The following is a 288,358-nucleotide window of genomic DNA, read 5'->3' as shown; positions in this document are numbered from 1 at the left end:
ACCATATACTAAAATTCTAAATAACAATGTTAACATTTATCGAGCAATTTATCATGCTCTCATTAATCCTTGAAACAACACTAGGAGGTGGGTATGATTATGCCTATTTTACAATATAAGTGGCTCGTCCAAAATGCACAGCTAGTTGGTGGCAAATCCGAGCCAAGGTCTTCCTGTTTGCCAACCAAATATCCACGGCTCTGTCTGATTCACGTGCATCAGGCTTTGTACTCTGGCAATGATGCCTCCTTGCCTCTTCTTCCTTCCCTTCTCAAAACTGCATTGTTTCCTCTGTCTCTGAAGATCTTTCTGGAAACCTGAGACCCATTGCCTGCAACTGTTTATGTCTATTTGCACTTGTTTATTTTTTCTAGGAAAAAAAGACTGAGTTTAACAGAAAACTGAAAAGTAAAAGTTAAAGAGCCCCTCTGTTAAAACCCTACACTTGGGACTTCCCTGGTGGTCCAGTGGTTAAGAATCTGCCTTCCATTGCAGGGGACACGGGTTTGATCCCTGGTTGGGGATCTAAGATCCCACATGCCACGGAGCAACTAAGCCCGCGCACTGCAACTACTGACCCCGTGCCCTCTGGAGCCCGCGTGCCTCAAATAAGACCAGATGCAGTCAAATAAATAAATAAATATTAAACAAACAAAACCTTACACTTATTTTAAACCCCTGGTTGTGCAATTGGCCCCTGCAACCTCTGCTGCACATGCCCACACACACATCCCTACAGAATCCCCACATCCTTAGTTTAATTGACACATGTGACAAATATTCCTCTAACCCAAGGGGTGTTTTAAAAACCAAGCTTGGCACAGCTCATATAACAACTAAAAATATATCCAAGAGAGACCATTTTTCCTGGAAATGATTGCCTTTAGAAATGAAAATTCAGAACAGTTGTTCAGGTGAAAATTTTATTACGACTTCAGTCTGTTCCGGGGACAACAGTAATGGAACGAGATACACAAATCCCTGGCTACAGATTCACTATTGATTCAACAAACACTAATTAAGACATCTTTGCTGTCACAGCCTGTGGGATTTTTGCCATTAAAGTATTCCATCAACAAGATTTGTATCCCAGAGAGAAACTAACTGCCCACCTGAGAAGCTGGAGCAGTCAGAAAGAGAAGAATGAGATTAAATCATCGGAACACATGCCAGTGAAATAGAGTTATTTAAGGTGATACCTGGATATCTGAAGAGAAAAAAAAAAAAATGAACCTCATCCCCCTGCAGAATCCTGCAGCCTAAAAATATAGTCTGCAAACTGAAAATTTTAGTAGCTGAATTCACTCTTCATATCTGAATTAGTGGCCTGGAAAATCAAGAACATCTCGAAGAATGGAGAGAAGAAAATTATGGGGAAAAGGTAAGAGACTCAGAAAATAGATCAGGGAAACAATGTGTGAAAAATTAATGTTTCCAGAGGCCAGGTATTGGATATTAAGGCATGATAATAGTATTGCAGTTTTATTATGGGTGAGATTCATATTGGTGTTCTTATGAAGGAAATGATAAAATGCCAGGGACTGGCCTTAAAATTCTTAAAAAAACAAAAACAAGCAGAATATGGGAGGGTGGGATTAGATGAAATAAGAATAATAAAATGTTGATGATTATCAAAACTGGATAATGTCCATGGAAGTTCATTATAGTGTTTTACAAGAAGTCGAGCGGAAAACAAAGTGACAGAGAAGGGTGGAAAATTGAGGGTGGCAGCAGCATGGTGGACCAGATGCTCTGAAGCTCCCACTCCCATTGAACTCATTTCTTAATAAATTACAACAAACAAAAGTTATAATGATAATACATATAGGACGTTCTAGAAAGTAAGGGAAATGTTCAAGAGCCAGAAAGAAAAGAAAAAGCAAAGCAGAGATCTCAAGCTTGAGCTGGGAGCAGAGCAATACATTGGTAGGTGGAAGGAGGATTAATAAGAGCAGGTGCCCTGAAGACACCTCCTTATATCCTAAATTAGCTTTGCCATTGGCTTAGGAAGTCTTGAGTGCTCTGAAAATTGGAGAGCCTGATGCCTGAAAGAGAGAAATTCCCTTTACACTTCCAGACACATCTGGATAAACAGCTGAAGGAACTGAATTATGGGGAAATTTGGTTTTCATCTCTACCTTTCAACCCAAGGCAGGCATCTTCTTGTGTTTCAGAGAACAAAGACACGAATTGGGTGTGCTAGTCTGTCTATTGTCTTTTATGAAGGGGATTGGACTAGACTTTCATCTAGTGGTGAAATGGCTTTTAACACTTCAATGCTTTAGTGGCAAGATAATCATAAATTACTTCACTGTGCGTTGAAGAGTATGTTTACTCACTCCTCTTGTATGTATTCAGCACTTTATGCAGGACGTGAGCCGATAGATTCCATTTGGTTTGTTTTCCAAAAATCTACAATATCAGCCAAAAACAATGGAAAGGAATATCATCTGGTCAGATTCCAGCTGCCCTGCACCTCTGGCTCATACTAAAAGATGGAAGTGGGTAAGAATGTTCTGGCACTGCTCACTGCCCTCCAGTAATCACCCCAGTGGACCTCAGATCTCCACTACCTGCTCCCTAATCACTGAGGCTCAAGTCTCCAAACCATATGAGCCTGGAGTATTTTTTAGCAAAGAAAGGACTGGAACAATAGTTTTCACGATTTAAGAGTGAGGGTAAGTCCAAGCATAGCAGGTGATGAGACTTCCTGAAGCCTTCATGCTCTTGCTGAGAAAGCAACCTCCTAACCAACCTACGTGTAGTTGAAGATCCTACAGGACTAGGGTATTCAGAAGATGCATCTGGACAGAAAACCATTGGAACATTTTAAAGGGATCAGGGTTGGACATGATATTTCCTCTTACCAGGTCCCAGGGCTTTTCTATTATGGCTCAGGAAGAAAGCCAACACAACGGCTTGAGGCTTCGTAAGCATTTTTATATCATTCATTTCATTGGACCCCCACATCCCATGGAGGTCATTAGTGCTATTTGCCAAATATTTCTGGCTCCACCCCTTTCCAGGTACATGATGGAATTGCACTTCCTGGCTCCCTTGTAATTAGGTGGGACCATGTGGATAGTTCCGGCCAGTGAGTCATAAGCGAAAGGGATGGGTGTCCCTTTTAGTTTACATGATTTAATCACAACACAACCAGCAAAATTTCAGGTAGGAGCCACTCCATCAGCCTGGGTCGTTGAGTAACTACGGTGGGTGGAGCCCCCCAGTCAACCTGTAATGGACACAAAGCAAGAACAAGAAACGTACCTTTGTGGTTCTGAACTGCTGAAACTTTGGGGTTGCTTGTGACCACGTTACAATTGGCCCATTACAATTTATACCATCCCTAGGTGGAGGAGACCATTATTTTAATCACATCACAGTTTCATTCATTTCTTTATTCAACAAATGTTTGCTGAGCCCCAACTTTATACTAGGAATTGTACTAGCTCTGGGGATACAGGAGTTCAGAAGGCAGACATGATCCTTTGCCCCAGGTCTGTGGCTACAGATATAAAAATATCTGTAGGGGGGGCTTTATTCATTTAAATAACTTGGCTTGTCAGTTAGTCTCTCTGAGGTCAGTTCCCTCATCTGTAAAATACACAAAATATCTGTCTTACAGGATTTTGGTAAAGATTAGCAGCAATGCCTGGCATATGAGAAGGGGAAACTAAACAACAACTATAAATATTATTTTCACATTTCATAGCAAATTGTTTTGGGCAAAGAATGAAAAGGTAGTGGAAATTAAGAATTTAAATTATCTGATCATCAATTGCTATTTTCACATTATTCTTTATTCTAGGATGTCTTGGTGCTGATGTTTCTTTTTTTAATTTAGCAGTCGGTACCAGTTGGTCTTCCAGCCCCTCTCTAACTAGGTCCAAGATCTGTAACAAGTAGTCTGGGTTTTCCTGGGAGACAAAGCATCTTGGAGAGGCCCCTGTGTTTCCCTAGGCTGAACTTACTAAGGACAAGTACCATCTTCCCAGAAACTCTCAGGAATGTCCGTTTGGAAGGGGAATGCTGATGTGTTGGTCTCCTTTCTGCATATGGATTAGCTCAAAGGTGGGAGAGGCAGGGAGAGAAAAAATATTCCCAGAGAATAGTGTGGACAGAGGGACTTAAGATGTCGGAATATATGTGTATGGCCCACACGATCATGTTCAGAAGCATGAATGTGTCTCCATGACTGGGTGTCCATGACTCGGGCCAGGCCTGAGCCCCAAAGGATTTGTATCATCTAGAAGTTCTCCCCAGCTTTTTCAGCATCAAACAGAAAGTGAGAAGAGAAGAGCCCGGCACATGGAGGAAGTTTTCTTGAGATAACCATCACCACCATCTCAAAATAGTCCTTCAACCCTACCGGCAAGAGTGATGACATCTGGCCCGTCTAGAAGACATGCAAAGTAGCTAAGAATCTACTGAATCTTTAGGAGGCCAGCAGTGATGGAAAAACAAATGTTTGGCACTCACACCTTGGGGAGCTCCTCAAAGCTGGGGAGCTGTTAACTAACAAGCCTAAGGAATAGGCAGGTCCGAGGGTGTGAAGACAATGCCTTCAGTTTGGGGACAGGTTGAATTTGGGATGCCTAGGGAGGTGTTGAGTTGGCAGTCAGAAATATGAGTCTCAACTAAGATGAGATGTTGGGATTGAAGCTAAATATTTGGAAGTCATCCTTATATGAATAGAAATTGAATCCTTGAGAATGACTGAAAATAATCTAGATTTTAGACAATAAGGAGGAGAAATAAGAGGTGAGTGTGAAAACCATTGAGATTACTCAGAACATCATGCCTTCTTCTTGATGCTGCTAGAGTAGTAATGAAAAACATAAAGGGGACCAACCACTGGGGTTGGCACCTGTATTCTATTTTAGCTATTAAGGGCCCAAATATGCCAGTTCTACCTAGGCAGTATAAAGAAAAATTAAAAGCACTAGGTTTTAGAATCAGGAAGACAAGGATTTGAATCACAATTCCAAAATGTACTATGTGTATTCTCAGTTTCTTCACCTATAAAATATGATAGTATCTACAACAAACAACTACTTATTAATTCGAGAATTAAATTAGATAGTCCATATATATATATACAGTACAATGCCATGTAAGTAATGTGTTCAAAAGATGATATATATCTGGACAAAACTATAATTCAAAAAGATACATGCACCCTATGTTCATTGCAGCATTATTTACAATAGCCAAGACATGGAAACACCTAAATGTCCATTGACAGATGAATGGATAAAGAAAATGTGGTACATATACACAATGGGATACTACTCAGCCATAAAAAAGAACAAAATAATGCCATTTGCAGCAACATGGAGGCAACTAGAGATTAACACACTAAGTGAAATAAGTCAGAAAAAGAAAGACAAATACCATATGATATCACTCATATGTGGAATCTAAAATATGATGCAAATGAACCTATCTATGAAACAGAAACAGAATCACAGACATAGAGAACAGACTGGTTGCCAAGGGGGAGGGGGTTGGGGGAGGGATGGAGTGGGAGTTTGGGGTTAGCAGATGTAAGCTTTTATATATAGAATGGAGAAACAGCAAGGCCCTACTCTATAGCACAGAGAACTATATTCAATATCCTATGATAAACCATAATGGAAAAGAATATAAAAAATGTATATATATGTATAGCTGAGTCACTTTGCTGTACAGCAGCAATTGACACGACATTGTAAATCAACTATACTTCAATTTTAAAAAACTAATAAAAACAAAATTCTTTTAAAAGATGATATATAAAAACGTGATGATGATGATTAAAGAGAAAGACACCTACGTACCTGACAAAAATCCAGACTCCCCCTTCCATCGTGTTGCTAGACAGTAGATGCCCTGTCAGGGACTATATCGTTCCTGGGCTCCCTTGCAGTTAGGTGACCATTGACAGAGCTCTGGCCAGTAGAATGTGAGCAGAACTGATTCTCACCACCCCCAGGTCTGGCCACTGAAAGCCTGCCATGCAGTGCCCCCATGTATTTTTCCCCCTCCAGCTGATAAAGTGTCAATCTTGGAAGCCATGTATTGGAGACAGCAGAGCCGGTGAAGCCTGGCTCCCAGAATTATGATGTGGAGGAGGGTCACCCTACTGAACTGCTCAAGCACCCACTTGTTATGTGAGCAAGAAATAAATTTTGAGTGGTCTAGAGTCATTATATACCTGGAGGTCTATGTTACAAACAGCAAATAACAAATAAGGGAGCGGTTCGCCTACCCTCCTGGATTTTATGTTTCAGTGACATGGTTCTTGAGAGTCAAGCTTCTATCTGAGAGGCACTGACTGACAGATAATGGTATGATTCTAGTGCCTTCATGTCCCACTTTTGTACTTTTTAGGGCTTTAAATACTCAGAGATGTATGCTCTAATCTTTTGGAGGGAGAGAAGTTGACAGTGTTAGGGTTAGATAGCATAGTCTTTTAATAATGTACAATAGGAAAGCAAAGTAGGTTCTGAAATAGGGCATGGCCATTGGAGTCTGCAGAAATGCAGTCAGTAAGAAATTTCTGGTGGGAACGTGCCAGTGAGACTTTTAGAAAGATAGATGTCGAATATTCATTAACTTATTTGCATTGCTGCAATGTAAACCTCCTTCTCTCTGAAAGTTAAACAAGTCTGATATGTGTACACACACACACACACACACACACACACACTACACCTCTATACTATATAGCCTTAAAAGTAACACAATTTTCTGTAAAGTTATGGCTGAGAAGCTTTGGGAAAACTAAAATGTAACCTTGGCAACTTAGATACAGTCTCAGAGAGGCACTTAATGAAATCTGAGTCTAAATAAAAAGAGAAAAAGCTAATTAACTGCACTGTGCTCCAGAGGCAGGGTAATGATAAACATGAAACCTGACTGGGGTGGGGGTGGGGTGGAGGGAGTGTTAAAAAAAAAAAAAGGGGGGGGGGGGGTCAGAATTTGTCAATGTTCATCGGTGTCCAGGAAGAAAGTCATTGGACCTGGTAGACAAGACCATTCCATTCAAAAGAGAGGGATATCTTATTAGAGCACTCCATGGTAAAAATACCCCTTATATCATTTATTAATTTCAGCAGTTTTTGTAATCCAAGAAATTGTAAGCAACAGATGTGCCCATCAAAGTATGGTATGTTCATACAGTGGAAAAGGCAGACATCTTGGAAAGATGTACAAAATATAACGATAGGTGAAAAAGCAAGGCATTGGAACAGTGGGTCTAGAGTACTATAGATGTACATATAAAATGGGAGTGGAAGAAATACACGCATGTTTCTGCATAATCAGAATGTCTCTGGAAGCACAAGATTGGTAGCTGTGGGGAGGCACTAGGGAACTGAGGACATAGTGGGGAACATGAATCTCTTTTCAATGCATGCCCTTTATTTGAATTTTTTAACTTGTGTCTGTTTATTATTATCCAAGAATAATAATAAATAGTAAATAAAATACAGAACAACAGAGAATCTGTAAAACTCCTTTTTTTTAACTTTAGCAAGTCTGCTATACACGACAACAACGAAGGGGTAAATAAAATCGGACGTACATTTTGAATTCTCCTCCTTGGGATAGGGAGGGTGGGAGGGAGGGAGACACAAGAGGGAAGAGATATGGGGATATATGTATATGTATAGCTGATTCACTTTGTTATAAAGCAGAAACTAGCACACCATTGTAAAGCAATTATACTCCAATAAAGATGTTAAATAAATAAATAAAAATTATAAAATGGGAATAAATAAATAAACAAATTCTCCTCCTTTTCCTCTGATTCTAGCTGTAGCAAGACCCTTTCTAAAATTTTAATTGGCTTCTCATGTACATAGATCGACAGGGAGAAAATGAGCCGCCCAAAGAAGTGGCTTCTGGTCCACTGGTGGTTATATTTCCGGTTCTAAATTGACCGTCTCTTCTTGGAAGTTTGATTATAACTGTGTTCCTCGGCGCCTAATCAGAGTGTCTAGATCTGAAACAGCAACCAGAAGACCAGCTCCTGGGAGGGGTTGCGCCCTGCAGGCTCTGCTGTGCAGCCCCACCGTGGCAGGACAGCGCGGCTAGTCCATCTGGGACATTCCATCCACCACGGGGGCGGCTAACACGCCCGGAGCAGAGGAAGAGCCGGCTGCCCAAGAGGCCACGAGCCCACGTCAGCCGCGCTCCCTCCCCTCCACCTCCTCCCACTCGCCCGCCCTCATCCAGCCCATCCTCTCCCCCAACCCAGGCCATTTCTGGGGGGAAAGGAAAGAATGCAAATTTTTCGCACTACACCTCATTTGAGCCCTAAAATAAGAGCAGAGGGCCTGTCGTGAGCCAAAACAAACAAACAGAACAACAAAAAAAGCCAGCCTGGGGTATTTAGCGACTGTGTCATTAAGAAGGATTTTTCATCAGCGCTCGGCTCCACAGTGATTTGCAAGAGGCAGTCAGCCTTCCCAGGTGGTGGGAACTCGTTTTAAATCAATGATAGCGAGTAGGTTTATTCCGACCTGTGACTATGAGTCACCGTATTTGAAGCTGACAAACACCCTCAGAAACAGGTGACCTTGGCCATGGGGCTTTTTCTTTCTGGGAAAGCCAAGTGCATTTCCTCCTGAGAGTGGTACTGAGGCCCCCAAGTCTCAAATCAGATCAACCGAAGATGCGTGGGCTGGTCAAATGCGAAAACCTGTCCCTATGTCACCGGGTCCCTCTCTCCTCAAAAAAGGCTGTGATTCAGCGTGCTTGGAACCCTGGTAGGAGGAACAGCATTTAAATCTGACTCAAACAGAGCTTCGGTGGGAGAGGAGGATAAATTACTTCTGGCGGTGGGGAGGCGAGGGGAGTCAGAATCTTGTGATTCGTGCTGTCACTAATAACACTGTAAGTTAGTAAGGGGCTGATAGCTAAGCGTCTGCTTTTTTACTTCAAATTCCTTGTCTCTGGGACTGAGCGCCTTTCCCAGGAGGAAAAGGAGGAAACCGTGCGAAGGCACACAGGTACCTGCGCTGCACTGGGCTAGGGGCCGGGGAAGGAAAAGGGGAAGGCTTTGGGAACCTCCACGGAGGTGGGAGTGACGGGAACCGTGCACTCTTCAGGCTGCAAGGTCACCCCTTGCTGGACGCTCCCGTCCCACAGGCTGTGAGCTGCACAGAACCCAGCTGGGGAGGTGCCCGCCCAGGGGTGGCGGGTGGCAGGCTGCCCAGGGGCGGTGTCAACCGGTCCCTCCTCCTCTGCTTCCCTTCTCCCCATTTCCTCTGCATTTTTGCTTCATCCTTGAAAGTACCCATTCCATCGTGTAATAGTAAATTGCTTTTTTGAAAGGGAAGAAGAAACAGGTGTTTGGGGATTAGAAATAAATAAGAGCGGCTGTTTCTCTATGAGCTGGAAGAGGGAGGGGTGAGAAAATCATACAGATTAGAATCTGACTCACAAGCCAGAAGTCTTAGTTCCAAAGAAAAAGGCACAGGGCAGGGAGGGAGGTCAAGCAGAGCGATCCCAAACTCACTTTATTTCTGGTCTTTGTTTTTATTTTGGCCCAAACTTGCGGCAGTAAACATCCGTGTGTGTGTGTGTGTGTGTGTGTGTGTGTGTGTGTGTGTGTGTATGTGTTTGCTTAGATAAACAAGAAAAATCTCTGGGGGCTTCCCTGGGGGCGCAGTGGTTAAGAATCCGCCTGCCAATGCAGGAGACACGGGTTCGAGCCCTGGTCCGGGAAGATCTCACATGCCGCGGAGCAACTAAGCCCGTGCGCCACGGCTACTGAGCCTGAGCTCTAGAGCCTGCGAGCCACAACTACTGAGCCTGTGCGCCACAACTACTGAGCCTGCGCGCCTAGAGACCGTGCTCCGCAACAAGAGAAGCCACCGCAATGAGAAGCCCGTGCGCCGCAACTAGAGAAAGCCCGCATGCAGCAACGAAGACCCAATGCAGCCAAAAATAAATAATAAATAATTTTTTTTAAAAAAGAAAAATCTCTGGAAAAATGCACAAGAAACTGATAACTGTTTGCTTCCAGGAGGGATCTTCTTGTACCTTCTGAATGTTGAACGAGTTGGTTATATTACCTATTCAAGCTGTACCTCAGCAAACAGAAGGCTTCTCAACTAATGGCAATAAGAAGCGGTGTCCCTGTCTGAGAAGTGATGGGTGTAATGTTTTAGGTAACTTAACGTGTCAGCAAATGAAACAGTTATAGATGCAAGTCACAATGGGAGGCCTACACAATCAGCTACACACACACACACACACACACACACACACACACACTTCACTTCAAATACATGGCAGGGTAAAGAGGTTTTAGTTTGGAGACTCAAGAATATGTAAATCTTTCATAATATTTCTAGTTTAATAATTGTAAAAGTATTACATACCAAGTGTAGAAAATATTAAAAAGTATTTAAAACAATAAAATTACGTTTAGTCCTGCAATCAGAATTAACCATTTCAAGCACTCATCCTGCCTAAGGGGGTAGAGTCGAGATCACAAGACCACTTTTTGGTCACATCTGACTAAACCTAATATATAATTGGCCCAGAAAGAGATCATCCCTTAAAATATATCTGGTTCCTGCAGGATGGAAGATCCTCTAGGGTCTCTTCTGAAAATATACTGACTTTTCCTAATCTGGATAGACTAAGGTTGAGCTTTTCCAGAAAAGAAGAAATGGGCCACCATCAACCATAGGTTCCAACCTTGAACAAGGACATCTGCATCCCTTCACCACCACTTTAATATCCACCCAACACACCCTCCAAAGAAATAAAAATGCAGCTTGTTTTACTGCATTATATTCCTTAAGTTAAACTCCCTTTGCAGGGCTAAAGGCAAGTAAAGTATATTCAGAGATGCCACAAACAGAAGCAATAGAAAGTATATTGTTTAGCATTGTTTAGCGGTAAAGACCCTCAATATGTCACACAAAGTGTTTATATTATGTGCACATCAGACTCACTTTCCTGTTTATCACTATGTGGTAGACTACACCAGTTAAAAGTAGGGCTTTGGAGTCAACCAGACTGGAATCCAATCACTGGTGCTGCTGATAGTTTAATTGGGACTTTGAACTAAGTTTTTAATCTTTTAAGTCTCTATTTTCTCATCCATGAAATAAGGGTAACAATACCTTCCTCATGGAGTTTTGTGAAGTTTAAATGAGAGGATACAGAAAAAATTAACCCGAAGCATGTTACGTGACACACACTGAATCAACATTATCTGTTATCATTGTGCACACACTGTGGAAACAAGAGTGCCTGTCCCGTGGGTGAGTAAACATTGCTCAAAGTTTCCAAGGACCCAAACTCTTACAGTCTATCCTTCTGGGTTCTAGAGCCCTTGACTTTTCAGGAGCCAGAAAAGTGACGACTGATTACTTGGGCTCCATCCAATTCCACCCCCGACCCCATCCCACCCCCAATGAGTGAGCAAACAGTACATTGTCATAAAGAACTGGATTTTACCATTTAGGGTTTAACCCAGATCACAGGTGAGCTGTCCGTAAGAGAACTCTGAACAATAAAAAGTTGGCTTAAAATTTTTTTCTAAAAGCCCAAATAGTCTGGAAAGTTTGGCAAAGAGAGGGTAAACGTTTTAAAAAATTCCATTTGTCCATGTAAAAAATGTACAAAGTCCACTAACATCAGCTGCCGGACCAGCTTCTCCAGACAAGAAGATAGAATCCCAGCTGCAAAAGGTTGCAGCAAGTGACTTGAGAGTTCCCAACCACTCTTTCCAGATCATTGTGCTGAAGGTCTCAGGGTCACACAATTTGGAATTCGTTACAGTGACGAACAAAGCACATTTCCTATATCCCACAGCAGTGAGAAATGTCATTGCATAAGGCACTTCTGTTCAAAACGAACACTTTCCCACCGATACAAGGATAGAGCCATGCAGATTGGCTTAATTCCAGCTCACTTGATATGGTCTGTAAATTCCTCCACTATGTTCCTGAAAGGAGTCTATGAGAATACATGCAATACACCCCCCCCACTCCGGCTTTTTCCCTTTTCCCCTCACTCCACCCCTACCATTCCCACCCCACCTCTACCAAATAACATTAACTTAAAAAATAAATAAATAAGATGCCTCACATTTGTGGGATAAATTTTCCTAAAAGTAGGCTGTATATATTATCTATACTAATACATATATATATATTATTTTTCAGATTCTTTTCCATTATAGGTTATTACAAGATATTGAATATACTTCCCTGTGCTATACAATAAGACCTTGTTGTTTATCTATTTTATGTATAGTAGTTTGTATCTGCTAATCCCAGACTCCTAATTTATGTCTTGCCCCACCTCTTCCCCTTCGGTAACCATAAGTTTGTTTTCTATGTCTGTGAGTCTTTCTGTTTTGTAAATAAGTTCATTTGTATCATTTTTAAGATTCCACATATGTGATAGCATATGATATTTGTCTTTCTCTGTCTGACTTACTTCACTTAGTGTGATAATCTCTAGGTCCATCCATGTTGCTACAAATGGCATGATTTCATTCTATTTTATGACTGAGTAGTATTCCATTATATATATGTACCACATCTTCTTTATCCATTCATCTGTCGATGGTCTTGTCCAATATTTTTAATGAAAAACAGTACCTGACCAAGTCTTCTTGGCATATATACTTCTTAAGAGAAGAGAATGACTGATACATGTAGCACAGATTAAAGTTATCCAACTGCTTTTGCTCTGCTTTTGATTTCACCTTGTGGTTTTTAAAAATTTCCTAAGCTAATTTTCCTATTAGAAGAAAAAAAAAGAGCACTTATTCACTAGTGCATATGAAATCAACTGTTATTTGTATCCATGTATCAATCAGGATAAATTAGGTTATGCTGCAATAACAAAAACTCTCCAATCTAAGTTTTGTTTATTGCTATCACTTACGTGCCCATCATGGGTTCACAGCTATATTCTGCTCATTGTGTGATTCAAGGATCTAGAAAGATGAAATTCCCATGACCTGAGTGTTGCCAGTCTCTGCCAGAAGGAAAAAGAGAGAGAGCTGTAGAGGGTCTTGAACCAGCAGTTAAATGCTCCAGCTAAAGTGACAATTGGTCTGGTTTGCCAGTGACTATCCTGGTTTAACACTGTAAGTTCCACGTCCTGGGAAACCCCTCAGTCTCCAGGAACTGGGATGGTTGGTCACAATCCTATCCCACAAGTGACATATCATTTCTATTCACAACTCAATGTCTAGAACCAGTCACACCTTCACCCAACCACACGGGGGACAGAAAGTAGAATCTGCATATGTGACCAGAAGAGGAAAGAACGAGAAATGTTTGCCAAGGAGCATTAGCATAAATCCTTTTCATAAATTGGTATTCTGATTTATAAAATCACTCTCTCATGATTGTTTTTTCTCTTTGCTTTTGATCATAGGGGAACTTGGCTCTATAAGCAAATTCTGAATTTGCCTCACTGTACTGAATTCTTACCTCTGTGCTGAGTAATGCAGGAGCTGTAGAGATAACTAAGGTCTAAGCCCTGCCCTTAAAGAGTTTAAAATTAATAGGAGAAATAAAACACAAACATAATGACATAAGATGGAAACAGAAGAACATAAAAGGGGCTGAGCCATGGAGAGGAAGGAGGAATCACACACAGTAAGGAAGACATTCAAAAGAGTAATCCAAGAGGAATTGTATTAACCTTGATAATATTCACCAAAGATGTAAACATCTAAAAAACCCAAAACCATAACATCAAGCCCTCTAGGAAATCTTGCTCCATTAATCAAACCCTCCATCAAATCCCCCAGAATGTAAGACTTTAAAAACTGATATCAAAGGCTGGGCTGGTTACTTAAATGTTATTATCCTGAGCTTCCTATTTTCCACACCCTTGGCAAACCAGAAAAAAATTTCATTTTTTCGACCAATAAATAGTTATAAATGCTGTGTTGTTCTGCTAGTGTTATTTTCCACATGACACTAGCAGAACAACAGGTTCTGTGTAGGTTTAGGATATCTCTTCCATACTCTAGAATTCTTCAGTAACATCCCCTGTGAGTGGAAGTTAGCAGTGCCATGTGGGGATGTTTTGCCCTGTGATAACTACTCTTAATAAAAATGACTAACCGCCTAGCAGGCAACTTGCAACTAACAGGGGAGTTGTCATGCTTGTCATCACATCTAACTCACCAGAGAGTCAGAAACAGATCGAAAAGAAGCTGATCATTTGTGGCCGCCCCTTCTTCCAGCCAGATTTTGGTCAAGTGATCCTGGAAAATGGTATCTGAAGCAGGGTGAAGCTGACATGCCTTTCTGCACTTTTCTCCAGGATCTCAGGGGAATCTGTCACCCTGATGACTAACACTTGAAAATGTGACCATGGGAATCTGTTTCAACTTGTTGAGAAAAGGCCAAATACAACATGGTATAGGGATTGTCACTTTTTTGAGTGCTTGGTGTCCCTCAGCAAAAAGGCAGCCAGCAGCACCTGTTCACCTTCTGGTTGGACAGTATCTTTTACTCTCAGATGGTTATTACAGGAGTCTCCCCTAGTCAGGCCCCCTCCAGAAACACAACAGTGTCAATAAACAGAGTCTCTCAAAGGTCAAGTATCTGCTAGGCTGCGCTCCATATGCAAGTCTGATTAGCCAAAAGCTTTGGAGGAAATCATTTGTCAACTGAAAAAAAAATGCACAACCTAAAAATTGAGAATGATGTTTTATTCAGTGACTTACTGAGGACTTAAGCCCGGGAGACAGCCTCTCAGATAGCGCTGAGGGACTGTCATAAAGAAGTGAGGGATGAACAAGTATATACGGGAGTTCTTGCAAAACAAGCAAACAAACAAAAACAGGTGGTCAGAACATCAAAAGATTACTTCTAATTAAAGAAAACCAGACATCTCAAGTTAATGAATTTAGTGCTTTTCTATGTATGGGAAGATGTAAGAGTCTGGGTTTATTGAAATTATTCCTTTGATATTCACCTCAACTATCTAGGGCCAGTATCCTGTTTTTCTCTATCCTGAATCCCCTCAGGGTGCACCGTTGGGGGTAGCTGCAGAGGCTCAAGGTTTGGTGGCAGGCAACCTGTTTTTCTGCATCTTGAATCCCCTCAGGGTGCACCATCAGGGCCCACTGCAGTGGCTGATGGTTCGATGGCCTCAACATCCTTTGTTTACTGAAATGGCAGGTGACAATCTTTGTCCACACATCCATTCACTAATACCCCTCAGCTCCCACTAGGTCAGACACATGCTAAGCCTGGGGCACCAAGGTAAGTGAGGTTTGGTCCCTAACATCAGGGATCCCTTCTGACTCACAGGGTAGACAGATAAAGGAAGTCAGCATAAGGCAGTAAGAGCTACAGTAGCTCCAGAGCTTGGTCCCAGGGCAGTGCTGGAGGAGGAACAGCTTTTGAGCTGGTTTTTCAAGCGTAGGTAGAATTACAACAGAGAAAGGGGGGCCTTCTTGGCAGAGCAAACAGCATGGAGGCAATGGCTTGGCATGTTTGAAGAACGGCAAGAAGTTTTGCGAGGTAGGAACATGTTGGGGGAAAGAGGAACAGATATTTGCTCCTTCCTTCAACAAAGACCTATTAAGAATTTTATACTTGGCTTTGGGCAACAGAGAACAAGACAAAGTTTAGGCGCTCAAGATTTCTCCTTCTCTTGGAGGAAGAGAGGAAACAAGCAAACAAATAAAAAATGTAAAAGAATTTCAGATAGAGATGAGGGCTAGCAAGAGAACAAAACAGAATGAAGTGATGGAGAGGGAGAAGGACATGCTTTAGAGAGGTGGTCAGAGACAGCCCTGAAATGGGGAGGGGACATCTGGAACCGAATGTGAAGGAGGAAAGTCCGAGGAGAGAGTTTCCAGAGAGAGGGCAAAAGCAAATGTGGAGATGGTGAGGGGGACACACTTAGCTTCGCCCGCTAAGATGATGGCTGAGAAGTTCAAGTTTTTATTCCGAATTGATTTTGAAGTTCTATTCAGACGGAGACCTTTTAACATACCTAAAACTTACGTAAATAATCCCTGACAGAGTTAAACATCAACCCTTTATACCTATGTTCTTCTAAGATGTTTATATTAAGAATTTTCTAAAGAAAGTTGATTTGCACCACCACCTATCCAGTCCCCCAAGAAAGGAGGTCAGGGTTGATCATGTATAATCCAAAGAGGACTAAAAAAGAAAATAATAGCTTCATATCTAGAGTGGAAGGAATCTTTAAAAGTGGTCTAGTCTAACCCTTCCCCTTCACCCCCATTTCACAGATTGGAAAATACAAGGATCAAAGCGGGTCACAAACTAAATCAATGGCAGAGCTGGAGCCAGAGAGAAGCCAGGTCTCTGACTTCCAGGTTTAACGCCCTTGCCAGTTTTTTTTTTTTTTTTCGTAAAGAAAAACTCGGGCTTTTAGCCAACAGTCTACACAACTGAACTAAGAAAGGATATTTACCATTCTCATCTATTTCAATTTAAACAGAATCACAAATAAGAGAGGGACAATTGTCCCTTGTCCATCTGTGAACAATCTTGGAGTCTATTGAACACACTTGTATCTGTCCTTCCCCTGCCCCGACTCCGCCTGTAGGTATTGCAACAGCCCCTGCGATCGAGGGCCTTTACTGTACACTCAACTTCAGACTTGGAAACATCAAACCTAAAGTAAATAATTATTCTGCAACAGAGCAGGAGACCTTAACGTGGACGTGTTCCTTCCTCTCGGCGGTGGATTCTCTCCATTTTTCTTCATGAGAGGATAGTAGCCATTAGAATATAGCTGCCTTGAAGGAGTTGAAAAACCATCCCCAACCTTTCCATATGGAAAATGAAGAAAATATTTTGCCTTGAGAAACTTCTGGCATTTTCCTTTTCCCGGTTGTAATCTATGCAGCCTGAGAAAAGCCAGTGTCATGCAGACTATTTCGGTACCTCTAATCCCAATGCTGAAAAAAGCACAATTACATCAAGTCAAAGGAGAGAGACTGAACCACAAGTTGTGTTGAACTGGGTTCCACTGAGTTTTGTGGTGAAAAGGGAGTCCTGCTTCCTACACAGGCTTTGCGGGTTAATTCATAAACGCTACCCTTCCAAGCCCTGGAGCTTTCTCCTTGTGATTAAAGTCACCACGAAGTTTCACGATTGAAAAGTCCGCTTTGCCTAGGATTTATTTAGATTTTCCTCTGACACACTGTCGCTGACTCTGCAGCTCCGGTGGGAATTGTACAAGGAAATATACCCGTAAGTCACAAAGCCAAGCTACTATGACAGGTGGAGGAGCGCCATCTGGCAAATTGTTTGTAAGACACTTTCCTTGTGTTTGTTAAATCCCGTTTCCTTGTAAGTCACCTACCAGGAGACCTAGCACACATGGTTTAACCAGTTCTGAAAGTTCCCCCAAAGCTTTCTGAGTGGGTATCAAATGCAGACTTAAGAAGGAAGACTTAGATTCTTTCAGTGTTAGGATTCTCAATTGTGGCGTTATGAAAAAGATCCAGGCATTATGAAACAAACTCAGAACCTTCTAGAACTTCCACTAACTGACGTAACAAAACCAGCTCTTTTTTTTTTTAGCCCAACTGCCTTCCTTGGAGTTTACAAGAGGTTGAGAAGAAGGGGAAAGAGAAGGATACACACACACACACACACACACACACACAGATGTGCGCACATACCGACATGCACATATACACATACACACACACACACACGGTTCTTGCAGACTTAAAGGGCAGAACCAGAGTTCTAAGACGGTCATCCCACGGCACATCATTTCACCTGGGATGATTTTTTTTTTATGAAAATTAAAAGGCCTCAGGCTCCCATTCCAGCTGATAGTGGGTAGGGAGCAAAAACCATTAGGCAAAAATCTAATCAAGCCCAGAAGGGTCTTCAACTAGTCCTCCATTTCATTTCAAAGCACAGTTTACAACTCTCTAGTTGTTCTCTTTGGGCCCTGGGACTATGAAACGCTAAAGGACTTTAAATGGGTCTTGGGTTAGAATCTGAGAACTCACATTCTCTCTTTCCGACTATGGTTTTCATGGATGACTTAATTAGCTAAGGCCACGTTGACTCTTTGGGTTTGGAAGAGCACAGTTGAGCTTCACCCCACACCCTACACCCCAGCCTGCCGCCCCCAAGTGCCTGCCCCCTTCCTCCCCTCAGCCTTGTCCGGTCCCCTCGCCAGGACCGCAGGTGTGGTCCCCTCCCAGGCTCAGCTGCTCTGACTGCTCAGCTGCTGGCGGTGGGAACTGGGGTGTTGACAGCTGTCGTTACCCAGAGCTCCTGCAGAGAGATAGATGCCAGGGGTAGAGACCTACAAAGTAGATACAATGTGTTTTAGCAAACCGATGTGGCGTCACAGGAAGAAGTCACAAAACAGGAGCCTCTGGCCGAGGTGAATGAAGGGTTTCGGCAGCACCTCCAGAGTTCATCTGTTCCCCGCATGTGGGAGGTTTCCCACCTCTCAGCTCACTCTGACTCTTCATAAATCCGCCCCCACTCCAGGCTGATCCTCATGAATCCTTTAGCTCTGGGAAAACAGTAGGAAAAGACGCTGGCTATATCCTCAAATACCTCCTGGCCCAGCATCTCAGGGGAAAAGTCTGGCTTAAAATCCGGGATTGTGCACTTTCTTACTTCACTTTCTCTACCTTTTCAATGAGGACAAAGTCCGCCCCACGTCTCCTACCTACACTTTTACTACCTCACAACCTTAGCTTTGGAGAAAAAGAATTTGTTTATTTTTAAAGAAAGAGATCTATGAATACGATAAATTGGAAGAATTGGGAAGTCTAAAAATTGAACAGTTTTGTTTCAAATAAAGTAATCAAGACCTAGACGTTTTTATGCTGGCCCCTCAAGGTAGCTTGGTGCCTATGACGCGTGGTGAGAAGTTATTTTTCCAGCAGCTGTGTGCACTTGTATAGTTCATTTTTTAATTATCTATGTTGATAAGGACTAGAGACAGTCTGATGACCTGAATCCTGAATCTATTGCATTTGACTGGTGCTCTAACTTATTTTCAAAGCAAATAAATGTCATCCCATTTGCTCCTCTCATCAGTAATCTGAGGAGATCAAGAGACTAAACTGAAACCCAGGTGTGGTCTGTCTCACAGGAGTGGTGCGGACTCAGGTTTTCTGTTTATTCAATGTTTACAGTTTCACTGACCTCCCATGGAGGTGCTCCAGGCCACTTTCCCAGCCACAAGGTCAAAGCCCATCTCCATCCATTTACTGGAGCTGCTGAGTGACTTGAAGGTCGAAGCTTTTCCCCCCTGTGCTGCCTCTCAACCCCCCGGTCAGATGGAAAGAGAGGGTCGATAGATGAGAGAAACAGGAACGAGAAGAAAACAGAGTCTCTCTGGAGGGTCTTCCCCTGGTTCCAAATATGCCTGCCCCTCCCAGCCCTCCCCTCGTCCACCGTGTCCAGCCCCAAATGATCAATTCTCAACACATCAGGTTTTAAGAGGTAGGACAGAACACTGACTCTCAGAGTAGTGGGTAGACAAGACCAGATAGCTTACCTATGTGGTCACAGCTGGGAAATCAGAAATGCTGATCAACACATGACGCTTCTTCGTTCCTGGAATTTGAAGAGGAAAATTCAGAACACAAAGTGTTCCGCATGCAGAGCCATGACGTTGTAGGTCCTGGAAAGCAACGTGCATGTTGAGAGAGAAGGGTGGACACAGGAAAAGGAAGCAGAGCATCCGTCCGAGGGCCTGTCCCATCTGCCTGCTGTCTGCCCCCCACCTACCTCACATACTTGGGACCTGGCTGCATGGCGGCCTTGAAAGGATCTTTAGGAAGACAAGTATTTAAATGTGGACCATGAAAGAAAGAAACCTTTGCAGTTTATCCAAGGCATTTGCTTCTTTCTCCTTTGCTTTACAATATAACAGGCCTCTGAATTAGTTGGGAAATATACACAAACACAAAGTGCCCCAAAAGAGATGAAATTTGTGATAAGGGATGTGGTACGTAAGGAATGATGGTACATCCAGCAATCCCACTTCTGGAGATTCGTTCTACGACACAACCTGACAAATATGCAGATGTACCTTTACATTATTTATAACAGCAAAAAAACTGGAAATAACTACGGATAAGACATGTTTATCTACAAAACAGAAATAGAGTTACAGATGTAGAAAACAAACTTATGGTTACCAGAAGGGGGGGGGGGGCAGGAATAAATTGGGAGATTGGGATTGACATATACACTCCACTAAATATAAAATAGATAACTAATAGGGACTTCCGTGGCAGTCCAGTAGTTAAGACTTCACCTTCCAATGCAGAGGGTGCGGGTTCGATCCCCGGTCGGGGAGCTAAGATCCCACATGCCTCGCGGCCAAAAAACCAAAACATAAAACAGAAGCAATATTATAACACATTCAATAAAGACTTTAAAAATGGTCCACATCAAAAAAAAAAAAAAAAAAAGATAACTGATAAGGACCTACCGTATAGCCCAGGGAACTCTACTCAATACTCTGGAATGGTCTATATGGGAAAAGAACCTAAAAAAGAGTGGCTATATGTAAATGTATAACTGATTCACCTTGCTGTACAGCAGAAACTAACACAACATTGTAAAGCAACTATACTCCAATAAAAATTTTTAAAAATGAAGACGTAAGTTAAATATATTGTGGTATATCCACAGAACGGAATACTGTGGAGCCATTTAAAAACAATAGTGTTAAAAAAATTTTTTTATTAAAAAAAATAATAAAATAAATTTAAAAAATAAAAACAATAGTGTGAAAACAACGACCTTGCAAATTTACATGTTGACATAGTTAGATGTCTCCAACATGTAAATTTAAAAAGTAATGGCATTTATAGTATGATTCTATGGTCAGGCTTTAAAAAAAAAAAATAGGCACATATGTGTGTGGTTTAATTTTTTCAAAATTTATTTATATATTATATTTATACTGAAAAGACTAGAAGAACACACACTGAAATGTTAATGGTAATTATGGGTGGGCGTGGAATTCTTCTTTATATCCAGAATGTCTTTATTGTCAACTTTTTATAATGAAACACATGCACACAGAAAACCAATTTTCATTTGTAGGAAAGCAAAACCTGGGCTTCTGTCCGAGGAGTCAGTGGGAGCCGTGACATCTGTGCTCCAGAGCACACGTGTTGTGCAAACCAGCTCACGGGGTGACACGTGTCGCTCCTCCCTGTGTAGCATGTGGCTGCTTTCCGATGCCCGGGAGGAAGGCGGCTCCGAGCATTCTGCTACTGTCCCCAGCTGCTTTATGGGACAGACGTGAAGATTTGTGATTTTGGTCACTCCTCAGAGGAAAATAAAAACAGCAAGTGAGCCAGAGACACTGCTACCCACAAGGAAAAATAAAATAAGCCCCCAACCTCAAATACACTCCTCTGAATTTGGATGCTGTATCATTTTTCCCTGGGGTCAAGTTCAAAGTGATGAAAGAGAGATTCTGAAGATAACCTCTGGTTTCAGATGCACAAAGACCAGATAACGCAAGGCTTTATTTGAGCTAAAAACAAACAGAAAAGGAGAAAATGTGGTCTTGTGACATTTTATGAGGACTTTGCCTTCATTTTCTTTCTGTTCACCCCATGCAGGCTGGGTGGTGGGCTGTGGTAGTTTCTGTTATTTCTCCAGACAAGGACTGGACAGGCAGATAAAACCTCTCCAAGGTGGTAAAGGACTGGGGGGTGACGGAGACACGGAAAAGAAAGATAAACAGGAACAAAACAGGAAGCAGACCCTAGTATCCAAGTTGGGTTGGGAGCATTTGTTTTATTCAGCTGAAGAGGCAGTGCTAGGCTCCAATTCTGAAAGCCCCGTGCACCTAAAGCCCACAACTTAAGAAAAAGGGGAGGCGAGAGGGGACAGAAAATTGGTGTGTGTGTGTAAAACAATGAACTCCACTGGTGTATGGGGTGTAAAAGAGAGTTAAAGAATCATCTAGGGGCTTCCCTGGTGGCGCAGTGGTTAAGAATCCGCCTGCCAATGCAGGGGACACGGGTTCAAGCCCTGGTCCGGGAAGATCCCACATGCCGCGGAGCAACTAAGCCCGTGCACCACAACTACTGAGCCTGTGCTCTAGAGCCCGCGAGCCACAACTGCTGAGCCCGCGTGCCACAACTACTGAAGCCTGCACGCCTAGAGCCCGTGCTCCGCAACAAGAGAAGCCGCCACAATGAGAAGCCCATGCACCACAACAAAGAGTAGCCCCCGCTCGCCGCAACTAGAGGAAGCCCGCACGCAGCAACGAAGACCCAATGCAGCCAAAGATAAATAAAACAAGTAAATTTATTAAAAAAAAAAAAAAAAAAGAAGCATCTAGGATTCTAGGGGGTGGATGTTCTGACGTCAGAGGCTTGAATGTGCTTCCGGACAGGACGACATAAAGGCCTTTACCTCTGTTAAGTCAGAGAGAGGGCGTGGGAGGTGGAGGAAGGTGGGGGGGTAGGCAGAGATGGCTCAGGAATGAGCTTACAGCCGCTCACCACTCCCAGTTTCGTTTCCTGCTATTTCCCCTCCCTATGCCCATACACCACCTTAAGAAACACAGCTTCATCTCTAAATGACTGTCCTGGCCACAGGCCTTATCCAGCTAGCTGACATGATTTTATCAAAAATTTTTAAATACAGATTGTCAACAAACACATGAAAGAATGCTCAACATCACTAATTATTAGAGAAGTGCAAATCAAAACTACAATGAGGTGTCACTTCATACCGGTCAGAATGGCCATTATCAAAAAATCTAGAAACAATAAATGCTGGAGAGGGTGTGGAGAAAAGGGAACGCTCTTGCACTGTTGGTGGGAATGTAAATTGATACAGCCACTATGGAGAACAGCATGGAGGTTCCTTAAAAAACTAAAAATAGAACTACCATACGACCCAGCAATCCCACTACTAGGCATATAGTCTGAGAAAACCATAATTCAAAAAGAGTCATGCACCACAATGTTCATTGCAGCTCTATTTACAATAGCCAGAACATGGAAGCAACCTAGGTGTCCATCATCGGATGAATGGATAAAGAAGATGTGGCACATATATACAATGGAATATTACTCAGCCATAAAAAGAAACGAAATTGAGTTATTTGTAGTGAAGTGGATGGAGTTAGAGTCTGTCACACAGAGTGAAGTAAGTCAGAAAGAGGAAAACAAATACAGTATGCTAACACATATATATGGAATCTAAGGGAAAAAAAAAAAAAGGTCATGAAGAACCTAGTGGTAAGACGGGAATAAAGACACAGACCTACGAGAGAATGGACTTGAGGATATGGGGAGGGGGAAGGGTAAGCTGGGACAAAGTGAGAGAGTGGCATGGACATATATACACTACCAAACGTAAAATAGATAGCTAGTGGGAAGCAACCGCATAGCACAGGGAGATGAGCTCGGTGCTTTGTGACCACCTAGAGGGGTGAGATAGGGAGGGTGGGTGGGAGGGAGATGCAAGAGGGAGGAGATATGGGAACATATGTATATGTATAACTGATTCACTTTGTTATAAAGCAGAAACTAACACACCATTGTAAAGGAATTATACTCCAATAAAGATGTTAAAAAATAAATAAAAATAAATAAAATAAAAAGTAAAAAAATTTTTAAAAAAATTTTTAATCAGTTAAAAAAAAAGTTCTTGAACAAACTGCAACTAACAGTTTATGAAAGCCACACATTTCTACCACCAAATGCTACTGTCCTGGGAAGTATATTTTATTAGCCCCTATTTGGATGGGGAGAGCATGAAGCTCAGAGAAGTTAAGTAGCTTAACCAGGTCACACAGCTTAATAAGGGGTAGAGCTGAGTTGTGAATCCAAGACTTATGTACAGTGGATTCGCCACATGTTCTGACATCCTTGGTGGGGTGATAGGGTCTTAAGGTTAAAATCCGAAGAGTGTGGAGAAGTGAAGACTGTCAGTATACAGGTCATAATGATTAGAAAGACTACTGAAACCACCTCGTTGTAACCTAACCATAAAGTCACTTGGGTGGCCAAAACGGAACGGTGGCATCTGTTCTGTTGGGTCCTTCCCAGCAAATGGCACCAGCAAACAAGTTTTACCATATGAAGACACAGAAGGTCATTTATTTTTCTGATTGTGAAATGAACATATGACACATTATTTCAATTCAGAAGCAGATTTTTTTTTTTAAAGGTAAGGTAATAATTAAAAAGCATTTTAAAGCAGCACTTTATTTCATTTACTGAAAGCTTCTAATAACGTGTCTGGTTCTTAGCTGGGTTAACATTATTATGTAATCTACCCCACAAGGTTTGATGATCACTAATTTGCTGATGAGGAAACTGACCAGCTCAGAGAAGCCGTCAGGTACCTTTTAGGAAGGGGCCCAGGGGTGATACCCCCAAATGTAAGCGCTAGATCAGACTCATGACCCATCCAAAAGCAGAAGTTGGACGTTTTGTTTGTATTATGAGTAAGGACATTTCACATGACACCAGGGCCAGGTTGCTGGGCAGCCCCAAAGGCGAGAATCCCAAATGTTTCCAGCCATCCTCAATAACCTACTAAAGATCTAGCACTCATGATATACTTGATCTGTTGTGAAATACTTGGATCTTTTACCTTCAGCCACTGAGAGTGGGTTACAGACCCATAGTTGGTGCAGGGGCCAGGATTCACAACTCAGCTCTACCCCTTCTTAAGCTGCACCAGCAGAATTCCCAAAGATGTCAAGGTAACTGACCCAAGTTCCAGGTTCTAGCCTGTTAACTTACGCAGATGGTGAGGCTTTTGTGAATTTCACAATGACCCTTCACCACTTGAGCCTCCATTGCCTGCTACGTGCAAGCAGGGCTGGCCATTGCCAAGGCCCCGCTCAGACAGCCTGGGAGCCAGTGGTCCTGTGCTCACCCACCTCCTCCCAGCCTCTGCTTCCTCCTCCTCCTCGTCCCAGTGTTGTCAGCCGGTCGGCTCCCACGACCCCCTCATCATCTGAGTCACCCTCGCTCAACATTCTGTCTGCAGGAGGAGGTGGGCCAGACCATCCCCACTATTCAGGCCGGGGATACTGGCTCCTTCCCCAGATCAGCCTTCTTTCCCGAAGGCTCTTGGACTTGTCTAAACCATGAGGTAGGAAACCTCATCAAATGCATTATTCCTGGGTAATGGCATCCTCTGAGGGTCTTAGGTCATGGGCGTCTGGAGTATCTTTGACGAAAAACTCTTGGGGAAATATCTTCAAGGAAAATTTCTTGGTCTATCTCTTTTGCTGAATTTCTCTTTTTCTGTTATTTTCTATAAGGGGACATTTCTAAAAGAAGAACATTTTCACTTTTTTTAAACTTAAGTAATACTCCCAGTTCCCCATAAAGCCCACTATTTGGTGTCTCTGCTTTCTTTTTCTATCCTGTCAAGTTTCTCCCTTTTCAGTCTTTGGATACCTTAAGAGGAAAGGGTAAGGGGACTAATGTTTAGAAGCTCTTTGTGCTAGTTATTGTGTACACACACACACACACACACTCACACAATGTGCTTATTTTATACACATTTATTTTATCTCCTTTAATCCTCACAGCAAACCCTTAGAGGGTATTATCATTGCCATTTTACAGAAGAGGAAGCTGAATCTTAGAGAGGTTAAGTGACTTGGGTTTGGTCACTGGCACATTGCTTGTATGGTAATTTCTCTTAAAATACTTCAGTAGAAACAGTATGATATTTGGACAAGATCCCTCTAATGTATACCATGCGGAGCCGTAGATAAGTGTTCAGGGACAAAGCGGGAGCCAACCCTCTGGTGTGGTTAACAGATCAAGTGCCCTAATCAAGAATCAATACCTTCAGAGGTAGTTATTTAGCACTTAAATTACAGTATGGGACTCTGCACTAAAGATTTTATTAATGAGCATAAGGGATGCTGGAAAGATTTCTTTTTTTCTTTTTGGCCGTGCCACGTGGTATGTGGGATCTTAGTTCCCTGACCAGGGATCCAACCCGTTCCCCCTGCAGTGGAAGCAGGGAGTCTTAACCACTGGACCACCAGGGAAGTCCCCTAGAAATATTTCTGTTGGTGAAACGAACGGGTGATGTATTCTCAAATAGGTCATTGGTTAGAAATACGACATAGCCTCCAGGGCCCTGGCATAAATGAGGTGTAAAAAGTGGGCTTGTCCAGCAGTTTAATGCCAGAATTTAGCCTGAGACTGACTTTCATTGTCACTGGGAACACCTATGGGGAAAAGGACACCACCAGCCCACTTATCTATTCTCCCCAGAGTCTCACCTTCTTTCTAGGTGGTCCCTGCCATTCGCCCAATGGTCAGCCTGGCTTCGGTGCATCAGCAACAGTCCCCCGATGGGGGAGGGGCAAAGCCAAAATCTGGGGCCAGGTCCATCTTCTCCAAAGCCCCCGTCCTCTAGCATGTAAGGACGAAGGTCAGTGAACAAACAGAACCATTCCAGACCAATGGTTCTGTCAGTCAACAAGTAGGAAAAAACCCTTTTTATTGACTGAACTATCTTTAATCTTCAGGCTCGTCCATAAAGTGAATCCCTAGGAATCCCTCTTATGGCGTAACTTCTTTAAAGGTCAGGCTGGATGTGTATGCCACTTTAAGCCCTAACAGGAAATAAAGGATGTTCACTTTAAGCGCATGTACTTCGGGCACCTCGTGTAGAATTCAGCGCTGGGCCCATAAAAAGGGGAGTGGGGTGGGAGGGAGAAACCACAGACACAAGTTTCTCAGTGTTCCTTTTCAAAAGGTCAACTTTATTTTAATTCTGGTGTCCCTGGGCCCAGCCAGGGAAACGTACCCTCCCCTTTCATGCCGCGTAAGACTCCAGGCTGCTGCTGTTTCCAGCAATCAGATTGTCCAGATCGTCAACAAATGCTTATTTTTAGCCCTGGAAGGATGAGAATTTCCTATCCTTCCACCATCCTCTGAAGGCGGTGGGGCCTTGTTTGTGCGTATTATCCACAAGGATATAAAGCAGAACATCTTTCAGACTTTTTTTCCATCTACACCGACAGCTGACTGAGAGCATTTCTGAATTGGACCCCAAAGAGGAAACATCGTGAGCAGGAAAATCGCCTCAATAAGAATGAACAGTAAGTTGTAGTCTTTAAAACATTCGTGTGAGTCTTCAAAACACGTGAGCTTGCTGCAAGAGATCGCTGTGAAATTCTCCCTTCCATGCATTTATAGTGGTGAGACCGGTGGGATCAAGCCTTTGAGCTTGTGATGCTAGAAGCATAGGTTTTGGAGCTGGAAAAGGGGGACTTAGAGATTGTCTAATCCAGCATTTTCGTTGTACAGGTGAGGAAACAGGCTTACCTGAGGTCCTATAAACAGCTAGATGCAGAACCAGAAGGATTCAGGAGTTTGGAACCCTAGGTCCTTTCCCCACTATGACTTCCTAGAAACTAAAGTGCCTGTGGCTTCCAGGCCAAGGGACAGAGCTGGGGCATCACAGCCAAAAATCTCTAGACCCTTAGATACTAATCTTTCTGCGAGTCACACTAGGGTCAGAGAGCCCAGCACACCTCCCCCTCTCCATAATTCTCTTGAATTTCATTCCTGCCTGAAAGGACTCGATGTTTCTAAGACTCGTCATTTAGGGAATATATTTATCCCTGCTTTGGAACAAACCCACTGAAGTAAGGCCACAGTTTCTATCCCTTGTAAAATCAACTTTCCATCCACAGCCAAGTGTTTGGTTTCCTGAAGAGTTGAACGGTCGGAACCCACGGCTGGGGTAAAGGAAAATCTCTCCATCCTCCGGCTTTGCTTGATGCCTTTATGAATGTGTGAGCCTGAAGCAGCAATGGAAAGTGAGAGGGGCAGGGCATCCTAGACATGGTGGGTCCCTGGGGATCTCCAGGTGAATTTCTCAATCTTAAACTGGTGGATTCCTGTGCTTAGGTCTACCAGGAACAAAAATGAAAGAGCTAAAGTATGGGGCCTGGGGGCAAGAGCTAGAACCTGGTTTATTTTGACTTCACTCTGGAAACTCTTTACCTCCTCATTCTTATCTCCAGACCTTGTCTCTAGACCTTTCTCTCTATCTTACACTGTCCCTTCGTCCCCGTACCCTGGTGGGTGTGTCTTCCTAGGAAGCAAGTTTACTGTGGAAGACAGGATAGTCTAGAAGAAAGAGGGCCTAGTGATTTCAACACTCCACAGCGTGTTTACATCTTTTCATTTATTCACCATATATATTCTGAACACCTACCCTGTGCTAGGAACTGAACTTAGCACCGAGGCTCCGGGATAAACAAACCCCTACATTTTCCCTGCTAACGTTCTATCTTATGCCCGGTTGAGCTGACCAGGTATGGGCCTTACTCCTCATCTCTTGAACTAGGCTTGGAGATTAGGCTGCATATTCCTCTGCCTTCCACCCATTCGACAAAGACCTACTGATTCTCTACTACGTTCAAACCACTGTGAGGGTACACAGATGAATCAGGGAGGCATCCTGTCCTCATTGTCTCGGAGGAAAGCTGCTCATATAAAAATAGAACACCCATTTGGGTTGTTTCCAGTTTGGGGCTATTATGAGAAAAGCTGTTATGAATATACTTATACAGTTCTTTTTGTGGATATATGTCTTCATTTATCTTGGATAAAGATGTTATCGGAAGGTCCATTATTGGGTGAATAGGTACATTGTGGTGTCTTCATCTAATGGAATATTACTCAGAAATAAAAAGGAATGAGCCACTGATACTTGCAGCAGCATGGAAGAATCCCAAAATGTTATGATGAGCAAAATAGGCCAGGCACAAAAGAGTTCATTCTGTACAATTCTATTTATAGAAAGTTCGAGATCAGGCGAAACTAATCTATGGTGAGAGAAATCAGGACAGTGGTTGCCTCTGGCAGGGGGGATTGACTGGAAAAGATACATGAGAGAAAATTCTATATCTTGTCTGGGGTGGTCGTTACACATACGTACACAGTTGCCAAAGCTTACCACACGGTACACTCAAAATCTGTGTACTTTTTATATGTAAATTATACCTCAATAAATATTTAATTAAAAAAAAAAACCCTACAAATCTGCAGAGAGTTCATTCGTATCCAGAATAAACATGGCAAGAGGTTAAATTTGACAGGTGGTGGTTACATATGTGTTTGTCAATTATTGTATTATTTGTGTACTTTTCTGTATGCTAGAAAAATTCACGGTAAGAATATTTTTTAAGTTAAAAAGCAAAAAATAGCTATAGACTAATCAAACCCCAGGTTAGAAGGGATCTTAGAGTTCATTTAGCCCAACTTCCCATCTTGAACTTGGATCCCCTTAAAACATCCCTGTTAGATGGTCCCCCACCCCGCCACCAGCCTCAACTTGAGCGCATTGAGGGAGGGTGTGTACTGCCCCCTGGGGCAGTATGTTCCAAAACTACAACGATGGGTGCAGCCAGGGAGGTACAGAGATAAGGTGTCACGGACATACAGGGGGGAAAGGGAGGCCCCCAGAGAGCCCACCCTCCTTAGGGGCAGGTTCATTTGAGAACAGTCATCCACTGAGCGCTTAGTAGGAGCTGCCTTTGGAGATGCAACAGTGAGCAAAACTGGCCACATCCCTGCAGGTGGCAGAGCTGCAGCCAACAGGTTTGTCAAACTTAAAGTTCTGGTTCTTTCCTCTCTGCTGTACCCTCTCCTTATCTCCTAGTACTGACCTAGCTCCAGGGCTCTTGGGCGAGCTGATTTGGAAGAGAGGGGAAGGGCGAGGAGGGAGACAGCTGACTTGGAGCCTGGCCTGGTGAGGAGTCAGGGCTGGGAGGCCAGGCTGGGTGCTGGGCAGATGCTGAGAGAACCTCCCTCCTCTTCACCCAGGACACGGGCAAGGTAAAGAGAATGTTCTGGAAACCGCAGTCCAAAATATGAAGGCGTTTTCTTCAAGGCCACGTTGAGCATGCAGCAGAGGGGTGGGAGTCATTCGATGGCCATCCCAGTGCAGCTGAGGGGCTCTGCTGGCAGCACCCTCCTCTCTCTGCCGTCACCGGGAAAACCAGGGCTCTGAGGACACTGTGAGCCTGACCGGTTCTATGTCAACTTCTCCCTGTGCAGGATCAGGTCCAGGGACAGCTGCAGATTACCCCTGCTATCACTCCAAGTTCTAAGGTTGCGAGCAACAGAAAACAGCTCTGGATAATCTAAGCAAGAAAACGAATGTATTGGAAGATACAGTGTAGTTCCCGGAATAGGAGAAAGAATTGCATAATCAAGCAGGAACAGGACAGGAACCAGGGCCATTTGGGATCTGAGTAACAGAATCATATCGACAGGCCCACTGGGACAAATCCATGCAGCTGATCTCATGTCTGCTCAAGAGAAAGAGGATCTGAGACGCCACCTTGATGTGTCCATCACAGACAGGCAGCTTGATTGACGATCCCACCACGATTGAGGGAAAGCTTATTTCCCCAAAGGAAAATCACGGAGCTGTGGCCAAAAGAGGAAATACTGACTGGGCAGGTGAGATGCCTGGCCTCGTTCCACTGTCATCTGCCATTGGGCAGTTTCCAAGTTACAGAGCGTCATAGCACACCGTGCCCAAAGGCACCAGCCACCGCTCAGCTTCCCCCAAGTCCCCTCCCCTGCAGTCTCCCAGCTTGGACCTCAAACAGTAAGCACAGGAAGTGGATAATGTCGATTCCAGAACGTACCTTTCCCCGAATCCACCAGCCAAGTGATGCTCAGAAACCCCCCAGTTTGGATTACCCTAAATCGAGCTGAGGGGAGTTTCCCCTGAGTTCACCCCTGGGATGAACTCTGAGTCATCTCTGTCTCCAGCTGGCCGTGCCCCACACAGGACCTTAGGGAAGTCTTCGGCGTCTTCTGGAGGCCATGATGGGAGCTTATGGGGGTGGAAGAGGCCCTGGGTCCTGCATCTGGGCGGACTGTCAAGGTGAACAGGACCAGGAGGCTGGACAAGGCCGGGAGAGGAGGAGGAGGCAGGAGCCACAGGACGCGGGATGACGGGGTGTCCAGCGGGGCAGGGTCAGCTTAAGGCTGGAATTCTCAAGAAGCTAGTTAACCTCACTCATTCATCTGCTAAAATGGGAACTCTCCCGAGCGCAGAGTCTCTCCTCTGTTTTGTTTACAGCTCGGCCTTTGGAGCAGCACCTGGCCCCGCATACTTCGAATACTTTGTAGCTTGAATGGGTAACACTGTGTCGCCTTCTTTGCAAAACTAGTTTGGGATCCTCTCCCTCCGTGGCTGGGCTGCCTGTGGAGAGGGGCTAGAAAGGCCACTGAAGGCGGCCAAGTGACGGGGCCAGGCAGCCGGCCAGCTGCTCTGCAGGCTCGGGGCCGGGATGAGTCAGGAGCTCGGCCTTCGGCCTTCAGCGCCGAGCTGTAGAGGCTGTGACGCGGGCCTGGTGGTCCCTCTGGGCAGCGGCTCGCAGCAGAGACGCACGAACACACGCACGGGAGCCCTGGGCTGAAGCGTGCCGGCCGGAAGGAGCGCAGGACGGTTATGTAAGAGACAGGAGACGGAGGGAGGCGGGGGTCTGAGGTCTGCTACACCGAGCCCTACTCCTGGGCTGCTTTTCTTCCTGCAACTCCAGAGGGTGTGATGAAAAGGAGGGAAAAAAACTTGTGGCTGAAACAACTACATTCACTGAGCTTGAGAGACACACTCTCACTTAGCTCAAGCCCCCCAGGCACTGAAAGGGACCCCCAACTCCACCCAGCAGGGCTGACGGACCCTAAAGCTGCTGGGTCTCCTTGGAGACGCCCTTTGCATGGGGCAGATCCCATCCCGGCCCCTCCTGCGCTGCCCTGTTTGCCAAGCCTGATATTGATCATCCCTGCTGGTGTTTGGGGTCTGGGGATGGAGTTCCTAACGGCAGCCCCTCTCGGCTTCCTCCCTGCTGCTTCTCCCGTGGTCTCTATGCTTAGAAAGGGCCTCCCCTTGGCAATCAACTGTCCAGGGCTAGGAGAGCAGCTGTCAAAGTTGCCCCCAACAGCCTGGAAAGCTCCCTGCCTGCTTGGCCCAGCACGGCTCCTCTGGGCCAGTCAAGGAGGCTCACTGCACCCCAAACTCACTCTTGAGCCCCGCTTAGGTGGTCTCTTTGTCCCCCTCTACCTGTGCGCACCAGGGCACAGTAAGGAGGAGGGTCCAGAGCAGGACTCTGAAGCCAGCCACCTGGGTCACAATCCTGGCTCTGCGGCTTGCGAGTTCTCACCAGAGAACCTCCAGAAAGCACTCTAAGTTCTGCGGGCCTCACCGTCCTCATCTGTAAATTGGGCGTAGTCACAGCTCCCACCACAAAGGCCCGTTGTGGGGATTCACTGGATGAGCAGAGCACCTGGAACAGCTCCTGGCACCAGCAACTGCTTGATAAATATTTATAATTATTATCACCCCTGTCCTAATCCCGCCTACCCTCCAGGGCCTAACTGGACGTCTCAGGGGGTCTTTTTCTTCTCCAGACTCCCGCAGTACGTCTCGTCTGAATCACACAATATACAGCTTTATATCACATATTGTCAATAGGTTTTCTTCAGGTTACTCATCCACGTGGTTCTCTCTGCCCCTCTGGGAGATGGTGAGCGCCCAGCTCAGGGGAAGGCCTCTTGTGGTTGCCGGTTACACCTAACACCTGCCCACGGTCTCCATGAACTTGGACATTATGGGGGGGGGGGATGATTTCCTACCAACTGATTTTAAAACTCTCTTTACGTTTTTCATATTTAAGTTCAACAACCAAGGAACATTTTTCACGCGCCTACGACGTGTTAGGTACCATGGAGACCAAGAAGTTCATCAACGCATCTGCAGGGTTTGAGCCACAAACTCTGAGTCAGTGACACCTCCCTCTGCCAGAGTCCTATCTAGGGCCGTCACTCCATTCTGTGGCTTTCTCTGCGTCCATCCCCTCCTGCACCTCCTCACGGCATTGTCCTAATCTGGGCCCCTCTGTCTCTTGCCTAGTCTGCTGCAAAAACACCTTGCTAGTCTCCCTGCCTCCAAGCTCTACTCCTAAAACCCTAGAGGTATCTTACCCAAACACAAATGAGAGCCTGTCACTGCAAGAGTCAAAAACTGTCAGGGTTCCCTGTTGCCTACGGAATACAAGTTCAAATTCCACACCAGGCAGTTACCAAGGTGGGTTACATCCTTCACAAACTCAGCCCCCAGCACCCGTCTTGACAACACTCTTCCTTCTGCTGAGAACAACTTCCTTCCTTGACTCTATGGGACACCAACACCACTGTTCCTTCAAGAACATGGGATGTTGCTTCCCTGAACTTCCCACAGTTTGTCCCTGGCTTCTTCTGTGCCCATAGCTCTTGGTAAAATCCGTTAGTAGAATGCTGTCACTGTTTGTGGCTGAATTTCCTCTGCTGGGTGGTGTCTCCCAGGGAGAGGTGTGGCTCTAGCTTTGTTCATTTCAAACCCATCCCTAACACGTAGTAGATGATCAAGAAATATGGGATTGGCCTAATGCAAACAGCACCCTAACGGGACTTACCTCCCATCTTTCACCGGCCCTTTTCAGTAATATTGATTGCAAGAGTGGTTTATACTCACGTCTCCAATTGTGCTCATCTGGTTCTCTCTTGAATCCAGCCCAACGAACCGCTTGCCTGCCCTACTTCTCATCAAGGGCCGCAGTGACCGCCATGCTTTTAGACCGAGCGGTCATATCTCTGTCCTCATCCTCACAGCTGATCGCCCCTCCATCTCACTGGTGGCTCCTTCTCAGAATTCTTTCCTAATTCTTCCTGGTCCCTCTGCCCTCTTCATGTTGGAGGGTCTTAGAGCTTGGTCCTGGGACCTCTTGTCTTTTCTATCTACTTTCTGTCTTGCTTTCCGGGGTACCTCATCCAGAGTCAAGGCTTTAAGCACCATCTCTGTGTTGATTACTCCCAAATGTATGACTCCTGCTTTTCCTTCTCTCTTGAGCATAAGGTTCCTACATCCAGCTGTGTATTCCACATCACCTCTTCACCATTCAAACTTGCTACACTGAAATCCTGGTCTATCCACCCGCCCCCAACACCTTCATCTCCTGCCCTCTTCCCCACCTCAGTGAACTGCAACTCCAGCCTTCCGCTTGCTCAGCCCAAACAGCTTAAGTCAAGGTTGAGTTCTTTCTTCCTCACCCACCCCGCCTCCAATCCATCACCACAGGCTGCTGCTCTGCCTTCAGTGTACACGCAGAATGCGACCACTTCTCGCTACCCTGGCCAGTCTCACCTGGACTATTTCATGGATCCTTAACTGGTCTCCTTGCTTTGTTTTTTGTCCCCATCAATCTGTTCTCAACAAGGTGACCTGATTGATCCCATGAAACCCTAAGCCAGGTCATGTCACTCTTCCGTGCGAAACTCTCCATGGCTCCCATCTCACTTACAATGGCCTGCAAGGCTCCATGGGATCTGACTCTATGACCTTCCTGGCACCATTCCCCCCTCCTAGGTCACTTACTATTCCTTCAGCCTAGAATGCTTCCCAGAGCATGCTTGGGTCACTCTTCCACCACCTTCAAGTCTTTTGAGACGTCCCTTTCCCAGTGAGGTCTTCCCTGGACACCTGTTACAATATTTGTAATTTACTTTAAAATTCAGTATAGTCAGCGGGGTATTATGTATGTGCCACCTCATTTCAGTTTTAATTCTAGAGACAGTTAACGTGCCATCAGGAATGTGCAGTTCAGGGTGGGGGAGGGGCAAGATAGGGGAAGGGGATTCAAAGGTACAAACTACCAGGTATAAAATAAATAAGCTACAAGGGTGTAATGTACAGCACAGGGACTATGGACAATATTTTATAGTACTATGAAATGGAGAATAATCTATAAAAATCTCGAATCACTGTGTTGTATACCTAAAATGAATATAACATTGTAAATCAACTATCCTTCACCTAAAAAAAAAAAGGAATGCGCAGTCCAGGAATACTCAGCTGGTATTCTCCCAGAAAAGGCCATGCTCTAAGGATACTGCTCTAAGAGTTTCTGTTACCCCCATCTCAAGCCACAACCGACACTTTGCTGATTAGCGCACTAAATTCAAAAGATAAGTCTTTGTCGGTGAAACTAGCAACAAGTGAAGAAGCACAACAAAAGTGAAGGATTGCTTTCTCAGTAAAATTAAAATTTTTGGGGGGTGGGATTGGCTCCAATAATTGGCTGCAATCGTTTAGGGACTTGGGCACTCCCAATGCTTACTTAAAAGGGTAAGAATCCAACAAGGCTTGTAACTTGTACCCATCAGGAGAGACTTGAACTGTACTCTGTCCCATATCCAGATGTTGGTTTGGAGGGATTCGTGGTGCATGATCCTGGCTAGAAGGCACAGAACCTGGGAAATGTGAAAGGTCGATGGGAATTCAGAACAGGTTTTAGGAACAATTTTAGGCCTGCTTTGCTAATAAGTATTTGGTCAATAAAAGTCATAAGCAGAATCTGGTTTGAGTTGTACTTTGATTATTTCCTGACAGTGACATTATGGGGGCGTGGCTAACACCCCCCTACCTCTAACTTCTCAGCGGCTACCACCGTCTACCAAAAAAAAAACCCCTTAGAATTGAGCATATCCAAAATGGCTTAGGTCAAGTTTATAAGACCTCTTACTTAAAATTTTTACCATCCTCCAACGTTTTGTATCTCTTTCCTTGTTTTATTTTTCTCCATGGCTTATCAACGTCTAACATATTATATATGTTACTTTTGTGTGTTTATTGTCTTTCTCTATCTGTAGATGATGCAAGTTCCATGAGATCCTTGTCTGTTTTGTTCACTACCATAACCCAGTGCAAATAACAGTGTCTGGTATAATAATAATGCCTGGGTATCTGTTAAATGAAAGAATGAAAGAAGATAAGGGCATGCTTCACGAGAACAGACAAAATGCTGAAGGAGTTGGAAAGAAGAGGATTACTTTTGGCTGGAAAATCAAAAAAACATTGACTAGGGTCTTATCATGGCACAAAGACAAGCAGGGCAGTCTGAATGTACAGACGTGAGTTTATTGTCTGCCGGGCAAGGAGCACCACATCCTTGAAGAAAGCTCAGTGCGTCTCCCTGAACTGAAAGTGAAAGGGACAGACATCATGTAGAAAAGTTTTGTCCAAATTTCCAATTGATTCAAAAGTGAAGTTCAAAGTCTCTCTTGAGATGTGTTATGACTCTGGTTTTGCGTCACTCAGGGGTGGGGCAATTCTCAAACAGATCCAGGGTTGGTTGCATAAGTCTCTGGTGGGAGTAGGGTGGGGATCACACCGACAGCAGATTCGGGATGTTTGTGCCTAAAGCCCAAAGGCAGGGTCTTTCTTAAACTGTCTCAAGAGACCCAGGAGAAGGGCATTTGGGGCACAGGGAACAGTGTGAGCCAAAGCACTCAGGAAAGAAACCACAGAGCACGTCCAGGAATGACGGGGAGCAAAGAGTGATTCCAGCCAAAGGGTTGACATTGGGAAAGGAGGTGGAGGGTCCACTGCAGACTCCCTGAATGTAGTTGGCAACCGAGAATCATAAACATTTGTCATCAGGCAGTACGATCAGAGCAACAGTGTGTAGGGTTCACGGAAGCAGGAAGAGACAGGGCGGGGAGGGGTGGACGACTTAGGAGGCCAGGGCAGTATCCCAGGTGAGAGGTAGTCAAAGTCAAAAGACTCGGAGACGGTGAGACAGATGAGCAAGCTGCAGGGAGGCGCTCAGAAGAGAGAGTGGGAGAAGCACAGACGGCTCTGGGAGCGCCCACTGTTGATCTACACCCACTGCCATGGGCACCTCCCATGTGGATGCTCTCCCAGACCCCAGGGCTTGTGGGCCCAGCCAGGAGGCACCCTTGCCACCACAGTGGCAGGCTGGTGGCCTGGAGGGATTAACGTGCTTTGGTTTCGCCGGCTGCTGGGTGGGGGAAGAGGGGAGGGCAGGAAATGCGGATCCCTGTGGTCAGCGGATGGTGGTCGGCTCCAACACACCGCAGCTGTCGCTCGCGTGAAAAGGGGGGTCACTCTGGGGGTGCAGGGCCTTTCAGTCCAACCAGATAGAGCAACCCCCCATCGAGGAAGTAGGGGTTCAACGGCCAGCATCTAGCCCCACGTGGGAAAGGCCTGACCCCCAGGCCCAGCCAAGGGAAATGAGAATCGGGCAGCAAGAGCCCAGGCCCAGGAGAGATGTGGAACAGAGATCAGGAAATCATGGTGAAAGGCCAGGCCTGGGCCACCCAACCAACCCCAGGGCTGCCAGCTGGCGGAGGAAGGGCTCCGGACGCACAGCCAGACTTGGCGGAGGGACAGCGGGGCTAAGAGACATCTGTTTCTTCGTGGATAAGTTGGGGGAGGCTGGGGACCCTCTCCCCATCCAGTATTTCCTTCCCCCTCCCCGGGCAGAACTTCAGGAAGATGCTCGGGCTAGGGAAAGGCCAGCGCTTACTTAACCTTTGTCTATTTTCTGCTGCACTGGGAAGAAAGGGGGTGTCTCTAAGCACAAAATACCCACATACCCCTCACACAGCTCCCCCGCCAAGCGCAACAGACTTGCTTCCCTATGACCTCTTCCCCTCTCTGCACTTTCTGGAGAAGATGGGAATTAGCAGCACAGGGCAGGAAAAGGCGACAGGGAGACGGGAGAGAACAGGGCCCCCAGCGGGCCAGCTTGTCCCCGTGCAAAGCCCTTCGCGGGGCTGGCCTCTCTCCTCTCTCATCATTTCTCTGCCAGAGGGTGCTGCCCCCAGGACCCCCGCCTCAGCGGAACCGCAGCGGAACCGCCTGGCAAGCGTGGGAGCGGCACTTGGAAGGGATTGATACCAACTGCCCTGCGACGCTCCTTCAGACTGAGAACCGTCTTCCCTGAACTCAGGGCCGTCCTCCACTTGCTGCCTTCTCTCCCGGCGAACCTGGCCCCCTCCCCACCTTCTCCCTCTCCTCCACTGCCCTGAGCAGTAACTTCCGGCCCTCCTGACAAGCCACAGGTCACCTTCCCCGGCCTGGGAAACTGGTCATCACTGGAATCTGACAACGGGGGCACGTGGCTTTTGCCTTGGCCCCGATCCAAGCCTGGAGCCTTCTGATTTCAGTCTGTGGCCACTCTGGCATCTACGCCCCGCCCCCTGCTTGTTTGGGGACAAGCGCCCTTGGAGGTGACGCTCCCTAGCCCTTCCTTACCCCCAACCCAGCCCAGGAGCACAGAGCAGGCTCAGGAAGAGATGAGGGTCCCGGGAGACAGAGAACCTTCCCTGGAGGTTCCAACAGGTACTGAGGTGGGCGTGGAGAGTGGCCCAGCCGGCAACTGCTGACGTGATCAGAAATAAATGCATCTGTCTGCTCTCTGGATGCGATGTCCTCAGGGACCTCAGAGAAGGGAATGAGCCAAGAGGAAAGAAAGGTAGGGGATCTGGGTACTGAGTCAGATACCAAGCCAGGCTCTTCTACATCATCTCACTGAATCCACGGGCTTACCCTGAGGTGTGTGTATTTTGTCCCCGTTTCCCAGCAGAGGAAACCAGAGCTCAGAGATATTAAGTAACCCACCCAAGGTCACAGCTAGAAAGGATCCAGCTGGGTTCCAAGTCCACCTTTGGCTGATTCCAGAACCTACACGGAGCTACCTCCTGCGGAGACAGGGTCAGGAAGATCAAGTTGAGGGGTTCAGGCCTCTTCCTGGGAAGAGTTAACAACAGTTCTGTTACATCACCAAAATTCCTATGTTAACCGCCTAACTCCCAGTACCTCAGAATATGATATATTTGGAGACAACGGCTTTAATGAGGTAATTAAGTTAAAATGAGAGCATTAGAGTGGGTCCTATTCCAGTATGACTGGTGCCCTTATAAGAAGAGGAGATTAGGACACAGACACACAGAGGAAAGGCCATGTGAGGACACAGGGAGAAGGCCGCCATCTACCCACCAAGGAGAGAGGCCTCTAAAGAAACCACCCCCGCCCACACCCTGATCTCGACTTCTGGCCTCCAGAACTGTGTGGAAATAAATATGTGTTGTTTAAGCCACTCAGTCTGCGGTCCTTTGTTACGGCAGCCCTAGCAGACTAAGAGGTCCCCAGGTACTGAGTGTCTGTTTCCTGGCCCCCATGCAGGGTATCTTACATTGAGTTCTCTTCAAAGTGGAGTCCCACCCACCCAGGAGGCAGGCAGGGAGCTTGGGGAATTTCAGGTGTCCACAGGACCCCTTAGCTAATGGGGTACTTTGGCTACAAAAGTCAGCACATGGCCGATGCCTCTGTCAACCATCTTTTCATTTTAATTATCCTGACAGCAACTATCTCCTCTCAAAACAGGACTTGAAGGAGTACAGGAGGGAGGCAGACAGACAGACGCAAGCTGACCCTGAGGCGCTGACCCGGGGCTGGGGGCGATGCCCGGCACTGATCCCGAGCCTGATGGGAGCAAACGCTCTCTTCCTTTGCCAAGATGCCTGGCTCCTGGGCGCCCCCTGAGCCTCCCCGTTCCCGCCTGTCAGTCATCACCCAGTGAGTGCAGCTGACCTTCCAAAGTGATAGCTAACTGAACATGTATCGGCAAGTCAGAAAACCCAGACTGGGGGTGGAAGAAAATCAGTCTCTGAATTTTCTAAGCATTTAATTTGAATACATCCTGTCACGAGTGTATATGAGTTAACACTCACACAAAGGGGGAAGAAGAAAACCCCTTTGAATTGCAAGGGGCCGGGAAGGAAAAAGGGGGTTTTACAAAAATGAGGGGAAGGTTGGAAATGGGTGTTTCAAGAGGAAAAAATAAATGTTATAAAACACGTGTATATGTATGTATGTATATGTATACAAGCATATATGTATGTGTCTATGTATACACACACACACACACACACTTCACCTCTGCACTGCAAGGTCTTAGGGAATTTAATACGGGAAAAGACCTTTGCCAGGGTTGCCCTACAGAGAAAGTTCAAGCAAAATATTCTTCTTGATTCTTCAGTCAATTGGAGAGAAGGCACAGAAAGAGGAGCCCTCATAAGACAAAAAAGAACCTATATTTTCAGCAGTCTGCAATTTGATAGACTTCAAACTTGATAACTTCCAAGTGGAAATCCTGATCATGTTTAGATAATTATTTAGATATTACATACCATTTAGATATTTCTGTGTTTTTCCCAACCCAAAGATTGAAGCTACTGTGAAAGGCACAGAGTCTAATCTCTCGCCTTTCCCTTTAAATCACCAACAAATACCCCAGAAAAGAAGTCTGCTCTAGGATTGCATCTACCGACACGTGTGTAACATATTTAATGCCATGCTTTGCTGACTCCCTTTTTTATTCACATGTATAAAGCAGAAGGAAAAAAACCTCTGGCTGACCTAGTATTCTAGAAGAGAATATATTCTGACCACACTTCATTGCAAGCATGAAAAATATCCCTTCTGAAAGGAAAAAATACATATGTGGTGTTTATGCCTGGGGCCAGGAAGTGCGTATGTACTCTCCAGCCGGGGTTCTGCTCTGAACAGCCATCCACACACATAAGCGCATTTCAGCGTGACTGGCTTTGTGAGCCTCGGTTGAGCAGAAGTTCCTGCAGAGGACATGAGAGGATTAAATCTGCCTGTTCAGGGGAGGATTGGAAAGTGCCCGATGCTCCTGGGCTTTTGGCGCCGAGGGGCCCCGGTGGCAGCTGGCTGGGTGGACTAGCCTGAGGCTGAGGGTCTGGATGGGTCTCTCCAGAGGAGCAAGCTGCAGCCCTGGGAACCCCCTGGCAGCAAACAGCGAAACCACATAAAAGGAACAGGAAGTGGTGGCCAGAGAAGCCAGCCGCAGTGATGGTGCGTAGAGCAGGTAGACCCTACAAAGCGTGTGAAAGAACATAGAGAGCACAAATGGCGCAGAGAGGGTGTGGGAGTATGGAGCAAGGGGATGGAGGGCTCTTGGCTTTTTTCTGAGCTCAGTCATAGCAATCCATAAGTTAATAAATCTCTGGTCCAGGTATTCTGTGCATAGCTCTGACCTGAGGATTGTAGAAGTTTTGTCAAGGTCCATGAAAAGGTCTGACCGTGTTGCTTGGCAGATAATACGGACAGGGGTTGTAATGTGAATCAGCTGCAATGCCTAAGATGACTCAGTTCTGCTACAGAAAATGAGGAAAACTAAGTAGAGAAGTGTGCGGCGGACTGAATGTTTGTGTCCCCTCAAAATTCATAGGTTGGAGTCCTAACCCCCAAGGTGATGGCATGAGAAGTGGGGTCTTTAGGAGGTGATTGGCTCATGAGGTTGAAGCCCTCAGGAATGGGATTCGTGCCCTTATGAAAGAGAGCTCAGGTAGCTCCCTCGTCCCTTCTGCCATGTGAGGTTACAATAAGTTACCAACAAGGAAACAGGCCTCACCAGACAGCAGATCTGCTGGAACCTTGGTCTTGGACTTCCCAGCTTCCAGAACTGTGAGAAAAAAATGTTTGTTGTTTAAGCTGCTTGGTCTATGGTAATTTGTTATAATAGCCCGAATGGACTAAGACAAAGCTTATGAGACATGTGAGCTATAGAAAAATAAATAGAGCATATGAGTATTGAACAGATAAAAAAGGATGAGCCTCAAAGAGTTAAACAAAGAATTACCATATGATCTAGCAATTCCACTTGTAGGTATATACCTGAGAAAATTGAAAGCAGGGATTTAACAGATGCTGGTACACCAATGGGCACAGCAATAGCTAGAAATGACCCAGATGTTCATCAGCAGATTATGGATTAAAAAAATGTGGTCTATACATACAATGGAATATTATTCAGTCTTAAAAAGGAATGAAATTGTGATACAGGCTGCAACATGGATGAGTCTTGAAAACGCTGTGCTGAGTGAAATAAGCCAGACGTAAAAGGACAACTATTGTATGATTCCACTTATATGGATTATTCAGAATAGGCAAATTCATGGAGACATGAATGGAGGAAAGTAGAATAGAGGTTGCCAGTGGCTGGAGGGAGGTGGGCAATGAGGGGTTAATATTTAATGGATACAGAGTTTGGGTGGTGTGGAAGTTCTGGAGATGGATGGTGGTAATGGTTGCACAACACGGTGAATATACTTAATGCCACTGAACCGTGTGCTTGAAAATGGTTAAAATGGTAAGTTTTATGTATATTTGCCACATTTTTTTAAAAAAGAATGAAACAAGAATGTTACTTATAGACAGAAAAGGATGGAAGGAACAAGTCGTAAGGTATGGATTATGCCACCGCTAGGATGACAGCTATCATTCCTAAATCCACCACCATTGGTGACATCATTTTGGTCCCATTCTGGCTCCACATATGTTTTGCTTAGAAACATAGATAAAACCCACGGCTGTTCAGCAAGCTACTTATTGGCCAGGCACATTCGCCCCTTTCATCTCTCATAGAGCAAGTATGTGTTGGCTCAGACTTTTCCTCTGCTGAGCCTCCCTGTTCAAACTTCAACTCTGGGCTGCATAACCACACCATGAACAGGGAAGGCTGCTGTGGCAGAGAACACAGGACATGAGAACACTGCGTTAACTGAGGATACAAGTAGCGTGGTCCTTTGACTCACTTGCACCCTAACCTGACTGCGTTAACCTACCTCAACTTTTTTTTTTTTTAATTAATTAATTTATTTTATTTATTTATTTTTGGCTGCATTGGTTCTTCTTTGCTGCGTGCGACCTTCCTCTAGTTGTGGAGAGAGGGGGTTACTCTTCGTTGCGTTGCGTGGGCTTCTCATTGCGGTGGCTTCCCTTGTTGCGGAGCACAGGCTCTAGTCGCACAGGCTTCAGTAGTTGTGGCACCTGGGCTCAGTAGTTGTGGCTCACGGGCTCTAGAGCACAGGCTCAGTAGTTGTGTCGTCCGGTCTTCGTTGCTCCGCGGCATGTGGGATCTTCCCAGACCAGGGCTTGAACCCGTGTCCCCTGCATTGGCAGGCGGATTCTTAACCACTGCACCACCAGGGAAGCCCTAACCTACCTCATCTTTTCCTCCCTGTTTCTCACTGGGTGTTTTCAATTGATTCAATAAACCATGTGGTTCAAGCCTGAGAGTCTTTTTGTCCCAAGACCTCTGGGATTGCGTTATGGACTGAATGTGTCCCCCACTAAATTCATATGTTGAAACCCTAGACCCCAGTGGGAAGGTATTTGGAGGCGGAGCCTTTGGAGGGGTTAAGGTCATGAGGGTGGAGCCGTTATGAATGGGATTAGTGCGTTTATAAGGAGAGCTTGCTTCCTCTCTCTCTCTCTGCTCTGTACATGTAACGATGTAATGAAAAGATGGCCATTTACAAACCAGGACCAGATCTGCCAGCACCTTAAACTTGGATGGAATTCCCAACCTCCAGAACTGAGAGAAGTAAATGTCTGTTGTTTAAGCCACCCAGTCTATGGTACTTTTGTTATAGCACCTGATAGGACTAAGACAGATGGTTTGCCCAGTAGTGGAACTGGAAGCTACCATCGCATCGAGGAAATTTCTCACATAACGCTGGTGAAAAGACAAGCACTGTGCAGGAAACAGTAAGAGATAAATGACAGAAAGGCAGTAAGGACTGGAGAAAACTGGAAGAGGGAAGGATTGCCTTTCTTGCTGCAGGGGTCGCAGAAGGTTTCAGCGACACAGTGAGATTTGTGCTTGGTTAAATGGAGGGAGGTATGGAGACACATCAAAGGGACTGGGAGGAGGGGGGATGGGGCAGTCCAGGATAGTGGGAGCAGCAGAAAGGATCCAGGAGCCTTTCGAGTTATGTTGGCTGATAGGAAAACAACTGGGCAAACACCTGTGTTAACAGCTGGGCTCACTGAGCAGCCTGGCCTAAGGACACAAGAACACACCTGTGCTTCCCCGTGCGCCTGGAGGTTTGCCAATGGCACCTCCATGGAGAGGACGATGTATTGTACAGTGATGTACAATGTAAATCAGAAACGCTGCCTCACAGACATCTCTTAGCTTCTTTAAAAAATATTCTTTTAGAGAAAGGGAGTAAGATTTTGTTGAATAACATTCCCAATAATCAGTCTATGTGTTAGTAACATTCCCATTGAAAAGACGAGGAAACGGAAAATCAGGACTTACCTGAAGTTCCCCAGCCTCTAAATGGCCAAGCTGACATTGAAACCCACATTTGTCTGGCTCCAAAGCCTGGGTCTTTTTTCATTGCACCAAAAGAAACCTAGGACTAGAGAGGATACAGCTCAGACTCAAGGCAGAGGCAGCCTGATGGGCCTTGGAAAAGGGGCCTGGGTCACCTAGAAGAGAAGACAGACTGTTAGCTTGTTAGCTGGTTCAGGACTGTGTGACACAGAGGACACTGGGAGTCTGGGGGGAAAGAGGAATACATTAGATTAAAAATGGAGCTGGCGGGGTGCTAATTAGTTAACCTCTAATAAATGGGATAAATGGCAGGATGTAATTAACCACTGCTTAAAGAGGACCCTGGTGTTTCCCTCAGTGAGTAAACCCCTGTGGATTGTTATGCTAATTCCGACTGAAAAAGTAGAGAGAGAACAAAATTCTTATCTGGGAAAGAATGAAGCGCATTTAGCTGTATTCCTTTTGCATGTTGATTCTGGATAGCCCAAATAATTTTTTTTTAAAGACAAAAACTGGGGACATCCCTGGTGGCACAGTGGTTAAGAATCTGCCTGCCAAGGCAGGGGACACAGGTTCAATCCATGGTCCCAGATGATCCCATAGCCGCGGAGCAACTAAGCCCGTGCGCCTAGAGCCCGTGACCCACAACAAGAGAAGCCACTGCAATGAGAAGCCCGTGCACCGCAACGAAGAGTAGCCCCCGCTCGCGGCAACCAGAGAAAGCCAGCACGCAGCAATGAAGACCCAATGCAGCCAAAAGGAAATAAAGAAAAGAAAAGAAAAGAAGTAATAAATAAATAAGTAATATAAAGACAAAAACTGGATAGCATAGACAAGGGACAGCATACAGAGGGAAATGTACACAATCTGAGGAGCGGCTTCATGGTGCAGGGTGATGGAGGCAGATGTGGGGATGGGGCCCCCTGAGCAGGTGGGGCTGTCATTCTGCAGGAATCATGGCAGCCCACTGAGAAGCTTGAGGTGGAGCCCTTTTGCTCCTCCTCACCTGTGTTTCTCCTTTTGTTCCTTTCCAGGGCTGACAATCTGAGTATCCCATCCAGCTGGGAGAGGCCGTTCATACCCTGATTTCGGGAACCATTATTTCAACCGACGTGAATTGATCAATCTCATGAAGTATCAAAGGCATTTTTCTTTTTGCTAAAATAGTTCATTAAATGTGGATATTTTTCATTTAGGAATTGTCGGTTCTTGGCCCCTTCCATCTGCCTGAAAACTCAGAAGTAAGGACTTTAGTTTCTAAAGGACTACAGGGTTTCTAAAGCCACCGTTGGACTGAATGGGACCCACTCATCATTCAAGGAAGGCTCAAGCTGAGACTCTGGCACCTCTCTTTGCCCTGCCCAGCATTTGGTCAAGCTTCAAGATGGTTATGAAGGGGATCAGAATATGCCACCCCCAAATATGCCACGTTGGCATAAGGATTATTGTCAGTTAAAGGCAACTGAGAAACAGATGTGAAAAGAGCTCTCTGCCCCCCTTCTCATCTGTCTAAAAGCAGGGCATAAATTTCCCCTGTGCAGGTGCCTCCTTCTCCTGTACCAGGAAGAGGAGAATGACCCTTATCACCAGAGACAGAAATGGCACCCAGCTGAGTCTGCACAAACAAGTCCTCACTAAATAGCCCCTATCTGCCATTAGTTTCCCCCATATATTTCCTAGTCACTTTCTCATCATTCATCAGCCCTAGAAGGCCAAACCCCCTTTTCTTTGTCTAATTGCTTCTCTACAATTTATTGCTCTTTATTAAAATGGCATATAAGCCTCCAAGTCTATCCACTTCTTTGGGTTTCTCTTTTTTCTGTGAAGCCCCTGTACATGTAAAAAAAAAAAAAAAAAAAAAAAAGAGATATTAACATCAATTAAAATTGTATGCTTTTTCTCCTGTTAACCTGGCTTTGTCAGTTTAATTTTCAGGCCCCAACTAACAAACCTAAGAGGGTAGAGGGAAGATTTTTGTCCTCTCCTGTACAGTTACGATGAGAATTAACCAACCATTACACAAAAAGGCCTCAGTAAGACCAAGATGTAGAAGCAAAGTATAGTTAAACCATCTGAAAGGCAGGACACACACTCTCTATATTATATTATTGGGCAGGAAGGACTGTGTCCAGGACCCTCTGCAGAATGTATATGGAGACATCAGTGGATAATGATGACCTGGGGTTGTGGTATCAAACAGGCGGCATGACAGGGGTCTTCTATAACTTTGTTTCCTTTACTGTTTAACCAATGAAGAAATAATGGCACAAAGTCCCAGATTTCCTGTGATAGTCTTAATTTCTGGTTGTTTTATTGCTTTCCATAAAAAAAGATTTAGAAAATACATAAATAAATGTGATTTAATGTTTACTTCTAGGTAAGAATTTAAAAATTATATATATTTATATGTAAATATAAATAATCTCACAATTCCCCAAATCTTTTCTGACCACTTATGCCAATGTTTGCTTTGGACAAGAATTTCAGAGCAGGATCCTTGGAAAGGTGATTTAGGTATTTTGTTGTCCTGAGAAAAGAAAATAAGTGCATTATTTTCCCTACTTTTACAGATGGTAAAATTAAGGTATAGAAAACTGATTTGCTGAAGATGACAATGAAAGTTAGAGTCAGGCCCACACTTGGGTCATCTCACATCTAGGTCGGCTCACTGACCACAGCATAGATTTTCTTTTTCTTTCTTTCTTTTTTTCTAAGATAGTATATTTTATTATATTTATTTATTTATTTTATTTACTTGGCTGCGTCAGGTCTTAGTTGTGGCACGCGGGATCTTCTTTGAGGCATGTGGGATCTTTCGTTGCAGTTCACGGGCTTCTCTCTAGTTGTGGCGTGCAGGCTCCACGGGCACGTGGGCTCTGTAGTTGTGGTGCAGGCTCTAGTTGAGGCGCGCACTCAGTAGCCCACGGCACGTGGGACCCTAGTATCGTGACCAGGGACCAAACCCGAGTCCCCTGCATTGCAAGGTGGATTCTTTACTCCTGGACCACCAGGGAAGTCCCATTGCATAGATTTTCAACAAAGCCTTTGCCTCGTCTTGGCTCCCTTGCAGCTTCAGACCAAGTGCTCATCTATTTTTAGCAGGGAAACCCACAGGGGAAGAGTGAAGTTAACAAATTGAAAGGAAAAGATACAAGGCACAAGGACAGAATGAATGTCAGAGGTGGGATGAAAGCTAAAAAAAAAATAAAAAAGGACCAAGAGAAATCAAGGATAACATTTAAGTAGATGAAATTCATTTTATTCACAATGGCCTTTTTCTTCCCTAAGGATCTCACAACGCATTTCAATCCCTTCCTTGTCTGAATCTCCCTGGCATTTTGTTTGTTCTTCCCTAAAGACATTGATTAGACTGCCCTGCAGTAACCTACAATGACAATCACGCCCTAACTAGACCAACTAGATTATAAACTCTTTGAAGGCACAGTGTTTCAGACAAGTTTCCCCCACTGAGTTTAACATGTTTGTTGAATAAATGGATATGAAAATATTCACAGCTAGAATGACCCCCCCCCCAAAACTCTGAGCTGATTTTTATCTCCTATTTGGAGTATTTGTTTCCAAATTTTGATTTTAAAATCTTGAAGAAGTTTTGTCAAGAGGCTTGGGACATTAGCACTAGACTAAACATAAAGCTACGAACTTTGCTCTCCTTGAGCAAAAGAGGGACAGGAAGGAAGCAGAGACTGTCCTGCACACATTGTGGCATTTCAGTGTGCCTAGCTTTGAGGAGGGAGCGGTGGTGGCTGTTTCAGGCTGGCAGAGAGCTCTCCTGCTCAGAATCACACAGGGCTGGAAAAGAACTAGATCCGACAAATCATCCTGCCCAAACTCTTCATTTCGCAGGTGAAGAAACAGACCCAGGGAGATTGTCTTGCCCAGGATCACTAAGCTAGATGCTGGCATAGCCTAGACTGAATCGTTTTCAAAATAAAGTACTGAATGAAGCAACATATTAAACCTTTCTGCAGAGTCCCTGGATTAGAAACCTAGCACTTTAAATCATCAGCAAATACTACAGGATCGTGGATAGAAAAATAAATGGAGGCTATGGAACAAATCTATGACAAAGTCAGGACTAAAAAAGCCTTCAGGTTATGTTTCTGAGGTTGTTTGGTGATGTTCATTCTCAACACTGAAGACTTTCCATTGCTTTTGAGTCCTGACTTGATGAGCAGCGGTGGGCAGGGAAAGACAGACGTTCCTCATTTCCATCTCTACCTGTTGCCAAAAACACACAGTATATACAGACTTCTTACCTTGAGGAGCATGAGAGAGCCTCTCAGTTCTTTTGAGCATTCCCACTATGGGGGGAGGCTCCCCAATCAGCTGATCTAAGAAACCTAGCCAACAGCTCCATGCAAAAAGGACAATTCTTGTTCCAGTTGAGAGTAATAAGCAAGGCTCCCTCTCTACTCAGGAAAGAGGAATCCACAGAACCTTTCTTTCCATCACCACCTAGATTAATTCATTAATGATTTTTCAGGCAAGTTTTATTCAGGCACTTGGGAACAGGGCAGTGAGTCAGAGGTTGGCATCAGAACCAGAATAGAAGCCACAGTCCTCTCTGGGGATCCTACTCTGGGCTTTAAATTCCCAGATCACACAACTTCCTAGTTGGAAATGTGTTCTTAAACAAGAACAAGGGTTTTGCCAGGCCTGACAGTAACTAATAAGGTCTGTCTGAGGACTGTCTGATGAAAGAGAAGCTGGATTTACATGTCACAGTGAATGTTTAAAGTAGGTTTCCTGCTGAATATAAATAAAAATCTCTCTCCTTGGGTAATCCCATCTCAACTCCTGCAGCTATGCCTTCCTTAATTAAATTAACTTTGAAATGCCATTCAGTGTTTTCCTTCTAAATGCCTTTGTTTTCTCCAAGATCTACTTATTGACAAGCTGTTTCACGAGGTTCCTGTGTAAACTGATTAAGGTCCCCCCACCGCTGCATACTCAATGGAGACAAGTTTTATCACCTCTATAGCCGGTATCGGGTAGCCCTCACATTGTATTCATTTAACTGTGTAGCAAACGACCCCCATACTTACAATACCAAAAATTAAAATTAAAACAATTATGTAGGGTGCTTACAGAGGACCCGGATAAATACGAAATTTAAATCTCGTTGGCTGAAATTCACACAGCTAATTAGGAAAGCTAATCAGTTAGGAAAGCTAATTCCTAACTTGAAGGCGGAGGATTTTTTTTCCCAGTCTTCTTCAAAAATGAGGCATTCGCGTTCGTAACGCAAGCGGCTCTCGTCTTAACTACGTGAAATGGGAGCTCCGGCTCCCCTCCAGAGAGCGGGAGCGCAGGCGCGGGCGCGCACACGTGGACACACGCTCACACGCGCCCGCCCACGCCCCCTTCCTTGTGCATTGCCTGCGGGATTTACGGGCTTCGACCGTGGATTACTGTCAGGTGCAGAAAGCAAGTCTTTGTTCGGTGGGCATTTTCCTCCCCCCCCCCCCCGGATTTGACTGTTATTTACGGGCCACGTGAGCGCCGGGCGGGGGTCAGGCGGGCGGGGAGGCGCCCCCAGCGCTGGGGAGACAAAGGCTAGCAGAGCCCGGCGGGTGCGGCAGGGGGACGTCTCCCAGCTCCTGCGACACGTGCGCAGTTGGCCCGGACCTGCCTCCGACTGAGAGGCTCTTCCACGAGATGTCCAGTTCAAGCCCTTGGAAAGGCAACGGCGTTTTCCTGGAAGCGGGCCTGGCTGCCCAAAAGCGGCCCGGGAAAGCCGGGGACGGTCGGGGCGTGGGAGCCCCTTGGGAAGGGCGCGCTCCTGGTGTACCAGGGAGAGTGAGTCTTTACACGGAGCCTCACGGCCACCTCAGCACGTGAGAAACCGGACAGAGGCCCCTTTTGCCCTTGGAGGGAGTACAGACCCCTCCCCAGCGGAGAAGCCAAGCAGCGAGCCTTTGACCGCTGACCGCCCCTCCGCAGCGCCCCGCGGCCTCGGTCTGTCCGCAGTGGTGGCCTCCTCCAGGCCCGGGACCAGAGTGAGCACGCGCCTCGTGTGCAAAATGTCAGGGGGAGCCCGAAAGTCGGTGGTCAAAATAAATATCCTAATGTAGTGCCTTAAGCAAAGTTAGTGCCCCCCCCCCCCCACGAAAAGAATCCACGATGAGCAAAATAGTAAATTTTAAATAGAGACGGGATCAGTGCATTGCAGAGCCATTTTGGAGCCCGAGGTAAAAAGGAGCATCCCCACGGGTGAGCGGCGCTCCTCGCGGCGCACTCAGCTTGGGCCGGGGGCCCGGGAGCGCGGGCGCAGCGGGAGGGGAGCGCGGGTCGTAGGTTTCGGAAGTGGAGGCCGCCGCCGAGGCCGGGCTGGGGAGTGGAGGGGTGGCCCTGGAGGCCGGAGGTGACATCTCCGGAGAGCCGCTCCGCGGGGAACAAAGGCGGAGCGGAAGGCCGACTCAGGGGAGGGAGGGACCCCGCGGGTTCAGCGGCCCTTGTTGCCTCTGCAGACCCAGAGTGGAAGACTCGACCCCGCTGTCACCAAGGCCCGGAGCGAGTCTTGTAATTCCCCGCTCGCTGGTTAATTCTCACTAACAAGACTTGGCAAGATGGGCGAATACTTTTTGGCTTCTGTCGTGTCCCCACCGCGGCGCGCACACACCCCCTGCCAAAAGCGGCCTCTGGGAAACGAAATGCATAAGTAAAAACGGGGGCGGGAAAAACGCGAATTGACCTGGAAAGAGCAGGGCAAAGAAACCTGAATCGGCCCTGGAGCGTATTAAATCCTTTACGCGTCAATTTCCCTGGGTCTAGCTTCGCACCAAATGTGGACCCTAATTGTCATTTCCTGAGAAGACAATTCACACGAGTACAAGATGGGGTGAGGACTTTTCCAAAAGCCGAAAACATCGGGGTTATTTTTCCCGCATCAGGGTTAAATAAACATCTTTAGGAAGCGTGGAAGGGAGTGGCACTCCCGCCTTCCTTCTTGGGAACAACATTCCGGATTCAATTAATGCCTCCCTCCGGGTCGTAAAGCAGCAGACTCAACACCTCACTCCTATTAACTGGGCTTTGGGGCGGGAGGGTTTTCTCTTTTATCGTCTGGGTTGGGGTTTGCCCACGTTCCTCGGGAAGCTATAAAGCTGATTTAATGGTGTAAGATGAAAATCGATCAGGCTAAGGCAGAAGCTCATGGCTGAGGAATCGCAAGAGAAAAAACTGCTGGCCGGCCGAACGCACTCCTTAAGCCTGGGGCGAGGAGGGCCGGGCCGCCTGGGCCGCGGTGCAGGGTTCCCCAGTCCACTAGGGTACGTGGGGGACACCTGCGAGGCTGGTAAGGGGGAAGCACGGAGGTGAAGAGGGATGAAACCTCGAAACCGAGCCCAGGCCTCCGCTAGGCCGGCTTCTCGGCTGGCGACTTTGTTTTCCCCCGGTCGCCGCCGCCACCACCGCGGCGGGGTGCGATGGCTGCACGGTGACTCGGGTCGGGCTGCACGCGAGCCGCGGAGGCCGGGGAGAGGCGCCGCCGAGCTCCATTCACGAAGTCCGGGCGCTGCGGCTCGCCCGCGGGTCGGAGGCCTCCTCCCCCATCCTCTAGGTCTTGGTTTTATGAATGGGCCTGGCGGCGAGAGCCGCGCGCCCTGTTTACTCCGCTCTTTGTGACGTCGCGTCCCCGTGACTGGGCGCGAGCGGCCGGTACTCCATTCACGCGCCCGGGCTGGCGGAGAGGGTGGGACCGGTGGGGCGAGGGGAGTCGCGAAGGGGCGGGGAGCGAGCGCGGGGGGCGGAGCAGGGCTCGCGACCTAGAATGGAAAGAGGCGGGGCCTCGCGAGGTAGTAATGAATCTGCCCCCTCCCGGGGGAGAGCAGAGGAGCATTAATAAATCTATAAGCCGAGGAGAGGAAACTCTGGCTGGGGCAGACCGCGGAGCTCCAGCAGTTCGTGGGGAACGGCGGCCGGAGCAGCACAACGGGCAAAATACAATAGAGGCGACAACGGAAAGGAGCCCTTGGTCCTCTCCCGTAAACACACTCCCCTCGACCGCCACCTCCCCCTTGGCACCGTGCTGCCTGGCGCCCGAGGCCGCTCGGACTGCTATGTAACTGCGAGGCTGCGGGAGGAAGGGGACCGGGGAGAAGAGGTTCGGCCGTGGGAGCCCCTAAGGGCCAAGTTTGCGGCCACTTCTGCCCGCGCCCTCCCTTAGTCCCCGTTCGCCCCTTCCCGCAGCCCAGCTGGCCCGGGCGTCCTTCGCCTCCTCGCGTGCCCAGCAGCCGCGGTTCCTGGCGACCATGGTGACGGTGGAGGAGCTGCGGGAGATGGACTGCAGCGTGCTCAAAAGGCTGATGAACCGGGACGAGAACGGTGGCGGCGCGGGCGGCAGCGGCAGCGGCAGCCACGGCGCCCTGGGGCTGCTGAGCGGCGGCAAGTGCCTGCTGCTGGACTGCCGACCGTTCCTGGCGCACAGCGCCGGCTACATCCGAGGCTCGGTCAATGTGCGCTGCAACACCATCGTGCGGCGGCGGGCCAAGGGCTCGGTGAGCCTGGAGCAGATCCTGCCCGCGGAGGAGGAGGTCCGCGCCCGCCTGCGCTCCGGCCTCTACTCAGCCGTCATCGTCTACGACGAGCGCAGCCCGCGCGCCGAGAGCCTCCGCGAGGACAGCACCGTGTCACTGGTGGTGCAGGCGCTGCGACGCAACGCCGAGCGCACTGACATCTGCCTGCTCAAAGGTAAACGCCGGCGCCGGGCGCGAGCTGGAGGGTCGATGCGGCGGGGCTCCGCGGCCTGAGCCTTAGTGGGCAGGAGAAGAAGTGCCTGGAGGGACTCGTAACTGCGGGATCCCCCCCGCGCACTCCTTTGTGCGTACTGGTGTGTGCGCGTGGTGTGCAAGGATTCTGTGCGTTTGTGTGCAAGCGCGAGCTCCTGAGGTCCTCAGAGACGGTGAGGGCGCCGTCACCTGAAATTACGGACCCTTCCTGGCGATTCTGCGATTGTTTACAGCCACTAACGGTCTGGTCTTGCGGGCGAAGCGACTCAGCTGCGTTGCCCACCTTCGAGTCCAGGGAAGTGCTCCCAAGTGCCACGGTGCGGGAGGTGGCGGGACAGGTTAGGCCTGTCGGTTTGGCGTGTCAGGGCCCCGCACTGAGTCCGACCCAGAGATCCCGAGACATGGGGCAGGGGGTGAAGGAGGATGAGCACGGGGATGGGATGGGCCCTGTGGGTCCGGCTGGAAACCAGCCCTTCATAAACGCAAAAACGAAGATCGGCTTGCGGGCCTGATGTGGAGCGATCTGTTCTCTCCTCCCCTGCTTCCCGACTCCGAGCTCCACCGGGAGGGTCGCCAACCCCTCCCGCCTCGGGCTATCCCCAGGCTCCGGAGCGGGAGGCAGGAGGTCTGAGTATTTGGGGAAACGCAAGGCGGGACGGGGCCTCTTAAACTGCGACAAGTGCGACCTTTTGTTCAGACTCGACTCTCAGATGGCGGCGCGCGCTTAAGTGCGAAACTCTTGGGGAGGGGAGGTCTTGTCAAATGTGCAAGTCGGAAACCCCGAAAGGGCCGAGGGCTACCCAAGTATCTGGAGGGACGGGGGCGCCGACCGCACCTGCCGGCCGTGTCGGGCGGCGGGGAGCTGGCGGGTTGCTTGGGGCCCCTGCCGCGCAGCGCCCCTTCCTCTCGCGCCGCATTCCGCGCGTTCCTTCGCCCGCGGCGGGTCTTGGCCTCCGAAGCCGAGAGGCGTTTCGGACCCGGGCCATCAAAGAGCCGCCCCTTTCCCTGTCGGCGCCCCTGGCCGCCCCCTCTCCCTCCTGCCCTGCCCTCTCCAGACCCGCTCACCGGAGAGGAAGGTCAGATGGGGCGGGAGGCGCGGCGGAAACCTCTCCCCGCCGCCCCTGCCAAAAAGCACAACACTGCCCAGTGCCGGCGGGCCAGGCTTGCCCCCGTGAACAGCGGGGGACTTTGTTCTCGGCAGTTGTTTCCTGGCCATTTGACCTGTCAGCTGCTGGGGAAATGCTGCTGTTGACCTTTGGTTGAACTACTAAGGCGATTTTGCTGATTTTTCTTTCTCTACGAGGGCGGCCTTTGGCACCTCAGATTGAACCAAACGCTCCTCCCTTCTCCTCCCAGCGCTTTAAGAGAAAGTGCCAGGAAGGGCCTTACACCGGAAGGACCGCTAAACCCGGCGAGCTGGGCGCAGGGGGCCCGGGGCCCCCGCCTGCCCTGGCGCCGAGCTGTGCCGGGAGCCACGCGGCCCCGGACCGGGTAGAGCGCCGGGGTGGGGTCCGGGCTGTTGATGCACGCCGCCTGCACTCCCTTACATGGTGCCGGCGTGCCGGCGCTCGTGGGCACGAGGAGAGAAATGTCTATGGGACCAAAGTCCCTTCGAGTGGCAGGGGCTGGCCGGGGTGTTCTCCGTGCCGCGCTGACCTGGATCGCTCCTGATTTGGAGCCCGATCGCGCGCCTGCCTGCGCGGCCCCTGAACCCAGGACCCTTCTCGAGGTAGGGCAGACGCACGTGGAGTCTGGGTTCGTTCTGTTTTGTTTTTCTTCCTGGAAGAAATCCGGAGAGGACCGCCCTAGGGTTTCCGGGCGCGCAGACACTTAGGCCCCGCTCCCGGGGAGAGAGACGGATTTTTAAGGCTTCCGCCTCGGGCTCGCGGCACCTCCCTGGTTCCCCCGAATCCCGCCGGGAGAGCCCGGAGCCAGACCCGTACCGAGAGCCACCTTGCGGACCGGCCGCCCGGCGCAAGGCAGATGCTAATGTGCAGGCTGCGTTGGACGGGCAGCCTCCGGGTAAAACGACCGTCCCCTGGCGGTTGGCGAGGTGCCTGGCCCACGGAAAAGGCGTGTTTTAAGGGCTGTTTCCTCCCGAGGCCTGCACTGCCTCCTGTTGTCTGACCTGGTGCGGGCAGGGAGGACGGCCCGCTGCCTCTCAAAGTCCGCATCCTCTGAGCCGGAAAGTGTCTAGGCCTGGACCGAACTTCTCTCTCTCCGGGAACAGGCCCCTCCGGGAGCCGCCAGGAGAGGTTCAGCTGGGTTTGTCTAGGCAAAGGGAACCTGCCTTTGGAAGCAGCCGCCTAAAATTCACAGAGTTTGGGCGCGGGGGGGGGGCTCCTTCCAGCTCGTTCTGCAGTGGTGGTAGAACATCTTTGAGGTTAACTGGGTCCTAGTCTATTCAACTTGGCTGATTTTCATTTATGTGCTAAGCAGAGGCGGTCTCCACACAGGTCCTCTTTCTTCTTGCCTTCTACTGAAAAGGCATCCCTAGTGAGGGCAGAAGGAAATGGGCGTGGTCTGCTCCCCCAGCGCTGCGGGAACGTGCCTCTGGGGGAGGACAGCCGTGCCTCCTGCACTCCCATTCCTTGGAGAAGTGGAACGGCAGGAAATGTGGGCTCATGGGCGGGGGGAGCTGGGGGCGGGGAACTAAAGGGAAACAGGGGGAGACAAGCCCCTTAGATTATCTTTCGTAAATGCCTTAATTGATTAGGGGTTGGGTAATTTTTTTCCCACCAGAGTTGTTCCTTTATTTTGCAGCCAGTGGGCCTTCCTGGGCGTCTCATTTCATGTGCAGTGGTGGGTGTGGAATAAAAGTGGTCAGACATTAAGCCAGTGGAAGACTGATTGTTGGTGTCTGCCGTCCTGGAGGGACAGTAAAAACAGCTGGGCATTTTCAGAAGTTCTATTACCCTTCCTGGCCACAGGCTATCTAATTCTACCAATTCATTGCATTTTTAAAAGCCGATTTTCCTATTTCTGCCACTTTGAAGGGCAGAAAGTTGATTACTCATTGCAGGCAGTTAATAACTAATACCACAGGCAAGAATTCATAGTTAAGAGTAAACTTTACTTACTATCAATGAAATACTATCTGGCCTTTACATTTCCTAATATTACCCAAGGTTTGCTAAAAGCAGTAACCCAAATCACTACATTTTCTGGTCTTTTGGCTAGTAAAAGCTTCCCACTGGGATAAACTTTTTTTTTAAGCTCATTTTATTTAAAATCCTGTAAGACAATTTTAGGGACAGTTTAGAAAGTTTAGCTTTTCAGATTTTATTACAGTACACATCTCCTTTGAAATCCCCTTCTCGCTCCTCATAGATCCTTGGAATAGGGTTTTAGACAACCGCTCCCACCCCACCCGCCCTGGGTCAATAGAGAAAGACAAAAAGAGCATTTTCTTACCCTAACAGCAGTCTTCCTTTACCTCCCACATTCTCCAAATAAATCAGTCTGTTATGTAGAAGATGTCAGGTATAAAAACATTATCTTATTTTCCTTCTATCTAAAATTCATCTCAGCCCATGACCTTTGTCAGTTCTTATTCAAGTTCTGATTTAAAAGCTGTCCTGGAGCTGTTTTGAGAAACTGGGAAGATCAACTAAATACTCCAGCTTCTCCTTCCAGGTTGGAAGTCACCTACCCAGTAGTCCCCAGGCCTGATCATACAGACCTGACATTATGCTTCCTGTGGAAACAGCCACCAAGGCCCGTAATGAATGCTATGGGTGGGGTCTGGGTGACTGTCTTCTGTCTTTTCTTTCTCTGTGTCCATTTGCCCTGCCCATCCTCATTTCCAGGAGGTCAGTGGCATCAAACAGCAGAGTCCTGGGGGATCCTAAGGTTGAACACCTCTTTCACTCAAAGGCAAAAGGACTGGCTTTTCTCCTTGCAAACAGGACACAATGCCCATGACAGCCAAGAATTGTTAGAATTACCAAAAAAAAAAAAAATAAAGCAGGCCTTAAAGGTAATTCCTAACCCCTAGTATAAGGCCTTAAAGAATTGTAAGGAATGACGCAAACTCACTACTCTTTGCATCGTTTGAACTGGATGTTTCCAACCAACAAAAGCAGCTAAAGACAGGGTGTAGGTGTAAATTGAGAGTGCCAACCTGATTGTCCGTAAGCCTATCACAGCTCCCTTGGGCTTGTCCTGGATGCTTACAGAAAAGGTGGGCTGTCCCCACCAAGGTGGGCTGCACAGAGAACTCAGAGAGGAGAAAGGGTGGCCTTTTTAAAGAGCCAAGAAATTCCTTGAAAAAAATCAGAACATCTGAAACCAGATAGCTGGTTTCCTTGCTGGGAGGCAGTTCCCATCTAACAAAGAGGAAGTTTGAGAGGAAGAAATGTAGACTGTCAGCGGAAGGCGGCTTGCTGAACGGAGCAAATAGCACAGAAGGACTGGGAGGGGCTGCAAACGAGGTCCAGCCTGAATGTGGCATCAGGTGTCAGCCCTGCTGGCCCGGACGGAGCTCTTGACACCGAGCCCCAAGGTGAGAAGCCCATTTAGGTAAACTGGAAATGCTGCTCAGCATTTAGAGGGGCGCTTCCTAGGTCAACACCCACATCAAGGGAAGTTCTCAAAGCCAAAGGACCTTCGAATGTCCCCAGACTTGCCTGCTGGGCAACATTTGCCTTGTATTGATAAGCTGTCCCAAGAGAGCGAGGCCATGAGCTCTGTCTGTGAACCGGTGATCTTCTGAGCGTGGAGAGGGTCACGGGGAAAAAGTGGCAGCCACATTAAGATCTGTGACCATCGTCACCACCAAGAGACAGTCTTTCCCATCACAGACCCCATTAAGAGTCCTCTTATGGTGAGACGACCAGCACTACGCCAGCCTGCCCTTTCCCAAGGACTTTCTCACACATTCTCTCCCACCCCTGCATGAGCAGGAGGCCAGCCAGTTTTCAAAGCTAAAGTTTCTGTGTGAGAAGATGAAAAGAACACAGAATGGAACTGTAGATGCAGTTATTCCTCAAGGGAATCAAGTGGAAAATTATAGTCCTTTCTCCCCTGTGCCCCCCCAAGACTCTCTAATTTTAAAATGAAGTTGAGAAAATGAGAGCTTTAAGACTAGAAGGTATATTATTAAATAAGAACATGAGAAAAACAGGTCAAAATTAGTCAGCACGTCTGTTACAGAATTACATGCAGTAGGAGGTAGGAGAAAACCAGGTGGGAATTCACTGGCGTACGTGCTGTGAAAATGTGTTCAGAAGTTGGAAATACAGGTCTTGAGGCACCTGCTGTCAGTTTGTAGTTTGCAAATAAGTAGTTTGTGGACATTCAGGATCACGGAATGTTGGAACTTAGAGATGATATCGTCTGGAATCCTTAACATTTTGAGGGTGGAAAACAGGACTTAGAGGGAATGTGTTGGCTGGGCTTCCACAGTCGGAGCTGGGACGCGTCCACATCTGTCTGCTTTGTCCACCCTGCACATCTGCAGGGGTCACGGGGTAGAGCGCTCCGCGCCGGGTCTACAGTGGCAATAAGCTTTCCCTCTCATGAGTTTTGGATAAAACTTGGAGATCTAAATCTAGCTCTTACTGAAAGGGCCGAGGCTCTGGTACCTGCACAGATGTGGGCTGGGAAGGGAGGCACCGAGGAGAGAGGGCTGGGAGCAGTCTTCTTCAATCCCACCCACCCTAAGAAATTCAGTTTCATTTCTGCCACGACCCAGTATAGGGCTACTCTATATACTTCGAGACGATCTGAAATTTTTTTTTAAGTGAAATGATCCGTGTGCTTATTACGTAACTTGAGCTCTTAAAATACATTTTTTTCCAAGAGATGTTAAGACCTGAGTGGTACCCTCCAGTAGCTCATCACCTGGCCAGGCGTCTGTAGCCCTACCCTGACGGGGCTAATGCCACACTCGGGCTGGAGTAAAGGCGGTGTGTGGGGGAAGAAGAGCCAGCAAGTGCCTTTAGCTGAAGTCCCTGTGACGGGGACCATCACTCTGAAAGCAGAGTGCCATGAAATTATGCCCTCTGTAAATGCAGTGCATTCAAGTAGCTTCTATTCTATTTCATTAAATAGAAAAACGCTGGTCACGACTCCTCCATGACCACCTGGAGTTAGAAAGGCATCGGAAAGAAGCAGTTTGGTGAAGTGTCAGCAGTGCTCTGTTCACATCCTTTCTGTTTCTGCGTGAAAACTCCTTCTCCGCGTGATGAAACCAGCAGGCAAGCCCCCTAGAGAAGGCCCACCAGGGAGGCAGCGGTGGGCGAGCAGCAGGGTGGGCTCCTGACGGCCAGGTTCAAGGTGGCTTTCAGGCCCCTTCTGTGGGCTGAATGCCGGTCCCGCCCTTACCCGGGGGCTGCCCTGCACCTCCGCTTCCTCTTCTGTAGAACTGGGGCTTGTCACGCCTTCCTCTAGGGCTACTGGTTGGATACCTGTGTGGGAAGAGTGTGACACATAATGAACACTTCCTTTGAAGAGGGTCCGTCATTTTTATTAACACGCATGCGATACCCGGAGGTGGCTTCCTGGCGTGTGGCCTTGGGGGGTGTGGCCTGAATGGTCCCTGAGCTGCACTGCTGTGTCTGCACCGCCTCGCCTGCGGGCTCCAGGCCCACCAGGGCACGTTCAGCTCATCCGAGGGCCTGGCCTGCGTGCAGCACCGCGGCCCCAGAAGGAGGTGCTCCCTGTAACTACCAGCCACAGACCGCCCCCAAAGCTAGCGACGGCTCAGGAGGGAAAACCTTCCCCCTGCTGCCACCGGGGGGCGCAACCCTCACCTTGCTCCTGTCCCTTCAACAAATCTGCTTCTTCACTTAGTTCCTTTCTGCCTGTTCTTTGAAAACCCCCCAGGGGGAACAGACTTCTCAGTAATCGTTTTTCCACTTTGTTGTAATGGTGCCTTTTCCTGACCGTTGCTGTCTCTCTGTCCTGTTATGAGCAGCCTGGGGGTGACGACAGACAGCCCCCCTCAGGCCAGGTCTGGCCTCTGGGCCGCCTGCACCCTCCCCTGCACGCCACACCCCCAGGGTCAGCCGCAGGCTCAGAGCCCTCCGAGGGTTCTGCTGGGCCCTCCCCGCCCCGGATCGATTGATGGTTGACCCTGGGAGGCGGCAGATGTCCCTGACTGGGCAGGGCACTCAGGGCTCAGGAAGCGCCCAGTACCTGTTCTTCTGCTGTCTTAACTACCAGCTCTCAAGACGCCTACTGGAAAAAATAAGTAAAGCCCAGGAGGAGAAAGCCGTCCAGGGTCTGAGAAGTTGCCAGTAAAGCTGAAGTCACCTGTAGGTACCAAAAAAGAAAACCCTCATTGAGCTCCTCCCCGAGGCCCGGTGCAGAGCACTGGCTGTTCCGGTCAGTCCTCACAGGAGCCTCCTGGCCTGGAAGCTTCATCACATTTTACAGATGAGGAAGAGGCTCAGAGAGGTTCCGTGACGGCCCCAGGCTGCACAGCCGATTCACCGGGCTGGCATTCAACCCAGACCTGTGAGTCTGACTGCAGAGGCGAGGCTCTTTCAGGACTTCGGTCTGGGGCCCTGTCCTGTACCTTCTCAGCAGTGAGAACATCCTTTCCACCACTCTGAGGTTCCTCGGCTCCTGCTGCCCTCCGGGCTGCTCTTCCTCTGTGACCTTGGAGCCGGGCCCTGGCCCTCCTGTGACTGTTGGCCTGCCTGTCTAGGTGATGAGCTTTTGGAGGGCACCACTCATGCCTTGCATCTCTTTGAAAACAATGTATTTTATTAGCTCAAAATATGTAATAAAGACACGGATCATCTTACTTAAAAAATTTCAAATCCTGTAGAAGTCTCTAGAATAACAAGTGATGGCTTTTCCTATAGATGATCAACCTCCGTTTGCTGAGTGACCCATTTCTCCTTCCGCTTTCTCCAAAGGGCAGCATCTCCCGGAGTTTCCCATCCCAGGGGCCCATCACAGGGACTTCAGCTAAAGGCACTTGCTGGCTCTTCTTCCCGCACACACCGCATTTGGGGCAGCGGTGTTTACAGCTTTATGGGGAAAGGGGACAGATGGGGGTGATAACGGGAGGGAGGCCGCTCCTGTGACGAGAAGTCCACTGAGGCCACCAGCACATCTGAAGCGGGCAGTACTGGCCCCTCTAGCAGGTTTTCCCTCCAGGGAGGCTGGTCATTATGACTCAGCAGGAGCCAGGGCCTGGGACCAGAGAAATATCCATTTATAGCCTGAGGGAGGGAGTGGGGGAAATAGGAGGCCACCAGTCAGAGAGGAAAAAATGTCTGCCCTGTTTCTGGAAGCCTTAATGATGTGGCGAACATAATTTTCTTTCCTCTCCAAAGCGGTAGTTTCTAGGGTTGGGATTCAGGGCAAGTAATTGACTAACCGTCACATGTTGGAAAATTGCTTTGCACAGTGGTGATCGGGAACAGTGGCACCCACCCTATCACTTAGTCATAAAGACGTAACGGGCTAGCTGCCTACGTGACCATCAGTTGAGTGGTTGTTCCAGAACCTGCAGATCCCACTGAATTCATTTATAATCCATTTTTGGTCCAACAGAAACTGCAAAAGTAAAAATACAAGCAGGGCCAAACCTTGACAATAGATGGTAAGTTTCCCGCAAAGGGAAGTCCCAGAGATCACAAGAAAATCAGATACAGGCTGAATGTCTCTCTTCTTGGTGTGTTTCACTGCCTGCCTCTGCCCGCATCTCTGCCCGCATCTCTGCCCACGCCCGCCCAGCCGGCCCTTTCCTGAATGGCACTAACACTATTCCAGAGAAGTTGGCCGTTGATCTCTTTTTACTTAAACGATCTCCCTTCCCCGAAGACGACCCCACAGAGAACCATTACAGGGCTTAGCAACTCTCAGGTCAGAAAATCCTCCCTTGCCCCAAACCTGTATGTAGCAAGAGGGATTTATTTAGGCTTAAGCCCGTTTGCTCTCATTTTGGCCCCATGTCCATGGAACAGCTAGCTGTTCATGGGGCCGTGCGATTGGCATCTGTTCTGTTGCTGAGATCCAGAAGGGCCGGTGCCAGGGTAATAGTTTTTTATTCTCTCCCACATTGGTGAACCTCTGTAAAAGAAGGGCTGGAGTTGGGGGGTGACAGACATTTTTGTAGGGCCCAGGGGCCAGCTGAAGGCTGCCTTAGTGCTCGTGGAAACCCCCAGTGGCTATTCCCTCTTTCTTTGTCATCACTGTAAAGAAATTATCCCTTCTTCATCTCCCCTGCACATCCTCCTTTGTGTATCTGCATCCCAATCCGAAGTCTTGTCCCTAAAGCTTTCATTCCGGCTTTCAGGATGCAGTCTTGGCCAATGTAGTCTCCGCATCTCGGGGAAAAAGGTCTCCATAGCCATTATCTCTGGGCCCACAGCGCCACCCAGTGGCAAGTGTAGGTACAACCAGCCCCAGCTTCCCAACAGCTCTCCTCCATCAGGTAGGATTCAAGTTCTTTGTGGTTTCCTGCTGGCTCAGTGACCCCGTTAACCTGAATATCTTCCTCCTTTACAGGTGGCTATGAGAGGTTTTCCTCCGAGTACCCGGAATTCTGTTCCAAAACCAAGGCCCTGGCAGCCATCCCACCTTCTGTGCCCCCAAGCACGGCCGAGTCCTTGGACCTGGGCTGCAGCTCCTGCGGCACCCCACTGCACGACCAGGTGCGAAGAGGACTGCTTGTCAAAGGCTTTGGATGCAGTGCCTCAATTTGGGGAGAATGTGTTGAGTATCGGGGTGTGATGTTAGGTGGAGTCCACTATTCCTTGGAAGTCTTCCCCTTCCCTCTCTTATTACCCTCACCTAAGAAAAGAATATAAACACATACGTCCCTGACTTAGCCTCTAGAGTTATGTGCAGACAAGCAAGGAAGGCGGCCAGAAGCATGTGGGCTGCTCTGTAGGAAGCCAAAACCCCAGCCCCGATTCACAACAGTTCGGCTGTCCGCCCCCCATACAAGTTAATTGTAAATGCTAAATGGACATAAATGATTAACCAACCCTTCTCCCAAGAAAACCAGCTTATGCCACTACATTTCTTACAAGCCCACCTCTTCCAGCCCTTTCCTTTAGATGGAAATGGAGTGAATTTATGGGGTCCAGCAACTCTGCTCCCCCAATCCGAGATCACCTGTGTTGATCTGACTCAGAATAAGTGTCATTAGTGAAGCCAACGTTACCTCATTTTGCCAGGATGCCTCCTCTTGTCTGTGAGGTTGACATGGCGTCTGCTTTTCATCTGCCAAGTGAAGGCGTATCCAACCAAATAAGTGCCTAAGCCGCGTAGCTCAGTGGTAGCGGGTGTAAGCTCTTCACGTCACAAACAGTGGGGCACGGCCAGCTTCATTTGTCACGGGGGAAGTGGGCTGCCTGAGCCAGCGGGTGGGGCCCATAGCAGAGCAGAGCAGAAAGGCCAGAGCCCATCGCTCCCTCCCGGGGCCCGAGCGGCACACGGGAAACCTGGAGGGGCCGGGTCCACGGGCAGTCTCCCCAGGGCCCATGAAAGCCCACCTGAGACTGGCTTCCCTCTCCCCGCCCCACACGTCCCAGACCCCTGCCCAGTTGCCTTTCACTTACGACGTTTGCTGGTCGGGGGGGGGGGCGCTTTGTTTTCCCTTTCTGGTGCAGGGGGGTCCCGTGGAGATCCTTCCCTTCCTCTACCTCGGCAGCGCCTATCACGCAGCCCGGCGAGACATGCTGGACGCTCTGGGGATCACAGCCTTGTTGAATGTCTCCTCTGACTGCCCGAACCACTTTGAAGGACACTATCAGTACAAGTGCATCCCGGTAGAGGACAACCACAAGGCCGACATCAGCTCCTGGTTCATGGAGGCCATCGAGTACATCGGTAGGCTGGCTCTGGCCAGGGTGCTGGGTCCTCCCAGGCCAGGGTGCTGGGTCCTCCCAGGCCAGGGTGCTGGGCCCAAGTCTGGCGGAGGGAGGATGGGAGGGAAGAGGGAACCACGTGTAACTGGTGTGTGGAAGGAGGGACTTAGGAAGGGCCATATCTGGGGGGGTTGCCTGCTTCCCCTCTTCCTCAGTAGGAAGGCTTGCCCGTGGGGTGTTGTGCAGGCCCTGGATAGGATGACGGACTTCCGCAAACAGCAGGGGCTGTTAGCTTACAGAGCCAAGAACCTTTTCCTTGGACGTCCCCAGGTGCCCAGAGGATAAGACTCTGGGGATGGGGAGGGAGACACCGGGAGAATTGGGGCATTGTTTTCGTTCCTGCAAATGAAAACCCTGCCGTGTGTGCCGGGATTGCACCAGCTTCAGCAGGCGTTATTTCCTAAGCGTAGTACATTTGTTTGCTTAATTCTCCGAAATACCCTAGCGGGGGTGGAACTCTAGAGGCCCTCCCCCGTGGGGGTCCTCCCCGCGCGGCCTCCGTCTGGGAAGCGCTGTTCCTTCAGGGGTTCGGTCGCAGGGCCCCCTCTTCTCCAGTCCTCCCCGCACCCTCGTGCCGGCTGAGGCCGCCTGCAGCCGCCTTGCGGGAAGGATGGGGACCCGGGCGCCGCTAACGGCACGCCGCTCTCTGCCCCAGATGCGGTGAAGGACTGCCGCGGGCGCGTGCTGGTGCACTGCCAGGCCGGCATCTCGCGCTCGGCCACCATCTGCCTGGCCTACCTGATGATGAAGAAGCGCGTGAGGCTCGAGGAGGCCTTCGAGTTCGTGAAGCAGCGGCGGAGTATCATCTCGCCCAACTTCAGCTTCATGGGGCAGCTGCTGCAGTTCGAGTCGCAGGTGCTGGCCACGTCCTGCGCGGTGGAGGCCGCCAGCCCGTCGGGGCCGCTGCGCGAGCGGGGCAAGGCCACTCCCACCCCGACGTCGCAGTTCGTCTTCAGCTTCCCGGTCTCCGTCGGGGGGCACCCGGCGCCCAGCAGCCTGCCCTATCTGCACAGCCCCATCACCACCTCCCCCAGCTGTTAGAGCCTCTCGGATCCTCCCACCCCTGCACCCGTCGGCTCTCAGCCCGGGTTGGGTGGCGCCCTGTGCGGGCAGCAGGTTGGGACTGGCCCGCAGGGGGCGACAGAGCTCCTTCCATCCATCTCTCCTTGGCCAACCGTGGGGCCAGCTAGAATGGCAATAAGGACTTCGAAAACATATTTAACGCAAACAAACACAACACTCCAACTTAGAGCAATAATGTCTTCCTCAGCGGGCAGGGAAGACCTGGGTTTTGGTTTGTGCGTCAGTTTTACTTTTCAGATAAGAATTTCTTACCTCATTTTTTTCAGCAGTAAGGCTTGAAGTTAGGAAACCCACAGATCCTGGCAAATGTGCCCACCCAGTTTTATTGAGGGGGAGGGGAAGGGAGGGAGGGGAGGGAAAGGGACAAGATAAAAACAAGTTTGCCAGAAGTGCCTGGTTCTGTGTGCTCGGTCCTTTTATTGTTGTAGTTACAGAATTTTTTTTTTTTTTTTTTTAAAGAAATCTTTTAGGACATGGTTTTCCTTTCTAAGTCACCACCAACAGGTGAATAATTATGCTTAATAATAAATAAAAGTATTTATTAAGAATTTCCTCAGAGTATGTAAGTACAGAGAGTCTAGTGATGGTGAATTTAGAATATATTTATGTTAATGTGGATCAGCAGAGCACAACAGCATGCAGACATCAAAGCAGTTAGGAAGTAAGTGGTGTGTACAAGTTAGCATGATGATCAGCTTGCGTTTGTTACCGCTGAGAAGGGGGCAGGGTGGGGGTGGGAGGAGGAAGAAAGGAAGGGACTACTTTTTCATTACAGCCTCCCTCGGTATCCGCCGGGGATTGGTTCCAGCACCCCTTCCGTCCATCGCGGATACCCAAATCCGTGGATGCGTAAATCCGCTGATTCTTGCATCCGCGCATACTGCACCCGCGAATACGGAGCGCGGAGCGCACTTGGTTCTTGGGCACATGGGCCACTGAAGCGATTTGAAACCACAACAATGCAACCGTTTCTGGTGATCAATAACTCAGTTTGGCGGTGGAAGCATTTTTCTCATAGACCGGCCTGAGAACTTGTATATCATCTGTGATAAATGCCATATCATATAAGGTGCTCCTAAAAAAAAATTGGGTGCAATTCAGCTTTTCCTGCAGTGAATCATTTGGCAAGGCCATTGGGGAACCCAGCTAAGAGAGATAGACCCGAAATGGATCCTTTTGGAAGTGGAAGCACCATCTTTTTTCTCTTTTGCATAAATCAGAGTTTTTAATTTTAGGGGGTTTGCTTGGAATGAAGTACACCAACAAATTCTTGCATTCTTAAAATTCGTGGTGTCGGTGAATATTTTTAAAGTGAATAGGTGAATAAAAAGAAGGGAGTGGACACCCCATTTCAGGTCCTGTGGAAGTCTAGGACAGCAAGAGAGAGTGAGTGAGGAGTCGGGCAGACTCTGCGGGGGAGCCGGCTGCTTGGCTTCTGTGACAGGCATCCAGGGCACTTGAGTGCCATCTTAGAATCCTTTCTTGGGATACTGCCATTTTCAGGGCCCTTTCCAAATGGAGGAATGGCTTTTGGAGAAAGAAGGAGGTGGGTTGGGCTTGGGGGGAGGGAGGACAGAACGAACCACGTGTTATTTACTTTGTAGTGTCGTGGAACAGTGTTGTTACCCAGTGCCAGGTTAGAGGTAATTCCAAACTTGTCTAGAAGCGAGAGCATGCTTTTTGGTTTTGTTTTTTGGGTCCTTTTTAGCCCTCTGAAGATCTAAGTGATGCACATTCTTGCTCACCCATAAATAACTTCAAGCCTCAAGGTTGGAATAGTGTTGGAAGGCTCCTTCTCATCCCCACATCCCAGACCAGAACCAGGTTCCTTACATTTCCTTCCATAAACATGAACCTGTGTTGGCATCATTTGTCCTGCCTTTCCCAAGCCCTGTCTGAAAAAGTATGGGTTCCCACAAGCAGATAGGCCCGCAGGAGGGACTGCTTGAGAGAGGAGGGAAAGTAGCTTTTTACAGAATGAGTGTACATTGGCCAAAACTTGTGTATCCTGCTTTCCCAGACTGGATTCCAACCACACGGTTGGAGCCCAGGACCCGCCCCAGACAGGTCTTTTCCCTGCTTTCCAATTCAAGTCTTCTGTCACAGCGTCAAACCACTATTTATAAAGCCATTTTCTTTGTACTCGATAGCAGCCCCAAAACTCTTAGAAATCAAATAGGAAATTGGCTTGATTGGAAACAGGGATTTGGGGTCACTATTCCCCCATCAGAAGCCTCTTTGATGACTTGGAATAGCTGTAATGAAGACAGCACCGCAGGGTCTGTCCAAATGGCCAGTGGGTTTCAATAGGGGTCTCTCCCATGGAGTGATTTCTGGTGACGCGAAGTATCTGTCATGGCTGGAAAGCATTGCCACTTACACCGAAGATCAACTGTGCTGTTGACAAAAGCCGTAGGCACTCTGGATCTTCTGTAGAGACTGGAGAATGCTGCCGGTTCCCTCCCGGCATCTCTGTGTGACCCAAGTGTGTTTGTGGAGCTTCCCCAGAGCAGTATTCGGCTGAAGCCACCCGTGAGCCGGTGGCCGGGAGCTCCCAGCCTCAGTCGTGGCCTCCTGAGACCATTTTCCTCAGGTACCCATCCTAGCCTGATTCCAGAGAGTTATCCAAAAGGTTGGGAAGCCATGAGAAAAAAGGAAGAATCCGCGGGAAGATGGGCAGAGGGAGGTGGGACGGGTGATTCAAACGTGAGGGGAAGGGGCTGTGAGATTGGAGGGGCCACCAAGCCTCTAGTTGGTAAAGTGGTGGTTCGCCCTGGCTGCCCGTCAGCCTCAGCTGGGGAGCTTTGAAACCCTGCTAGCAGGCGATCCCAGACCAAGTACAGCAGGATTTCTGGAGGAGGGACCCAGGCATCAGTAGGTTTCAAAGCTCCCCAAGGGCTTTGCGTGTGTAACCAAGTTTGGGAAGCTACGTTCTGGATGGCCAGGTGCTCTTGGAGGCTGGGTCTTGATAACACAGAGCTGGCTTGTCTGGCAGAAACCACAGCCAGGGGTTTGTCACTAGTTCAGCGTGGTCTCATGGCCGGTCCCCTCAGCTCCGCTGAGGGATAAGATGGTTTCCGTCAGGAGCTCAGGGGCCACGTGACCTGAACGAGGCGCCCTTTCAGGCCCCTCGAAAGCCAGCTGATCTGCGGAGCGTTGTTAGGAAACTGAATACAGCGTCCGGATGTTGATGTTCTTCCCTGAAAGTTTCCCTGTCTATCGAGAAGGATGGAGAGTGCCACCTCTTTGAAGACGATCCTGCCCTTCCTTAGAGTTTATGAGTCATAGGAGAAAGAGGCTTCTTCAAGACAGAGCAATGCAATACTTGTAACCTCTGTAAATAGCCCCATCTTTCAGAGTGATGTCATTTCTACATTTGATATGCTTGTATTTCTGTAGGATGTATATAGTCTAGGGGATTTTTTGTTTGGTTTTTTTTTTTTAGAAAAGTCAACATGTCAGTATTTATTTATTGCTTGAAAAAAAGATCATTTGAAGAAAAATAAATACATTTTCAACCACCTCTGGCTTGGTTTATCCTTTCCTGAAAAACTGCGTTGCTATGATGACTTGGAACATCTGGGTCATTTGATAATCTTGTGCACTGCGTACCATCTCCCGTGGAGAAAGGCTGGTCAGATCTGTGAGCTCCCTAAGCACCACTCAAGGAAGGTGACAGGAGAAGGCGGATAGGAATCTCAAGAACCTGATTTCTCTAGTCAGAGAGACAGGAAGAAGTGAAGGATAAGAGACAGATGTCCTTCATCTGAGAGTCTCCTTTGTGCCAAGCACAGGATGGAGTGATAAGGATGGTTCCCAGGTGGGAGAAGTCAATCTTAAACAGCCTAAAGCACAAGTGACTAGGGCTATAACCAAAGACTATACAAGGAGTTACCACACCCTTCCCCATCAATAACGAGGGGGTCCAGCCTGGCTCACAGAATCTTAGGAAATTTTACGGACCTCATGTTCCCTCATATTCTGTAGCATGGAAATAGCAATATGCTTCCAGACAGAAGAAATAAACGGATGAAGATGATATGTCAGTGGTTCCCCAATGCTGATATGGGCATTGCTTCTATCAGATTCCATTGGTACAAATTTCCCAAATTGTAAACCAAAATCATGTTAGTAAACATGTATGTCCACTGTGTCATTGTTATTTAACATTATTTTAGAAGCACTGGCCAATGCAATTAGCAAGGGAAAGAAATGAGGTATACAGTTTGGAAAGTGTGAGGCCAAATTATCTGTGGATGATATGTATCTGAAAAACACCAGGGAATCAATTGAAAAGCTACCAGAAATGAGAGAATTCAGCTAGTGGTTGATTGCAAAATTAACATGAAAAAATCAATAGATTTCCTATATGAAAATATCAATTAAAAATAAAATAGAAGTAGTAGATCCCATTTACAATATCAGCTTAAAGATAAACTGCCTACAGTAAACTTTACCAGAGATAGGCAAGACCTAGCTGATGGACATGGTAAAGCGCTACCAAGGGACACAGAAGAACATCTGAAAAAAGCTGAAAGACATACTGCGTTCTTGGATGAAAAGACTCAGTATTGAAAAGATTTTATTTCTCCATAAATTAACCTATGCATTTAATATCATCTCAATCAAAACACCAACAGGATTTGGGAGGAACATGGCAAAATGATCCTGATTTCACCTGAAGAAACAAATATGCAGGAAAATTAAAAAAAAAAAGAGTCACAAGTTTGGGGGGTAAGATTTATATCCTTTTGTACTGGGCATCTATCACTATTGTGATTAAAATAGTTTTAAATTTTTTATAGGAGATTATTTTAAAAATAGAGATTCTTGGGCTCATCTAAGACATTGAGTCAGAGACTGCACAAACTCCCACCAAGAGATTCTGACTTACAGCTGGTTTCAGGACTGCCTGATACAGGCTTGACCTCTAGCGTCTCCCTTCCCTTCAATCCCCTGCCATTATAACAACCCGCAGCCCGTAATTATTCTGATCACATCACTATTACTGTAGCAACTTACCCAAGAACTTAGGTGTATAAACCAACAACCATTTTCCTTTGCTCAGGAATTGGGAGATTAGAAAGCTGGGAAAGGCTCTGCTGGGTGGTTCTCACTGGGGTCTCTCCTGCGGCCACTGTTGGCTGGGCTGCTGTCATCTGGGGGTTCAGCCAGGCTGGCCATCCAAACGGCTCATTCACATGACTGGCAGTTGATCTGGCTGTCGCCTCACAGACTCACAATTCAGTTGTGACTGTTGCTTTGAGCGCCTACATGCACCCTCTCCAGTAGAGCAGTGAGTCCATACAAGACGGATGAGAACTCCGGCGAGAGTATTCCAGCCAGCAAGGTGGACGCTCCACCCCCTTCTACCGTCTGGTTTCAGAAGTCACAGAGCATCACTTCCTCTCGACTATATCAGTTGTAGCAGTTTCAAGCCTGCTCAGATTCCAGGGGAGGCGAGCCAAACCCTGCCTCTGGATGGAAGGAATGTCAAAAATTCATCGTAGCCATTTTTCAAACCACCACACCAATAAACAGAGAGCTACTTAGGAAACCTGAAAATGCAAATTTCACCCCTAATCCAGAGACATTGGTCATCCAAGATCTCGTCCAAGGACCAAAACACAGCTTTTAACCAGTATGCATACTGCCTGCTTATGCTATATTGGCCCCATGTGATCCAGAAAGCATCACAAGATAAACCTAACCTTAGGTAAAAAAAATGCTGGAAAGTAGAAAGCTGAAAAAACGCATTCTGAGGAGGAAATAAAGGCAGGAGCTTTTGAAGTCACCGCCGATTTCAGCCCCCGCGCCTCTCCCCATTAGCGCTTACGTCACGTTTGTTCAAGTCCACCTGAGGTGTCTTTCCTGCTGCCCAGTGAGTGGCACAGGGACCAACTGAGCGCACGATATGAACAGTTAGAGAGAATTGTTCTGGATCCTCCACCACCAGTGGACAGAGCTACTGAAACCCTGTGTCTGGCGGCCAGGCTGGGACAGGCAGACAGAGGTCTTACCCAGGACCTCTGGGTAAGACAGACGCATCCCCACAAGCCCCTGCTAAGATTCTTTTCCCTGGCTCTCTGGAGGCACATAGAGCTACAGGGCTGGGGAGGTTTAGACTGGGATTTTCATCCAAGGATGTTAGAAGCAAGTAACATCCGTCATGTGGGCACACGTCTGCTACCTCCCAACCGTGGGTCTTAGATAAGACCTGAGTTTGACAAGCCAGCTTAGACCTTCTCACCCCATGAACACAAAAGAGCTCTGTCTACAGAGCAAGCCCCGCACTAAGTTAGCTTCCTAGCTGCAGGTGAAGAGGGGAAGGTGCAGACTTTGTAGCAGGAGAAAGAATACGACGAATGTGCTAATCTTGAGGTGTGGGGACCTTACCCAATGGGGAAAATGTAGTCCAGTGGGTGTCCCGAGTTCCGGCCAGTTGGATGGGCCTCTTCTCTTCCTGGAAGAGAGAGGCTAGATGGACAAATTAAAAACAAGGCGAAAGGGACAGTTTCTCCAACACGTACTTTCCTTTAGAGAAAAGTCGTCTCTTACCCTAGAGATTGCGGATTTCATGACTTGTTCCGTAAAGATTTGGTCCAGCCCAAGGACCCAGGGGTCGAAGAAGTGTGCACTTCATTGCGCAGGAATTAGCAAAGGACCCATGGGAGTTCCAGGGATCTCACTGCTGACAGCACAGACGGAAGAAGAGGGAGCCCCGACGATCTTCTGGAAATGGTGCTTAAGTCTCTCGTGAAGTCAGGGAATCTATTCTTAACCAGAGCAGTAGCTGAGGAAACTGGCTCCCCGCTAGTTGCCATGGGGAAGTTCAGTGGAAAAGCTCCGGAGCTTGACCTTGGAGTTCCAGGCATCTCCATCACAGTGTCCCCAAGCTGACTCTGTATCACCACTTTGGGTGGTTGTACAACTCTTAAATTTAGTAAATTTACTAAAACAAACAAACAAAACCTGACTTTTACAGTTAAAATGGGTAAACTATACAACAATAAATTTGTTTAATGATAAATACATGAAAATACACAAATATGAATACATATGTTCACTGCCCCAAACTTCAAAGAACACAAATACATACAAGGAAAAATGGAAGTTCCTCCGTCTCCATATCCCTGCCTTACACCTCACTTTCTTTTACTTTCAGTAACCAAAATGAGCCATTTTGGTGTAATTACTTCAAGACTTTTATTTATGCATTTTATAAATTTATGTGTTTGACAGTGCCGGGGAGCAAAGTTTGCCACCCCTAAATGTCTTTTTGCCATGCAGATTATTTCAAGTTGGAAGTAATCAAGGAACAAAAGACTCAGGAAGAAACTTTGAGCTTCCCCTAAAGAATGCAGATAGAGAACCTGTTCCAGGAAGGGAACATCACCATAGATAACCTAGTAGACAAGGAGGAACCCAGCAAAATCTGCTTGTTAAAATTCCTGGATCCCCTTGTCTCTGCAGGCCCAGCAAACATTTATTTACCAAACATTTGCTTTTCCATCTCCATATAAATTGCCTTCCTCCCCTCTGAAGTCCCACATCAGTACCCCCAACATCCTCTTTTATCTTTAGCTGAAGATGGTCTTTAAGGTGAGGGTTTCAGCCATTTTGGTGAGTTACTCAGTTTTCCTGGGTCTCTCCCATGGATACGTGTCATTCAACTTCTGTGTGATTTTCTCCTGTTAATCTGTCTCATGTCAATTTAATTCTTAGACCAGCCAGAATAACGTAGAAGGGTAGAGGAAAATTTCTTCCTCCCTGATAACAGGATAATATTTGTGATGGATGTTAGCTAAGTCAATTATTTTAAATGTTTCAAAGAGATTCAGAAAGAATGTACAGTCTCTGCTTTTGGGTACAAAGTTCAAGTTAGTTAAATATGATATTCAACTCCCTGATATTTTCATTTTTATTTTGTCAGTTTCTTAGAGGAATGAATTAAAAATACTAGGAGGATTTGATAAAATCAGAATCATAGTGGAAGATTTTAACAGTTTGTGTTTTCTATGTTCCGATGTTGCCTTGCATGCACGAAGTCGTGCTTGATAACGGCTTCTTGTGGCTTGTAGGTGATGTTTCTTGTTTTCCAGGTAATGTTCCATCCTACTTTGTCTGGAATCAATAATACCATGTCTACATTGGTTTGGTTACCGCTTGTCTGGTATGTCTGTATATGTCTCCTTTTTATTTTAAGTAACAGTTGGGGATTTATCTTTCAATCATAGAGAACACCTGACCATTAAGTAATAGAAATATGACTGTAGATTTATAGGTTGAATTCTGTAATTAGGCTGAATGTCGATTCTGGATATTTGTTTACAACAATGTAACCCAATTTAAAATATACTCCATGGCTTTGAGGAGATCCAGCAAGAGAAGCAAAGAGGCATTTCCCCAATCCTCTTCATTTCCATCTCCCAATGGGAAAGATTCTCTTCCAACATTCTGAGCAAATGGGGAAAAATAGCAGAAGCACTAGCAGAATTGCACATTTACCATCATCATCATCATCAGTTCTGCCATCATCATCACAACTTTTTTCATTTCTAAGATGATTGCTCCTGCTTTTCAGTTTCCAAACAGGTTAAAGCAATTCACCTGGAAATCAGACTCTAAATTTAGAGGAGAGGCCTTGAATTACTGAGCCACATGATTAAAAAAAAATATTATTCTTGTTTCAATTTCTTCCCTTCCCACAGTAAAATAGCTTTATCGAAAAATTCAAACACAATCTAAATATTAGAAAGCAAAAAATCTTCTGAAATCCTGTATCTCTGATACAATCACCCTCAACGTTCCATGACCATCTTTCTATATATATGTGTGTGCATGTATATATACATAGATACATACATACCTATATACATACACATGCTTTCATGTTCTATACTTCCTTGTGGCTTGCAGGTGATGTTTCTTTCTTTGTTCTATGTTCTAGACAGAAAGACATAAAATATATATATATATATATATATATATATATATATATATATATATATACACACACACACATACACACACAGATTTATTTCTTTAAAAAATGTCAGTCATATTGTTAAAGAATACTTTCTTTTTACTTAGCTCCCTCCCTCCCTGCCTCCCTCCACCAGATTCTGCAGACAACCACTGTTAACGATCACGTGTCCTTCCTTATCTTTCTGCGCTCATAGAGTTGTGTACAATATAATGTATTGTATTATATGGTATAAAGCACATATACCATATATCTACACGTATAACTACATATAAGGATTTTATTAGGTATTGTTTGCTTTATAAAAACAAGATCCTACAACACACAGTTTTCTGCATCTTGCTTCCCTCAATGTATTGCGGAAATCCCCTCAAGTCAAATGATAAATGATCTGACTCACTCCGAATTTCTTTATGTAGCTAATTTATTCACATAGATCAAACGTTTTAAAAATACAGACGTGTGTATGATAAAACACCTCCTTCTCAACTGTCTCTCCTCAGCACCCAGGTTACCCGTGTTTACCAGTGTTACCAGATTTTGACACACTCACCCAGAAGGTATCCTGGGCGAATCATTTACAAGTAAGCACATGAAGGTATAGTGTGTTTGTATTTATGTAACTTCTTCCCCACCCACTGCTTTTTTACCCAAACACTCACCACCACTTTGTTATAAAAATTCCTGAGTTTTGTCAATCTGAGAGGTAACTTGTGTTAACTTATTATTTTAACTTACATTTCTTTTATTATGAGATTGCACAATTTTTACATATTCAAGAACCATTTGTATTTTTTCTAGGAACCGTGTGTTCATAACTTTTACCTGATTTGTTTGTCTTATCTTAGAGGTTTTCAGGAACTCTTTCTCTATGAAAGAGATTAGCCCCCTTGTCTATAGTCTGAATTGCAAACATTTCCCACAGTTTGTCATTTGTCTTTTGACTATTGCTTATAATAGTTTAAAACATATATATCGTTTTGAGTCCCTGCTTTCAATTCTTTTTGTAAACACTCTCCTGTCTTATTTTAAAGAATATTTAGATAGAGAACACAGCTGCTCACCTTGTAGCTTGGTCTCCAGTGCCAAGCAAGGGAACATCAGTTCTATTTCAGTGTCATACATTGAGTGAGTGCCTGGGAGAAGACTTGTCCGGCTAACTGTTCTCTTTTCCTCATGCTTCTCCAGGGTCTGAACTTTGGAGCACTGGTCTACAAAATCAGGTTCTGAGCTCAAAGTGGAGGAAACATAGAGAATATTTGCTTTTTCCCTCTGTCCTTCCCAGTTAGATATTTATTTATTCTTCATTTATTTATTTTTGTCTGCGTTGGGTCTTCGTTGCGGTGCACGGGCTTCTCATCTGCGGTGGCTTCTCTTGTTGCAGAGCACGGGCTCTAGGCGCGCGGGCTTCAGTAGCTGTGGCATGTAGGCTCAGTAGTTGTGGCTCGCGGGCTCTAGAGCTCAGGCTCAGTAATTGTGGCGCACGGGCTTAGTTGCTCCGCGGCATGTGGGATCTTCCTGGACCAGGGCTCGAACCCGTGTCCCCTGCATTGGCAGGCGGATTCTTAACCACTGCGTCACCAGGAAAGTCCCTCGCCCCAGTTTTAAACTAATTAAAAATACCAGGTTTCTTTAATATATGTTTACACTATTCACCTCCTTGAAGTCAAAGGAGGAATTAGGTCAACATTAATTAACTATTTTTATTTATTTAATATTTATTTCTTCATGTGCATCTCTATGTCTCCTCTCTCAACGAAAAGAGAAAGTATGTATGTATACACTTGGCTTGTACATGTTTCTATCCTTCTCTCTCTCTCTCTCTCTCTCTCTCTCTCTCTCTATAAAATGGACTTAAATTTTTTAGAGCAGTTTTGGTTTCACAGCGGAATTGAGCAGAAAGTTCAGAGACTTCTCATACACGCCTGCCCCACAAGTGCACAGCCTCCCACTTAACCAGTATCCTCCACCAGAGCGGTCCATTTGTTAGAACTGATGGATCTAGAACTGCGGACACATCACAATCACTCAAAGTCCACAGTTTACATTAGGGTTCGCTCTTGGTGTTGTACATTCTGTTGGTTTTGATAACTGTCTAATGACGTGTATTCTCTATTACAGTAGCACAAAGGTATTTTCACTGCTCCGAAAATCCTCTGAGCTCCACCTACTCATATCTCTCCCTTCCTAACCCCTGGCAACCACTTTTCTAATTGTCTCCATAGTTTTGCCTCTTCCAGAATGTCATACAGTTGGAATCATACAGGCTGTAGCCTTTTCAGATTGGCTTCTTTCACTTAACTTTCAAGTTTCCTTCATGTCTTCTCATGGCTTAATAGCTCATTTCTTTTTAGCGATGAATAAATATTCCACTGTCTGGATATGCCACAGTTTATTTATCCATTCACCTACTGGAGGGCATTTGGTTGCTTTCAAGGTTTGGCAATTGTGAATTAAGCCGCCATAAACGTCTGTGTGCAGGTTTCGGTACGGACGTAAGTTTTCCACACCTTTGAGTAAATATCAAAGAGCGCTTTCACTGAAACATATGGTAAGAGTATGTTTAGTTTTGTAAGAAACGGCCAAACTGTCTTCGAAAGTGACTGTAGCATCTTGTGTGCCCACCGGCAATGGATGAGAGAGTTCCTGTTGCTCCACATCCTCAGCAGCATTTGGTGTCATCAGTGTTGCAAATTTTGGCCATTCTAATAGGTGTGTAATGGTACGTCATTTTTAAAATTTGCATTTACCTAATGCCACATGATGTTAAGCAGCTTTTCATATGCTTATTCGTCATCTGTTTATCTTCTCTGGCGAGGTGTCTGTTCAGGTCTTTGGCCTATTTTTTACTCAGGTTGTTCGTTTTCTTAATATTGAGTTTTACAAGTTCTTTGTATAGTTTGGATAGCAATGCTGTATCTTTCGCAAATATTTTCTCCCAGTCTGTGGCTTATCTTCTCATTTTCTACCCAGTATGTTTTGCAGAACAGAAGTTTTAAATTTTAATAAAAATTTAGCTTATCAGTTTCCTTCTGTCATAGATCATGCCTTTAGTGTTATATTTTAAAAAGTCATTGTGGTCTGGGGGTTCCAGTTCTGATGTAAGGAGCTTGGAAGGTGCTACTCCTAACAAAGCGTCAAAAACCAGACTGAAAAATCCACTTTTCTAGGATACGTAAGAGTGGTAAGGACACAGGGGAAACTGCTGTCCCCAGGATTGGAGAATTTGACAGGCGAATACAGAGAATAACAATTTACTGGAGCAGAGACTCATGAGCAGAAACCGCTCTGGGAACCAATACCAGGAAGGAAAACAAGAACTGTAATTGATGAATTGCTGGAGGCTGAATGCGGACAACTCTTAAGTTCAAAACTCCCGGGGGACACAGTCATCGGGGGCCACTACAATTTTGTGAGATTTATTTCCAGGAGCTCAAATAGTAAATATTGGAGAAAAATCTCCTTGTGCTTTGGGCAGTGGGAGAGAGAAAGGAACCATTTTGAAATACACCAGAGCAGTCTGTTCTTAACAACCTGCCCTTTGGAGAACTAGTTAACCACAGCCTAAATCAGCAGCTGCTCACTGTGTGTCTTGGCGGTCCAGGTCTACTCTGTAGTACCTGGGTTCCAATCCATCAGAAAACACTATTTAATTCTCACGGCAACTCTCTGAACTAGTAGTACGAGGAGACTCATTTTGAAGATGGGGGGACTGAGGCACTGGGAGGATAAGGAGCTTCCCGAGGTCACATGGTGAGTAAGTGGCAGAGCCAGGCCATGAACTGAGGCAGTCTGAGGGCAGAGGTGGTGTCTTCATCCTATACGGTCTTTCAGCAAACTTGTTGCACTAACAGACTATCTGGTCGCCTAAACGTCTCATCGTTAAACTTGTTCTCTCCTAGGACCCCAAGAGCACTTGATTTGTGTTATCTTGTATATCTTCCAAATATTCCTATTAAATAACTATTTGGCAGAAAGTATTCCTACTTGGTAGGTAGAAAAGTAGAGACCCAGAGTCCCCATAGAATTTCCTGGGAGTTGTGAAGCAATTTAGTGGTCCACGGCAGCCATGGCTTCTTGACGACTCCAGCCTCTCCATACAGCCGCAGATTTGCATCCATGGTTATCTTTTTTTTTAAAACCATTAAAAAAAAAAGTGAAATATAGTTAATTCACAATGTTGTGTTAGTTTCAGGTATACAGCAAAGTGATTCAGATATATATATATTCTTTTTCAGATTCTTTTCCATTATAGGTTATTACAAGATATTGAATATAGCTCCCTGTGCTATACAGTAGGTCCTTGTTTATCTATTGTATATATAGTAGTGTGTATCTGTTAATCCCAAACACCTAATTTATCTTATGCTTTGTATCACGTACTCCTGATTTGTAAGCAGAATTATGAAAGTGGTGATGAACAGACTTACTTTTCAAATCAGTCCTTGCCTACGTAAAGTATGCCAAGAATCGTACTAACAAAATGAACATGTCACCTACACATTCTCTTACATAAAGACGTTTTATTAGCCCTACAGGACAGGTGGGGATTGGTCAAGTGAAATCACACACCACCCCCTTCCGCTTCTGCTCGTTCTAGCTCCAGGTCTTCAGAGTAGATGCCAAGCAGCAAATCTGGCAGCCAGGTCCCAACAGTGGGAACAGATGACCTCTTATTCTTCCCAATATAATGCCAGGGGCTCCTTCAACTTGGAGGCCCGCTGTACTGTCTTATGATTATAAAGTAATAGGAAAGTGAACCGTGCCCAATGATACAGGTTTACAAGTGTTGTTAACAGGGTGTGCTGCCTCTAACCTGAGTCCCAACAACCAAGGCAGTATCACCACAAGAGGCAGGTAGTCCACTCCCCGCCCCCTCCCCCAGTATGACAGGAGGCGGGGGGGGGGGGGGGGGGGGGAGTGACAGGAGTTTGCTGCCCCTCAGGCTGCCCTGGGAGTCGGTGTGATTCGCTGCGGAGATATTTCTAAAAGGCAGCTGTGCTTCTCCTGCTAGTGCTGTATTTCAGTGACTCCCACGTGGGCTCAGAGGTGAGGATAAGGCCCTTCACACAGGTCTCACTAGGAAGATGAGAGGGAGCTGTTATTCGTATTTTCCAACAGTTTTAGGTCAGTTGCGTTAAGGTTGGTCAGGTTGAAAGGAACAAACAGGCAAATGAAAACGCTTCAGAGCTAACTGCTACCCACATACAGTATACTTTAAAAATGTTTTTATTGAATATTAAACAATTACAAGTACTGTAAGTTAGACATTTAGCCAAAGCACAATTACTGGTTAAATATAATCATAAAGATGTCTTAAATAGAAACCCACCATGCAGGCAGGTTGAGTTCCTTGATGCCCTCTTTTGGAAAGTAGAGGGTGAGGGGAAAAAGGTGCCATTCCACGTGAAAGATGGTGAAATCTAGAAGAATTTACATGCTGAAAGCGATTTTCCACATCCAAATTGATAGGGTTGCCAGATTCAGTAAAACAAAACAAAGCAAAAAACCCTAGGATGTTCGGTTAAGTTTCAATTTCAGATAAATAATGAATAATTTTTTTTACAGTAAATATATGCCAAATAATGCATGAACAATACTTAAGCGAGACAATTATTTGTTTATTTGAAATTCAAATTTAACTGGGTGTCTTGTATTTTGTCTGGCAATTCTACAAAAAGACAAATGCAAAAAGGAAAGGAAAGGGGATTGGAACCCCCTGCCACTGGTGGGTCACACAGAGACTACAAATGAAAACAACACCAATGATGAACCAAAGAGTCACTACATTGGTTACGTACACAGACCAACATCACAATGAGAAAATACAGTTACTACTCCAAATGCTGTTGCCAGGAAACACTCTAGATTTCCTCAAAGCTGGTTTTGTAATGTGTTTGAGAAACCTTGTTGATAAAAGTACCTTTTTAGTTTGTAGGTATCAGACAAATACTACTACCACATAGACAGGGTGAGCTTGACACAGTGGAAGGAGAGGCAGGTATTCTATACACATGAAGAGTTTAAATATTCTGTGTAATGAATACAATGGTTATATAGTCAAGGTCATCTTCTGGGTCTAGGCTATTAGCCTTAAAGATTTTGGTTCTTTTCTAATTTTTGCTGTTGTGTTCTCTAGCTTTTCATCCTGAACCTTGGGAGGGGCCTGGGAGTGTGGGAGGGATACCCCCCTACCAGGGTTTAACTACATTTCTCTGCAAATGCTAGGAATCAACAAGGGGCTTCAAGGGCTGCCTGCAAAAAAGGGCAGACAGATGAAAAATAACCAAGCACTCTGCATTCTAGAGCATGAGAAATCTGTTTGAAAAGATGGGTGGTGGGCTGCGTGTGGAGATGTGAAAGTGTAAATCACAAAAGAAAACACGAAAGAATGAAGAGTCAAAATGCAATCATCTCTACTGTGTGAATGTTATTTCAAAGGAGGCACAACCCTCTGGCAGATGTTTAAAACTGGTCACATCGTGAGCATGTTTGGTCTTAGAGAGTACATAAAATCTTTAGTTTCCTACCACTTTTCACTTATCACCGTGGTTTATATTTTAAAATGATTAAAAATCAGCTTGTGCAACACTCAGATTCTACATGGTATCACTTTATGAGTTGTTGCTAATCCCCACATGCACAAAACTTAATGGGTTTCAAAATCTTTCTAGCATTTCTCTAAACCAGAAGATTTGGTAGCTGAGGAAGTTCAGATGTAGAGAAATTGGGATGGATCAATTCTCTCAGCTCCTTTGCACGTAAAGGAGCATTACTTATGAAATAGACTCTCATTAAGTATGCTTACCAGGTGTGAGATACATGGAGATACACCCAACTCGCTGACACCTTTCACACACTGAGAAATGGAATTACAACTCTGTATTTATTAGGATATAAAAGGTTAAAAAGTTTCTGCCATAGTTAAGGCTTTCTTAAGAAGAAAGAATGTCTATTAATTTCAGAACTCACAAAGTATCTGAAGAAGCCTCACTTTTTAGGGTGGTTTTTAAAAAAAAAAAAAAAAAAAAAAAAAAAGCATTTCCTTTTCGTATGCTAGATGTGTCCAGCCAAAGCGCAAATACTATCTTCACAATCACTGTCTTTTCATTTCTCTGTCACTGATTTGACAACAAAGAAGTTTAACTTCAGTCTTTAAGTAAATTTCTGACACATGAAACCCTATCTTTATGTCAGTTTTGAGTGTTGCCTGAATGACTAAAATCTATAGCTCTATGCAAGATAACTGCCCAACAGAAAACACAGAAAAAAGGCTGTTTATCACAGATTATCATACAAATGGGATCTGGACACACTGGGGGAAAGGTGCTTAAAAATACATACCATCTCTGTTTGAAAGCAATTACAGAAATCCAGAAGGTGCACACGTTTTAAAAGGGAGGGCAAGCTGGGACGAAGTGAGAGAGTAGCATGGACATATATACACTACCAAATGTAAAATGGATAGCTAGTGGGAAGCAGCCGCATAGCACAGGGAGATCAGCTCGGTGCTTTGTGACCACCTAGAGGGGTGGGATAGGGAGGGTGGGAGGGACACGCAAGAGGAAGGGGATATGGGGATATATGCATACGTACAGCTGATTCACTTTGTTATAAAGCAGCAACCAACACAACATTGTAAAGCAATTATACTCCAATGAAGATGTTAAAACAAAAAAAAAGGGAGGGTGAGCAGTGGCCAAGAACCTCTGTGCAGTTGGGAGACTTACTGAAATAGAGAAAAACGTAGGCAACTCATTGTATTCTAATGCTGTCTTCCAGCACACACCAAAATTTTATTTTTTTTGTATAAAGGCTATAATAATAGAATATTCATCTATATTACTTTATTTGCCACATTCAGGCATTTCTCTGCATATATCAATGCACTTTGCTATTTTGAGAGCAAAGGGAAATTACCGTAGCCACTAACATCAAGTTCAAACGAGCACAAGGGTGCCATTTCACGAAAACATCCTAATATTGTTTATTCTACTTATGTTACCGAAAAGCTAGAGATTCCAAATTCCAAGAAGAAAAAGGTAAGGAAGAATCCTGGTTGTACTGCTATTATTTTGCATAGAATTAAAACTCTGGGTTCCATGCTGTCATTTGTTGACAAAGTGGCAGAATCTTCTGAGCAGAGCACGTGAGGCTTAATACCCAGTTCCAGTTGCGAAGTGGATACAGAGGTACGGTCGCCATATGCAAGACTCAAGATGGAGAAAGGAGGAAAATGAGAGGGGTCAAAGGTAATTGCTGGAGCTAATTATAATTCCAGACTAGCAATCTGGGGAAAAGGGAAGGAGGCCAAGTACAAGGAGAAAGTGTCCAGTCCAGAGCACTTAACTGATGCCAATAGCTAGCAAACTGGGCCATCAGGTCTAGAAGCCCTTTGATGTCAGACCTGTGGTGGAACCGGTGGAGGCGTCTGGATTCTCTCTTCTATATGGTTTGGGAAACAGAGGGCCCACTCAGGGGAGGCCACACTGGAAGTCCTCACTTGCTAGTGTTTCTATACAGCGTGTATACAAGAAATTAAGTGCATTTTAGCCTAACTTAAAGCCATGCTTTTGAGTTCCAAAGGGTTTTTCACACTGCTATGGGTGGAAATTCCAAACGCAATCAACTTTTGCTAACTTGAATGCACTCATGATGACCTTTGGTTTTCAAGTTTTGAAAAAATGTATTTGGCTCCTGTGAGACATCAATGAACTCATTCTCTTCAGCAGATGAATAATATGCACACATTCTTTCAAGAACTACTCTATACTTGAATCATTACGAGACAAGAAGCACAGCAAATGTCCTCCTTACACACAGTACCTTTACTTGGCACACAGAACATCAGATACGTAACATGGGCAGTTTAAATACTGAACCACAGTTTAACTTCTCAAGTGTAAGGCTGAAGTTTAAAACTGGCACATCCGTTAATCTAGTTAGTATGATGGAAATAACATATAACCACAGTCGGGTAGTGGCTTATCTTTTTAATGAAGCTATAAAGCTTTCGGGATCTATACCATATTAACCCTTTTACTTAACTAAAAATCACAGCTGTGTTTACCATTTTAAACTATATCTAATCGGGGAGGCAAGTAATATACACTTTCACAGCTACTGAAAACTACACAGATGCCAATTCCTTCAACCCACTGTTAACACACAGCAAAAAAGAAGGAAGGGAGGAAAAAAGCCCTCAGTGGATATCAAACTTGAGAGCTTCATGTGGAATTCTAGTGCTATTAAACAAGTAGCCAAGACACAAACACCCAGCTTGGGTCACTAAAACTTCAATAGAAGCAACAACTGAGGCTAATTCTTGATTTAATTTTGAGGACCCATGCAAGATTCAGCTATAAAACTCAAAACTAGTTCCCGATGTCTAGTTCTAGCATTGGACTCAAGCCAAAAGGAAAGCAAAATGTATATTTTAAGAGCCTATTCTAGAATCTTTGCATGTAACCATTTTATTTTTCCTCAGGAGATTAAATGAGGTCACAGCTTAATCAGCCTGTATTAAAAAACAAACAAGCGAGTTAGTTTTCAGGACTTTAAGTTGAAATGGCAAGTTTGCGTCACACTGCTTTTCCTTTTTTTCATCACATTTATATTACTTCTGCTTCGAAGCTGAGTAGACGCACAGCATGTCAAAGTAAGTAAGTTAATGCACTTAATTCAATATTCAGTTAAGGTGAAAAGGGCAAGCGTGAGAACTGTAATGGATAATCTTTTACAAGTAACAATGTGCACTTGACAAATGTTGAGAAAAAAAGCGAAACAAAGTAGTGACTTCAGGAAGAAACAGTATGGTTATTTCTCCACTTTCATTTAAAAAATAACTGAAGGAGCTTTGGTTTCCATTTTTGTTCTCCTTGTCTACTAAGAAGTTTGAGAAAATGGTTCAAAAATTTAGTGCAGGGACCTACATAAACTATCGGAAGCACCTCACTCAAAATAAACCCCAAATCTGGAGTAAACAAAAAAGTTCTTGCATCTGTGCCTATCTAGTGACTAAACCGGATTTGAATCCCAGCTTTCTAAACTAGAGAAACAATAAAGTAATTGTTTTGTGACCCTAATGAAGCACAATAATCCCACTGCATTTGGAAATCAGGCAGCTAATTCCGGAGGCGACAATTCTGGCGGTGCGGGTGGTGAAGTGAAGAGAAGTCGTGTTTCCTGTGAGGAGTCCTCGCTGTCCTTTCCTGCGGTCCTATTATCGCACCACAGGCCCCGCACGCGTCGTAATGCTGCTTCTCCGGGATTCACAGGCCTCGCTGGCGGTCTCCCCTCTGAACGTCACAACGGCATCGCTCAAGCCTCTCGCTGGCTGGGCTCTTCCTGGCCCTCCAGCACCGTCCTGAACACCTCGGAGGCAGGCCTGAGTTGGAAAGTGCGAGTGGCTCTCATTGGCTTCGACTGCTCTGAACTTGGGAGCTCCTAAGTCAGGTTGATGTTTGTGCCTTTCCCTCGTAAGACTGGCCAATCAATAAAAGGAAGCTGAAACGTGGTGTTTTTCCTTTCCATCTCAGTTTACGTTGATAAGAAGTACAGATACAAAATAAATCAGTGGAAAAAAAAAAAAAGTAGAAACTAAGCCTTGCTCAGCCAGAAGCTTGGGTTACATCACTAGTGATTTTAGTCAGTGTGACTTTGTGCAAAATATCCTCAAGAAGGCTCGGCTCATTTTCAAAGTAACAACAACAACGATAGCAACAAAAAGTGAATGATGAATGTTCAGAAAAAACTAAAAATGAACCTGTCATATGTGTATATCTACTATACACACGTGCCATATATAGCAAAGCAAATGTAGTGTGTGAATTGTGAACATTTGGGAGAGTACTGGTTATGTTTTCTTTTTTTCCAAGTCTAGATTGAAGCAATCCTGTCTTAGCAATGGATAACTACAATGAAAATGAGCCTGAGATATGTTAAAAGGCCGCCCCTGTAAACATTTCCTCAAAGGGAACAGTAGCAGTTGAGTATGTATCAGTTACTCATACTATATTCATCACTATCGCAATGCTTTATAAAAGACAAACAGCTTATTTCTAGGCTGTCAGGGATTTATAGAATATTGATTTTGTTGAGAACAATCCACTGTCATCCAGTCCCAGGTTGAAATCCAATCTGGCCTTTACCAGTGGGCATTCACTAGGTCTTCTGCTCTGCGGCTGCCGCGGTCTGTGAAGGAGCTTCCGGCTTCATGATCTGGTAGGTGATGAGATACTCTGGGTATGCCTGGAAAGGACAGGAAGCAAAACACATCACCCTCTGGGCAGCGAAAATACTAAAGCCCGACTTAACGTGGACGCCTCGGAGGCCGTTTATCATAACCCATACTCTACGTACACCCAAGAGCCTGCGAAGGTCAGCTAATTCACAGGCGCCTGGACAGTTAGGCGGTCCACCTCCATATTTGTATATAAACCTGTGTCAATCCTATAATCCTAGAATTGTTATAATGTTATTTCTACTTTTGAATACTGTAAAATGGTTACACTATATTTATCCCTCACTAGAGAGCCACATGCCATAAACAGGAAAACTAAGGCAAGAAAAAAATCTCTTTCTCACAGCACCTAGCATAGTGCCATCACATAGCATGTTTCAGGAAAAGTCTGTTAAATGACAGAATAATTCACTGAACTGATTTCAAATTGATCATAGATGATGATGTAACCCACTGGGTGAGGAGGAAGAAAGGCAACGTGTGCTGAGTCACCAGTAACTCAGAGGCAGCAGTTTGGAGGTGATTTTTACAAGTTGACTAGTTAAAGGCAATTTTTACAGGAAAGGAAATGACTCTGATGAAGAGCCTCCACCCCCTGTGCTCCCTCCTCTTCTGTGTCTTCTTTCTTGTAGTAAAACCGAAGGCTCGGTGCTCACGGTGGGAAGCGCACTTCTTGGTGGGAGCAGGAAGAGGAAGCCTGACCAGGAAGTCGCTACAAACCTTAACCAGAAATCCCTACAAAGACAACTGGAAGGGGGGCAGGGTGAAACCGTGTACACTACCTAGGAATTCGTCAACCCTAACTCTAACATAATGATAAGACTCGACTCAATATCTCAGAGTCGTCTGCGGCTGAAAAATAGTATTCTTTGGTGAGGTAAGTGTTTTGGGGCCCCCAAATAATTTGTTGAATGCTGACCTAGAGAGAGTAAGATAATGGAAAGGATGAAGGATAAAAAAACTGGACTGTTTAATACTTAAAATGCAGAAATGAACACGTGATAGATTTATTGAATTATTTCTTTACAATTTTACACCTCTGCAGAAACTGTTATATGTCAGGTGCCTCCGCTTTCCTCATCTATAAATGGGAACAGTAATGATACCAAGATTTTTGTGAGGATTAAACACAAAGATCCTAGAATAGGTTTGGCATAGTAAAAATCGAGCTTGTGTTAGTTATTACTATTAACATTATTATTCTCATTCATTAAAGACTAGTTCTTCTTGAAGAGGTCTCAGTAAGGATTAAAAAAAACAAAAAATGTACATATGTTTTGAAAAGTTGTAACTGCTTCTATCCACGTAAGGAACCATTATCACTCATAATATTCTTTTCCAAAAGTCCAGTCTGTTTTGGTTTGACTTAAAAGCAGCAACGGCTTCCATCTTTAGTACATACGTAGCTGGAATAACTAAGACAGACAATCCTCATCACTCCTGACTTTCCAATCCGGAGAGCAATAACTAAATAGTTTGTAGTTTTATTTTATTATAATGTGAACACTGCTTAATTGTTGAAATGGTTTTAAATGGTATTTTAGTTTTTAGTCACTAAAACAAGGTAGGTCAGCTATCTACTGCTAATTCTAGAGTTGGGTATAAAGAATCTAGGAAGGCTCAAAAACTGGTGGGAAAATGGAAAAAAACTGGTTAATCAACCAGATAGTTTAATGGTCAAGAAAATTATCTATTCATCACCAATACACATACATTGAGCATCTAGTGCGTACAAAGCACTCTGGGGTAAGATATGGACCCTGCTGTCAAGAAGTTTCCCATTTGTTTGGGAAGATAAGCCAGACAGAAAAAGAAGAATTTAAAACTATAACCCCAGTGAGCATGTTTTAAGTGTCAAAAATGAGTGTGAAGCCCACTCCTACTTCCTTTTGTCCCAGTGAAATTTAATATCTATGATGCTTTGTATGATACATCCTTTTGCTTGCAGAAAAGTTGCTTAAGCAAAGGGATCGGTAATGCAAGCATTTGAATTTTGGTAGTACACTATCTTAGGAGATTCCTGACACATGTAAATTTTAGGCAGATTCCAAGACACTAATGGTATGAATGACTTACAGGTCCTTATCTCTCGGTTCCTACTGACTAGGCTACTGAACTGCTTCTGTGTACAGACTGAGATAGGAATTAATCACATCAAAGTCCAGAGGGATTTAAGGCAAGGGAATCACTAAACTGCAGGACTAGAAGGGCCCAGGATAGACCAACAAACATGGTTTCCTGTCAAGTCTTACTTTAAACCCATGCTGGTTGTAAAAGCATAGAGCATATTTTTAAAGTACCTACAAGAAAAGATTCAACAACCACTTTTAGTAACTGACTTTCAGAAAATTCTTCTTAACCCAAATCCTCAATGCTACAATTGAAACTCAAATGCTTTCAGTTTATTCTCCACAGAGATGAAGAATCATGCTCCCTTGAATGATTCTGTGTATTTGAAAATCATCCTACAAATCATTGTGTAGTCTTCTGTTCTCCAGATTAAATAACTCTGCATTGTTCATATCATTTCAGTAAAACAGGCCACATGTCTGAAGCGGCCAATGACCAGAGAATACCTCCTCTATTGTCTAATTTAATGTGAAGCTTAAAGTACAACGCACAAAAAAAATCCCTGATACTCTAAGTCCAGTCATATACTAAAATCAGAACTATTTTTCTTTCAAGCACAGTGCCGTTAATTTACAACACATCTTTTCAATTCCAAAGAAACAAACAATCCCACCAATAATAAATAATACTCCTCGAACCAACCCTCTGAATAAAACATTTACGTATTCTTGAAAGTGTTGATACTAAGGGTGAAAGATGATTTAAGGTATAACTAAGGGGAATGAAAGAAAAGTTAGCAAAGGAAAAGTCCACCATAAATCAGGAGAAATTGCTCATGGGCAGCGACTCAACTAGTAGACATTAGAGTAAACACTGTCCATGTGGGAAGCACCTGGATACGGAAGCACAGGTATGCTCCCCTGAAACAAAACAGCTACTACACACATTCCAGTTTTCAAGGTACTTTTTTCTTTCAAATATGATTTGGACCACATCATTCTCTAAAATTCTTTTAGCAAGAGAATCTAAACAAGTTATCAAGTCAAACTACTTGGGAAATGGTTGAAAGATCGGCAAATACCAGAAATGTAAACCTATTATTAGTATCCCTTATTATTTCTTTCCACCCAAATGTGAAAGAAATTCTATTTCCCATAGCTAACTTACAAAATCTTGAAAAGTGTATGGTAGAGAAAACTGAAATCACCTATAATCTCAATACCCAGAGATAACTGCTCTTATGGTTTGGTTGATTCTGTGTTTAGCATATACCATGTAAATATACTTTTTAATCACAGGCACATAAATATACTAACATTCATTTAAGTCATTCTTTTTTTGTCGAATATTTAGGTTGTTTAAATTTTTCATTATGATAATCAACATAGCGATGAACCTTCCTGTAGGGTTTTTTTGGGGTGTGATCATCACTGATTATATCTAAAACAAACTTCTAAGAGCGGAATTACTGAGTCAAAATGAAAGTGTTTTCTCTAGAAGTAGGGAGTTTCTGATCTATACAGAAAAATTTGACAAATTTATTCTTTGGTAGTTCTAAAACTTTTATTTGGAAACAACTGCAAAGCATATTAAGTTGCAAAAATTAAGCTAGTACCTAAAATACCTGTATACCCTTTACCTACATCCAAATATTGTTAAGGTTTTACTTATCCCGTTTGCTTTATCATGTGTACTTCCCCCACCTCTATATATACTAGGCAGACAGACAGACAGACAGATATATTCAGTTATGTTTTTCCCTGAGCCATCTGAGAGTAAGTAATATACCTCATCATGGTTCTTTATCCCTAAATATGCCAGTATTTATTTCCTAAGAGTAGGGATATTCTCTTACATAAATTTTATACTGACATAATACTTTTATCTACCTACTGTTCATATTTCCATTTTATCAGTTGATCTAATAATGTCTTTTCTCTTCTAGTACCAGATCCAATTTGGGGGCAGAATCTGAAGTTACTTGTCCTGTCTCTTGGGTTTCATTTAATCTGAAAGTTTTCAAAGCCCTTTCTCTTTTATAACATTGACATTTTTGAAGAATCCAGTCTTCCCCCCAATTTTCTTTTTAATAAAGAACATTCTTCACTTTGATTAGACTGAGGTCATACATTCTTGGCTGGGACACTGCATAGACGATTTTGGCTCTTCTCAGAACATGACATCTGGAGGCACACTCTGTGTGTATCTGTCCCTCATTGGTGATGTTAATTCTGATCATCTGGTCAAGGTACTGCCCCCTTTCTCCAAAGTATAATTACTGTGGGTTTCCCCCCGTCCTTTGTAACTAATAAGGAGACCGTGCACAATCCTCTCCGTATCAAAATTATCCCCTAGACTTAGCATCCATTGATCTAATCCTTACCATGATGGCTGCAAATCTAGTACTTCCTCCTTATCTACCACCTGCCCTTGGCTTCCTACTGTAAGCAAAGCTTTCCTTTCCCCTTCATTTATTTATTTATCTATTTGTTATCAGTATAGAAACATAAATTCGTATTCTTTCCAATGTTTTAAAATTTATTACTGTACTTATTCTGATGTTCAAACTATCCCAGATTTGGCCAGTGGGAGCCACTTCAAGCCAGCTCTGAGTCCTTGTGACATGCTCCCATCATTACTTTTGAGCACTTCATTACTTTCTGTTATAACAAGATGTCGTTCCGGGCTCATCTTGTTCCTATTCTGCTCCAGCCCTGGAATTAGCTGTTTCTCCAAAGTTCCTTTTAGTGGGGGTTGGTATTGGAGACCAAGATCTGGGCTTTAGGTGTGCTTATTGCTACTGGGGTTTCTTTGCTTTCAGCAGACAGTGCTAAGAAATACATGCACAGAAATATATACTCATGCTTACATATATCTCTTACACATATACCTATACATACATATTATTTACATGTGTACAAACATACATACAAATACTAGAAAGCATCAGTTCATATCGATACCTCCAATTTCAGTCCGTCCCTAGCGTCATTCTTACCTTCCCCCATTCCATCTTTATATGTCTCTTCTTCCACAGTGAGAACCCAGCTCCCAAAATTAACACATCAACACATTTACTCATTTGCTCAATCCTAGAATACAGCTAAAAGGGTTTCAATGCTTTGCCCATACCACCACAATCAACAGATCTACTAAATGAAACCCAGGATCTGTTTGCAACTCTTCCCCCTACTCCACACCTGACCCGGCCCAAGATTGTTGGCATATAAGAAAATAGTTTTCATAGTTTACTTGTATATAGTTAATTTCTTCTTTCTCCTTTTTTAGTTTTCTCTAACAGTGTAGTTAAAGTATCCATTTGAAAATCAATTAAGTACAGACAAATTGAATTTTGTTTCTAGACAAGTCAGTAGGCATTTAGCAGTATTGTGAGAGTTAAGGCCTGGATTGAAAATGATAGAAAGTTTTCCTGTTTGTTGACAATTTTATCTTGGAGCCTCAAGCATTTGGCAGAATTCAATGTACTGTAGCTTTAAGACTCAGAAAGCTATTCTTCTGTGTAAGTACCCTGATCAACTCATGTGACCAGCCTGTGGCAAGTACATCATGGAGATCTTTGAATGGCAGCTACTCTTAGCTCTCCATGCCACGTGGAGGCATGAAAGACACAAAGCGTTAATCAGAACGGCAGGCCACAAGAGCTGCACGAGATGCCACACCTTTATTTCTCAGCCACCGTCTTGTTCACACTGTATCACCTGGCTGACAGGTGAATGGTGGGATCTGTGTATAAAGATGATATCAAAGAATTCTGGTATGCTCATTTTGAACTGAAGCAACTAATGCTGTCAAACTATGTGGCGGATATTTCATTGAATGGTTTTCTTTAAGTCTTACGTGGTCTCTGCATTCTGAATCGACTGTTTATGGTAGCTTGGTCATGCTTATTCCACGAGCACCATACCTGCTCTCCTCTGTAGATGACATATTCAGCATAGGCCAGCCCATTCACACTCGGCCTCCCAATGACGGAGTGATGGCCTGGGGGGGCGTGAGCCATTTTCATGGTGCTGAATTGCAGAAAGGACTTGCCAAGGGTCACTCTACAGAAAAGCATTTGTCTGAAGAAAAACGGAAAGCAGTCTTAGAAGGACATAACTGTTAGGTTTACTGATTGTTTAGAAAGCAGTTAATGTAAGGCAAGCTAATCTAAATGTCACTTTTATGAGTAGGAATAGGATAAGATTTGATATACTGATTTACTATCAGCCGTTAGCAGGCTCAATAGTTATACTTAACATTTGAAGTTTTGGGGTGGTTTAGAAACCGATCATAGAAAAACACTTGGTAAGTTTTTGACTAGTGGAAAAAGGACAAATACTAGCAAAAACTGTGTTCTGGAAGGATGCATGTGGCTGGATAGGAAGAAAGTGAAGAAAATAAGCAGATGGCAGCAGCATCTGGAATTAAGATTAGGCTTACTCATTATGAAGAAGTAAAAACTGGGATGAGATAAATAATAATAAAAGGGGCTTACATATAAAAATACTTAGCTTAACTGTATGGCTGGAAATTATACTACCTGAGGGAAACATGAATTGGGGCAGTTGTTAAATATTATAGAGGAGAAGAAAGATGGATTGGAAAGAAAGTGTATTATATAAACTAGGGGTTGGCAAAGTATGGGCCAAAATCTAGTCTGCCACCTGTTTTTGTCAATAAAACTTTACTGGAACACATTCTGGAACACATTCTGGAACACACTGCCACACATTCCTTTACATGTCGCCCATGGTTGCTTCTGTACTACAAGGGCAGAGCTGAGTCACTGTGACAGGGATCATACAGCCTGCAAAGCCTAAAATACTTACTTTGTAGTTCTTTAAAATAAAAGTTTGCAAACCCTTAACAAACACTTTAATAAATATTTTAACTACGCTGTACGATTGGTCACACTGTTAACTGTAAATACCTGTTATTCAATCAAATAGTTTATTTTTAGTAACGGAGTATGGTCTTTGCATCGTGACTAATCAGAGATATTATTTTGAGTAAAAATTGTGCCAGACCCAGTTTAACTGAGTCCTGCCTGGGCTGGCTTTTTTAGCGTGATGCTACTGATGACCCTCTGGGATGCTGGCTTGGCATCAACTGTATCGTCCTGGAGGTCCCAGAGGAAAACATTTGGATCTGCATTAGAAGGAAGCTTTCTGAGCTCTATCTCCACACTGTGGTGGTGCTCCAGTGTCACTGGACTCTGCCCGCTCAGCCCGCTGGGCCCACTGCCATGGCTACTCCCAGTGTCCATATGTCACTCAAAGCTTGACCTGACAGGCCCTCGCTTTCTGCCTTTTGCTTCCTGCCCCAGGGTGTCCCTGTTGCTGTGGAGACAAAAGAAGATGCAGGACCTGCCTGGCTGGTCCGCGAGGCTGGTACCGGCTCACGTCTGCTCACCGGCTTGCCTTGTGCCTCGTGTGCATCCTGCAGACGCAGCGGCCCCAAGGTGGGACAGCAACGCCCTGGGGGGCAAATGCTGACCAGTGCAAGAGAGGCGCCAGCACATAAATTCAGCCCTCTTCCCCCATGATGTACTGCTCTGAGATGTAACAGTTCAGACCGTATGAGTCCAGGTCTCATGGACTGAGCAACCAACTGCACTGGTTATGAAACCGTGGCCAGCTCACCGGTGCCCCTCCCTGTCTTTGCTCTGCCTCTTTCTCCGCCTCACTTCCTTCTGTGCCCTCACTCCTGCTTCCCTGAGGTTGCACTTGCCAGGAAAGTGCTAGTTCATAAGCTTTTGCTTCAGGCTCTGTTTTCTAGGAAATCCTGGCCAAGACATAAACACGTGTGTCTAATTTTAATAAGCAACTGTTACTCCACATCTACGTTCACTTTTACTGTTATTTAGCAGTTAGGTTTGAAGCAACAAAGGGAAATTTCTGCAATTATATGTCCTTGGGAATTTTTATGTGTTACTAACCACAGCGACCTTAATTGAAAGAAGTTTTCTTCTGGACATAGGGCATCTGTCCTAGAACTGCTGATGGCTACCATATTTTTCACAACGAAACTGAGAGAGAGAAGTTTTAAGGTGAACAACTATAATGAATTTCATGGTTATGTGGGTCTTTCTGAGGTTTCAACTGGATTACAAGGTATCTTACTAACTTGACTTTGCAAAAATAATGTAGCTGGTTAATTTAAAGAGGAATGCAATAAGTTGCAATCTTTGTACAGCACAATTCTTTTTGTATCTTTTCCAATGACAGGGAAGGGAATGGTATTTTTTTCACTGACTTCTGAGAGTTTATTACATTCTCTCACATTTCTGAGTTTCAAAATCCCATTTAAAAAGCTAATATTCATTTGTTTACTATTAATTCCAAAGTTATATTCTGAGGTTGGACTTCTAACTAATTGTATACCCTGCCTTAAAATATCACTAGCAGAGTCAGGAGCAAATTAAAGGTTCTACTTGTTTATAGAAGTTATGTGCTTTAGTTCAAATGTGACTGGAGCTAAAGGTTCTTTGTTCCCCAGAAATAATTCTCAGCCTTGTTCTGAACCTGAAGCAAGGAAAGTGGAACCCAGGGAGAAAGCCAAAATGGAGGGAGCTTCACCGTAACCTATGACTAGCTTTTACCACTGCTGTCAGCTCTGCTGTCACTACTCCTATTGGGGCAGGGGCTGATCAGCTATTCCCATGCAACCCCAAAACAGTCCGACTCATTTAGGAGTAAGACTGAGGATGACCTGTGACTTCTGCAGAGCCTGAGAAACCAATCTGGTTCATGACTTGAGGCCAGCAACCGTTACACAAAAGGCAAGATGATCACCTGTGACATATGTAACACGACCGGTCTTTGTGCGCGGGGCAGCCTGTTCCTCCCCCAATTCCGTAAACGTACTGGTTGCTTTTAGAAGAGTTTTCAGCAAAATAAATCCCAGCACCAAACATTCCTCCTATATATGCATGTCGCTCATCAAACCCTTTATGAATAATGGCATTAATGAAAGGAGAACCTAAAAATATAAAAACAAAGATCAGTTTTGAGCGCTTTTCTAGAATCTCAATTAGCTGCATACTATTTGCACTTGGCAGATTAATACTAATTAATAACGCCTAAATGAAAAGTTTATTTTGTAAGATGGTCTCCTTACATACCTTATTATCATGTACTAGAATCTTATCAGGGACCCACAGTGTTCACCAAGCAAGGGTGTTATATGGGTTTTGCAGATGGCATGAGATTTTAGATAGCAAAGTACAACGTGGCTTTGAAAATACAGATTATTTTACACCCAGTCCTACTTTAAGCAAAACTAGATAATCTAATAAACTAAAACAATTATGCTAAACTACAACAAAAATAGTATTTCACTATCTAGATGGCTCAGTGTGCAACTTAAGTTCTGAGACAATTTCAGATAAATTATTTTCACTGTACATGCCTTGGAAAGCCTGTACTAACATGTAATGAATGCATTAGAAAGCTGGTACTAACATGTAGTTAAAAAAAAAAAATCAGAACAGACCATTTGTAACACAACACTAATATAGTCAGTAACACAGGCTTTTCACCCTATTGGAGTTTGCAAACGCCCGGAGAGATGATGACCGTCGGCACACTCACCGTGAAATAACATGCGCTCGTTATGGTGGTTGTGATTCTCCTCAGACACTTCCTTCTGTCTGTGACAGAATCGTTCTCTCAACTTCTTGTTGACAACTTTTTGAATCTTTAAGGATGAGGAAGAAAGAAGTGAATTAGTGAAATGTATATTAATTGGTAGTTTATGATTTAAAATAAGAAGTATGTTTTCCTTTAGGGAGGTTCAATTTTTGTTTTTTGTTTTGTTTGCTTAAAACGTTATTTTAAAACGATAAAGTTGCCAGGCCAGTGTAATTCAGTTAATACTCTGGCTTTTAGTGACATAAGTTTCAGCTATAGTTTTTGTTTGTTATTCTGCACCATACCTAGCTATACCTCAAAATCAACTGAGGACTCATTGAATTTCAGGATACAGGGGCCTATAAATCTGTACTTTCAAAAAGCTCCCCAGGTGATTGTGATGTGCACTGGTGTAATTTCAATAGGTCCATTAACCCAAAGGGTTAACCCAGTCCTCAATTGATTTTATTCATCTTCATGACACCCCTCTGAAAAAAAGCATACGGCAGTCATTTATTCCATGTTATAAATAAGATACTGAGATTAAGAGATACATGCATACTGATGTAAACACCGACTCAATTAGATTGAAAATCCAGGCCTTTAATGCTACCTTGAAATAGTGATAACAGAAATTACTGTCAGCTATGGTCCAAATTAGTGGGTGAGCTGGGAGTCCTATTGCCATGTTTGCCTCACTAACGCCAGCTGCTCCAGCCTATGTTTGCTGTTCAGGCAAGCTGTGCAATCCAATTTCACCCTGAAATTTAAACAACTTACTCGAATGACATTGTATCTGTTGAAGATGCCACCAGCATTACCACCATCTCTGTGTTCGCGAATTGTACTTTGCATCTATAGAACAGAAGAAAGTAACTTTCTGAAAATACGCCAGTGTGTAATTCTGAAGACATTCCTCCTGTTGTTTTCAAAAGTTCAAGTCTACTACATTGTGCCACTGATGAGTCTAAGATTCAGCACTAATAAGTAAATAGGAGTTCACTATAAATTGGTCAACAAGTTTAGTGAAAAAGTATTTCTGGTGAGAAAATAGTCACAGACATAAATATTAAACTTTTGCATTTTCTATTTATTTTCTAATAAAAGCTTTGAAAGGTTTTTCTGTAAACACAATGGGGTAAAATATCACATTAAGTCATCTATATTACTATTTTATGTTCTTGAGGAGAAACAACATTGTGATTAAGTCAAATTAAAACTCCTCACATTGGACAAATACACCATTGGACTAATGCTAAAAATAAACACAACAAATTTTTAAAAATCAGTAAATCTTTGTTCCCTAGGTGAAAAATTCCACGTTATCGCTTTACTTTGGGATCTCAAAGTATATCCACACAGATCAGGGGAAGTTGGATATAACGTGTAACTAAGTGGAATAACTTTCTTCTGACACTACTCACCCTACTTCCACTCTCCAAATTAATAATTATGATGGAAAAGTAAAATGCTTTAAAGACCTAAGTTTCTCATAGAATTGACTCAAAGAGTTGATTCTCTATCTTACCGCTCCATCTGTGAACTTAGTCACTACATTTTTGACCTTATTATCAAAATTTACTTACTACTAAGAGAATGATTACACAATAAGACATGAGAAAACAGGATGCTTTCCTGATAAACTGACAAGTACAAGCTGAAATACTACCCTGGGGTAAGGGTCCTAAGTCCCTAGAATGGGAATAATATCAGCACGAATTCGGAGGTGGAAAACAAACAAAAATGTAGGCATGTCTTTCTCTGCAAAACAGTGGGATTAATTCGGAAGTTTATTTATTACGATAATGCCATTAGGCACTTTGTTTATTATTTGTAAGAAGTGAGGGATAAGCCATCAGATTTCAGAGGGAATCTCTGTGGCATCATCTCTACCAGATAGATAGATTCATACAAATAGCCTTAATATGGTGCTTTAAAATAACCGTGACTGCAGAAATGAAAGGTGACTTGAGTTATGGGGCAGATTTCCTAAGCACTCTTGAAAATTAGGCATATTATTTTATAATCACATTTTATTACTTTGCATGAAAATAAAGATGAGAAGATATTTGCTATCTGTGAGGCAAGATGCTCACTCCATATTATTCTTAGGTAGCATTTTAACAATACAAGAAAATAGGGCTTCCCTGGTGGTGCAATGGTTGAGAATCCACCTGCCAATGCAGGGGACACGGGTTCGAGCCCTGGTCTGGGAAGATCCCACATGCCACGGAGCAACTAAGCCCATGAACCACAACTACTGAGACTGCGCTCTAGAGCCCACGAGCCCCACAACTACTGAAGCCCGCGTGCCTAGAGCCCGTGCTCCGCAGCAGAAGAAGCCACCGCAACGAGAAGCCGGCGCATCGCAACGAAGAGTAGCCCCCGCTCGCCGCAACTAGAGAGAAGTGTGCACACAGCAACGAAGACCCAACGCAGACAAAAATAAAAATAAATAAATAAATTTATATATATTAAAAAAAAACAATACGAGAAAATAGTTCTAACAGGGTCCTTACTTGTATGAGTTTCAAGAAAGTCTCCAGAATAAAAAGATACATCTGGCCCACCCACTGGCAATCCTAGGGTTATGATGTGAAAGCAGTGTGGTATAGTTCTACTCTATAGTCCTATTTTAATGTTGGCAGTACGCCACCACAATGACTAAGGGAGACAGAATACTTGCTGGCAAGCGACCGTAAGTTAATGTGAGACAAGCCTACCTCTCTTGGAAAAAGAGGTTTAAGCACAGATTTCAGGAAAAGATAATTAAGAATTTTCATGTGCATTACCTCTTCTTCTACTGACTGATATTCTTTATCTTCTGGAGCAAGATCCAGCAAAATAGTTCCCTGATTAACACAGTGAAAAGTCAAATAAGGATTGGTGCCTGCAGGAAAGAAGAATTAACATATCAAACAAACGTCCACACTCTTCAGGCTCTATTTTGGGGAACACTTGTCATAAATAACAGATATTTTGGAACAAGTCTAATGTATGTGCAATTTGAACCTAATATATAAGGTTGTATTAAGCAAGTACATCCAAAGACAAGAGAAGTAATGGAGATGTGTTTGGGGATCAATTTGATCTGTTCTTACAGAGGTCCTTGTACATACACACAGCAGGCTCAACAATTATTTGTTGAACTGAACTCAATCATGAACATACATAATGCTGGTACAAAAGAAAACAGTGTGATTACAATGTAGTGTGGTCTAAAATATAAGAATTATCCTCTAAAAGAATTATTATCTGTGAGATGACTTGAAATGGTCACTTATAATAAGTTTAAAATACATTGCTCTTGTTAATTTCATTACCCGTGTTGATTTAGTACAAATAAGCAAGACTCAAGCTCAACACCTGTTAACGTTTAGTTTCATGTCACTCTTGCAATTTTATTACCTCTGTAGACTAAATGACTAATTCAAGTTGTTTCCTTTTTCTTCCTTTGCTTTCCTATAGCGAAAGCACTTCTAACAAACAGAGAACAGGGAGGCACACAAAGGAGAAAGATAGGCGTGTAACAGCGAAGTACAATGGAAAAACACTGAGCTGACAGTTGTGAGGGAGGGAAAAAGACACAAGATAAGGTAAGAGAGAAAGGTCAGATTATGAAAAGCCATGCTATGAACATCTGATTTTATCCTAAAAGCAACAGCATTCTATTGAAGGATTTTAAGCCCTGGAATGATATGATCATATAGTCATTTTGAAAAGTGTCTTCTGGTTACAGTGTAGGGAAGGTACCAGAGGGGAGGCAAAGGCGACTGTCGGAGATAAGCTGGAAGGTGGTTGTGAGAGTCCAGGAGAGAGGTGACAGTGACAGGGATTAGGTGAGAGCAGTGGGAAAGGACAGAAGCACAGATTCCAGAGATATTTAGGATACAAAGTGTTGGGGGAGAGGGAGGAGTGACTCTGATTTCTAGCTAAAGCAACTAGAGGGAGAGCGGGGTCAAGGATGGAGACGGGGAGGCAGGAGGTGCCACCCCAGCTGAGGGCACGAGCTCTGGGGTCAGGCCACCCGAGCAAATGCCAGCCTGGACACTTATCTTGTGCCACTAATTTCTGAAATCTATTTATTTTTTAATAGCTTACCTTGTTGTCCACCTAAGAGTCTTTCTACTCCCTTGATTAATTTATGGCGGTGTCCGTATGCATTGATGCCTATCTCTTTCAACTCTTCATGACCCATATCAGCCAACACATCTAGCGTAATCTGAAAAACGAATCAAAATTAATTGCTAAATCTTTAACAGTTCCTCAGATGATGAAAACTTTTCCATTTGCCTTCAATGCTATAGCATCCAGTCAAATTAAGAAAATTCTTCTGTTTCCTTTATAAGCATGAACTTACAATCTTCTTAAAGTTGCCCCCATAAACTTATCAGCTTTTTGCTCACTTGAAATAGTCCCTAATTTGCTTTCAGTCAATGGAGAATTAAAATGGGAGAAATTATGCTATAGAAGTATAAAATGATCACTGCTATTTTTCCTTTTGATTATTTAATTCTACCACATTCTGCTTGCCTCAAGGTATAAGAAGGAACGACCAGTAGCTTGAAAATGGGGAAATACCAGATCCCAATATCCAGAAGGTAGCAGAGGTGAATGGTAGGGAATGGGAGAGGTGTTCAGCATAATGAAACAGAAGAAGCTTTAGGGAAGTAGCACTTATATGAAAGTAAGAAAGAACTTCCTAGTGCTAAGAAGTATCCGAGCGTGGAAAAGGCTGCTTTAGAAAGTAGTAAGATTTATATCACAAGCATTTAGTTAGATTACAGACCATTTTATATAGAAACTATATAAAGAATTCCAATTTGGAGAAGAAAAAAGAGAGTAGATAGATGGTTTTTAAGCTCTCTTCTAAATTCTCAGATCTAACAATCCCTGAAGCCTAACATACATTCTATTTTTGTACAAAACAATGGTTTTAAGTTTTTGGTTATTCGTCCCTGTAGATGGAGATGGTTAGCTGCCATGACTCAAAATTACCAGATTCCTTTGTTGACTAAAAGGAACTGTGACTCTACCGTCACCCAGTGGCAGTGTTCTGAAGGCACAGGGTGAAATCTTGGGCGGCCACATTTCTTGAGGGATGAACTGCAATTTTCAGCTCAGAAGAAGCTGGCCCTCTGACAGCCCAAATACTGCTTCACAAGATTAGCCGTTGATTTTCTCTTTCCTCTGGAAACTGAGAAATCCTTTGAGAGACACTCTTTTTCCCACTCAAACAAGATATTTTTATCTATCCATAGCTCTCTCTACCTTTATCCTTGCACATAGCATTTTAAAAAACTGACATATTAGGCCTGGAGCTCTGATGATTTTTATTGTCAAAATGAAATACTATATAGTGAGTCCGAGCTCCTCAGTGCAAAAAGCATACATCATTCATTCTTGGAAATAATTTACTTTATTGCGCCTAAGTGGCCATTTAAGAAATAATCGCTCCATTGCACAAAATGGGCAGTTCACTTCCAATCACCTGAAGGAAGTTTTCAGCAGAGCTTTTAAAAAGCAACAGTTCTGGGCTTCCCTGGTGGCGCAGTGGTTGAGAATCTGCCTGCCAATGCAGGGCACACGGGTTCGAGCCCTGGTCTGGGAAGATACCGCATGCCGCGGGGCAACTGGGCCCGTGAGCCACAACTACTGAGCCTGCGCGTCTGGAGCCTGTGCTCCGCAACAAGAGAGGCTGCGACAGTGAGAGGCCTGCGCACCGTGATGAAGAGTGGCCCCCGCTCGCTGCAACTAGAGAAAGCCCTCGCACAGAGACGAAGACCCAACACCGCCATAAATAAATAAATAAATAAATTTAAAAAAAATTATTAAAAAAAAAAAAAAAGCAACAGTTCTGAAATATGCATCTTTGAGACAGAATAGATCACAACATAATAGGAGTCTTTACATTTTTAGCTAGATGTGATTTTAATACAATTTGGAAACCATGCACAAGGTTTACTACGTTACTGATATTCCATTTTTTTTCCTTCTAAACTTCACATAAGGCTGACATAAAAACAGGATCTCATATCTATGTGGTAGCTTCAATTTAAAGAGTCCTTAGCTTTTCTGAATTGATACGTTATCGTGTATGTCTGAAAGAAGCAGAAACCAGGCCAGCAAAACATAGTATTAGCTTCTAGAGAAGAAATGGAGAACATCTGATACATTTGTTCATTATATATAGCTCCAATCGTGAATGAAATGAATACCTTATTTAATACTCACAATGACTCATGAAATACTAGTCCTTATGAGAAAATTAAGGCACAGTGAAGCCATGAAAATAGTACACAGAAGAGCTGAAATGTATTGCCATACTTGTCTTTCCCCTTGCTTTTCTTAAAAAGGATGACTAAAAAGTTAAAATAACTAAACATTAAATTTAGTTGCTTTGAGTTACATGGTACCCTATTTGTCCTCATATTTATCGGAATTGGCAACTGGAAAACCTTAAATGACAAGCTAAAGAATTTAGATTTATGTTCACTAATCATTCATTCATACATAATATATTTAATGAGTACCTTCTGTATGCTAGATATTTCCAAAAAAGTAACTAATTAAACATTTCATTTAATTCTAAAACAACCCACTTCAGCTCAGAAAGGTAAATAACTGGTCCAAACTGGTAGTAAAAGAGTGGAGCCGGGGAACAAACAATCCTACCACTCCAGATCATGCTATTTCCTCTACCAAGGAGATAAAAGGTAAACACAAATATTTGGTAAAGGTTGGTAAATGTTTTGGAGGAACCCCTATGGGAACTCTTAGGAAGATTACTTACTGGCTTGAGGCTACAAGTAGGGGAGGGAACAAAGAAAGGACTAGGAAGGGGGTCAGGAAAGGTTCTTAGAAGAAAGTAATAATTCAGCTAAGGAAGAGGACTTAGGCAGAGGAAGAAGGGAAGGGTGTTTAAGACAAAGGGAAGAGCGTGTGCAAAAGGAAAATCAAGTGAGAGACTATAGAACATTTGAGAGACTCTAGTAATAAAGTTCATAATGATTAGCATATAATGTACATACAGGAAGAAAAGAAGGGATGGACAGAGCAGCAGGCCAAGAGCAGATCTGATGGGCTTTACACACCACGTTAAGACAGTGTCCAAAATGTCCAAGGACACCTTTTCAGCAGAGCAAAACAAAGTCGTCTTTCAGGAGGATGGTGGTATGAAGGGCAGATCTGGAAGGGAAAGTGACTGAGAACAAGATGACGACAGGGTGGAGTGGATTGGAAGGGATGAATCGGAGAGCAATTTCAAAGGGACAGATGACAGGGCCCGGTAAATAGAAACGGTTAAGGAAAAAAAGAAAAATGGGGGTAAAGATTATTCCAAAATTCTGAAGCTGAGTGAATATGAGATTATTGTGTTAATAAAAGAAATGGAAATAACTGGAAGTAAAACAGGCTAGTTGGATTTTAGATACGTTTCTCCAAGATTCAAGGCTTTTATACTGCTAGAAATATTTTTCGGAAAATTATCTTTAAATTAACTCATTTTAAAAAAACACAAAACCTTAACTTAGTTACATCCAGGAAATTACAAGTTTGTTGGGCCAGTTATTTATATTTAGCACACATTAAAACCAAATTATAGGGCTTCCCTGGTGGCGCAGTGGTTGAGAATCTGCCTGCCAATGCAGGGGACACGGGTTCGAGCCCTGGTCTGGGAAGATCCCACATGCCGCTGGGCAACTGGGCCCGTGAGCCACAGCTGCTGAGCCTGCGCGTCTGGAGCCTGTGCTCCGCAACAAGAGAGGCCGCGACAGTGAGAGGCCCGCGCACCGCGATGAAGAGCGGCCCCCGCTCGCCACAACCAAAGAAAGCCCTCGCACAGAAACGAAGACCCAACACAGCCAAAAATAAATAAATAAATAAATAAATTTAAGAACAGTTTTTTAAAAAAAAAACAAAAAAAACCAAATTACAATCTTTAAAATGAATATTATCCATGCATCAGCTAAGTCATCTTGCACATAAAGCAAATGTCACTTCAAGAGTGTTACTTTAAGAAGGGTTGCCTCTTGTTTCTAAGATTTATTCATTTTCTCTGGGCTGGAGTGAGAAGAACTGGAGTTTTAATGAAAAAGGCCTTTCTTTTACTTGGGCTTAAAAGATTGCAGGCTAGAGTAACAGTAATTAGAACTAACTTTACAATCATGTTCATAATGAATTTCTTGAGTCCATGCCTTTGTCTTTAGATTCTGAAATAAAAATTTATATGGTCACTTTTCATGAAAAGTGTGGACCATAAGTATGTTCACAAGGAATCTTCCAAGTCATGGCATTTATGTTCCAGGAGCTGCAATGTAAATCAAATCAGTCTTTCCCACAGAAAAAGTATTCTAGTCAGGAAGCTATGTTATAGAGGAAGGGCCAAAGTGACACTGGTACTATACTTAACTAACTATAAAGGACATAGGTATACATTATTCAATATAGAACTGGCAAAGTATATATGACAAACAAGTCAAGTTAGTTAAGAGACTTCTGAGAGAATAACTGTGAAGGTAAGAGGTGAGGCTATGATGCTATGATTCAGAGGAAGGACGTTTCCCTGGAACCAGAAATGAAAGAACTATGTTCCCCACTCCACTGAGAGAGAAGAATCTATCAGTAGGAACAGAGGCAATAAGATATTATGCGTCACAGCATCTCAGGAAACAGAATGACTCTGCCTTAAGCTCAGTGGACGTGAACTAAATGGCTACAACACATACACCCTAACACTTCCCCTCACCTCACAAAAACCTTGCCCTCATCATATATGACCGGACTGACATGTTAATGGCAGAATGTTAATGGCAGAAAACCCTCTGGGTAAGTTATGGAAAGGGTTACAGAAGGTATTACTCTATAACTAAAGGCTAGTCAAGTAACAATTGTAGTCAAAATAAAACTTTGATTGCTTGAAGATTGAGCCAAAAGACAGTCACACAGAGTTCAATGCAATGAATGGCAATATCATTTGTCTGGAGGAAAGAACTATGCTAGGTAATATACATTAAATGGAAGAGTCAACATATTGATTAAAAAAAAAAAAAAAGATACAGAAATTATTCTGGCAAAAGGAAAATCAATGGAACCATTTACCCAGAACAAAACTGAAGTGAAAAAGATAACAATGAAACTGATGAAACCAGGATAAGCTGTCAAAAGGACCAACTGTTAAGACTAAACTATTAAACTATTAAAATCAATAAAATGAGATAACCAGGCCACAGGAAATCAGTTACTATAAAAGAGAATATATAAAGTAAAACAGAAAAAAGAAAACATAAAATTATGATGCGAACTGACTAAAAGAGTAGAAACTGAACTCTTTTGAAAAACGGTTAATTGGAATTATTTGAATTAGCGTCTTTGTTTTTATTAAGCAAAGATATGTGAAATTTCACAGTTATTGTGGATATGATTTGGGAAGAAGGGAGATGGCTGGAATATGGCTTTAGCAGAGGATACTGCTTCTACAACAGCTTTAATACCTTCAAGGGAAGGATAAGGGAAAAAGAGTCTTACTGTTTAGGCTATTCTCATAAGAAATCTCCAAACCAGAGGGTGAATCAATGGCAGGTGAAGCTTAAAGGAAAAGGAAATTATTATAGCAGTTAATGAAGTCCTCCCCACCAGACAGAAGACACAACTGATGTTTCATTCAAGTATATTTTAAAAACTGGCACAGAAGCATCTGACTGGGAATTTTAACTATCTGGACTTTTGAAAGTATTATTATATTTTACAGGTAAGGCAAGTGATAGGTTAAATGCCTTAATCAGAATCAAGGTCTTCTTTTAGTCCAGTGCTATTTCTACCCAACTGTTTTGATCATCAAGAGCATTAAAGATCAACTACAATATATAATATGAAGAAATTCAGCTAAAAAAAAAAAAGACATTAGAAAATCTTAACATCGTAATTGATATGAAAAAGACCTGGGGTTTTTAATTAACTCTAAACTGACTATATGCTTACAAAGAAATCAGATGGGGCAAAGAGGCCAGTGAAGAATTTGGCCACTATATCCATATAAAGAAGAACTGAAAAAGAAGATGAGTTTATGCTAAATTAGGAGAAACTCTGTAAGGGTGGGTGGTTGGTTGGTTGGAAGGGTAATAAATCCATGATAAGTTGACTAGGTCTTAGAAATATAAGAAGGGCTATATTATGTTGTAGTGAGCTGAATGGTGGCCCTCAAAAAGATATGTCCATGTTCTAATCCCCAGAACTTGCAAAGGATCTTTTTTTGAAAAACTTTTTTTACATCTTTGCAGATGTAACTTCAGTTAAGGATCTTGAGATACGGAGATCACCTAGGACTATATGGGGAGGCCTTAAACTCAATGCAAGTGTCCTTACAAAAGACACACAGAATAGAAGACAGACACAGAGAAGGCATGGTGAAGATAGAAGCAGAGACTGGAAGGATGTGGCCAGAAGCCAAAGGGGCCTAGAAGCTGGCAGAGGCATGGGGCAGATTCTCCCCTAGAGCCTCTGTAGGGAGAGCAGCCCTGCCGATACCTTGATTCTGAACTTCAGGCCTCCAGAACTGTGAGGGAATAAATTTCTGTTGTTTAAGCCACAGATCTGTGGGAAATTGTTATGGCAGCCCTTTGAAACTAATGCTAGTCTAATATGTAGACTAGAGGTTAGATTTCTGTGCAAAACAGGGCAAAATGTAAACATAAGATTAATAGATTATACATGGGGCAGATTTGGGTGTACTTTAAATTACAAGCATTTTATCATACCTGCCCAAATTGTAACAAGTTATTGCCCCACATGGATATAAAAAGGGTAATTCTTACATCTGGGAGAATGACTTAGTGACCTCTAAAGAGCCTTCCCATTCTAAGACTCTACGTGTATTAGCAATAGTCAAGTCAAACTCAGGAATTTATTATTTGATAGTTAATGGCAACAAAATCATACAGTGATAAGTTAAAAACTCATTACCCTGTATAAAAACAGAATGACAAACAGAAGGATCTTAATTCATAAACACCCTAATGATGACTTCATACTAAGACCTTCACAGCCATTTCAGATATATCTGAAAATAGGCTAAGTCTATAAGCATATGGCCAAGTTTTGGTTCAGCATTATTTTAGGCTCCAACTAGACAATGGAAACTTCATAAAGAAGCAATTTTTAAAACGTACACTTGCCCAAGAATTATTTTGCTCACCAATTTAATGGATAATTGCTTCATGAAGATTTTGCTAAATAGTTAACATAAAAATTTCTCACTGGTTTTAAGTGGCGTCTAGTCACGTTGGTAATAAAATGAGATGGATAATGGCTAACACTTTTTGGAAACAAAATAATGAGGAAAGATTTTGATAACATTCTTTTGCAGGGGTTTCATGGCCTAAGTTTTGATATGTAATAAAACATATTGAGCCAGACTGCGTATAAAGATACAACGAAATAACAGACTCTCATCATCTGTTAGACAATTTTGGAAAGAAGTATAAAAATACTAGATTCCTCTAGCTTTTTCAGAAATTTGTTTTGAGTTTTACAAGAGCAGAGAAGAAGCAAAAAAGAAAGAACAAGTGGCAATTAATAACTCAATATTAAATTAAAAAGACTCAACTATATATGAGAGCTTACCTGTTCTGTTTCAAAGATGTCCCGAAGGTGTTCAAGACCAAGGCTTTTCAGGAACTGGCTAATATTCATGTCAAGACCAGCAACTAAAACAGACATACATTAAAGTTTTTCAGAAAGAAGTTTATCAATCTAAAGGAAGTTCCAGTATTTATTTAAAGCCGTGGCTCTTTGACACCCTTGGCTGTGCAGATGATTTTACTTCACGTTATCTCGGAATTTGATGGGGAAATAAAAGCAGAGTTTATCTTATCAGTAGTACTTATATTAATATTATAAAGCATAATATAATGCTTTTAGTGAAATATTTAACAGTGGAATTTAAAAATCCAAATTTATCAGCTATTGTTTCAGCTTTCATTTATCAGCTATTGTTTCAGTTTTCATTTCTTACATAATCTCTCAGTATTTTTCTGATATAATTTCAGTAATAAGACTCACTCAGTTCAATAAGATACTATGGTTGGAAAAGGATATACTGGGATACACATAAGTAAGAACAAAGTAGATGCCAAAGAATTTATTCTACGAAGACATATTTCTTATAAGCTGTTTGTGTACATGAAAACTTACAGACAGGATGTCTTTAAGTGAGGTGTTCAATAATTACCAATAGAAAAGTGAATCTGTTCATTTAAAACCGCAAAACCAATACGCGTTCACGGGTGTACTTGCCTTCTCCTTCCTTCCTTTCTGCGCCCGCTGCGCCATCCCCAGCGTTAGACGCTCCTCCTACTGCCAGTTCTGCTAAGGGGCCGGTGAGGTTGTCTATGCTGCTAGCAGCAGACAGGCAGGAGGGGGTGGATGCTGGTGAGATCAGAGAGGCACTCACTACAGTAGCCTGAGGTTTAAAACAGGTAGGCAAGGCCTCTGGGGGCATGGCGTCTATCAGCAAAGCTCTGATATCGTCAGCCTAAAAAAAAAAAAAAAAATAAATAAAATAAAATAACACAAAAAATTACGTTTTAAAACAATAAGTTTCTCACTAAGGACAAAATGCTTTAGTGAATTTTTCCTTTAATGAATGCTCCATTATTCCCTGTTGGTTTCTGATCATTCCTCCCTCCTTCCTTCTCTGATCCACAGCTCCAAAGAGTCCCAGTAGTTTCAATAGGTAGAATGGAGAAACTATACAATTTAAAAAAAATATCTCATCTTTTGAAGATCTAATGTGCAGCTTGGTGACTATAGTTAATAATACTGTACTATATTCTTGAAATTTGCTGAGAGTAGATCTTAAGTATTCTCACCGCACACACAGAAAAAAGTTAACTATGAAAAAAATCCAAGAATGTGAACTATGTTGACTCCTAGCAATACTTTTTAACACTAAATGAAAAGTGTGCACACAATTGTTCATACTTATTACACATGTATTCAAAGGACATGTAAATTAACAAAGATCTGAATAGAGTTAAAAAAATAAAATATTTCATCTGTCATCTAAAAAGGAGCACATTTTAGAATGCTGATTCTCAATCATCTCTTCTTTAGAAGGAGTTTCCATACATAGTATGTTTTGGTTATGCTTAACTACAATAATTTTTGTTCAGTTATTTAGTGCATACTTAATAATTTAATGTACAATTAAAATCTGGTGAAATATTAAAGGGACAGCACTTATTTTGGCTAGCTTATTCACGAACTCTACAGTCTGCTAGGCACAACTGCTGTTAGAGTATGTGGGAGATTGCCCCCAAAGAGAGCCTGCAATCAATTCTTTCTTCCATGTACATCTGTGCCCCTCCTTCCATCAGAGGTGGCACCTCCCTTCCCTGGAATCTGGGTTGCCTATGAGTTTCTGTGACCAATAGAATGTAGAGGAAGTGATGTTCTGAGGCTTTTGAGCCAGGCTTTAAAAGGATTGGCAGTTTCTACTTCTTTTCTCTTAGAAGTCATCTTCCCACGCTGTAAAGAAATTTGAACTAGACCATTGAGTGTGAGATACTACGCAGAGAGAGGTACTGTAGGATTTAAGGCCATCCGAGATGCTGCAGCCTCAGCTGAGCTCCCAGCTAAAGGGAGCTGCCAGCACAGCAGAACTGCCTAGCTGAGCCCAGTCAACCCAGAGAACTTGAGGAATTGTAACTGTGAGTGGCACTGTATTAGCCACTCACTTGGTTTTGGTTAAGCTACTAAGTGTTTTGAAAATTGTTTGTTACTCAGCAACAGATACATGAAACACAATGTGGCTTAGAAAAGTATTTTTGGTTAAAAAATTCTAAATTATGTGACCATACAGTAACTCCCTGATTTCCAGAAAATTCAGGAAAGATGTTTCTGTACTGTGTTTAATTCTGTAGTTAAATAGCATTTAACCACAAAAATTTAATTCTTGATTTTGAAACTATTTCTACAATATATCAGTTTACTTTTCCATCTTCAGAAGAATGATATACTGCTTAGAAGATAATTTTTCTTTGACTATCTCACCCCCTTAGGTAAATTACCATGAACATCAGATGCTCTAGAATAATAAGCCAAAGTAGAAGGTGTTAAGATATTTTACGAATACAATCTATATACAAGTTTTTCTATGAAGATATTTTACGAATACAATCTATATACAAGTTTTTCTATGATTCATGTTTTCCCTCCAAGTTAAGTATGGCAAAAAAAATTAACTTACTGCTTAGTTTGCCTTAATAGTTTTAAATTATATAAAAATGAGAACTTAAAAAAATTCATAAGGAAGGAAATTTGTTCTTCTTCCAAGAGATATATGCACCACTAGAGGTAAACCTGTTAAGCCCTGGAATTTACTGTCATTTCTGAAAGTATAACAAGTAATTCTAAATATTTTGAAATGAGGACTTAACCGTTGCCAGATCTAAAGGTGTCTGGCCTTCTTGGTTCTTCATAGTTGGATCTGCACCATGTGCCAGGAGTAGGGCACAAAGCTGTGTCCTGCCTTTTTGGGCTGCTTCGTGAAGAGGAGTAAATGCCCACTTGTCTGTTGCATTTACACATGTGTTGTATTTTATCAGTAATGCTGCGATGTCCACATGCTGAAGAAAAACAAAAGGATGCCAAGAGGTAAGAATGAGATTATTTGGTAAAGCTCCTTCAGTTACACTTGTTTCTATTTAACATTTCATTCCCTCTATATCTCTATTCTCATCCTTAACAGAAGTTTCTTCTATAAAAAAAGAATATTCATTGCACCCCTCCACCTCTGTTTTGGACTTCATCTTTTCTTGCTTCCTCTAAAATATCAATTCCACAATTATTCTGTTACCCTGTAATTCTTCATGGGAGCTTTTAAAAACTTTTTTATTCAGCCTTATATTCAGATCTATCTTAAAAATAAACATATAAGATGAAACTATTACCTGACTCCAAGTTTCCTAATAATGGGCTAATCTGTCTGTCAAACTTTTCAAACCAGCGTCCTATAAGCATTGCTTCTCTTATCTCCCCATTTCTCTTTCTAACCTATTGCAACCTGATCTATTTATTGAAAGCACTCATCTCAAAGCTTCTCAATGTTCTTTCTTCAGCCTTTGGGAAAGTAACATAACAAAACAACATTTTACAAAAATTCGTCTGTCGAGCCAAAATGACTTAGGGAGTGGAGGAAATGTCAGCTGCAGACGCATTAACTAATAACCTGGGCATGAGGTGATAAGATCCTCAACTGTGATGGTTAGAGAAGAACAGAAAAGAAGAGCTAAATTTGAGAAATTTTGAAGGCAAAAAAATCGGGTTTTAGAAAGACAAATTAACCACAGAGGAAGAAAGATGAAAAAAAAAAAGTCAAAGGTGACTGCCTTTTTTCTTTTTTAATTTGGTCTAGAAGATTAAGAAAAAAAAAAAAAGGTAGATGGAAGCATTAACAGAAATTGAGTAGCAGAAGTTTAATTAGGAATGAAACTATAAGGAAGGTTCACTTGGGGTATGTGGTTTCTGAGGTAAAATATCTAAGTAATGATGTTCTGTAAATGGTTTCACACAAAAGGTCAGAGCACAGATAAGAGGGTCATTTACTTATTCACTTACTCTCTCTTACCGACTCACCCACCAACCAAACATTTGCTGAACACCTATCTGAAGCTGAATTTCATGAGAATGGGAAGAGATGGGGAAAGTAAGGACAGAAGTATCCCAGGATAGAATATAGGGCACGTTTCTTCAAATTTTCCTTTAAAATTCCTTAATATTTTCTTTGCTCTCTTGAAGACACTCACTTCAAAAAGAATACATACTTCTTCTGAGGTAGTATTAAAGTTTTTTTTTTTTTAATATAATTCAAATATTTGTTAATTTTAGGAAAAGTGATTTCAGAAAACAGAAGAAAATTTACTAGGAAAATACAAATCAGACAACTTCTAAGAAAGCTTCCATATTTGCTCTGACAATATAAAGACAACAACAACAATAAAAAAGGGCATAATCAGACTAGGGCTTCTGAGAACAGGCCATGTTTTGTGATCTTTTGGGGATTATGAATGAGATACATCATGATTATAAAATTGATTCTAACACAGAAGATAAAAATAGGTAACATTTGTAGTACTATCAAAATCACTTAAAACAAAACAGACCCCAGTGATTTATCTCCCTTATTCAAAGGATATATGTTGAAAAGAATAGTTATTTTTGTTCAAACACGGAGTAATTTCAAGCTTCTCCCCAGTAAGGATATGGGGTGTTTAAACTAGGTTCCTGATGATTAGTTTTATTCTACTCCCATTTGGGTTGGCAGTATAATATAATTTGGTAGGCTAATTTGTATAGGCTTCCAAAATTAGATAGTCCAAGGAAAATTATGTGTGTGTGTGTGTGTGTATAAAATGAATCATATATATGGTATGTATTATTAAACTTTCTTTATATTAAATTTATAGTTTATGCTTAGAGAAACCAGTTACATGCTTATTAAATTTGCTGACAAACATCTGAAACAGCAATAAACAGGAAATATACTGCTACCCAAGTAGACTAAAAACACAATTCTTAAATCTTTTAAATAGCCACACCACTGGGGCAAAAAAAGTAACTGAAATTTAAGGCTGACAAATGCAATAAATAAGCTACAGCTCAGTCCTATACAATACATAAGAGCAAAGTATTGAACTAGAAGGTCTAGAAAAGGAATTGAACTCTGCTGGAATGTTTGCAGGAGTCAATTTAATATGGTTTCAAAACTCAGCTGCAACACAAAATGCTTTAAACGACAAATGCAACAAAAAACACTGCAAGGGCCCTAATTTAATTTTAGAAAGTTGGGAAGTAGGGAGAAGAGAAACGTGTTTGGGTTCCAGTTAGAGCAATTTAATTGTACGACAATGTCATGAAATTCCCCTAACATTATACATTTTAGAGAAAGCATTAAAAAATGAAAAATTTGAGAGAGAAAACTCAGCAAATTGATTTACTCTTATGAGATAATAGAAAACTACATGCTGTGTGGTAAATAAATATCAATGCCTTATATCTACTGAAGAGCAAAAAAATTAGTTGTCTTCTATAAATGTATATTAAAATAATAATATAAGGCATTATAATACAAAAACACTAAACAGGATAATGCACCTTACCATTAATATATACTCTCATGAAATCTGTAACTTTTATTTAAACTTCTTAAACTATGTCTTTGTTTCTCCTTTTGGAAAAACTGAAGTGGTAAGTTCTTTCTACATAAAAAGGCCCAAAGACACACAGAGAGCTGACAGAGCTCTCCAGAGGAAAAAAGGTAAAATATGTATCAAAGAATGATGACCAATAAATGACAGCTTAAGTAACTTGATGCAATTTCAGATATCTCACACAATTATTTTATCTGCAGGCTATCAGTCATTACCCACTGCTGAAGTCAATTAATCTGTCTATTTAATACTGATACTGAGCTGGTCAAACATACAGCTAACTCCTAAGGCTGTGAGATGTAAAAGTGACACACAGACCTTATTCTGACCGGCCCAGTATGAGGGCTGTGTGGATCGAGTTATCTCATAATAACTGTATTCCCTTGGATTTGGATAGAATGCACTTTCCACACGCATGGTCTTACCTAATTATCACAATAACCCTGTAAAGACGGTCTCAGCATCTAAGTTTTACTAGTGAGGACAGTGAAGATTAGAAAGATGCAGGCACTTGCTGAAGACCTGTGGGTTATGGAGGAAAAGATTAAAGGCTAGATCCCAGGTGTTCAGATTCCAAGTTCAGGTCTCCATTTCGCCACATCTGCCTGCATGGTCTTGCTAGACTAAAACACAAGCGTCATTTCCTGACAAGTTGAAAATGGCAGAGAGTATGATATCAGGGAAAAGCTATTTAAGTACAGATCATTGGGTAACCCTATACCTAAAACTACTCTACCAATAGCCTTATTTTAAATATAGAAGCCTCTATTCCATACAAAGTGCCACCAAAATCTCCTTCACAAAACCATCGTTTCAGGGCAGTACATCATATACACCATGCAGCCAGGCCAGTCCAAGCATCACTGATATTAATACTATATAACCAGTGTTCTGCCACCCTAACAGAGACCTATAATTTCATTAAAATATCCAGCCAAGGCTTATGTGCTATATGAATAAAAAGGGGCTTTGGAAAGACATATGGATTTATATGTCTAGAGACAATGAAAATATAATTATATCTACCCCTTAGCTAAAGTAAGATAAAGTAGCTTAAACATTTTTTATATCATGGTTAACCTTGGTCCTTATTTTAAGTCTACCAATTGAGATTGAGATAAATACAGATTTGATGTGGTTACTGACAACAGGTTATATGATATACAAATTGCATTAGATAAAATTATTTCGTAGAGCAGAGATTCTCAATGGAGGGAATGACCTTACCTACTGCCAACTGAAAAGCACTATGAGATGTTACTGGGGGTGGGAGGGTGGGTATATGTTGCACCTGGTAAAAACATGGTAACCAAAACAAGTCAAGAAACCACCAAAGTAAAGGTTTTAGTGAATAAGAGTACATAGTCATTAGCTCACAGATATTTGATTTTTAAGTTTCCAAGTTTAATACAAGAAGGATTTGTAGAGTGAGTCAAAAAATCCACCCACACACTGAGGCAAAAGTACTTGCTACAAACATACTGTCTAGCTCATTAGCATTCTTTAGTAGAAGGATGGGATGAACCAGGTTGATTGAAACCTCTACCAAATGCCCTCTACACAGCCTGGAGAACTTTCTCTTCATTTTTACCTCCATAAGCTACATTCATTTACAAAGAGCGCAGCAGTAGGGATGTAATAAAAAAGGAGGATAACATAAAAAGAGAGAATGAAACTAAAAATGCTCATGATCTTTCTCACTTGGAGTTAGAAGAGGAGAGCAGGAGTTGTGGATAATGGTGAAATAAGTTTATGAAAACAGAACAGCGGGCCTCTGGTCAGGAGGCGGACTGCATTACACTCCCTCAGCTAATGGCAAGATAGCTGCAAGGGAATACGAACAAAGACCAGGCCGTCCTGCACTCTACCTTATTATATTTAGCCACAAAAGAGAACCACTATAAATTTTCTTTCTTTCACACTGGTCACAAATTGACACATATGTGTAATAAGTAGAATCTCAACACCTTTCCCATCAGAAGAATGGGAATTAAAAGGTAAAATACTTAAACCTTAAAAATTTAGTTTTACTTTTTTCATCCTCAGTGACAACTATGAAAGCTATGAAAGGAAAAGACTGACGGGACTGAACTTTTCCACATCCACAAAGTATGGGATATACTGAAAACACAGTACATAGATCCACACAGTCTACACAGTTGACAGTTTATGTTTTATTAGATCAAGTCAAGAAGTATAATTCTACTGCCTACACCTATCCTCACTCATTAGTAGATTTATACAGAAGTTAAAAGACACTGATCCCATCAGCTTTATAAAATCTTAACTGATAAACTTTTAACTGAGGCTTAGCTTCATGGAATACTATACGGAGAGAAGGATCATGCTAAGAAGTGCTGGACATTATTCTCCAAATGATACATATCTATACTTATAACTCAAAGGTAAAAGGATTATACATACATGTATACGTAGTATATTAGCAGTAAATATTTAGCATGCCTGGTCTTCAGTAGAAATACACGTTGTACAGTGAAACTGAGAATTTTATATGGAAGAAGGCTAAAAGAAAATTCTAATGATTTTAATAAAAGATTAATTATCTTTGGAAAGATAACTTTAAATACAGAAGTTTCAAGAGGATTTCAGTACTCATAATATATTTATTAAATCTGATAACTTTCAATTAGCATACATCACACTTGGAAGTAAAATTTTCTTTCCTTTCTGTCCAACTTGAAACTAGATTGTTTGCTGTCCTTGATTATTCCCACTCAGACATGTCATCTCCCTGAAATACTGGCCTTTGAGAGGGGGCATGAGAAGATGCAGATATTCTCATTATGAAGGGCAAGGGAGAAGAGAGTAAGAGAATATGGAAATCATGGTGATTAGTTTTTACTTATAGTCTGTCAGGCTTTTGCAAATCTAGAAACTGTCCTCACCAATAATGATTCCATCTATGAGAGCTCCTAGTATGTACATTCTGGCACATGTGCATCTTTACAGTCAAATAGGGACTCTGACAAGCACAAAAGCATTCATCTTCTTCCTGTGTGATTCATCAGACCTAAAGTGGGCCTTGGTGACTTCCAGGCAGTCAGTCCAACATATGTCAAGGCACTGGAATACAACCCTCTTCCTCTTTCAGCTGATGATTACAGATTACAGTTACAGGGCTTTGCAAGAATCAACTGTGACCTTCACTGTGGGGTTTCAGCTAGTCATCTGAACTCTATGAAACCATATATACCAATAGCTCAACCATTTACTTGAATCTTTCTAAGATGCTGATGATAAACATAAGCAAGCATAATTTCCATGCCTATAGAGGAACCTCCTGGCTTTCATAGTTTCTAAAATCTACTTAAGGTAGAGTTAAGATTTATTATCTACATCAATAAATATTAACTGAGCAGGCATTACATACCAATTATTGTGCTAGATAATGTGAAGAGACCAAAAAGCTATAAAAAGTATGGTCCTTGGCCAAAAGATAGTTATGCCTAACTGAGAAGGCTAGAAACACTCTGAATAGTAAGATTAAAATTGTGCTAAATTATGCTGTTGGTTAGATATCTACTTATTGCATGCATGGTATGCATTTAACAAAGTAGTAAGTATCAGTGACGTTTTCTAGACTTTAACTTTAGCATGCTCACCCCATAGGATGCTGCATTGTGAAGAGGAATTAAACCACCTTTGTCTTGGGCATTAACATCTGCTCCGTGCTCTAGAAGATATTCAGCTACTTCCAGGTTATTGTAGCCTGCTGTTAGAATGAAAAAAGGCAAACGTCAGCTTAAAAGAAAAAGAAAAATATGTATATAAATGATAAGGACTAGAAAACATTAATACTTTTTGCTTTAAAAGCTAACACTATCACATAATTAAGAATAAGACATTTACAATAAGAAATTTTTATAATTTATAATAAGAAATTATATAAAATAACATCAATCAAGCATTTTCTGAGTAGTACTCTTCATGCTCAGCATCTCTTTCATCTTCTGGTGAGCTGTATTAGGTATCTAAGAAAGGTCATGAGCCTTGGAAGCGCTGGTGATGCTTACCCGCCAAGTGCAGAGGGGTTGAGTTTCTGCCTTGGGTGTCTCGGCAGTTGATATTCTCTGGGGTACAGAGCTTCTGCACTCTTGCCAGGCAGCCCTTCTTGGCAGCATCCAACAAAGCAGCATCTCCCCTCAGTAAGTCCTGAATATCCGTGTCTCCTTCTTTTACCAAATCTAAAGGTGTATTTCCATCTCTGTTCTTTTTAGTCGGATCTGCTCCATGCTACAAAATGACCAAATAGGGTTTGTGTTTTCTGTAGTATCTTTGTTAAGTTTTGTTTCTTTATTTTTAACTTCACCTTCACTCATCCAAAGAAAGATTATCTATTCTATACGCATTGTGAAAAATAGAGGCAATATTCGGTCTTTCTTGCAAAATTTCTACTTAGCAATATACTGGATCAGCTTTCTAACTATCAATACTTCCCAACCAAAGCCCCAAGCCTCAGGATCAACAGTGATGGTGAGTGGGAAAGGTGTCGAGTGTCTTTTACTTTTCGTATCATATACTTTCTCAGACTCCAAGCTGTCTTCAGAAACCACTTTTCCTTTTAATCATGGCCTGGATATTAATGTTGACCAGATTTCAATTATATAGAGATATTCAGTGTTGATGAAGTGAGAAGAGGAAGACACACAGGTGGAAAAAGTACTTAATTCCAAATGGAATCAATAAAAAGAAAGTTTGGTAATTTCAAAATATTTCCATTGTAAGTCTTAGAACCTATCATGAAATCAGGTAGAAATGTATTAACAGTTAATTTGATTTTAAAAGTTTAATCATCTATACCTATGAAATAAAGTCAATAAAAGTCAAGAATCTTTATTACAGGCCTGACACAGACTGCTATAGGCCCAATGGAGAAATTTGGAATAATCAACCTAGACAATGAATTCACATTGTCCTAGAAGTTATTTCTTATAACCAGTGATAATAAAAATGAGTATCAAATACAGTGTTATTCTCAAAACTCATAAGAACATACTTGATCCCATGAAAGTGGCAGGAGAAGAATTTTATATTTAACCAGGACAAGTTTTTCTCTAGTTTAAAAAAAAAAAAAAAAAAAGAGGAAATGACATAAATACATGTCCAGTCATTTTTCACATCTTTTAATTAATTTCACATCTTTTAATTTAACTTCATATCCTTTAACGTTTAAATAATGCTTAAGAATTAGAAATGAGCTGGTTAACAATAATAAAATAGCTAGTAAGAAGAAAAAATCAAACTTGATGGAAAAACTTGGCTCTTCTCGTACAAATGTTTTCTGATATTAATACTGTAAGTATCAGATAAGCTATGCAAACTAATTCAACTCTTTCCCAAAACCCACCTTGTTGAATTGTGATGAACTCAACATAATCAAGTCAGTTCAGAAAGGCACTTCAGACATTACTCAAAGCTACGTGAGTATCATGATATCACACTTAACACATCCCCCTAAAATAGAAAATGGAAGCAGTCTCTACAGCACTTACTGTACTGTATTATAGAATAATTTACTCTGATGTAATTATATGTCCTAACCAAATAATAAATATAATTACTTTATATTTTATAATTTTTAAAATTACATACTTTTAAAAGGAGCTTGCAGATTTCATATTTTCCTTTAGCTGCTGCTTCATGTAGAGGGGTAAATTTCCATAAGTCTGCCACATTGACAGAAGCCCCATGCCTTACCAAGAGCTCAGCTACTTCATAGTGTCCATATGAACAAGCATTATGAAGAGGCACCAGGCCACTGAAGAAAAGAAAATTATTTTAAAGACATACAACAAATCTCTGCATTAAAATATGTATAATAAAAATAATTCTCTATGGCATTGACTATACTGAACATTCACTTAAAAAAAAATTCTCCTCTGATCTTGAAGATAGCATCATCCATTTCCAAATAAGGATTAACAATTTCTAAAAATGTCCCTTTCAATATAAGGATCTTGCTTAGTTTCTTGGTGATGGATATAAATTTCACAGCAATCTTTATTCTTAAAATACATACAGATATACCCATAAAAAAAGGTTTTATTATAGTACTTTTTTTTTAAAATTTGTTTTAAAGTATTTGTTTATTTATAGCTGTGTTGGGTCTTCGTTTCTGTGCGGGGGCTTTCTCTAGTTGTGGCAAGCGGGGGCCACTCTTCATCGCGGTGCGCGGGCCTCTCACTATCGCAGCCTCTCTTGTTGCGGAGCACAGGCTCCAGACGCGCAGGCTCAGTAATTGTGGCTCATGGGCCCAGCCGCTCCGCGGCACGTGGAATCTTCCCAGACCAGGGCACGAACCTGTGTCCCCTGCATTGGCAGGCAGATTCTCAACCACTGCGCCACCAGGGAAGCCCCTATAATACTTTTAATTCAGGTTTCATCCTGGCAATATAAAGAGCAACACTACAAAGTGATTTCAGGAATAACTAATTAATAATCTGGTTTTATCATCTCTCAGATTTTCTTCCATTTGGGTCTTCCTAGTGAAAATTGTATGCTTGCTTACTTATAAAATACACAATGCAATTTAACTTATTTACTTAGGCAAGTTCAACCTTTTGTTTTTGGCTTTTTTTTTTTATTCTTAAAAATTCAGTAGTGGTTTCTGTGCATAGATTTAAATATTTAGGTGCCAAGCAATGGAAACTCAAAATCCAAGTGATAGAGAAACTTCAGTATTCAGTAAAGAAAATAATGAAATCAACCATAAACACTAGTCAGATGAGCAAACTATCCTGTGATGACTCTAAGTTCTGATTGGAAGGCAGCTGGCATTCTAAAAGGACAAAGATGTCCCCATAAAAAAGGGTGCATCAAAAGGATAAGTTTAAGTTGCACTTAGTATACAGCAAACACAAGGTATCAAGTTAGTACCTTTTTACTTAGAGAGATCAGGTTTTTCTGTTTTTGTTTTTAATGTTTTGAGACCAAAAATACTGACTGCTAAAATGGGGCAATAGAGGGACTTCCCTGGTGGTCCAGTGATTGAGACTCTGCGCTTCCAACGCAGGGGGTGCAGTCAATCCCTGGTCGGGGAACTAAGATCCCGCGTGGAGCGGCCAAAAATAAACGTGGGGGCGGGGGGCTGATGGCAATAGAAACAAATGTTGGTTCCTCTCTATCGCACCATAACACTTTGAAAGAGCTAGTGATAATATTATTAAATATTCATGTCTGCTGTGTCCCTTTTTTTTTTTTTTTTTTTATAGCTACTTTATTTATTTATTTTTGGCTGTGTTGGGTCTTCGGTTCGTGCGAGGGCTTTCTCTAGTTGCGGCAAGCGGGGACCACTGTTCATCGCGGTGCGCGGGCCTTTCACTATCGCGGCCCCTCCCGTTGCGGGGCACAGGCTCCAGATGCGCATGCTCAGTAGTTGTGGCTCACGGGCCCAGCCGCTCCGCGGCATGTGGGATCCTCCCAGACCAGGGCTCAGAACCCGCGTCCCCTGCATTAGCAGGCAGACTCTCAACCACTGCGCCACCAGGGAAGCCCCCTGTGTCCCTTTTAAAAGATAAATAAACCCAAAATGGTTAACTGAGGTCTAAGTTGTGTGGTTTAATTCTACAGCAGTCTGGTATGTAATTACACAGAAAGGTGCTTATTTATATTTTGAGATGATATGAAATTAACTCAGGATATGGAAGCTCATTTCAGTTAAAACTTCCTTCTTGCTTTTCTAAATAGCTTCCATGGCTGCTTTAAACTCTGTCTAGATAAATTAAAACAGTTCAGTAAACTAATATAAAAATAGAGAATATCTGAATGAGTAAAAATAAAATTATGTTTCTATTAATATGACTTTGGGATGGGTGGCTTCTTTTAGGAGGAGATTATACATTTTTAATAGCAAAAAAAGGGATGAACAATAAATTACAAACTATATAAACACATGTACATAATGCAATAAAATACTATATATAGGCATTAAAAGGATGAAATGAACTATTAAGTACTGACATGGAAAGACATTCAAGATATACTACTGGGTGAAAAAGGCAAATTGCAAAGCAGACCGTGTGGAGTGACATCATCATTTACGTTAAAAACAAGCTCCACCACAACAGCACACACACTGCGACAGGTCCTTCAAAACTCCAGACAGTTACGACAAAATTTTGATGCTGTAATCTCTAGGAGGTGGAGTGAAAGGGACTTTTCACTTTCTATACTACACATTTCCATAATGTTTTAATGTATGCTTTAAACTTAAAAAAAAAAACATGCATTACTTTTTTAATAGGGAAAAAAAAATCTAAAACTTCAAAAAGATAAAGAAAAGAAATTTTAAGTGTCAAGAAAATGAATCCCAAACAGTGCAATTCTAATGCATACCCTTTGTCTTTGGCATGGACATCAGCACCATGGTGTAGGAGGTACTCCACGACAGACACACGGTTATAGCCTGCCGCAAAGTGTAGGGGTGTAGAATGCCGGCCCTCTAAATCTCTGCAATTCACATTCTGAGGGCTGCAAAGTTGCTTTTATGGCACACACACACAGACAAACACAAAAAGCACGTTAGTATTTATTCATAGAACTCACTCCAAAATACTGCAGACATCTTGGATAAATTGTATTTTTCTAATGAATATTTCTTTCCGAAGATTAGATAATACAAGTGATGTTTTAAAATCAGCACGATGTTTGGCTTTACCGTGTCTACAAATGTTCTGTTTGCAAAGCTATTTAATCTTTTTCAACATTTGCTCGCCAAAATCTTAATCCAAAAGAAAAACCCATAATAAGGCAAGCACTTCCAAGGCAAATGGTGCCTTCCTCCTTCACAGTTATAAGGCTTTCCCCCCCGAGACTGCCTGTAACAGCCTGTATGCTTGTACCAGCACGCTCTTAGCCACTCTTTGCTCAAATAAGACCAACCCTGGTTGACTGCAGAATTACCCAGAATTCTTGCCTCCTTTGACGTGGCAAGCAAGAAGGCTCTGGGAAAATTACATTAATTCTGTCTGGGCCATCCACTTGGCCCTTCGATCCATCTCAGCAAAGCCACGCAGTCAACGATGTTTTACTTGATCTTTGAGGGGATATTTGTCTAAGTCTACACAGATTGATTCTGATCATATTCTAGTTTTTGGCCTTCTATCTCCTTCAGCTGTATCCTCCAAATCTCTTCTCTTTCACCTATTCTCCTTTTCAATATTATCATTTCAGCACAAGCTCAACTGTTTGCTTACAAAGCAGTAGAAGCAAAGTTAGGCCAGAGCAGTTGCATCACTGATGGTGACAGATGGACTCCAGTAAAAATATTTGAGTAACAATTTATAAAGAATCTCATATTTTTTCAGTGAGAGGATTATTATCTACGTGCGAAAACAACCATCATCTCCATTTTACAGATAAATAAACCAAGGCTCAGAGAAGTTAAGTGACATCCTTTTTCATACAGTTGGTAAGGGGTAGAATAAAAACTCAAACCCCACTTTCCTGATTCTTAATCTTTTGATCTTCTTGCTACATCATTGCTTACCTACTTAATTACCCAAATTCAGGGAAGTGATGAGAAGAGAGGTAATGAAAAGAAGAATTCTTAAGTTAAAAAAGCAGAGAAAAACGGTGACATTTTCTAGGCTACAGGTATGATGGCAAGGGCTTTCATATATAGCTCACTGTAATGAGCTATTATAATACAAAAACTCTGAACCTGGAAGATATCTATGGAGATACTGAGGAGGGGCTGGTAGGGTAAAAACAGGGCTTATCAGGTGGTACAATTTTTATATGACAGAAGGAAGTCTGGGCATAAGGGAGAGACTAAAATCTGAAGAGCCATTGTCATCTGGCCAGGTTATATCTTTTCATGACAACTGAGTCTGTGGCAAATTTTATATATTTTATTAATATATAAATTACAGAATCAAAAAACAAAATTAAATAGAAATAAATAAATACATAAACTAGAAAGAAAGGCTACAAAAATTGACAATAAACACCTTCTATGGTGTCTTACATGATTGAAGCTGCTTCCTGCTGCTGCTGCTTTTATTCTAGTTCTTTATACTCTAAGTTAGCTTTTTTTTTCTTTTGCAGAGAACAGTGGCAAAATGGGGATGAGGTAGGGAATGAAACCCAATTTATTTTACCTTATTTTATTTTTTTATTAACAAAAAGATAGCCAATTCTGCTTATTAAATATTTGCTTTTTACTATTTGGAAGTTCTTTATCCTCTATTCTAATTTCTTTTTGAATGTCAAGGCAATTTTTACATCCTTCCTACCTGCTTCTCAAATACTTTACTCAGCAAACAGCCTTTTTTTCTAATAACTAATCTCTAATGCTTTCTAAAGCCTCTAAGGAAGGAAGTTTACCATGCTTAATTCTCACTTAATTTGTGCTTTGTTTTCTTCTGCCATTTCTACTCTATTCATAAAAATATATTTGGCCTTTATTGTGAATGGATTGTTTAAGAAACCTGGAAGCTGTGGCATGGTTTCTAATACATACAAGATGTCGGAATTAAAACCTACACATTAAAAAAATAATAAACTATTAATTTAATTATAATGGGCACATATAGCAATTCTAGCACTGGGGTTATCATGCTGTGATGCAGAAAAGGAGTCCTAATCACTTTTATATTTTAAGATTTTATTAGGATACATTTCAAATGATAAAAGTATTTTTAAGAAAAAATATATATAATTTCAGATCTAAGGGAAATTTAAAATTTCTCTCTAGTGGCTATTATGACTGAAATTTACTATTTTCCTTTAAATAACTTAGATGTTAACGTAAGATGGAAGAGAGGTTGGAAGTAGCCACATAATGCAACAAAAATAAAATTTCTAGGCAGCAGAGTTTAGAAAGCATTTACTGTTGTTTTCAACCAGTATACATCATCGAGAGTACTAAAATTTGTCTGCTAAAAATCACAAAAACCAAGTTTGCTTAATAAAAAATGACAATAAGAAATGGGCAAGATTAGTTTGTAAAAAATAAGCTGGTAAGAATATCAATACTAAATTTGCAATTAGCCTTTCTTTAAAAAAAGGAAAAAAAAATAAAACTACAAGACCAATCCCCAAACAAAAACAAAACTCATATCCCTTTCTGCTATCTTCATCCACACATGAGTGATTATAGATGTGAAGTGTATGTGTTTTAAAAAGGCATATTCAATATCAGAATATAATTTTATATTTGAAAAAATTCAATCTATAATCATTGTTTCTACACCACAAGTAAAGGTTGATAAAATTTCCTTGGCAAGCAATGACATAGGAAAGAAGATCCATCTTCTGCATATAATTAATTCCAAATGGTGGCAGGATCGTTAAGGATGCTTTCCTAGAGCAAATGTGAGAATCTCTTGGAAAAGGTCAAGAACATTGTTTCAAACTTTACTGTACTATATTACCTGGGCTTGAACTAGCCTGGAAATTTATGAAAGTGGCCAAAATAACATTTTAATTAATAAAAGTGGAAATAAAAAGAGCGTTCATATAACCAGAAGTAAAGTGACTAGAAGGTGGTTTAATGGAATAAGGCACATACTGGAAAACCTTCACAGTTAAAGATCTCTCCTGTTTATGGATCTACTCTGCTCATCCCTTTTATTGTTTGGATTTGAGTAGTTTCACTTACAAGCTTAAAATGAATTGGTAAGCAAAGGTTCCACAGAGCTACCCAAGACATTAAAGCGCTGCCTTACCTTCACAGTTTCCAAGTCTCCGGCTTTAGATGCTTCTAAGAGCCGATAGTCAACATCAGAAGTGCGTATAGGTGTACTTTCTACGTGAAAGAAAGGAAAGAGTACTGTTGGTTTTTAAGGAATCACAGAGTAGCTAAGGAGGGAAAATTATTTGGTGAATGGAAAGAGAGAGGTTAAGGTGTCAGAAATTGCTAAGATCTAATTTAAGGTTTTGTGGTGTCTTACTTCAATCTATATCTACCTTATCATAAGCCAAATTCAAACAAATTTTAGGACACACAAATCCTTCTCCATCCCAATTACAATGTCTTTCAAATTTTATGGTCAAAACTTGGCAAAGGGGAATGGAGAAACATAGGACCATGAGATCAAGGACATCTTTATGATACATTGGGCTTTCAAAGTGTTGGAGCGAAGCTTTGCAATAGATTCTGTTATGTAAACCGAGGGAAGCCACTCAACTTTCAGTACTTAATGTTTAGCCTTTCTTTTTGGTCTCAGTTTCTACAATATGAAACAGAAGTAATACTCCTGAAATCAGTGACCTTAGAAAATATAATCAGTGTACAAAAAAGGCCTACTAAATACAGAAATTTGTTTAATTCGCATTTATTATGGCTTCAGGGAAATGCAATTTAAAATGTCTTAAGAGGTGTGATACAAATGTTAAATAGAATATAATTAAGTCAGGCTGTTAAGTCTAGAAGTTATGAGGCTAACAAATGAGTTATTCTGATTAATCCAATACTATAAACAAACCAAAAATTCATTATACATTGGCCCAAATAAAAAGATTTTTAAAGGAAACAATGCTTATCACTCAAAGTATGTTCATGGACATTAACTGTGGCTTTTATAATGCACATGTGTACACACACTCATGTAACACAAAAGAACTTAAGTCCAGAAAACCTGGATTTAGACTGGGCTCTATTGTGATGATGGACAAATCATTTGATAGCTTAGTTTTTGCACCTATAAAGTGAGCGTTGGTTGGTTTCCCATAAATTCTCTTCCAGGCTTAAGATTTCAATATCTTGTGGCCAGAGACACCTTCCTTGAGTCCGGTGTCCAAATGGGAAGATCAAGTGATGCTATAATAAGGTTTCAGGTTTCAGAAGAAATACTTCAGCTCTTTCTAAAGTACTTTATTCAGGGAAGTGAGTTTTACAGAGTAAGTTATGGGAAGTCTTCAATGGAAGATAAACTATATTTATTTAGTCATAATAATAATACTTAGCAGATAAAATGCTAAGATTAAAGGGAGGAAAGATGAGAGTATTTCATATAATGAAATACATTTTTGAAATATCAACAATTATTTTTCTTTAAAAGGGAGTTTATTGCATTTGTTAGTCTGCAGAAAACTTTACTAATGTAAACTGTTGGCAACTATAGACTTGGGAGCTGAAAGTGCAGGTTTCTAAAAGTGGATCTCAAATCTGGTATTAACAGGTGTTTTTAATGAATCTTTAAAATATTACCCAGAACAGAACCCCAATAACTTACTATACATTCTATATGATTGATGTATTCTTTCAGGAGTCATTATAGATATAACCTGAAATTGGATTAGTAAATATAGGTACAGTTGAAAAGTTCAGCCAGTACATGGTCTACAGACTACAGACACACAAGTTTCTTGCAGAAATATTAGTTTAAAAAATTATATCCTCTTCCAAATAAAAAATAATTCCCATTTAAAAAAAATCTAAGGGCAAGACTTTACCGTTAATTTCTATTATTTGTATTATCTTTCCAGCTCAATAAAAATATGAAGAACTAAACTAAAAAGTTCTGGCACATATTAAACTAGGCATTCAATGACCTATATAATGCTTTATCTTACTAATCAATTTTTAAGAATTATCAAAATAATTGAAAAAATTTTCATTTGTGATTCACTATTTATCTTTTACCAGCAGTCATATATTCTAACTATTCATTTAGAAGACGTTTTAAAAGCATTACTGGAGCTAATCTGCTTAATTTATTCAATCCTTTCCTCACCATTTTGTCAATTACCTCTAAAAACTATGTATAGTAGTATTAGAAAATCTGACGTAATAGCTATAAATGTTTGCCGATTTATGGTTACAACTTATAGAAACTAACTTAAAATCCACTACTAAATGGTTCTTACAAAAGTATAAGAGAAAAATTTTTGAAACAAAAATCACACCTTTTAGAAATTATTAGAATTTACTGAGAAGGCAGAAGTATTTCCTAGTCAAAGAGTGCTTATCTTCTTTAAGCAAATGTTCTATTGCTCTGTAGAAACAGGAAGTTAAATGAAGGCATGTTTTTCATAGTTGAAGCTATAAATCCTATGATAGCAAATTTTATTCCTTTAGATAGATCTTATTGGTATTGATAGTGAAGATGGCCTAGATAGGTCTAAATTTAACTGTCTAGAGATCATCACCTAAGACTGAAGTAAGAATGCCACTATCTAAGAATGAACTAACACAAGGAAAATAAACCAAATCAACAGCTTTGACAATGTGGCACAGTTACTCTTATGAGGCTGGTTAGCTCTGATTCAGCTCTAACAACACGTACCATGCTCCGTAAGTCTGGAAAGGTCCCCTATTTCCGTGTATAGTAGTGATTCTTAACTGGGCTGTACTTTTGGGGGGCCCTTCAGAAATTTGTGGGGTTAATTTTTGTCTTCCAGTGGAGTCATGCCCTAGCTATTACTATTGTAACAATTATAAATTATTTTACTGTAATTTACTTTCATTTTCCCTTTCTATTATAGATAGGGCATTTAATAAAGATTTTTGGAAAGGTCTCTATATAGTTAGATCATAATATCTATGAATTTCATTTCTGGATAGTAAGTGGATGCTATAAAATATTCATAATAAAGAGGGTATGCTGTGTCTGATGAAGAAAAGAACTACTGCATTACACGTAGGGAAAGTAGCAAAGACTTCTGATTCCTTGCCTGTAGCCTACTCAATTTTACTCTTTCAGTTTGTGAGGTCATTCTACAGCAGACATAATCCATGGAAAAAATTAAAAGAACAAGAAAGAAGAGTCAATTATATTAAATTTCTTTTGTAACTTCTTATTCATTTTTCAGTAGGCAGACTGTGTTATTTCCTCTAATTTGGGGGCTTTGGAAACTAGTATCTATTTTTGTAACAGTTTTATGTTTGATCGCCCTCAATAAACTAGATACTTAAAGTATATAACACTGTGCTAGGTAGGCACTGTAACACTCAGTAAGATTTTATAGTTATATTTAAACCAGGAAAGACAAGATAATATCATAATAGTACAATGAAGATAAGAATTACAGAAAGCAGAATATAACACATGTAAGAACAATTAATTAAAAGATCATTACTGTATGAACGATTTGTAATTTTCCCTATTTGATAGATTTCGGAGCAACCATAATTCCACACTGTTTATAGGAGTTTTAAGAAACCTTTGATCATAACACCCATAAGTCAGGTTTCCAACTTAACACTAAAAAAATTAAAGAAAATGGTTGTCTCTTTTCATGACACCTACCTCAACCCCACCAAAATAGGCTGATGGGCAGAGCCACAGGCTAAACTGCAAGCAAGGAAAGGCAGGAAAAATATTCAGGCAAAGAAAATATTCCAAAGAGCCACTTAAAACAAGGGGCACAAAGTTTGTCTGTGAAAAGAGTTTATCAGTGGAAAGACATGGAAGAGGAAGAACAGAATGCAATGTCTATCTATTTGAACTTACCACTCAGAATCTGCTGCACTGCTTCGTTCCCCATCTGTGCTGCCGTAAAGCCTTGTAAAGAGATGATGGAGGGATCAGAGCCGTAACTCAGTAGCAGGCGGCAGGTCTGCAGGTGACCGGCAAGGGCAGCTCTATGCAAAGCAGTCTGACCAAGGGTGTCCAGTGCATTCATCTGAAAAATCATTGGGTGGGCACATGAGATCGAGCAGCTATTTTTGTTCCCTTTTACACCCTAGCGAATAAATTATGAGAAAAATCAACTGTCAAAGCTTTTTGAAAAATACCACAGACTATTCATTATTAATTCTCGCTCACTGATTCTAAGAAATACCATCTTCTTAGTTGCCGTTCTCTGACCACCTTACTGAAAATTCTAACATACCCATCCTTTCCCTGAACGACTGTCTTCCTGTCCATCCTCCACTCCCTGCCACTCTCCTCACAACTAGGGGTCTCTGTAAGGTCCCTGGGGGCTGGGACTCTTGCCTGATGTTCACTGCCTGCCACGTCGAAGATGCACATTAAATACTTTTGGATGAATGAGTTCTACCAAACTTGTTCCCGGAATATAAAGACAACAGAATAAGTAAGCAAAGATAGTCAAAGTAATTAATTACATTTCTTTTCTAATTTTAGTAAATGATTATGATAGAATGCCCTAATTGAATTACACATTTAACCAAAAACCTCATTTGAAGATTCAAAGGTTCCATTTTTAAAACTTTGAAAAATTATATAGGAAGAATAATTTTAAGACTGTTAAGACAATGTTAAACCTTTGAATCATGTTTATAATTTGATCAAAACTAACGAGTCCTAACCTGTTTTCTAGGATACCCCAGTAAAGACTCTACTCTACTCAGACCAAAGTCCATGTTCATTGTACATGTTGCTTCTTTCAGAGAAGCCCTTCGTTCTGCCTTTCTGGATTATGAGATCCAGTGCAAGTCTCACCTTTTCTAAGAAATCTTCCTTGATTACTTGAAGCCTTGATGATTACTTCCTTTCTGAACACCTATGTCAATTCAGCACTATTTTATAAATTAGAACACAGGGGTAGTGTTTGTTTACCAAGTAAAACTAAGGTTACTGAAATATGGAAAGTATTGTATAGGTTTTCTGGGTCCTCTAGAAAGCTCCTGTTAATGGTACATAGTAAATTCTCAAATATATGCTGGTTGGTTATTCAAAATGCTTGGGTACCCCCACCAAACACAAGATTAAGAAAAGAAAGGATTTAAGACAGTCTCCCTGTCTCCAGCTTTTCATTGTTGTAAGGCTGTGACACTTCAGGCAAGGGTTCAAATAAATTTTTTTTTTAATTTTTGAATATTATTGATTTTTTTATACAGCAGGTCCTTATTAGTCATCAATTTTATACACATCAGTGTATACATGTCAATTCCAATCGCCCAATTCATCACACACACACCCCCCCACCCGCGGCTTTCCCCCCTTGGTGACCATACGTTTGTTCTCTACATCTGTGTCTCAACTTCTGCCCTGCAAACCGGTTCATCTGTACCATTTTTCTAGGTTCCACATACATGCGTTAATATACGATATTTGTTTTTCTCTTTCTGACTTACTTCACTTTGTATGACAGTCTCTAGATCCATCCACGTCTCAACAAATGACCCAATTTCGTTCCTTTTTATGGCTAATATTCCACTGTATATATGTACCACATCTTCTTTATCCATTCATCTGTTGATGGGCATTTAGGTTGATTCCATGACCTGGCTATTGTAAATAGTGCTGCAAAGAACATTGGGGTGCATGTGTCTTTTTGAATTATGGTTTTCTCTGGGTATATGCCCAGTAGTGGGACTGCTGCGTCATATGACACTTCTATTTTTAGTTTTTTAAGGAACCTCCATACTGTTCTCCATAGTGGCTGTATCAATTTACATTCCCACCAACAGTGCAAGAGGGTTCCCTTTTCTCCACACCCTCCCCAGCATTTGTTGTTTGTAGATTTTCTGATGATGCCCATTCTAACTGGTGTGAGGTGATACCTCACTGTAGTTTTGATTCGCATTTCTCTAATGATTAGTGATGTTGAGCAGCTTTTCATGTGCTTCTTGGCCATCTGTATGTCTTCTTTGGAGAAATGTCTATTTAGGTCTTCTGCCCATTTCTGGATTGGGTTGTTTGTTTTTTTAATATTGAGCTGCATGAGCTGTTTATATATTTTGGAGATTAATCCTTTGTCCGCTGATTCGTTTGCAAATATTTTCTCCCATTCTGAGGGTTGTCTTTTCATCTTGTTTACTGTCTCCTTTGCTGTGCAAAAGCTTTCAAGTTTCATTAGGTCCCATTTGTTTATTTTTGTTTTTATTTCCATTACTCTAGGAGGTGGATCAAAAAAGATCTTGCTGTGATTTATGTCAAAGAGTATTCTTCCTATGTTTTCCTCTAAGAGTTTTATAGTGTCCAGTCTTACATTTAGGTCTCTAATCCATTTTGAGTTTATTTTTCTGTATGGTGTTCGGGAATGTTCTAATTTCATTCTTTTACATGTAGCTGTCCAGTTTTCCCAGCACCACTTATTAAAGAGACTGTCTTTTCTCCATTGTATATCCTTGCCTCCTTCGTCATAGATTAGTTGACCATAGGTGTGTGGGTTTATCTCTGGGCTTTCTATCTTGTTCCATTGATCTATGTTTCTGTTTTTGTGCCAGTACCATGTTGTCTTGATTACTGTAGCTTTGTAGTATAGTCTGAAGTCAGGGAGTCTGATTCCTCCAGCTCCACTGTTTTCCCTCAAGACTGCTTTGGCTATTCCGGGTCTTTTGTGTCTCCATACAAATTTTAAGATCTTTTGTTCTAGCTCCGTAAAAAATGCCATTGGTAATTTGATAGGGATTGCATTGAATCTGTAGATTGCTTTGGGTAATACAGTCATTTTCACAAAATTGATTCTTCCAATCCAAGAACATGGTATATCTCTCCATCTGTTGGTATCATCTTTAATTTCTTTCATCAGTGTCTTATAGTTTTCTGCATACAGGTCTTTTGTCTCCCTAGGTAGGTTTATTCCTAGGTATTTTATTCTTTTTGTTGCAATGGTAAATGGGAGTGTTTCCTTAATTTCTCTCTCAGATTTTTCATCATTAGTGTATAGGAATGCAAGAGATTTCTGTGCATCAATTTTGTATCCTGCAACTTTACCAAATTCATTGATTAGCTCTAGTAGTTTTCTGGTGGCATCTTTAGGATTCTCTATGTATAGTATCATGTCACCTGCAAACAGTGACAGATTTACTTCTTCTTTTCCAATATGTATTCCTTTTACTTCATTTTCTTCTCTGATTGCCGTGGCTAGGACTTCCAAAACTATGTTGAATAATAGTGGTGAGAGTGGACATCCTTGTCTTGTTCCTGATCTTAGAGGAAATGCTTTCAGTTTTTCACCATTGAGAATGATGTTTGCTGTGGGTTTGTCATATATGGCCTTTATTATGTTGAGGTAGGTTCCCTCTATGCCCACTTTCTGGGGAGTTTTTATCATAAACGGGTGTTGAATTTTGTCAAAAGCTTCTTCTGCATCTATTGAGATGATCATATGGTTTTTCTTCTTCAATTTGTTAATATGGTGTATCACATTGATTGATTTGCATATATTGAAGAATCCTTGCATCCCTGGGATGAATCCCACTTGATCATGGTGTATGATCCTTTTAATGTGTTGTTGGATTCTGTTTGCTAGTATTTTGTTGAGGATTTTTGCATCTATATTCATCAGTGATATTGGTCTGTAATTTTCCTTTTTTGTAGTATCTTTGTCTGGTTTTGGTATCAGGGTGATGGTGGCCTCTTAGAATGAGTTTGGGAGTGTTCCTTCCTCTGCAATTGTTTGGAAGAGTTTGAGAAGGATGGGTGTTAGCTCTTCTCTAAATGTTTGATAGAATTCACCTGTGACGCCATCTGGTCCTGGACTTCTGTTTGTTGGAAGATTTTTAATCATAGTTTCAATTCCATTACTTGTGATTGGTCTGTTTATACTTTCTATTTCTTCCTGGTTCAGTCTTGGAAGGTTATACCTTTCTAAGAATTTGTCCATTTCTTCCAGCTTGTCCATTTTATTGGCATAGAGTTGCTTGTAGTAGTCTCTTAGGATGCTTTGTATTTCTGCAGTGTCTGTTGTAACTTCTCCTTTTTCATTTCTAATTTTATTGATTTCAGTCCTCTCCCTCTTTTTCTTGATGAGTCTGGCTAATGGCTTATCAATTTTGTTTATCTTCTCAAAGAACCAGCTTTTAGTTTTATTGATCTTTGCTACTGTTTTCTTTTTTTCTATTTCATTTATTTCTGATCTGATCTTGATTTCTTTCCTTCTGCTAACTTTGGGTTTTGTTTGTTCTTCTTTCTCTAGTTCCTTTAGGTGTAAGGTTAGATTGTTTATTTGAGATTTTTCTTCTTTCTTGAGGTAGGCTTGTATAGCTATAAACTTCCCTCTTAGAACTGCTTTTGCTGCATCCCATAGGTTTTGGATCGTTGTGTTTTCATTGTCATTTGTCTCTAGGTATTTTTTGATTTCCTCTTTGATTTCTCCAGTGATCTCTTGGTTATTTAGTAACATATTGTTTAGCCTCCATGTGTTTGTGTTTTTTACGTTTTTTTCCCTGTAATTCATTTCTAATCTCAGAGCTTTGTGGTCAGAAAAGATGCTTGATATAATTTCAATTTTCTTAAATTTACTGAGGTTTGATCTGTGACCCAAGATGTGATCTATCCTGGAGAATGTTCTGTGAGCACTTGAGAAGAAAGTGTAGTCTGCTGTTTTTGGATGGAATGTCCAGAAATATCAATTAAATCTATCTCGTCTATTGTGTCATTTAAATCTTCTGTTTCCTTACTTATTTTCATTTTGGATGATCTGTCCATTGGTTTAAGTGAGGTGTTAAAGTCCCCCACTATTACTGTGTTACTGTTGATTTCCTCTTTTAGAGCTGTTAGCAGTTGCCTTATGTATTCAGGTGTTCCTATGTTGGGTGCATATATATTTATAATTGTTATATCTTCTTCTTGGATTGATCCCTTGATCATTATGTAGTGTCCTTCCTTGTCTCTTGTAACATTCTTTATTTTAAAGTCTATTTTATCAGATATGAGTGTTGCTACTCCAGCTTTCTTTTGATTTCCATTTGCATGGAATATCTTTTTCCATCCCCTCACTTTCAGTCTGTATGTGTCCCTAGGTCTGAAGTGGGTCTCTTCTAGACAGCATATATATGGGTCTTGTTTTTGTAACCATTCAGCGAGCCTGTGTCTTTTGGTTGGAGCATTTAATCCATTCACGTTTAAGGTAATTATCAATATGTATGTTCCTATGACCATTTTCTTAATTGTTTTGGGTTTGTTTTTGTAGGTCCTTTTCTTCTCTTGTGTTTCCCAGTTAGAGAAGTTCCTTTAGCATTTGTTGTAGAGCTGGTTTGGTGGTGCTGAATTCACTCAGCTTTTGCTTGTCTGTAAAGCTTTTGATTTCTCCATTGAATCTGAATGAGATCCTTGCCAGGTAGAGTAATCTTGGTTGTAGGTTCTTGCCTTTCATCACTTTAAGTATATCATGCCACTCCCTTCTGGCTTGTAGAGTTTCTGCTGAGAAATCAGCTGTTAACCTTATGGGAGTTCCCTTGTATGTTATTTGTCGTTTTTCCCTTGCTGCTTTCAATACTTTTTCTTTGTCTTTAATTTTTGCCAATTTGATTACTATGTGTCTTGGTGTGTTTCTCCTTGGGTTTATCCTGTATGGGACTCGCTGCGCTTCCTGGACTTGCGTGGCTATTTCCTTTCCCACGTTAGGGAAGTTTTCGACTATAATGTCTTCAAATATTTTCTCGGGTCCTTTCTCTCTCTCTTCTCCTTCTGGGACCCCTATAATGTGAATGTTGTTGCGTTTAATGTTGCCTCAGTTATTCTGCTATTGATTCCTTCTAGTGTAGTTTTCATTTCAGTTATTGTATTGTTCATCTCTGTTTGTTTGTTCTTTAATTCTGCTAGGTCTTTGTTAAACATTTCTTGCATCTTCTCGATCTTTGCCTCCATTCTTTTTCCAAGGTCCTGGATCATCTTCACTATCATTATTCTGAATTCTTTTTCTGGAAGGTTGCCTATCTCCACTTCATTGAGTTGTTTTTCTGGGGTTTTCTCTTGTTTCTTCATCTGGTACATAGCCCTTTGTCTTTTCATCTTGTCTATCTTTCTGTGAATGTGGTTTTTGTTCCAAAGGCTGCAGGATTGTAGTTCTTCTTGCTTCTGCTGTCTGCCCTCTGGTGGATGAGGCCATCTAAGAGGCTTGTGCAAGTTTCCTGATGGGAGGGACTGGTGGATGGGTAGAGCTGACTGTTGCTCTGGTGGGCAGAGCTCAGTAAAACTTTAATCCGCTTGACTGCTGATGGGTGGGGCTGGGTTTCCCTCCCTGTTGGTTGTTTGGCCTGAGGGAACCCAACACTGGAGGCTACCTGGGCTCTTTGGTGGAGCTAATGGTGGACTCTGGGAGAGCTCCTGCCAAGGAGTACTTCCCAGAACTTCTGCTGCCAGTGTCCTTGTCCCCACGGTGAGCCACAGCCACACCCCACCTCTGCGGGAGACCCTCCAACACTAGCAGGTAAGTCTGGTTCAGTGTCCCCTGGGGTCACTGCTCCTTCCCCTGGGTCCCGATGCCCACACTACTTTGTGTGCGCCCTCCAAGAGTGGAGTCTCTGTTTCCCCCAGTTCTGTCGAAGTCCTGCAATCAAATCCTACTAGCCTTCAAAGTCTGATTCTCTGGGAATTCCTCCTCCTCTTGCCAGACCCCCAGGTTGGGAAGCCTGACGTGGGGCTCAGAACCTTCACTCCAGTGGGTGGACTTCTGTGGTATAAGTGTTCTCCAGTCTGTCAGTCACCCACCCAGTAGTTACGGGATTTGATTTTACTGTGATTGTGACCCTCCTACCATCTCATTGTGGCTTCTCCTTTCTATTTGTATTTGGGGTATCTTTTTTGGTGAGTTCCAGCGTCTTCCTGTCGATGATTGTCCAGCAGCTAGTTGTGATTCTGGTGTTCTCACAAGAGGGAGTCAATAAATTCTTAATGGTGTTCACAAGATTCACCATGAAATGCTGACAAATTTAATTATATCACATTTGCCAGCAGAAAAACGACTGTTTATACATAAACAACATAAAAGCACAGCCATTAGCATGTATTAATGGAAAACACAAGTGGTCAAAATAAACTTCTTGAATTTTTCTGTGAATATTTCTGTTATGTCCTCATCACAGGAGAAAAACTTTAAGAACATTCTAATCATTAACATTTTTCTGGAAATTGGATAAGACACCCACTAAATTATTCAATTATAGTGATGGAAATCCATAATCCAGCTCATTAAATCATGGGAACATAGTTTCAGAACTACTACTCTGAAATACAGATCTTACCAAATTATTCCTCAGCCCAAACTCAGTGACTCTTCAGTGCCTTCACATAAACTTGAATCCTTCAGCATGTCATTAAAGACCATCTGTAATTTACTTTTACACCACCTCTCCTACCTCTCTTTCCACTATATTTTTTCATCACAATCTGCTATGCTCCAGCTTTATTAGATTACCCTGGAGCCCCATCTTCTGAAGGTGTTAGTTTCTAAAGTCATCGTGAAAGGTAAAATTTGCCTTTGGTCAAGATTATCCTTGAAGATACCTTAGCAATGCAATGGTAGAGACAGATGTAAAGTTTCTCAGTAAATCCAACACCAGCCAGTTTCACTTCCAGTGTCTAAGCAGATCAACTGAACACCAGATAAAGTACAGACAGTACTTTTAAACATTAACAACACACTATGTGTAAGAAGTGGTTCTCTCTATTAATATGCATGGTGGAACTGAGTGCAATATAGAACACTGCAGATTCACTTCTTCCACCTCTTACTCATTCTGGGACATGCACTCATGGAGTGAAATACTGAGCAAAAATCACCACTCACTAATATAAGGAAGGGATGCAACTACCATTTACTAAGCACTTGCTAATATTAGATGCTACATGTAAATTGTAAGCTATTTATTTAAAAGCGGAGACTATGACTTAACCTTAAATGTAACTCTTCCCTCTACCCTAAAGTACAAGAGAGACCAGTGTAACACAAAATTCTTTGCTTTAGTAAATGTATATATTTTTCCTTATGAAATAATTCTTCCCTCAAATTTGAAATAGTTTCATAGCAACAAAAGAATATCCATGGAGTGCTTCATCAGACAACAAAGCTGAAGCACTACAAGAAGTCATAGAAAAGCATCAGTGAATAATATAATAGAAGCACTCATTCCATGGAAATAAGTAGAATAAAGAAACTAGAGGGACTTCCTTGGGGGTCCAGCAGTTAAGACTTCGCCTTCCAATGCAGGGGGGGGCAGGTTCAATCCCTGGTCAGGGAGCTAAGATCCCACATACCTCGTGGCCAAAAAACCAAAACATAAAACAGAAGCAATACTGTAACAAATTCAATAAAGACTTTTAAAGAATGGCCCACATTAAAAAAAAAAAAAATCTTAATAAAAAAAAGAAACTAGAAAAATTTGGTGAGACTTTGTACAACCCACTTAGAAAGAATGACAATCAATAATAGGGAAATATTAAACAGATATTCTGTAAGGGTTTTTGTGAAGAAGAATTATTCCTCCCTAAAAGCAAATGTCAGAAATTTCTCCAATTCCCTGGTCTCAGGGCTCCGGGCTTGCCCGTCTCAGGTCATAAGATGACTGCGGCAGCCGCGCTGCACCAGCGCCGGGCAGTCTCAACCAAGGCCAAAAGGGAAGTTGCCGACATCTATTTTAAAAGAGAAGAAACCTTTCTCAGCGAACATTTCCTTATGGTTGGGGCCAGAGATGGTTTGTGGGCCCATGCCTTTACCAGGCACTAGTAAGGACGAGATGAGATCACCAGAGCTGTCTCAGACCCTCAAGCTCCTCTATCTGAACAAAACAGAGCTCTACGGAAGGACTTGGGAAGCTTTGATCTGCGGGCCAGCTCCAACCTACTGGTTTTGTGCGGCCTGCAAGCTAAGAATGGTTTTTACATTTTTAAATGGTTACATTTTAAATGGCTATATAAGTACCTACATAAAATCCTCTATTTTGTCTCTTGGCCCACAAAGCCTAAAATATTTACTACGTGGACTTTTAAGAACACATTTACTGGAAAATGATTACTGGATGGGAAATCGACTCTCTGCTTGAGTCATTACAGATCTTTAAAATGACTCAAAATTGAAAAAAGAAAAATCAAGGTCCCTAACTCCCTCTCATATCTAACTTGATCAACACCCTTAAGGTTCTACCTTTATTTATCAGTCAGTCATGGGATAGAATCAGGGCTCTCTATAAAGTGGGCAATCTAATTTTTTCCTCCAAATATTCTGAAGTGGTTCAAGGCACAGAAGTACAAAATGTGTGTGATAAATTTATTCCTGGAGGGCAGCAGTAACTATGTGATATGACTAGAGATCAATCCCCGTCCCCCAATTTTTTAAATGAGTCACCTGGCAGGATTTGTGTTGCTGCCCTAGTTCAGTTTCACAGTTTCATATTGGAGCCAGTATAATTTTATTTTGTTGTGATCCCAGAGAATTGTAGGGAACTCTCATTGTTTAAAGGGAGTTCTCCTAAGTTTGGATTTATTACTCTAATCTCCACCATTCTGTAAGTTACATAAATGGTAAATGACAATAATTCACTCTACTGGTGGAGAAATAACAGGAAAAGATTAAATGACCTCTGCAGGTCGTCCACAAAATCAATGCTGGAAACACTGAAAAAAAAGGGCCAACTCAAGTACAGAATATAGTCCAGAAGCTAGAACATCTCTGACACAACACTGTTCTTCGTCCTCTTGCCTTTGATGACTGTGACTCACGCTGTGTTAATTCTTCACTCAGGCAAAAAACTTAGGCTCAACAACATTCAAAATATTCTTTATATACGAGTCAAACTCTTAGAGACAAAACAAATATACAGTCTAGTATTATACATATAATTAAGTGCCTAAATGGTCATTCAAACTGAGCTAACCAAATAAATGACATTGCCACTCACAAGGAATCTTCTAAGAACTTTCAAGTTATACAGCTATATATATGTATTGCTGTCCATGAGTTTTGTTTTCAACCTAAAAAATTTGACAGATTGATTTTATATACAGCAGCATTAATTTATTCTTTATATTTTAAATAGATACAACTTTAATTCTTAATATATATGTATTATTTGGAATTACCAGCATACTTACTGAAGAAATTCGGGAATGTTGGGACTAATGAAGTCTTTTTTAAGACACAGTTCTATTTTCCTCTATCTCAATCTCCACCACAAGGATATGATAGAGGATGTCTTCAAAGACGCTTAGCATTCAGCACTAAAGAGATCTATTTTCTCTTAAGTACAGAAACTGCCTCAAATAAGAAAAATGTTATACTTAATGTGTTACACCTCAACTGTGGTAATTAATGGTTAGAACTGGCTTAAGATACAAATTCAGAAGGTGTGAGAAGAATAACAGATGTCTGGCAGTTTTAAAGACAAACATTCTTTTTTTTTTTTTTGTATCTGGAGATAACAAGCTGAGGTATGTATCTTTATTTCTATTTGAATAGTAAGAATGACTTTCCTAAAGAGGATAATTTGATAAAATGATATAAAACCACAATGGTATGGGCCTGAAATATATAGGACATAAAATTATGATTAAAAAATGCCAAAAACAGTTTTGGAAACCAGCAAGCAGACTATAAGGAAATGGTTAAGGGGACTCTTTCAAAAATCAGTGTGAACAGCCTAGTCTCAACAGCTAACTATGAGGCTGAGTTCATCTCTCGCCTAAACTTCAGCTATGTCCACATCACTCATTTCGTAATTCATCATGGATTATTCTGTGACATTTCTGTACTTAGGCATGTAGACTCACATTATAATTTTACGTTAACTATGAACATGCGTACATCCCAAACTAAACCTGATTTCAAGTAATCTGAGAGTTGAAAACAGTCTCTATATTATTTTAGCTAGAGTGACAATTTTTTTTTTCTGCCCAAATCAGGATACTTTGAAATTAAAAGCAAACAATAGTTAAAAAAAAAATTAACAGGCATTAATAAAATCTACAATAGAGGGATAAAGACAGGAATCTGAAACAGGTCTACGCCCTGGTAGACAGAGACTACAACCTAGGGAACAGGTAGGTGGCAGGCATACTGTAATCTTTTTAGCTTGAAGGTAAGAAACATTAACTCTGGGCTTCCCTGGTGGTGCAGTGGTTGAGAATCTGCCTGCCAATGCAGGGGACATGGGTTCGAGCCCTAGTCTGGGAAGATCCCACATGCCACGGAGCGCCTGGGCCCGTGAGCCACAACTACTGAGCCTGCGCATCTGGAGCCTGTGCTCCGCAACAAGAGAGGCCGCAATAGTGAGAGGCCCGTGCACCGCGATGAAGAGTGGCCCCCACTTGCCGCAACTAGAGAAAGCCCTCACACAGAAACGAAGACCCAACACAGCCATGAATAAATAAATAAATTAATTAAAATGGAGATGTCTTTAAAAAAAAAAAACATTAACTCGACATCATCCCTTTTTATAAAAATCTTAAAAAGCTAATTTTGTTGAATACTGCTAAATGATTATGCCAACTATTATACATATACCTTGAGTCTACAGATTTCTGTAATTGGTTTTCTAAGAGAAAGTAGTTTCCTAGGACGTTATCTATCTTCCTGAAGCAGGATTTGTTCATGCCATCTGCCTATTCAAAATTTCCAGTGGCTCTCCAAGTACCATGAGAACAAACCAAAGCTCTCCAGCTGAGACCAGCAAGATCTTGTTCCAGCATATCTTTTCAGATTTTCACCATCCCCCATGGACTACCTATTACTCCACCTACTGAACTAACTAATCATAACTTCTGACTAAAAAACTCCTTTGCTTTCCTGATTGAGTCATTATTTAAAATGTATTCTTTGTATTTTGTCTATTTCTATATATCTAATTCTTGGACATTCTTAGCTTAAATTCTATTTTCTTCATGGAATTTCTCCATTCTTTCCCCTAGCCTGCCACCACTAACAGAAGTAATTGGTCTCTCCTCTGAATAGCAATCTACCTGTACTTTCCAATCTGTATAACAGATATTCAAGTAGACTGTGTTAGACAAGACTATTTTTAGATTTTAAGTCCCTTAAGATAAAGAATCTTTATCAAATTCAAACTTCCCATATACCTCATAGTAACAAGTGCAATACCTTGCACACCGGCTGTTTGAAAATGGTTGGTAAATGGAGGGCTCAAAAGAATGACAAATTAGTAAATTCTGATGATAAAGAATACTGTTTTCAACATACTACTCTGTATACTGAACAAACATTAGAGACTATCAAACTATTCACTAACCAAAAACCATGCATTTCTTCTTTCTCTAGAAATTTGGAGGGAAAAAAGTTAAATGCCTGTGTTGATAGAATTGTTTAATATTGAAAAAAACTGATTCACTTAATCTATAATAAAAGTATAATTTACGTTTTTACAGATATTTACAGGCCATCGTTATCCACAGTGGGATATACACAGTTAAAAGTATCTCCTGTGAGGAATGAAATAAACAAAATAACCACAAATTTCATTCTTAGCTAGAATTCTGCTACAGTAATCAATATTTTACTCTAATAGGCTGTTAATCCTTTAATGTGTTATGAACCCACCAGAGTATGGAATTTGTCTAAGAAGTTAAATTTTAATATAATTTGAGAAACATGAAACTAGATTAATGTTTACTAGCCAAACTTGAGTATTATTATTTGTAAACCTTCAACATTCAATGGAATTGTAAAAGGAACAATCAAGTTCTCTGAAAAGAGGTATATTATATTATAACGGTGCACACTTTCTTTGCTTTCTTAAAGGGGTGCTTACCTTGCCCACATGCCCTAACTGTCAGAGAAATAAGTTGCAGAGAGCATAGCTGATTAGACTCGAGGTGCCAATCCCATGGCTGTGCTGAACAAACTGAAGTCTTATTCATACGCTCCCTTTCTCATCCCTGAGACTTGGGAGAGATGGCAGCTGCAGATGGTATATTTTTAAGCCAAAGGCTTATAAAGTAGGGGCTGCAAAGACCATATTTGGGCCATAGAGAAGTAAAACAGAAAAATATAGTCTATAAAAAGAAGAATGAAGCAGATGAACAAAGACTAGCAGAGAAAAGAAAGCCACACAATCTCAGAAAGAGAGAGAGAGACAGACACAGAGAGAGAATGGCAGCCAAGGTAACAGTTTCCAAACTTGTTGTTCCAGCTCTTAACCACACAGTTATCTCATAGAATTACTAAGCAGGCATGTATATAAATAAGTATAAAACAGATTTCTACTTATGTCTAATCTAGATTCAGTCGATCTAACTGAACAGTAACTAAAATGTCTCTGAGACACTGGCCCCTTTGGACTTTATTTTGATATGATCAAACCTCAGATATTATTTGAACTATAAAAGCTACTTTGGATCTATATCTTTAAAAGCACTTTAACACCTTTGGGCTAATAGAATCTGCTTATCAATCCACCTCTAGAAGAGCATTAATAAAATCCTTAAAATAAGCTAACACATTTCTCCAAAGTGAGCAAAGCTCTTGATCACTCGATATGAGAAATAAGCCCATTAAATGCCAATGACTATTGACACAATTTCTTCTTACATACATTGTAAATAAATCTGTCAAATTAAGACATACGAACATCAAAAAAAGTTTTCATGTTTCACACATTTAACAGATGCTCACTAATGACAAAATAGCAGTGCTTTCATGTATGAAAAAAAAGCACTTCTGAATTAAACCTTTTGTATCTGCGGTATTAATAATACCGTATGCAATTGGGGCTTAGGTTGTACTTAATAATGATAGCAAACAAGGCAGAAGCAATAGAATGCAGAATGCCAGGGTACATTAACAATAATAAAGAAAAAAGGATAAAATCTTCATGTCTTTCCCATTTAGGCTTTACAGTAATCTTGTGAAGCAGGGGGTTGGTAGAGATAATTATTAATTTTTTAAGATACAGAAGTTTGCTCCTATAAAAGTGGATTTCTCAAAAAAGTTGGTTAATAACCCCATTTTCTTATAACCATCCTTTCCTTAAGAGTCATTTGTTTTCTGTCCTTTTGCTAAATATTGCCTGCTTGCCTCCCTGGACCCACATCCACCCTCCACCCTGCTCTGTGTCCTGGGAAAATCACGTGTATGGATCACATCAATGGGCTCTTTTGGTCTTTAACTTTTCGCTGTATGTGGCCAGTGGGAAGTAATGACAAGGGTACTGGTGGGAAGGAGAAGACTGAGGAGAATGGATTAGATATAGCCTTTACCAAAGGCTACAGATGCTGTCAGGTGGCCTGCTCTATATAGCTGCCCTGTTCTTGCCCCTTCAGGCCCAGGCTGATGATAGCTCCCACTTGCTGCTGGTACTACCTCACCCCTTGTTGATTTCCTGAGCCTTGCCCACACCTTTGTATATAATTCCTTTATTAAACTTTCCTCAAATTACCCACTTTGAGTGTGCTGTTTATTGCCAAGACCCTGACTAATACAACTTTCTACCTCTATATCTTTGGAACACTTCCTTCAAAAGCCACCAAGGCCCTTATGTGAAAATTGCCAAATTAAATGGATCGTCTACCTTGGTTTCTCTCTGCAGCACTAATCACCTGTTCCTTCTTCACACTCCGTTGCACTCAGTAGACACCATGATAAGCCTTTCAGTTTCCTCTTCCCACTACTGCTCCACAAACATGAGTAATCCTCAAAGGTTATTCCTTGACTCTCAACTCATCTTTCCATATTCTCTACCAGGAACCTTCCTCATTCCCACAACGTATGATCACTATGTCAATGGCTTCCCAATAGATCTTTCTAATCCTAAACTCTCTTTCATACTCTAGTGCTATATTTCCAACCACTAGTTTTATTTAATGTCCCTCTATCATATTAACTCCAAGTACAAAATCATTACCAAGACATAGGACACCAGTATTTCTTTCTAGCTTTCTTACTTCCTTAATTGTACCACCATTTTCTAAGTTTATTCCAGCACCCAATTCATTTCCAAGTACCACCATTTTCTAAGTCTATTCCAGCACCCAATTAGTCTTTCCAAATGGCTTTCGTCTTTCTCTTCCGTTTTCATTGCTGATGCCACTAAATTGGTTCAGGATTAGCTCCAAGTTTGGTAACTGCTTTAACTTCCAAACTATTTCCCACAGTATCCAGCACACAATCTTTATCATTTTACAACTCAATGTTGAGCTAGTGGATCAAAACAAATTATAAAGGAATTATATACATGTCTTAAATAAAATTTAGATAATTAAGGGAAATATATAGTATATAAGTTTGAAAAGACAAATACAGAAAAAAATACAATGCTCATACTTACTAGTAATCAAAGTATTGTTTTGTATGCCACGTACTATACAACATACATATATATATATAAGCTCATTTAATTTTTACCAAAAAAACAAAACAAACGAACAGAAAACCACCCTTGTGGGGGAGGTATTAATACCCACATATCACCAATGAGTCAACTGAGGTTCAGAGAAATTAAGTCCACGGTCATAAAACTAGAAAGTGGAAGATTCTAAACTGAAAACTATATCTGTCTATGTTACATACACAATATGCTTAACTTGCAGAGTGAACCTGAACTTTGTATTTATTACCAAGTTTTACACAAAAGAATGCTTTGGCTTATATAAATATTACTAAGTTCTATCTGTCTAAGTAAGACAAGTTAGTTAATGGCATTAGATCTCCCTACCAAATTCTCTGCCTTTTCTGATTTAGTAGTCTTAGCTTGAGAACTAGGTTCATCATGAGGAGGGGAAGACAGCAGAATGGAAGAAGCAGCGTAAGAGGGCTGAATCCTAACTCAGGAGTGGGGCTGCTTGTTCAGAAGGTGCTTTTAGAATCAAATGGAAACAATGAGTCCTTCAAAAATCAAACTGAAACCACAAGTTCCCCAGAAGGAACACTAGGCAAGCAAACATTAGGGCCCAACAGTAGCTAAGTTGGGTCTTCATAGGGAGCTTTTACTTATGCATTAGTCACCAGATAAACTAGCCCTGAGGGATAGCAGTCTGCCTTGGGACTGGGAAATGAGTGAATGCTAGGATGGAAATTTGTATCTATTTGTTCCCAACCCTGATTAAATATGATTTTTTTTCCCATTTAAAGTGCCTAGTCGCAGAAGTTCTCAATTTTGTTGAACTGAAGTGGAAGGACTAGGGAAGATATACTAGTCTAAAAGGCATTCTACATCACTGGCAGGGCGGTTAAAATTATACATGCCCCACTGATGAATTGCGACCTTATTGATGAGAATGTACTGTGAACATGAAGGGCAGAAAAAAGATTTAGAACCACAGACCTAGAGTAATGCTGACTAGGATAGGTTATATAAAATAATGTTATTTCTCATTGAACCTTCAGGAAATAAAATGACTCATGGGAGACAACAAATAGATACTTTCCCAAAATGAAGGGCATTATTCATGGTTGTTCAAGAACATTATAAATGCCATAAGATATTTTTAAAAATAGGTAAATGATAAACATACTATGCTCTTAAGTGTAGCAGAAAGCCTACTTAGCTTATTATTTTGCTTGATAGAACAACAAGACATTATTTATGTAATAGTGCAGTAGCTGTACCCTGAAAATAGGTAATAAATCTGTAGAACTCTGTTCCTTTCATTCCAGCTCATCCTGACTGTTTAATTAAAAACATCAACCGTCCTTTTAAAGCAAGGATATACAAATTTTTTTGGATCATGCACCTTAGGAGTAAAAAAATGTTTTAAGAACCATCTCAATATATATTTATGTACATTTGTAAATTATAACCAAGCAGGGCTAAACTAATACATAATAAACATATATAAAATTTATACAAAAAAAATTACAAAGGATGGGAAAGAGATGAAACAATTAAAAATTTAAAAAATTTTTAAATTATTAGTCATACAAAATATCATTTGGCTCAATTAAAAAAAACTTTAAAAAATCTTATAAAAATTATGTTGTAGATTTGAGGGTCTGATTCTAAGTTCATTTTCAATAGTTGGTCCCATTGGCTAGATTAGCTAAAAAGATTTCACATAGATATTTAGTGCCACTGGAAAAAGTGCATTGTTAGCAAAGCCTTCTAAATCACAATGCTTATTTTTTAATGTAATTTACTAATTATGCTAAGGCTTTAACTGAATTCTGCTAGTAAAATTACATTTTTCTTGATTCTTGCAAACTTATTATGAGGTGTTGCATTAAAATATTTTTAATAGGTTCAAAAACTACCTGAACACAAATTTTAAAAAAAACCAAAAGCTTTAAAACAGGTTAGAAAATCCTGTTGCCCAGTTTTTAAATTATATAGATATGACAGATGGGTGATAAATATACATCATTTTTCGGCAACAAAATCACAAAACAGTGGATATTTTCTAAAAATCTATTTTCAAAATGTCCTCTTCATTTGTTAAAGTTCCTTTTAAAGAGAAGTTACTTTCTCATTCACTCTAAAATATATAACTTTCACCTTTAAGGTTCTGATTATGTTTCTCTTTAAAAAAAAATGTACCTACATACAAGTAATAGTCATTTGTCACCATAGAACTATCAGCAAATTTTGAATTCCCTTATTTTCATAAAAAAAAAAAAAAAGGGACAACAACTAAGTATGTCAACCTGAAAATCCTGATTCATGAAATAGCCAGATAAACTTTTTATGCTATAAGACTGTCATGGTCATTCCCTCTGATTTTCAACAACGGTATTTATCAAGATTCTACCATTTAGGATAATATCCATAAATCTACTCATGTAAAGTTAAATGTGTCACAAAGTGCTGAAAGTGAGCAGACGAGTGAGTGTATCACGGTCAATCCCCCCACACACAACTCGTGTTCTTCCTCACGAAACACCTTGGGCTCTGACATGACTCAGAGAGGCTGACACACGGACATAATGAGAGTGCCAGCATCAGTCTATGTATGAAATATTAGTACAGTAAGTCCCCTACATATAAACCTTCAAGTTGCGAACTTCCAAAGATGCGAACGTGCGTTCCCATGTCCAATCATGTAAGTTAGTTCACATGTCTGGCATACATTGTTACATGCATGCATCCTCTACAAGTGGTTGTGCTTTTGTACACTTTAAAGTACTGTATAGAGTACAGTAGTACAGTATCATTATCTCAAGCCCAGGATGTCTGGAAGCAAGCATAAAAAGCAGTGGTGATGTAGCTGGTACTACCTAAGAAGCACCAGCGGTTGTACTGTACTACTGTACTTTTCAAGGTACTGTACTGTAAGATTACAAATGTTTTCTTTATTTTTTATGTTTGTTTTTTATGTGTTACTTGTGTGAAAAGGATTATAAACCTATTACAGTACAGCACTATACAGCCGATTGTGTTAGTTGGGTACCTAGGCTAACTTTGTTGGACTTAAGAACAAATTAGACTTATGAACATGCTCTCGGAACAGAACTTGTTTGTACGTAGGGGACTTACTGTAGATCTTAACTTCTTCATTCGCAAATAAATTACTATTTTAATAAATCAAAATTCTAATATTTTTTTCCTACGCCCAATGGCTCATCTTGTATGTTCCATAGAGTGTCTGCACCCTACTTTGGGGACTCCTGCTTTAAAGTATTCACTCTTGAGGATTTAAAAATCTGCAAGTTCAAGTACCTCCGAAAAACAACCAGTTTGCTTCCTTCAAGCAAACTTTCCTCAAGCAATTTATGGAGTCATGGAGTTGCAGATAATGTCACTCAGACAATGCCAATAAAAATGGTTATTAAAATTTTATTTCTTTATATTAAGGTTATTTGAGAGAATTATTATCATTACCAGTTTGAAGGAACAAATGTTCTTTAAAATAGGTAGCAATATTTTACCTATCATTCACATAAATTACTTTCTGATAAACCATAATTGATGTTGACTACCAAAATATATCAATTCCAGTATTAAGGTAAAACAATGTAAAGCTGAAACGTATTTCAAATGATAAGACCATAGCCACATTTATTGCTTTATAGAAGAATGATAGTAAAGTACAATATAAAACACAGGTAATTATCTCTATTAGTAACAAGATTTAAACCAGCTTTAAAGGAGAATCTATGAATTCAAATACATGCTAACAGTCCTTTATAAGATTAATTTCTTCCGGAGAATCAGAGAGAAGAGGAATAGTCTTAAGTGCAGCTAGCTACTCAATGCCAAGGTTGGCACCTTATCTCAGGCATGAGCCTTACCTTTGCTCCATGTTTATGTAGAACTTCCATGACATCATTGTGGGCCCTTTCTGCTGCAACGTGCAGGGGCGTCATGAAACTATGGAGAGGAGGAAAGGAAAAGGTAATCTCCTAACTTGTACCACACTTGCCCTTTAAGAACTGAGCAACTCCTTCTGCAACTGCACTTACTCTTTATTTTTTTCATTAACATTTGCTCCTTTTCTAAGTAACAACTCTGTCACTTGTTTGCGTTTGGGATGCAGGGAGGCCACAGCACAGTGCTGTAAAGTAAAGAAAACCAAGTTAATAAAATAAACTTCTATGTAAAAATAGATTTCTGAATTGAATAGCACCTGCTGACTATTTAAAACACTGTTATCTCAAAACATATATTTTAACATTATGGAGATGATCAAAATTCCTCCTAAATACACTGGGAGTATAAAACATAAGCCTTTAAACCAAGGTGAAATTATGCTCTCAGTTGAGCAGTAAGAGACTTCGTTTCTTTCCCTTTAGCCAGTAAGTAATTATCCAGTATATATTTACTTGAAGGTATCAGAATACTGCCTCTCCAAAGCTACAGAAATCTATAACTGAATTACTCAATCCTTCAGTGGGCTGTCAGTCACATAGATCAATATTTCTCAAGCTCTTTCCCAGAGGTACTCCTAGCACTACAGGAGAATAAGTCCATACGCCCAGGGACAGGTAAGAAGGTAACAGACTTGAAGGAGCTTAGAGGGAGAAGTATTCTCAGAAATTTTATGTTTTATCCTCTATTTATACAACTTTTGTATTCAACTTCATTTTATATTCATGTTTGTATTAAAACTGAAAAAGTAAGAAAACTACGTACTAATGAATAGAATGAACACTCTAAAAAAGCAGGTCAGGTTCATTCTGTGGCTTTGAGTGTCTCCTGGCAGAAATGCTGTGTAGCTTGAATGCATCTAAACCCCAGCATGAGAGCCATATTCTGAGCATACATACAGTTGGCCTATTTTGGTTTGGTAACTCTTATAATGTTGTTTTTAGCAGGTACTGCCTACCGTTTGACCCTTTTGTGCCAGATATAAAGAATGTTAACTGAAGCAGATTTAGAGGTCTGTGATAGAAGCATCACTTATGCTTAAATTCTGAATTCAGGTGTAATCCAACCAGCCCTATACCTGAAACTTAATGTGGTCAATGACAAGGAACACAGAACAATCTTTCTGAGAGTACATTAAAAGAAAAAACATGAATAGTTTTAAAAACAATTTGTACAGTCTGGAACAAAAAAAATTCCTAACCTTACCATTTTTCTATAATGAATGTAACAATTCTTTGACTACAATTGCTCAGAAGGATGATGCAAGTACCTTTGAAAACAATTTAATCGTTGATAGAAAGCAAATAGAGTATTTATCTAGCAACCACAAGAAAAAGAAGATTCTATAGAGAAAAATCACATCTTGTATTTCATGAGAGCACTGGCCACAAAAGTACATTTGTTATAATATGGTTGGGTAAAGACAAAAGTAAAAATAATTTTCAGATTAAGGTTGAGCAAATGTCTATTCTCTCATCCAGGAAAGCAATTATCTCCCTAACCAAATTTAAAAATCAACGCAACCAATATTAAAATGCAAATTCCTGGCACTTCAGATACTAAAGTTACCTTAATGTTTCTGAAATGAAAATCGTATTTTGCATTTACACTACTATTACAGACCCAAGGAATGGATTAACAATAAGATCTTACCAGTGCAGTTTCATGAGACTGTGGTTGTTTGAAATTAATGATTTCCAAAGCAAGTGTTTTTTTAACTTTCGCTAGGTCTGCTTCTCTGGCTGCTTGTAGTAAAGAATGACCTTTAAATTCATCTGTTAATGAAATAATGGTTGACGTATAAATATTTAAAATCTATAAAACTCGTTAGCATGATTATAAATAAAGTAGAAAAATTATTAATTTTTTTTTTTAATCAGTCATCAATTTTATACACATCAGTGTATACATGTCAATCCCAATCACCCAATTCAGCACACCACCATCCCCACCCCACCGCGGTTTTCCCCCCTTGGTGTCCATACGTGAAAAATTATTAATTTTACACATTCCTCTATTTTAGCAACAGCAACAACATGACAATATGATGATAAAGGTGCGAAGGATGAGGGTGTAGGTTAATGAAAAATTTTGAAATAAGACTATTTTCTACTCAGAGTTCATAAAGATACTCACTCCAGCAAAGTTTTAAAACAAGCAACCTAAACGTTCACCAAATAGAAACCAGTTAAATAATTTGTGAACACTTACACACTGGAATACTTTATAACTCTTAAACAAAAAGGCAGATCTATATATAAGCTGAGTCACTTGGCTGAATTCTTTCTCTTTTCCTTTTTCCCTTTCCTTTGAGGGCCCCATGTCACTTTCTCCTCTTCTTCAAAAGATAGGAAGAGGGACTTCCCTGGTGGTCCAGTGGTTAAGACTCCACCTTCCAATGCAGAGGATGTGGGTTCGATCCCTGGTCGGGGAACTAAGATCCCACATGCTGCGGGGCAACTAAGCCCGCACACCACAACTACAAAGCCCACATGCTCTGGAGCCCACGTGCCACAACTGGAGAGAAGCCCGCACGCCGCAACAAAGAGCCCGCACGCCGCAATGAAAGATCCTGCGTGCCGCAACTAAGACCTGATGCAGCCTAAATACATGAATAAATAAATTAATTAATCAATTAATTAAAAGGAAGGAAATTTTAAAAAGAGAGACACACACAGAGACACATGCGTGCACATACTTGCGTCTTATTAACTACTACTCGTCACTCAAGGTCTCAGTTCAGATACTTGGATAAGCCTTCCTGTTGTTCCCCATTAGGATTCCTTCTTATGAAGTCCTTTGTACTTGCCTTTAGCTGTATATCACAGGGCTTATCACACTGTCTTATCTGCTACGGTAGTCCCATCACCTAGCACAGTGCTTGGCATACAGTAGGTAGCCAATAAGTATTTGCTGCATGAATGCTGAATATTTACAAACTAAGTCATGGCAGGTTTGGGGAAAAAACATTTTTATATAACCTCTTGTTTAGTGGTACTTTATCACTGCTAAATTCTTCAAAGTACAGGCTTTTGAAACTTCAGAAAACTTCAGAAATCCCAATTACCCTGAAAACTTAATATTTGTAAAATGTCTTAAAAGTCTCTCTTTCTAAATGCATTTTGAAACAAGAATGAAAGCTACTTTTAGTATTTTCAGCTCCAGTGTGTGCAGAACCCACACTATGGTGTTCAATTGGCTTCATGAAAACAAATAAAAAAGTAAACAAGAAAGAGCAAAAAAATGTGTGTAATGAAAATGCTGTAAACATGGGTATGATCAAAATATTGTTTTTGTTTCCTGTATAATTTTCTTAAAAAGAATTCTGTTGTTGTGGTTGCCTAGTATAAAGCAGTGAGCATGAGGATGAAAACTGGTGAGAAAAGTTCCAGCTTTGTTAAATCCTCTCCTTCAGGTAATTCCTTGGTAGAATCTTATTTAATAAAATAAAGGAGATACTGAGAAGGTTGCAAAGTACTCTACTCAGGGAACTTCTTCCTTTACAAAACTATACAAATTTAGGTTAAATCTTAATGTTTACAGTGGAATCAGGTAGACCAGTGAAATACAACGTAAAAACCCATAACAGTACTCATAATTTACAAAATGACTCAAAGGAAAAAAGAAGTCAAATGGTGACATGGGGATAAAGCTGAGGCCAGGGTATAAAACTAAAAGAAAGAAATTAGAAAAAGATGTAAAAAATAAATTTTGAGTTAAGTTAAATTCAATTCAATAAACCTGCTGGGCACACAGCATGCACAATGCACTGTGCTAAGTTGGGGGTAGGCAGATACAGACCCAAGCACAATTACCATCAACTCATTTTTATTAGGTAACCAGGCATTGTGTAGGTGCCAAGAAGACAGAATAATAAAACCAAAGGTCTTTCTAAGAATTTAAACTTCACTGGGGAGACAGAACATCACATAGAAAAATGAACTATATAATGCAAGATAACATATGGCAAGAGTCATATGAGTGGGAGAGAGAATAAACGCACTTCTACAAGGATTCATTGCTAAGACATCTGCCCAGTTATAATCTGGTTTGTGCTGGCCTGTAATCTAGTAGATGTCATCTGTTCCGGTACCAAAATAGGTTTAAATTTCCATTTAAACAAGATCAAAACTGCAAGGAACTCTTCCTGTTTTAACATAAACTAATTTACAATCTGTTTAAACTTAAATGATGTTTTCATTTTGACCATGCCTTTTTCTTAAATTATCATTTAAAGGTTTTCTCAGGTGTTTAAATCTAGTTATCTGATTCTTAGAATCCTAGATGTAAGAGAATATCAACCATGGGACAAATTAAAAATTAGGTAACACCTACTTTAATTTAAACCTGTAATGCCCACGTATAGAACTAAATATATCTCAGTATTCGATACGACAACTAAATGTAATGTGGTATCCTGAATGGGATCCTGGAACAGAAAAAGGACTTGCAGTAAAAAAACAAGGAAATCTGAATAGAGTACAGCCTTTAATTAATAATGTATCAGTATTGGTTCATTATTTTGACAAATGTACCATATTAATATAAGATATTTATAGGGGAAACTGGGTATAGGGTATACAAGAACTCTCTGTACTATTTTTGTTAAGTTTTATGTAAATCTAAAACTATTCTAAAACAAAAAGTTTATTTAAAAACATGCATATGTAAACATAGGTAATATGTATCAGTATCTGAGAAGATTACTTCCACCAAATCATAAAAATTATCTTATTTAAATTTGGGCAAGTGATTGCACTTGGGCTATAACACACATAAATAAAAACATGAATGTGCAACTTGCAGGGCTTGGGAAATAGTGAGTACTCCATAATGTTAGATATCATCTATTACTACCAATAGCACAAGAATATAACCTCTGTGAGCTTAGAGATTTTTTTCTAGTTTGTACACTGCTATATTTCAAGTTCCTGGCACATAGTAGGTATTCAATAGATGGTTATTGATGGACTCATCCTCTTTTGTCTTAAAAAAAAAAAAAAAAAGGAGCCTTACTTAACACATGAATTAGAATTAGGCTTGAATAAACACAAAATAAATATATGTATATGAGATTCCTGTAGAATTCAAAAAGAAAAGTAATGATAAGAGGATAATAAACTAGTGAACATGTAAGAACTGAAGTCTATTATCTAAGTTAGACAAAACAACAGCCCTAATAACAAAAATAAGATATTCTAGGGACTTCCCTGGTGGAACAGTGGTTAAGACCCCGTACTCCCAATGCAGGGGGCCCGGGTTCAACCCCTGGTCGAGCCGCAACTAAGACCTGACGCAACCAAATAAATAAATTAATTAATATTAAAAAAAAGAAAGATATTACAATTTACAACTAGAGATGTTGACTTTAGGATATAAATACATACAAGTCAATCTTTCCCGGAGCTCAGGAGTTGGAGCCATATCCACGGCACTTTTGCCATGGCAGTTGACTAAAGTGGGATCGGCACCATGACTAAGTAACAAAGAGCAGACCTCTACACGATTCTTGGAAGCAGCCTCATGGAGTGGGGTAAACTGCCAGAGATCCATAGCATTAACACAAGCTCCATGCTGAATTGAGAAAAAAAAAAGTTATAGGTCAGTAATCATTTCACTGGATCAAATAAAACTCGTTTATTTGACTGTAAATTTCAGTTATAACTCTGAAATGTCAACAATTGTTTTAATTTCTTTAATTTCAGCTTTTAAAAAACAGTTTAAAATAAGTTGAATAATTAAAAAATTTTAAGGCAATGGTGAACATTAAAAAAAACCAATTTTATTATCTTAAAAATCTTGGCAAAAAACCCCCATGAAAACTCATGATGAGTTAAAAAAAAAAAGCAAATAATATTCAATATTTTTAATTTCTCTTACCTTTAGTAGCAGTTCTGTGACTTCGTAATGTCCATATGAACATGCATTATGAAGAGGAACAAGTCCACTAAGTGGAAAAAGGCCAATTAAAATACTAAAATTTCAAAGAACTTAGAGTCATTTATCCAAGAAGTGCTAAGAAACAAAATCTAATAAATCCTAGTACAATTATGTTTAAAATATTTTAAAGTATTTAATAAGAGAATAAAAAGCTAACTAATGCTCAACCTTTTGTATTTATCTTGTTTTATGTATGTCATTACATATAACGATAAAAGCACCAATTAGAAAGGCATTTCGGTAAAAGGAAGAAGTGCATGTACTAATTGAAAATTGCATGCTTTAAATAGTAAGTATTTATAGAAAATACATGTTAACTGATAGTGAATTGAAATATTCCTACCATTTTATTTCACTTTCATGGTAATTTCCAGCACAAGAATTCAATATCCAAACTATTACAACTTGCATATCCGAGTATCATTCTGCATGAGTCAAAGACCCTCTTTTTTGTGGTGTACTTATCTTGAGGACTCACCTACTGTACACCATCTGCTTTCAGACATGCACGAGGGAAAAGCGATTTACAAGAGCATCAGGCATTTGTGCCCCTATACTATGGGAACACCACTCACACGTGGCACAGAACCCGGCGCAGGCAAAAGAGAAACAGCACCAAAAAGAGCAGATTTGAAATGATGGACTCCTCTTCTGAGAACTGTCTCAAGTACTGAGCTCTTTCTTCTTGTCTATGTTTCCTGACATGGAGAGGGGCAAAGTGAACGAAAGCCTGCTCCAGGGCTTCTTTTCCTTATGCTGCTCATCAGTGTAATAGGAACACTACTTCATCTGGGCAGTCAGGTCAATTATCTTTTAGATATTAAAGTGGCATAATGAGAAATGTTAGCCCATCACATAGGCTAGCAGACCCAATTCACGTGTCCCTGGAGATGGGCTAGGAAAGTGGTACAAAGGTTTCCAAAATGCACCTATTCATAAAATAAATGACATACTGCTTTCTTGGTTCCCAGACACCTCTCTCCCATATCAACCTTCATAAGGACCTTTTAGGTTTTCTCAGTTTAGATGGTCAAGATTTCATCAGGAAAAAATTAGAATATTGTATACTTACGTATACTTATGATTTTAGTTTATTAGTAAGAGACGGTCCTTTCATACCTGATAAATAGGATAGTTGTGTTACTGGATTATCAGAATTTTTTATTTATCTGTCTTTCTGAAGTGTAACTTAAGAGTTGAAAAATAGTAATTGCAATTGAGAGAAACAAATTTTAACTTCAAATAATAGAATACAATAAAATTAAACTAATTTAGGAAATTGTTATGAGAAGAACCCTTAATTAGTAGGAACATGAAAATGAAGTCAAATCACTGTGAACATTCTTAAAATGCTATACAAGCTGTAAGGCAATGGGATATAAGACTTTGTCTAGTGCTCAAAAACTTTTGTGTATCAGATGTTGAAAACAAAGCGTAAATATCCATGAATGAAACCATTACAGGAAATACGCTGATACACATACCCTTTGTCTTTTGCATGCACGTCAGCACCATGCTGGAGAAGAAGCTGAACGATCCGAACTCGGTTGTAGCCCGCTGCTAGATGTAAAGGAGTTGACTAGATAGAAAAGAGAAAGAAAAACGTATCCCCCTCTTCAGGTAAATAATTCTTGCTTTGGCATCTAATCTGTATTTATTTATTTAAAGACAATGAGTGTTAACATACACAGAAAATACTGAGGTGAAGTGCCAAAAATTCATATTTCCTAGCTGGATGAGAGACAATTCACTCATCTCAGGAGTAAATTCTAACTTCAGTGCCATTCACCTACTTCTCCTACTGGTTTTTCAAGGCCTTCAGTTATCAAGCCCTACCCTACCTATTCCACATTATTTCTTAATTTCTTTCCATCATGGACCATTCCTACTGCTCTGGGAAGACATGTCAGGGCTCATATTCCTCATAATTGGAAACATTCTTCTTTACCTTACTTGCATCCTGCCCACCTTTCAAATTCTAACTTTTCAATCCCAATTCTATCATAAAGAGCTAGCTCTCAAAATTTCTCTTTAATAGGAAAAGCTGAAAAGCATCTCTGAAGAATATTGGAAGAAATTCTAGTGGAAACAAAAAAGACAATGGACCGTATTCATTCCATTAGGCTGCTAGCAATGGGTCAGAACTAATTTCCTACCTTGGATAACGGTGAAATATGCCAAGATAGTATTTAATTCTTCTATTTTATGTACTGCATATGCAGTATAAATACAGGAGGAAAATAAAGTTTCTTCCCAACTAATTACTGCCACATTTTAATTTGAACCAAGTTATTAAAAGGTGTTCTGCTCACATATAATATGATAATTAAAATAATCAAACTTCTCCACACCTTTAAAAAAAAAATCAGAAATAACATTACTTTAATTAAAAGTTTCTCTGCAACCATAGCAATTTTCCCACCTCTGCTCATTTATTTAAAGTTTAAATACTGTAACGGCTTTTCACACAGGGTCTAGTATACTTTAATATACTACCATGTCTCATGTCTTCTATTTTGGGCCTTGGGATTTAATAAGATTTTCAATTTATTTTCTTCACATATTTTGATACAAAAGAATTACTTAATACTGTGTTATCTATTACTGCTTTCAAGGCACTCCATACATTTTGTATGTTCTGACAGTCTCTAAGTTTAGGAACTATTTTTGAGCAATACACAGCTAATAATGAGATCAGGTAGTTTGGAAAAGAGTCCTGAATAGGAAGTCAGGAAACATCATCACAGTCCTGGATCTTGTGGAAATGTGAAAGTCATATTACCTACATAGCTCAGCTTCCTCACATGTAAAATGGAGATAAAACCACCCATCCTAGCTATTTCAAAAGTGCATGAAAAGTTTTCTCCCACATATAATCACCTTTAAAATGTAAAATGCCATATAAAAACAGATGATTAAAATTTCTGAATCATCAAACAACAAGCCCATCCAAGTTTCTGCCTTCAGACACCTGTCAAACGTTACTGTAAATGATACTTCTAGGGACTACCCAATTATTTTCAGGACTTATTTTCCCCATCCTTTAACATTTTAAAGATGTTGTTTCACTATCTTCTGGCTTGCATTGTTTCAGACTAGAAATCTGCCTACATGGTATCTTTATTCCTATGCACATGTGATTTTTCTTCGGGATACATTCATAATTTCTCTTTATCACAGACTTTAAGAAATTTGACTTGTGATGTACCTTGGTACAGTTTTTTTTTTTTTTTTTCCTTCTTTTTTTTGGTGTATGTGTGTGCTTGGGGCTGGCTGAGCTTCTTCGATCTACTATTTACAGTTTTCATCAAATTTGGAAAACTTTCAGCTATTATTTCTTCAAATATTTTTTCTGCCCTCTCTCTTACCATTGTCTCCTTTGGGGACTCCAATTGTACAGATGTTAGGCTGTTTTCAAAGCTTGCTTTTAAGCTTTGTAAGCAGGACCAGAGCAGCCTTTGGTCTAGGACTAATTTTCCCCTTCTACTGAAGCATTACCCTTTTGAGTACTCTATGATATCTAATGAATTATGAGGTTTGTCCTTTCTGGCTGGTGGCAACAGAAATGATTAAAGTCTCTGTGAGTTGCTAGGATTGTTACCTCTAATCCTTTTGGGTGGTTCTTTTATCAGCCTCAGGTAGTTTTCTCATACCTGTATTAATCAGTACTCAGCTGAAGATAGTAAGGGGATCCTTTGCAGCTCTCTGGAGCTCTCTTCTCTGTGCAGCTCTCCCTTCCCTGGTCCTCCACCCTGCTAACTCTTGCCACCTTGGTCTCCTCAATCTTCTAATTCCATCTTCTCGAGTCAGGGAAACCACTGGGTGCCTCCTGGATTTTCCCTCCCTGCATCAAGGCCTGGAAATTCTTTCTAGGCAACAACCTGGAGCAATCACAGAACTCACCTTATTTGATTCCTATCACTCAAGAAGCACTACTATGTACTGCCTGATGTTCAACTTCTGAAAACCAGTTTCATATATTTTATCCAGTTTTTTTTTTTTTTTAAATTGTTTCAGGAAGAAAGGTAAATCTAGTTCCTGTCACTCCTTCTTGGCCCACTTTCAGGGCTGAATTTGACTTTATACTGCAGTTGGGAAGTTTCCTCAAGAGATAGTAACTGCTTTGGATGAATGGTCAATGTGTCAGTAAGCTCTCATAGGACATAGCTGACGTTTAATATTATAAGGAAAAGGTGACAATTTCATTGCTGATGCACAAAAAGATTTTCTTTTTTCATATTAAGTATTCTTACAAAATTTTATTTGTATATAGTTGGGTCAATAATAGTATTTATTTCTTATTCTTGAAAATAAACTAAGTCCCTAAATAAATGAATACCTATACACACACACTAACTGTTTATACAGAAGGCCAAAACAAAAAATTATATCTAGTTTCTGGATTTTAAAAAATCATTATGAGACTAAAAATTATCTATAATGCTTTGAAAATGGTAATATAATTTTTAACCTGTATAATTTTAAAACTCATATAACTCAAATAAATTAGAAGGCTCTGTAATTGAAATGGTAGAAAGTGATAGAAGGCCTGAAATAGAGCAGTTGTTAAAAAATGGAGTTGAGGAGTAAGTGTCAAAAACTATTAAGAAGGAGAATTGCTAGAATCTGATAATTGATAATAAGTAGTAAGGAATATAGCAGTTTCCAGTTTGGAAATGTCAGTGATAGAGGAAGGAAAAGAAGGAAGAAGGGAGGGAGGGAGAGAGGGAAGAAGAGAAGGGAAGGGAAGGGAAGGGAAGGGAAGGGAACCCAAAGGGAGAGAATGTGAGGTTTGGGTTTATTGTGTTTGAGTGCCTATACGATACCCTAGCGGTAATGGGACTAAGAATGGAGTTTTGGAAAGATCACTCTGGTTACTCAATAGAGAATAAACTGGAGAGGGAGGGCAAATCTGATGGCAGGAAGACCTGAACAGAAGCCTGCAGGACTAATCTAGGAGGGAGATAATGACGGTGTCAGTTAGTAAAATGGTAGCAGCATCTAAGTAGAGGTAGTTGAGCTATGGGAGCGGATGAACTCACAGGGAGAGTGAGTACAGAACAAGCAGGGTGAAACTTTCTGAGGAGTCATTCCGATGTGTATGCTAACCGTGCAAACTAAACAGTGTCACTGGAAGGCACATAAAAAGCTGTGACATGCCTGCAATAAGTTTGAGGAAATGGTATAAAGCAAAAAGAAAAAGTACAAATTGAGAACAAACGATGATTTGAACAAGCTTACACTACTAAGAGTCCAGGAGTTTTTCCTCTAGAAAAAAATTTACCACTAAACATTATATACTAAATGCTATCTTCTGATGCAAAGCAATTAAAATCATGTGATCTAATGAATGGTTAGCACATAGTGCCAACTTTATACCTCAACTACCAAATGGCACAGCAATGATAAGAGTAATTTTCTAAATGCTAGGATAATTAACAGAGTGTAATTTTGGTTTGGAAAAAAAAGAAAAGCAGGCCCGTTTGTAAAATACTCACACATGTTACTTGATAATTTTGTGTTGGCTGTAAACTAGCAAACACAAGAATCAAACATTTAAGGCATCACTGCGCACAGGACAGCAATCACTGCCAGTTTGCACACCTCACATTTATTCTTAAAACAGATTTTTTGTTGGGAATACTTTAAAAGTCAAACATGTAGAGCGAAAAAAAGAATAAAATAAAAAACATGTAGGGTGATAAAGTATGAAACAACTACAAATGTAAAAACTCTATCAAAAAACCTACCTTAATATTATTCTGCTGTAAGAGAAATGTTATTACTAATATTTTCATATTGTAAAATGTTTACAGAAAAAAGAATCCTTACTTAAATAAACCTCATAATTCAAAGTTTTCTTCTTGGAATCAGGCCATAGGAAACAATAAACTTATATATATATATATATATATATATATATATATATACACACATTTATCTTTGCTTTTTATGATATAGATTTGCAGCATACAATAATGCATTAACTTCTCCTACACATATATGCATAGTTAAAATAGGAACAACTGACAACCCTGTTATAAAACTGTGGATGCAACTTTAACAGAAGTGCAGGCAGCACAATATAAGGAAGTGAGTAGAGGCTTTTAAGCCTTGGGTTTGCATTCCTCCTCTGGAAAATTTACAAGGTATATGGCTTTGGACTAATTTCTTAATGTCTCTGAGCCTTGGCTTCTAATATCTGTAAAATGAGAATTATAATTCCTACCATATAAGGCTATTTCATGCATTATAGATAACTATATAAAGCACCTAATACAGTATCACATAGAAAAAGCTCAACAAATGGTGGTTATTACTTATTATCACCTTATTAAGTATCTTACACACTTAGAAGTTATTTCTTAATGGTCATTTATCAGTCCTCATCTTACTTTACCTATCAGCATCATCTGACATAGCTGAGCACTTCTTCCTTCTTGAAACGTTTCTCCCCTTGGTATCTAGGACACCTAGGTACCCACACTTCTTTTCTGGTTGCTCCTCACTTTCTTGACATTGGAGAACTCCAGGACTGTGTCCTTAGACCTCTTTTCCTCATTATCTACACTCACTCTTTTGGTGATCTCATGCAGTCTTGGGGCTCTAAACAACATTTATATGCTGACAACTCCTCAATTCTATCTCCAGTTCAGTCTTCTTTGCTGAACTCCAAACTCTCACAATCTAACATCCTACTTGACATCACCTTATGGATATACAGGAGACACTGCATGCTTATCATGTCCAAAACTGAGCTCTTAGTATTCCCTCCAAAAGCTACTCTGCAGAATTTCCTCTTGCTGTTAATGGCAACTCCATCCTTTTAGTTACTCAGGTCAAAAAATTTGATAGTCTTTCTTGACTGTCATCTTTCTCTCACACACTATGCTCACTGCATCAGACTATTTCTGTTGGCTTTATCTCCAAAGTCTCTCCAGAATCCCATCACTTCTCACCACATCTACTATCACTATCCTGGTCTAAGCACCATCCTCCCTCAGCTGATTGGTTGTAACAGCCTCCTTGCTTCCAGCATAATCCTCTGAGAGCCTACAAAACATGGCAGCAGAGTGATCCTGTTAAAATGTTAGAGGTTCCGGTCCTCAGCTCAAAATCTTCCAATGGCTCTTCATCTCACTCTAAGTAAAGCTGAAGTCTTTATAATGATCTAGAAGGCCACAGACAATCTCTCATTACTACCTCCAACTTTCTGACCTCATCGTTCACTCTGGTTCACTCCAAACAGCTCAACTGCCACAATTATTAATTTGCTAAAAAAAACTAAAGGCCTACCAGTAACAAAATATTTTCCCACTTAAATTTAATTTCACACATGACTCCTTAACAAATCCAAACAATGGAAGACAAAGTATTCCTAAGGATTAAATATCAAAGCAAGAAAATCCTATAGATACACAATGTAGCCATCACCTTTGGAAGACCTATATATTATTATGTGCCTAGAATATCAAAATTTAATTTCTAAATATTTTTTTCCTACTGAGCAAAGAAATCATGAAAACTACGTCTCAAGATTTAAATGTATTATTACATATTCAATCCTAAGGGAATTTTAGCATTTAACACAAAACACACATGGCTATCTCACAAATGACTGCTGGGTACTGGGGAAAGGTTCCTCAGTTTGTTAGTACTGAGAAAGCTTTTGAAGTTAACACAGAGACAGAATATCCCAATCTTTACAGCACTTCTCATCTAAGAAACATAAAATATTATAAAAATTCTTAATTTCTTAAGACTATTATTATTGTTCTATTTTTATAAAGTAAGGCATATCTCAGAGATATTGTGGGTTTTGTTCCAGACCACTGCAATAAAGTGAATATCACAATAAAGCGAGTCACAAATTTTTTGGTTTCCCAGTGCATACAAAAGTTATATTTACACTATGCTGTAGTCTGTTAAGTGTGTAATAGTGTTATGTCTAAAAAAATGTACATATCTTAGTTTAAAAATACATTATTAAAATGCTAACCATCATCTGAGCCTTCAGCGAGTTGTAGTAGTAACATCAAAGACCACTGATCACAGATCACCATAACAAATATAATAATGAAAAAGTTTGAAATATTGTGAGAATCACCAAAATGTGACACAGAGACACGAAGTGAGCAAACGCTGTTGGAAAAATGGCACCAATAAACTTGCTCAACGCAGAGTTGCCACAAATCTTCCATTTGTAAAAACACAGTGTCTGAGAAGTACAATAAAGCGAAGCGTAAAACGAGGTCTGCCTGTACAAAATTTGGGGCAATCCTTAAACAAGATTTTAAAATGAGATTCCAAAATACCAGTACTCCAGATAAATATCTCCTTTCCTCTTATTCTGTCTTTGGACACTACTTTTGCAACAAAAAGTGGTCACTAAAAAGACTGCCAAAGACGGTCTTAAAACTATTTGCCACAATCTTTTACTGTAACACTTACCATGAAATCAAATAGTTAAATATTTATGTGTCTGTCTCCTGTAATCCACTGTGAGCTCATTGAGAATGAAGAGCATATCTTAATTTTACGTTAGAAGGCTTAACACAGTGCCTCATACTAGTAAAAAAGAAATGAAAGTTATGGTTAGCTTTTGATTTACGTTCATTAAAGAGAACGGGGGATATGAATAATCCAGCTTGGTGCATTTGACTTCGAATTTGTGTGAAAGATTTACATCACATTTCAACACAGGCCTGTGTGATGTTTGAAGCGTTCCCTAGGAAAGAACAAAACCACAACTGAGAAGCCAGGATGTAAGTCATCAGAGAGCTGCCTAACTTCATGATGTGTAGTGCACTGAGGTTTTCTTTAAGATTTCCACTTTGACCTAGATCAAATCCTCCTGCATTTTTCAGATTAGGGTAAACAATTCATCCTGGTTTGCCCGAGACATCCTTAGTCTCAGGAAACCCGCGCATCCCAGGCAAACTGGGATGGTTGATCACCCTACTCTAGCCAGGCTTAATGCTGAATGAGTTTCTTGGTTTCCGGAGCTGTCCCAAGTCAGAAAGTAGCGTGTGTGTCTGTGTGTGTGTGCCCACCTGCAAGGGCACACATGCATTCAGAATAAGGCAAGACTTACTACTTTACCAAATTAGGAGAAGAATCGTAAAACGTTATCATCTGCTCAGATCTTTCCGCGTTCACCTGAACGTTTATGTAGTCATCACCCAGATCCAACAATCACTTATTATTAAGACTTTGTTACACTGGCTTCTGCTATCTCTTTTATTTTCCCCACTGAAGTATTCTGGAGCAAATTCAAGACACTACATACTTCTGTAGGTGCCTCTAAAAATTATGGGCAATTTCTTTAAAAAACCCGATATTATTACATCTAATAAAATAGTGGTAAATCTTTGGTACCATCTAATGCCCATGTCAGTATTCAAATTTCCTATCTGTCTCAAAACTTTTAAAAGTTCATTTGCCAGATGTCAGGAAAAATACATTTGGCTATTGGGCCGTTATGTTTCCCCAGATCTACGACAGTCTTTCTCCCTCCTTTCTTTCTTTTTCTACAATACTGACAACTCTCCGTGAAGTTTCTCAACTCTTGTTGAAGAAACCTTGTTAATTGTTCCCTTCCTTGTGTGATTATTTAACTTGTGACAGTATCTTCTGTATTTCATGTAACTTGGAAGTTGAAACTATATTGGCAAGAATATTCATAGATAGTACGTCATATAGTATTACATCAGGTGACATTATGTCTGGATATTCGACTTTCAGTGATAATATTGTTCAATGTAGCATCAGTTTTGCACGTACATACTACCTCTCTGAACTCGTGCATCCTAGATATCATCTGTAATTTTCTTAACTTCCTGCCATCTTTTTATACAATATCTATAAACAAACACAAAATCATTACACTTAAAAATTCCAATACTTATTTCTAGTTTTGGGGACATATAAAAACATGCCTTTCCAGATCTGGTTTCAAAAATGAGGTACCATATATGTGTTTTCTCAGTTCTAACTGCTTTCAATTATCAATTACTTTCATTTACTCACCATTCCCACCCCAACATAATTCTCTTTTAAATTATAAAAATAATATATTCCCTATAAAATAACACAAAGTAAAATGTCTATTTCTCTCTCTAGCACAACAAGCCCCTTTCCCAAAGGTAGGCACTGTTTGTTTATAGTTACACAAGTGTCATCTGAGATATTTTTCTATGTTATATGAAGGTATGTTTGTTTTTGAGTTCTTTTTGCTGCTGCTTTTGTCACACAAATGGATATTATATTCTTCTGCAATTTGCTTTTCTTCTCTTAAAATACGAGCACATAGAGGTCTATCTGATTCTTTGTATCGTATTTCCATTATGTAGCTGCATCGTAATTATTTAACCATCACCTTATAAATGGACATTTACAAATGTTACAGCTCTGCTCTGGTTATCTTAACAAAACACGTCTCATTCAAACTTATCATTTGGTTAAGATAGATCAGTGTTCCCCTTCTACAAATAAAATACTGTATCAGCCATTAATACAAAACTCCCAGGAAGATATAATAACTGCATAATCAGAGCTTATTAAATTTCTTTTAGGCACAGAGACATGATTAATCTGCTTGTGAGGTACAGCTAAGAAGTTCTTTGAGACAGTGATACTTAAATCAGAATCAAGGCCAATTAAAAGCTAGAGAATCAATATGGGCATGAGTCCATGGAAATAAATATATCTCATCACTGATGCCTGTCTTTTGAAGAGGTATTTTAAGTAGTACCATAATAAAGATTAGACAGTCTCCTTGAAGGTTCTCCACTCTTGGGCTATAATAATAATAATTTAAAAGAGAAACTTTCTGGAGAATGAAAATTGATGAACCAAAGTAGAAATACAATTTTAAAAAGATACTTTATTCACACCTTCCCCCCAAACTGTATATCTCCTTTAACTTGTCTCTTCTACAGAATACACTTTACTAGATCCTTTAATAATAATGACTTCTTTCCCATTATGAGTCTTTTTTTCTGGTCCTGGGATTCTTGGGCAACAGTTCTCTAAAGCACAGCGCCTAGAGCTAAATACACCTAATAAGAGATACGGTCCCATCACAGCAGATTATATCAGGACTAGTTTCATAAATAGACATATTACTCCTACAACCTAACAGTGTTTAACGTATTAATGTTTTGAAGTCACAATCTCTGTAATGGGAGGGAGTTGGGTAACAATAGTACTGGCTTCCTCACAGTGTTATTTTCTGGCTAAAATGAAATAAAATACATAAAAACATTTTGAAAATACCAAGTATTTTATTGAAATAACAGCTAAAATCTACTGTGTACTTTCTATGTATTAACTTGATTACTTTACACAACTATTACCAGAACTAGAAACTATTATTATCTCCATATAACAAATGAGGAAACTGAGAAACAGGGGCGTTAATAGCAGAGTCAGAGGTCATATGCAGGTAAGTCTGACTTCAGAACTCTCATTCTGCCTGCCTTCCTTTACTTTGGCTGGGCACTCAGGTTCTGGATAGTATGTTCAGAAATGGATCAGTATGGCTGAGAGGCAGGAAGAATTACTCTTGGTAGGCAGGGATTGCTTTGGTAGTTCTGACTCAACTCAGCACTCAGATCAAACCCTATCAATACTGACAGTGTGACCATACTATTGGATGAGTGCCCCAGAAAGGTAGGACTTCTTTTTTTTTTTTTCTTTTTTTTAAAAAAATTGAAGTATAGTTGATTTACGTTGTTGTGTTAATTTCAGGCATACAGCAAGGTGATTCATATATATATATATCCTTTTTCAGATTCTTTTCCATTATAGGTTATTACAAGATATTGAATATAGTTCCCTGTGCTATACAGTAGGTCCTTGTTGTTTATCTATTTTATATATAGTACTGTTAATCCCAAATTCCTAATTTATACCTCCCCTGCCTCTCCCCTTTGGTAACCATGCGTTTGTTTTCTATGTCTGTAAGTCTATTTCTGTTTTGTAAATAAGTTCATTTTAGATTCCACATATAATTTGTATCACATGATATTTGTCTTTCTCTGTCTTACTTCACTTACTTCACTCTAGGTCCATCCATGTTGCTGCAACAGCATTATTTCATCCATTTTTATGGCTGGGTAATATTCCACTGTATGTATGCATGTATCTTCTTTATCCATTCATCTGTTGATGGTCACTTAGGCTGCTTCCATGTCCTGGCTATTGTAAATAGTGCTGCTATGAACATTAGGGTGTATGTATCTTTTCGACTTAGAGTTTTCATCTTTTCTGGATATATGCCCAGGTGTGGGATTACTGGATCATATGTTAACTCTATTTTTAGCTTTTTAAGAAACCTTCATACTGTTCTCCATAGTGGCTGCACCAATTTACATTTCCACCAACAGTGTAGGAGGGTTCCCTAGAAATGTAGGACTTCTTAACAAAAGAAGTTATTTAAAATAATAAGCATCAGGACTTCCCCGGTGGCGCAGTGGTTAAGAATCCGCCTGCCAATGCAGGGGACACAGGTTCAAGCCCTGGTCCAGGAAGATCCCACATGCCGCGGAGCAACTAAGCCTGTGTGCCACAACTACGGAAGGCTGAGCGCCGAGAGCCCGTGCTCCGCAACAAAGAGTAGCCACCGCAATGAGAAGCCCGCGCACCGCAACGAAGAGTAGTCCCTGCTCGCCACAACTAGAGGAAGCCCAGGAGCAGCAACAAAGACCCAACGCAGCCAAAAAATAAAATAAAATAATATAATAATAATAAGCATCAGAGGACATGGAGGAATAACAGAATATTGAAACTGGAGAAGAAAATTTATCTGCTTCTTTCCCAGTGCTGGATTTTTCTATGTATCTCTAACAGTCATTTGGTCTTTTCTTGAACTAAATCCCTCCGATTGATTCAACTGCTTCTTCCAGAATAATTTCTTGACTACCTTCCTGGTCACCCTCTGACTGGTCAATATCCCTCCTTAAATTGTGAAACCCTAAGTTTGGTGCTAAATCCAGATATGGTCTGGATATGCATTCAAGCAGAGCCAGATGACAACCTGTCAGCATTATCAGAGTGAAGCTTCCAACATCGCACTGGGAGGTTGGACTAGTTGCCATTTAAGCCCTCTTCCAGATAAAGTTCTATGAGGTAGAATAATGATTGATATTTTAGTCTCAAAGAGTATGCTTTTCCAAAGTAACATATGTAGTCATCTTTAGGAAGGAACCTAAGGCATTTGAAAATTTGTAGAATTTATGAAATATCTCATAAAACAAAATTTCTGTACTTCAATTGCCTTATATAGTAAAAGTTTATTTTTTAAAGTGAGTCTATAAAGGACTATCCTTACTTTAAGTGTTATGTATGGGGAAGAGAAGGATAGGGGAAAGGAAATGAACAGAGAGTAAAGAGCGGGTAATCCATAGGGTAATTTTGTGAGAGTAAAGCTCTGAATGCCAACTTAATTAAATTTTAACTCAACATTATCATTGTGGAAACTCCAAGGGGATTCTTCAACAGCCAGAAATTTGTGTTTCTCTTTTTCAGCCTCAGAATCAGCTGAAGAATTGAAATGTATGCATGAAAATGAGTTTCTAGCGTCTTCTCATAGGGTTTGTATGGGAAAGAAAAAAGGATGCTTAGCACTTTCAGAAGGTGCAACATTAATTTTGCATTGCTTAATGAGAAACAGCTGGCAGACTTTATGGAAATCAAATTTCTTGGTCTGACAGTAACCTGATGTCTTATACTTTACAAAAGAAAAGTTCTCACACTACTCAAACCTCACATGAATTCCTTTTTATAATTAATATTTACAATCTTAGGTTTTCAAATCTAAACATCAAAGATTCTAACTAACGTTCAACAGATAGATGACTTATTCTGGAAGTACAAGGAAACAAGTCCACCAATTGTCATTTAAAGATTATTTATGGGGAAATCATTCCACCTTAGATCCTTGGACAGTCATTGTAACTGTATAAACTAGAGAAGGAGAAATTCTGTTATCTGATTTTAGTGTGCTTCAGAGCTCTAGGACTTGGGAGACATGCTGTTACCTCAAAGTTCCTTCAGTGATCAAGTCCTGACACTTCTGAGTTTGCACATGTGAATTCAGCAGCCAAAGGCAGCCAGGAGCAGAGGTCTCTAGCTCTATTCCCTGCGGAAGCCTCCTTACCCAATTCTAATGGGTATTGAACCCTCTCAGACACTAGGAGATCACTTTAGGGGAATTTTTATGGTATTCAGAGTAGGGTATTACCATGTTACTATTGAAAAATTAAAGCATCTTTACAAAAGGAAAATCAACATATGAAGTATTTTATATTTAGTCTATTTCCAAATTTACTAATTTGACTACCCAAATATGCATTTCAAATAATTATGCATGGTATTTATAGTGTTTTTAAAGTTTTACTGTTGATACCATTCTTAGCAGAGAAAGACATTTTCTTATTAGTCACTGAAAATAGCCTTCTTTTAAAAAGGATATTATTAAGATTCTTGATACTTTTAGAAATTTCCTTTTATAATTCTAAATTAATTAAGCAAGTGAGAGAATGGATGAATATGCTTCGGAGGTGGGGCAGGGGAGATTTCCTGAACAATTATTATACTTCTTTAAAAAAGAAAAAAAAAAGTAGCATACAAAAATAACCAGGTGAATGTTTGTGTCTGCCCTTCCAGTTTACATGTTGAAGACCTGACCCTCAACATGATGGGATTTGGAGACAGGGCCTTCAGGAGGTAATTAGGGCTAGATGAGGTCATGAGGGTAGAAGCCCTCAAGATGGGGTTAGTGCCCTTACAAAGAAGAGACAGCCAAGAGCTCTCTTTCTCTCTCAGCAAAAAGGCAGCCCTCCACAAGCCAGGAACCCAGTATGGTATGGCAGCCCCAGCTAACTGAGACACCAGGTAACTGGTACACAATGAATTAAGAAATTAATTGTTTATATTGTTTTCATATTATGGCCAAACAACTGTTTCTAATAATACCAATTCAAAGCTACAGATAATATCAGAGTTCTCAAATCCATAATGAACTCTCCACTTTTTGCTGCCTTTCCTTAGGCCAGAAGAGTTTCTGACATCAGACTTCTTTTTGTAACTAAGCAAGCCTTTTTCACACACTAAGGTTCACCCTTTACTAAAAGGATTTAAAAACTTTTTGCGGGATAATCTACTGTCAACTGACATTAACTAAACAGTTTAAGCCAGAGAGACCATAATCAAATCATAATCCTTAGAGGGCTATTTTAAAATACCTTTATCATGTAATAATTAATAAATAACTATATATAAATAACACCACTCACAATTCCACTCACTGAAGAACTAGGACATCAACAATAGCATAAAGTGACCTTCTGTGTTTCTACCTGATCTCCTATTCCCTTGCCACTCTGCCAGATGGATGTTTTTCAAGCTACTGCTGCAGTTGTAATCTAACCTACCCTGTAAAGTCTGGTATACTTGGAGAGTCAGAAGAAGCACTTTAAACTTAGATTCTTACAATTTTAAAAGGATATACTGAAATATCGCTTTTGTAATTTGGCTTCTAAATCAAATTTTAATAATGAATCATATTCCCAGCAAAATGATTTAGTACTCGCTCCTTTTTTATCCCTCAACTAGTCTAATATTGAAAACTGCAGGAAACTTGTGCTTTTTGGATATGAGTATAGGAGAAACCGAAGTTCAGAGGAGGACGGCTAAGCTGAGCTTAACTGAATTCCTAAGCTTTACCACCTGCTTTTTAACACAGGTCCCTTTCTACTAAAAATTCTTTTCTCGAAGAGAAAAACAGAACATAGTTGGCATGGGTACTAATTACCCTCACCAGTAGAGATGTCATGCTTGACAAAATAGAGACTGTTTTAGTAGAAGTGATTCCCTAATGAAAAATAAAAAAGACATTTTCAAGCCCTTATTGTTACACTATGAATATACACATGCATAAAGATTTTATACACTATATCCCAACATAAGCAGGCAAGAAAACTTGCTCCAAGGGATTTCTGCATTACCGTTAAGACATGCACTGTTCAGCAAGATGTACCTTAAAGAAGTGATTTGATTAGATATATAATTAAACTTAAAGTACCTGAAGAGTTCCCTAATGCACACTTACTGCATTTTGACCTTCTTATAATCCCAAGTAACATCTAAACTATGAGCCAGAAAAGTTGGACACTAAAAAATGGTCTGACCTTTTATCTACCAGGATGTGGGAAGAACAGAGGAGGATGATAAAGGCCACTAAAGGCCACAGGGAGCCACGCACGGGCCCTCAGGTAATGCTAACACTTTCTTAAAGGGGAAAAAGGCTGTATATAAACTTTATTCCAGATACCAGGAGTATTTTATCTACCGACTCTTACATAATCCAAGTCTGTATTACTTACTCTGATGAAAAATAAGTAACAAAATACATAACAACCTTAAAATGTTAGAGTTGAAAGGTAAATTGGAGCTCATGTGGCCCAAAGCCATCCTTTTTTAGGCTAAAAGACTGAGAACTCAGAGATATAATAAAACTTGCCATGATCACATAGCTAGTAATAATTTTAACTTAAAACTTGGTCTTCTAGCTTCAACTTCCTGCTTTTTCCTACAACACCATGACCCATAAAGATGTGCATAAAATTATTTTTTGCTTTCTGAGGGAAAAAAAATCTTAAATTGTAAGATACAAATACAAAGTAATTGAACATACCAAAAGAAATAAATATGTTTGGTGATTTGTTCAAAAATCTTCACTTATTCTTCCAAGCAGCTGTGAAAGAACCATTTTCAGTAATCCGCCTGAGAAATGACGCAAACTTTCTTGACCAATAGACAATATGCATTGAGTTATACGCAATATTTTCTTATAGCAGGGGTATTTCAGTTAGCTATTACTACATAACAAACCACCCCTAAAATGGTAGGTTGCCTGGGTGGCTCTTCTGCTCTATGTGGTATGAGCTAGGTGTTAGGACGACTGGTGTCACCTGGAGGCTGGACTGGACGCTCAGCTGAGGCTAAAAGTCGAGGACACGTGGAGAGTTAGAGTCATCTGGAGCCTTAAGCAGTCTCGGTGGGTCTTTGGCTAGAGGCCTCAGTTCTTCCCCACATGAACTTCTCCATACGGCTGCTTGTGCTTGCTCATGGCATGGCAGCTGGGAGCCAAGAAAGAGTATTCCGAAAGCAAGAAACTGCAGCTACCAGGCCAATTCCAAGGGCTAGTCCTAAACCTGGCATGGCATCACTTCTACTTTATTTTATTCATCAAAGCAGTCCCAGGCTTAGTTCACAGCCTGTGTGGGAGGGGACTAGACAACAGCATAAATAATGAGAGGCCCAGTTCATTGAGGGGCTGTCAAAGTAACAATATGAGGACTGTTAAAATCCTGTTCCAGCAAAATATTTAGAGAAGACTTACACTGAAGGAGGGAGGTGTTAACCAAGAATACCGTATTAGAATATGACAAATTCACATAATCCTAAAATTTAAGTATAAATTGCAAAAACCATTGCATTAATCCCACATATTCTTTGTGCTACACTGGATGTGCTTTATGGAATTTAAATGAATGTTGTGGCATTATTTTTCAGCCGGATATTAATTTTTAATAAATATATTCTTAAATATGGGTATATGTATCTTATGAACACATTTCTGAATTTATAAGCTGCAAAAGTAAACAAATTTAATTTATTAAATGTGATGTGGGGTGGGGAGGAGACAACGACCAAGTTCCAAGACAATTAATTCGATTGTATGCTTTGTAGATTACCTGGTAACCTACATTTTATCCAAATGCCACCTGGGACTGAGCTTGGTAATAAAGACAATTTAAGTGGAGAAGTGGGGGATGCAGAAGTACTCAGAAGTATGTATGTGTCCATTCTAAATATGCTCAAAAGCCAAAAATATATCAGAGGAGTAGGGATCTAATTTTCTGAAGTTCTACTATGTGCTACACTTATCACATTATTTCATTTAATCCTCTCAAATGTCTTGTGGAATGGGTATCATTATCCCCATTTAGTAAAGAATACACTGAAAACTGTAGAGCCATAGTCACACACTTAGAAAGTGCAAGAGCAGAGAACAGAATCCATCTGTTTGGCCTCAAAGCCCATTTGCTCTTTCGACTATTATCACATAGTTTTTTATGGTATCTACAAGGGATGGTACTAAATTCTACTTTATTTCTGATTGATCTCTATTAAAAAATAGTTTTTAAACACTTTACTTTTCTCCATTTCCAGAGTCTTATTCATTATTAACTATTTTAGGGAAGCAAACATTTACACAGTAGAAATCCGACATTTAAAGAAACCCTTCAGTTAATCTTTCTGAATTTAAATCATGCTCCTCCAGTTGCCTTTCATCTAAATTTGTGATTTCTTACAGAAGAGCATACATGTCTAAATACTAATGCTTTAAAAATAAAAGAGCTAGAAAAAAAAAAATCTCACCTTAAATCTACACTTTGTATCACAGCAAAAGGAATCATATTTTTTTCGGCACTGGCTTCAATGTCCTGGATAATGTCTTCATCATTCTAACAATTTTGAGCTCCTTGTGAACCAATACCATTAAACACACAGTTATCTCCCATGACACTTAGCACAATGACCTATACATGGCATGTACTGAGTGCTGACTGAATGAACAAAAGGAGCAGAAAGAAACTACCATAACATTGAATATTTTATAATAAAAACAAAATTCCAACCAAACATTAGTTACTTTCAATATTTGGTGAGATACAATTACAGCAATAGTATGCATAGTAAATGCATGCAAAGATACATATTATTTCTATTTAGGAATATGTACAGTAATGCCAAACTCCAACCTATTCCTTGTTATAAGGAGGGCATAAATTTAGGACATTTATTTTGGAAGGGGATAAAGGCAGCCAGGAAAGGGACCTAAAAGAACTCTGAAGAGGGTTGAGTGTTGGAATAATCTGAAATGTATTCAAATACTTATTTTCATTCATTGTAAAAAGGTATCCTTATAAAAATTAATATTGCAAAACAAGAGACGACGACCATCTCAAATTTATGTATCAAACAAGACCAGAATATTTGGATAATTGCTAACAAAATGTCTGATCATGATAGAACGTGCTGTAAAGAGAGATTAAAGGACAAGACATCTAAGTTTGAAAATATAGGAATTACAGAAAGGAAGCAATCTGTTTTAAGGACCTGGTCGCTGCAATTCAAAATAAGAAACTATGGAATGCTATGCCTAATCACAATCGGCAGGAGACAGAAGAACAATAAATTATATCTATGCCCCTATGTTTCTAAAGTGGCCAGCATTGGAACATGCGTGTAATTGTATGAAAGTAGCATTTTAGAACAAAACATTACAAAAAATGTTTCTGCCTTTGCTTTTTAGGGAAAACAACAACAACTGGAAATTTCTAGAGTAGTCAAGCTCTGCTTTGATTTACATGTCAAATAAAAGCAAAATATAACCATGTAAATTACTTAAAACCTTATTGGTACTTCACTATTTTCAGATTCTACAGGTTAGAAAAACAAATGTCTGTGGGAAATAAAAATTTTAACCACTGAGATATTACCTAATGGGATAATCATCAAGTCACAGTACAGAATTAAGAGACTATTTAAATTTACACTGTCACTGTACAAGCCCACGTACCACTTGGAAAAGGAAGGCTGACGTCTAAACCCCCCACATATATCTAGGCAATCTCTCCACCCACTAGTTAGTGTACAAGGAACATTGCTTTTCTAAAAACATTACAAAATTGACACTTCCATGGGCTTTTAAAATTTACAAACCAGGAATCGTAGTAAAAACAGTGACAGGCAAGGATTCAGTTAAGCATTGATACAGGCATTTAAAAACCTGCTAAAAATGAATTTGATTCTGTACTGTGTTCTAAAATGCAAATTCAAGAAATAAAACTTCATATACCTGACTAATTTACTATACATGTAAAGTACCTGTATCCTCTTGTTTATATACAATCTGACTTCCTAATTCTAGATAAACACATATTAATGGCCTGGAAAAATACTAAATATATACGATTGACTTGTAATTCAGCAGCTAGATTTGCTTACACATCCTCTTGATATCAATAGCAAGAAAACAAAAGAGATTGTCATAACTAAAGGCTCTTTTCCCAATCTCCATCAGCACCCACAATATCTACCACTTCACGGCTTCACTGCAACTGGTATATCTAATAAGAATTGCTCTGTGCCATAAACAAGGGTAATATCTAAATATGAACATTATTCAATTTTAAACATGAAATTTTATTTGCATTTTGCATACTGATGAACAATTTTGAATGATTTTTTATGTTATATGCATAGCACCAAAACGTAATAAACGCTTAAGTCTAATTTTCTTTTTCTATCTCATTTGAGAAAATTGATAATCTAAAAAAGTATAGGAGCACATTTTGGAAAATTATTACATTATTTATATGTTGTGAAGCCTTCAGTATAATAGTAATGTTTGAGACATGTTCTTAAAAATGTTCTACACATTAAAATATATAATTCTCCCTTGTGGTACAATTACTCAAAAATACATTGATAAAATCATACTAGTAATAATATATAATAACAGAAAATATACAATTCCCCATTCATATACTTCTGAGTTAATTTTCTAACTGGCAAAGAGCACAGATGATTTTTTTCACTCGAAGGATAAAATTATGTTCATCTGGGAGCATATTCGTAGCCTAAGCTTCTGCTACATGCAAAATGCCAGGCTTGGCCCGGTACAAAAGAGAGCTAATAGCCAAGTAGAAGAAAAAGACACGTATGAATAACCACAATTCAAGAACTCTGCGGTAAATGCCATAGAGTAATACAGAAAAGGAGCCATAGGAATTTGAATGAGGAATATGTTAGTTTCAGCTACAGGAATAAAGGAAGCGTATCCTCCTTTGGGGAGAAGGAAAAATAAAGAAGCTCTACATATTTGTGTAGGGATTGAGGCAAGGAGAAGAGGTAATTTGTTAATTATCAGTGTTCACGCTCCTTAATTATTTTGATTTACTGAGCTAGGAATGGGGCTGTCAAGGTATAAGGGTAAGGATGGGAGAATGAGGCTGGGATGGAAACTGACTCCTATTATAGTAATCTCACATAAATTTTGGAATATTAAAATGGCTGTGGAAAACTGAAGTAGGCTGGGCTCTAAAAGAGCTCTGTCTAAAGATATAGCTGCATTTACAGATAAGAAGGGTTCTTTCTGCATAGTGATAAAAGTCGCCTTATCTACTAAAAGGATCCAAACAAAATCTGGAACTCAAAGTAACTCAAGGAAGTTAAAACTCCCAAAGCAACTACAAAATTGAAGGGAAAATGAGCAGTTACCATTTAAAAACATCTCCCAGAAGTCATTAATAGTACCAAGTAAATCTTTGCTAATTTATAGCTTGATATATACATAATTTAACCTACCATGAAAGTAGAAGTCTCCTCCAAATTATCCAGAGAAACTAAACATTCATTAGGCCATGTGAAATAATATACAAGCCATCTTCAATAACAACATATATTTGGAAGGATTCAATTCAATGCCACTATTATATGGGTTTCATTAGAATGGGGAAAAAAGTGAAAGGAAAGCTGAATAATTTTAATCTATAAAATTATCACTCAGAGAAAAATAATTTTTTAAAAGCAAAACAGTTCATTATTTCTAAGGGGTACCATCCATCCTGATACTTTCCATAGTATATTTTCGATATAAATAATTCCAAAGGAATTAATTCTTTAAATATTAGGTACAAGATAATTTTCCTCAATATCTGCAGTATAACTTTAAAAATGTTTTAGGTTTTAAAAATATAAAAGCCATCCTTTAACATTAAAAAATTAACCAACATTTTTAAAAAGACTTCATAGTACAAAGTGTTTTGTTTTTCCGTATCTATAAGGCAAACCACCACTGCAAAACTTTGTGGTCAGATACCAAAGGCTATAAAGGATTACATTTTCAGTCTCTATTCAGCAAGAATATGAAGCAGATAATGAAGATACCACTGCATATTTTATATATTACCTTACATTTATGACAAATGTATATTAATACAGAATATTTTTCTCTGCTTTAATACTTTCTTTCAATATATAACGATGAAAACTTAGCAAAAAAAAAAAAAGCAGGGCCATTACAATAGACCTAAAAAGATCATTAGCATTTTCTCAGCTTTAAATGGAAAAAGTGTTGGTTGTCTAGCAAACAAATTTTCCTTTGCCAAAAAGAAATAAAAAATATATCCTAACCAAGATGGGTAATTAGGATGTAAACAAATACTTCTAATTTCCATTATCATACACAGAAAATAATACACATTGTTATAATTTTAATCACCAAAAAAGCTGCAGTTCCATTTAACAAATAACTTTCAGTGTCTGACATTTAAGAGAAAAGGCTTAAGATCCATGCTTCACCAGCTCTATGAACATGTCACAACAGCATTTCATTTTACAGTTAAAAGGTACCAGTAAAATACAGCCATATATATGTATGTATATAAACATGTGTGTATATATATATGTATATACACACATATATGCCAACTTTAAAAATTTTAACTGTAAAGCAAAAAGAAATCACTGAAGGGGAATATTATATTTTAAATGACTTACCTTTCGCCCATCACTTGCATGGCAATTCACATTTAGAGGAGTCAGTAAAGCCATTAGTTTTTCTTCATTACCACTCCTACAAAAAGGTAGTAAGTTAATTCCTATAAAATTATAGCGCTTCTTATGAATGTTTATGGATATTTTTCACAAGAGAGTAGAAAATGACATGGGCTTGCTTTGATTTCTTTCATATGGTTCTGAATGAATCTCTTTTGCTATATTCAATTCAATCAATATATTCCTAATAATTCCTGTTAATCATCATACAGTGGTATATCATAGATAAGGTAGCTTTCTACATTTTTGTTTTATTTATCTGCATAAAGTCACCTTCTTAATTACAAACAAACTTTACTCTGATAAGTGATCTAAAACACTGGAGTTAAAAACACATATAAAATGCTGTAAAAAGCTAATCAATTAAATTATAAATGAACAAGAACAAAAGAAAATGGGTGAGAATTTTAACATTTACTTCATGCCCCTCATTCAAGCTTGGCTAGAAAAATTTCCAGAGAAAAATAAAGATATAGGTATTTAAATACTCCAAGAATATCATTCGAAAAGCTCGGCGACTCGGGTTTGCAGTTACCTTAAGAAATGTTCCAAATAAAATTAACCTTACAATCATCACCATATTGAAAGACAGTCTCATTTAATACACTAATCGTGCAAAATAAAGTATACAAAGATTTAGTATAAGGTCTTATCCGCATTATCGTATAAAATCCAAGCAAGACAATAACATGTTATAATTTTTATAGTCCTCCACCTGCCCTCCCCCTTTTCTCCCTTAAATGCATTATACTCACTTAAAATGAATGGAATCACTTACCTAGCAGCTTCTAGGAGTTCGTCTTTCTTGTATTCACCTAGATGATTGCAAAATATCATGCTGTTAGCATTTGGCAGAAGACAGATTAAGAAATGCAGTAGGCAGCAAAGAGAGAATTAAATAGAAAAGAACAGAAAAAGAGAGTCCACACCCCGCTGGGTGATGGAGCCGTGACGTTAGCCAGCTTGTGAAGGCAGCATCACCAGTGCCTTGGAGACGGGCAGCAAATTGACGCAGCTTCTTGTCCAATCCTCAGATGAAATAGCTTTCTTCAGACGACCAATGAATGCTAAATCTTGTGTCCAGAAACACATTCCCTCTGATAACAGCATGCCATTTGAAGACAATGTCCCCTCCCCCCTTTTCTATTCAGGCTGTCACAGTATACTTGTGAAGCATAATACATTCGGAGACAAAAGCAAAATAATGTGGCTCTTTAAAGGTACAAATTACTAGTCTTCAAAAAACCTCAGTTTTATTTGTAATGACATGGAAAGTTTTGTCAAAAAAAAAAACAAAAAAAACCAACACATTAATTACCATTGCTGAGCTTTATGGCAGAAGAAAAAAAATATCAGGATCATGAAGACTTTGCCTCGATAGGGTAGGTCTGTAGACTAGAAATACGTGAACTACGTACCAAATGCTATGAACCCCTTGCAGGCAGTGCTCTAAAAACCAAAACAGTGAATACATTCTCAAATGACAATAATATTCTAACGTGCTGCAACCTACACTTTATACAAATTCAATACCAAAGTTTAACAACAAAGAATCTTAAAAATATTTTTTAAAAGGAGACTGGGGTCTCTGAGAATAAGCAGACATCCAACTATTAAGATGTGAATAATCTTTCTCCATTCTATTTTTTAATATATCACAGACTGAAAATAGGTATATAATTTAGAATCTTCAATACAAATTTCTTAGGGCATTCAAGAACTAACAAACAAGTCTTTGCAAGCACAATTGAAGGAATTTGAGTAATATAGAGTTTGCTCACTGAATAAATAAAAGGAACAGCCAGGACCGTGATTCAGCTATAATATGCTGACTCAGTTTGCTATATCATTAAAGAAATAATTACACAAAATGTCTAAGCAAGTAATTGTGTGAAGGCAAATATTAAGTATACATATAAAAAATAAAATTTTAGATTAAAATGTTATAATTCTATTAAGAAATAAGCTTAAACTACTTTTAAAAATCTTATCACTTATAAATATGGATTTCTCTGCATTTTGTTTATTTTGCTACAGAATGCAGAATATTGATGTAAATATTGTAAGGACGTCTCAGGACCATCAAGCACATGTTTAAATTCTATAACCCTTCATTAGCAAATATTTTTTTAGTTTAAACTTTTGTCTTGATTATTAGATGGAGATTTTATTAAAATCTAGAAACTGTAAGCAGTTATTTTCAAATAAGGAAAAAGTTGTTAAATATCTATTCTCTCCTAAGGGAATTTTATATACCAATAAAGTCACGCGCTCAACAATATACATGGATAAGCTAGAATGTATGCTTCATGGTAAGAGTCGGTCTTTCTAATTTCCCATGTATTGTATTCCAGATTCTTTAGCTAATTGGTAGTTTAAGATTTACATTATTCTAATCCCCCACAAATAAGGTTCTTGTTTTCCCAAAACCAAAGACCTACCTTTATTAAATATTTTAGGTGGCAATATGGAAGTGAATGAGTCAGTTTAAGAATCCCCTTCTGGGCTTCCCTGGTGGTGCAGTGGTTAAGAATCTGCCTGCCAATGCAGGGCACACGGGTTCGAGCCCTGGTCTGGGAAGATACCGCATGCCGCGGGGCAACTGGGCCCGTGAGCCGCAATTACTGAGCCTGCGCATCTGGAGCCTGCGCTCCGCAACAAGAGAGGCCGCGATAGTCAGAGGCCCGCGCACCGCGATGAAGAGTGGCCCCCGCTCGCCGCAACTAGAGAAAGCTCTCGCACAGAAACGAAGACCCAACACAGCCAAAAATAAATAAATAAATAATAAATAAATAAACTTATTAAAAAAAAAAAAAAGAATCTCCTTCTGGGAAAATAGTATGACCCATACCCTCAAACGCCTTAAGAATCAAGAGCAAAATAAGTGAAATTATGGGGTAATCTATAAAAGTCATTCATTTAGTCAGTCAGCAAACAATTATTTGAAAGTCCTATAGGCCAGATTCAAAACCAAAAAAGAAACTATCATCTCTAAACTCAAGGAATAATAGTCTATTAAACAAGACAAACAAGTAAACAAATGATGAGAGTAGGAAATCAGTCTTATGCTATGAAGAGTTTAAAGGCTAGTCTTAAGTAGGATTAATAAGAGGCAGGATAATTGTAGTTCAAGGAAGGTTTCCTGGAAGAAGGAAAACTTGTGCAGAGTTTTTAAAGGAAGAACAGGTAATCCTCCGGTGAAGAAGGGTGAGGGGGAAGGAAGCAACCAAAGTAAAAGAAATGAGAGGGGCAATGGCCGCTCAGTAAACCTGAAACAAAGCACATTTGCAGGGGAATGGGTAAGAATGAGGCAGAGAAGAAATAGAAAGATCACATGAATGGCACTCTAAGAAGTTTGAACTTTATTTTGAAAACAATGAGGAAATACTGAAATATTTTAACAAGTAGAATGCAAAGTATATTTAAAGATCTGTAAGTTTTGTGATTATTTAAAATATTCCCATATTCTACTCCAGTGAACTTTTCTTGGGGAGGAAAGTGGCCCAAACGGGGTAAAGGGAGGTGAAGACAATAAATTCGGACACAGTCTATATTTTGGTGTAAGTATACATTTCCTGATATACAGTAATCATACTGAAATTGAGAAGTGAAAGCAGCTACTATTGAAATTGAAGTCATAGTGAAACATGACTTTAGTAAGCTAGGAAATAAAACTGCAAAGTATTTGGCATCTCCAAAGTTCAAATCAGTCTACTTACATAAGCTTCTCATCAAGTATAGCTTATTGATATTTTCTCCAAAGGGCACTTTTTGAAGAAAAAAAAAAAGTTATTCCCTCATGGATAAACTGATAATAAACCAAAGCTTTCAAAAGGATACATATAAGTGCACCCAACAGTGGCAGACCCAGGTATTACAAATGACTTTCTACTTTCACTGTTAGAGATCCTAGTACTTTAATCAGCTTTTCTGCAATACATTCCAACATCCACTGTCTGGTGCCCGAGGACCACAATCCATAAACAGTCAAAGCTATTTTTCAAATGCTACATCGCAGAAATAAGTAGCATAATGAACTTAGAGTCCCTCACACACTCTGACAACAAATCTGAGCTGCTTACTTAACAGTGAAACCCCAGTTCTATTTCATTTTAGCTGCGAATCTGAAAATATTCTGACTGAGACTCTGGTGCTCTGTGGAGCATTTATATTCTTTAATAACATCCAGATAAAGGCTAGCAATAGATCAGCCAGAAAGGAAACTAGGCAATTATAGTCAAGATAATAGCAGCCAGAAATGGAGAAAACAGATGGCTTAAAATATTTTTCTTTGATTAGAATAAAATAAGTGGGGCTAAAAAAAAAAAAAGCAAGCCACAAAGTTTACTTTCCAAAATCTGAACTGTTTTTATTAGTAAACTAAGTGTTGATAGGATGCATGTAAAGATACACACACACACACACACACACACACACACACACACAGTCGGGGGGCAGAGGTAAGAGTTAATGTGTTAAAAAGTATCAATATGTTATCAGAAAGGTTAAAAATGAAAGTTAAAAAATAAAGGTTAAAAATAAAACTCCCCTTTGTATTTCTCTGAGGTAGTTAGAAACAACTTCTCTTTCACTTACTGTGAAGGTAAAATTACTTTTTGAATAAAAATGAAGAAAACCTGAATCAATAAATAGACGTCATAATTATTGACTTATCTCAATTTCAACATCTTAAGGGGCTTTCGTTCTTTTCTTCAGCAACTGACAGGATCAAAGCAGACTACATTTTCTAAAAATGAGTCATTTGGTTTTGTTGAGACGGTACAACGTGGAAAAATTATGAACACAGAATCATAAATTCTTAAAGCAATAAAGGACTAAAAAAGAATTTTGACCTTTCTTTTCTCTACTTTGAAACCATGCATAATACATGCCTATCAGTAACATCTCTTGTTATATGCAGTGAGGGGGGGTGTAACTTGCAAGTCACCTTTCTCCTGTCACCTCATCCCCAATTTCAGAATAGCTTTCCTAAGGGATCATCAACATATTATTTACAGTTAATGAAACTGACACCAAGACAATTAAATGAATTGCCTAAGGTTTCACTGAGTATTATTCACTATCTGTCAAGCCCTGAAAAAAGGCTAACGTGAGCAGAAACTAACCAAATCTACGTTTTGGAAGAAGCGATGTAAACAAAAGAGTAACAAAACAATGATAGTAATAAAACAATTTTAAAAACAATACAAGAACTAGCTTTAAGCAGGTTGAACATATTTAGATAACATATGCCAAATATTTCCATCAAAACTACTTTAAAGCAGGGAACTTTCACATGAGCTTGTAAACATGGGCCAAAAAAAAAAAGTAAGCATATAAGTTTTACCTTTTAGTTTGTTTTAACATTTTGGACCAAGGGAATAGGTAGGAATGAAGACAATGTATTCCAGGTCTATTAAAATGACCAATACATTTTGCATTTCCCACAGCATGTGTTAATTCCTCATGCCTTAGGTATCTCAAGGTAAGAGCTACGTTAAGACTTCAATCAAGAATCTCAATTATCAAGTTTAGGGACCCTTTTGTTGCTGAGGGCTAAGTAGTACCATGAATTGCTAATTCTCATACAGATACTTTCTCATCAAGCTGCCAACAAATACAAGAGATGAACTGATTCTTGTAACTAAACTGACAGCCAATATGGGGAATAAAATATTAATTTAGGTGACATAATCCATTGTGCTTTCACTAACAGATTTGATATTTTAGAAACAGCTACGTAGTTGTGGAAGGAATTTCACTGAAGCACCAGGAAATAATCTGATCTCAAGATGTTAAGCTAGGTCTTCCACCGAAAGCAATTTTCAGACAGGCTGATATCTACTATACATACACATGGCCCCAGGAATGATCTGCATCCTCTCTCTGAAATTATTTTTTGAATTATTTGAATTATTTATTTCAATTGTTAACTGAATTATTATTTCGCTCTCTGAGATCTTTCATAAATATTTTCAGGACAATGTTGGGAAACAATTACAAAGTATTAAGAGTCCTCGATGCCTTCTTCCAACTTCTGAATCCTATCAATCTTCCCACTCATTCTGATTCTGGCTTCAAAGTCCATAGCATTAGAGAAGTCTAGAATCACGATCAAACTAAACGCTCCACATCGATTCTAAACAAGGAATAATTGGGGGCTTTAAAATTTTAGGCTTGAATAGAGTATTTTCCTGGTGGAGATCCTTCCTATTTTCTGCTCCCTACAACTCTGACCTTTCTAATTCGCTAACATTAAACCTGTGCTACAGTACCAACGTAAACTCTAAGCTGGCTGTCCAGTACAGTGAAGCTTGAGAAGAATTTTCCAATTCTTTAGAAAAATGGAGATGTCCCACACATCCTGCCCTGCAGGGCAGCTGAAAATCAATTTTCAAAGATAAAAGGCCCCCAAATACAACCATATTATCTTATAATATTTAAACGATAAAAATTATAATGTATTACATGTTAACCAAAAAACCTAAACCAAGGTCCTAAAACATTAAAAAACACGAAATTACACTCAGACGTTAACAAAGGCTCTGCAAAAAAACCATATAATGCAGTCAATAAATAATATGATTGTTACCAACCAGTTTCTTTGTATGCAGTAATATGTCTTCACTTAGCCCCAGTGACATCTTAGATAGGCATCCCATTTATGGACACTTAAGTAGGGTTTCAAATAATTTATACCTGCTTCTGACATTCTGTCAATTGTATTTGGAATGTAACTCAAGACTTTTCACGGATTTGTTTGTTTGTTTGTTTGTTAAAAACGGAAGTATTAAAATCTGGGACATAACTACAAACACACACTGGCCAAAAAAATGTTGTATTATAATATATATGCATTCTCTAAAGTTGGGTATTAAAAACCAGGAGAAGTATTCCTAATGCACACTGTTAACCAATGAGACATTCCGCAAAGTGTTCCTGTACTTTAAAAAGACCTTTTGATATGTCACAAAGAAGATAAGAAGGGAGGGAGGGACGGAGGGAGGGAGGGAAGGTAGGAAGGAAGGAAGGAGATCTCATTCTAAGCATGTCAGATTGTGATGCCATGTATGGTGCAGTGTCTGGGTGCTTGGAATGCCCACCACTGCTTAAGCCATCAACTATCTGTGTAAATGGCTGGTCAGGGCTGAGAGAACTGGGATATTGACTTTTTACTATCACAATGTTTGCTGTCCAAAAATGGTCTGGAAAAGTAAAATCGTATTTGATCCAAAACAGGCCAATAGTTTTACATTCTTTGTTCTATATCAGGGATCCTTCTTCTATAGCAATCAACCCACAATTTCTTATGTGCCAATTCAAAATCCCCAAAGCTCTAAAAATTCATTTGGCAGCAAAACTTGACTCACCTGGTATACATAGCTATCATATACATTAATGTTTGATTATACGGTTAAGCCCAGACTCCTCTGGGATATTTTATGATATAGTAGATGTGCTATGTCTTTTAATATTTTATTTACTCACTGAAGTACAATTTACATACGTTAAAATTCAACCTTTTCAAATGTACAGCTCTATGAATTTTGACAAACTTATACAGCTGCGTAGCCACTATCTCAAAATTTGAACATCTCCATCACCCAAAATGTTCCCTCAGGCCCCTCTGTAATCAATCTATCCCAAACCAATAGCAACTGCTAAGCTAATTTCTTTCTCTGTAGTTTTACTTTTTATAGAATGTGATATAAATGGAATCACAGGATATGTAGACTTTTAAGTATGGCTTCTGTTTCTTAGTATAAATGCTTTTGAGATTCATTCATGTTTTGGGCTACCAATATTTGTTCTTTTTGATTATCAAGCAGTATTCCATTATATGAATGCACCTGAATTTGCTTGTCCATTCACCAGTTGATAAACACGTGGGCTGTTTCCAGCTTTTGCTGATTATGAATAAAGCTACTGTAAAAATTCAGACAGGATTTTGTATGGACCTATGTCTTCATTTCCCTTGGGCAAATACTTAGGTGTGTGGGTGCTGGGATGTACAGTAAATGTATGTTTCACTTTATAAGAAACTGACAAATCACATCTTTTTTAAAATTTGAAAAATTCTTTATTCTGGAATATAATCACGCCACCTACAGAAAGGAAAAAGAACAAAAGAGAAAAAGTTGACTAATGAGAAATATGACAGTACTGTACTGCTAGAAATCTCAACCTCACAGCTAGAAATCCCAATCTTGCCTCTTTTTGAGGGCAATTCACCTAAAAACTGAACTAATTTGCACAGCTTTTAGTTCTTCATTTCTCACTTGTTCTGTCTTTTGTATTTTTTTTTGAAATAGGGAGAATATACAAATTTAATCTCTTCATTCAAGGAACTGTTTTGTATGTAGTACCTGCGATCTCAGAGCTACGAGAATACATGAACAAAGCATATTTTGATTTACAGGAACCATACTGTTATCTGTGAAAAGGAAATCACTTTCCTGCAGTCCTTGCTCTTATCAGGATGGTGAGCCCCTCAATGCATCAGCCTACTGAGGGCTAGGAGTTTGGTGAGACACCTATTTGGGATAGTCAGACCTCTGCCTTCTTACACCAAATATAAGGAATTAAGGAAACTAAGGCTAATGCAGAAGTACAAGTGACTACTTTTTGAATGATGTAAGAATTGTCTTGTCTTCACTGTAATTATTGTTTATGATTGCATTTTATTCTTTGTATATTTTGTCCTGTTTACAAAGTCTCTGAAAGATGTAGTAACTTTGCAATTTTGGTCTTTTCAGGAAGCACCAATTATGATTTACTTCTTTAAGCTGCAAATGCTTAACTTATTTTTTTCTTATATTTCCCCCAAAGTATCACTAAATCTCTTATTCAGGGTTAGAGTTAATTAAACTTAGTGAAGTCTGAGTAATGGTGTTTTATCCTGGGCATAATCTTTCTCATTCAAACTCTCTCTCTCTCTTTTAATGTCACTCATTTATTAGTTCTCCTTTGAATAACATCATTTATTTATTCATTTAACAAATATATATTCACTATCTACAATATGCCAAGCATAACACAGCTACTACTACTGTATCATGTACTGAATCTTGAATTAGTAGGACAAAAGTGATGGAATCAGAGCTAGAACACGAGGAATGGTATCAAATCCATAGACTATATTATTCATTTAGCACGTTGCAGTGCACAGCTGTCACTGACGGAAGTATATCACACGTGTAAACATTATCTGTCAGGTATGTTAAGGAAAAGATGTTGAGGACCACTTTCAGAAGATGACAGAGCTAAGCACTATGTTCTTAAAGCTTTTAGATATTTACCATTGACAGTGAGAGAGAGATTGAGGCATTGAGTGTGTGTACGTCTGTGTTAATAAAGGATTTAGATCAGGGAAATGATAGTTCCTAACTTCGGGGGGGATCACGAAGCACTTTAAGGAGCTAATGAAAGCAGCTTCAGACCCTCTCCGTAGGGAGAAAATTCTTTGCACATATGAAGACAAACTCAAATTTTTGCCTACAGTTTTAGAGTTTTTACAGAATCGTTGGAGTCTATGAAGTTATTACAGGTTAAGAACTGCTGTTAAAAAAAAAAAGTACCTCTGACTTACACTCATTGATTCTAAATATAATCTTAAGGCAGGCTTGGCACGATAAACTAGTTTGATATCCTTATTTTATACATGACTCAGCTAAGACCCAGAATAAGTACATAACTTGCCTAAAATTTTAAAACTATACAGTGGCAAAGCTAGGACTAGAATCCATGTCCTTTGCCAGTATTTTTAATTGGAGTAGTATGGGGTGATTTCCTGAAGTAAGTCATACATAAGCTTGGCCATACATTTTTGGGCAGGATTTTAACATGTGGAAATGGATTGGAATTTGGATAATTATCAATCTGAGCAAAGAAGTGCAGGAAAATGGAACGTGTACTGGGGAAAGGTGACTGATGTCAAATTTAGGGTATATGTTGGGAAGGTGAAGTGGAATGGGGGGCACTGAATAATAATTTAAAAAGTAAATTTATATTTTAAAGGATCTTGAATGTTAGGTTGTAGAGTTTAACATGGTTTTGTAAGGTATAGGAACTCTTCGTTTACTTTTCTTTTCTTTCTTTTTGAGCAGGGGAGTAAACTAATTAAAGCTGAACTTAACCTGGTAGCTCAATGAACTAAGACCTGGAGACACTGGGGATTAGTTACAGGGCTGTTGTAGCAAGATGGTGAGAAGAAAAGTACATAAATGGTGGCAGTAAGAATGGAAAGAATGTCAACTAGAGAGAAGGCATTGAATGGATCACAATGCAGCAGAGCTTATATTTGATGTGTTAGTTTTATGCGTCACCTGGGATATCATGTTACATAGCTATAAATGGTAAAATTTAAAATATTTACATCTCGATCTTAGATTAATACTTCACCCAATAATCTTTCTGAACATGATCACAGTAGCAACACTTTGCTAATTCAGCTTCTACTTAATGGATATATTACCACAGGCTCAGACTTCATATACTGAGAAATGTCCATTAAATTAGAATAATCTATTTAAATAATATAGCTAATTTATTTAATTATTAATTTAGATGTTGAAACTACAGTCTTTGATTCTTGCACAGCCTATTTCAAGACAGACATTGAGAGTTCATAGTTCACCTAGGAGGCGTTTCAGACATATTAAAGAAAATGTTCTCCAAGAGAAATAGTTTTAGAAAAAATAAAAGACTATAAGAGAGGTACTGAGGTATAATGTCTGGAAGGCCAGTTTGCTCCTTTCCTGAGCATAATATTAGCTTAAAAAAAAAAATCCAATACAGATGAGCATTCACTTAATTTACTTAACTACTTTCTTATTATAAAGTTAATATAATGGGCTAGTGTACTAACATGATAACTACTGATTTTGACTTTCTTCTTAGACTTTTATCTACTTTTCTTATTTTGTTCAACTGAGAAGGAGACATATGAGGAAGTTTATTATTTCCGAAAAATATGGAGGAAAGATTTTAAAGTTGAGGAAATGAAGAGGACATATTTGCAATTTTTTGGGAAAAATTATTTCGTAGTATTTTGCTTTGGGAAATTGTTTCAAGTCTGTCTAAATGTAGATCAGGAAAAACATCTTTATTTGAAGTAGCAAACCGGAGAAACAGAAGTAGATGTTCAAGTTCAGATAATCTTAAAATTACATATCTTACTGGGATATATTTTCCTATGTATAGAAGCAGGAAGCCACATGTCAACTGTACATTTTAATTTTCTTATCTGGAATATATTTAACCCCATCCCTTAGTATCAGTTTTATTGTCTAGTTCCATTTTATTTTAAATACCTAGCAAAACAGGGCAGCAACAATTATATCAGAAACATGTATAAGATAACTGTATATCAATAATGAAATCTGTGTCAACATTCCATGTCTTTTGTGTGTGCTAATATGAATTTCTTAGCAGAAATTAGATTTATATCAATGCTTGATATTATCTTTTCAGTAGATGGTTATTCAGAACTTCCTTGTTCCTCTTATATTTCAGAAAGCTACTTGGATTAACCTGTGATATGTATCACTTCATGCATACAACCCTGCCACGTTGTTCAAAACATTAATCTGTTTTTCCATGGTTAGGTTTTAGCTTCGTACTACCCATAACTTTACTGTAGAAATTGCCTATGAGAAACATTTACTACCATTTCTAAACAAGATGACCAAAGACAGAGATTGCAGGTACTACATATGAAAGTTTCTTGAAAGAAGAGATGAAATCTGTATACTAGTTTTAATAACAAACAACAAAAATGAATTCTTTTTGAAATAATTTTAATATAAATACTTCACATCAAACATTAAGAAACATTTCTGATGAAAAAAAGTGGTTTTGAATATTTCAGTACTTTTACTCTTCGATGGGCTTATTTTGCTCCCATAAATTTATCAACTACCTTCATATAAAAATTATCACTTAGCCTTATTTAAAAGCTGCAACCATAAAAATTAATTCTCTTGGAAAAGTCAAGGGCTAAATCACTCTAGATAGCCACGTTTTCAACATACTGCTAATTTAGCATTTTAATTCTCCTGCTCTTGAGGGAATTTCTTTCTGAAATACATTAAACACTTCTATGCATTCAAAAATGGATTATTCAAAATATAATTTAACATTTCTTGACAAATCAGGGCCAATTATTTTGAACCTAGACCAGATTGTACAATAATATAGCAAAGCTCTCTGGGCCTATTGAGATGTGCCGATCCAAAATGGCTCCAGAATGCTATGCATTTTATTATTTTTTTCATGTGTAATTTATTTTTCTCTTTTCCATTGTGCTAATGAATAACCTCTGTATGTATTTCCTTTTAGTTTAGAGTGTCTAAAAATGCTGTCTAGTAGAAACATAATTCAAAGCACATATGTAATTAAAAATTTTCTATTAGCCATGTTATAAAAAGGTAAATGGAGGACACTAATTTTAATAAGGTACTTTATTTCATCCAATATATCTAAAATATTATCATTTCAACATGTGGCACTAGGCCTGTTTCACATGTCCAATAGCCATCTGTGGCCAGTAGCTACTGTACTGGACAGTGCGCATCGAAAACTATCATGAGCTGGAAGATTACAAAACTTGGTAAACACTGTCACTATGGAGGAGCAAATTCCCTCTGAGTGATGTAAGGACTCTCCTAGGTATAAGGAGCTCCCGATTCAGAGCATGACTTCTGGACATTTATTTGGTAGGCGTGGAGTGATGCATGGGAGAGAGAAGAAAAGGGAAAGGGAAGGGGAAGAAGAAATAAGAGAGAAGGAGAGCAGTAAAAACAGAGGTATAAATGAGGTTGGGAGGGGGAAAGAATCCAACAATGAAGCAGGTGAGAAGACTAGAAACTCAGAGGTGAGTAACACCTAAGAAGTATTGAGCATTAATGACCAGAATAATGCAAAAATGAGGCTTTTCTTCGTAGGTAATCTAGGTCTTTCAAAGATGTATGCAATAATGATGAGAATGCATAGCTATTAAGAACTGAAGAAGCCTTGCAACGTACTACAGTATCCAGAGAAAGGGACCAGTATGGTTAATGATGATTCATGGGTATAGCACAGCTTTTTATAAGGCTACCTCATTCAAATGCAAATGCCAAGAAGTGACTAAGAATATGCTTAGATAGTATATCAAATACACCACTAATCACTTTTACTGAATCTTGTAGAGATGAACAACTGTATCAAAAGAAATATAGACCATTTCTAGTGACTCTGGAAGTCCTGGGCAAAAGACCAAAGGACTTGCTAAATTCATCATTTCTTCCTGCTGACTAACTTAAGAGAAACGGAAATTTGGAAAAAAAAAAAGAGCTGGCTTTCAAGATAACATGGAGGAACAAAATCTGGTCTTGAGGAACCTGACCATCTTAAGATACAGAATGATGGCAACTGATGGCAAGCATTACAAGAAGAACATAAAGAATTAGGATAAATACAGTGTCCTGCTATTAGAGTAAAAACAAAACAAAACAAAAAGTCAACTGTTCAAATATATAAGTCAAGAAAGACTAAAAACTGGCTTAAGATTAGCCCAGATTCAACTACTCTGTAGCTGGTTTGACAGGAAGCTCAATGAATCAATGTGACAAATTTACAAAGAAGCACATGGAAACTTGTTGTATCAGCAGAATTAAAAAAAAAAAAAAAAGGGTGGGCTTCCCTGGTGGCACAGTGTTTAAGAATCCGCCTGCCAATGCAGGGGGCATGGGTTCGAGCCCTGGTCCGGGAAGATCCCACATGCCGCAGAGCAACTAGGCCTGTGCGCCACAACTACTGAGCCTGCGTTCTAGAGCCCGAGAGCCGCAACTACTGAAGCCCGTGTGCCTAGAGCCTGTGCTCTGCAACAAAAGAAGCCACTGCAATGAGAAGCCCGCGCACCACAGCGAAGAGTAGCCCCCGCTTGCCGCAACTAGAGAAAGCCCATGCACAGCAACGAAGACCCAATGCAGCAAAAAATAAATTAATTAAATAAATGAAATTTTTAAAAAACGGGGTGAGGGGGCTATCTGGCTTACAGTATAAAAGACTAAGGTGGTAGAGGTGATGGTTACAGTTATACAAAGGGTCCCGTCTACTCTTGTCTGTATTTCAGAGGAGGCTCTCCAAAAGAAAAATGCTTAGCCACATACAATGTAGTTCCAAAAAGAAGTTACTGTATTTGGCTTAATTAATGGAAGAAATATTTCTAACCATTTAAGTTATTCAACAATGGACTAATTATGGCTGAAAGTTCATAGGGAAATAGTGTATTAATGGCATGTTGGAATTTAAAAAAAAAAGACTGAACAGACTTAAAAGGAGAAGGTAAAATGCTCTAATTGAGTCTGGATGGTATATTACTGCTGTCTTTAATCTTTTTTCCTCCTCTAACTTCATGACTTTCATCACAAAGATCGGGGTGGTTTGTGCATATGTCCACTGGGGGCACGTGACCTGGGCCTGGCTTGGGAATCACTGGTAAGTCATATCAAGGAGCATTACCATTTGTGCCAGATATTTTGAATAAATCCTGGGTCAGCTACTATCTAGCCTCATGAGTTTGACCAAATCATTTAACCTTCCTCTGAGCTTCTTGTTTCTCATTGTAAAATGAGAAAGATAAAGCTTATCTTATGGGTTGCTTTGAGGGTCAGGGATAATATAAATAAAACACACAACAATGCTTTCCTTACAGTAAACCTCCAAGACAAGATAATGATGATGACGATGATGGTAAGAATAATGCTTTTCAAATTTTAAAGCAATTGCTTTACTAACAATTGTTTATTATTTCTCCCTGAAATCATCAGGGAGATAGGACCTCTTTTTCATTAGCATCAGTGAAAGAATTTTGATTGAAAACAACTAACACTTAAGGGATCTGAGAGAACAGATTTCTCCATACCCCACTAACTTTCTCTATAATGAAATGGCTTTAATATAATGAAAAGGGGGGGGGGGCATTTTATCTCACTGTCCTAAACACTTTGCTGGGTCCTTAGAAAGTTGTAATCACAACATGAGCAGAAAGCTATAAAAACTGATGTACAACATTAATCAAGTAGTGGAAAAAATAGAAGGTTTTAAATAATTTCCAAGAAAAAGTGAAAGCTATTCAGAGAAAGATAGTTAGAAAAACAATGCAGGTGAACTCTCCCTTCTCCTCCATATCCCAAAGAGATAGAATCATACTGAGATTGATAGAACCTTACAAAGAGTAAATCTCATTTCCTCATTAGAGAGAAAACTTCATTCCAAAAGAAAGATGTATATTTAGGTAGTAAGCTCCTATCATACAGATATTTGATGTTCCGTAATAAACTAATTGGTAACCTACTGACTTCTAGAAGCAGGCTTCAAGTATATCCATGTGTCAATAATGATAAGCCATATTGAAAAATATGAATTTGTTACTATATTTCATACATGTTTTGTTTTTTAATTTTTAACTTTAGATTTACTTTATATTATATATAATGATTTCAAGAAATACATATCAATTTTGGCATATTTTTATCTATCTACCACAGAAATGTACCAACTCTGCAATGTAGCAATCCTTATGAAATGTGACTGAAGGTTAATATGCACATAGTCAGTATTTTAAAGCATGAGGTTTGAGGTAAATTAAAGATAAAATCAATCTAACATTAGTACTATGTTAAATATTGAGGATGTGCAAGTCAGCCCTGCTGATAATGACTGTTTCCAACAGGACATGGACAAGGCCACATAAAACAATGTTTCTCTACAAGGCCGTACCACTGCTATAAAAATGATGGACAATCCTTTCTTCTGAGTTACTGCTGGTTTCTTTTATTTTCTTTTATAAATTTATTTATTTATTTATTTATTATCTTTGGCTGCGTTGGGTCTTTGTTGCAGTGCATGGGCTCTCTCCAGCTGCGGCGAGCGGGGGCCACTCCTCGCCACAGTGCGCAGGCTTCTCACTGCGGTGGCTTCTCTTGCTGCGGAGCACGGGCTCCAGACGCGCGGGCTTCAGCAGTTGTGGCACGCAGGCTCAGTAGTTGTGGCTCACGGGTTCTAGAGCGCAGGCTCAGTAGTTGTGGCGCATGGGCCCAGCTGCTCTGCGGCATGTGGGATCTTCCCAGACCAGGGCTCGAACCTGTATCCCCTGCATTTGCAGGCAGATTCTTAACCACTGTGCCACCAGGGAATCCCTACTGCTGGTTTCTTAATAATGACATCACCAACTTGAGCTCAGGATCAGTGCGGCTAGTTATTGATTACCCACACCCGTGTGTGTGTGTGTGTGTGTGTGTGTGTGTGTGTGTGCGTGTGCGCGTGCGCGCGCGCGCATGTGCGTAGGTGTATATGCCCCCAGTGTATCAGCTAAACACTAAATAAAGCACAGAAATCTATGATTTGTAGATTGGAGATATATATTTCCTTTTCCTTTTTTCTTGCTTCTTTAGCAGCAAGATATTAATTAGTATCTTAGAAAAATTAAAGAAAGGGCACATTTGAAACTCAAATCAGCAACTACCTATTACCATCTTCAGGAGAAGGTTCCAAGGTTATACATGCTCTAACTTTAAAAAACAACTAGCAAACCAGTGTGTGCACACAGGCAAACTCACTTTTACCCTCATTCTAGACAGTAACTTACTGTGTTCAAGTTCTGAATAATGATTCTGATCACTTGATGCCTCCTGATGGATTCAGAAGAAAGTGCTATCTATTCGGTAGAATGATACTGTTCTTGCTGAGAACAAGCTAAAGAAGAATTTTATTTTTTTTTTCCTTTTGCTTAGTTTGCTTATTGCATTTATTTTCTGCCAAGCTTACAGATGACTCAGAAGTAACTGGGGAGTGAAACTGAATAAGATCATTTGGTTTTAGTCTAGGCCATATTCTTTTGACAGTACTGATCAAAAGTACAGAAAAACAAAATATTCTAAATGGAAAAATACATAAAAATGTTAGATAGAAAATACTAAGTCTCAAAAGAGGACGGAGAACAACCCAGGTGCAGTAAATGCTGAGTTCTTGGCTTTAGTAATTCCTGCAGAGAATCAACTGCACCTTCCTCTGTGCTCCATAACACTTTCTATATTGTATGAAAAATAATTTGTGGGTCTGTCTTCCCTGCCTAACTTGAACCCCTTGAAGTCAGGGACCATATTTTATACTCTTTCTCATATCTCCAGAAGTGCTCAATGTATTTTAAAAAAGAGGAATACCTAACCCACGTTCCCATCCCTGGAGACGCCTGTGTTTCCTAAAAGGAATGTCTTATCCAGAGGAAGCTCCACTGCAGCAACAGAGGAGTCTACTGTATCTAAGCTTAGAACTAAAAATGCAAGTATTATGAGGTTACATAGGAAACCCCTGAAAAAAACCAACGGAACAGGATTAGGATACAGATTTAGAAAACTGCATTATAAATAAATCAGAGTGAGCAAACACAAAGTCTGATGTGGCGACCTGAAATTGTGGAATGAAAATGTTACGCTTTTAATTCAGTCAAAAAAAATTATTATAAGCATATACATATAACAGTACTTTCCAGTAAAAGTGTGGCTGGCTATTACTTTTTAGCTTTTTTTCGAACATATCTTTTATTCCTGAAAGCAAGGCAAATAGTTTTGAGGGGAGAGCTATTTGAATTAGTATAAGAAAATAAATAAATAAATAGCAATAGTAAACGAATCAAGCATTTAGTCCTTTATGTTATGCAAAGAACTTACTTTTCTCTCCCTAGGAGAATATGGGCTTATGAATGGTAGGCCTTTATAAGGCTGAATAAAACTCCATTTTATGAATAGACCACATTTAGTTTATCCACTCATTTCTTGATGGACAGTTGAGTTGCCTCCACCTTTTGGCTATAATAATGCTACTATGAACATGAGTGTACAAATATTCCTTTGAGTCTCTGCTTTCAGTTCTTTTGAATACATACCCAGAAGTTGAACTGTTGAATCATAGTCATTCTATTTTTATTTTTGAGGAAACTCCATACTGTTTTTCACAGTCACTGCATCATTTACTTCCCCACCAACAGTGCACAAGGGTTCCAATTTCTCCACATTCTCGTTAATATTTATTTTTTCTCTTTCATTTTTTTAAAAACAGTAGCTATCCTAATGGGTGTGAAGTGGTATTACCATATATTTCTTTTATGTTTCTTTTCAAGACTATGTCTAATGCAAACATTTTTTAATAAAAACTGACTTCCCAAGCTTCTGTAAATGACTTAAAAATATGGTAAAAAGCAAACCTATCGAAATTTCTCATATTAAATTATGTTTAATAAAGCTGATTTTGGTTTTTCCTTGACCTGTGTTTTCATTTCACTGACTTAACATTTATATAAAAATAAATTTGATAAAATATTCATTTGTTATTACTACTACGGGAGTATAGTATAATCAGCTGCTTTATGACAATAGGGTAGAAAGAAGTACAGTAACTGTATACTTTTAGCAGGCTGTTAGTGATAGCAGTCCTCCAAGAGGTAAAAACAATACATTTTCTGTATTTTGATTTGAGTTTACATACATTTTTATGAGACACTAAAGTATGTACATTTATTTAGTCATATTTTCTTTGCAGTTATAAACCACGGTTTATATATGCTAGAAAGAGATAACATGTTTTTACTAAAGGTACCATTATACATTTTAAATAGAGAGTTTAAAATATCTCCAGAAATGACCTGATGAGAAATTAGAGCTAAAAAAATGAAAGAAAAAAATGGTATTCAATATTCTAAACTAAAATAAGCTGAGTCTTATTTCAAGGACAACATTAAAAAACTTATTTTATACATAAAGGGAACAGTCTGACAAATTACAGCTATGATAGTTCATGGCTAGTCGTGTTTATGAAAGATGACATTATTCTGACCCACCCGCCACCATCTCAAATTATTTGTCCCCAGCCCAAATAGCATACAGACACAAATAAACCTTAAGTAATGTTTGTAAAAATCTTGGTGTGACAAAAGTAGATAATTACTTCAAATAATTTAACATTTCTAATTTGTGATTACGTAATAATAGCCATCCATTTTGGAGAAAGCTATAGTTAAGGGTAACTAGCACCATTCAAATACTGAAAATGATTCTTCCCATACATAATCTCTCATTCTGTGCTAGCAAAAAATACTATGTATTCATTTTGAGTAAATGTGGCTTAATTGATAGAACCAGCCATTTGTATAAAGGCTTCTGCAAATAATTACCCAAGAATCCTGACAAGGACTACCTAAGAGTGAGTTAGTATAAAATTTCAGTAAGCTATTTTCAGCTTCTTGACAGCCTAATGTTTTCTCATCTTGATAATCTTAAAAGACTTAAGGCAAACATTTCTATATGCAGTTTGTAAAGAAATATCTGTAGCTGTTTGGAAGTGTTAAAAATTTTAAATCCCAGCAGCCCACTGATTTGCCTTGGAATACAAGAAGACTTGGCAAGGTTATTTGTTGAAGAGTGAAACTAAGAAACACTTTAAGATTCATTCTCTTTGTGTGAGATGAAGATCTATAGTTTTCATGACATAGACTAAACTGAGAAACTTTCACATCTTACTGAAAATGACTTGTGGAGATAGATATATCCTGTGGCAGACGTTGGAACTAACAGTAATTCCAGAAGTCCTTTTAGGAAAGGCACATACTATATCATCAAAACTGGCCATCAGGTGGTTCTGTGTAGATCATTATGACTGAGTTACAAAGTAAATGTCTCTCTCAGTCTCTCCCTGTCTCTTTTTCTCTCTCACACACACACATACACACAAATGCATTCTCAGTAAGAGTTTATTTTATAAACTCTGTAGCACTAGAGTTCTTGTGAATAAATTCCAAAAATTTAGCCCTTGTCAAGGTATTAGGCAAAGGTAACCAGAATTCCATACCCTACACAAAGTTAACAAATTTTCAAGCATTTTCTTTTGCCTTCAGTTGAAACATGGTAAAAATGAGTATAATCTATAAAGGAAAGAGACTTATAAATAAATCAGACTCACTGTTATTAACACATGAAAATATAACAATCGCTCAGTTTGAAATTTCCTAGAGCGCAGAGACAGTGTCTTATTTATCCTTACATACTTAACAACTATCAAAATGTCTGAACACGTAAGTACTAACAAACACGCTGAATTGAATATATATACACAAAAAGTTAACAAAGCATTCGACTTTTAAGTGTTAGGGGAATAATCTGTACCTTAAGAAATACCTTTAAGGAAAGTGTCGATGCCCTCCAGCCAAAGACCACTAGGAACACAGCTGTCGTTGAACAAGTCGGGACGTTTCTTGTTACAGTGAGGGAGAACACAGGCCATGGGGAACATAGGCACCTCAGTAAGAGTATGTTAGAATCCATTATAGCTTTTGAGCTTAGTTAAGAGATTTCAGGGGAGGATATAAGGAAGCGAAGGTTTGTTCTAGATTGTATGCCATTAGAAAAGGGGGCAATTCTATGGCTGGGTAAAAAAGCAACTGTCACTTATATTAGCCAGTTGAGGAAGATGTTTGCTATGTTGTGAGTTCACAATGACCTTGTTTTTGTCTGTGGCCTAGATGTGTCACAACAGTTCCCATTTATAAGGTGTTATTTTCTTTCTCAAAGAGAACATTTAATTGATAATGAAAAAATTATTTCTACTGATTAGCTGAGCAAAAATTTACAAGTGAAAAAAATAATAAACTTGTCTTTGGGAACTCTTACTGTGCCAAATTTAATTGCCTATCATTGCCATCCATACAACCAATAGATTATTGAATGTAATGGCGGCAGTGATTTAGTTCCTTTCCAATATTATAGTCTAACTAAAAATGTTCAAGGGGTGAGCGATTCTCCAATAAATAATTCAAATAATATAGCCAGGTATTTAAGGATAAACCTAATCTTGGCATGATCAAGATGTAGAAATACCAAAATTACCAGAGAGATCTTTTGATATATTCCCTGCATAAGCACTCTTCAGCTAAAGAATACAGATGTAGTGGGAAAGATTTACAGAGGTCCGCGGTGCTTTTCTGCAATTATCCTTTGCTGAATACATAAAAAGCACATCTCCCACTGCTCTTGATCTTTCCTAATTGTGTTGGGACATCAAGCTTTATAGAGTCTACTGGAAGACATATGTGTAAATGAGTGTCTTAAGGAAAATGAATGAAAAATTCTAAGTATAGGGACTGCAAGTACTCAAAGAAGTCCTTCTGCTTCTGCACCTTCTTCAATTCACGCCCTTACAGCAGGAGACTCATAACACAAAGCAAAATTCCCTTATTATGACACTAAGAACTCACCATAGTTTCTGAGGAATAGCCTCACTGGTTAATTAAGCTCACTTAATTAAATCAGGTAAATACGAAAGTTATTTAACTTCATTAAACACATAAAACATAGTAAATACATGTTATGTTATCCTACATCATTAAAAGATACAAGGTCTTTCATTGAAAAATACTTAGGAAAACCCAGATAACCAAACAAATAAGGAATTAGTGAAAAAGATTATACAGTAGAATGAAAAAAAAAATCTACTATGTAATAAATACATTGTAAAGTGATCATATATACTTTCATCATTTCAATTGAAAAAGTACATTTCAATTCTTTTAGCCCACAGAGAAATGATTGGTCAAAATCAAAAGAAAGCTGCTCTCACATCCTACCAATAAAAACTTTTCATAAGCTGTTCTCCTTATGTTTAAACAACTTACAGTTTGTAAATGTGGGTTACTTGAAAGCTTAATTGATTTTCAGACCAATTAAAGATAGGTTTATTTTTAAAAATAGACTAGTGTTCCTGAATTTTAACCTTAAAGAATCTATAAAGTAGCATTCTGATTTGCTTTAAATAACAACATTGAGAACATTTACACAATTATATCACACTACTGGACAATGCAAATCTATTGGCAAAGTGTGATGATAAAAGTCTAGCAATATTTTTCAACTCAGGTTCATAGGAAAAAAAGTTAACAGAAGTGGGTAAGACAACCATTTGTTTTGACAGAAACTGTTGGAAGGCAGCCATTTTGTAAACCTGTCTTTCTGCCATCTCTGTAGCTTCTTAAGGACTTTTCTCACTTTATTCTCTACGAGTAAAATTCTCAGGACATAGCTACCTCATTTCCATCTCTTTAATTAGGTTTATAGAAAGTTTGCAATCATTCATTCCTTTCAATGTTCTTTAGCTCTGTGATCTGGGCACCAATTTTACAATGTATGTACATTCACTTCCTATTTTTTCTATTCCAAAAAATATGCCATTCTCCTTTCTGCTCTTATAGCTTCTAACACATTTAAAAGAATTTTCTACTTCACATTTTCAAATATTTCTTAGGAAAGACTACCTTTACGTTCATTCTGTGGTCAAATCATGTTTAAAAAGAGCATCTCAACTTTTGTTAACCATTTTTCTCTGAAAAGCATCACATAAGGACCTAAAGAAAAAAAGTATTTCGAATAATGTTTGGCGTTTTCTTTTCTTTCAGAAACAAAATATATAAACTATCATTCAGTAACATTATTCTTTTGTTCTGGAAAAAAAAAAGTCATCATGTAAAATGTATGTGTGTGTCTGTATGAGCATGGCTATTTTCTTCTCCAGGAGATTAGAAGACCTTTAGGTCCAAAACCCACAATAATTCAAAGTATTACCCACAACATTTAAGCATGATATTTGGCCCAAAGTGTACTTCAAATAATGGAGACAGTAAGTAACATTGACACTGAGAGCCATGATTAAGGTAAACATAGGGAAATATAAAAGGATCCAAGAACTTTCTAAGAAGTCCTAGTCCTTTAAGTGTCAAATGTTCTCTGGTTAAGAATTAAAATATCAAGAAGAGTATGTATAAAAATATACCCTTAAGAGAAAGAAATGAGTAAAATCACAAACTTCTGGTATGATGGTACTAAGCATAAAACATCTAAATATTGCTTCCATTCTTAATCGAATTTCTTTTCCTTCTACATTCTTGGCTAGCCTTTTCTTCTATAAACCATCATTAATATTACTATTTGGTATGTTTTTGTTTCTGTTTTACAAAGAGTATAGGCGAGCAGTTATTTTATTTTTCCTTATTAGGTTTTAAAAATGAAAGAAGACTTATTTTGCAAACAAGTTCACAAAATTGGTTGCTCTTCTGGAGGATAGGATACTCTCCCATGTCTGTCTGTTACTGCCACTGGCATTCTAATAACTTCTTAAAAACAAGGGTCATTTTTATGTCTTGTCATAAGCAATATATCATTCATTTTGCATTCATTTCAGTGTAATGGAGGGTAATAGAATAATAGAAAAACAACATATGGGAAGATTAGAACATCAATAGAGAAAAAAAGATTCTTCTTCACTCACTGGGGCCTATTTCCAAACACTGAAGCCAAATACATATAACTAGAATTATAAGGAGCAATGAATTTTTCCCCACAAAGAAAAAAACATGAGGGAAAGAACATAAACAAAAACTCATACACAGAATGTTACTCCACCTCAGAAAGAAAAGAGATACAAACTGGAGATGACGAGTTTTGATAATCCACAAATCAAAGGACAGCCTATTTGTAAAGCATTCCTTATCTAGTACTGATTTCCTGTCTAATTAATCTCCTAATAACTACTTCTTTTAAAAGAAATTCCCACATATAAAAAACAATACTCATTGTTATTTCTGATTATATTTCCCACTTTCATTCAGAAACACTTGAGCACATAATTCACTGTATTTCTCTCCATGCCCTGTCAGACTATCAATTCAGATGACTTTCAATGTCCACATCAAAAGAAATCTAGCAATTCTAAAACTGTCAGAGGCTGATTATCAAACACATAATTTTAAGACACTCTAAGTTATTGACACTCCAAGTAAACCTGATCCTTTCCCTGAGAAAAGAAAATACTGTTCACCTACCTATCACAGTCAGAAGCGCAAGAAGGCTAATCTGATTAAAAAGCTTCCTAGGAAATGGTTAGTACCCACCTTGTGCCCACTAAGGTCATGTATCCTCAACCAACCAGAGTGAATATACTCTCACCCAAACAGGAACATTGTGGTCTTGGGGTGGGGGGTGGGGGAGAAAGACAAAAGGGTACGGATAATATTTGTTTCAAAACAATCTCAACAAATTTAATGCCCAAGAGTTTCCTTCAGAACAAGACAGAAAACAAGGAAAGTTAACAATTCTAACAATGCCCATAAGATGGTGTTCTGATCTAAAACAAGGAAACTTTATCCATAGAAAAGAAACAAGCATTTAATTTTGACGCAGTAATAAACAGAAAAGGACACCAATGTAGCTAGAAGTAAAATGTAAAGAGGGGACTTCCCTGGTGGTCCAGTGGTTAAGAATCCACCTCCCAATGCAGGCGGCATGGGTTCGATCCCTAGTCGGGGAACTAAGATCCCACATGCCGCGCAGTGCAGCCAAAAGATTAAAAAAAAAAAAAAAAAAGTAAAATGTAAAGAAAAAAAAAAAAGATTGAGCTTTCCCTAAACATTAGTAATTCAAAAAATGAGACTATATGAGGATGAAAAGTAGAAAAAAATAGTACAGGGTGACCATATAATTTATTAACCAAACTGCCACATTTTTTTTTGCCCAGAGTGATAATTTTTAAAGTCTTTTCATTTGAAATAATTTCAAACACAGAGAAAAACTGCAAAATAGGTACAGAGAATTCCTATATATTCTTTGCCCAGACTCACCAATTTTTAATATTTTGTCCATGTTCTTTATATCCTCTCTCTCTTTCCCCTCTATATCTCTATGTATGTATGTAGAAGCAATAAATGATTTTTCTAAACCATTTCAGAAGGTTGCAATACATCATGTCTCTTTGCCTTTTATTACTTCAGTGTTTATTTCCTAAAAACGTGGATATTTTCTTATGTAAGCACTGTACAGTAATTAAATTCAGGAAATTTAACATTAGTACAATACTTTTATCTAACCTAGTGTACATATTCCAATTTTGTTATTGTTCCAATAATATCCTTCATAGCATTTTCCCCCTCCAGTCCAGGGTCATGTATTTTGCATTTAGTTGTCATGTCTCTTTAATCTCTTTTAATTTGAAATAATTCCTCAGCCTTTGGTCTTTCATGACATTGACATTTTTGAAAAATACAGGCCAATTATTTTGTAGAATGCACCTAAATTTGTGTTTGTCTAATGTCTCCCTGTGAGATTTAGTTATGCATCCCTGGCTAGAATGCAACATGAGAGATGTTGTGTCCTTCTCAGGTATTACATCTGACAGCATGCAAGGTTTATCTGACTCTCACTGATTATATTAATTTTGCTTCCCCAGTAAGGGTATTACCAGAGTTCTCCACTGTATAGTTACTGTTTTCCCCAAGTAATAATTTATCTATCAACAGCCACGCTCAGAACCATTGGAACTGACATTCCAATGCAGATATTCTTGATTCCAAAAATTCGTGTAACTGTGCTATATAGCCAGTGCTGCAGTCTTGCAGTACGGCCACGAACCTGCTGCTAGTGATAGCTTTTCCTCCACAAAGTGGGGAAAGGGTTAGGAAGAGCACAGTGCCTCCTAGGTCATCAACAACCATTCTAGTCCAAAGCTTTGAGAAACTGGTCCGTAAGCAAATGGGTATACACAGCTCATTCGCTTCTTCCTACCAGCTAGCACATGTTCCTCATTGATATCTTCTTAAACAGCATGTTGGAAGGTAGGAAAATGTAGGTGTAAGGCAAGTTCTGCTAGAAAACACCAGGCACAAAAGTAGGTATCTGTTCAAAGAAGGTTTTTGTTTTAGGTCAACCTATATTTTTTTGCACCATCACACCCTGCTCCAATTTCCTCAGCCTTATGAATGAGTAAGGTAAGGCAGGGACACTGACAAAGCTGGAGTACAGCAGGAAAAGATGGTATTCTGCAAAAATTCCATCAGTAAACTCTCCAATACTAAGTTAGTTACTTTAATTACAGAGCCTCTGTAATCCTAAATAATTACCAATTACTCCCTTTACTCCACTATTCAGGGACACCTCATTTTTTAAATAATAAAGCCTCATGATATGTGTTTCAATGACTTTTTAAAGTTTCAGAAAAATAACTCTCCTACGTTAGATAAACTAGGAAAATACTGGCTACTGGGCTATTCCAACCTTAGGGCTGAGCCAAAGAGTAAATGGAAATAATGAACAGCACAGAAAGAAGATCATGAAGGAGGGGACTATGGGCTTATCTACCAGTTACCAACTGATAAAGCAGCAAGACTGTTGATAACTTTTACTTTTAGCCACAATTATTTCAGCTGTAAACGCTAAAATCATAATTTTGCTTTTTATTCACCTATAAAAAGCTAATGCATTAAACAATTAAGTTCTCTGCAGTACTATGTGAATAGTACTGAGAGTCCAATCATACCCCTCATAACTCACAGTTGCTTAAATATAGGTTTCTGATCAGCAGGTAGATTTAGAAAAATAAGCATGCCACCGAAATTCCTATTGTTCATGTAGTTACGCTCAACGCTTAAATCCTCAGAGTATACATATGAGAAATGACTGATTGCAAATAGTAATAACTGATCAAAAATAGTTTCAAGACTTCTAGGAAAATGGAGTAGATGTACTTTTCTGTATTCTTCCCACCAAGTACACCTAAAAACACCTGGACATCATATGTAAAATATATATAAGAAGACTCTCAATGGTGGACAGAAGAAGGCAGACCAGTTAAGGACCTTGGTACACAAGGAATGACTCATGGTGGTGAGTTCTCAAGTCCTTTTTGCCCCATATATACAGACCTAAGAGCTGAAGAAGCTGACAACTCAGAAAATGCCAATAGGTGCAGACAAACAAAAGTCTGTTCTTTCAAGCCAAAGGGCCAGGAAAGGGAAAGTCTGGCATGACAGAAAACCTTTAGACAATAACTGCCTCTTCCAGTCAAATACTACAAAAAACAAAAAACAAAAAAAAACCCCAAAAACAAAAACAAAAAAACTGTGGCTCTACCCCTACTCATGAAGCAAAGGCCGGCGATGAGTCTAAATTTGCAAGCTCACTAGGAAACAAGACTTTATCTCTGCCAGGTAACAATTAGCCCCTCCTCACCACAGTGTTGGTGGAGACCACAGACTGCCACAAACTTTCACTACAGCCCAATGGTAATGAAGTCAACCGTCTTCTCCTCCTGTGACGTCAGTCAAGGCCATGTGGGGAAAAGATCAGCAAGGATAGAGAAGGACTCAATAACACCATCAACGAACAGAATGGAACAGACATTTATAGAACGCTCCATCCAACAACAGCCAAAACACATTCTTTTTACATGCCCATTTAACATATACCAACATAGACCACATTCTGGGCCATAAAACAAAAATTTTTTAATGAAAAGAACTGAAAACGTAACAAGTGTTGTCCAACCACAATCAAATCAAACTAGAAGGTATATCAAAAAGGTAATAGAAAAATCTCCAAACACTTAGATTCTAAACAACATACATCCACTAAATATTTAACCATGGGTTAAAGAGAAAGTATTTAACCATGGGTTAAAGAGAAAGTCTCGAGAATTAAAAAAGAATATATTGAACTGAATGAAAATAAAAATAGAACGTATCAAAATTTGTGGAATACAGCCAAAGTAGTACTTAGAGGGAAATTTATAGCACTAAAATGCATATATCAGAAAAGAGGAAAAGTCTCAAATCAATTTTCTAAACTACCACCCCAAGAAAAAGAGTGAAATAAGCCCAAAGTAAGCAGAAGGAAATAATAAACATAAGAACAGAAATCAACATAACTGAAAAACAAAATCAATGAAACAATGACTTGGTTCTTTGAAAAGGGTCAATAAAACTGACAAACTTCTAGGAAACACTAGTAACACAGAAGAGAAAACACAAATTACCAATTATCAGGAATGCAACAGAGGCTATCACTACAAATTCTGCAGACATTAAAAGGTATCTAACAAAAGAAAACTACAAACAACTCTACACACAGAAATCTGACAGCTTAGATGAAATTCCTTGAAAGACATAAGCTACCAAAACTCACACAAGGAAAAAATATATAACCTAATTAGCCCTGTACCTATTAGAGATATTGAATGAATAATAATCTTCCAAAAAAGAAAGTACCAGGCCCAGATGGTTTCACTGGTGAATTCTACCAAACATTTATAAAAGAAATAATTTCTTCTAGAAAACAATCTCATCTAGAAAATAAAAGCAGATGGAACACTTCCTAATTCATTCTATGAAGCCAGCATTATCCTAATACCAAAATAAAGACATTACAAGTAGGGAAAACTACAGAATCAGTATTTCTGGTGATGGAAATGTTTTGTATCTTTAGTGCATCAATGTCAATATTCTGGTTGTGATACCATACTACAGTTTTGCAAGATGTTACCACTAAGGGAAAATAATAAAGAGGGTACTGGGAACCTCCCTGTATTATTTCTAACAACTGCATGTGAACCTACAATTAATTATGTCAAAATAAAAGTTTAATGAAAATTTCATTAACCCTTACAATACTAAAGCATTAATGAATTCTAATGTCGCACGTTCTACTTAAGAAAGCAAATGTTAACTAATTATTATAAGAAAATTTAAAACAGCCATTTAAAACAGCAGTTTGGTTGTAGTTGAAGCTCTAATATAAACTGCAATGAAAATGCTATAAGGTTGCTACAGTTTACTAGGGAAAATGACAGTTGCTCTCCGAGTACACTAACAAGATACTATGCTTCACAAATATGTCATTTTTGATGAGTTAAATGATCATGCTGGTTTTAATGATCATTAAAGTAGGCCTGCTGGCTTTAATTACACAAAAGGTTGATGGGAAGAGGGTGAAATACTAGAATTCTGGGTTATCTAAACAGAAAATTTCTATTCTCTCCCATTCCATATATTTATGTCTAACTGTAACTCATTTAAGGCGTACACACTTAAATTATTTGAGCTGCCTCTTATTCATTATGAAATGAATAGTTCAAACATTTTGATTATTATATCTTTCCTTATAGCTTCTGACAAATGGAATATTTATAAATGGAAAATTTCTTGCCATATCAATAAACAAAGGATGTCACAGTCATCAAGGACTGCAACCCTCCAACGTGAGCCGGTGAGCCCTGAGAAAACTCAGAGCTGAAAAGAATACGCCATCTAGCAGCCATCAGACTGCAGCCACTCCCTGCGGTGAGCCCTGAGAAAACTCAGTTTGTGAAAATACAGGATACTGGCCCCAGAAAGCTGAGGTGCATATCAAAGGAATGATTTCAGTGAGCCCAGACTCTTGCATCTTCCCATACATAGAAAAGCACTAAATTCCTTAACTTGAGATACCTGGTTTTCTTTAATTGAAGATAATCTTTTCACTACCTGTCCTTTTGTTGCAAAACTCCTATATATCCTGGCTCCTCCCCTCACTTCCTTGGAGCAGTTTCTCAGTCATCTGAGAGCTATCTCTCAGAGTTATCTGTTAGCCGTCTCCCGGGCTGTAGTCCTCATTTTGCCCCAAATAAAACTTAACTTGCAACTCTCACGTTGTGCTTTTTTTTTTTTTAAGTCAACACGACACTTCTAAATATTGTTTTCTTAATACTTCAAATGAATGTTATTCAAGCCTGCTGCCTAGAGAGCAAAGACCTAAGAACATCATTTATAAAGTTGGATAAATCAATTAATTATCCAAGTAAGTCATTTTCTTATAATAATACAATGATAAATCTTGCAGGTAATATCAATCAGGTAAATTTTCTTCTTTTTGAAAAGAACAATCTTTAAGCTAAGAAAGTAGAGAAACATTATATTAACGGATTGAATTTAAACCCTGAATTTATGGGTCAGTCCAATTTTTCAAACGTGTTTTATACCACATCCTTCTAAATGAATGAGTAGGTTAAAAAACCTGATTCTGCATATATAAGAATACTGAACTCTAGAGCCAAACTGCTTGAGTTCAAATCCCAAAAATTTCCCTTAAGGACTGTGAACTTGTAAAAGTAACCTAACTTCTGGTGTAAAAAAAGGTACAGTGATAATATCTATCTCCTAGTGTTATGAGGATTCAATGCCCTTAGAACAGGTCTTGGCTTACAGAAGCATTCAGGAGTTGTCAGCTGCTTTTATTATTACTGTATTTTACATAAAGCTAACTTCTAAAACAAACTTTGGCTTGCTGCAAGTAACCTAAGAGACAATTCAATAAAAACTACTAAATGAACTGAATAGGTGCTAAAAAGAAGAAATGAACTAGCTTCAGGTTAACCTTTGACCTGTTTGTTCAAGGTGCAAATAACACTCTAAAATTTAAATCATGGTGACCTATGTCAGATATGGTCTTTTTAAAAAGGTACTACTTTAATATTCCTCTCCTAAGTCCTTTTCATATTCTTAAGGTTTCAAAAAAGTGTTGCAATCACTTTTAATAACAAAATCTTAATTTTCCTGCTCATGTCCAAAATTATAGACAGATCAAACCATTAATAAAATTTTCTTAACAATTAGTTAAGGGATTAACATTTTCAACACATCTTTAAAATGAGTATTCACACTGTTTTATTTCAATGACAATTTTTAACTTTCTTGCTCTAATACTACAGGGAATTTTTTTAAAAAGTCAGGAATTCATGTTAACAATAATTTTCACCTAATAAAACTGAAGTGGATAAACATATAGCTTTTCTTTAAAAGTAAGGGATTTCCTTTCAAGGTTTGTTTTCTAGGAGGTACACTGTACTATCAGACTTCCTAATAACTGATAAAAATAATTCCTTAAGTTCAAATTAAGGACATGAGAAATCTGTCTTCAATCATGGAGGCTGATAGTAAAAATGTACTACACATGAAAGGCAATATGCTCTACTCTAGTAGAGCTGATGTGCAGAACAGCCCATTAACAAAACAATAACAAAAAGAAGAGTAAAAATTAGGCCTTGGTTTGATATCTGGAAGTCTGATGTGACAGCTGCAGGAAGTTGGATCTTTCCAGAATTGGAATATTCTCAAGCAAAGGAACTAACCAAGAAATCTGTTGATAAAAGGCTCAATAGATACCTTACCCATCACACCAATTAAAAAAAAGAAAAACTTTAATGCACTGTGTTTTAAGAGGTGTACATGACTATAAGCAATTCAAAACAATTTTGAAGAAGTAGAAAATTTAATAAGACTATTACAATATGGCATGAGAGTGAAATAATTAATAGTTATTGAGTACTTGTAGGACCTGGAAAATATGCTGCCCTCAGTGACCAGTAATCAGACCCTAGATGTCCTTATTTATTCAATTGTTTCATGGACCCGTCCAAGTCCTGGACGCAGTGAAGTGAGCAAGAGAGACAAAAGCCCGAATCCTTGTGAAGCTTTTATTCTATTGGAGCAAAAAAATAACAACAACAAACTAATGCAATTTCAGATATGCATAAAGATAATAAAGTAATAAATCCATAAGGAAAATGAAGTAAGCTAATGGGATTGAGAACAAGAAGGCTTCTGTGAGGAGTAAACATTTGAGTGGAGATTTGACTGATGACCCATGTGAAGTTCTGGGGCAACGTCCCAGTTTTAGTAAAGAGCATGTGTTGGTCCAGACACAGAAAGGGGCTTCATCTGCGTGAGGAGCAGCAAGCATACAGCTGTAGCTGAAGCAAAGAGCTCAGGGAGAACACAGTACAAGACAAGATCAGAGATACGCAAGGCAGGGGCCCGATCATGGTCGGCTAGGGTTGAAGTCTGGATTTTATTCAGGGGTAATGAGAATATATTAATGAATTTTCTAATCACAGCACTGATTTATGCTTTAGGAAAGACCACTCCAGCTATAGTGGAGGCAGAGAGACCCATTATGAAGCCACCGCTGTCATGAAAGAAAGACGAAAGGCGTGTACTAGGGCTAGAGCAGTGAAGCTGGTAAGAGATGGTTGGATTGGGGATTTGAAAGTATGGTAGACCTGAATTACTGACAGGTTGCTTTCAAAACGTGAGAAAAAGAAAGGAATCCTAAATTTTGGCTTAAGCAAAACCTAGCAGTCAAACCTACCGAGGCAGGGTCCAGATCATTTAACTCTTTGCTCATCATGCTGAAGGCTTTCGTTTTATCTGAAAAGCGGTAGGAAGCAGTGAAGAAGAAGAACAACAACAAAAAAGAGATAGGATTCCAGATATATCTTGCTGATTTAACACACCAGGCTCTGCAAGCACACACCAGACCCCTCAACATTGCCTCTAGCCTGAGCCACAGCTGATTCCTTCTAGAAACGGAGCCAGCCCATCAATCACAGATTAGAATTTCCTCAGAAGTGCAATGAATCCAGACAAAAGTTTATTCTTGAGACACCTTGGTGCAAATATATTCCTCTCCCTTATTCCCCTATCCCTAAATCTACTAGGAAACTGCTAGGATGAATTACCTTGGCAACCTCGTGACCATCTAAACTCACTCACTTTACATCCCTGTCATCCTCGGTTCTACCAACGATAACTCTCCTTTGGCCATCTATCCTTTCCCAAACTCTCAGCCTCAATCTGCTGTCACCTCTTCTTATGACCCAACTTCCCACTGTGCCCCACAGAACCCCCTTTACATGATTAACAAATACTCCTACATCCTTATACTCTTCAATGAACACTCCCTTTGTCAACCACCTTTAATTTACCTGTAGCTCTGGCAAAGTAATACCACATGCAGCGCAGCCCTTTAAAAAGGAAGCTCCTCGTTCACCAAATCCCCACATACTTCATTCAGGAATAGAGAGATACATGTGTGTGGATGCTAAGTCTGAATATGGTAAAGAAGCATAATTCCACTGGAAATGATAAAATAACTCTAAATTCACAAGGAGAATAAAGGATGAAAACACTCTACTTAATGGTAAATACTAGAGGATTAGTTCAAAAAACTAAAATATATCCATAGAAGGATACCATGAAATTTATAAATTCATGTTGCAGAAGAATACTTAGCACCTTCTGGGAATATTCATATAACTAAATTAAAAAAAAAGATTATTAAGCAATATGTAATGTATAAGGCTGATTTGATTAAAGAGAAAGAAGAATGCGGGGTGTGTGTACTAAGAAAAAAAGGTTATAAATAAAATATACCAGAATGTTCTCTGTAGGTGGTAGAATAATGAGTAATTTTTTCTTTTTTGTACTTTTCCTATTTTCCCTAATTTCTTAATGAATGTATTTTTTATACCTAGAAAAAAGGTCAAAATAAGTAAATTTTAAAAAATCCATAATCATAACACACCGAAACTGCTCTTCAATGAAATTTACACAGGCTTGTTTAGGCTTTTCCTATCCTTGTTTCCTAAAAAACAAAAAATAAACAAACAAAACCACCTCCAAGTCCTTCAGTTGACTGCCCAGAACCTCAGTCATTAACCAAAAACAAACAAAAAACCTTCAAGATCTCTTCTAAGCATATCATTCACTTAATAATTCAACAAAGAGTTTAATGAGTCTTTCCAATTAATTATTCTCTTTAAAATACTTAAGTGCACTATTCAAAGCAGATGGCTATATGCTGGGGGGGCGGGGGGGGGGGGCCCTTAGCTGTAAAACTAAGGGTATGTTGTTGTTTTATACAGCTCTGTAAAAACTCATGCATTCTTTATGCGGAAGAGGGTATTAGTCATTTATTTATTTTAAAATATTCGGTAAGAGAGATTTTCACTTTGTTAATTTCCTTTAAGGAATATACATATATCTATACACAATTTTGGCTAATGCACAAAAGCAGTAACATAAAAAATTCTGTAAGTCATCTTTGGCAATTAAATTCCCAAAGACGAAAAAAATTAAGAACAGAAACTTCGCCCTCAAGGTTAAGTAATGGTACTACATCTGGCATAAAAATGACACATCATCTAGAATAATCTCTAATAACTCTAAATTAAGACTTTCCTTTCAAAAGATTCTCTTTTTACCACTGCTCAATCTTTTAAATTTAACTTTGGAAATAATACTTCCACCATAATTCCATCAGAAAGAACTGCTTAGAAGAGAACCTGCATGGGCAGAAAAACATTTTGGAATATATTTCACTGCATTATGTAACACGAGTGTGTAAATATCATTAGCTTATATTTTCCACTAGAATGCTTTTCTTTTAAATCATATCTGAAAAATTGTATGTCATTTCCAAAAGAGCATATTCTTGAAAAAAACAATTAATGAGCTCAGTATTATGACCAAGAAGAATTTCATATCTTCCTATCTAAGCCAAATACAGTGCTAGATGCTTTTCCAGGGAAGTTTAACAGACATAGTATCTGTCCTCCAGGAAGCTTTGGTCTCTGTGAGTTATTCCGCCAAATTTCTTTCCCAAACTAACAACAGCCAGTATAACCTCCCCTGAAATTCACTTCCACTTAGAAGATAGCTTCTTGTTGTTAATAACTTATATTCAAACTGTCTTTAAAAAAAGTGAAAGTGGATCTAAAGCAGTGCTGCATTAAATGAACAAATGGACAAATCTAACAAACGGACAAGGCAGGCGTTGAGGACTGAAGACAAGGAAAGGTCAGATGGAGGACACAGATACAGAGACAGTCTTGGTCAGCATTTATAATATCCCTCTAGTACTGAATTTTCTCCTTTGGTCAGAGACCACTCCAAGGCTGCAATCGTTGCCCGGGGCTCTGCTAAAGGAAGAGACTGAAAGGCTGCAGAACCTAAACAGCAGCCCTGAGGCTACAGACTTTAATTTCATTATTTAAAACTTTATAATTATATTTAAATTTCTCCTTATCTACACTGGTTTAAAATAGCTTTATTCCTCTAGTGTATGTTATATCTTGATTCAGCAACTGAATCACCTAAGCTCTTATTAATTTAGATAAATCAGATTACTCTGATTTAGCAGAGATTATGTTAATTTTAACACTGAGGGAAGTTGTCTTTCCATGCAGAGTAATTAAGCAAAATTCCACATATTTTCAAAGCTTTCTGTATGTAGATATTTTCCGTTCACCTCAGAATCTTTGTTAAAAATGGACTCAACTTAAAAGTGAATAAAAGATTTATTTTCTTCAAACCTGGACAAATTTAAAAGGAAGCTAAAAGTCATTTACTTTCATACAACCTAAAACAATACTGTGAGCACTGCAGTGACAGAGGCTCCAAATTACAAAAGTCAGTTAAGTAAAAGAAGGCAAAGGCAGCAGAACTCAGATGCTGAGAATAAAAACAAAAATAGATCCAATGCAGCACTCTGCGAATGAAGACCAGTGAAAACGGTTGCTCAATAGCACATCACTTATAGCATTATTTCCTACGTTGTTATTGAGAGAGCCTTTCTATTCCAGCATTTCCTCTTTGTTGGTTCCTGACACTTGCCTTAATAAAACCAATACTTAAGCCAAAATTTTTCACTCTCTGAAGAAAGAAGGTCATCCATGGCCTCAGTTAAAAAGTACTTTGCTATCATGGTAAAAGGGAGAAGATAATGATAAAAATATAAACAGAGTGGCAAGGGAGGAGCGGCATCATATTTTATTTAACCATTGATCTAAGCAATAAGGCAGCAGGTTGTCTTTCCTATCAAAACTACTTTTATAAAGTAATACAAATGCCCTTGCTTGCTCAATTGTGAAGGTCTTCAAAAGAATCAACTGAGAAGATGAGGTACAGGAAATTACAATCCAAACCATAAAAAAAAAAAGTCTAAAGCAGGAATAATTATGTTATCATTTAATGCTGTAATTCTCAGAAATTCTAAGTATAATAAGCAATCCTATTGCTTATGCTTATGCCAGTATAGCGATCAACGAAAACAGTTAATATAACAAATCAATAATAGAGATAATGGCATATATATTTGTTGAGCTTTTATCAGTAGAAAAAAAATAAAATTCAGACCATAAAGATTTTATAAAAGCAAGCTAATAGATCCAATAGCTAGTAGATAAAATAATCGGGCAGCTCTGTTTTCTTACCTGTAAGGACAGCTTTTGCTGAAGGATCTGCCAGGTCCAGGGCTGATTTCCCATCAGTGTTCCGAATGTTTGGATCAGCTCCGTGCTGCAGCAGCACTGTGCAGGGAAAGCAGAAACAGTATCTTACCTCAGGGATACAAAGATTATTTACTGGTAAGTGCCGCCTCGGCATGGTGTAGGCATAAACATACATTGCACAATTTTTTCTCTTTCAAGAAAGAAAGAAAAAGAAAAAAAAGCACTGCAGCAAAGGATCCTCTCTAGAGTAAAGCGAAGTTGGCAACTTGGGGTACAGTATTATCACATGACTTAACATCATAAACACGAAACTAGAAAAATCCTGCAACAGACAGTTTGGGTTTGCCTCCTTCAGGCAGAAAAGGATGGGGAGCTGCATGCTCGCTGCCTCGCACTGTGAAATCCTCTCACTACGAGCCTGCCCTGTCTTTACTACCACTGTGGCTGCTTGTTGCTGCTGCTGCTTCACTGCTGAATTTCCCACCGCTTCCTCGTCTTGGAACAGCTGTAATACTGTGCAAGCCTTTTAGTGATCACCGCTTACATGTATGGAAACTCACCAGAACATACTGGCTTGCTTCCAAGAAGTTTACCAGACACAGTAACGCATGCAACTTTGGTTCCCTGTAGCCGAGCTGCAGAAAGGAACTGCCTTCCACAATAATTCTGGCCATGAAAAATTTTTAGGATCAGAAATTCAATCACTATGATATATGCTGAGGATTAATGTTACACATGCTATATTGGGTAAAAAGTAGCTACAGAGAATTTTCAGACGTGTAGGCTTCCAAAAGAGAGAATCACTGTTTAAGTGAAATCCAGATATAATTTATTGATCTAAAACATTTCTCAAGTACATCTGGTATGTGTGTGTACAGGGGCGGGGTGGGGATGGTGGAGGGGGAGGGCAGGTGTTGCTATAACACTACCCAACCAATGGTTAAACTAAAAAATATATTAAAAACTAGTCTAATAAGCAAAGTTCAATTACAAGTTATTCTAACAGCTCAAATCTAACACAAGATTTTGTGTACTCCTGGAGAGAACAGAAGTTGTTACCACTTACCAATATTCTATAGCATAAATTTAAAACAAAGCAGAAATATTAAATGCAAATAAATGGTTAAAGACATGTCATATAATGACTGTTGATGTGTCCCAGATTTTCATTCATTAACAGTCCCACGCTAAAGTACATGCATTCTTTAGGAATATTTGGAAGGCAAGCCTCATATATTACTAAGTATAGAGCTTTATAAAGCTCTTCTTCTCCCTTTAATACATAAGCCATCTAGTCGATGGCTTTATTATAAGGTACAAAGGAACAGCCTTATCTAGAATTGGGACGCAGCTGCTGGGACAGCGTGCATCAGCATCTCTTGCGCTAAATCTTGGATACTTTCAGACTTGGGATAACAAAAACTAGCCATGGCTTGAAAAGATGCAGTGAGATTTTGCTAAGACTTTCACTCTTGACTGTAAGCAATGAACATAATTCTTTTCCAGATGTTTATAAAGTGACAAAAGTAGCACAAAATAGCAAGTACCATAATGTGAAACTGTAGTTATTCTTTCATCATAATGAATAAACTTTCACAGCAATATATATTTTTTTATTCCAGGAAGAAATCCCAACATGAAGATTTGGTTTGTAAAGGGTCTTTATCATGAAGCAAGCTCATGTATCAAATGTAAAGATGACAGCTATCGCTATATCTTTATTTAGTTGCTGAGTGATCACATGCAAAAAGTAGAAAACAAAGAAACAACAGCTACCATGAAAAGCTGAGTTTTTTTATCGCCTACTTCGAGAACTTCAGAACCTGCTTTAAACAAGAAGTATAAGAACGTAGTTTAACATCCTTGATGATAATATGGTGGGAGCTTTTACTTTGCAGCTTAATGTGTGGTAGAGGCAAAACATAGAAAGTCTTAATGTTCCTCCAAAAGTCACCTAAAGTCTCAGCCTTACCTATTATATCTTTGCTATTTTGCAACAGAAATCTGCCATTACAGTTTAGCTGCAGTTTTGCTTTGTTTTAGTAGACTTTGAAAGGAGTAATCTTTTCACTAGAAATATCTGTTTTCTAAACATTTTTGAGTCATATGCATCTCATTCATTGGACCTGAACACACAGAAACATCACTGAAGAGTTACACAGCAACAGGGAATAAGAAGCTGAATTTTCCAAACCAGATGCTGATAACAAAATCCACATTAGAAAATAATCGAACCATTTTAATTCACCAGATATGGGTAAAAACCCCACAAAACTCAGTAGAGTTAAGAGTTTTAGGAGCAATAAAGGTATCCACAACTAGACCACAAGGGATCTAAACTTACCTAACTTTTTATAAAAGGGCAGCACTGGGGAGATTAAATGGGAACAAAAAATGGCATCAAAAGTACTAAGCACAGAGCCTGATAATACACATCAACTAATACTAATATTTAAAGCACATTTTAAAATGTATTTGTACTCTCAACTCTACCATTAACTACTAATTCATTGCTTTGTCCTAGAGCCAAACCTTCAGATCTTAACTTTTTCTGTAAAGGGCCAGAGAGAAAATATATTAGGCTTTGTAGACCATATGGTCTCTGTCTCAGCTATTCAGCCTTGCCTCAACCCCATCATTACAGAGGAAAAGCAGCCACAGACAATACTTAAAGGCATGTGTGTGGCTCTGTTTCAATAAAACTTTATTAAAATTTGAATTCTGTATAATTCTCATATATAAGAAAATATTATTATTATTGTGTACTTTAAAAAATCATTTAAAATATAAAAACAATTCTTAGCTTACAGGACATACAAAAAACAAGGGGTGAACTGGATTTGGCCCATGGTCATAGTCTGCCAACCTCGACCTTGGGCAGTGATAGATAAAGTGTGGGCAGTGATAGACAAAGTGTGGTCCATGGACTGTTCTAGTCCTAGAACTCTCTGTAATCCATCGACATTGAGATAACCACAGAAATTAAGAGGAAGCATTTAAAACCGTGTGTGTCATTTTAAAATTACTTTTTCCAGTACCTCATCTTTATTGTAGTTTACAGAGTTATTGGCCTGCCATGCATTGGGGAAGGAAAAAAACTGGTCCCTGACCACAGACAAGGTTGAGAGGCACTAAGCCAGTTCCCAGGTCTATAAAGTGAAGGACCTGGACTAGATAAATGATTTCTATGTATCTAGAATAGGCCTCAAATCCCTGATAATGCTTTTAGAGTTACAGTCTAAGCATTAAGATCTAAAATCTTAAAAAAGAAAAAAAGATTTGCCTCAAGCAGACCCTTTTCCTTCCCTACCCTTTTAATCAAAATGGAAAAAAAAAAAAAAAGATTTATTTACCCTAACACTTGATTTAACAAAAACAAAACTAATAGTTGAGACCATGATCAAAGTTGTAGGGTACATACTAAAAAGTACCAAACTACTTCTTGAGCAATTCCTCAAGTCAAATTTGTTTCACACTATTCCCTATGAAAATCTGTGTGATCTTCTGTGTGATTTTCTAAAACCAGAAGAACAGCACATACATAGGGCAAAGATAACAACCATGGCTTTCAAGAATGTCAGTCTGTACTTGAAGTGGCGACATGTAGGACTCTCAATGCTGGATGCTTCAAGAGTTGCTTTCAAAGTTCTGTGCTACCAAACGGAATAATAAAATATGACTACGGATACATAATACAATTAGAAATTCATCTTGTAACAGATTCTTCTTCAAAAGTAGCACAAATGTCTGAAGCAAAGTTCCCAGAATATACAATCAATATACAAACTAAGGTTTGAAAGAAAAACAAGGAAACTAAAATCTGAGTAACATTCAGTAAGTAAATTCGAGACTACTGTGGACAGACATTCAAAATCTCCTTGTATTATCTTTAACCCATTAGGGCATTATCAAACCTCAAATCCCAAATGACTAGGCTGTATATCTCAAATCCATTTATCTCCTTTGGAAGTTATAAGGGTGGAGAAAATATAGCAGCTAGCATAATAACAGAGAGTTAAACCCAAGGTAAGATCAGAATATTCAAAATGACATTCTCAAAAGAGCTATGGCAAGAAGGACATGTGATTTTCCTATTTCTGGTGCAAACATTCAGCTACAGTGAGCCAGATTCAGGGAGCATGCCTTCAGTCTGTGACCAATGCGGCAGAGACTGAAATCGATTCATTTAATTCCTCAAAACTATTAAATTTAAGCATTCATATCATTTTAGAAAATATTTCTACACGTATGCGAAGCCTCATCTTATGAAATTCCTAGAAAAATATGAAGTGCTATTATGATAAATTATATTTAAGTACAGGCACTAATAACTGATTTAAGAAGATAGAAGAAATAGAAACAATGTGAATTTTCCAAGCTAAAAATGTAGCAAGGCTTTTAGGTAAATTACGAAAAAGCATTTAAGTATAGTTTTCACTTTTAATGGCAGAAACCCTCCTATTAAGATATGGTAAATTCTTTGTTATGTGAATTTTAGAGCTACATTAAAGGTCTAAAACTGTTCTTCACAATGAACAGACACTCAATTTTAAGAGAAGTTATGTTTATGTTAAAATGTTTTGCAAGTATTTCATAGTCACCTTACTCTTTTAATTAGAGTATAGAGATGCTCATTTGACTGAGTTTCTAAAATTAAATCACACAAAGCACCAAGTTTCGCAAATAAAATTTTTAATTTTAGAGCAAAATACTAAGAGACCAAATTTTAACTAGCTATAATCTTCAATGCATAAGACAAAAGATATACAAACTTCGAATATATGAAATATATGAAAAGATGCTCAATATCATTATTCAAAAGAAAATGCAAATTTAAAAGATGGGCAATACCCCATCTTTTATTATTAATGGTATTCCATATTAATGAGAATGTACTAAACTGGAACTCTCATCCATTGCTGGTGGGCACGTAGAGAGGTATGTAACTACTTTGGAAATCAATTTGGCAATTACTTATAAAGGTAAATATACACTACTGTATGTTCTAACATCCTACTTTTAGATATTTATCCAAGAGGAAAAGAAATATGTCCATACAAAACACCTGCACATGAAAATTTCATATGTTTATTTAGAAAAGCAAAAAAATGAAAAACATCTCAATATTCATCAACAGGTGAAAGGATAAGCAAATTGTAGCATATCCATACAAAAGAATACTACTTAGCAATAAAAAGAAATAAACTATTGACTCATACTAGAGGGATGAAATCTCTACAACATGCTGAGCAAAAGGAGCCATACAGGAAAGAACATATTTCTAGAACAGAAAACTAATCTACAGTGACAGAAAACAGATCAATTGTTCCCTGGGGATGGTGGAGGGGAAGAGAAAACTGACTGCCAATGGACACCAAAGAACTTTTCAGAGTGATAAAACTGCTCTATTAAATTGTGGTAGTGGTTACATGGGCGTATACATTTGTCAAAACTCGTCAATATATATACTTAAAATGGATGCATTTTATTTCATTTTCTCAAATTAATTTTATGTTGTAATTCAATAAAGTTGATTTTTTAAAAGCTCAATAGAGGGGTTTAATCGCAGATTAGAGAAATCTGAAGAGAAATTTATTGACCTGGAAAACATGTCAACAGATCCAAGAATGCTGCAAGGAGAAATAATCATGGACAAAGGATGGAGTGAGAAGGTCTAATATGTTGTAATCAGTCTTAAAAGAAACACATACATTATCTGAAGAGATAATGCCTAAGATTTTCCCACAACTAATAAAAGACACAAATTTATACGTTCAAGAAGCTCAAACAGGATAAACTCAATGATACAGAAAAAAATATTACACATATAAATTAGGAGCAACTACTATGAAAAAATAGCTGATAATTCAAAACAAAGCAATAAGTTTATAGAGTAATACGTCAGAGGTAAATAATTTGTGAACCTACCCTAACTATAGTGTATGTTATACTATATAGCAGATGTTAAGCAATGATTTAATTATAAATCTGTTTCCATGTATATTTGCAAAAAACAATATTTTTACAAGTGTAAAAACACCATATTCCTATTCTTGGGATAAATTTAATTTAGGTAACATCAATTAAATTACGTTATACCTTAAAAATTACTTTAAAATAAATGTCAATAGCTTTAAATACATTCCTACAAACACTACTCTAGAACCAAGATATATAAGGTCTGACTAGGCAAATCAAAGAAAACTCTTCGATATAAATTTAATATTTATTTTCATTTGCAGAATTTTTTGTTTTAAAAATATTTTATTTCCTCTTTATATTTTTTAGAATTCTCTTCCTTTATTAAGATCTATCTTCTTACCAGCAGTTTCCACCCCCAAATAAACTAACTATTTAAATCCTTCAAATTCTAACATTCATAGGAGATAAATACTGGTTCTACATACCAAATTAAATCTGGGACTCAGAAAGAGTGACCAGTTCTATTCCCTGTCAACATACTCATGCTAATCAGTAAGTTTCTCTCAACATAAACTAGACTCATGTTGATTTTTTTTTTTTGATGCTCAGTGGTATCTTTTCACTGAATGAGTAGTGACATTCACTGAGTAAAGAAGGCTTCTTTCATCTTAATTAATATCCTTTGGAGAAACCTCTGAGAACCTCATAATATAATGCCTAGCCTAATGTGACCCTACTTATAAAGCTCCTCTGAAATGGAGATTTAAGAGCAGGTATTCTGGTATATAATGAACAGAGATCCGAGCAAGCTGGAGAAAAGTTTTGAAGTAATGGTTGTGTGGTCTTAGCTTGGCCTGGTTAGCCATAAATTAAGACGATTAAGTGATTTTCTAGTGCCTAGAGCTACACTGTCCAATATAGTAGCCACTATCCGTATGTTAGTATTGAGTCTTTGAAATGTGGCTAGTGAGACTGATGATCGGAATTATTAATTATATTTAATTTTAATTAATTTAAATATTAAGTTGATACATGATACACTGGTACATAATTCAGTTATTGGAAAATGTTTAATATGTTTTGAACACCTTAGATGTGTGAATCTACTGTTTCAACTGTAAATTTTATTAAATCTAAATACAGATCAAGTATTACTGATGAAAAGTTTGCTTGAATTGAGATGTGCTTTAAGTAGAAGATATACACTAGATTTCAGAAACCAGTTGAAAAAAATATAAAATTTTTCATTAATAATGTTTTTTAATCTTGTATACCATTTTTAAAGGTTATTTCCCATTTACAGTCATTACAAAATATTGGCTCTATTCCCTGGGCTGTACAATATATCCTGGAGCCTATCTTAACACCCTCCCACTGCCCCACCCCTATATTGCACCTCCCCCACCTCCCCACTGGTAACTACTATTACGTTCTCTATATCTGTGAGTCTGCTTCTTTTTTGATATATTCACTAGTTTGTTGTATTTTTTAGATTTCCATATATAAGTGATATCATACAGTATTTGTCTTTCTCTGACTTATTTCACTTAGCATAATAATGTTTTATACTCATTATATGTTGAAATAATATTTTGGATATGCTGCTTTAAGTAATATATTATTAAATTAATATCACCTGTTTCTTTTTAATGTGGCTATTAGAAAAATTTAAATTACATTCATGTCTGGCATTATGTATCTACTGAACAGCACTACTCTAGAGCAGAGTGAACTACTGACATTTTGGACCAGATAATTATTTACTGCAGGTGTAGGGTGATGGCTCCACCATGGTGCCCTGGAGACTCTGCAAGTATCCTCACATGCTAAGCAAAGACCTGAATCACAGTTCATCTGTGTCTTGGTGCAAATGCCTTGTGACCTCTGGAAATGAAAGATGAGAGACTTGCAAGGAGCTACTGTGAGGCCACCTTCCACTCACCTCTCTACCTTCCCTCATCACTTCCCACTTCTGATGAGGTAGGGTAGGGGGCTTTCTTCCTCTCCCCTTCTATTGGCTCTTCAGCAACAGAGGACCCCACAACTTGTGCTGCAGTCATTCAGCCCTTTTTCTCTCAGTGTCATCCTTTTTGCTGTATGGTACAAGGACCACAAGGAGCTGGCACTTGTGGCATCGTTTCTAGTCAAATTAGTCAGGCCCTGGCTTTGGCCTTGGCTTGTCTTGCAACATGAACTTGCAACAGTAGCCCTGGGCATTGTAAGATGTTTAACAGCACCCCTGACCTCTATCCAATAGATGTAAACAGCACTCCCCCACTGTGACAACCAAAAATGTCGCTAGATATTGCTAAATATCTCCTCAATGGGCAAAACTGCTCCTGGCTAAGACCACTGCTCTTTAGGGTCTTAAGGACCCACACCTACTCCCCTCACTCACACTCACACACACACACATGAACTTTTGTGAGGTGGGATACATGAAGGTCTATGCTTCTCCCCTCTCAACACTTTCACATATTGGGTTACTGCATTAGATTTCATTTGAAGGAAGATTTCTGTGGTTTAATAACATAATAGGAAATAAGCAAATAGTAAATCAATAAAATAGTAACTAGTAAATGTTTTTAAAAATAGCAAATAATAGTAAATGGTAAATAATAAAAATGATTTCCAAGGATTCTTTTAATTTTAAGATGCTGTGCCTTATGAATATATCTTTGAGTACTGACTTTATCAAGTAGAGGGCTTTTTTTTTTAATTACAAGGGAGAAAAAACTACTTTAACTGGCTTAAACAACATGAACATTTATTGAAGAATAGAGGCAGCTCATCAAAAGCAAAGGCAGAAACATGTCCCCAAATTTTTCCTGCTGCCGTCTATCCCTGTCTCCCAGCTTTATCGCCATCACCCTCGGCAACAGACAATACATATACTTGTACTATCTGAACCTTAATTCCAAACTCTCATTAAAGAGAATTTGCTCCAGCTTGCCTCATATCTGGTTCTGGACTTCAAAAGCTTGGCCAGAGAAGCTGGAAGAGGCAATAAAAACAATGGTTATGGGGAAAGAGGCGTTAGTTCTAGAGTACATGGGCGGATCTCAATGGGCATCTACAGCAACAACAGATCTTAAAGTATTATGTAGATATGGCTATACATGGTGAATGAATCTTTACAAAAATGTCTCTATTTTACATATTTCTACAGTGTTTTAATGTTTATTACAAATATACATTATTTTTATAATGAGAGAGATATTTCTCCTCAGACAAAAATGATCTTTACACATGCTGTTTAAGTATGTTCGCCAAAACAATACTTCTCTTAAAGCTGCTCTTTAAAGTAATTAATTTGTAACCAACGGAGAAATAAAAATTGGGCAGTTCTTATCAAGCAAACAACATTAAATATGGTATAGCATTAAGTAAACAATTCCAATATAAAATAAATACATTAATTTAGAATCTGTGATAATGCTGAGACTGTAGAAATAAGTCTTAAGTAAAATAGTCAACAAGTAATTTTCTATTGTGTAAAAGTCCAGGTTTTTAACCATACTTTTTTTAGTCTTTGCCTTTCATACAAAAGTCACCAAAAATTCAGAATTCTGTCAACAACTGGGACTAGCATACTTGTGATACATAATTTTACCTCAAGGAACTATCTGCCTTTATGTGCCTTTGAACTTAGAAAAAAAATGTATTCTTATTTATTTCCTGGTGAGGGACATGTAAAAAAGGTACAAATGGGTTTCCATCTAATGAGGCACATAAAGGCAGATAGTTCATTGAGCTAAAATAAGTTCAAAAAAATCAAATTCTCTCCTAAGTCTGCTGCACTTACTAATGGCAAAACACCATAGCTAAGAGTTGGTCCTCTGGAACCAGACTGAACGGGTTAGAATCCCAGTTCCGCCACCTCCTAGTTCTGGGACCCCAGGAAGCAACAGCACGTCTCTGTATTTCCATTTCCTCACCGGTAAATCAGGAGATAATAACAGTACCTACCCATGGGGTTATTAGGAGGACAAAACAAATAAATATTTGAGGAGCTCTTAGAACAGTGGCTAACATATAGTACACATGTGCATGTAAGAATTTTTTTAAAGACATTAGAAAATATTTAATTACTTACTCAAAAAAGCTAATCCAAGTAAATAAAATTTTACTGAATTTACATGAGACTAGTTCTTTATGATCAAACTTTGGCATGAAATGTTATAATAATAAAAGAATCCTCCAATTAAATTTTGCTCCCATTATCAAGATTTCCTATAAATAGAAAAGACCAAGAATTTTTGAAAAGGCCCGTTACATATGGAGTAACTTAGGTGTAGATTATTCTGTATGTGTATATAGCAGATTCTTATATCCAATTCAATTATATCCTTTTTGCAATAAGGAGTTAAGGCAGGCCCGAATACACCTGGGAAATCAGCATTATCTGCTTACACAAACCACAATTTATTATAAGATAAAGCAGGCAGTAGAACAAATATAAGAATGATTATAACAAAGCAAAGCATATCTCTTTTCTACCTGGAAACCCTAGAGAATCAAGTCTAAAAGAAAGTCCTGTCTAGGAGTCAGACAAACCTGGGTTTGAGAGTACTGCTCTCTACTTAGCAATTGTCTGGCCTGAGGCCAGTGACTTCACCTCTTGTCAATTTCAATTTCCTCTTTCACTACCTTCCTCCAAGGACTGCTGTCATAATTCAGACAATATATATAAACCTAGCTTGGTTCTTAGCACACAATAGGGACTCAATAAACACCCTATCCCTTCAATCAGGACCTTTTCATCTGCCTTTCAAAAATAGAATCCCGTGCACAGAGAGTGCTAAGAAAATACCAGTTGGATTAAAATAAACGCAAACTGGTAACAGCCCTAGGAACAATGAATTCGTTTGTGCCCAATTATTGTTTTATACTTCCTTGTACTTAGGGGAAGATTACTTTTTCTAATACTTGACTAGAGTCATGTAAATAAAACACTAATAAGTAACAAAGTAGATATTACAGTCTGACCACGTAAGTTGATTACAGGATGACAGAACTTTTACAGTTCTAGGGACAGCAACCACATGCAAAAGGTGCCTCCCAATCTCTGAGAGAAGTTTCACCCGCTTTCTGAGTCCATCCCTAAATTGTTACGAGCCGAGTAAGGCCTCAAGGACTTACTAGCATTTCCAGGCAAATTCCCCCATTATAAAATATTGAGACCAATTCAGTTTTAGTGCTACTGGATACAAGGTTTAAAGTCACATGTTTGAAAACATTTTTCACAAGGAACACAAGGTTGAGCCAGTACCATAATATTCTGATTCTGCTTTGAATTTTAGTTTCTTAAGAAATAATATCACAATTATTATTTTCCTATGTCTCTAAGAATTCAAATGATTGGAACCTCAATACACTGTTGTACTTTCAACCTGAGGAGGCAAAGAACATAACTGTTAAGTTATCATTCTTTGGGAAATATATCAAATAATTTTTTTAATGTAGCTTGTTTTCGATAAATTATCCTATGAGCGATATTCTTAATGACAGTATTCAATCACGTTTCTCACATCCCACCTGAGCTCCTTTCCCCCACAGTGAGGAGGAAAAGAATGCCTTTTTCTTTTAACAGAGTTCCTCCTTTGCTCTTTCCCTTCTCTCATTCCTAGAGGGCTGCAATTTTCAGAAACAGCAATTATGATGCCCTCTAGCAGCTTGAAGAACTATTTACTCATAATTAATTTGCCTTTAAAAAATTATCATTGTTCACATCTCTTTGCATTTGTCAAGCTTTCATACGCTTTTTACTTAGTCACAGCAAATCACCAGAACTTCATACTCCTGCTATTGAAATATCTGTGGGGAAAATGTTTACGTTACGATAATTTTCCATTATCCTATCTGCAATGTCTCTGCTAAGTTAAAAGGCATAAATTGCAATTTTTTAAAAATTTATTTACTTATCTATTTATTTTTGGCTGTGTTGGGTCTTTGTTTCTGTGCGAGGGCTTTCTCTAGTTGCGGCAAGCGGGGACCACTCTTCATCGCGGCGCGCGGGCCTCTCACTACCGCGGCCTCTCTTGTTGCGGAGCACAGGCTCCAGACGCGCAGGCTCAGTAGTTGTGGCTCACGGGCCTAGTTGCTCCGCGGCATGTGGGATCTTCCCAGACCAGGGCTCGAACCCGCGTCCCCTGCATTGGCAGGCGGATTCTCAACCACTGCGCCACCAGGGAAGCCCCTAAATTGCAATTTTTAAAAAAGTTTCATGTCTTATCAAATCATAATTCAAGTTTACAAAGTAACGATGAATATGAAACAAAGGACATAAACTAATTCACACTGAAGGCAACAAAGAGCCACATATCTGTCATTAAGTTTTTACTGAGTGTCAGAACACAGAAATGATCTCTGAGAACACCTTATGCTGCCACCCAAGGGAAAAGAGAGTGGAAGGAAACAAGCACTTGCTGAGGCTCTACCTGCTTTATTATTTCATTTAACTTTCCATAACAACCTGATGCAGTAGGTCTGATGCCCACCTTATAAATGAGAAATTGAGGCTCAAAGCAACTAAATTATTTGTGGTAAAGGGGAATTCATACTTAATTCTAAAGCCAAGCATTTAATTTCTACCTTATCATTCTACACAAGTAGAAGCCAAGATCACACCAGAACTGTAACTCAAGCTTTCTTTCCTTCATGTGAATTCTAAAGGGCACATCTACGCGTTTGTCCTAAATACCTTCCTCCAATGACCAATGTCCTCTTCCTAATACCATCCAACAACCCCCTGGGGGAAAGCAAGCAACCAGACTCTGCAATAACACCAAGACAGCCAGGGTTCCATTTTAGGAGACCCACTAGAATACCTGCTCTTGTTCCCTCCATCCTCATACTCAAGTACAATAGATTCTTTCAAAAGATCAACACTCAAAATTGTGCCCCACAAAGGCAAAATGAAATATATGCCCTCTATCTGTAACCATGATTATTTGTACCACAACAAATATAGGAATTTTCAGGCTTGACACAAAATAAACATATATTTGGACACACTGTGGGATTTCTTAATGTGTTATCTGTACTGTCACACCTGAGGGCAGAATATGAAACAACTCACAATAAGGTTACATTCTTAATCCTGGATTCTGTTTGCAGATGAAAAGTCTAACACCCACTCCCACTTAAAAAAAGAGAATTAGCAGATTTAAATAACTGAAGAACTAAAACAACAAAAATACATAACATTTTTTTTAAAGCCTGAAACTGCAATTATTATACTTAACAACTTTCTAGTTTGGTCAGCTGAAAATGGGGAGTGAGAAAGACTCCATAAGTCTTTATCTCCAATCTGGGCCTGCCTCTGAAATCTCAGTTACCAGGGAACTGCACAAAGCAAGGACACAGTTTTAATATACACGCGTTTCAGATAACACGATAACCATGTAAAGAGAACCCACTGGTTACATGAGCCATTTGCCTCAAATACCACTTTCATACAACACCAAACTTAAGCCATACATCTCACTGAAATCCATAGACTGTTTTGGACGATCATGTTTAATTTAAAAGTAAATGCAAACATATAATTAATTAATTTAACAGACAGTCTTGAGCAGTAAGCAAAGCATTACATCACTTTTTAAAATGTTGGTTGTTCTTTTTGTTCTTGTTACTTGACCTTTTTCCCCCTAATTTAAGCATCTTTGATATATTTCTTAAGTGCTTAGGAGAATAAAGGCATTCATTCTGGGAATTTTAATAAAATACAATGAACAAATATCAAACTCTCTATATAAATATATCAATATATATTTAACACCATTAACCAGAATGCCTACTAAAGTAATCCCAAATATATCAGGTAAATGCATAAACACTCTAACCTTCTTGAATGAAGTTGAACATAAGTGGGCAAGTCATCAAGATAATGGTGCTCAGTGTCAGCAGGGATTATTTCAGAAGGGAAAAATTGCTATCATTTTTGGCTCTTCTCCTTTTAAAGGATAAAAGTACGGAATTTTGCCATTTTTTTACTTTTTATGAAAATGCTACATTGAGACTTGTTTAAAAAAGATCCCAATTCAGTTTTTATATGGAAAAGTAATGTTAAAAATGCCAAAGGGAAGTATTCTGGCAGGAAAAGGGGAGAGAATAATGAAACAAAAGCAAGTGAAGCAAATTCTCAAGACTTCACTGAATTTTCAATGAATTTTTGCAAAGAGTAAGGAAGGTATAGGAAATGACTTTTCTTAACCTAGCTCATTTATGGATGGCATATGGATAGATAATGTGACAGACTAAATCAAGAGCCCTAATCAAGTACTCCAGCAGCTACATTTCTTTGATTCTTATTAAGAAGCTCTAGCTTTCCAGTAGTTTATCCTAAAGTAATCAGGGTTTACATATGTAATTAATGAAAATGATAGTCTCTATAGTACTGTTTATAAAATAGTGAAAAATCAGAAATATTCTAAATGGCTTAATATAGGTGAATGATTTAAAAAGTGGTTATTTCTATATAATTCTTGACTGCCTTTAAAAATGAGATTAGACAAAAATATTCACAGATAATGAAATATGGTCATAACACAAAGTGAAAAAATAAGAAAACAGGATGCGTGTAATGATCTCATTTTTATGTAGAAAGGACTATGGACACAGGTACACTGACTATAACAGCACTATCCAATAGAACTTTCTACAATGATGGCAATTTCAATATCTACACACTCTGATAAGGTAACCAATAGCCAGATATGGTTATTAAGCACTTGAAATGTGGCTAGTACAACTGAGGAATTAAGTTTTAAATTTTTTACAGTTTAACCGATTTTCATTTATTGGCTACCATAAATCTAAATGGCCAGAAAATAAGGTGTGACAATTATTATCAGTGTATTTGCTAATTTTTTTTAAAATGAACATCTATTACTTTTAATATTACTGTTAAGACAAAACCCAGAAAGCTGTTAATCTTCAATATATTATATTTGAAATAACATAAGACAAGAATGTACCAGAAGCAATCCCACCCTTCCCTCCCCCCACCCTCAATCCCATGCCACTCCCAAGCTCCAGGACTTTTCATCAAAGGACCATGGAAGTGATCAGGTAATTTAGTAAAGGAGAAAGATTTATATGATCCAAAGAGAAACACGAGTGTGTAGATAAGGTAATTTAAAATAGAGTTTGAACAAGGAAAGTAAATATATCTTTCTAGATAAAAGATACATAAAATAGAGTTACCTGGAAATTATGAAAGAGATACTACTTTAGGAGTGAGTTATAATAATAAAAACAGTTTAAGCTTTAGTAAATAGATTATCTTAAGATTTTGTTTTTGTTTTTAAAGCAAGGTAAAATTACCACTTTAAATTTGTTAAATATTAGATGGTCTAAAAAGCTGAACTAAGAATAAAGAAGGATTTGTTTGGCACATTTAAAGAATGAAATTAGTTTTTTATGCTTAAAATACACTCAAATAAATCTCACTAAGCAGAGAGAACTTTCTGTTCTTAGTCAAGAAAACATTTCTTATTATAACAACTTTATATCAGCTCTACAGACTGTGGCAAAGTAACAGCTTTCTCCTTTCTTCACTAGTAAAATGGTAGGTAATTTGAATCATCTGCTTCATGCATAGGATATAAATATTAGTGAAATTGTTTGGTTAGGTACTTTGGGCTGCCTCAAGGGAAAACACTGTATTATGTATCATGTAACCAAAGCAATTTTTGGTAAATGTACCAACATCACCTTTTTCTTTCTTCTCCCCCCCGTCTCAACTCTTCAGTTCATGACAGGAGAACTCATGGGTTTAATCTACAAGTAACAACAAAAAGTGTATGACTGCCCATGCCTTATAGAAAATCCATAACCAGAAGTCAATGCATGCTCAGAACCAATATTCAACAACCCACCATTAATGAAGAATGACGATTTGACAAATGGTAGATTATCTAAACATAATTTATATCTGACTATACGTTTTATATTTGTATATAAATATAGGATTATCTAACATGCTGCAAATTCACATTACTTTAAAATAAAAGAATCTCAAAATACCACCTAATCAAGAAGAAGTAGAAAATTACTCAACTTCCTTACCCACATTAACACAAAGTAATGCAAAAAAGCCAGAGAGAACCTAGCCATCTTCCTGTGAATTGCTCTGCCATTCCACACACATTTCTTGAGTATACAATTAGATACCAGCTATAGGCAACAAGAATACAAGAATAAATGAGACAGTTATTGTTAGTTCCTTACCACAGAAAACTAACAATAGGATCAGCCAAGAAGAACCAAGTACAATCTAAGCAGAATACCAAAGGAGCATATAACAAGGCACTAACTGATTTGAAGCATGCTCAAATTGACACCTTACCTGATTCAGTTTAAGAGACTGTCACTTGACCCTACAGCTGCATTAGAAAGCAAATATATTTTGATTACAACAATTTTAGTGTAATTCATCACTATGCACATACCACTTGTATATGCTAATTATTAAGTAGGAAAGCATTTTGAACTGTGTTTATGACCCTGATTCACTTGGGGATCAGCTCCAAGATATTTTTCTCTGTGATGGCAACCAAACAAGTCATTCTTCTTAACCATTTCTTTATTGTTTACTTAGGAATTCAATTTCATAAATAGAGTGTAGTCAGTCAGGGTAGTCTAGGTTATGGCCAGTAACAATGTTCTCCATAATCTCAAAGGCTTATTAGTAAAATAAGTTCATTCCTTGCTTCTGCTACAAGTTGGAAAGTGACAGCACGGGAGTTCCCTCACTCATAGACCCAGGCTGAAGAGGACTCTATGTGAAAATGTGATCCCTAAATAACAAAGGTAGGAAAAACTAAAATATGGTAAACGGTACTCTGGTCCTTAACACTTGTGCTCCAAAGTTTATATTTGGCTCCCAACTCACGTTTTGTTGGGAAAAAAAAAAAGGAAAGGAAATATACTATTGAGTGGACAGACGGCCACTCTACTCCGAGATGCCAATGAGAACTAGAGGTTAAGACTACACCAGAACTATAAAGACTGTCTTTGAACTACTTAAACTGCTTATAATTCCTGTCTCAATACTGCGGGAATATGAGAAACTATGACCAAAGCCAGTGACATGAAGAAACAGCTCAAAGAACATCTGTGTGTGTCTTTTGATCTCAGAAGAGCCAAGGGATAGCACAAACCAAAAAAAAAAAAAAAAAAAAAAAAGTTTAAGTATTACAAATTAATGTCTTCCTTCACAGAAAGATTTCAGGCAACAAGTTATTAAAAATAACCTATTTCCCTAGATTCTAGAAATATACTTCCAAATAGTAGGGGCAAACAATGTTATCACAGAAATAACCATGCATATTTTGGATAATTATTTTCTAATTAAACAAGGTCCACCTGACTTTTAAATCTTAAAAATGAGCCACATAATACATTCAATTTTTCATTATGGGGTAGCTAATTCTTTCATTTTAATTTTTAAAAGTGTATCCTAAGTTATCATAAAGCACTTCAAGCAGAGACCCTTAAACCAAAACCTGCTTTCCTGAATTTCTGCAATGTATTGATAATTAAAACTATAATCTTATTTCACTATAAACTGTGTTTAACCTAAGAATAATTGTCTATTATATACCTCACCTTATTATTCCAGTGCTGGGCAGACACCAAATACTTTTTCTATTTTAATTGACAAATTGGACTTCAACCAAAATTGAAAACTTTTGCTTGCCTAAAGACACCATTAAGAAAATGAAAGGCAAAGCACAGATTGGGAGAAAGGATTCACAATATATAAATCCAACACAGGTCTATATCCATAACACAAAAAAGAATTCTCAAAACTCGGGAATAATAAGGAAAAAAAGTCAAAAGATCTGAACAGAGACCTCACAAAAGAATATACATAAATGATCAATATGTACATAAAAATATGCTCAACACATTCAGCCATCAGGGAAATGCAGCTTCTTGTAAAATTCAACATACACTTACCATTCGACCCAGCAATCCCACTCCTAGGCATGTTACTAATAAGTCTTATATCTTACTTGTTTTATCCTTCTGTGGAAACATCATTAATCATCCACTCAAACTTATTTCCTCTTCTTACTACTTAAAAAAATCCAATTTTATTTGGGAAGCAAGGTGCCCAGATGTAGGGGATAAATCATGATTGGTCCTAATTCTGATAATCTCATTCCTGTTTGCCAGGGGTTACTGCAGGGGGATGAACATGTAACCTACTTCTGAAAAATGGGCTCTTAAGAGGACGTTTTCTGGGAAAGATTTTTCTTCTTAAAAAAAAATCTTAAGTAGAAAAAGCCCTTTTTTTACCTCCTCCTTTCCTGCTTTGGATGTTGATGTGAGAATATGACACTTGGAGCTACTGCTATCACCTTGAAACCAAGAGGGAAAAGCTAACATGGTTGCCTATTCTTTAGAGATTGTTGAAACTCCTGAGTCAATCCTGTAACCTCGGGCAGACTTTCTGTCATGTGAGTCAATAAGATTTTATTGTTTAAGCGATTATTGATGAGGTATTCTGTTATTTGCAACTAAAAGCATCCCAGATAATACACATCCTACTCCATTTCAAGAAAAAGGGCTAAAGACATGAAGAGGCATTTTACCAAAGAGGAGATACAGATGGCAATAAGCATGTGAAGCATCACTAGCCATTAGAGAAGTGTAAATTAAAACGTTGTTGAGCTATTAGGACAGCTAAAATAAAAGATAGTGACAATACCAAATCCGGGCAAGGATGCAGAGAAACTAGATCTCTCATACATTGCCGTTAGGAATGAAAAATCATGTAACACACTGGAAAATACTATGACAGTTTCCTTAAAAATCTAAACATATACTTACTGTATTACCCAGCAATCACACTCCAGAGCATTTATCTAGAGAAAAGAAAACTCATCTCCACATAAAAACCTGTACACAAATGTTCACAGGAGCTTTATTTGTAATAGCCAAAAAGTAGAAACAACCAAAATGTTCTTCAGTTGGTGAAAGGCTAAACTATGGTACATCAACACCATGGCATAATAATCAGCAATTAAAAAAAAAAATCTGGAAGGTCAAGTGAAAAAAAAAAAAAAAGCCCATCTCAAAAAATTATATACTGTATGATTCCATTTATATAAAATTCTCAAAATGGCAAAATTATACACATGAGAACATATTAGTGGTTGCCAGGGGTTAAGGATATGGGATGGGGAGTAGGTCATTATAAAAGTAGGCTATAAATAAGTAGAATGAGGAGGATCTTTGGAGGAGTCTGATAACATGTTCTGTATCTTGACTGCAGTAGTAGCTACATGAATCTCAACGTGTGATTAATGGCATAGAACTATACACATTGTACCAACACTAGTTTCCTATTTCTGATACTGTATTATGATTCCATAAGATGTAACCACGGGAAAACTGGGTGAAGGATACATGGATCTTTTTGTACTATATTTGCAACTTCCTGTGAATCTATATTTCAAAATAAAAGTTAAAAATACATAATAAATGCCTCTTATTATGTAAAGAGTTCTAAAGAGTCAAATATAATAAAGCAATATGATTTTTTAAGATCTGTGGTTTACTGGGATACACAGCAATCTAGCAAGGGCAACACAACAATCTAGCCAAGATAACATACAGGAGGCTTTCTTAGTTTTATTGACCCATTATGCAAAGATTTATAGATTCAGTTGTATGAGAAATAGATGAGAAATGTATTTTCTATTTAATTTAATAAATATTTTATAATTCTGTGAATATTCTGTATTATTTAGACCTTAGACTCTATAGTATACAATTGATGGTTTCCTAGACCATCCTAGCCAATGTCAACTCATAAGAGGTTAAGAGCTAAAAGCTTAACTTCAACTCCCACCCAAATATCAAACAAATTTATGTCCTTATAATGAGTCCCACACAATCTTATTGATCATCATCAACAAAATGGTGACCAATTCTACTATGATCAATGGAACTGAAGATAAAGTGTGATGTGCTGACTTATGACGTGTAAAGCCTTTTGAATCCACAACTGGATGAAACAAATCTACATCTCCAAAGCACACAACATCAGCAAAGACATGCTCCTTTGCAATTTTTAATGGATAAAGTAAGACATCAGTAGTTTTCAGTGGGAAAAAAAATGGTTTAATCACTTCAAGAGGAGAATCTATAACGTCAGAATCACAATCATCAATAAAAATATTCAGAAAAATTAATTTTGTACTTAAAAGTTCTTTGGGCAATAAAGAATGCCTATGCTTGCCTGTGGGAGATTTAGGAACACAAAGTATATAGTTTAGATACAAATATCACTGCACTCAGAATTAGAAAGGCCTCATTCAATTCTGCCCATGCAGGAAAATGACCCAAAAGGAATATTTATAATATAGCTTTATATTAAGAGTTTGGTTTTATATTCTAATGTTTATAGAGGTATATATTTATACTTTCAGTTATGGAATGAATTTTAGTATTTTTATGGTAGGAAATGGGGTGTCTGAAACTAAACCTCAATTTATAACTGACACTCAAAAACCAATAAATGAACGTAGATAAAAGGAGCATTTTCATTATATACTTTTGGGAGGTGGATTTAGGAGGAGGAGAGGAATATTAATTTCAATAAGGTATTAAAAGCACTGATAGAATGAAAAATTCAGAGAGGTACAGGTAGGAAAATAGAACACTGAAGCCTAAAAGGGATAATATTCCAAGAAGGTGAAAACTGTATAAAATTCTATAACTAATGACAGAAAAATCCAATGGATATGACAAAGTGAAGCAAGAAAGGATGAAAGTAGGGAAGTTGAAGGTCTAGAAGATTAGGTAAGAATACATGTCAAGTTCAATAATTGTTATCACTTAGTAACTTATCACAAGTAACTTAAGATGTTTAGTGGTCAGAGAATATGTGGTAAGTTCAAGCTTTTTGGGTTAGTTTTATGAAATGACTTAGTCTAGGACATGGCTGTTTTAGTGAGAGACATAGGAAGAAATGGGTAAATCAAGTGAAAATGGAAGATGTCAAAGATCAAAAAGGATAGGGTGTCCAAAGGGTCACATCAATGGATGGTGAAGTGACAAAGGATAATGACAGAGAATGGGATAAAGAAGTTTTGTCAGGCAATGCAATAATTTCAGGAAAACTAAAAAATATATTTGAGGCTGGAAGAGATGGCTATGAAGAGGGAGAAAATCTTAATAATGGCACTGCCTCTGTATCTTTAAAAATGACATATCTATTTGAGTTTTATCATAAAAATATCTGACTAAACAAATGGATGCCATTCAGGAAGACAACAATTATGTAAATCAACCTGCCACAGGCTAAACGAACATCCACCACCTTAAGTTTCAAGAAAGAGATGATACACTCAGGAGAAATTATGCTTGTTCTCTAGAAGCTTGTTTTAGATTCAAAATGAAAGAGTTTATACAATATAGCAAAATCTAAAAAAAATATACTTAGATACATATAAAAGAGAAAGACATGCTGATTGAATACAATTTCATATAATCATAATACTTAAAATCGTTGAAAATTTCAATTTTGTTTGAAATTGCTTTTTCTCTAGACTATGGCACATGTTGAAAATATGAGGCCTTGAACTACTGTATTCAAACCACTCAAATCTTTTCCAGTGCTAATAAAATAGCTGGTGTTCAATTTTAGTAACATAAAGGAAAAGGTTTTGCCTTAGTACTAGATGACTTTCCTTGAATCAACCTAAAACATCCAAATATGTCATCCAGTTCAGTAAGAACTTGTACTTTATAATGGTTCTCATTGATGCTAGGATGGAAAACTTGCAGTCTTTTAAAGAGACTGTAAATTAACTAAATTTGATAGCAGTAATCCATCAAAATTTAGTTCCACACCAGTGGACATTTGTCTCACATTTGGAGAGTTAATGTTGTGAAACTTGTTCTTAACCAACTTTAGATTTCCATCTCTCTACTTTCCCTTGGTGGAAAAGAATTGCTTCTAAGAATAAGAAGTAATAAAGCCTTTTTTATTTATTCTCTGGGAACACTATTTCCACTGCAATAAAAAACAAGGAAGAAGGGTAAATCTTCATTTAAAATGTTACACCTGTCAGGTTGATCATACAATTTAGATATCAACAAATAATACTTACCAATACATACATCGATCTTTCCTTTAATAGCAGCTTCATGCAGAGGGGTATAGTTCCAGTTATCCCTGGCATTTGGATCAGCTCCTTGGCACAGTAACAGACTCACAACCTCAGCATGGCCAAAAGAACAGGCATTATGAAGCGGGATGAGACCGCCATCATCACGAGCATGGACATTAGCACCCATCTGCAGTAAGTGTTCTACCACATCCTTCCTTCCAAAACCTAAAACGGAAGAGGGAAAATATTTTATACAGTAAGTCAATTTTGTAAAAAGAACCATTAGAATTCCTTTAACAATATCAAAAAATATGAACAACTGAAGTACTGTGTTCTATAGCAAAAGGTAAAAAAAAAAAAAAAAGTTGCCATTCAAATGGATTCTCTCATCTCACAGAACTTAGAACTAAGAAAGCTCTTCCCTTAATTTGCGCGGTTCCTTCAAAAAAACATTTCTTCAACATCTATTATGTGCTGGGCAACTGTGCTAGAAATGTAAAATGAATGAGGCAAGATTCCTGTCCAAGGCATTCACTTTCCCCTCATGCTTCACAAGACAAAATCATATGTATAAAATCCATCTCTATGTTTTAATAAAGGTTATTTAAATACCAATGACAACCAAATCTAAGACAAATCACAACACTCAACATTACACTAGGGCAATTGGAGAAGAACACATGGAAACCAGAAATGTGCGGTGATAGTTTGGTTACAAGATATTTGAAAAGGAAAAAATAAAGATAATGCCATAGTATCTATCCTTGGGACTGGTAGCCAAACTAAGTGAATGGGTAGTTGGGTGAAACAATTCAAGCTTGGATTTACTGAGTTGGGGAAATTTTATGACAAACAAGTGAGAGTGCAGGCATTTGGAAATACAGAGCCAGAACACTGGTGAAAAGTATCACAATTTTCAGACAGAAAAATGGTGGGGGGTTGTCGGAAGAGCTAGAAAAAAATCTAAAGCACTGTAAGGACTAGGCAAGCACTGAGAAAGGTAAGGAAAAGCAAGAAAACACACCATTATGGAAGTCAAAGGGCAACAACACTATGCAAAGTCCAGCGTGATGAGCATTTAGTGAGATCAATGGCGAATGGAAAAGAACAGTCATTTTGACAATTTGAAAGTCATTATAGTACTGTGATGAAATTACAAGCTACATTGCAATGGGTTGAAAAAAACAAAAGGAAACTGCAAATATTAGCATTTTTATCTTCACCAGCTTAATACTTTCATTTATGATCCTTTCTTTCCTACTTTAAATTTAACTAGAACTTAACTGGCTAGGTATCACTACCTCCGTGCTATTACTTACCATGCAATGTTGTTAGAAAATGACATCTGAAATAAAACTGAAAAGCAATAAGGGTCATATCTTCCTTTATTTTTTTATTTTATTTTTTTTAAATATAATGATGTATTTTTTAATTTATTTATTTATTTATGGCTGTGTTGGGTCTTCGTTCCTCTGCGAGGGCTTTCCCTAGTTGCGGCAAGCGGGGGCCACCCTTCATCGCGGTGCGCGGGCCTCTCACTGTTGCGGCCTCTCCCGTTGCGGAGCACAGGCTCCAGACGCACAGGCTCAGTAGTCGTGGCTCACGGGCCTAGCCGCTCTGCGGCATGTGGAATCTTCCCAGACCAGGGCTCGAACCCATGTCCCCTGCACTGGCAAGCAGACTCTCAACCACTGCGCCACCAGGGAAGCCCTCTTCCTTTATTTTATGCATATATAAACTAAATAAATGAGAACTATGTGGAAAATAGAAGGAAAAAAAAAAGGTTAATTTCAACGTTATGTCCTCCACACTATCTTTAGAAATCCACTCATTCCAGGAAAGCAGGCTCTAAGAAAAAGTCTTCAAAGTAAAAGATATGTTTCCACAGATATTTATCGGAATTAGGTTTCCATAGAAAATATCCTTCAAATTAAGTTGAAAATTTTGGGTGAAAAGAAGTCAATTTCATATTAGTAATTGGAACACCAAAAGTATAGGGTACATGCTAATGTAACTATCACCATCTTGCTGTTTCTTTAATATCTGCCAAACTTTACAGATATTACATTCTGTTTAATTCTCTGACTTCAATGTGCTTCCTGCCTCTCCTATCACAGCCCTACTCTCCCACTGGGCCATAGGTGCTTTCTTTACCCATGAAGATTTAGTGATTTTCCTGCTTTACAGATCTGAGTAAAGCCTGAGTGCAAACTCACCCTAATCAGTGCATTAACAATGTTTGAGAACTAATTTCTTTTCTTCACTAATAAATAAAGATAAAATAAGATACTTCTTAACGTATCAATTGGCACTTTAAAAGATATACGTTATGACTTTGAAGCAAAATAGCAAAGAGTGTGTTTACTTTTCACTAAAACTTTTAGATCTAAAATATGAAATAAAACAAAACAGAACAAAAATGCTTGGTATCAGCAAGAAAGTGGTGAAATGGAACTGTGCTCACATACTGATAATGTGAATAAAAACTGGTATGACATTTTAGAAAAAAATGTAGCACTATCGTGAATAGCCTTAAACAAATATACTCTCTGACTCAACAATACCTCTTTTCAAACTTTATCATTTAAAAAAAGATTCATATGTGAACAACTATTTTGCATCAAGGATATTTATCATAATATATTAGAGTGATGTGGCCACAAGCTAAGGAATGCTGGCATCCACCAGGAATAGTCAAGGAACAGATTCTCCTAGAGCCTGGGAGGGAGCACAGAGCTGCCAACACCTAGATTTTGGCCCAGTGATACTGATTGTGGATTGACAGCCTCCAGAACTGTGAGAGAAAAGACTTTCTTTTAAAGCCATAGAGTTTGTGGTAATTTGATACAGCAGCCACAGGAAACTTATACAGGTAGTTTAGAACAAATTATTCCTAAAGTCTGTTTTGTTTTAAAAGTGTTAGAATCATACAATTTGCTTTGTAAAGTGGAGGGAAAGTAAGGGATAAATATTTCCATGCAATAGTTTGGCTACCCCTATTGTATGTTTTTTCTTTCTTTTAAAATAGAAGTGAAGGAAATTAAATATTACAAATCCAACGTTACCTATGGGAGGGAACAAACAGTATTATATTAACTTATTTTGCAGAGAACTAAATTTTGCTGTGTTATTTTAAGTAATTTTATGGCCAACTTCTTTTGCAGGTACTTGTAGACCATATTTAGCTACATCTAAACAAATTGGAAAATGGTGAGAATAAACATAAAGAGAGTCATCTTCAGAGTAGTTTTTGGAGTTCTATGCTCATTCCCTGAATCTTTGGTGGCAAGGAAATTCTTCATTTGGTGCTATGTTGGGGCTCGTGAATCCTTATGAAGTGGTCTTGTGGAGTCATGTGGAGGAATGTGAATGCATTTGGTCCCAGATATAATTGTAGATAGAAGTCATACACCTGGATATGCCACTTTTAACAGTTTCACTAGAATTTTGTGTTATGATAGGAACTTGCAGGCACATTAATGTTGGTATACAAATGTAACATGTATTTCCCCCTCCTTTTAGATTTACTTGTATGTGTAATACGGGATCTAAAAGTACTGTATTAAAACAGTATAAATTGAATGCTTACTAAAAAAAAATACTTATCATAACATTATTTATAGAAAATCACGGAAATTAGATGCCCAACAATAAAGACTCTGTTAAGTGAATGATGAAATGATGGTTTTTGATATAATACCATCCTGTATTAAAAGGATGCTAGAACACTGTGAAGGTACTTAATGTCACTGAGTCATACACCTTAAAATGGCTAAAATGGTATTTTATTTTTAAATTGCTTAAAATAAACAAAATTTTAACATTTTAAAATTCATATATTTTACCACAATGAAAAAAATCACCAAAAAAGGTATAGACCATACACACACACACACACACACACACACACAACAGGATATTATAGAAAATTCAACAACATAGATTTTTTTTTTTAGATCAATCGGTCTTTTAGATTAAAAATATATAAAACAAAATATAGGAGAAAAAATATATATACGTATTTGATACATAGATGGGTAGAAAAAAATCACTAAAAAAATCACTAATCACTAAAAATCACTAAATCACTAAGTAGTAGAAGTATGGAATTTTTTTCTTTTTGATTATCTGTTTTCTTAATTATTATATAAAAACATAATTTTGTATAAAATATATGTGGGTGTACACATAGAAGTTCATAAAAGAAGGTAGAGGTGAACAGTCAAAATCAGTAAAGATACATTTTATGTGGCAATTATGAAGTCAACTCTTCTAATTTGATTTTGTATTAAAATACATTATTAAATCAGAGGTTTTGTTATCTATGAAACAAATAAGTCTCCTATTTAAAGTACTGTAATTTAGAAAACCATACATAAAAAGTTTATCAAAACATATACTCTACCTGTACTGTTAAGTACAAGTCATAATTGGTCATTCACCATTCTATCCATGTTGAATGCATATGCATTATTTTTCACACATAAAGAGAATTCATTATCTCTGATGGTTATATAAGGCCTTTGTTTCATAACCAAGGTTTGTAGTCATAATTATCTCTATAATTGATTTGTTTATTTGGGTCTAAAGAACCAAAGTAAAAATAATAATTAGGGTCAGTTCAAAGAACTACATAGAATTTGAAGTAATGTATCAGTAACTAACTCAAAGAAACAGTCCCTAAGTGAAAGCATTACAGACATACTGCAGACAAGATTTTCAGCGTCCCAGTTCATCAAGCTAGCACACATTTAAAAAAGTTAAGTCACAGTTTTTAAAAGGAATGTTGCTACATATATATATATATGGTTCAGTATTATGAAGTACAAAAGGAAAACCAATGAACCATCTCCCTCTGATCCAAAGGTTGTTAAAAATTAAGACAGAGTAATACTCTGATTTTTACCAACAAAACAGTATGTGCTATAATACTTCCAATCTGAGAGTTGTACAACAGGTATAATTTAGCTTTTACAGAAAAATTCTTTTTGCTTAAAGTACATGCCCTATTCTTGACAACAATAAAAATAACAATAATAATGCTAAGTAGCTAACATTTAGTAAGCTCTTATGTGTGTCAAGAAGTATGCCAAATGCTTGACAAGCATTAACTCCTGTGATAACACCCTGTGAGAGATACCATTACCCTCGTTTTACTGTTGAAGAATTCTTTCCCTCAGTCCTGATATGCGTGAACTGTACTTCCAAACACACATCTCAAATCTGCCTACTCCCCAGTGCCACCAGCTTGGTTTCAAGTTCCACAATCTCTTGTCTAGACTTCAGTACGTAACCTTCTGTTTGTCTCTCTACTGTCACAGCTGCTGCCCGACAATTCATCCTTAACAGAGTAAACAGAGTGATCTTTTCAAGGCACATATCAGATTAGGTCATTTCCCTACTTAAAATCCTGCAATGGATTCCAATAACACACATAAAATATTACTAAAATCTCCTTATGACCTAACAAGGCTCTATGTGAGCTGGCCACTCTCACCTCTCCCATCTCATTGAGCTTTACTAACCCTGTCTTCCACTTTTTGTTCCCTGGATATGACAAACTTATTTCAGTCTAGAGGACTTTGCACTTGCTGTGTGCTCTGCCTGAAGACCTTGGACCCAGATCTTCACATGCCTAGCTCCTTCTGTCATCCAATTCTCAGCCAAAAGATAACAACTAGGAGAGACTTTGACTGACTACTCAATTTCAATTCACCCACGCACGCACACACATTCTTCCATCATTGTTTTCAACATGAGTTCTTTACATATTTTGGATATTAACCTCTTACCAGAAATATCATTTGCAAATATTTTCTTTCATTCAGTAGTTTGCCTTTTCATTTTGTTGATGGTTTCCTTTGCCATGAAGAGGCTTTTTAGTTTGATGTAGTCCCACTTGTTTATTTTTGCTTTTGTTGCTTTTGCTTTTGTTGCTTTTGCTTTTGCTTTTTGTCAGAGTCAAAAAATCATCACTAAGGCTTATGTCAAGGAGATTACCACCTATGTTTTCTTCTAGGAGTTTTATGGTTTCAGGTCTTACATTCAGGTCTTTAATCCATTTTGAGTTAATTTTTGTGTATGGTGTAAGACAGTGGTCCAGTTTCATTCTTTTCCATGTAGCTGTCCAATTTTCCCAATGCCATTTATTGAAGAGACTGTCCTTTCCTCATTATATTTTATTGGCTCCTGTCATAAATTAATTGACCATATATGCATGGGTTTATTTCTGGGCTCTCTATTCTGTCCATTGATCTATGTGTCTGTTTTTATGCCAATACCATACTGTTTTAATTACTTTACCTTTGTAATGTAGTTTGAAATCGGGGCGTGTGATGCCTTCAGCTTTGTTCTTCTTTCTCAAGACTGCTTTGGCTATTTGGAGTCTTTTGTGTGATTCCATACAAATTTGAGAATTGTTTGTTCTATTTCTGTGAAAAATACCATTGGAATTTTTATAGGGGTTGCATGTAATCTATATATTGCTTTGAACAGTATAGACATTCTAACAACTTTAATTCTTTCAATCCATGAGCACAGAATACCTTTCCATTTATTTGTCTTCTTCAGTTTCTTTCATTAATGTCTTACAGTTTTCAATATATAGGTCTTTCACCTCCTTGGTTAAATTTATTCCTAGGTATTTTATTCTTTTTGATACAATTGTAAATCAGATTGTTTTCCTACTTTCTCTTTCTGATAGTTCATTATTAGTGCAAAGAAAGGCTACAGATTTTTATGTATTGATTTTATATCCTGCAACTTTATTGAATTTTCTTATTCTAAAGCTTTTTGATGGAGCCTTTAGGATTTTCTATATATAATATGCCATCTGCAAATTGTGACAATTTTACTTCTTCCTTTTTAATTTGGATGCCTTCTAGTTCTTTTTCTTGTCTAACTGCTCTGGCTAGGACTCCTAATGTTATGTTGAATAAAAGTGGCAAGAGCAGACATCCTTGTATTGTTCCTGATCTTAAAGGAAAAGCTTTCATCTTTTCACCATTGAGTATGATGTTAGCTGTGGGCTTGTCATATATGGCCTCTATTATGTTGAGTTATGTTCCCTCTATACCCACTTTGTTGACTATTTATCATAAATGGATTTGAGGGCTTCCTTGGTGGCGCAGTGGTTGAGAATCTGCCTGCCAATGCAGGGCACACGGGTTCGAGCCCTGGTCTGGGAAGATCCCACATGCCGTGGAGCAACTAGGCCCGTGAGCCACAACTACTGAGCCTGCGCGTCTGGAGCCTGTGCTCCGCAACAAGAGAGGCCGCGATAGTGAGAGGCCCGCGCACCGCGATGAAGAGTGGCCCCCGCTTGCGGCAACTAGAGAAAGCCCTCGCACAGAAACGAAGACCCAACACAGCCAAAAATAAAAAATATATAAAATAAATAAATTAAAAAAAAGATTACTATTTAAAAAAAAATAAAAAAATAAATGGATTTGAATTTTGTCAAATGCTTTTTCTAATTATCCCCTTTTCTTGCTGGCAAACAGAAACTCAATTTTGCTCAGGAATTGGACAGACAATATATGCTAAGAGAAGGCAATCCTTTCCCCAGTCCAGGGAGTGACTCCTGATTCCTCTAAGCCAGAAAGGTGATTTTATTCCCCTCTGTCAGTGACTGGCAATGAGACAGAAGGGAAAATCTAGAAACTTCTGAAAAGATTTTTCTCCCCATTAAGAGAAGGTGTATGAAGGAAGAGGGTCCCTTTCTCTTCTCTCCTTTCCTCTCTATTTTTAGAAAATTTCTCATAAAAGGTGGTGACATCTGGAGCCACTGAAACCATGATGAGAAGGTCAAGAGAATTATGAAAATAATGGCATAGATCCTTCCTATGCTCATAAGGTACTGGACCAACTCTTGAACTTCCTACCTCGAGACTTGTCAAGCAGGAAATAAATGTCCTTAGGCTTTAAGTTTCTGTTAGTTGAGTTCTGGAATATCTATAGCTGAATCCATGCAAATTGATACAAACATCTGTTCATATATTTACTGACAATTCAAGTTTCATCTGTCAGCTATCAGACAGATATCTTGGCCCAATTTTTCATTTGTCTTTTTTTTATTGTTTTGTAGGAGTTCTTTATATATTCTGAACACCAATCTTGTGTTGGTTATATGCATTATAAATATATTCTCTGTGTTTATGGCTTGTCTTTAAACGTTGTTTACATTGTGTCTGATTTCATACAAGTTTTAAACTTAAACAATCTTTCCCTACATACATAGGAAGCATGGTTTGTGCTTCCTATGTGATCTTTAAAGTATCTTTCCTATTCACATACTTTCCTACATTTTCTTTTAGATTACTTTTATAATCTTGCTTCTCACATTTAGATCTTGTAAGTATGGTGTGAGTTAAAGATCTAATTTTATTTTTTTCCATATCTTTTCTCTTCCATCAGTTTGTTTGTTCAATAGTTTAACTTCAAAATAAGCCTAGACATTGAGTAGGGCAATGTCAATCCACTCTGCTCCTCTTAAAAAATTATCTTGGCTATTACTGTTTTTTGATGTTCAATATAAATATCTTCAAGTTCCATGAGAAGCCTGTTGGAAATTGGTTTTTTTTAAAGCTTACTGATTAGAATTAATTCTGGAAAGTTGAAAATTTTAAATACTGAGTCTTCTAATCCATGTGTATGATATACCTCTCCTTCAATTGAGGTCTCCTATGTTCTTCTATTTTGTGTTTTTCTCCATTAATACCCTATGCATATCTGTCAAGGATTATTGGGTATTTTAAGGTTTTCATTGCTTTGGGGATGGAAGGGGCAGTGGTGCACTAGGAAAGGTCAGTAAAACCAGATCACGCAGAACCTCTGAGTCATAAGTAACAGAGTCTGAATTTGAGCAGGGCAAGCAAGTAGCAATAAAAAGTTCACACTGATGAATTGTTCTTCCCCAACCAAACTAAGTAATAGGAACCTCTTTTGTAAATTTCAGCACATTCTTTCCCCTAAGCAGTAGGAGAAACAATTACATTATTTCACATACTCAAAGAAATTTTAAAATATACTATGTGGAAAGCATTGTGCTGGCACTGGAGGAAAACCTAAATTCATAACACATTACCTAAACCCAATATACACAACAATTTTCTTATTCTAATGTTAGAGTTTCAATTAAAACCACTCAAAAACGTTTCAATATCAAATGTAAGGTCACTGGTATCTATTCACTAGGTCTGAGTTTATAGAGACAGTAATTTGTTTCAGTTGTGTTCAGCATTTTAAACTGCTTAAACTTAAAGCTTCAAAGGATCAATCTTGGGCAATATTAAATCTTGTAAATAACAACAATGCATTCTAAAATTTAATAAAAGGAGAAAAACCTAAAGTGTTTGGAGTATTAAAAAGTGATGTTTTTATTTACAGTAGCAAAGTCATAGCTTAAAGACTCTTTCGACCTAACTGGACTGTCAGCAAAGCCACAAGCACTGTATATCATTTGAACTGCTAAATTCATCGACTTACACTTATAAAAGAGAAAATTTATACTGCAGCTCTTACATTTACTTATTTATAATTTTTTTCCTTAAGTGCAAAAAAATTATACTCAAAAGACTGAAGTAACAATAAAATAAGTTTGGGACTGTCTAGAAAAATAACTCATGAACTTTATGTATATATATATAAAAATATATATATATAAATATATATATATATAAATAATATCTATTTTCCTGACACAGAAGAAATAACGGAAAGTAAGTTGGGGAAGATAAAAAGGTACTTGGTGACAGATGAGATGTGTTCACTGTTCTCTCAAAAAACATTAGGAAAAACCTGAACCTAAAATATCAGAATAACCTGGTTACTTTCTTAAGCATACCAATCCACCTCCACCCCCGTAAAAACATTTAAAAAAAAAAAAAAAACCTTAACAATGACAATAAAATTACTTTCAATGAAACAAAATTCAGCCATGACACATTTATGCAATAGCTGTTAGGTTCCTAAAGTAACTTTTCTTTCCCAGCTAACAAAGTCATCATTCACCAATTTAATACCAGTAGTTCCAGATATCCGTGAGCATCTCTAAAGGTTCATTAAACACAGTAACTTATAATTGTACTGAAGTAAAAATTAATAAATGATGTTGGGAAAACTGGACAGCTACATGCAAAAGAATCAAACTGAACTACTTTCTCACACTATATACAAAAATAAATTCGAAATGGTTAAACACTTAAATGTAAGACCTGAAACCATAAAGCTTCTAGAAGAAAACACAGGCAGTACACTCTCTGACATCAGTCTTAGCAATAGGGATATGTCTCCTCAGGGAAGAGAAACAGAAGCAAAAGTAAACAAATGAGACTACATCAGACTACAAATTTTTGCACAATGAAGGGAACTATCAACAAAATGAAAAGGCCACCTACTGAATGGGAGAAGATATTTGCAAATGATGTATCTGATAAGGGGTTAATATCTAAAATATACAAAAAACTCATACAACTCAACATTAAAAAAACAAACAACCCAATTTTTAAAATGGGCAGAGGACCTGAACAGACATTTTTCCAAAGAAGACATACAGATGGCCAAGAAACACATTAAAAGTTGTTCAACATCCCTATTCATCAGGAAAATGCAAATCAAAACCACTATGGGGCTTCCCTGGTGGTGCAGTGGTTGAGAGTCTGCCTGCCAATGCAGGGGACACGGGTTCAAGCCCTGGTCTGGGAGGATCCCACAGGCCACGGAGCAACTGGGCCCGTGAGCCACAACTGCTGAGCCTGCGCGTCTGGAGCCTGTGCTCCGCAACAAGAGAGGCCGCCATAGTGAGAGGCCCGCGCACCGTGATGAGGAGTGGCCCCCACTTGCCGCAACTAGAGAAAGCCCTCGTACGGAAACTAAGACCCAACACAGCCAAAAAATTAAAAAATATAAAAATAAAAATTGCAAAATGATTCTATGTTGCATTTAAAAAAAAAAAAAAAAACCACTATGAGCTATTACCTCACACCTGTTGGAATGGCTATTATCAAAAAGACAACAAATAACAAGTGTTAGTGAGGATGTGGAGAAAAGGGAACTGTTCTGCAGTGCTGGTAGGAATGTAAACTGGTGTAGCCAATATGGAAAACAGTATGGAGGTTCCTCAAAAATACTACCATATGATCCAGCAATTCCACTTCTGGGTATTTTTCTGAAGAAAACAAAAACACTAAATCAAAAAGATATATGCACCACTATGTTCACTGCAGCATTATTCACAATAGCCAAGACATGGAAGCAACCTAAGTGTCCATCAACAGATGAATGGATAAAGAAGGTATTATACACACACACACACACACACACACACACACACACACACAGAGGAATATTACTGTGCCATAAGAAAAGAAGAAAACTTTGCCATTTGTGACATGGATGGATGTAGAAAGTATTATGCTAAGTGAAATAAAGTCAGACAGAGAAAGACAAATATCGTTATGATTTCACTTACATGTAATGTAAAAAACAAAACAAATGAACAAATATAACAAAACAGAAACAGAGTCGCAGATACAGAGAAAAAACAGGTGGTTGCCAGAGGAGAAGGGAGTTGGGGGATGAGGGAAATTAAGAGATACAAATTTCCAGGTACAAAATAAATGAATCATAGGGATGAAACGTACATCATAGGGAATACAGTCAATAACAATGTAATATCTTTGTATAGTGACAAATGATAACTGATTATTTTGTAATGTATAGAAATATCGAATCACTATGTTGTGTACCAGGAACTAATATAATGTCATGGGTCAATTGTATTTAAAAAGTAAACAAGGACTTCCCTGGTGGCACAGTGGTTAAGAATCCGCCTGCCAATGCAGGGGACGCGGGTTTGAGCCCTGGTCCGGGAAGATCCCACATGCCGCTGAGCAACTAATAAGCCCATGCTCCACAACTACTAAAGCCCGCGAGCCACAACTACTGAAGCCCGTGCACCTAGAGCCTGTGCTCCGCAACAAGAGAAGCCACCGCAATGAGAAGCCTGCACACCGCAATGAAGAGCAGCCCCCGCTCGCCACAACTAGAGAAAGCCCACGCGCAGCACGAAGATCCAACACAGCCAAAAATAAATACATAAATAAATAAATTTAAATAAATAAATATTTTTAAAAGTAAACAAACTCATAGTAAAAGAGATCAGATTTGTGGTTATCAGAGATGGTGGGGGGGTGGCAGGAGGGGGAGCTGGATGAAAATCGTCAAAAGGTACAAGTTCTAGTTATAAGATAAATAAGTACAAGGGATGTAATGTACAACAGGACAAATAGAATTAACACTGCTCTGTGTTATATATGAAAGTTGTTAAGAGAGTAAATCCTAAGCATTCTCATCCAAGGAAAAAATATTTGTTTCTTTTTCTTTTATTTTTTATCTATATGAGATGACAGATATCCACTAAACTTATTGTGGTACTCATTTCATGATGTGCGTAAATCAATCATTATGCTGTACATCTGAAACTATACAGTGCTATATGTCAATTATATCTCAATGAAACTGGAAGAAAAAAAATCTGAATCACACCTGTATCTTGGCTGATGTGCAGGAGGCAGCCTCAAAATTAGGAGTACCTAGCAGAGCAGACCCATCTTAACATGACGGGTAATTCTACTAACTTTTTTGTACAGGCCTATCTTCTAGTCTTTTAAAGTTTTCAGTTTTACTACTTTTTATGAAGGAAATTATATGCCACAGTATTATGCTCTAAGCTGGGAGTTGGGGAAAGTCTTTAAAGTCTTGTGATATAGTCTTTAAAATGTCAAAGGTTTTCTATACACTGGGTTAAATTTATGCAGTCCAATATACACAGAACTGTAGGTACCTAATAATAGATTTCTGCTTACTTTATAAGAAATGTTCTATGACAAAGAAACATGCATTTTCTACTTAACATTAGTCATCATTGCTTCCTCTTCTAACTCTATTAGCCTTTAAATAAAGAACTATTTTACACTTCATTAGATCAGAAGTCATGGTTAAGACTTAGAAGAGAGTATATTCCCTGTTATTTCTAAAATAACAGTTTAGAAAACAAACTACAAAATAACTTCTATAAAGCAATGAAGTTGCATATATTTTTCATTTGTCAAAGGTGGACTCTGACCAATTAATTTTTCCATTTTCTAGAACCTGATTTAGAAAGGAAAACATTTATACTCAGATAAAAGAAGTATTTCATTAGCAAGCACAGTTTAAAATGTGTGGTTTTTCCAAAAACATCGGGAAATCACCAGAAGCAAAAGGGTAAGAGACAAATCCCAGAGTCCAGCTAAAAAAAACAAAACAAACAAAAAAACACTGTAAGAAATCATTCCTCCTTGGGAAGAAAAAAAAAAATGGTTGGGTGCCATTGTGGGAAGAAACATCAGCTTAATTGCAGAAGATCAGTTATCTGGGACAGAAGATAGGCCAGAGGAAAGTGATCTGTGTCCTTTTCACTCCTCAACATTATCACATTGTCCCCTGTGCTGTGGAATATGAAAGCAGTATCTACAGCACACCTCTAGCCAAAAGAGAAGGGGTAACCTCAAGGTAAAATACTGGAACTTGGCTGAGGTGGGAAGCAAAGTACAGGTGGACTCCCAATTAGGCAATTACACGACGGTGATAGCACTCACCTCGTGTAATTGCTCAGTGAAATCCTGAACAACTAGGATGTAACCACCATCCAGAGCCTCTCTACCCTGAGGCACGTCCCTATTTGCCTCAGACCACGTGGAGAACCAAAACCTAGAACACAGGTTTCTCACCGGTCCTAAACCGGACCCCCATCAAACCTCATCCTCCCAAACAAAGGAAATATTGGCCCAAATAGCTGTTAGTTCCAAGGGAATATAAGCTCACAGCAGAAAATAATAAGATGTCTGAGGAGTGCAAGTACCATGAAAGAGCAAATGAAAGCAGAATTAACAGACCAAAAAAAGACATTTAAAATTGGCAAATTAAATGTTGCTAGAGAAAAACTGGAGAACACTGAAAACACGAGAACAAAAATCTACCAAGTAAAACCAACTGGAAACATTATCATGAAAAATATAACAGGAGAAATAAAGAATACAATAAATTGACTGAATAATAATAGAAACAAAGGAGAAATTCCTGAGGAAAAACTGGTAGAAGAACTTTCCCAAAAAATATCTGGGGCTTCCCTGGTGGCGCAGTGGTTGAGAATCTGCCTGCTAATGCAGGGGACACGGGTTCGAGCCCTGGTCTGGGAAGATCCCACATGCCGCGGAGCAACTGGGCCCGTGAGCCACAACTACTGAGCCTGCGCGTCTGGGGCCTGTGCTCCGCAACAAGAGAGGCCGCGATAGTGAGAGACCCGTGCACCGCGATGAAGAGTGGCCCCCGCTTGCCACAACTAGAGAAAGCCCTCGCACAGAAACGAAGACCCAACACAGCCGAAAATAAATAAATAAATAAATAAAAATTTAAAAAAAAAATATCTGAAAGGGATAAACAGAAGCAGAGAATGAGAAGAAACAGGTAAGACAGAGGATTGGAAGAGAGGAAAGATATACGTAGAAATAATGACAGGATGTCTCATAATTAAAGGAAAATGTAAAATTTCAGATTAATAAGAGTTCATGAAGTACCAAAGAGAATGGACACAAAAATGCAAATTCCTAGACTACTCCAGACCAACTGAATGAGAAACTTGGGAGTGTGGCCTAGCAACCTGTTTTAACAAAGCTCTCCTGGTGACTCTGATGCAAAGTTTGAGAACCATAGCTCTAGTGCTTCTGGAAGTTTATAATCCTCTGAAAATTACATGTAAAATTTGCTATTTAAGTATATCTTTCTGGGGAAAATGTCCATACCTATTATCAGATTCTCAAAAGAATGTTAACAAAATTAATATCTATTTGTATTAGCTCCGCAGTTTTCAAAGTGTGGTCCATGGACCCCTGGTGGTCCCTGAGACACTTTCTGGGGGTCTGAGAAGTCAAAACCATTTACAAAATAATATTAAGATGATTTTAGCTTTCTTACTGTCAAGACAGTTATAGTGCAAGATCTTATAACATCACGTGTTGGACATTTGGAAAATGTACTCATGGTGCTCATGATAGTGCAAAAGCAATGGTAGGTGAAACTGCTGGCATCTTGGCATGAACCAAAACAGTGGCACCAAACTATACAGTCATTGTATTCTGTAGAGTTGACATATATGGACATATATTAGTCATTGAATTTTTCACCGCCAGGCCCTCACAGTTTAAAAAAAAAAAAAAAGCCACCAGTTTCACTTAAGAATGTCCTTCATGAAAATGTAAATATTATTAATTTTATTAAATTCCAACCCTTGAGTAGATATCTTTTTTAGTATTCTTGTGGCAAAATAAGAAATACACATCAAGCACTTCTGCTACACACCAAAGTATGGTTGTCTTGAGGAACAACACTTATGAGACTGAGCTCAGTCTGACCTGTGTATTTGGTAAACATTTTCTCAAGAATGAACAAAGTGAGCCTGTCACCTCAAGGAAAACAACAAACAGTATTTGCTCCCAATGATAAAATTTGAGCTTTCAAGCAAAAAATGAGAATTTTGTAAAACTTGCATCTGCCACCATGAGCTTAACAGTTTCTCGATACTTAAATGTGTATAGCTATAAAATCCATTTATATAAGATAGACCAATGGATTTCATTTCATACATAACAGAGTATGAAAAATTTATTGATATGGCTTCAGATTCCACATTGCAACTAACCTTTAAGAAACTACTACTTGTCAAGTCTGGGTGTAGTATCAAACAAAAAATTCTAAGATTATCTGAAAATGCTATTAAAATATTCCTTCCTTTCCAACTACCTATCTGTTTAAAGCAGGATTTTCTAAATATACTTCAATCTACATAATAAAGCACAACAAATGGCATGCAGAAGCAGATGAGAATTTGCCTGTTTTCTATTAAGTCAGACATTAACGTGACTAGCAAAGTGTAAAATAATGCCTCTCTTCTCATTAATCTTTGTTTTAGGAAATAGTTACTTTTCATTGAAAGTGTGATTTACTCTAACATAGAATAGAATTTATTATTTTTTTATTTTCTCAGTTTTAATTCTTAATATGATAAATCTCCATCGATATAATATATATAAACAAAAACTCTTCTAATTATTTTTATGAGTGTAAAAGAGTCCTGAGATGAAAAGTTTGAGAACTACTGCATTTTGACTATAAATTTTTGCAAGGGCAGGAACTGATGCCATTCCATCATTTTGCTCCTTATAGCACTTATATTTATTGAGTTGTCATTGAACTACTATAAAACCTTAGGATTCATGCCAGATTCCTGAAAAAACAGACCAAAGGGGGAAAACACACTATGAAATTGTCTCAATGACTGTTAATTAAACAAGCTGCATGAAGTTCTTTTGAATTTCCATAAACACCTCATGAATACTTAGTTTCATACTGCCAAAGGACCACAATGACTCTCAAAAATGTGAATTAACAAAAGAGATGAAAGGGTATCCTCAACGTAGCGCTGCTAAATATGCTACTTTCCATATTTCATGTTGGTAATATTAAGAAATGAGTTCTCTCTAAGGACAATAGAGAGACCATAATGCACACTATGATAGACATCCATCCCCATTTTAAAAATTTTAATTGTGGTAAAATACCTTTAACATAAAATTTACCATCTTAGCCATTTTAAACTATCAGTTCAGGGGCATTAAACTTTCAAATTGTTGTGACTCCCATATGCTTTATTTACTGTTCAAAATGGCTTTTTTCTTGACTGCTTCCATGAATCAAAGCATACAGCAGCTTATCTTTGAGATTTTTTAACAGATTTAAGTAGTTTTTTAAAGAAAGGAATTGCTAAGATATCCTTCTTCCATTAAACTATGAGGTTCTTCAAAGATTACTTCCAATCACACTTTTTATGTTTAATTAGCAACTGATCAAAAGATCAGGGTCCAATATTCTATTAATCACAAATGTTCCAACAGCCTACTTACTAAAAGCACGGTCTCAATCAAATCCTAGTCATGTTTTAAGAGAGCATCTATACGCAGTTTTGCTTTATTTTAAATGCCTAGGAAAAAAGCTAGGGGAAAAGATGCCAAAATGACTATTATTAGCTGCACTGGGGTACTGAGATGATGAACTACTTTCTACTGAACTTTCCAAAATGTGTACAATTACTTTTATTTTCAGAAAACAAATTTGAGACGGCAATAACAAACTGTCAAATTATAAAATGACTCAAAAGAGTTGATTTCTTACTGCTACCAACTTTCTATTTGAGTAGGATTACCCAAACAATTTTAGGACAGTCAGATAGGGGTTTAAATCTGGCTCCATCACTTAACAGCTATGTGACCTTAGACAAGACACCCTGAGTCTCGGTTTTTTCATCTGTAAAACAGAGTTAAAACCTGTCTCGTGTGATTGCTGTTAAGGATTAAATAACACAGGGAAAGTGCAAAATTCACTTGAAAGCTTTTCTGTTGTTATTTTCATTAGTTTTTACTATTATTTAGCAACAATATCAATACTAAATTTATTCATTTATATGCCAACAGAGCAGTGAAAGCACTTTGATGACAAAGAACTAGACTAATATATAAGAATTACCATTTACACATTTAAGAAAGACAGAATATAAGAAATCAGAAGTGTTAACTTACAAAGTTCATCTGCTCAAATATTTATAGAGCGCATACCATGAACATTTCACTAAATTAAACACTGAACTTCTATTATTTACCTCAAATTTATCTGCTTTCATAAAATTCCAACAAGGTAACAAAAGCTACACTTTCCTAATGTTAAATTCTGTGGATTTTTTTGGGGGGGGAAGGGCAACCAAGTTTTTGATAGCTTGCTAAAAGTTTTTTAATTAGTCCAAAAGGTTTTTTTGTTTCTTTTTTTCCAAAAGAGAACATTTTCCTGCAAAGACAAAAGCATAGCTTGGCATCTCTTCTCAAGATATTAGAAAAAAATAGCTAAAATGTAGCTATCAACTGTAATCCCATGTCATTTCCTTCTAAAAAACCCATTTTCCATTGTCAACATGAGAACAACCTGAGTTTTGGAAATGGAGAACTGCATATCTTATTTATTAACAAGATGGATGAGAACGTCAAAATGGTTTCTATGGTTGGTGGATATACCAGAATGAAGGCATCTGATCTTTATGGCTCATAATATACATACATATATCCTAGTTTTTCCAAAGCATTACAGCTGGGCATCAGGAGGTTTAGGTTATTTTTAAACCATACCTGATGATACAGGGGCCTTGGCTTCAAACATCTGGTCAATCAGTAAATTTAAAACAATTTTTTTTTTCAGTTTGTAGTTAATAAAGTTCGTCTGCTTCATTTTTTTTTTTAATCTACCGCAATGAAAAAAGTTGCAAGTCCACACAAACAAACCAACAAACATCTGCCACCAATCATTAGTTTAGTGTTCTACTGAAAAGGCAAAAGGGAGAGGAAAATTTACATCACTTTATTTCCCCTTTTTCTACAATTAAGAAAAAAAATGACAAATCTTAACTGAATAGGGAGCTGATACATTCCAAAAGAAGTCTCAAAAAAAAAAAAAAAAAAGGTTTACGCTCACACTACTTTAATTTTAATTTTATACACAGATTCCTGAACCAACAGGCAAAACAAGTTTCCACTTGACAAAGAACCCAGCAATTCACTGCAGGGAAAAGCAATCCTGAATATCTGATGAAGCCTTAAAAGGAAAACCCAGTAGGCACACAAAAACAAAACACTCATAACTTTCCTCAATCACTCAAAATCAAATGATTTTTAGAAAATGAACCTCAAAGTTATCTTGAGCACCTAGGCTTTAGTATAAATCCCCAAAACACCCACACTACTCAGTTCTTATTAGGAATCCACATTGACGATACAGGTATTAGGCCCCCCAAGATCAGAGCTACATCCCACGTTTCTGAGTGTTCCTGTCAGAAGAATAAACATAGACCAAAGTAACTTCAAGTACCCTGACATACAGGAAAAATAAGAATTTAAGAGGTTCTTGTGTCTTCAATCGTATCTCACACATATTTTACAATCAACTACCAGAAACATTTCTTTGTCCATGAAGCAAAAGCAGGCTATTAAACACATTTAAGAATAAGCTACTCTAGTGTTTTCAACTGCATTTCATCACAAGACTCATGATGATGTTCATTCCTTCCTAAAACCTAATACTAAAATAAAATACATTTTCTTAGCATGATTTACATTCCTTGACCACTTTTCTTCTCCTGGGCTCTAAGCTTAAGATACCATTTTTTTAAAACATATTTACGCTCACAACTTGGTCCTTAAAGATATGTCTTCTATTCTCCAGATATATTTCTCTGGCCTTTTAACTGCCAAAGAATCACATCTGGTTTGGAAGGAAGGCACACCTAGCCTGTAACCTATTCAGTTCCTTGGGAACAAAAGGGATGCCCCAGGGGAGGAAAAATAAGGCAGGTGACTAAACTTCTTGTAATTAAAACTTCTATGTAAATAGACTATGAGGAAGACATCTTATCTATAAAATGCCCTTAGCACAATGTCTCTGGTAAAGGCTCTCTAGAAAGTGGCATGTAGGCTATATAAACTAAGATATAAAATGATGTTTCATAATTTAAATGCTACTACTGTAAGAGATGATCCTGCAAACCTTCCTGTGAGACTTCATCTATTCTAGGTCAGACCTGCATATCCAACATGAGGAGGAATGACAAGGGGAGTTACCCTCAACATCTCAGACCTCTATTTTTATCCTTGAAATTACTTAGCAATTAATTTCTGTAAAAATGAGCGGTAGGAAAAAAATGAGGTCAAATCCCATGCAAAGTTCTTATAAGAAGAATTTGAGCAGAATAGCATCCCTATAGACAATATACTAGAAGAAAATGCCCAAAAAAGACAAAATTATGCTCTACTATTTCAATATTAGCTAAAAGACAATGTGAAAATGATGTAAGATATGAAAAACTAGCATATATGAATTAGAAATAAGATGACAGAACTCAGAAAATAATTCAAAATGAAAGAAAAGGTTATTCCAGAAGTAAAGACTAAACAAGAAGGAAAACAAAAATGAAAAAAAAAATACTACAGACAATGTCTTATGACAGGGATCAGCGAACTACAACACTTGTGCCAAATATGGCCACCACCTATTTTTATAAATAAAGTTTTATTGGAATATAACAATACCCATTCATTTATGTATTGTCTATGGATACTTTCATGGCACAAAAGCAGAGCTGACCAGTTGACACAGTTTAAAGAGAGACCACAGAGGGCGTGAAGCCTAAAATACTTACTGTCTGGCCATATATAGAAAAACTTTCCTAACTCCTGCCTTATGAGAAATGAAAGGTAAAAGGGGAAGACTTAAATAGACACTTCTCCAAAGAAGATATACAGATTGCCAACAAACACATGAAAGGATGCTCAACATCACTAATCATCAGAGAAATGCAAATCAAAACTACAATGAGGTATCACCTCATACCAGTCAGAATGGGCACCATCAAAAAATCTACAAACAATAAATGCTGGAGAGGGTGTGGAGAAAAGGGAACCCTCTTGCAAGTTGGTGGGGATGTAAATTGATACAGCCACTACACAGAACAGTATGGAGGTTCCTTAAAAAACTAAAAATAGGGGCTTCCCTGGTGGCGCAGTGGTTAAGGATCTGCCTGCCAATGCAGGGCACACGGGTTCGAGCCCTGGTCTGGGAAGATCCCGCATGCCGCGGAGCAACTAAGCCCGTGCGCCACAACTACTGAGCCTGCGCATCTGGAGCCTGTGCTCCGCAACGGGAGAGGCCGCGACAGTGAGAGGCCCGCGCACCGCGATGAAGAGTGGCTCCCACTCGCCGCAGCTGGAGAAAGCCCTCACACAGAAACGAAGACCCAACACAGCCAAAAATAAATAAATAAATAAATACATTAAAAAAAAAAAAAAAAACTACAAATAGAACTACCATACAACCCCCAGCAATCCCACTACTGGGCATATACCCTGAGAAAACCATCATTCAAAAAGAGTCATGTGCCACAATGTTAATTGCAGCTCTATGTACAATAGCCAGGACATGGAAGCAAACTAAGTGTCCATCCACAGATGAATGGATAAAGAAGATGTGGCACATATATACAATGGAATATTACTCAGCCATAAAAAGAAACGAAATTGAGTTATTTGTAGTGAGGTGGATGGAGTTAGAGTCTGTCATACAGAGTGAAGTAAGTCAGAAAGAGAAAAACAAATACGGTATGCTAACACATATATATGGAATCTAAAAAAAAAAAAAAAAAAAAAAAAAAGGTTCTGATGAACCTAGGGCCAGGACAGAAATAAAGACGCAGACGTAGAGAATGGGCTTGAGGACACGGGGAGGGGGATGGGTAAGCTGGGATGAAGTGAGAGAGTAGCATGGACATATATACACTACCAAATGTAAAACAGATAGCTAGAGGGAAGCAGCTGCATAGCACAGGGAGATCAGCTCGGTGCTTTGTGACCACCTAGAGGGGTGGGATCGGGAGGGTGGGAGGGAGAACACAAGAGGGAGGGGATATGGCGATATATGCATATGTACAGCTGATTCACTTTGTTATAAAGCAGAAACTAATACACCATTGTAAAGCAATTATACTCCAATAAAGATATTAAAAATAAAATAAAATAAAATAGTATAATCAAGGACCTTGTCAGACAATGGAAAGTATAGAAAGATTCCCATTTCAGGACTGAAGCATTCTGACTCATTTTTTTACCCACTGATGGGCAACAGTTTAGAGGACATAGTGTTTTTTTTTTTTTTACTAGAAACTACATTTGTACAGTGAAGTGGGAGGAGGGACAAGCATGGACATGCTGAAAAAAATCAGGAGAAAAAGAAATGAGTGAGGCAACCTCTACATAGTTAAATGTGTGTTGATGTAGAAACCACTCAAATCAAAAGAAAGCATAAAACTGCCCTACATATTTTGCTGGTTTTTATATTGAAGTACCTCATATTACACGTCCTAATTCAAGTCATATGTTAATTAATGTTAACCATTAAAGTTAACCAGGAAGCCTATTTCAAAATTTCTTCAATTTAAAGTATATACCGTGAAATTTCAGGATTCAATGCTTCGTTAAACCTTTTTTATTTTTATTTTTTAATAAAGACCTCATCTGAACTTTTCTTTAAAAAGAGACGTCATCAGAATACACTGGTCCTTTAACAAAATTATGTCACTACTAGGAACTGAACTCAGGAGATATATCATTCTAAATTGATGCTATTTCTAAAGCTTTGACTACTATCCTTTGAAAAATAGAAAACCATGGTCAAGGATCTTACTTCTAGAAGAAAAAGTCTTATATAAAGTCTAGTCAACAATAAAAGACCGGATCATTTTGATATGGCTATCTTAAGAAGGTATTAGAAATAGTACTTTAAGAACCTGTATCAACAGTGGAAACTGAAGATTATGTTTCTAGTTGTGGATAGGGTGATTCCATTATTAATACTGTCTCTAAGCCACATTTTAAACTAATAATTATCACAATCCACAGTGGGATAGAAAGGATTCTTAATTCTGCTGCTGGAAAGAATTATGGTTAAAAAAAAAAGCATAAGGATTTAAATATGAGTATGAGCTCATACCACTTCAGAGAGCCTTAAAAATGGTTTCATTTCATTATATAGAACTATACTTATATTTAAATGGAAATAAAGGCATTAATTAACATTCTTCCTTCCCATCTTTGCTTGGCTAGCTTGGACTCATCCTTTAAATCCCTGTTTTAAACAATCTCTTTAGAAAGACTTCTTTAAATGATCTAAAATCAGGACAAGAGTCCTTACTGCCTGCTCCAAAAGAGAGTATAGTGTACTTTTCCTGTCACTCCAGGTTATACACTTTGTGGGGTTTTGTTGTTGTTGTTATTTAATTTTCCCCCCTAGACTGAAGCTCCATAAGGGTAAGGACTACCTGCCACTTGAAAATTGTGTCACTATTTAACACCAACCTATGATAAGTAATAAAAGATTTGTGCAACAAAAGAACTACAATTTTTAAACCTTTCCATCCAAGGGATTGTACCAATTTCCTATCTTTCAAACAGCTCTTCCATGACATTCAGTGACTAGCGTTCTAACCAACTAATAGTCAACTGAGAATTACTTTTAATTATCCAGGCTACACATGATGGAGAAGACTAGATTTAACAAAGCTTTAATGCTTTAGTGCTAGGAACACAAACATGAAAGCATGGTGAATTGACGACAGGGTGTTGTGCTTTTAGACCATGGAGAGTTTTACTGTTTTTGTTCTGTTTTCCACACTGAACTAAAAAAAATTATTTTTTTTCTCTAAAAAAGCCAGTTCAAGATTAGGTTCTCATAACTACAACATAATTACTGGACTGTTTCACTGTTTGTCTTCTAGCTTATCTGGGTACACATAAAACTAAAACAGAATATAAAGTAACTATTGTGGCAAACAGAAGATGTGATTTGGGAGATAAGCACTATTTTATGTGTGACTAATCCTAAATAAGTATATTATTACCCAAATTAATAGAACTAGCTATCACCTGTTAGTGATTACTTGTAATGCAATATTGTGAGAAATGACAAGATCTGTGAAACAATGTGTTAAAATAGTCAAATATGGAATAAAGTCTGCAAAAGCAAAAGGTCTCGTTTCATTCATTATAGATCTATCATTTGGCCTAAAGAAAAAGAAATGATTTTTCATCTAAAATAAGCAACACCGTGAGCATGCATCTACTTAAATGGAAGCCTGTTTATGATTCAATTCACTACATTCCTAACAGTAGCGGCTACATTTCAAGAATGGATCCAGCCATCTAATAATGATTTCCTGTAAGTGTTTCTCATATTGTTGATCATGACTCATTAATGGGATCACAAACAGCATTTGTAAGAAAGGAAATGGAATAGGATATAAAATATCAGAGTGCAACACATGTAGCAAGGGATAGAATTGTTTCCTGAAATTTTGATTCAGTTTGTATGTGGGTGACAATATACTGCTAAGTATGGGCTGCAAAAAAAAAAAAAAAGTGTGAACACTATTCCTGGAGTATATGCCCCCAATTACTTCTTCCCCCCAAACACTGCCAAAGTAGAAACTCCATCAAAATTACTCACAAAAAAGAAAAGTGACCTTAAACCTAGTATAAGTTATAATTGTTTAAACTTGATTTCACAAACTCTAAAATCAAAGTTTAAATCCAGGTTCCACTACTTCTGGTGAACTTGGGCTTATTTAAGCAGTATGTGCTCCACTTGTGTCATCTATAAAGTGAAGATAAAAATATTTTCCAAGTTGTGGTAAAAATAAATAATGTATTTAGTAGGTTCTTAACATATGCTTTACCATTAACAGAAAAAACTGAAGGACTGATATATTAGAAACACAACAAGAAACTTAGCAGAAGTTAGCTTCAGGGTATTATCTTTTATGTTTGTGTGGGTGGTGCTTTTTCATTGTATATATTTCTATACTACATTAATTTTACAATGTACATACAACATATACATTTTTAATGTAGCGTTTCTAATGTATATAACATTACCTTTATTTTTTTTAATTTACAAATTTATTTATTTATTGGCTGAGTTGGGTCTTTGTTGCTGTGCGCGGGCTTTCTCTAGTTGCAGAGAGCGGGCGCTACTCTTTGTTACGGCGCGCGGGCTCAGTAGTTGTGGCTCGCAGGCTCTAGAGCGCAGTCGCACGGGCTTAGTTGCTCCGCAGCATGTGGAATCTTCCCAGACCAGGGCTCGAACCCGTGTCCCCCGCATTGGCAGGCGGATTCTTAACCACTGCGCCACCAGGGAAGCCCTACCTTTATGTTTACAAACATCAATAGTAGGTATCTAGGCAGTGAGATTATGGTCCCTCTTGTTTTATATTTCTCTGTATTTTATAAAAATATGCTATGTGTTTTTAGAAGAAAATAGTCAACTACTTGCTCAAAAAAAAAAAGACGAAAGTGTGTAGTGGTCCAGTGTTTAGGAATTAGCATTTTGGGGGGAGAACTTACGCGCCAGATGCTTCTCACTAAATCCTCACACAACCTCAGTATCTCACTTTTGCCCAAGAGAAAATGGAGGCAATTGAGATCAGGTAAATTGTCTGTTACACAACTCACAGCAGCGTCCATAACTTCAAAGCCTATATTTCTTCCGCCATCACATAATGCATCCAAATAGTCTTCTCCAGTTGTTTCATACCGGCACCTTTCGATCTACCCAACTGGACTGTAAACTCCTTGAAAAAGGGGGGGGTAAGTTTCACTAACTTCATTTATGTCTCTCACTGGCTCACTAAGACTACGTACGATAGCTACTTCTACACTTGTCGAGTTACATTAAACTTCTTTTGGTCTATACTGTCCTCCTGGGACCTACTCTTGGAAAAACGAAATGAACTAGCAAACAAACGACAAAACTACTCTAAGACTGTTCAGATCTAACTTTATTCCTGCACACTCGTAACTGAAAAAGTTTAAGTATACCCATATCCTGAGACTACCAGTAAAGGAGTTTGGGGATGAGTACAAGTATCACTGTGCAAACACTAAAAAGAAGGGATTCACACGTTCCCCTACCACGCCCCCGTCACCCAGGCACCACCTAAAGAAAGGAACCTCAAGTCTTCCCGAGAAGTGTTGAATAACCATAACCACGCCCCCATTGTTTCATCATAACTTGTTTTCTTTCCCGACCCGGACCCCCGTCCCCAACACCAAAACCCTTAAAAAACAATTCAAAGTCTCTGACCTGCAGCGAAGTGCAGGGGAGAAGACTTCCGGCCGGCCATGTCCTTAGCATTCACGTTTGCCGCGTCCACCAGCCTCTTTACCCGGGACACGTCCCCATTGCGACAGGCCTCCAACAGTTCCCGGAGGGCCCCGCTCACTGCTGGGACCCCTGGCCCAGGTCCTGTTGCCCCAGGTCCCAATGTTGCTGTGGTGCTAACTCCGGCCGCCTCGGGGCTCTCCGCCAAGCTCGATCCGGGGGAGGATGGAGAAGAAGATGAGGAAGAAGTCGGGGAAGAAGAGGACGACGGTGAATTGTTACTGCCACCGCCGGCTGGGCTGGGAGCGACCCCGACGGCAGATGAGGCAGGAACAGCCGGGACCACGGGAGCGGCGGCGACGGTACAGATTGTGCTGGTGGTACTGCAACAGCTGGTACTGTCAGCCGGGTCCGGGGATCGGGGCCTGTCGGGCGGATCCCGACTGCCATCCCCCTCCGGCAGCGCTAGGCCGTGCCGCGGGGAGGCGAAGGGGGCCAGGCCACCCACCGTAGGGGAGGCTGGGGTGGTCCCCGGGGCCAGGCCGGGGCTGAGTGGTGGGGGAGGTGGCGGCGGCGGCGCCGAAGCCCCTGGGGCGGGCTGGAGCTGTTGTTGATGATGGTGGTGATGATGCTGAGAGCGACGCGACGCCGCCATCTTCGGACTCCCCCAGCACTGTCACTGCGGCAACGGCCCCACCGCCCGCCCTCACTTCCGACTGCTGGACCAATTAGCACCCAGCGCACAGGAAATGATGCTGGAGCGGTGGGCGGGGTCAAAGAGTGGGCGGGAAGTATTGGGAGCTCCGAGAACCGCCACGGAAGGGGGCGTGGCCCTGTGGCTGAGGGGCGGGCTTTGTGACTCCTTGGCGGGCTGGCTGGGGAGATTTGAAAGCTGGAGCCAGCCTAGGCTTAAATGGGAAGCTTTTCCTGCCTTTCTCACTTTTCAGCCTGCTTACCTTGCCCTGTTCCATTCAGTTGCCAGGTCTTCTTCAGTCTTCCTTTTCTTGCTCCAGAGCCTGCTATTGAGGTGGAACTCTGTGCAAGGTATGTGTCGTTTATCAAATATCAAGTGCCCTTGTCTGAAAAATGGACTAGTATCTACCTCACAGAATTGTTAGCGGGATTAAATGAGCTAACATATACAAAGTGCTCCGTACGTTAATAAAACACAACTATAATTAGCCCATTGGTAAATTTTTTTTGAAATGCAGTCTTCTTTCCCTCCCCGTCCCCCCCGCCCCCCAGTTAATCCCTTGGTCTCTCTATCCCTTCTCTATGAGAGTTCTCACTTTATGTATTGTACTTCGTTAATATCCCATTTTAAAATAGTGGTTCGGATTGCCAGGATTGAAATTCAAGCTCTGTCGTGAACGAGCTGTGTAAATTTGGACAAGCTATTTAACCCCTCTGTGTCTCAGGTTCCCCTCTGCAAAATGGAATTAATAGTTCAATAAATGTTAACTATTAAAATTGTGGTTTTTTTCTATTCTATTATCTCTGTACTTTTATTTCTCACCTTAAGCTTGACCCAAATAATTACGAATATGTTCCTTTCTTTTGAATTCTTTTTAGCTGACCTCATGTCTGTTCCTCTCATCCCTCCTCCCTCCCCCTCCCAAACTAAGATAAAAACCTGACTGCTCTCCATCCATCACTCACCTTCAGAAGCCATTCTTCAACAATTACTTTTTCTCTTTTTCCTCTGCCTATACCTACTTTTATTGTCTACCATCAAAAGAAATGTACCAATGAATGGGATAATCTCAGTAAGGTCTCCATTTCCTGCCTCCTGTTCAATAGTAAACTAGGCCTTTTGGAAATTTAGACAAGCAGCATTATTCCAAGAGAGTGGACACAAATGGAGCTTCTGTGTCTTAAGAAAAACCCAAGATTTAGATGGGTCCAGTAGAAATTTCGCTTCGCAGAATACTAAACTATGTGATAAATTGTCCTTTCACATGTTATTATGAAGTATAATTAATGGGATGCTAATATTCCCATCCACATAAATAGGAAAGTTTCTTTAGGACTACCATCTAAATACAACAAGGTCAGGAACATAATATTATGAGTGACATTTATTGTCATCTAGTCTGGGGTTGCAGATTATAACTCTAACATTATCCATGTGTTTTATAAATTTGTGCAGTTGTTCACATATTGACAAATGTGTGGCTGGATAGGAAGACTCCATCGGTGTAACTAAAATCTGTCCACAACACACATTCTCCTGGTTTTGAATCATAATGCACAACAGAGGGTGGCATTGAGGAGTGGGAGTGAATCAACATGATGCATTAGATGCCCATAACTCACCTTGTGCCCCCTTGACTATGACCGTCTCCCTGAATGGGAAGCATAGGAATTATCTCACCTGGTACCCTGATGGCCAGTTACTCATAGATCACAAGAAGTAGTAATGTTCACCCGAATTCAAAATGCACCTAGCATGTCTGTTTATCAGTACAAAATAAATTTTAAAGTTTCTGCTGGTTGAGATAAAAAGGCTGAATTGCCTGAAGCTATCCTACTGGTAAACTGTGTCTGAAAATGCGTTCAATCAATTGGAAATTGCTTTTTTCCCCTCCACTGGAAAGTAGTAAAAGTACTTAACATTAAGTATTTATAAGGTTTGGGTTTATATGGACTAATGTTGAGCTCTAAACATGAAAAAGCAGATATCATTACCTGATCTTTTATAGCTAAACAATTCCATGAGTGATGCACTATACCCTCGTGAAAAGAGCAAAGCTTATAGTAAAACAAACCTGGGATTGAATCACATCTCTAATGATTACTAGTTGGCTAGTCTTGGTAGATATGCTTCAGCTCTGTCATTCTAAAATTATGATTTTATTGTAGCATTGTCGTGAGGATTAGAAGTCCTGGGTGTTTTGTAAGCACACCTTGATTGTTAGTTTCATGCTCTTACGTGTCATACATAAAGTGTTAATAGCCACTATCGGTAGCTCTCTCCTCACAACTTCCTTTACGACAAAGATAATGACTAGAAATAAATAGCCACTATTTTACATGTAACAGGAATCTTAGGCAAAGAAAAATCAGGTTGAAGTGTTTCTTCATCTGAAAATTCAAGATTTCATACAGGCCCTGACTGTTTCCAATAATTGTTGCAGATCAAATTTGTGTAGCATCTTACCATTTTCAAAAATGTTTTCAGAAAAATCATGTCCAAGTGGTATAAAAATGTGAGCACATAGCACTCTCTTAAGCCATGTTGTTGTTACAAAGGAAAGAGCCACCAACTCAAAGGTCACTCACCTTCTGGACCGTGTTGTGATGTTTGTTTTTCCCCCAAAGGACACACTTTGTAAATTACACAATCGTGAACTTGTGCAGTCTCCATATTTCAATTAGACTTGGTGTGTTTATTCCATTCATATGCTTCCCAGTAATCTGCTCCACATTCACGTTCACTGGTAGTGGCTCCAATCTACTAAGTCCACTTATTGTTTGATGCTCTGTGCAATGCCTCTTCTGCAACCACAGCCCAAGCTAAAGCTATAGTTTGGCTGAGGCAGTGCCATTTCCTCACCTGGGCCTTAGAAAAAGATAATGTTATCCTGGGCTTCCCTGGTGGCGCAGTGGTTGAGAATCTACCTGCTAATGCAGGGGACACGGGTTCGAGCCCTGGTCCGGGAAGATCCCACATGCCGCGGGGCAACTGGGCCCGTGAGCCACAACTACTGAGCCTGCGCGTCTGGAGCCTGTGCCCCGCAACGGGAGGGGCCGCGATAGTGAAAGGCCCGCGCACCGCGATGAAGAGTGGCCCCCGCTTGCCGCAACTAGAGAAAGCCCTCGCACGAAACAAAGACCCAACACGGCCAAAAATAAACAAACAAACAAATAAATAAATAAATAAAAGTAGCTATTAATAAAAAAATTTTTAAAAAGATAATGTTATCCTTATATCATTTAATGCCCATGGTGCCAAAGGCCCAGATTTCTCTATGAAGATATTACTACTAAGCTAAGAGAATTTTTAGCTGAAGTTTCATCCAGAAACCCAGGAGAATCTTTTTTTGTAAAGCTATAGGTGGGCAATAATTCCAACAGCTGCAATCATGCCAACCACATTGTATCAGAGAAAATTTTATTAAAAAAGCAAAGCAACTATTACAAGGCAGGAAAATTACAGTAATTTAAAGATCCCCTATATATTAGTTTATTAGCATCCCCCACCTTGGAACTTTTCAGTAGCTTTGTAGCTTTTACACAGCAGGGTCCTCTGGATGTTGCTCACAAGACATCCATAGTCTGCCCTTTTGATAGCTTGGCTTTTCTCCGAGTATGGTCTGTACACTTGGGAGGAGTATTGAGTTGAGCCAAGAGTGTTAGTTCCAGGCAGAGAGGCAATGTAAATATAAGACAGTAGTTAAGAATGTGGATTCTGCATTTAGACTGCTTGGATATGAATCCTAGCTTTGTCACTGGCTAGCTGTGTGTGATTAAAGGATGGCCCACCCTATGTTCTAACAGGGATAAATAAAAACCTACTTGCTGTACTTTAAAAATGGTAAACTAGCTTTCCCACCCAAAGCATTTCTTGTAAACATTTTTTCCAAAAGTAATTAAAATCGTACATATATACCTCATTAAGGGTTAGCATGTGGCTTCCTCACTCAAAAAAGATAAATACCTGGTCATAAACGAGTTTAGAAAAGTTCCCAAGTTCATAAACACGTTTAGAAAAGTTGCCAAAAGTTCTGGAATATATTGATGAGGAATGCTATAACTAGCCAATAACGCATATGTAATGATGTAATATGGAATGATGGCTTATGAAACTTTGCATGTAGCCAATCAGAATAGGGCTGATGCCGCTGCAAACCAATAGATTGTGAGGCACACCTGGAGGGCTCAGCCTCCCCAGTCAGAACACAGGGCCAGCCAGCCAAGCCTTGTTGAGTGTTGATTCCTGCGACTGTCAGGGGTTGCAGGCTCCCACATAGTGATGGTGAGCCATCTCCTACCTCCAGTGGAGATTGGAGCAAAGAACTCTGGGAGCAGAGATCACCAGACCTACTGGCTGGGAATAAGTGGTAGCCGAGGGAGCGAGAGGCACTAGTCCATCCCAGAACAGGATTCCCCCTGCTTCTCCAGCCACTGACTCCTCTTGCCTGCTGGCATTGTTTGGCTTGTTGAAGGAAATAAATGAGTGAAAGCTGTTTGAGTTAAATGGGGTGTGTGTGTGTGTGTGTGTGTGTGTGTGTGTGTGTGTGTGTGTGTGTGTGTGCGTGCAGTTTCTCTTGTTGCACATTCCTTCATATCGTCTTTGTTTTGAAGATGTTGCTCAAAATAAAACATTGAATAATCCTGAAGAAGTTATTCAACCTCTGTAAACCCATCTGCAAGGTGGGGATATTAAGAGTTGTGAGAAATAAATGAGTTAATATGTGCCACATGCTTAGAACAGCTTCTGGCACATGCTAAATGCTATGTAAATGTCAACTGTTATTATCAAAAACTGGAGAAGGCCTCTGGTATGGGACATTAAAGGCTACCTGGGAGACAGCACTGGTTTTGCCTGCCTAATAACAAGCAGGTTCCTTTTCACCCAATAATGTTGATATGCAGCCTCTCGTACATACTTCTTTTTTCACAGTGTCTTAAAGGAAGGTCTAATAAGCTTGGGAACCAGAAGGGGAAAGGCAACTATTCCCTCCTGGCTGTAGTCATGATGTGTGTGCTGGGTGCAGTGGGGGGTGGAGACTCTGCAAAGAAGGGATGCTCAGCCTGGAAGTTTGCACATTTCTCCCTCAAAACATTCTGTCCACAGTACTGAGAAACCACAGTGGCTATTGTGTGGGAGTCCACCATAGCCCCCTCAAGGGAAACCAACGCAGCCATGGTTCCTGAGGTCAGTGACATATGGATGTCTGCAGAAATCTCCCACAGAAGTTGAGCTTACCACCATAAGTCACCAAATACATAAGAGGGCCCTACAGCATGAGAGAGAAAATGCAAACCCAACAAATGAAAGGCCCTGTGTCAGAGAAAACATAATAGAACAATCCAACATTCATTTTTATATCTATATTTAGGGCTCGTGGTACGCCAAATAATAGTGCCCCAAAGACAGCCATGCCCTAATCCCTGGGATCTGTGAATATGTTACCTTACATGGCAAAGTGGATTCAAGGTTGCAGATAGAATTAAGGCTGCTAATCAGCTGACCTTAAAATAGGGAGATTTTCTGAAAAGACAATCTAAGGAATGGGAGAAAATATTTGCAGAGGATGCGACTGACAAGGGATTAATTTCCAAAATATACGAACAGCTTATAAAGCTCAATATAAAAAAAAACCGGGCTTCCCCGGTGGCGCAGTGGTTAAGAATCCGCCTGCCAATGCAGGGGACATGGGTTCAAGCCCTGGTCCGGGAAGATCTCACATGCCGCAGAGCAACTAAGCCCGTGCGCCACAACTACTGAGCCCACATGCCACAACTACTGAAGCCTGCACGCCTAGAACCCACGCTCCACAAGAGAAGCCGCCACAGTGAGAAGCCCGTGCACCACAACGAAGGGTAGCCCCCGCTCACCGCAACTAGAGAAAGCCCACACACAGCAACAAAGATTCAGCGCAGCCAAAAATAAATTAACTAAATTAACTAATTAAAATACTGATGGAATTAAAAAAAAATAAAGTGTACACACCAGTGGTTTTTAGTATATTCAGAGTTGTGTAACCATTGCCACAATCCATTTTAGAACATTTCCAGCAACCCAAAAAGAAACCTCATACCCATTATCAGTCACTTAAAAGGGAAGTTTTTAAGATGGGAAAAATAAAAGCATATTTTCATGCTGATAAGAATCTAGTAGAGAGAGGGAAATTCATGATGCAGTAGATAGAGGGGAGAATTTCTGGGGCAATGTGTCCTCAAGTAGGTAAAAGGGGTCAAATCTAGAGGACAGTAACTGACCGTTCATCCTTAGTATCACAAAAAGGCAGAGTGTATGGGCACAGAAGCCATACATGGCTATACATGGTGGGAGATTGAGAAAGACTCTTGATTGCTTCTTCTTTCTTAGTGAAATAGAAAACAGAGATGAAAGACTGTCTTTGTTTCTCCTTGCATCTCACTGGCCCCAGTTGGGTCACATGCCCATTTCTAAATTAATCCCTGTTGCCAGGAGAAATCCCTGCATTGACTGACTTGGGCTTGTGCTCCTGAACCAACCAACTCTAAGGAAGTTGGGCCTGAGCTAATCATGACCCCCTCCGGGGATCAATTCACCAAATGGCATGGCTCATGTTGAAAGGGAGAAGGTGGAATGGACACTGTGGAGTCACAAAAATGTCCTCCTCACTTTTCACAATCACAATTCATAGCACAGGCTGACCTCAAAGCCCTAGGCAGAGTGTACTAGTTTCCTACGGTTGCTGTCATAAATTTCCACAAACTTAGTGGCTTAAAACAACACAAATTTATTCTCTTACGGTTCTGGGGTGAGACATTTGCAATCCATGGAACTGGGCTAAAGTCAAGGAGTCAACAGTGCTGGTTTCTTCTGGGGGCTCTGAGGGCACAATGTTTATTTGACTTTTTCGGCTTCTAGTAGCTGCCAGTATTCTTTGAGAGACAGAAGGTGATGTCATGATGGAAGCAGAAATTGGAGTGATGTGCTTTGGAGATGAGGGGGTCACAAGTCAGTCTCGCTATGACTCCTCTTGCTTCACTCTTAGAAGGACCGTTGTGATTACATCAGACCCACCCAGATAATCCAGGATAATCTCCCCATCACAAAATCCCTAATTTAATCATATATACAAAGTCTCTTTTGCCATATAAGGTCACATTCATGGGCTCTGGATTTAGGATGTGGGAATATCCGGGGAGCCATTATTCAGCCTACTGCAATGAGAATGCCAAAGAGCCCCTCATCTGAAGAGGAGAGAGAGGCTGCCCTAAGGGGCAGATTTGGGTTAATTTACCACATGGAAAGAGCAGGAGAAGACAAAGCATCATATTTAGTCAGAGAACTGTGAGGGGTTAACACTATCCTTCCTCAGCGGCATGTCAACTTCCTAGCTTCCTATGATAATTTAGTCCGCAGAGATCTAGATTGCCTTTCTTTTCCATAAGACATCACACTGGCCCATCACATTGAGGATAGTATTCTGATTGGACCTAGTGAGCAAGAGTTTGTAATGACTGTGGGCTTATTATTAAGACATTTGCCTGTCAGAGGATGGGAAATAAATCCGAAATTCAGGGGTCTTCTGCCTCTGAAGGGGCATGACAAGATATCCCTCCTAAGGTGAAGGATAAGTTGTTGCATCTGGCCCTCCTACGATCAGAAAAGAGGCACGACGCCTGGTGGGTCTCTTTGGATTTTGGAAGAGACATATTCCTCAGAGCGTATGACTCCAGCCTATTTACTGAGTGACCCCCAAAGCTGCTGGTTTGGAATTGGGTCCAAAATCTACAACAAGTCCACGATGATGTGCAAACTGCTCTGCCACACAAGCCAGCAGATCTAATGGTGCTTGAAGTGGCAGTGACAGATAAGGACACTGTTTGGAGCCTGTGGCAGCCTCTATATGTGAATCCCAGCACAAACCCTTAGGATTTTGGAGCAAAGTCCTGCCATTCTTTGTGGATAATTATTCTCCTTTTGAGAGACTTGCTTGCTACTGGGTCTTGGAGAGACTGGCTGCTTATGCACAGCTCACCAATTTACCGTGTGACCTGAACTGCCCATCGTGAACTGAATGTTGTCTGACCCACAGAGCCATAAAGTTGGGCCTGCACAGCACACTCCGTAATCAAATGGAGCTAGTATACAGGAGACCGAGCTTGAGCAGGCCCTGAAGGCACAAGTAAGTTACACGAGGAAATGGCCCAAGTGTCCATGGCTGCCACTCTTACATTATTTTCTCCCAGCCCGCATTTATGGCCTTGTGGGGAGTTCCCTAATGAAGAGAAAACGTGTGCCTGATTTACAGACGGTTCTGCACAATATTCAGGCACCACAATATGCAAGAGCACTGCAACCCCTTTCTTAGTGGTAAAGGGAAATCCTTCTACTAATCAAAACTTTGAGGAGCGCACCTGCTTGGCCATTTTGCTTGGAAAAAGAAATGGCCAGATGTGCAATTACATACCAATTCATGGACTGTGGCCAGTGGTTTGACTGGATAGGTAGGGACTTGGAAGGAATATGATTGAAAAATTAGTGACAAAGAAGTCTTGAGAAGAGGTAGATATAGACAGACCTCTCTAAGTGGGTAAAAAACATGAAGATATTTGTGTCCCATGTCAATACTCACCAACTGGTGGGATTTTAATAATCACGAGGATGGGATGACACCTTCCGTGGATACCAGTCAGCCTTTCCCCCAGCCCCTCTTGTCATCATCCAATGGACCATGAACAAAGTGGCCATGATGGTAGGGATGGAGGTCATGCCTGGGCTCAGCAGCATAGACTTCCACTCACCAGTGCTGACCTGGCTATAGTCACTGCTGAGGGCCCAATCTGTCAACAGCAGACACCAAAACCAAGTCCCCAATATGGCACCAACCTGACGTGATCAGCCAGCTACCTGGTGGCAGGTTGATTACACTGGATCACTTCCATCAGGAAATGGGCAATGTTTTGTTCCTACTGGAATAGATACACTAGATATGAATTTGCCTTTCCTGCATGCAATGCTTCTGCCAAAACTACTGTCTGTGGACTTACAGACTGCCTTATCCACTGTGATAGTACAAGCATTGCTTCTGATCAAGGAGCTCATTTCACACTAAATGAAGTGTGGTAATAGGCCCATGCTCATGGAGTTCACTGGTCTTACCATGTTTCCCATCGACCTAAAACAGGTGGCTTGGTAGAACTGTGGAATGGCCTTTTGAAGAGAGTCAGATATAAGCGCAAGTTAGGTGGCAATACTTGCAGTGTTGGGCAATGTTCTCTGGGAGGTTGTATATGCTCTAATTCATCATCCAATATATGGTGCTGTTTCTCCGGTAGTCAGGATTCATGAATCCAGGAACCAAGGGCTGACTGAATCACTTTCCTATACACCTGAAACTAACACAACATTGTTAATCAACTATACTCCAATATAAAATAATTTTCAAAAAAAGCAGTAGTCGGGCTGCAATGATTGTTGTTGACTGACATCTATCTGACAAGTTGGTGGCTGGGCCATATAGATTGTTAAATATTTTGAATATCACCCCTGCATATGGGCCCTCACACGCATTGGGTTGCACATATGTACAACTCTACTATGTTGAAAGCTTCATGGAATCACACCTTCAATAATAGTAGTTCTGTTATTTTGTACAACACTGAAAATCTCACAGATATCCAACAAAAACCAATCAGCCAGTTAGGTGCACTGTGTATTCATGAAGTACCATCATTGATTACCAAGATCTTGTTATAAATGGTGAGTGGTATTAATGGCATTAAAATCATTGAAGGAGCTGCCCCCGGGCTTCCAGGGTCCCTGCGCTTCTAGAGGGAGATAGAATTCAGCATAGTTGGTTTCACTCTGTGAGCAGGGTGCCCAGAATCATATCACAATCTCCCTTGGGAGAGCTCCATGCCAACCCAAGGGCACCCGAGGAGAAGTTCTTACGAACACCAGTGATTATCAAGTGTCATCTCAGCACCTAACTTGGACAGAATATTTGAACATAGGCTGGCAGTTACAGCACTGCCATTTGGATTTATATCTCAAGTGCGCATACACTTCATAAAGGGATCTATTCTATTATCACAAAAGTTTTTATTGGATTCCCTTTCTAGTTTTTTAGAAAAAAAGCAGAGAAAGAAAATGGATAAAATGTGACTAATGTGGGTAATTATCTTTACAATTCTCTCCAATACAGTACTCTCAAGTTCTTTTTATCGTTTTTCTTTCGGCCCTCTCAGAAACAAATCTCTCTGGCAATTTGAACTTATTGAAAATCTTTAGATGTCAGCCAACCCTTTCTAAAGAGCGAGAGCATCCTTACAGCTTTTCTCAAGCAAAATAAGAGGTGCTCAACTTTAATTATACAAAGCTTTTATTGATTTGGCTGACAGTATCTTAAGCCTTGATTAACATTGGAAACTCATAATCATCACTATTCAGACTTGGAGAAGTGGAGGAGACCCAAAGAGGTCAGCTACCAAGGGTGGTCATCATTAGAGGCGGGGGAGGTGCTCCAAAGTGACAGAGACATGGATTAAGACAGGGAACCCAGTGGCCCTTTGTCGCTGTTGAGAATACACAGGGTGCTTATTGGTCATGTGAAATCAAAGCAGATGTAAGTAATCAGAAGGTAAGAGTTTACTAAATGAACTTCTTTCACAGGTCTACTGCCATCATATAACAAGAATGATATCAATAGCATCCATTATCAAGTGCATGCTACATTGCTTCTCAAAGTGTTGCTAAGAAATGGAGCCCATGGAGCACCCATGGAACCCCCTTAGAATCCACTACCCTCAGTTGTCTGGCTTGAAAGTCTGTGTTCTTCTTATTTTATTTCCTATTTTACTTTCCTTGAATGCCTGGCTTCTCCATTGCCAGGGATATTAGGATATTACTGAATCAGCTACACAGACTCTTTCCCACTATGATTTATTACAATCAAGTACCACAGGAAACAAGTATGTAAGAGGATAGTTGAAAAAAATACCTCTCAGACAACCACATCTCACTATTATTTCCCTTTTGTAACACAGAGACTTGGCCTTACCCATCTGCAACAATAAAATATGGTCACATATTTATACCCATATTTATATCCTTTCACTTGCCAGATGATTAAGAAGTCCAGACTTTCCCTAGGTGTCTCCTCTCCAAATATTCTCTAGAACTCCCAGGGGTGCTTGTGACTGTTAATGAGTCAGTTCTTCCTGCCTGCTGCTTCCTGCTGGGCGGGTGAGAACTCAGAAATGTTGTTAAGATCAGACTTTACTGTCCTTTGATGCTAAGAAGGCCTGGTCTGTTTGTCTTGGTTGTCTCCAGCTGTGGCTTTGCACCTTATATAAGAGGAGTTATACAGTCTTTGTCCTTTCATGGCTGGCTTATTTCATTTAGCATAATATGTTCAAGGTTCATACATGTTGTAGCTTGTATCAGAATTTAATTCCTTTGTAAGGCTAAGTAATATTCCACTGTAGGTATAGAACACATTTTATTTATTCATTCATCTGTTGATGGACATTTGGGTCATTCCCACCTTTTGGCTACTGTGGATAATGCTGATATGAACATTGAGGTACAAGTATCTGTTTGAGTTCCTGCTTTCAATTTCTTTGGATATATAACTAGAAGTGGAATTGCTGGATCATTTGGTAATTCTGTTTAACTTTTTGAGGAACTGCCATATCACTTTCCAGAGTGGCTGCCCCATTTTATACTCCCACCAGCAACGCACAAGAGTTCCAGCTTATCCACATCCTCACCAAATCTTGCTGTTTTCCATTTTGTTTTTTAAAAAATAATTTCCACTTCCATTCTAATGGGTGGGAAGTGGTATTTCACTGTGGTTTTGATTTGCATTTCCCTAATGACTAACGTTCCATGGGTCCCAAGCCTACTGAGGGTAGTGCCCTTGGTTAGGAATGTCTGCGACACCCACTGGGCACACATTACTCCCAGCGACCTCCATAGACATTTCCCCACTGGGACCCCTACTTACGACTGCGCCAGCTCTTACAGACATACTTCAGCAAAAACCGTCAGGGAACGCTGAGGAACATACTTTTAACTCACAAGTCCTGGAGGATATACAGCACACCCAAGGGCCACAGTGAGGTCATGGGTAAAGAGAGAGAGAGCTCAGACCTGGGGCTCTGCCTTTATTAGGGTCTGAGAGTGAGGTGTCTAAGAGCTTCTTGGGTTCACTCTTTATTGGCTAATTGAAAGGATAAGAGCAGGAATCGTAGCACAAGAAGGGAGAAGTGGGGTCCCCCAAGGGGATAACTCAATCAGTTATCTTGATTACCTTGGGCTTTCCAAAAGGGGACCTTCATGGGTGGGGACAGCCTAGTCCCTTATCTGGTTGGTTTGCTAGTTGCTGTGTTATACACCTGGCAATATGTTTATTCAGAATGGTTGTCTTTTGAAATGAATGCCTCGGGAATTGAAAGTCAAGCACTTACACTACAGCTAGTGATATTGAGTATCTTTTCATGTGCTTATTGACCATTTGCATATATGTACTGTATATCTATCCACCTATCTATCTATCTATCTACCTATCTATCTGTCTATCAGAAATGTCTGTTCAAGTCCTTTGCCTATTTTTGAATTGGGTCGTTTGTTTTTGTTGTTGTTGAATAATTTGCATTCTTAACAAATTCCCAGGTGATGATGATCTGAGAGTCACACTTTGAGAATTGTTTTAGATTATATATGTCAAGAGATGGAATGCCAGCCTTATTTGTGATACAAAAGACAGATAAAATTTGCTTGGTATATGGTTTTAATCACTTCTTAGGTATCAGGCTTTTGATAATTCATCATCTATGGCTTTCCTGGGATTCTGATATATTACCTTGTTCCCCATGTAGCCACGGTGGACGTCAGGGCAGCCCTGAAATTGAAAAATCCCGTTACTATGTCACCCAACACCTTCAACCCCCTAGAGATCGTACCTGGGTGTGTTATAATGTCATGGGAATACACATCTTACTAAAGCTGGACCTGAAAGGATGTTACTACTGACCTGAAGATTTAGGAAACTCTTGTTTATACATCATCATGAAGGCTCAAAACTCCTAATAAGTAAGAGTCATTTTATACATGTGTTTTTTTCTTTTTTTTTTTTTAAAGAATAATTATCTTAAAGAACTCTTGTTTATTAGACTGAGTTAGAGGAATTATCATTGGCCATGTGAATATGTAATTACCATGATTTATTTTGTCAAGTACTGAACATAAGTAAATTTCCTACACTTTTATTGAATTTGAGAAGTTAATTAGTATGACTATTAAGCAAAACCCAGAGATCATTATACATGAAATATTTCCTTATAATTCTAATAAATTGATTTCAAAACCTATTAGGCTTGAAATTTCATTCAATTGTCCCTAAACATTTTTCCCTTTGGTTAATGGATCTCTGTACTTATCCTTCTCACTAAAAATATTCTAGATCTATTTAAAAGATTTATAATAGTTCTTGCTGGACAAACATAATTAAGTTTGTTTTCTGTGAAAATCTGTGGTAATGTCCTTTGCAATTAGTGGAAAAGTATAATTTGTCTTATTATCGTTACTTAGCATTTTTGTAGCACTTCTTATTCCCCAAGTACTATATAATCACTAGTTCCTCTTGAGCTGTTTTTATGTTATACATTATAATGTTCTTTTGATACACTATGTGATTTACTTGTGTTACATCTTTCGATGTAATTCAAGGGAGAAAGGGAATAAGATGGGCTCTTGTAATACCCTGGGTTGGGGGATCCCCAAGACCACCCCCAGGTTTAATGATTCACTAGGAAGACTCACAGAACTCAATATCTAGTCATACTCACAACTATGACTTATTACAGCAAAAGGATGCAAAGCCAAATCAGCAAAGGGAAAAGGAATATGGGATAAAGTCTGGGGGAAAGCAATCTTCCAAGGGTCCTCTCCCAGTGGAGTTGCAAAGGATGTGCTTAATTCCCCCAACAACAAGTTGTGAAGACACTTGCGAGGAGAAAAGGGAACCCTCTTGCACTGTTGGTGGGAATGTAAATTGATACAGACACTATGGAGAACAGTATGGAGGTTCCTTAAAAAACTAAAAATAGAATTACCATATGATCCAGCAATCCCACTCCTGGGCATATACCCAGAGAAAACCATAATTCAAAAAGACACATGCACCCCAATGTTCATTGCAGCACTATTTACAATAGCCAGGTCATGGAAGCAACCTAAATGTCCATCGACAGACGAATGGATAAAGAAGTTGTGGTACATATATACAATGGAATATTACTCAGCCATAAAAAGGAACGAAATTGAGTCATTTGTTGAGACATGGATGGATCTAGAGACTGTCATACAGAATGAAGTAAGTCAGAAAGAGAAAAACAAATATCGTATATTAACGCATGTATGTGGAACCTAGAAAAATGGTACAGATGAACCAGTTTGCAGGGCAGAAGTTGAGACACAGATATAGAGAACAAACGTATGGACACCAAGCGGGGAAAACCGCGGCAGGGTGGGGATGGTGGTGTGCTGAATTGGGCGATTGGGATTGACATGTATACACTGATGTGTATAAAATTGATGACTAATAAGAACCTGCAGTATAAAAAACCAAACAAACAAAAAAGACACTTGCGAAATGCTGTCTACCAGGGGAGCTCATTAGAGACTCCATGCCCAAGGTTTTTATTGGGAGCTGGTCACAAACGCAACCTCTGCCTGGCATGTACCATATGTCCAGACTCCCAGAAGGAAAGCAGGTGTTCAGATTGTGATGGTTATCTTCCTGGGTGTCTAGCCTACTGGCCCCCCCTGAAGATTTTTGACTTGCCAGCCTTTCCATGATCGTGTGAGCAAATTCCTTAAAATCTCTCTCCAAATATCTCTATCTCTATGTATGTATCTATGTATCTATCTATACAGTAACAGGGAAAAAAGCATAGGGAACGCCATAGCTTGTTTATGGTTTTAAATGTAACAAGAGTGTTCCTCCAGCCCTGTGGACCCCAGAAATACCCTTTCCCCCCAGTTTATCAACAAGGTATACATGCACAAAGATCCATCAGAGAGACCAGAAAACCTTTCCAATCTATCTTAAACCTCAGACTGCGTTACCCAAGTAAAGAGGTTAGTGTCAAAAAACACTGATCCACTTTTGTAGTCCTCAGATCTGTGCTGCTTGCAGTTTCGGTCCTGTGATTTTTCACTGGATAACATAACTTTCTCTTTTAACTTCCCAGGAAATGCCATGCTTGAAAGTGCCTTGAGCTGTGAAGCATGACAAGAACTAGCACCCAAGAACTCGTCAGAATAAAAACGGTCTGACAGCAGCTACTCCGGGGAATCGCCCCTCTCCTGCAAGCCATCAACGTGAAGATGCTCCTGGGATGGAGAGACGGCAACTTTCCAGGCATAACCAGTGTTTTCGGAATCTGTACTTGTTTACTCGGTAGGTCCAGATAAAGGGCAGACGTGGATGGGCAGGGGGAAAACATATGTTTTACTTCTTCTGCATCTCAGGCTTTCATTTTTTTCCTCATTATTTTGACGGTGTCTTACCTAGTTTCCCTGGATCTTCTCTCCCTTCCCCATTTTCAATTTATTTCATATCTTGGTAAAAGATTTGTTTCTATAAGCATGAATCTAGTTATATTGCGTCACTGAGTCCCAACTCACTCTCCGCATTCCACTGAATAAACTCTCAAGTCCTTGGCATTGCATTGAGAGAACGTCACAGTGTGGCCTGAATTTATGCTCCCAGCCTCATTCCTAGCCACCTCCCTATCAAGGGTGAGTCAGTCATTCCCCTTTGACCCTTAAATCTAAGAATTTATCAGATTTTAAAGTTCTGTGGTTTTGTAAGATCCGCTATCAGTAAGATGCATTTTTTTCAAGGAAACTTTGTATTGAAATATGCAAACAAATAAGTGCACAAACCTTAAGTGTATAGCTTGATTAATTTTCTAAACAAATTTACCATCATTCAAATTAAGAGACAGACCATCACCAGCACCCCTATTAGTCTCTGCAGACCCTCTCCCACTCACTCCCTGCCCACTACCTTCTATCACTTGTGATTAGTTTTTCCAGACTTCAACTCTACATAAATGTATGTTCTCTTTTGTATCTAGCTTCTTTTGTTCAACATAGATTTATGAGGTTTATCTGTGTTAGCATATGTAACAATAGTTGGTTTATTCTCATTGTTGTATTGTGTTCCAATTTATCCATTTTATTTTGATGGACATGAGGTTGTTTTCATTTTGGGGCTATTAGAAATAGCGCTAATCTCGATATTCTTGTATATGTGTTTTGGTAGCTGCTTGTGTGTATTACAGTTGGATGTGAACCTAGGAGTAGGATTACTGGGCCATGGGGTATGTGTATCCTTAGCTTTAGTAGATACTGCAAACAGTTTACTGAGGTTGTTGTGCTAATTTATATTCCCAGCAGCAATAAATGAGTGTTTGTCCACATCCTCACCAATACTTGGTTATGCAGTCCTTTTTCATGTTAACCATTTTGGTGAATGGGTAGTGCTATCTCACTGTATTTTAATTTGTGTTCCCTGGTGACTGTTGATGTTGAGAAACTTTTTATATGTTTATTGGCCATTTTGATTTTTGTTTTTTATGAAGTGTATATTCAAGTCCTTTGCTCACTTTTTTCCTATTGATTTTAGGAGTTATTTATATATACCGAGTTTTACATCCTAGATACAGGAAATTTTATACACACACACATGTATATTTATCCCATTTTGTGTCTTGCCTTTTCACTTTCAATGTTATTTTTTGATGGGCACAAGTTCTTAATTTTACTGAAGTTCAGTATGTTCATTTTTTTTTTCTTTATGGTCAGTGTTTTTTGTGTCCTGTTGAAAAATCTGCTTGCTCCATTTGTGAAGATATTCTCCCAGCTAGAAGCATTACTGTTTTGCCTTTTATACTTAAATCTGAAATCATCTAGACTTGATTTTTTTAATATGATGTGAGGCAGGAATAACAGTATGGTTTTCCGTATGGAATCCAATTGACCCCATTTATTGAAAAATCCATCTTTTCCTCTGTTGTACTGCAGTGTCACCTTTGTCATAAATCAAGTTGCTGTATTTGCTGTTTGTCGATTTCTGGATTCTGTATTCGCTTCCATCAGTCTATTTATCTATCCTTGGGCCAATACCACATTGTCTTAATTACTACAGCTTTACAGTATCTTGGTATTTAGTAGTGTAAGTCCTCCAGCTTTGTTCTTCAAGGTTGTCTTGGCTATTCCTTTATTCCTCTAAATTTTAGAGTCAATTTGTCAATTTTCATAGAAATAAAACTTCTGGGATTTGATTGGTATTTCGTTGAATCGATATATCTATTTGTGTGAGAATTTCTGTTTTTATGATATCAGATTTTTAAATTGGTGCATATGGTTTATTCATTTATTTGGGACCGCTTTAATTTTTGTAAAAGTGCCTTACAGTTTGCTGTAAGAGGTCTTGGCTAGCATATTGTTTAGGATTTTAGCATCGATGCTCATGAGAGATATCATCCTGTAGTTTTTCTTTCTTGTAATGTCATTGTTAAGTTATGCTGGCCTCATAAAATGAGTTGGAAAGGGCTTCTGCCCTTATGTGCTATGAAAGATTTTGTTAAGACTGTTGTTACTCCATCGTTAAATACGTTTGGATGAACTTAACTAGCAAGGCCATCTAGCCTAGCCTGGTGTTTTCCTTGTAAGAGAGTTTTAAACTGAGTATTCAATTTATTTAATAGATATACGTTTAAAATTTTAAATTTATCTTTCTGTTATTAAATTGTTTTTCTTTGTACATTTTGTCTAAATTGTCAATTTGTTGACATGTTATTCACAATATCTTAGCAGTTTTTAGCATCTATTTAATCCATAGTAATGTCCCTTTTCTATTTCCAATATTCACAATTTGTGTCTTATCTCTCTTTTTCTTATCAGTTGTGCTCAATATCTATCACATTTAAATGTCTTTTCAAAGAACCAACTTTTGATGTTGTTGATTTTCTTTGTTTTATATTTTCTATTTCATTCATCTCCCCTTTCTGTTATTTCTTTTCTTCTACATTATTTGAATGTGATTTACTGTGTTTTAAGAAATTGCTTGTGATGGATACTAGGAAGATATGCATTTAAAACACTTTCTCTATAGTGGTGATAGGTTGCATTATACCATTTGCCTTTCTCCTCATTGTCTTTTGTGGAACCAAAAGCATGAGTTTTCAAATGAGGATCCCTGAAGAAACTAAGTATGAAAACCTTATTTTTTTAGAGGGCAGCTTCTATGATGTAGAGCTGTGGCCATAATTATAACTGTTAATGGAACAACTCGAAATGTTGCCCAATGGTCTGGATGGTAGAGTTCATCTCTCATGCACCCAACTTACTATATAGTAGGAAGTGACTTATACAAAGAAGAATTGAATACTGGGCAGTGGCCTTGGACAGTATGTCATTTTTCATCTCCTTTCGAGATTAATCTATCAATAGAACTGCATTAGTTTCCTAGGCCTGCCTTGACAAAGTACCACAAACTAGGTGACTTACAAAAATAGACATTTATTGTCTCACAGTTCTGAAAGCTGGACATCCGAAATCAAGACCTTGGCAGGACTGTGCACCCTCTGAAACCTATAGGGATATGTTCCCTCCCTGTCTCTTCCTAGCCTCTGGTGGTTTGGTTTGCTGGCAATCTTTGGTGTTTCTTCGCTTGCAGATGCATCACTCCAATCTTCTGTCTTCACATGGCCTTCTTCCCTCTTTGCATGTCTGTCTCTGTATTCAAATTTCCCCTTTTTTTGTAAGGACACCAGTCATATTGGATTAGGGTCCACCCTAATCACCTCATTTTAACTTGATTACCATTACAAAGACCCTGTTTCCAAATGTCATAATCTGAGGGACTGGGGGTTAGGACTCCAACATAGCTTTTTTAAGTGACACAATTCAGCCCACAACAAGAACAATTTCAGTGCTGGTTGAGAAGCCTCCACAGGTGGACAAATGGAAAGCCAGGCAATGGAGAGGGAAAGGAAAAATATCCCATAGACAAGCAGGTAAAGCACTCTCCTTGAATATCGTTCCAACGATTGAAGTGCTGCTTTACAGATTCATCAGCCTTCTTGGGCAATACTATTTCCAGCATTTGACCCTATTTGTTTTAGTCCTTGGAGTGAACATCTAATCACATGTAGCTCCCATAGAAACAAAACAGTTTGGTCCCGGGACTCAGCCCTATCACTGATAGGAAACCTGGCTTAACATTGTGAGGCCAAATCGTATGAATTGCTTTCAAACCTATGCATGCTAAATTAAATCTGTATTTTCAAGATGGCAGTCACCTTAGGCGAAAAGGAGGATTTTAGAGAATGATTGGAAGGATGGGAAGCTAGTGCCTGCCCTTCCAGACTACACTGAAGCTTCTCTCTGGCACCTCTTACCTTTCAGAAATTTAGTACCTACTCTGCTCTTGTGATTCTCTGTGGTTGTCTGCAATGTTTCTTTCTAAATTGCACTTCAGCAGTATCACCCTCTAGGCAGCCTCAATAGATTTTTAAGAACAGAAAGCAGAGGGGCAAATGAACTACTAAGAATAGCTACATTCCTGGGTCAGTTAAATCCAACTCAACATCCTTAGTGCTTCTGTAATGCGATAATACCGATGATCTACCTCATAGCGATGTTGTAAGAAATAACAAATTAATGATTGCAAAGCACTCTGAAAATAGAAAGGGCCCAATAAAAGCTTGTAATTATTAATGCTAATCATTTGCAAGTGACCTAGAAATTACTGTTAAGTTATTACATACTTCTTGTCATCCATTCTTTTCTTGTAAGTTTTGGACTTCCAGCCCCAAATTCTGTGTTGAGAGAGATTATATATTGCTACACTGCAGCCCTCAGGAACCCTCTTGGCAGAAACTTAGAAGCAACACTATCCCTGCATCTCTTGTCTCTAAAATTTTCTCTTCCCTATTGTTGAAATTGGATACAAATTCTTGATATTTATTCATTCACTCATTCATTCATCCATCCAACTGTTATTTATTGAGCATTGCAGGCACAGAACTGGATTCTGGGGATACAAAGATGAAAAAAATACACATGGTACCTATTCCCTTGGAGTTTATAGTTTTAGAGACAGAAATAAAATAACCTGGCAGTTGTAAAGAATGTACAGAGTGTACTAAGATGGAAATAGCAGAGGATGCTAGGAGGGGACAGATGACCCCACATGGGAGCTGAAATATACAGCCAGGGACTGGATTGATAGGATATTGTTGAATTGGAACATCATGCCTCACCCTTAAATGTCATCCTGTTTCCTTCCATCACACTTTCCTAAAAGAACTGTACTTATGGATGAACTTTCTCACCACCTTATTTCTCCAGGTAACAATTCATCAATGTCCTTTGTCCTTCCTCTCTTTAAAAAAATGAATGCGAGAGGCAGATCTTTCACCAAACCAAAGAGGACTTACCCTATCTCCCCAGCTACCCAGGGGGCAGAATGAATAACTCATAACCAACCACCAGAAAGACGTGCAATGATCTGTTAGGTTTCCATGTCTGCTGGACCTTGAACGTTTTCTGTGAAGAGTACAGAGCCCCTCGTGCAGGTTCATCTTTATTCCAGGACTAACAATGACCCTGGTTAGGGGAATATCCTAGTCAGGGCTTGGGGTTATTAGTCCTGCTATCCTCAATGCCTCCCTACCCTGGTACCCTGATCTCTCCTCCTTCCTGTGTCTTGGTGGTTAAGGTCGTAATTAATTTTCCAGTTCCTTGGAAGCAGGATGTATCCCTCGTTCTCTCTACACTGGTGTTTCCATCTTGCACCTCAGCCCTTCTTTGTGACTGGAGAGTTCCACCACCCACCTCCCCAGTCACAACCCCTTTTCTGATGATTACTATCCCACAGCTAGCAGCTCGACTATGGCTCTTTCTGTCCTTTCCCGACGCAGCCTTGGAAGCCAGACTTGTTTTGAATGGTTTGTTAATGGTACTTGAATCTGGCCTGTTCACCCCTTCCTTACCTCCCCGCCTTCCACAAATATTTATTGAGTCCCTCCTCTGATCTCCACACAGTGCTCAACCCTGGGGACACAAATGTTTAAAGTAACATTCAGAGTTCCCTACACAGCATTTTTTTTTTTTTTTTTTTTTTTTGGCTGCGTTGGGTCTTCGTTGCTGTGCGCAGGCTTTCTCTAGTTGCGGCGAGAGGGGGCTACTGTTCGTTGCAGTGCGCAGGCTTCTCGTTGCAGAGCACGGGCTCTAGGCACGCGGGCTTCTGTAGAGTAGTTGTGGCTCGCGGGCTGTAGAGCGCAGGCTCAGTAGTTGTGGCGCACGGGCTTAGTTGCTCCGGAGCATGTGGGATCTTCCCGGACCAGGGCTCGAACCCGTGTCCCCTGCATTGGCAGGCGGATTCTTAACCACTGCGCCACCAGGGAGGTGCCACACAGCTTTCTTTAGAGTCACCAGATACTGGGAGGACCCTTGCAGCTTCTCAGCCTACTAGGGTGGAAGGCATTTAAAAATAAGGTCAACTAAGGCCAGGGTTTGAAGCTGTCACTTTAGAAAGTGACTGCTCCCTGGGTACTCACCAGAGCAGCGGGCCGCTGACTCTGACCAGCTTGGATCTCTCTGTTCTGACTTTGGGCTCATTCAGTGTCCTCTCAACTTTGCTCAGCAATCGTCTTTCTCCTGTGAGTACAGTCTGACCCAGTAAATGGCCATTCTTTCTGCTCAACACATCCTCTAATTCCTGTAATTGTTCCTGGACTCTATAATGGGCTTTGATTGTAACCATGAATCGTTTTTCTGTGTTTGATTTTCCCAAAGCCCCAAGAGAAGTGCTTTACTCTGCGATTTCTTGGATTTGACCTGTTGGGCCAATGTTTTAGGAGCTCAGTCAAGTATGTGGATACCAGCACCCATGGGTCCTGATCTTCCTGCCTGGACCCCTACCAGCTGGACCCATTCTCCTGCTCCCACTGGAACGTGGTTTTAGCAGAGAGGGCAGAGTGCAATGATTTCTTGCTTGAGAGTTGTTTCAAGTAGTGGGAAGCCCAGGCTCGGAGCTGTCATGGCATCAGCTGGATCTCTCAAATCTCCATAAGGTTCATTTTTGTTTACTTCAGGTTGCACCCTGTTATTAACATCATTAAATACATTTCTGAACTAGACGCAGGAAAAAAGACACAATGGGTTAAAATCAACCAAGGTTAGCAAATTCAAGGGAAGAGTGTGGTTTTAGGTATTTTCTTTAATTCAGATCACTCAGAATAATGTACCCTAATCGTACTTTGTAAATATCTGTTTATTCTACAGATAAATATGTATAACAAGTATACAATAGATACAAAGAATTGAATGCTCTGTGTCCTGTCTTGTATAATTTAGGAATCAACCTCTAGGTCTAGGTCGGCTGTGTCCCTCATTGCCTATTTTCTAAACTCCAGGATTTGGAAAAAATCTATTTTTTTTTTAAAGTGATTGTTAAGGAAGGCTTGTAAGGCTATAGTTTAGTACAATTATGATGTTAGATTCTGGGACTGCTAACCTGGCAGTCCTATGACCCCAAAGGATAAGTTAATTTAAAGTAGATAAAGGAGAACTACAATTATTACCTTTTGTAGGGCCAAGGAGTGCTTGTTAGGAACAAAGTGTGTGATCGAATGCTAATGATGGTTCTGCAGGCTGAGCATTTCTGAATACTTTTGGTACACAAATTGCTCTTGGTGGATGTAACTCTTTCTCGTGAAATTTGCTCCTTGGGGAAGTATAAAAGAAAAGTATGTCTTTCTTAGGTCTGTTGTTCAGAGAAAAATGGCACTGCTTTTATATAATGAGGAATAAGGTAGGAGAGGGAGATGGCTATATCACATTATCTCCATTTTGTCATTCTGTGTTGGGGATGGCATAGAGCCAGTGCATCTGAACATTATTATAGAACATGGTTGCTATTAATCAAGTACATTGCAATGTTTTTTTTTTAATTTCTAAAAATTTTATAACTTTTTATTTTATATTAGAGTTCAGTCGATTAACAATGTTGTGTTAGTTTCAGGTGTGCAGCAAAGTGATTCAGTTATACATATACATGTATCTATTCTTTTCCCATTTAGGTTGTTACATAATATTGAGCAGAGTTCTCTGTGTTATACAGTAGGTCCTTGTTGGTTATCCATTTTAAATATAGCAGGGTGTACTTGTCATCCCAAGCTCCCTAACTATCCCTCCCCCCTTATTTTTGGGATATAAATCTTCAGATGACATAGCAAGAATATATCCTCTGCAATTGTCACCAAAGGAGGACAGAACCCCAGTTCCTCAACTGTTCTAGACAGAGCCGGGACTCTGTGCCTCTTTCAAGTACCCTGAGGTTAAGTTGGATGATATTTCTTGGAAAAGCAAGTGATGAAATAATGTAATAAAACAATCATTATACTCTGGATTTGTGAAATTTAAAAAAATAGCTTTAGATACTTTCATGTGTTTTTTTTTCTTTTTTAAAAAAACTTAGAAATATTTTCCATTTACGCCTCTATATGTTAGAATAAAAATTGTATGATCCTACATTATGGGATTGTTCACTCTAAGGTACTGCTCTACTGAGAGAAACCAACCTTTTTGAATGCTTAACCCTGGGCCTGGAATCTGTAGTTCATAGGTTTTAGTAAATTCCTGGCCACTGCCTTGCTTCAGGTGGACGTAGACGAGTACTTTCACCTCCTTGGACTTTTATTTGTGTCTCCAAGAAGTGAGGGTTAATATAGAAAAAGTCATCCAATTGCTTGGCTAGCACTGTTCCCTGTGCAATGTGGCTTTCAGTGCCCCAAGAGTCCTACATGGACCTTCACCCAAGTTGTGAGGGAAGTTGGTGGTGAGGGAATGCAAAAGATGCTGGTGGATATAACCAGCAAGAATTTGCCCATCTTTGCCTTCTGTACCTGCACATAGGGTACCCCAGACTCCTCCACATGCCTCTAGCCTGAGATAGGAGTCAACATCTGGGGTTCTAGGTTACTTTGGTGGAAATGGCCACCAAAGTATCCCCCCTCTAGACTCGGTCATGCATTAGATTGTTGTGCCCTGGGCACGTGCCCAGGTAATTAATTGGAATGGCTGCTTTGCCCTGTGATCTTTAACACACCAAGATTTGTGGTCATCTCTGAGACTGCATTGCAAAGTCAAGGCCATGTCCAGTCACTCTTGAGATCTCAGCAGATCTGTTTTTCCCAACCTCTTTTCTTCATCCTATTGTTTCATTCTTTATTCCTTTGAAAGTGAGGCTTCAACAAAATGCTCATCGCAAAAAGAAATCAATGAAAAGACCTAATAAATTCATAATTTCACACCTAAAAGGCTACACAATTGTGCATGTTTTTGAAAGCCAGGTCTTTATATTTGCATGTGCTAAAAGAAACCTCTCAGACATACAGAATAAAATCTCCTATATTTCTCATTCTTTCTCAACGCCTTCTACCTTTTAGAATAACAAACTAAAGGATTTTAGGATAAAAAGAAATGTTCAACATGCTGCCAAGAATGGACAACACCAACTCACATCTTAAATACCATGAATTTTCTTCTCTACTCATATCTATTCTTCGATTCACACTCACAGTATGTTAAACTCTGAATTTCATCATAATGCACCACGGCATTACAGGTCTAATCCTCACCACTAAATCAGAGTCCTGAACTGATTCAACAAATTGAAGGGACTCAACATAGGTGGATTTGCTGCTGAATACCTTGCTTTGATCTCTCTAAGGATCTGAAGTTAGCATACTTGCCTTTGGGTGTCTGCCAGTCTTTTATTTGAAAAATCCAAACAAAGATCTCTCCCCTCAACAGTGTATACCTTAGGGAGACTTCCAAACAACATCCCAAAAGACAGAGCTGCCAAGAGATAGTAAACAACGTTCAATAAATAGAACCTGTTTTGGTGAATGCCTTCTGGTGTTGTATGTTTTGGTGTAGCAAACTTTCCCAGTCAGTTAATAATTGATGGACTGGGACTTCCCTGGTGGCTCAGTGGTTAAGAATCTGCCTGCCAATGCAGGGGACATGGGTTCAATCCCTGGTCCGGGAAGATCCCACGTGCCACGGATCAACTAAGCCTGTGCACCGCAACTACTGAGCCTGCACTCTAGAGCCCACGAACCACAACTACTGAGCCTGAGAGCCACAACTACTGAAGCCTGTGTACTCTAGGGCCTGTGTGCCGCAGCTACTGAGCTCATGTGCTGCAACTAATGAAGCCTGTGCATGCCTAGAGCCTGTGCTCCGCAACAAGAGAAGCCACCGCAAGGAGAAGCCCGCGCACCGCAATAAAGAGTAGCCCCCGCGCGCCACAACTAGAGAAAGCCCTCACGCAGCAACGAAGACCCAACGCAGCCAAAAATAAATAAATAAACTATAAAAAAAATAATTGATGAACTATTTGAACATATTGAGGCACAAATATACAACTTTAATTGGAAAAACTCTTATTTATCCTTATTCTCCTTCCCTCCCCCCATCATGGTATTCTAATGGTGTCCTTCAAAAGTAATTCCAGGGTTTAAGAAGGCTTTTTTTTTTTTTTTTTTTAAAAAAGAAGGCATTAAAAAATAGTTTTTCCTATCCTGATGGATCCTGCATACTCTCCAAGGAACTACACAGAGTTGACAATATCAGGTATTTTAAAGTTACTCTACTAAAAGAGAGTGGATGGAAACATTTTTAGAAAAATAATTATTTATAAAGCAATGTCTCTAATTGGACAGACAAGTGAGAGGATGAATGACTTGGCTGTTATTTTCTTGGGGGATGGGGGGCTTTTTCCAGTGTTCTGGAAAGTTCAGCCCAAATCTCTCCTTATTCTGGGATGGGGCTGGCCACAGCTGTGGAAGCAACAGAGACTCCCTTTGTTCCTGAGGCCGGACATTAGCTGTTAGAGCAGACAAGCCTCCACTGTTCCCATCAGGCGTGCAAAGGAAAAGCCTGTTGCAGAGCTGTGGGGAGAAAAGCATGAGAGCCAAGTTTTAATTAATCAACAAAGTCATCAGATAGGGTACAAGGCGGTTTGCAACAGTACCTAGCATACAACAATGCAGAAAATAAGCAAGGAAATCAAGAAGATTCGTGGGTGAAAGAGAAAGGAAATGAAGGGGAGGATTAAGATGAAACTAGACCGGAAGTTGGTACCCAAAACACAGCTATAAAGCCCAGGACACATGAAGAGGGAAGGATGATCGGTTACACATAAAACCAGAGCAAGCTTGGTCTCTTGGGCTGCAAAGCTCTCCTCCAACTTCTGACTACAAAGAAATTCCTCTAGCAGCTTTTATCTGGAATATCTGCAACCTCATTCCTGTATCAAACACAGTGATCACATTTTCTGTGGTTATTTGGTTTAATGCCGTCGGTGTAGACAGAAGAGAGATCACATTCTCTCAAGTCAGATTTGTGGGACAGAGCTTTCTCTCTGAGACTCAACAACAGTCTACCTCTGTGTTCTTCTTCTTCTCCTCTCCTGCCTCTCTCTTTAGCTCTCCACAGAAGAGGGAGGAAAAAGAAAAGGAAATAAATATTCAATTTTTCTTACTGTATATGTTAAGTGCTGGGTTAGGAGATTTGCATATGTTATTTCATGTAGTCCTCACAATAAATCTATAATGGAAGTACTATTTCTCGCATTTTATAGATGAGGAAAGAGGCCCCCATACCAGAGGTTAAAAAATTTACCCGATGCTGGTATGTGTTAGAAGCATGATTTGGACCCACAGCTGGACTTTGATGATAAATCAAATATGGCTATAATTTCTGCTCAAATCAATCAATCAGCAAGATCTTTCTAAGATCTTCCTTGTGTCCAGGTCTGGAGATATTCTATAACTCCACCAAATTCCCCCATTTATTTGCTAACTCTCAGCCTGGGGAGAAAAGGCAGGAGAAAAGATCTGTGGATTAAAGAGGAGTGAAAGGGATTTGATATTTTTTATATTCCAGTGATGTTTCATTTTTCTACTTTATTATTTTTTTTCTGATCATCCACCCTTAAGCAATATATCGGTCAGGATATTAAAAATGAGCAGAAAACTGTTTTTTTTCAGCTACTCTTTATCTGAGCAAGGCATAGCTAGCTAGAGGTAATTACAGTCCATTTTGGAGAACAGACTGCCTGCCTCGGCATGTTTTTATTCCTAATACTGTCAGGCTGTAGATGAATCCAGGACAAAGCGTCTTCATTGTATTATATGGGAGAGAAACAGAGTCAAAGTCATCTTAACTTTGTAATGAATAGCATTTGTCAGAGTGAATATTTGGCTCCTGGGAGCTTAAAGGAGAAACAGGACTAAAATGCTTTAATAGTCCAGAGACTAGCACAGTGAAATGAATTTATTGCTTTTAGGAGAGTCCCCAGTGGACAGCGCATAATGAAACTTGCTATCTGATGAGGCCGCCTCGGTGTAGGAGACCCACGGGCAGGCAGAGCAGCATACTGAACGCCGGCTCCCAGGAACCTGAGGTGACTCTCCCACCTGCCGCAGAGGTGGCGGATTTCTCTGCTGTCCGGGTGAATTGATATGTAGAATAAATGTTGAAAGCTCTTAGTAGGGGTGGTGGGGTGTGGTCACGGGCCTATCGCAACTGCTGCCCCCGAGACCATCCATTTTCAGGGTTGGCTGTCCAGATATTAGACAGATTGGACACCAGTAAGACACTAACAGCCTGACTGTACTTGGATTAGCTATAAAATGAAGCACACCAATTTGTGACCAGCGGGGAGTGTTTTTAACAAATCCAGAGGCCCAAGTAAGCTCTCCAGATGCTGAATAACAAAGTAAATGAATTGGGCACCTCTGACCTCCAAGCACAAAGCCACTCATTGGACAGAGGAAAACTGACAGAGAAAGAAGGACCAACAGCTATTGGAAGAGGTGGGAGTGGGGGGCTAATGCTTTTTGATGCTGAAGAAAAAAATTGTAGGAAGGGGCTTCCAGTTTTGCCAAAGAATAAAAGGTTAAAACATTTCCACAGCCTCTAAGATGAAGAGGAACCCAAGAGACTCACATAGAACAAACAATTTCAAAACTAAGAAAACAGGAGTGGAAGGAGAGAAATGCAAACATCTATCTAGATATAACTCCAATGAGTAGCAATTGAGGGGGAGACAAATCCATTTATCACTTCTTCCTCATCACTAAAAGGCATATCTTAAAGCTTTTATTCCATTATTCACTCCATTTATGTATGTGTAATATTAAATCATTTCATTATATTTTCCTATATTCCACTGGATTGAATATTGTCCAAGGACAGGGACCATATTAATGTAGGCGAGAGGAGTGCAAATTGGTGCAATCACTTTGGAAAACAGTTTGATATTATCTCCTAAAGTCGAACCTTTTTATGGCCTAATACTTAACAATTCTACTCATAGACAAATAGCCAAGATACATTCCTGCACATATATAGCAGGGGATACATATAAGAATGTTCGTAACATT

At 39.4% G+C, this 288,358-nt stretch overlaps 2 protein-coding genes across 2 annotated transcripts; one reads left to right on the top strand and one right to left on the bottom strand.

Moving 5' to 3' along the window:
- Window positions 1-51,875: 51,875 nt before the first annotated feature.
- On the top strand, window positions 51,876-65,229 carry DUSP4 (dual specificity phosphatase 4). Its single transcript, XM_068532058.1, has 4 exons — window positions 51,876-52,722; window positions 62,229-62,374; window positions 63,338-63,557; window positions 64,251-65,229. Exons 1-4 carry the CDS (start codon window positions 52,284-52,286, stop codon window positions 64,634-64,636), a joined length of 1,191 nt encoding a protein of 396 aa, XP_068388159.1. The 5' UTR covers window positions 51,876-52,283; the 3' UTR covers window positions 64,637-65,229.
- A 15,446-nt stretch (window positions 65,230-80,675) lies between these two features.
- TNKS (tankyrase) lies at window positions 80,676-259,839 on the bottom strand. Its single transcript, XM_068531939.1, has 27 exons — window positions 259,133-259,839; window positions 233,312-233,536; window positions 211,236-211,331; window positions 176,077-176,113; window positions 175,242-175,317; window positions 154,088-154,182; window positions 152,544-152,610; window positions 152,051-152,237; window positions 148,317-148,438; window positions 146,759-146,850; window positions 146,588-146,666; window positions 127,237-127,408; window positions 123,508-123,587; window positions 120,173-120,318; window positions 117,431-117,596; window positions 115,852-116,071; window positions 115,441-115,550; window positions 109,046-109,234; window positions 106,902-107,139; window positions 106,230-106,312; window positions 98,712-98,832; window positions 97,403-97,500; window positions 95,391-95,465; window positions 94,572-94,677; window positions 93,774-93,960; window positions 90,902-91,058; window positions 80,676-84,914 (listed from the first exon to the last, which is right to left on the bottom strand). Exons 1-27 carry the CDS (start codon window positions 259,803-259,805, stop codon window positions 84,828-84,830), a joined length of 3,984 nt encoding a protein of 1,327 aa, XP_068388040.1. The 5' UTR covers window positions 259,806-259,839; the 3' UTR covers window positions 80,676-84,827.
- Between the last annotated feature and the right edge of the window lie 28,519 nt (window positions 259,840-288,358).

Source organism: Eschrichtius robustus, chromosome 21 (assembly GCF_028021215.1).
Source record: "Eschrichtius robustus isolate mEscRob2 chromosome 21, mEscRob2.pri, whole genome shotgun sequence".
Classification (NCBI taxonomy): Eukaryota; Metazoa; Chordata; class Mammalia; order Artiodactyla; family Eschrichtiidae; genus Eschrichtius; species Eschrichtius robustus.
The sequence above is the reverse complement of the archived record's forward strand: the minus strand, read 5'-3'. Positions and strand labels throughout refer to the sequence as shown.

Coding starts and splice junctions, on each gene's coding strand:
- DUSP4 (XM_068532058.1), top strand. CDS start 52,284: ATGGTGACGGTGGAGGAGCTGCGGGAGATGGACTGCAGCGTGCTCAAA. Junction 52,723..62,228: donor TGACATCTGCCTGCTCAAAG/GTAAACGCCGGC, acceptor CCTCCTTTACAG/GTGGCTATGAGAGGTTTTCC. Junction 63,558..64,250: donor GGAGGCCATCGAGTACATCG/GTAGGCTGGCTC, acceptor TCTCTGCCCCAG/ATGCGGTGAAGGACTGCCGC.
- TNKS (XM_068531939.1), bottom strand. CDS start 259,805: ATGGCGGCGTCGCGTCGCTCTCAGCATCATCACCACCATCATCAACAA. Junction 152,611..154,087: donor GTGCATGCAAAAGACAAAGG/GTATGTGTATCA, acceptor TTTTCCACTTAG/TGGACTTGTTCCTCTTCATA. Junction 98,833..106,229: donor ACATCTTTGAAACAGAACAG/GTAAGCTCTCAT, acceptor TTCGTTTTTCAG/ATTACGCTAGATGTGTTGGC.